At 42.0% G+C, this 288358-nt stretch overlaps 6 protein-coding genes, 2 long non-coding RNA genes and 5 pseudogenes across 8 annotated transcripts; 7 read left to right on the forward strand and 6 right to left on the reverse strand.

Moving 5' to 3' along the window:
- Positions 1 to 8376: 8376 nt before the first annotated feature.
- Positions 8377 to 9303, forward strand: LOC141575669 (olfactory receptor 4C3D-like). Its single transcript, XM_074355441.1, has one exon. The coding sequence runs from the start codon at positions 8377 to 8379 to the stop codon at positions 9301 to 9303; it is 927 nt and encodes a 308-aa protein (XP_074211542.1).
- Positions 9304 to 18074: 8771 nt separating this feature from the next.
- On the reverse strand, positions 18075 to 43660 carry LOC105081065 (olfactory receptor 4C11). The gene is given in 11 exon segments (XM_045506793.2): positions 18075 to 22772; positions 26565 to 26713; positions 27771 to 29766; positions 31103 to 31254; positions 32795 to 32897; positions 33509 to 33722; positions 41587 to 42077; positions 42080 to 42229; positions 42232 to 42458; positions 42460 to 42502; positions 42505 to 43660. Coding segments are annotated over 5 exon segments (1092 nt in total). The 5' UTR covers positions 43076 to 43660; the 3' UTR covers positions 18075 to 22772; positions 26565 to 26713; positions 27771 to 29766; positions 31103 to 31254; positions 32795 to 32897; positions 33509 to 33722; positions 41587 to 41976.
- LOC123612864 (olfactory receptor 4C6-like) lies at positions 19597 to 22975 on the forward strand (annotated as a pseudogene).
- LOC141575662 (olfactory receptor 4C15) lies at positions 35518 to 36450 on the forward strand. Its single transcript, XM_074355415.1, has one exon. The coding sequence runs from the start codon at positions 35518 to 35520 to the stop codon at positions 36448 to 36450; it is 933 nt and encodes a 310-aa protein (XP_074211516.1).
- Positions 43661 to 51063: 7403 nt separating the features above from the next.
- Positions 51064 to 51978, forward strand: LOC141575663 (olfactory receptor 4C11-like). The gene has a single exon (XM_074355416.1). It carries the CDS (start codon positions 51064 to 51066, stop codon positions 51976 to 51978), a length of 915 nt encoding a protein of 304 aa, XP_074211517.1.
- A 7071-nt stretch (positions 51979 to 59049) lies between these two features.
- Positions 59050 to 62566, reverse strand: LOC141575597 (olfactory receptor 4C6-like; annotated as a pseudogene).
- Positions 62567 to 76686: 14120 nt separating this feature from the next.
- On the reverse strand, positions 76687 to 79823 carry LOC141575666 (uncharacterized). Its single transcript, XR_012503355.1, has 2 exons — positions 79681 to 79823; positions 76687 to 76902 (listed from the first exon to the last, which is right to left on the reverse strand). It is a non-coding gene; the product is annotated as an uncharacterized LOC141575666 (long non-coding RNA).
- A 3876-nt stretch (positions 79824 to 83699) lies between these two features.
- LOC141575665 (uncharacterized) lies at positions 83700 to 85947 on the forward strand. The gene is made up of 3 exons (XR_012503354.1): positions 83700 to 83818; positions 84312 to 84385; positions 85842 to 85947. It is a non-coding gene; the product is annotated as an uncharacterized LOC141575665 (long non-coding RNA).
- A 3287-nt stretch (positions 85948 to 89234) lies between these two features.
- LOC141575598 (uncharacterized) lies at positions 89235 to 197326 on the reverse strand. Its single transcript, XM_074355172.1, has 6 exons — positions 197233 to 197326; positions 179284 to 179852; positions 175046 to 175156; positions 124178 to 124218; positions 98218 to 98365; positions 89235 to 92754 (listed from the first exon to the last, which is right to left on the reverse strand). The coding sequence occupies exons 1-6, from the start codon at positions 197324 to 197326 to the stop codon at positions 92701 to 92703; spliced, it is 1017 nt and encodes a 338-aa protein (XP_074211273.1). The 3' UTR covers positions 89235 to 92700.
- Positions 131898 to 140724, reverse strand: LOC141575592 (opioid growth factor receptor-like protein 1 pseudogene; annotated as a pseudogene).
- On the reverse strand, positions 157591 to 167266 carry LOC141575664 (insulin-like growth factor-binding protein 2 pseudogene; annotated as a pseudogene).
- LOC105073983 (adhesion G protein-coupled receptor B1) lies at positions 179641 to 225194 on the forward strand. Its single transcript, XM_074355417.1, is given in 11 exon segments — positions 179641 to 180050; positions 200582 to 200671; positions 202173 to 202320; positions 203520 to 203821; positions 203823 to 203865; positions 203867 to 204177; positions 204179 to 204309; positions 205623 to 205736; positions 209234 to 210043; positions 224111 to 224239; positions 224818 to 225194. Coding segments are annotated over 5 exon segments (699 nt in total). The 5' UTR covers positions 179641 to 180050; positions 200582 to 200671; positions 202173 to 202320; positions 203520 to 203705; the 3' UTR covers positions 205721 to 205736; positions 209234 to 210043; positions 224111 to 224239; positions 224818 to 225194.
- Positions 225195 to 239351: 14157 nt separating this feature from the next.
- LOC141575599 (zinc finger MIZ domain-containing protein 2 pseudogene) lies at positions 239352 to 242056 on the forward strand (annotated as a pseudogene).
- The last annotated feature ends 46302 nt before the right edge of the window (positions 242057 to 288358 follow it).

Raw genomic sequence — 288358 nt, forward strand, 5'->3', positions numbered from 1 at the left:
AATAATCGAATCACTTGTATGTATGCACAATTATATTTAAAATGTGTCAGTAGTTCACCTGTTTTGTCTATATAAACAAATTTTGGCCTCATGATGGAGAGCCTTGAGCTATCAACAGTCTTTAGCTTAATTTACTTTCATCTCTTTTAGCATTATGGAAACATGTGTCTACCTTTTTTTTCTCTATCCAGATTGTGAGATTAGCAAATAAGAGTGTGTTTGTTTCCAGAGACGTGTCTTAGGAAAAGGAGAAACTGGAGTAGCTGGAATGTAGACGATACCTTAAGACAGGTTTTATGTTTCCCTTCTTTCAAGCAATTTTCTCTGTATGTGGATGTATTTTATAAGTAACATATATTATATATAATATATATACAATTCTGGGTTCCTCTTGGACCAGCTTCCTTTAACTTTATTTTTCTACTAATCATCTTTGAGAAGGACTTTATGTGGTGTTTTCTTTCTGTTTTGTTCAATTAATGGTTCTAATTATTTAATGAAAATAATAAGTTGGTTTAAATATATATATATATTTTTTGGTGTTGGTGCTTTGAGTGATGCGTTAGGTTGTTCAGGAATGAAGTCCCCTCCTTCTGGAAGCATTCCAAGAATTAACTTTTGTATCTACAATGGTACAGTAAGTGAAAAGTGTGACTGCAGATAATTCAATTTCTTCTCACATTTCAAGGAAAGTGTAGTGAGTTAGAAAGACTGGCAGAAGCAACCCTTTTAAAGCCCTGCACTAGAGACAGTCTGTTGATGATACAAGTGCTTGGGGCACAAGTCTTCTGGAGAGCGCAGGGCACTATTGCTCCTTAAAAATGATGACCCAGGGGCACTCCCTAAATACATTGCTCTGACTCTCCTGTTTTCCAGGATTTTATTGAATAAGTCTTCTAGCTCCATAGGAAATTCAGACACAAGAAAGACATATCAACTGTAAAGTTGGCTCCTTGGATTCAAATCCAGGATTTGTCACCTGCTAACTGTATATTCTTAAGCAAATCAATTATTTTGCTTTATATCAACCATAAAATATGTCTCATCATAGTTGATCATGAGGATTAAATGAGAAAACATGTATGAAGTAGCCACAAAATGTCTGGTACATGGATATACTAAATAATCTATTAAACTGAATCTATTAAGCTTAATTAAACATCCTCAAATGTTCACAGTTTTCTACCATGTTTCTTCTCCTTTTGTATATTATGGAAAAAACAGCTTATATTATCAAAATGCTGTGTATTGCCTGAAAAACCCAAAATATTGACTTCCTGTCACCTTTCTACTAAAAGTATTGTCATTACAGGTTAATTCTCTAACTCTGAATTCATCTTCACCATTGAAACGAAAGAAGACAGAGTGAATGTGACTCAATACATTCTAATGGGACTTACAGTCTTCAGATGCAGAGAATTCTATTTTGGGGTCACTTATCACCTACATTGTCACTGTCACAGGGAATCTGCTCATTGTGGTTACTAGAATCTGCAGGCCAACTTTGGCCACTCCCATGTATTTCTTCCTGACTTTCTTGTCATTGATAGCTGCATGCTTTTTCTCCTCCATAATCCCTAAAATGTTACCTGATCTGTTCTCTGATTCAAAAGCTGTCTCCTTCAGTGGCTGCATGACACACCTCTGTACTGAACATTTCTTGGGAGCTTCAGAGATTGTCCTCCTTGTGGTCATGACCTATGACTGCTACATGGCCATCTGTAGACCTCTGCACCATGTGACCATCATGAATTACTGCACATGCTGCCTCCTGGTGGGAGTGTGTTGGGCAGTGGGTTTTCTCCACTCTATTGGACAGATCCTAGTCACTTTCTGGCTCCCATTCTGTGGCCCCAACATCATGCATGGATCACTTCATGTGTGACATTTTCCCCCGATACAACTTGCCTGCACTGACAATTTCCTTGTTGGTCTCTTGGTTGGTGCCATGGGTGGCATAATCCCTGGGCTCACTTTTGTAATGTTATTGGCATCCTCTGTGGTCTTCCTGTACTCCCTAAGGACTCACATCTCTGCTGGGAAGAAAAAAGCCCTGTCTACCTGTAGCTCCCATGTCACAATCAATGTCTTGTTCTTTGTGCCCTATATTTTTATGTATCTGAGACCAGTAGCTATTTTTCCCATGGATAAATCCATAGCAGTGTTCTATACTCTTGTTACTCCTGTGTTAAGCCATGCTATCTACACAGTAAGGAATACAGAGGTAAAAATGCCATTAGAATGCTATTAAACAGGAATGCAATTTCAGATAATAAATGACCCAATAAGAAGATTTATTTCTATCATGATCTTTACTTTTCCATATTTTATTACTATAAACCCCTTCCCAAACCTCTCACTTGTCACTGACACCAGCTCTACAAGTTAGGTACTATTAGGATTATTGCTGTTTTACAGATGAAGAAAAGTGAAGTTCAAAAAAGTTAGTAATCTGCCCAAAATCAGAGATGCAGCTAGTATACAGCTCCCCTCTTTTCTAAATCCAAATCTGATACTCTTCCAGCCATTTTACATGTTATAAGAAAAAAAAGCATTTCACCAGATCCTCCTTTGTTTTGTAGTAATTGAAAATTTTTCCTCTCTAGTAATAGAGTTGTACAATGCGCCTGTGGTAAGCAGTTGTTACTCAAAAGCTGTGTGGCCTGTTGGTATCTAGGATATGGAATTTATTACAGAAAGAAGACACTTGGCAATGCTCTCTTGGCACACCCCTGATGTACCTAATATTTAAAATTATATCGGATTTCTTGTTCTCTTGGGTAAAAGTTATCAGTGGTTATAAAAATTGTACTCTATTAAAACTGATATGAAATTTAAGCGTGTTCTCACATGGTCTCAATAGCATTATAAATTTAAAATTTAGTGTTCTCATTTTACAGGAAAAAAATGGAGAATCAGAAGGTTAAATAATTCGATCATAGAACATGAAAGTCAGCTTTGAGCTCAAATAGTGTTACCCACATCCTATTATCTTTACATTATTCAGAGTTCCTTAGTGTGGTATTTGATTATGTTTTGGTATATAAAAATACTTTTGATTGTATGCCATATGAAATGACACTGTGTTATATTAGCAATTATTAGCAACAATTAAATACAGATATCCTTTCAGTAAAGTATACTTGTAAAGCAATTTCATTATTAGAAACTTGACTTTACATTTAGTTCTTTGAATCTGGAATTGTCTTCAAAAACTGCTTTTGGATAATATTTATGATATAAAAATACAGGAATGTTTAATCCACTGTTGACCAAAGAGAGTATTTCTCAGATAAGCAACTTACCTATGTTTTTAGACTCTGTTGTGATTTAATTGTGGCTCTTTTCAAAAATGAAGTTTGCTACCAAAATACACATATGTAGATGTCATAGATGTGTTACAGTTTCCTCTTTTGACAGAAAGATCCAGCCTCCCACTTCATAGATACCATATGTTTTATTGAAGAAATCAACGGACTCTCTGATGTAACACTATTTACTGAGCATATTATGAATAAAAATGTGATGGAGACTCGGAGCGCTTGCTTCAGGATCAAGAGACACAAGTTTTATTTCACACTATGACATCATCTTCTTTCATCACCTTAAACAGCTCTTCGTATTTCTATAAGTGGTTTAGTTAGGTAAAATGGAAGATGTTTCCAAATTCTGTGATTCTGCCCAACGCAATATATTTATTGCCGTAAATATTGTCATATCTGCTTCTACTTCAATTAGAAGTAAAATTGGAAGTTGTGACACCACAGTCTACTTCCCCAAACTTTTCTTTTTCTGGTAAACAAAGTTGCAGTTGTCCTTTTGGCTACAGTTGTCTCTGGATTGGACTTAACAATATGAACTCTGCTCTTGAGTTCTTTGCTATTTTGAGAACATGTCCCTCTACCTAGTGAGATGCATGAAGCTGCTATCAGAATACTGTGCCAGGTATTTGATTTTTGTGAAATTAGTCCCTGAACCTATCAAACATCAAATCAGACCTCAACAAGTTTCTGATCAACTGTGATAAGATCCACATATAATTCCTTCTGCTTTCTTTCTGATTTACCTTTCAAGTTTGAGAATCTGTGACTCTCCAGGGTTTTAAATGACTCTGGCCTTGGGTTTGTATCTTGGATACAGATTTTCCCAGTATATTTCCAGGAACTCCTCTTTTGAAAAATTATTTTCCTGGACCATCCTCACTGCTTTACCCAGCTCTGCCCTCCTTCCATGCTGTGCTTCTCTAGGGCTTGGGGAGCTGGGTTGCTTGGGGAGCTTAGGACAAGGGTTGGGGTCCTAAAGTCTTCACTCTACCCAGTGCTGTAGCTATTTAAGTAGAGGCTGGAAGACCAATTAATGGGTCATTGTGAATGGATTTCAAGCTTTTATGAGGTTGAGAATGATATCTGCACATGCTAATTCTCTGATCTGATTCGGGTTTTCAGTCCAGAGTTAAAAGGAAGTTCAAATTGAAAGACATTTTCACACTGACACTTCAGCCAAATCCATATTCCTTAGAATTCTTTAGGTAGTTTCAAGCCCTCACTCAGTCTTTGGCATCTACCATCGCAAATGTAATTTTGGCACTCTAATATTAAAAATCATGTTTACTCATGCGGTTTCAGTTTTCTTAAACTCCTTTCCTTCATGATACCTGCTGCTGAAAGTGATCAGATTCTGTGTAGCCAGTTCAGAGTTATGTAAAATTTATTCTTCTTCCTATTTAAGAAAGCACATTTGAATGTGGTTCTATACAGGAATATTCCTGAGTTGAACTGGATTAAATTTATTTACAAAATCATTTCAAATATTCATATTTATTCATTTTAGTAGATAATTATAATAGGTCTTACAGTTGATGGCAGCATGAGTGTATTGTGGTACTTCTGTTGTAAAGCATTAATTTAAAGATAGGAAACTTGGTCCAGGATTTAGTGGCCTGGCTTCTTACTTCACCTTCACTAGGCAAATAGCGTTCTTATTCCCTGTCTTATATTTTCTTGTTATAAATCGTGACTATTATTGCCTACTTTTCCTTGTCCATAGAACTACCATGAGATTAAATTTCAATGACAAAATTGCATTTTACCATCTTCAAATATAATTGAATAATGGAATTATTTTCATCGTTATCATGTTAATCTAATTCCAGGATTGACTCAAGATACATACAATTTGAAAAAAACTACTGTAAGTTTTACCAGGTCTGAAGTGTCAAAATTATAATAAGGTTCACAGTTATCACTTTTACATCTCAAACCATATTTTAAATACGATTAGATCAATTAAAATAAATATTATCCTGAAAACAATTTTAAGTCAGATAGTTCCCCACCTAAATGATTAGTTTATACAATAGTCAATATTTGGACTCAGTATTATGCTCATTTATTATCAAATACTTAAATTCAGAAGTGGTCAAGTTGTTTATTTTTTTTCTCTTTTCATAGTGCATTGTCTTCATCCATATTTAAAGAGGAGTTCAAAATTAAAGATGAATGCTGTAAGAGTTCTTCTCTGGAGTTCAATTAAGTGAAATAATTGGGTTGTTGGCAAGATCTCCTCGTGGTGGTGAAATACCCCTGAGGTCCAATTAGCCACAGCTAAAAACTTCACAGAATTGGCCTAGAAACAGGAAATGTGGCAGCATTTTTAAGGATCAAGAGAAACATCTTCTCTGAAGGAACAACTTATAAATCAGCAAAGGCAGTTATTGTAGCTGAGCAAGTTGGCATTTTTAATCTTACAAATTTATTGTTCTCTTGGTGAGCTGCCTGGGGCCCTGGCCATGGAGATATGTCAGCAAGTCCATAGGTGAGAAAAATTTTTCCCCAGGAAATCATATAATCATAGACTCTTAGGATTAAACGGATCTTACAAATTATACGATCACCCCACATCCTCACCCGTCTATGATTTCAGTCCCTCTTTAGCATGAAAGCATCAAGAAAGACAGACTCAACTACAATAGTAACAACATAGAAATAAAAGTATTTGCCTTTTTTAGTGAGATATACTTGTTAGAATAATTACATAATTAGTTAGAATTAAATTAGTTAGAATAATTATATAATTCCATGGGAAAGTATAGCTCAGTGGTAGAGATCGTGCTTAGCGTGCATGAGGTCCTGGGTTCAATCCCTAGTATCTCTGTTAAAAAAATGATAAGTGGTTTTTTTTAATTGAATAAATCAAGTTTGTATCCAAAATTTTCCGTACTTAATAATACAATATAAGAATTTTCCTATGATACGGCACAGTCTTTTTAAGTACTTCTGTTAAAAAGTACACATTAATCAGTGACATGAGCTCTATTGTAATCATCCATTTCTCCACTGTTGAACATACCATGTAGTCTCTAAATTTTCCACAGCTCTCAATAATTGTGTTGAATATATTTGTAAATAATGACTTTAATTTTTAAAAATATTTTCCTTTAGTGTTTATTCCTAGATAGTGCACTGAGAAGCAAGAAAAGAAAAGGAAAAGAAAAGAAAAAAGTAAAGAAAGGAAAGAAAAGAAAAGAAAGGAAAGAAACGAAAGGAGGAAGGAAAGAAGGAAGGAAGAAAGGGTGAGTAATGTTTTCATAGCTATTTCTAAGTCAGTTTCATTAATCATGTCTAATTCTTACTTTACATACACTCTGTTTTTCTGATCTGCTGGGCGATCCCACCTCAAAATAAGGGAATATAATGAAGCTGCTACACTTTGTTTCCACATTTTTGTAAATTTTTAATTTTGGATAATTAAAAAATAAACCTTTAACCTATTTGAAAGGAAAAGGCATTTTTGGCAGAATATATTTTATTATGTTTATGTATTCTCCTTTCGTTGGGAAATTTATGTCCCCAAATTTCCTTATTCTATTAGCAATGCACTGTCCTGTAACCAGGAAGGACAGATGATGGATGCTGCAGGGAGAGGGGAGAAGAAGGCATGAGAATGCCTGGGGGGGAAACACAAAGGGGTGGGAAGGTCATTCACGTCATGGAGGGACGAGTTGCCACTGTTTGGTAATAAAATGTCAGGCATCAAGGGCATTTAACAGGGTCACTTTTCATGATGTGTGAACAGACGTAGATTGATACATGCAGCAAGTGTCCAATAAATATTTGTTGAATGAACTTGTAGTAGGTATTTATAGTAAGTAATAGATTTTACATGTGTCTCTGTTGTGTGTGTTTATATGTATATGTGTATATTATCTCTCTGTCTTATTTAACAGACCATTTCTTTTTATACTCCACATTAAAATTATTCTTTAAACTTTGAAAAATGGTATTTCCTTTGTATGACAGATCCTTGTGTATTAACACTTATGCAAGAGTTTACTTTTTTTAATCCAACTCTACAAAGAATGTAAATTGACTGAATATGACCATGTTAAATGGTATGTGGAACAGAATTTGGAAGGAAAAGAAATATTGGCTAACAAACACTATAATTATTTTGAAAGTAAAACGACATGGTAATGTACTCTTTCCTAGAGGCAATTCATATTTTCATATTGATGCTGTGAGTGTCGTAGAAACTATTAAACTGGAATAGAGCTTCTTTTCAAATGTTTATCTATGTTTCTCATAAAGCAGAGAGTGGTGACAGAGAACACTTTAATTCTTTGTAGGTTTATAGTCTGGGGAAGCAGTCACACTCTTACCCATGGAGAATAACCATTCACCAAGCATTTACTCATCATCTAATAGACTTCAGAAACTGCAGGCTTTATGCCAGGCACTGTAGCAGGTGCAGCAAGGAACTAGCATATGTATTATGGTAGGTACCAAGGAGGGTATGTCAATAACAACAACATTGCATTTTCCTAAACTGCCTGCTTATGGCGGATATTTATTGTCAGTGTCTCATCACACACTTAGAGCTGAGGGTTGCAACTGTGAATTCTCATGGAAAATGCACTACTTCTTACATGTATGTAACACCTCTCAGCTTACAAAACCCATGTGAGAATTACAGTTTGTAACCTCACAGGCACAGAGCGGGGCTCAGAACCGTGGGACACAGAGATGACTTAGCAGAGTCATATGGAGATGGAAGCAGAAGGAGAATCCAGATCTCACGTAGACAGCCCAATGTTTTCTCAGTAAATTTCCCATCAAATGCTGCCCTACAGATGTTTTACAGGTGACAGGTACTAGGTGTCTGAAAAGAAGGAAACATCATTCAGGAAGTAAGAGAGAACTGAAACAAACACTGAGCAGGCATGTCAAGGACATGCTCCACAGGTAGAGTGACAGCTCTGTTTTGTTGTTGTTGTTGTTGTTTTTAAGAAATTCAGACCACAATCTTTTTGTGATTAATAGGTATCACTCCTATTTCTTTTCTAGGTAATTCAGGGCCCAGGAAACTGTTACTTGCTGAATGGATCTCCTCACCCTTCCCAAGAATGTGACTGAATTTGTTTTCTTGGGACTCACGCAGAATCCACACCTGCAGAAAGTGCTCTTCATTGTCTTTTTGTTCAGTTTCCTATTCACCCTGCTGGCCAATCTGTTCATCGTCATTACCATCTCCCTCAGCCCCACACTTTCAGCTCCCATGTACTACTTTCTGACTTACTTGTCCATCTTAGATGCCTCCCTCACCTCTGTCACCACCCCCAAAATGCTCACTGACCTGCTGCGTCGGAGGAAAACCATCTCCTGGGGGGGCTGCCTGGCTCAGCTCTTTGTGGAACACTTCCTGGCTGCATCAGAGGGCATCATCCTTGTTGCAATGGCCTATGACCGCTACGTGGCCATCTGCAAGCCTCTGTACTACACGACCATCATGCGACAGGGGCTCTGCCAGCTCCTTGTGGTCGTGACCTGGATTGGGGGCATCGTGCATGCTACTCTGCAGATTCTTTTTGCAGATGACTTGACCTTCTGTGGTCCCAATGTCATTGACCACTTCATGTGTGATTTCTTCTCACTATTGAAACTTTCCTGCAGTGACACCTACAGACTTGGAGTGGTGGTGGCAGTGAACAGTGGGGGCATATGCTTACTCATTTTATTCATGCTGCTCATCTCCTACATAGTCATCCTGAGCTCCCTGAAATCCCATGGCGCTGAAGGACGACGCAAAGCCCTCTCTACATGTGGCTCCCACCTTACAGTAGTGGTGCTCTATTTTGTGCCTTGTATTTTCATCTACACGCGTCCTGTGGCCACGTATCCTGCAGACAAGTTGGTGAGTGTGTTCTACTCAGTCCTCACTCCCATGTTAAATCCTATCATTTACACAGTGAGAAACACAGAGGTGAAAAACGCCATGAGGAGTTTGTTGAGGAGGAGAGTAACTTAGGCTGTTCATGATGTCAAGAAACTGATGATTTATATACACAGGGAGGATTACACATGTTGTAAATTGTGAAAAAAAAAATTAAGAAATTTTGCAGATCACTGACAGGAAAACAAGGCCTAGAAACTAACATTTCTTGAGTACTTAATAATGTCTAGGCATTTTTTAGGCACTCTGATAATTTGTGATATACTTTACCAAGTCTTCAGTCTTCACAGTCATAGCTTCAGAATAGCTAATGGAGAGAACAACTCTAAACTCCTAGTTTGATGATTGTAAAGTATGTTTTTCTTCAGAATCTTCCTTTTGCTTTACCAAATCTTTTATATATTTTACTTGTATGAAATTGGCTTTTCCATAGGCCCTTCATCTCAGAACTCTTGTTTTCTCTAACCTTTGGCAAAGCCAGTAAGTGACAGGAATTCTTATACAGATACACAGGGAAGGGACAGTTGCTTGAAGGAATCACAGCTGACTTTTTCCCCTTCACTACGAATTTACCAAAAGCAAAAGGAGATACATGCACCAAAGAGGAAATAATAATTCAAAATCTGTGTCTAATTCTTTTCTTGGCACAAAATAAGCCAGAAATTTTGAAGTTACTCTTTTTATTATTGAAGTAGTTAGTTTACAATGTTGTGTCAATTTCTGGTGTAATGGTCATAATGTTTCAGTCATACATATACATAAATATATTTGTTACCATATTCTTTCTTAAAGATCCTTATGACTCACAGGTTTTCATGAATATTAAATTTTTTTCCATATAAAGACTTGTGGAACCATTCAAAACAAGAAGGGTAAACTCTTTTTTTGTCCAGTTTCAACTAAAAGGCATATAGTTAGGTTCCAAAGCTGTTGCTCTGTAGGTCTGATACATATTTTTACACTAAGTGAACATCTTATAATATATCAGGTATATTCTCCTCAGTTGATTCATCCACAAACTAAGCCTGTCATTCCATTATTAATATGAACATTTTGCATAGAAGCAAACAGAAGTCAAGAGAGGTTTACTAATTTACTTGCCTTACATCACACTTGCTTACCCCAGATAGTGTGTCAGGAGCTATTACACTGAAGTGCACCTTCCTTTCAAAAGTTTCAGCTACAAACATTCCAGTCCAGGTCTTAAAAAACTCAATCTTACTTTCTTTCAAATGAAACTCAGTTGTCCGTGGTATATTTAGGTCCATAGATAAGAAAGTTATATGAAACTTAACGCAAACTTTGTCCTTCAAGAAGTTGGTGTCAATTTTTTGTAGCCTTGTTTCATATATAGCAACACATTTCAGCACTGTGAGTTTTTCCTCTTTTTGAATGCTTGTTTTATGCCACTTCACTTTTACCGAAGACCAACAGTAGGTTGGTAACAGATTTTTCTTTTAAATAAAAAAACCCCTTCAGGTTTCCTTCAGTTAGGGAAAGCAAGTACTAACATTGGTCTTCATAAAAGTGAAATAGCTAAGATGAATTTTTGGAAATCAGGAGATCTCTGCAATGCAGTGGAGAACATCAGGTCATTCTACATTATTAAATAACTCTTTAGAAATCAAAACTTCTCTGATTATTTTTTCATAATTTGACATATAGTAATGCCACAGCATGGTACTGGGTGACTTTGTTTACTAAGGTGTACATGGCTGTCTCCAGTTCATAAGAAACAGAATGTTGTCCTACAAAGTCTAGGCCTGGAATATGATATATAAGCACCTCATTTATTAAAATGGTCATGTTTGCAATTGCTGGTGGAAACTAAACATTTCAACAGAATCTAGACTAAGTGATATGTGGCTCATTTTGTCTTATGAATATTAGATAGGAGATGAAAATAATCCAAGGTCAAGAATAGGTAAAAGTATTGAGTAACTGTGGTTTTTATTCTAACACCAAATGGAGGATTTGAAGAGGGAAACTAAGCCAATGATAGTGTCTTAGCGGCCATACCAAAGGTTCAGAGGAGGGGTGAGAAGATCAGTGAGGTGCAAGTTATAAATTGTCAGCAGCCAACCTGGAAGCTGCAGAACTGAAGGAGGAAATGTAAGGCAGTTTGACATTCTCAGTAGATAGAATTCTGCTGATTTGTGAGTAAGCTTAAGTCCTGTTGAGATGTCCCTTTGCACTCATCATTAAGAATCTCTCCTGAGGACAAACTGCCACCTAATTATTTCTGATTCTTTAAAAAAGATATTGGGTATGTGAGTATGTTTCTCCTGAAAATTAATGGTATAAATAATGTTTGGATCTGTTGTATAAGAATGCTTTAGTTTAACCTGGACTTTTAATTTAGTGAAAATATTAGGCATTATGTGAGGCAAATGAGCTATTGCTGAAGGCCAACTATGAGGCATCTATTTTGATAGGTTATTTACATACTTTAATTTTTTTTATGTAGCAACAACTATTATTAGGGAAGTTTTTGCTGCATTTTATATGAGAAGGAAAATAAAGACTCAGTGGAGTTAAGCAACAATATAACTGCTTTTAGACTTTCCTCTTTCTTCTCTTCCCACTTCACCATACTCCTTAATATCATGGTGTGGAAGTACCGAAACATAGATCTTATGACTGGCCACATTGTGAATATTATCATGGGGGGGTTCCTTCCTTATTTTTTTTTTTTCTTGTTAGGAAGGGCTTTCTTTTCTTTAGCTCTGTGTTGACGTCCATTTTCCACGTACTTGTAATTTCTTCATTCCTCTTGTGTCAGGGAAAAGCCGTCTATGATGGCACAAATTTGCGCAGATACATTACCCTTCATGAATGCCATGAAAAGTGGGAGGTGATAGGCTCAAGCAATTAAATTCAAATTGTTGAATTTCAAAGAAAGTGACATTTGGGTGAAAGAGATATTGGGAGAAAAAATTAGCAACTCGGTCATTGAGAGGTTTCATACCATCCTTGGGCCTGAGGGTAGCGCCATTAAGAGGTAAATAGATGCCATTTCCATACGGCTTTTCCCATTGTTATCTGTATTATAAACATTTATTATGGGGGAAAAAATGCCTCCATGGTTAATTCAGTTTAGGAAGTTTTGACTTGAAAATGTATTCAAAAATTACTGTCCAGTGCCTACAGTGGGAAAGAGAGCCATGGGAGCTGGGTTTGCAACACTGAATTATACAGACAGGTTGGTATTTTGTGTGGAACTTAAGTTCTAGTGAGGACTAGATGGATAATAAGCACGTAAACATGTAAGTGAAAAATGTAATTTTGTTAGTAATTGGTTTAATGAAAAGCATTTTATAAGAGGGCGATGCAGCAGAGAAGACTGGGATAAGATTTGCGCAGTTGTTTGAAGCACAGCAGGAATTTCAGTTTGGTCAAAATTTAAATAATTACATTATCCCCTTCCATTTTTTAAAATAAGTACGTTATTACACAACATGCACCGGGTGGGCTGGCCGAGGTGGCTTATTAGAAGCACACGTAGCTCACCCTCTCCCATGAATACTATGTCTACACAGAGAGCAATTTGCACAGAATAGCTACTGAAATTTGGCAGAACATCACTTACACTGGAAATACAAGGATAATCCTCACAAAATCTGGGAGGGAAAAAAAAGAAAGAAAGAAAAGGGGTACCGCTGAGGGACCTGTCCTCTGGGGAAGGCACGGCACAGGAGGAAAGCGCCCTTGCACTGGGAAGCCCTTTCTCTGGCGGGGAGGTCAGTGGGGACAGAAAGGGAGGTTCAGAGGCTCAGAGGAGAAAGCAGCCGCTGCTTGGCAGCAGGACTGAGGGAAACCAGAGCGAAGATCTCCTGTGATCCCAGGGATGCCAGCCAGTGGGGCTGGGTAGGTGCTGGGTGCTGGAGCTCAGGCTTCTGCGGATGACCTGGGGGAGGACTGGGGCTGACTGTGCAGAGGCAGCCTTAGGGGGGTGGAGTGTGATGTGGGCTGAAGGTGAGAGGGTGCGCAGAACGGCCTGGGCCCCTACAGTGAGCACCACTGCTGGTGTGCATGGGGGGGAGTGGCACAATGCAACTTGGCAGCTTGGTCTCCACTAGCCCGGGAAGCACTGCTTGGCACCATTGCTGGCACAGGTTCTTGCGAGCAGATGGGCATGGGTCAGACCCAGCAGTCCCTGAAGCTTTCTCTGGGGGGGCGCAATCGCTGGTCAGGGCTCCCGGGCAGAGGTAGGGCTGCAACCTGAATCCATTCTCGGTGTCCCCGAGACTTCGCAGGTGGGGCTGAGGTTTGTGTCAAGCCCCACGTGGCAGTGACGCATTTGGTCCCCATGTGCTTGTGTGGACCCGTGCTTCTGAGACAACTGAATGCAGTTGGGGTACACAGCGGGGCAGGCCTGGCGTTAACTGCAAGCCTGCATACCACAGGCGGACACAGGGCTGAGGTCTCGGCTGGCTCGTGGCTCATGGTCTGCCAGGTGCATGGCTGCGCCTGAAGCCTGAAGTCAGCAGATACGTGCTGATGGATCTGTGGGTGCAGAACCTGGGGGACACCACGGTGGACTACCAATATTTCTGCAGCTGAGGCAGGGACGAGGGGAGTGACAACAAAGTGTACTTTGTGAGCCCGCATAATAGTGACAGACAACACCGCAGGGGGTGCTTTCCACTGGACATCTCCTGCGGAGGAGTACTCACAGCTCCCCTTCCAGCAAAGGCGCGCCAGTCCTGCCCACCACACAGAGCAGCTCAGAAGTGAGTCTGGAAGCTTCTATTCCAACACAAGGGGAGCAGATCCAGCCCCTGTCAGGACTGTGACAACCACACAGCAAAGAGGAGGCCCCGCTCAACAACCAGGGCAGGCTCTGGTCAACACAGCGCCAACCACACCCCCAAGTCAAGGGGATAACAGCCAGCATACGTGGAGGAAAGACGTGGACACCATCCGGACTGAAAACGGCCCTCACGGCAGTATGGGGATTCCTCACAAAACTAAACATGGACTTACCATACGACCCAGCAATCCCACTCCTGGACATGAATCTGGAGGGAACTCTAATTCAAAGAGATAAATGCACCCCCAATGTTCACAGTAGCACTGTTTATAGAAGCCAAGACACAGAAACAACCTGAATGTCCATTGAGAGATGAATGGATAAATAAATTGTGTATACATATATGCAATGGAATACTATTCAGCCACACACACAAAAGAATAAAATAATGCCATTTGCAACAATATAGATGGACTTGGAGATCATCATTCTAAGTGAAGCCAGCCAGAAAGAAAAAGGAAAATACCATATGATACCACTTATATGTGGAATCTAAAAAAAAGATACATTGAATTTATTTATAAAACAGACACAGACCCACAGATATGGAAAGCAAACTTTGGTTACCAGGGAAGAGAGAGGGTAGGAAGGGATAAATTGGGAGTTTGAGATTTGCAGTTACTAATTACTATGTATAAAATAGATAAACAACATTTTATACTGTAGAGCACAGGGAAGTATATTCAATATCTCGTAGTAACCTATAATGAAAAGAATATGAAAAGGAATGTATGTATGTATGTGTGTAACTGAAACACTATGCTGTACACCAGAAATTGATGCAACACTGTAAACTGACTATATTTCATTTTTTAATGAAATAAAAAAATAAGAATTATTTTGCATTGAGCACTTATTTGCAAACCTCTTTCATATTTAATCTCAGAATAACCCTACAAGATGACTACATTATTCCCAATTCTTAGATATAAAAGCTGAGGCTTAGAAAAGTTTACCTCACCTGTCTAGGCTATTGCTTCCTTTTTTTTCTCTTGAGCAATTTTCTTTTTGTATGTATTATATAAATAACATATACATATATATTTATTGCCATGGTTTTCTGGTACCAACTTCCTTTAACTTTATTCTACTAATCATCTTTAAGAAAGACTTTATGTGGTGTTTTTCTTTCTGTTTTGGTCAGTTAATGATTTTTAATTATTTAAGGAAATTAATAAGTTAGGTACTACATATATAGTGTGTGTGTATATATATATTTGTGTATGTGTGTGTGTATATATATATGTGTATGTATGTATATATATATATAATTGTCAGTGCTATGGGTGATGCATTAGATTGTTCAGGAATTAAGCCCCCTCCCTCTGGAAGCATTCCAGGAAAGCATTGATTTTTCTGTCTACAATGGTACCATAGTTGTCATCCAGAGAAAGTGGCAGTGTAGATAATTCCATGTCTACTCATCTGTCAAGGAAAGTGCAGTGCGTCAGAAAGACTTACTGACAGAACAACCCTCCTAAAGCCCTGCCCTCAAAGACAGTCTTGATGATGCTCGTGCTCGGGGCACAGGGCTTCTGAGGAGCACAGGGCACTATTGCTCCTTAAAAATGACGACCCAGGGACACTGCCTAAATACATTGCTCTCACCCTTCTGTTATTCAGGATATTATTGAATAAATTATTTACCTTTATTAAAAATTCAGACACAAGAAACACATTCCAACTGTAAAGTTGTCTCCTTGGATTCAAATCCAGGATTTATTACTTGCTAACTGTATATTCTTAAGCAAATCAATTATTTCGCTTTATCTCAGCCATAAAATATGTCACATCATAGCTAATTATGTGGATTCAATGAGAAACGTGTATAAAGAATTATCAAAATGTCTGTGCATAGGGTTTACTAAATAACTTATTATTGTTGTTAGTTTGATTTGGATATGTGTATAGATTATATATATGTATATAGACATTACATTGCATTTATTTGGGGGGGGTGCATATTTTATTAAGATAATTCTTAAGTTAGTTCTTTGTTAATCAGAAAGCAGCTCTGTGGAGAGAACACGCAGTCTGGGTAGAGATAAAAATAGCCACTCTCCTCTCCTGAACCTGAGCTCCCTCCTCCCCCGACTAGGGAGCCAGCCCTAGCCTTTGCCTCAGCTTGGCGGGGGAAGGGGTAGAGGGGGCCGGGCACCCTCCTACCCTGCCGGGTCCACTCAGGTCTGACGAGCATTTCTGTGGCCACATCGAGGGTTCCTGGGGCATTTGTCCCTGGCAGCGCAAGGCCGTGGCCCCCAGTCCCCGCGCGTCCTGGCTCACCCCTGGGGACACAGATCTCTCACACCCTCACATGTGTGAGGTAAACCCTGCAGCACTGGTCACTGCAGACTCATCGCTGGAGGAACCGGAGGCCTGAGAGAGGGCAGTCGGACCCCATGGCATCTCTTTAAGCTGCAGCTGGCCGGGAGCCTCAGGCAGGTGGTGGTGGTCATCTCTGAGCTCTTGAAGCCTCCCCTTGGCATCTGGCTCAAGGGCTCTGATGTTCCAGAGTCCCGTCCTGAAGGCGGTCAGCTGACAGAAGATAGCAGGATGCCCTGGGGATAAGGCTCTGGACACAGAGCTCAAAGGCCTTGGTGCAGACGGGCTGGGCCCTCCATCCTCCACATGGAGGCACAGGCCCTGGGACAGCTCAAGCAGGTTTCTTCCAGACTGCACCCTCCCCACCCACCAACACCAGCCCTGGCATGGGTGTCGGGCCGTCTCGCAGCCTCCTGGCCCACCATTCACCAAAGGTCGCTGGGCTAGGGCTCTGGGGGTCAAGCTGCACACGTGTGTCAGGAAGCAGCCCTCTCCAGGGACGGCCTGGGGGCCGGGGTGGCCCCGAGGTGCTGCAGTGGCCGCCCTCCCCAACAGCCGAAGCTGGGTCACCTCCGTCCTGCCAGCGCTCAAGGTGTCCCCCCACTTCAAGGGCAGCCACGGACCGACGCCTTCTCTCTGGGTCCCTCGCGGCGGCCACCACCCACTCACGTGGGCCCCTGCTCCTGGGACAGCCAGTCCCCGCCAACTGGCCGCGTAGGCACTGCTACCACAGACGCGTTGGCTGAGGCGGCCCCACAGCACCGGGTAAGACCCAGGCGGGCGAGCGGGCCGATCAGGCGTCCAGGCCTTCCTCCGCGATGGCGGAGTCCATCCTCCGGCCGCCCCGGGCTCGCCCCGGGCTCGCCGCAGCCGCTGCAGGTCGGAGCGCGGCGGGGCGCAGGAGGCCGGGCCCGGGGCCCGGGGCCCGGGGCCCGGGGCGGGCGGCGGCGGCGGGGCGAGGACTGCGCTCCCCGGACCTGCTGGCAGAGCCGAGAGGCGGCGCGTCAGGCCCGGTGTCCCCCGAGCCCCCGGCTTCCGGGCCGGCGGTCGGGCGCCCGGCTCCGCACACTCGGGGCGGCCGCCGCGCCGCGATGCCGCGCCGGACTTGCGGCCCGCCCGCCGCCGCTCGCCGCCCGCCGCCCGCCGCCGCTCGCCGCCCTCCAGCCACGCCGAGCACGGCCTCGCCTCCGCGCTCCGCCGCCCGCACTGCATTGCAGTTAATATAATTTTATCTGGAGACCAATATTCATTGTTTGTGTGATCAATGAAAATCCATCAATGTATGATAGAATGAATGCAAATAAAAATGAGACTATTTTTCACCTCATCTTCTCTTCTTAATATATCAAAGTCTGATAATATGTACTGTTGGTAAGGCTGTGGGGAAAATTACCCTTCAGTATACTATTTATGGGAACAAAAGATGCTTCAGTATTTTGAGAGCAGTGTTACAGAATCTATTTAAACATATGCATAGTTTTTGACTTGGTGTTGACATAGATTTCTCCAAGTGTTCAACCCAGCTGGTAGTGATTTCTGTAAGTGATGCTCATTATAGCCCTGTGTATAAGGCAAAACATTAGAAATAAAATAAATTTTAAGCAAAAATGGACTTGTTAAAGGAATTATGTTATAACTATAATGTGGAATAAGATGTAGCAATTAAAATAAAGGAAAATAATAAACATTGACATATGGTGCCCATAAAAAATGTAGTTAGAATTTCAAATGTATTATTATATTTTAAGAACTTTTACATAGAGTAAAGCACGTACATGACTACATGTATACCGCCATACAAATACACCTCTAAGGAGCATTTACTAAGTTGTCAATAAGGCGTCGGAGGAGAATGAGCGCTTATGGTTGGGAGAGGTTTTTTGACTTTAAATTTTTGTCACTCTATTTACCTATATAAACTACTTTTCTTAGGCCATGTTTTACTTTCATAAATTATTTTTATTTGAACTCTTCTACTTTTGGTTACAACTGTGTTTTAGAAAACAATTTTGGAAGGTTTTTCTTTGAGAGGCAGTTCAAAAACCTACATGCTACCAAGTGTTTTGGAGTCATTAGGCTGATATCCTGCTGGCAAATGGAGCATTTAATAGATACAGATGTAAACACACGGTCCAAAGTCAGGTGATCTGTTTTAAAATAATTTGTGGTCAGTAGCATTCTCCTCATGCTGGGAAAAGAAGTAAGGAAGCTGATCTAAGCCCTTTGCATTTATAAAATCATTTAGTCTTTACAACAACCCTGTGGGGTACGTGATGTTAGTTTCCCATTTTACAGAGGATGAAACTGATGCCAAGAGAGTTTGTCTGACATATTATAGACACTTAGAACAAAAGAACTAACTCTAGTGTGAAAAATCAAGAATTTACATAGGTCTCTTTAAGATTATAGCTCTTACTAATTTCCAACTGATCTCCAGTCTGGCCAGTGCATCTACTCAAGACACCTGGGATTAATAGGAGTGAAAGTGACTAAGTTTTATGAGACACACAAAATATGCCAGGATATTATACTACTTAATAAATATGTAAACTAATATAAGTTCACATTTCCATTACATTTTGATGTTTGAAAGTTGAATATTAAAATTTAAACTATAATGCTAGGAACTTAAAATGTTTAATGCAACAACTCTGAAAAGAGCAGTTGAGGTTTAGAGAAAATATACAACTTCTAGTTAATAACATCTCTGGAAGGGCCATATGGAAACCCAGGTTTTCTGATGTCAAAAGTCCTTAAATTTTGACTATGTACACCATGTTTTCCGCTTTTATCTTCCTGCCTTGCTCATACTGTCACCCTTCTTGTTCAGTTTCTAAATTTATAATTGTCTAAATGCTCATGTCAAGGACTAGCTCATTTTTCTTTTTTCAAATCCGTAGATCGCACTGGTATTTCCCCTCTGGAACTTATTCTGTGCGGGCCTTGTTTCAGGAGTGCTAGTCTGTCTCCCTCTTTAGGGAGAGAGCACTGCCTTGAATCTTTTGCATTAATAGACATGCTATTAAAGGAGAAATATGTACAGTCTAGGTGACAATTAGACAATTTAAAAAGTGTTAATTCCCCCCTTCATTATATGAGCAGTCTTTTGAGCAATGATATTTCACAGGAACAGTGGAAAGAAATAGACAACATCACAAAGAGGATCTGAAGGCAGCGATTCAACACTGAAGTGGGAGTCGAGGGATGGTCCAGCTCTTGGTTTTGGCTAAACCATGTCTAGGAATGAAAATGGTGAAGATGGAAGATGGGAAATTGGATATGTGAGCCTGACTGTCAGAGGATTGGTGCCCAGGTCTGACAATGTCACTCACTCGATTCTGGAGACAGAGGCTGGCACTGGTTTGCCTGGGCCACATGGTTCTATGCAGGTTTCTTTAGATGAATTCAATTTCAAGAATTTACCTAAATTTAATTAAATGACTGCTATGTACACAGCACAGCATTCCAAATTTTTGGAAAGAGAATAAATTAGTTATTCATAAGCATCCATATGAGGAATTAAAACTAACATAAAATTTATATTTTAAAATATCCCAGTTTCCAAGAATGTGTCCCTTCTACTTCATTAGGGTATTCACATTTTTTTTAAATTTCTTTGGCTGAATATGGGAGAGGTTAAAGTTAATCCACATTGTAAATTTTCAAAGAGTGCCTGGAAAATGTATGCTTTGTTTAGTAACAGGGATGAATCTAAGATTGGGTCTTTGGGTGTTTAGAAGGGTCTTAGAGATCATGTAGTTTACATCTTTATTTAAAGCAATGGTTTCTACTATATTCCCACCAAGTGACAGACAGCTCCTGCTTAAGTACCCCAATAAAGAGAAGTCGGCTTATAAAGTAGTTCCTTTACCACATCATTCAACTCTACTAACAATTGTATTTAGCCAATTGAAGCTGCTGTTCTCTTCTTCAGTGATACAGTGTAACAGTGAAGGACTTTTATTTCAAAATGAAATTACTTGGATATGTAATTCCCACCCTTTTTAGATGAAATGCTTAATGTCTCCAAGTCTCAGTTTCCTCATCCCCAAGATGAGGTCTGAGATAGTACTCATCTTATGTGATATGAAAATAAATGTAATCATGCAAATAGCAGACCAAGTACCTTGTTGATATATAGTGAGTGCAAAGTAAGAGAATCCTTTGTATTGATATTTTTATTATTATTTAGAATCCTTTGCCCCTTCACAAGAAAAAGGTGAAAGGAATGATTTATACTGCAGGCTCATCTGCAGGGATAGTGTTGACCAAGTTGGTTCTGGGTCTTCTTGGAGCAGAGAAAGAGATTTAAGATGTTTTTCTTCCATCAGCCTATCCGGAAAACAGTTAGAAACTTGAAAGCTTAGTTAAAATGTATAACTTGTAGCTTCAAGATTGGATTATGTTTTATATAAAACAGGTTCTTTAATGTAGAATTATCATTGGATTAGACACTGAATTTCATTGTATAATTGTTTAATGAAATAAGCACAGGAAGCATGCGTTTATCTCATTGGATTGTTATGATATTGAAATTATTGAATGATCAGTATCTCTTCCATACTGAACACTCAACATCATCATAAGAGGAGCAGTATCGCTTGTCATTGGTATTGATTTTGATTCTGAAAAAGCTGGCCTTGAATTTGGCTTCAGTATTTACTAGCTATGGGAACTTTGTGTCATTTTTCTCTCTCCTTTTTGAATCAGTATCATCTCTAAAATGAAGAAAAGCTCTCATAGGATAATCTAGTGCCTGAACAGAGTAAGGATTGATTGAATATTAACAGTTGGTAATAATATTCCAAATTGAGAAGAAGAAAAGTAGATGGAATGAATATAGTTCTTCATAGGGGATGAGTCCTTCGAATATGACCTATTTGTCTTGCAAGCTCTTCAACTAGCACATTCTAGGTGTTCAAACAGTAAATGGAATAATTGAAATAGATGAGATGAAATCGTCCATGTTCTTGGTTATTAGGTGTGTTTAGTGATAAACTAAGGTCAGCTTCCTAGCTTAGGGGTTCCTAAAACGCAGTGGCTGGGAGAAGGGCTTGCGTGTAGGTGATTCATTCTGGAAAACTGAATGGAAGCAGTGAAGGGGGAACAGTGAAGCCAGGAAGGAAGGAGAGTGAATCTAAGATTGTGTTAAGTTGGTTACCATTTATCCACTGGCTTCTGTCTACTAATGATCTAGGGTTTCCTTAAGGTATATTAATTCTCCATATTGCCAGGTGTGTGTGTGCACAAGAATGATGAAGCAAAGTCTTCTGTCTCAAGCAGCAAGTGTCATGAAGGAAAGCAAGAGAGACACTTCAAAAGAATGTGCAGGGTTGGGGGGGACTGGTAGGATCAAGCTGTTGTCAGGATATAATTGTTAACAGCTGGTTGCTGTATTGATGTCCAGATAAAAAGAGAGGACAAAAAGATATGGGACAGCATGCAGAAATTGTTCAACACACTCAATATTTGCTAATTAAAAATAAAATTCTTTGTAGATTTTCCAGCTCAAACAGATAAGCTTACATCAGCCCACTATAAATGGAGAATCCCAGCAATGTTTTCTGACTGAAGTGACTGAGTCCATTCCTTTGGGCATTACAAAGAATCTAGAGCTAAGAAAATACTCTCTGCTGAGTTTCTAATCATGTACGCTTCCACCATTTTGGGAAACCCCTCATTGTGGTAACCATCCTCGCAAGTCAGAGTCTGAGATCACCTGCGTATTTTTACCTTATCTCCTTGTCCCTCATGGATGCCACCTACCCTCCTCTCAGTGCCCCCAGGATGATTGTGGACTCCCTCTCTGAGAGCACGACCACCTTTCTGGAAGGCTGTGTGGTCCAGCTCTTTGTTGACCACTTCTTTGGTGGAGTGGGGATTATTCTTTGCACTGTGGTGGCCTGTAACCCCTACGTGGCCATCTCTTAAGTCCCTGCACTACGTGACCATCGTAAGGCCTCGGGTGTGCTTCCTTTTGCTGGCAGGGGCCATGAGAGGGATTTACCCACACAGTTATGCAGCTTCTCTTCCTGTATCAAACACCCTTCTCTGGTCCCCGTATCATAGACCGCTTTATGTGTGATTTGTTCCCATTGTTGAAACTGGCCTGAATGGACACCGACATCCTGGGCCTCTTGGTCAGCCTCAACAGGGGGATGATGCGTGTGGCCATTCTTCTTATCTTCATCATGTTCTGTGTGGCCATCCTCTGCTCCCTGAAGTCCTGCGGTTCTCAGGGGCAGCATAGAGATTTCTCCACCTGTGGCTCCCACCTCATGGTGGTCATCTTGTTCTCTGTGCTGTGCGTTTTCTTGTACGTGAGACCTGTCGTCACTTCCTCCGTAGACAAGGCAATGGCTGTGACCTTTACCATTGTTGCACCCATGTTAAATCCCTTGGTCTACACCTTAAGGAACACGGAGATGAAAAACTCCATTAGAAAACTGGATGAAGCAAGGGACCTTGTGCAGTTACTAACTTATAAGAATTCTTTTCTATAAAAACAATGCATTCTTACCATCCCCATTCATTCCAATCCTTTGCGGACTCAGCAGCCAATGGCATTTTTTAATCATGCGAGTCAGGTTAAGATCATGTTACTGCCTACATCTCCAGGACATCTTGTGACCCATTCCTTTTCTTACAAGGTTCTGGCCGCTCTCTCGGTCATTCTCCCTCTCCTTTTTTTCTTGTCTTTTAAATAATTCAAGCATTTCTTAACTCAGCTTGTTTTTCTTACTCAGCTTGCTGCTGGAATGCTCATTTCTAGGGTTTTCACTTGCCTGTGTAAATCTCATTTTTTCCACTTTCAGTTGAACTCCCACCTTTTTAGACAAGTCTTTCCTTATGACTTTCTCTAGTCTTTCCCCTCAGTTATTCTCTTAACTCTTCATCTGGTTATATCTTGAATATCAACAAACTAGAATTAAAAGTTATTTATTGACTTTTATTTTCTCTGTTTTCCCCACAAGGTTGTAATTCCTGTAAGGTCAGGAATTACGTTTATTTGTTCATGCTTGGGTAGAATATTGCCAGTCACCTAGTAGGTGCTTAATAAATATTATTGAATAAATATAAATTTAAAAGTAGCTTAGCTTTTTTTTTGATATTTGCAAATTCAAAATTTTGGGGGGTAAAAAGTAGGACAGAACAAATAATACAAACAATATAGGAGCTAGAGTTATCTAGTTTGCATGCTTCTGAATGTCCTTTTTGGAAACTTTTGAAAGCAAGTACAATCTCAGATTAGTAATTTACTATTTAATATGGAAGACAATTCTACCAAATATCTCCTCTACCATTTTTCTTCCTTTAGAGAAGCAGAATAAGAATGACTCATGCTGGAGTCAATATATTTCAAAATATCTGTCTATATGTATATTCTTTATGAGAAAAAAGTTAATCCTATAGCCTTGATTTTTTTAAACTATGATAAGTAAATGTAAGCAGAGAAACAGGGGCAAGGGCCAAATGGCAGGAAATTATACATCTTGTAAATAATGGGATGCTTCACCAGACAAAGAAAAGCGGGAACCAATGCTCTAATAAGAAATCAAACATTTTGGGGTGGTAAGTGTCTTGGAGGTAGAAAAAGAAAGGTGTGAAAATGTGAGAGTCTCTGGCATCTGAATGGCATTTTGCACATTAAGTCCTCATTACAATAAAATGAGCCTTGCAGATAAGAAGTACCCATCAGGTGCCGATGCCATGACACTTCCAACTAAGACTAAAAAACAAGGACAAAACCCCCTTCTCTCCTCAGGAAGGTGGACCTGGGAAGAAAACTAGGGAATAACACCCCAAATTCCTCTCTCCCCAGTGACTATTCCACCCATTTATTTTACACCCTGTATAACCAGCTTGCCAAAGAGACTCAGCCCAGCTACTTACTTGTCTGCCCACTGTCGCCTTGAGAGCTTACTACTGCTTAATAAATCTTCACTTTTCTTTCTTGACCTTTGCATCTTGTCTGAATTCTTTCTGCTATGAGACAAGAACCTACTCTCTGGTAGCACTTGCTGTTACCACTTAGAGTTGGGTCTCTAAATACAAAGGATGTTTATTTTCTCTCAGATCTTGCTTTGCCTGTCACTGAAAGACACTGATGCTTTTTTAAACTGCGTCCCTTAACTAGGCAGATGGGAAGTCTAATGTCTTAGCATAAATTAGCATTCTGTTGTAGTTTTCTTATTTTAAACCATCTATGACATATGATGACAATAATGGCAACATCAGTTACAGTATTTCATACAAGCACAACATTTAAACCAGTATTTTTAGTTTAAAACACTAAATATGTATTACAATAGGGATTTCATGTTAATTATCACCAGCTATTTTTGAGAACTATGAGGTTCATTTACTTACTGAAGAGTATTCGTGGAGTTTGTGTGAGGTGTCAGATACTCTTCTAGGGTCGGGATACACAGGGATGAATAAGACAGTGTTTCCCTTTTAACTTGGGGCTTACATTCTAGACCAGGAGACCACATACAGAAATGAAAATAAAGTCAGAGAGAGACAAATGGTTTCCAGATAGCTGTAACGGAGTGGTGCAGGGTGACTGGATAGCTCTAGTTGGGTGGACAGGAGGCTTCTCTGAGAGGTTATTCCTAAACTAGGTCCTGAAAGATGAGATAGAACCATCCTTAAGCAGTTGTGGGAAGAGCGCTCCAGGCAGTAGAGAAAAGCTTGTGCAGAGACCGCAAGGTAGGAACCAACCGGAAGTGAAGAAGGTGAAGGAGATCAGTGCACAGTGGACAAGACGGAATGTGGCACATGTGAGATGTGAAAGGTGCACAAGGAATCAATTGTTTTTTAACCCTCAGGTTCAGAAAGTATCTGAGCATGAGAGCACCTCTGATAGAGTAATAATTAAACATCAAATCCTTTATGAGCTCAAAGATGACTCAGCAGTTTGGCATCAAGCATCTTCGCAGAGCTTCCATCTAACTCTCGGCATGTCAATGACAGAACATAATGTTTACTGCCTGCTTACAGCATCTTAAAATTAAATTCCCCCATTCACTTTGTAATTCTTCACCCTGCTTCATGTCAGAGAAGAAGTTGAAGCCCCTGACAGTGTGAAAACTTTGATCTCTGTAAGAACCTTATGATGATCATTTTTCCTATTTTAATTAAAGAATTAAAGAACTGGAAGGGTCATAATGAGATCCCTAACATTAAATAATTGTAACCTTTTTGGTAATTCTCCAGCATCACAAGTATGTGCAGAATTTACATTTTCCATTACATAGTTGAGCCATTCTGACTGTTCGTGCTGAAATTATTATCTGTCAATTAGAGTTCACAAATTTCTCCTCTTATCTGTTTTAAAGGTCTGCCTAATTTCTTCACATGAAGTAGCTTTACTCAATAAACATATTAGCAGCCAATGACTGTATTTTGTTTGTTTCTTTAACACTTTGGTTTTGAAATAAATACTGGTCTTACTGCTTTTTTAGGGGAAATTGCTGTGGCTAATATTAGACTGTAAATCATATAATCTCTGTATCAGAACTGAACAATTCAATACTATTTGTAATAAAAAGACATTGCAAATAGGAATAATGTTTGCACTTTAATTTGAAGGAGAGTATTGGCCTAAAAAACAACCACCAACATCCAACTTATTAGGTGATATTAAATAAACTGACTTACTATTTCACTCATAAAATTTTAAGCCATCAAAGAGAACTTCCTCAGACTCTTCCAGTTATATCTTCCAGTCTTCCAGCACCCATTCAGTTATATGCTACCTTCCTACCTACTCTTAAAAATGCGTTCATTGTATGTGCTCCTATCCAAAGGCAACCAACATCTTTATTATACACCGGACCTCATTTCCTTCTTGTTTACATGAAGACATTAGTCTAAAAATAGCTTCTATATCCCTTGTTTTATCTACATTTCTCTTTTTACTGTGTCATTTTACATCATCAAGGAAGCAATCTGTGATTCTGTTCATCTTTAACATTAAATCTTCCACTGACTCCTTTTCATTTATCAGCTACTACTTCATGTCATTCTCTCCTCTTTGTAGCAAGAGATTCTATAACACCTGTCTCCAATTTCTGTCCTTCCACTCTCTTTAAACACATTCAGTCACACTTCAATTATCAACACTTACAAAAAAAGCTCTTCTCAATGTCAGCAAGGCCCTCTGTGTCATGAAATGTAATTGTCATCGCTCACTTACCTTACAGACTCCATCAGCATCACTTCCCCCAGCCTTCCTTGGCACGTTGTCTTTACATGACCACGATTCCCAGATTGTTACCTCCAGCTGAGACTTCCTTCCTGAGGCTGAGGAAGTCCATGCTGTTTCTTCCTCCATGGTATTTCCTCCTGAATAGTCATAATAGATTTCTTAGCCGAATACACCAAATCTGTGCCCCGAGTCTTCCCCCATCTCCAAACCTACTCCACTCACAGATTCTCTGTCTCAGCTGATGGCACATTCATCTCTTTTTCAAGCCCATATTCAGTCTGTCAGGAAATCCTGTTGGCTTAATCTTCAATATACACTCCAATTTAAATCACTTCTAATCACTTTTAGATCTATTATTTTGTTCCAAGCCACTATTGTATTTCACAATACAATTATTGCAATTCTCTCACATCTATTCTCCCTTTTATTTTGGCATTCTTTCTCTAATACTCTATCCTCAACACAGCCTCAGAATTATCCTTCAGACACATAAGTCAGATCCTATCACACTTCTACACAGTATTCTGAAAACACTCTCCATGTCATTCAGGGTAAAAGCTAAATTCCTTACAATTACTAAAAATCAGACATATCTGGCTGCCCTTTTATCTCTCTACACTCCTCGCTTATGACCAGCCCCTCACTGACTCCTGATTAGCCTGACACCATTCTGTTCTTCTTACTGGCCAGGTATGTTCTTGCTGTAGGTCCTTTACACAGACTATCTACCATCATGGTACACTTTCTCCCAGTCATCCTCATGGCTAACTCTCTTTGTATTTGTAACTGTGAAGAACCAATATTTCAGACAGTACCACCCTTGGACCAGGACAAGCAGGGATACTGTTCTTTACTCCACTTCTGGAAGTGTCTTCTGCAAATTTTTCCAAGTTTTCTTCCAGTGTCTGGGACTCAGAATTGCCTTCTAGTGGGGCAGTCTATCCTAGATTAGACTGGGCAGGCCGCATCTCTGTTTTCCCCTTCTGGATGCTCTCTGATGCTCTATCTTGCCCCTGGGGCCCACCAGACACTCCCCAGTTACTGGATTCTGCACCTAGAAAGTTATCTCTGACCATGTGTCCAGAACCTTGGTTCCAGGAGAGCAGTCTAGCAGTAAATGGTTTCCAAAAACTGGTACATTATTTCTTTGATAATACTGTACTAAGTTAAGTTGATTACTAGACTGGTGCTTACAGGCTGACTTTTGGTGACACAGGACACATTCAAGGATCTGGTCTCGAAGCAGTCCCCTGCTGACCCATGGATTGGGCCAGGTGTCTGGGCCCTTCTCAGCCCTCACCTGTCCATGGTCTGACTGCAGTGCTACTATTTATAGTAGTCCGGGTGAGCATCTTATATCCTGTGCATCTTTCCTGCTGACACCCAGGTCACCCCAGCCCTTCCACAGGCTCTACGTCATGTGCCAGTCAGTTCTGCAGAGGTGGCTGTGCCTTACTCTTGTAGGGGCTTTTACAACTTTTGCTCCATGAGGAGAGCTTGTCCTTCTGATTAATGTCCTCTCTTGCCTCCATGCGGTGGCACGGTGCTCGCCTGCGTGGGGTCTAAACCATGTGTGAGGAGGGGTATAATTAGAGTGAGTGGGACCGCTTTTCTTCGCCTGCAGTCAGGCCTTTCATCTGCCCTGCTTGCTGGCGGTGGTGTGTGCGAGGCAGGGATGTCATCGGTGCTGAAATGTATCACCTTTTAGGGAGGCAGTCATTATGGCTTAAGGCGTTCAAGAGAAGACACGGTTGGAAGATGAGTAACTGTATACTTCTTCTATGAAATTACAGTCAATATAACATGACTGGGAAATGCATTATCATTCATATTGTCTGGTCCTTGATTTGTATTTGTGCCCACTAACAAGGGAATATTGTTGAGAGAGTAATTGGAAGGCAGTATTTATGGGCAAATCGATAAATGATGCAGCATTATTAGTTATGATGTAAAACACCATTAAGTATATGGTATTAAAGAACTTCAGAGGCATTAGTCTAAGTTTCTAAAGAGAACAAGAAGAGATGGAGTCTGGAATTGAACAGGAAGAGAGATGCTTGGGCCCCAGGGAGTATCTTTCTGTGCTCTGACTGGACAATAAACAAATACATAAGTAGCTCCTCTCTACCTGTGATTCTAAATCGCCATCAATAAATCACAATATCTCATACTGATCCATGACTTTTGTAATATGCTTTTTAGTCACATTGCTTATTATTATTAATGTTGACCCCAAACTGCTATCTATGCCTCTTAAGTAGCTTTTAGTTCTTTCTTCTCCTCTCCATTTCTATTGTCCTCAGTTTCAATTTTTTAACTGTTTATCTTAACTACTTCAGCAATTGTTTTTTCTCTTCCTTATCCCACATCTAGATTTTGAAGTAGCAAATGGGAGTGGACATTTCCAAAATATGCTTGTGATGATGATGGGAACCAGTTTGGATCCCACTGTCTACCTGTCCTGAAGGTGGTGATCAATTTTTGCTGATTTCTTTGGCCTATTTAGTGTTCATTATGTCTCTTTTCTATCCTCTATTTTATATCTCAATTGCTTTTATTTTTTATGTGCAAAATGTATTTAGCTGTTATTCTTTAATAAGCATGGACTGCTGCTCTCATCCTCAAACAGAACATGTCTTTGTGGACTGATGCTGTGCCTCATCCCAGAATTCATCTTTTTCACTTAATAAGTACACAGGAATTTCACCCCAGTTCTGCTAAGGCACTATATTCAGTCCCAGTTTACACAGTTTTCTGTTTCTGAATATGAAGGTAAGTGAAGGCATCTTCAAATAGAAGACCAGGAGAAGTGAAAAAAGAAAAAAGAAAAAAATCTCTGATTGATTGGGAGCATAAAAAGTTTACAAACACTTGAACAAGTCAAACCACAGACTGCATCTTGGAAAAATGTAATGATGGGAAATTTCCAAGCCCTGAGGGGAACTGAGAGGCAATTCTGCAGGCTTATGACCTCTTGGGGAATTTCTTTAAATTCCAATTAGAAGTCAAGGAGGAAACTTTTGCTTCTTTATTCATTTTTTCCTGGAGACCATGTTGAAGACAGTGCTGAGAAGCAGCAGGGAAAATTCTCCACCTCATCTGCCAGCGTTGCCCTTCCTCCCGCTCTTAGTCGCAGAAGTAAAACCTGGACCTCTACTGCATGGTTTGGCCAGCTAGCGGTTGGGCTTTCCTGTAGAGAGTAAGAGACTGTCATTACCAGAATTCTCAAGGAGCAGGGACATGGTGAGATTTATAATTCACATTTTTGCATATTCAGAAAGGATTTTAAATTGGGACGTAGTACTTGACAGTACGGGTATCGTGATGCAGGCTTCCAGGTTTAAGGCAAGCTAGGGTCTGTCATGTAACTGTGCGCATGTGGGCCAGCTATACAGATTTGTTTGCGCTCAGAAGGGTCATTTTTTAATGGAGATTATATGTTAACAAGGCCAAAGGATTTGGAAACAATACATATGGAGTTAATTGGACAACACTTGATGCAATTTAAGTGCTCAATAATTAGCAGCTATTTGAATGCAAACATTTTTTGGAGGGCTAGGAGTACCTTTTCAAGTCTAAAAATTAGACCTATCTTCAGTTTTTCATCTTCAAATTAAACCCAGATAACTATGAAATGCAGCAAATGAACCGTTGTGTCATAGGTAGTCAACAGCGCATTTTTGTTACTTTATATATTCTCATTTATCCTTCATCCTCTAACACGGTCCTTTGTCTTGGTGTTTTAGATTAAAAAGTGGAATTTTTGAGGCTATATAAATAATATCATCGTAGAAGCAATGTAACTCAAGTGCTGTTTACCATTTAGACTTATTGATGTGCAATATAGCACTTAATATTCCCACAAAAAACTGCTAAAAGTGGCCCAGGGAAGGACATGAAAGGTAAGAGAGAGTGTCTTACTCAAGTCCCAGAGTGTAGTCTTCTGATTTTAAATTTGCCCGTTTAATTTTCCCTACATGCACTTGATGTCACAAATAGCGTTTGACTTCTGCTTCAGAACCGTTCAGGCTATTTAAACGGGTGAAGTTTTGAACTGCTTTAGTGCTAGTTGTCATGGTTTTGTCTCTCCTGAAATGAGCTAAGTCACTAAGACAACAGATGGAAAGAAGGCTCAGGCATCCATCAGGAAGGACGCAGGTGGAAATCTAGACAGATAGTTTTTTTCCAAATTCCAGAAATAGTAAGAGTATAAAAGTTGAGACATTTAGATAAATCAGCAGAGCAATACTGAGGGGAGAGAAAGGGTCTGAAATCTAAAGAGAACATATTTCTCAGACTCTGAAGGAAAGGAATATGCTTAGCTAGACAGAATAAGAATAAATCTTTTATGAAGTAAATAATAATCCTGGATCAGAAATACAGAGGCTTTAAGGAATTTATCAGGGAGAGTAATCAGAATGGAGTTTTAAATCTATTCATTTAAAGTTAAAATATAATGAAAAAACACTGCTTATGATGACAACTGTACTACTAATTTCTCATACAATTTTGAATATTATACTTACCATGTAATACTGTACAATTACTATGTAACATACAACATAGTACTATGTAATAGTACAATTACTATGTATATCACATAATATATCAACTTCAAAGTTGAAAGAGGAATTTCTCTATCATTTTCAGAATGATCGATGCTGCAATAGGGTTGTTGCTGAAACAAATGGGAAGGAAACAGTGAGCAGTGGTAAGAGTCAGGAGGCAAAATTTCCAGGGTCACAGATCCAAGACATGGCCCAGAGCCCACAGTTTCTGGTTTGAGGGGACCTGAGGGATCTCCTGTGCAGCTCCAGCATTTAAAGAATATCACTATCAAGAAAGGAAAGACCATGGGGTCTTCAATGAGAGGTATAAACAGAACAAGCTGTTCCACGTAGGAGTATATGAAGTGAAAACTGGTATCAGAGTGAGTACAGAGGATGGGAGGGCTGGGCCCACGGCACGGCTAACTGTGGATGGTTTACAGAAGGTAAGCCCTTTTAGTATTAGACTCCGTGTTACGTTAGCATGTTGGTTCCACCTATGCAAATTAATTGCCCTGGGTGGATAATAAAATTACCCTCAAACCTCACCTTTTTCTGAACAAATATTTAGATCATGAAAATTACGGTGCTGTGGGTTTTAAACTTGATTTTTCATGTTAAATTTTTTATAATTATACCAAAATATCTTTTGAAAATTTAAAAATCCCTACCATTTTTACATGTTTCCTTCTTGATTTTAAAATTATATTAAAATGTCTGAGCAGGGTTATCACAATGTTTTTGTTGTTTTTCTCATTTAGCACATAAAAATGTCTCACCATCTTTGTCCTTTTATTACTAGTGTCTTACTCATAGCATATTTTGCTACTAGTTTGTAGTAGACTGATTTACATAAACATTTTATCATTCAACATTTTAGATATTTCTGAATTTTTACTATTATAAATGACATCATCCTTCACTAAAAAACTTACACCACCTCATTTCACTTTTAGAACAATTTTTAGGGTTAAGGCTACTAGTATAAGGAATATAAACATGTTTATGATTCTGAAAATAACTGCTAAAACATTTCCTAATAAGATTAAATAAATGAAGCAGTTTCATTACAATTTAGGTTTGATATAATTAAAAATATGATTTAGAAACATACTTTTTTCGTATGACAGATTCAATTCTCCAGCTCACTTTGTGTGTATAAACATCACTGTAAAATCATGCCTATATCAACATTTCACATCTTCCACTCAAATTGTACATTGCAAAGCACGTTCGTAAGAAGCGTCTTGTTTGACTCTCAGGGGCCAGCAGCCTGAACGAGCGTTACTTGCCTATTCTTATTTTATGAGCGAGGACTCAGAGGCTTTGTGGCTTCTTCAGTGACACATAATCACTACATTTTTGGTATCAGGAACTGAACAATTATGATATTATTTTAAATTAGCTTTTTATTTGGGAGTAATTTTAGATTAATAGAAAAGTTGTAAGATATTATAGAGGGTTCTGGTTTCGCCTCCTCAGTTATTTTCCCCTCATAATCATCACCCAGCATTACCAGGAGTATATTTATGAAAACTAAGACATGAACATTGATATATTACTCTTAATGAAACACCAGATTTTATTCATATTTTAATAATCTTTCCACTACTGTCCCTTTTCTGTTCTGGGATTCAATCCAGGACAACAAAATGCTTTTAGGATAATTACCTTTTAAATTATTCCAAATCAAAACCCTTGTGATCATAAACTCTGAGGACACCATACTCTCCATTGTCAAAGCTTTAACAATAATGTTAGAAATTTCTCTTATCTGAAAAAAAAGAGAGGCTTGATTTGTTTATATTTAATGAGCATTTTGATTCTAAAATAGTGTTTCTCTGAGAAACTCCCCAAGTAAGGAAGTAGAGAGCCTAAGAATCGTTTAACTGTTAGACTAATAGAATCTTGGTTTTCATTTCCACCCTTCATTCTATTTGATTTTATTTGTAAAGTGAAGCTGCCTGAAAAAGAGGTGGACACATGAGGGTCTGAAGGCCACAATCATTTATTTCAGAGATTATTAAAGATATTCAAAAATGTTGCCGATTTAAACAATACCATTTATGCATTCTGACCAATAAAATATTTTATATTTGTGAATAAGTCAAAAATGAGTAAAGATATTTTTCAGCCCTGGCATGGTAAAGCAGAAATTAGGAATAAAAGCATTCTCATTTCCGCTCAGTGTCAATTGCTTTGGGGGCTTGTTCTTACTGTTTATAATTTTCTCCAGTGCATCTAAATGCATAAATGGTTTTATGAGCACAGCCTTATCTGATTTTTGCAAGGACCCTCTCAGGAGGCACTATTATTATACCCAGTTCCAGAATAGAATCTGAGTCCTTGAGAATTTTAAGTAACTTTTCTCATCACATAATATACCTTAGTAGAAGAGCCTGGATTTGTACCGAGGTCTCTGTGCACCTGGAGCTGGTGCTCTTCATCATTTCATTCCATCGTCTCTCTTGTTTTGATCTGAGGATAAGCTGGTAACTATTGTAACATAGGGTTTGTTTTATAATATCATTTTCTTGATGGCAGTCTGTAGCTGGATATGGAGTTTGAATGCAAGCACTGTTTAGGAATGTCTGGTGCCCTGGAAACACAATGAAGATGGTTATTTCAAAGTAAACAAATGAACAGATATTGCTATACACACTTCTATATTTGTTAGTTTTATTAAAATTTTCAATTTTTTTAGCTGTCATTCATAAAAAACAACTTATTTTTTAATTTTTACAGAAAGCCTAATTATTCTTTTACTAGCCTATTTGTACACACACACATGTCGTTTGGTGAATGTCTCTTATGTGTACAAGTAAGGACACAATCATTCTTCAAAGATGTGTCTTGCTATGAAAAATGAAGTCAAAATTTGGAGTAATAACCTGGATAACTCATGGGAAAAGTCTCTGTAGGTAAGGTGTCAGGATTTTTAAGTGAGAGAAAAGTAACTTAAACTGATATGGACATTTTATCAAAAGCAACAGTTTCACATTTTTCAATTTGACCCTCATTATAATCCTGTGAGATGAACAGAAAGGTTATATACGAACCTCCCTACAATAGTCATAGAAATTTGAGAAACACATTTATCTTGACAAGCTTTACTTGATCAGACTGGGACATATAGTATAAATAATTAGCAAATAATTGAAGCCTCAAGGCTCCGACTATATTTACCATATAATTTATATTCCTTACCTATGTGGTTGTTGCCAGTTTGTGTCTGTAAGTAATTGGACCATTACCTTCTGATTCTACATCATTTACTCAGTGTCCTTCATCAAGAGGCATCATTCAAACGTGAACAAAGGAATCAGAAGGTTTTCACCTCTAAAGTGGACGGTAACCGTACAAAGTCCACCTCTGTTCTAAAGTTCTTGCTAGAAAAAAATGTTTGCTTCTTTCCCTGTAGATCCAGTGGAAAGGACTTGGACGTTGGAGCCAGGGGTCCGGGTTAAAATTTGAGACCCAGCGCCTGTTATTTCTTTGATTTTTATCTCTTTAAAAAGGCATGAATTTTCTACCAGTAAAATAAGGTACTAAGACCTAACATGGACTGTTTCTTACCCACCAGACCCTGAACAAATGCTTCCTTGCATTATTTAACTTAGTTATAATAACAATACTCATAAGTAGGTATTATTATTTTTTTATCAACTTCTGTTTTTGTTTTCAATGAGTGGGAAAAAAACCAACTCAAAGCACGCATCCTTGTGATGTGTTAGTCTATGGCAGAGTGACTTCCCATTGATCTTTCTCTTTTATAAAGAATTGATTAATTAATCTTAAAGGCTCAATTCACTTCAGACTTTTAAAAGTCATTGGGGGAATAGCCATGATTTCTAAGCACCTCCTAAACTGGGTGCTATTTCTTCTTCTATTTGCAGGTAAGGACGTTTCCTGGTCAGGGAGGGCGTGCAGGTCATCCCCGCTCCCATTCCAAGCACATGGCAGCTGTGATTAATAAGTTGCCTTCCTCCTTTCCAGAAAACTTGGGTGTGATTTCAGAATCCTTCTCCCAGTTCACTCCAGGAAACCACTACTACGTGATCAGAGTTAACAGTTGAGATAAAAAAAATACATTTCTCACCCCTACCGCACTGGGTTGCCATCCTTCCCCTATTCTGAAGCTCTGACAATCTTAAAGTATTTAATGATTCATCCCTATCCTTCCTGACATCCCACTGCTGCCTTAAAACTTTCTTTTGTTGTTGTTGTTGTCAGTGACAAGAGAAGCACAAGTACATTAGATAATCTTTCACATGGATGAACAAACTCATTGACTGTGATAATTCCAGAAACCGGTATAAGACAGATTTTTTCTTTCTCATAATTGTAGGTTCTACATGCTCACTGTAGTAGCTTTCACCCTTTTCTTGGAAATCATGCAAAACCAAAGCTTTGTAACTGAGTTTGTCCTCCTGGGGCTTTCACAGAATCCGAATATTCAGAAAATAATATTTGTTGTGTTTTTGTTTGGCTACATCACAACTATCGGGGGCAACTTGCTAATGGTGGTGACCATCAGTAGCAGCCCAGCACTCCTGGGCTCCCCCATGTACTTCTTCTTGGCTTTTCTGTCCGTCTTGGATGCATGCTTCTCCTCCGCCATTGCCCCAAAGATGATCGTGGACTCTCTCTCTGAGAGGAAAACCATCTCCTTTGAAGGCTGCATGACCCAGCTCTTTGCTGAGCACTTCTTTGCTGGAGCAGAGGTGATTGTCCTCACGGCCATGGCCTATGACCGCTATGTGGCCATCTGCAAACCGCTGCACTACTCTTCTATCATGAGCCAGAGGCTCTGTGGCATTCTGATGGGGGTAGCCTGGACAGGGGGCTTCCTGCATTCCACGATACAAATTCTCTTCACTTTCCAGCTGCCCTTCTGTGGCCCCAATGTCATCGATCACTTCATGTGTGACTTATACCCATTACTGGAGCTAGCCTGCACTGACACTCACATCTTTGGCCTTTTGGTGGTTGCCAACAGTGGGTTCATCTGCATCCTTATCTTCTCCTTGTTGCTCGTCTCCTATGGGGTCATCTTGCTCTCTCTGAGAACCCGTAGTACTGAAGGGCAGCAGAGAGCTCTCTCTACCTGCGGATCTCACATTGCTGTTGTGGTTTTGTTCTTTGTCCCATGCATATTTGTGTATGTACGACCTCCATCTGCTTTCTCCTTTGACAAAATAGTAGCCATATTTTACACCATCCTAACTCCCTTGCTCAATCCTTTGATTTACACATTCAGGAATAAGGAAGTGAAAAATGCCATGAGGAAAGTGTGGAACAGAATAATAGTGGCTAATGAAAAATGAAATGTTGATCTTTGAAAAAATTTAAAGTTAAGATTGAAAATACAAGTTTTCTTATTAGATAAATACTCTATGTGGGTGAGTCTTGTTTGGCAGGTGGTAAAGCAATGTAATGTAAAAAGCACTAACATAAGGGTCAGGAAATAATGTTTTCCCCCTTAGATTACTTATGAACTCTGATCTGGCAGCTCAGCATCCTCAAATGTAAATTGAAAAGAGTTGAATTCTATGCTTACTTGGAATTGAAATGTCAAAAAAGAATGAAATGAGAAATTGTCTCCCACACTTCTTGCCACTCAGTAGATGCTTTGGAAAACCTTTGTGCAGGGAACACAAAACTATCTTAGAGATTAGAAATGGGAACTTACTCAAACTATTTCACATGGAAAAACCTGTATATTTAGGATGCGGATTTCAGTGACTGATGAAAAAAAATCACGACTCAGGAATGGAAGGGATTAGAGCATTCACAGAACCTCAGCTGTAGGCGTTCTTGTATCACGTCCTCTATTTCAAGTGTTTAAAGATAGTAACTTGCCCCTTGGATTTCATAAGCCCCCTCCCCAACTACTCCTATTTTTTGAGAGACCTCATCACTTTCTAATATACCATGTACTTTGTTTACTTATTATTATTACTTTTGTCTGCCTTCTGTCACGTAATGTAAGCTATGAAGCAAGGAATTATTTTTTTCATTTGTTGATTGATGTAAAATTAGTAATTAGTGTCTAGAACAGCCTGATATAGGAGCTCAGTAATTATCTGTTTAATAAATGAGTAAGTGAGATATCTTCCCATATTCAAATGTAAGCCTATCTTTAACATTAACACACTAATATTTCAATTTGGCAAAGTGATATAGTTATTGCTTCTATTAGCATTTTGACATTGATGAAACTACAATTCATGCTATGATATAACACAGACCAGAGTATTTAAAATAACTCTGTATTCTAGTTAATTTCCCCAGATCTAAATCTGAATATAAGGTCTAAAAGTTCTAATAGAAAATAAAGGCACTTTTTGTCTATCTACTATCTACTATTTTTCTCATTTTTATTCTCAATTTTGTCTCCTACAAAATTAAATTTTGTTTTTAGTGATTTGACTTTAATTCTGAAAATATTTCTTATTTCAATGACATTGTCTACTACCTCAAATTTGGATGTTAGAGGGGGTTTAATCTGGCCAGAGGGTCTGTATTATTCATTGGAAATCTCACCTTAGTAAGCTACAACTTTCATTGAACAGAGTTTAAATTAGGGCCCTAATTTATCCCGAGACTACATGTGAGGCAAGGGTGGACAAACTGAAGATAGTAGAAACCTCAGTGGTGATTTATCCCTATTTTCACAGTTTCTGTGATGGAATAACCATTATCAACTGCATTCAGTAAAGTTCTGGTCTTGATATAACAGAACCAGGATGCCAGTTGGAATCTAATCATTCAGTCTGCAGTGAATTTTAATGCCCTCAGAGTCAATTCACTCAGATTGAAGGAACTTCCAGAGACCACTGACTCGCCTTCTTGCCTTTGTCCAGCTCAGTGCTCTCCTCTGAAACTGCCCTTTGAAACATTTTCTGCCCCCAGAACCGAACAGCTTAGCCATCCCCTCAAAGGCGGGTGTTCATTCAGGGCTCTGGGCCTGGGGAGTGTAATGCAGGAGCCCTTCCCAGGGCAGTTTTTATGTATCCAGCTGGGAAATTTTATAAAATCACTGTGTATGTCATATTAAAATTAACAACACTTAGATTCATAAGACTTGTTAGAATAATTGGATTCCAGGCTCAGTTCTGTTGCTAATTAACTGTGTGGCATGGGTGATTTATTTCACTTTCTCTATTTGCAATCTTTAAGGAGAACTGATAAAAATACATAAATATGTTTTCTGTACTATCTCTGAGCCAGGCATTCTTTCTTTTCATATGTTATACATTTTAGTATTTATAAAAAGTTTTTAAAAGTAAGTCTTCATATTCACATTTAATTGATGGGGAAGCTGAGGCTCAAATACGTTAAGTGACACACCAAAAACCCTTCCTCAGATTCTTCCAGTCCATTTGCAACAAAAAAGGCCAGGCATTGGAATGTTACTTTGTCTACAATGTTTCTCTGAGACACCTGGGCTTGCTAGTTGCCATTAGCCCTGCAGCAAATGTGCAGAGCATGGTGCAATCCATCCACAGCATCCTCCAGCCTTAGTTTCTGTCCCCAGCTCTCCCCTTCCACCTAAACATACCCTGGACCTCTCACTTCACCATCATTGAAGGCCATGTCACACCTTGCAGGCGGTCCTTAGACCAGAGTGCTGGGTTGTAACATGGTCTCCTGGGTAAGAAAGCACTTTTGTAATGTAATCTGTCTCAGCTTGAATAGCTTGTAACCATCCAAAAGCAAAGATCTAATTCTCTTTCCTGCAAGTGGAAGGACATATCTTTAAAAAAAAAAAAAAGAAAGAAAGAAAGAAAAAGAAAAAACAGGGGTCGGTCAGTGGGGCAGGGCATAACCCAGTGGTAGAGTGTGTGCTTGGTGTGCATGAGGTCCTGGGTTCAATCCTCTGAATTAAGGGAAAACAGTAAAATAAAATGAAATAAAATACTCTTTAAAAAAAGAAAAATACATAAGACAAGTATTCAAGAATTCCATTCATTTTCCTTCCTTCTTGTCTTACTCTCTACATTGCTTTAAAAACATAGATAAGATTAGAAATGTAAGAATGGAACATTAATAATATAAAATAAATATTGATTATTACTATATGTTTCTTACAAACAGAAAATAGGAAATTCAAGAGGGTGAGAAACTGGCTTAAATTCACAAAGCAGTGGTGAGGCCAGGACTCAAGTCTGCCACACATTTCATTTATCTGAGTCTTTAACTGGCTTCAAAGGCTTCCATGCCTCTAGAAGAGATGGGCTTAAGGAAATCCTACACAGAAGGGAGCATTTTCCTCATATCAAGTCACATGGGTTGGAGTTTAGCTAATTGCCCCAAAGTTTGCTTTTGCGCTTGGACTGTCTGAGCTAGGTAGCCCATGGAATATCCTTTGGGACTGGGCTGGGAGAAATAGTTTACTTGGAGCTCCTGAGGCTGAAGCCCTGCCTTAGGAAATGTAAACCTTTGTGGGAGTTACAATTAATGTCCAATGTAGTAAAAAGAAAACACTTAAACTTACGATTTTCCAAAAACAGGTATTGTGGGAAGAGAGATGGCTTGATAAACATTTCTTTCTCAGAACACAAATAGTTTTCTCCATAAAGTATGCAAGAACCAAATTAAGAAATTTGCTGCATTTTACATGACCCTCCTGTCTACTCCAGTACAGACACTGTTGTTCTCTGACCCAGGGCTTCTGGGGAGACACCTGAGAAGTATGGCCACGTGCAGAGTTTCTTTCCCCAAAACTCCCTACGTCCCATAACCTCTTGTGGTAGAAGGCATTGATAAATCTCAGTGAAGTGTAGTTTGTGTATTTTATTCAGACTTCATATAATTCACCATGTAAGTCAATTAAAGTTGAAGATACGAAAAATACACTTGATTGGAAGTCATGTATTTGGTCCTCAGAAAAGAAGTGAGTGATTCAGTCTGTCTGAAATTCTTCCAATTGTCTTCTTAAGATTTCTGCCTTAGAATCTTTGCTCAGGGTGCCTTCTAACAAACAGAGGAGCTCCTGGGCGGTATTTTCACCAGTGAAGGGTCACGGTGGTCTAGTGTTCCTAAGCCCCCCCGACCTCCGTGTAAAAGTACAGTTTCCCAAGCATCTCTGCTCACAAATGAGGCAATGACTGCACCATGGCATTGAGGCCAGCATGGCAGGAGTTTCTATCCTGGGAATCCTCCCATTTGAAGTTCTAGGTCAATGGTGATGTTTCTGGGACAAAGTCCATGATAGTACTGTACTTTCTACACACTTGGGTTTTCAGGACTCTTGACAACCTTTCTCTTATGACCACATTCCTGGCTTGGTTTTGGGGAAAGTGATGGTGTGGTGGGTCAGGGAGAAAGAAGCTGAACTTTGTGATGAAATCTTGGGTCAAATTTCTGGCCCTTCCATTTTTTGCTCACCTCCCCTCACTATGTCTTTCTGTATCCTGTCCCCTGACTCTTCTTTCCCTCGTGTCTGCTCACTCTCCTCTCTCTTGTTCTGACTTTATCTAGTCTTTGTTTCTTTCTTCCTCTTCAGTATGATTTATTTAGGCGTTTATTTTCTGCTTTGATATTAGCCCCAACATGCAGTTTAAAGAACTTGATTTTGAAGTCAGGACAGAAATTTAAGGTATCAATTATCATCCTTTTTTGAAGGCTCAGGATTTCTCTTTTCTAAGATGCAATCTATGTGATGATTTGTATTTAATATTTTACATGATATGTAGCATGAATGCTAGAGAGGGAGGCTATCTAGTCACATCCTTTTCTAGTTCTCACCTGTCTTAGGTAAAACTCCTGTAGCACAAATCAGACTTTGTACTTAGAAAAGGACAAACCAAATGGCCACACTTACCTTGCAAAAAAATTAAATGTGCAGGTCAAATGAAATAACACAAGGGAAAACTTGTTTAAATGATCAGATTACAGAGCAGGAATAATATATAATCCAGGATTGCCTTATTCAATTAATTACATGTATATGAAAATCCACATAGTAATATAGGAGCATAAGAGAGAGATGCAGATGTTTATTTATCCAGAGGAAAAAAATTGGAAGGCTTTTGGCACCAAATATATTTCCAAATGTATTTGAACTGGTTAAAATTTGAACAGGTGAAAGTAAAACTTAAGGATTTATAAAGGGAAATAGCTTCCTCTACTGTGATGTACCCCTTAATCAAAGAGGTAGGATGGTCCAGGAGGGTCTGGAAACAATGGATGAAAATGATAAACCTCCGAGGCAACGATCTGATCTAATGAATGTATCTTGTCAAGTGCTGCTTTCCTGTCTTTATGTCCCCAAATCTTTTCTCTCTCTCTCTCTCTCTCTCTTTTTTTTTCAAATCTTCTCTTTGCTTACTTAAAATGAAACAAAATAAAATTACACGACCTGGCTTTTATGGCTGTCCACCTGCCAACAAAACTATCTTTTGCTGCTTTTTGATTTATTTAAAGTGTGGTTTTTATGGAGAGGGTATCTATGTTACCTGAAGCAATTCATGCTCTTCCCCTTCAATTATTAAACTTGAATAAGAAATATGAAAAAGAAAAATCCAAAGCAAATTAATATAAAAATCAAAAAAGCAAACTATGGAGACAACAGGATCTGGTTCACAAGCTTCAAAAAAGCAGCACTATCGACGCAAACAGCAGACACGCAGGAAAGGGTTGTGCTTTCACAAATATGACTGCGTTTAACGGTCTGTCACGTTGGCTTTGTTCTGTGCTCAGTCTGCCTGCTCCCCCGAAGCTCCCACTGGAAGAGGATTCCATTGTCCACATCGGAGTGAGAACATTTTGTGTTTTCTATCAGTCCAATTTTATTTAAACTGTGACAGAACTAGCAATTGGCTTCTTCTGCTCTTTGCCACCTCAAGTCAGAGTTTGTTGCACCATAACTTTCTCATTGAAGTTTTGACTTCTGCTTTCCTCAGAGTATAAATCAGACGGTTGAGTTAGGGTGTCCCAGTAGTGTAAACACAGCCACCATCTTGTCCACTGGAAATACAGATAGAGGTCGAGTGTATGTGAATACACACGGTTCAAAGCACAAGATGATAACAATACTGTGGGAGGTGCAGGTGGAGAGGGCTTTCCTTCTTCCTTCTGCAGTCTGATTACTCAGAGAAGTAAGATGAAAACATAGGAGGTAAGCAGCACTGTGAAACTCACCATGCACATGGCCCCGCTGTTAAACACAATGAGTAGACTGATGACATAAGTGTTGGTGCAGGCAAGTTTCAACAAAGGCTGCATATCACAGAGATAGTGACTGATAACATTGGGCCCACAGAAGGGTAATTTCAGAGCCAAGAGGATCCGTGTTGAAGAATGGATACAAGACCCCACCCAGTGCACCACAGACACACTGGATCATGATGGTTGTGAATCTCAGGGGCTTAAAATGACCACATAGTGATCAAAGGACATAAGAGTGAGCACCAAGATCTCCATACACCCAAAGACGTGACTTGCAAAGATCTGGGTCATGCATTCATTGTAGGAGATGAATTTCTTTTCAGGTATAGAATCTACAATCAATCTAGGAGCAGTGGTTGTTGACAAACAAGAATCAGCAAAGGAGAAACAGAAAAGGAGGAAGTACGTGGGGTTCCCAAGTGTCTGGCTATGTCTCAGGGTCATCACAATAAGGAAGCTCGCCAACAGAGTTGTGAGGTATACAAGCAAGATCACGAATACTACTTTCTCCCTTAATGCATCTCGTGCTAACTCATATAGAATGAAGTCATTCACACTGCTGTTCATCCCCATGGTTACACTGAATATAAGGCAGACACGGCTGAGAAATGGCTCATCTGCAAAGAAAACTGGGGATGTGGTGACTTGCAACAACAGTGTATTTGGACTCTGAATTACAACTTTCATATTTCTAATTCCATCAACACTGTAACTCTGTTTCTCAAAGTTTTTCATAATTACACTAATGTGGGAAACATTTTTTTTTAATGTTGACATTTATGCTTTAACCATGTGCATTGATTCAAGGTCTTCCTATGTGGACCAAGACATTTTTCAGCAAGAAAAAAAAAATAAAATAAAGCCCACCAGTGATTGTTCCCTCTGCAAAGGTCTGAGAACTAATGACTTGGCTTTACAATCTTGATCAGGTCACTTTAATGTCTTGAAGCTCTTTCCTCATATGACAATTAGAGATTCTAATAGATACTTTAGTAAGCATATACCTGTGTATAGGATATATATGTGCATATAATGTATATGCATCTCAATTATTGAAAAATAATATCTCTGTATAATTTAGAAATGACACTTTTGGAGATTCTCTCCTAAGCAAATACATTTCTTGATTTGGACACCAGTTTGCACTCATGATTCCTGACCTCTTCAGTATCTTAGTTGGATTATGCCTTAAGGAAAAAATATTTTTTCCATCTTTAGGCTTATTGTGGCTATAATTTTACCTCCATTGCCAGTTAGGGCACATAAGCTATTTGGGTAAATCACTGAGGCAGCAATATTGAGGAAAAGCGCTCTGTGTTTGAAACAACCCGTTACTTATAACAGGTGTGTGGTAGGGTTAAGTTTCACCTCCTATCGATCCAGCCTGTTGTGCTACTTCTTGCATTTCTATAACTTGTGTCATGTCCTCTCTCATAGCCGATTCTCCTACCACTTGCTTCAGAAGTTTGTGTTCTTCCAGTTTTTCTCTCTGAAACATATTTTAAAAGCATATTTCAGAATTTCAACCTACAAATAGTTCTCATTGTTTCACTTTATTCTCTGCTTATATACAAACATATCTATATAATTTCAATCATCCTATAATATTATTATATTTTCTGATTTTCCTTTTTAATTTTAAAGTCTTTTCTATGTAGTTAAAGAGCGTCCATAATGAAATTACCTATTTAGCAAGTATAAATAACAAATCAAAATTTCATAAGTTACTTAGAGTAACTTTATGCTATTGACTCTTGATCCAGAAAATATATAACACAGATTCAGTAAGGCCAGAACTGATTTATCATCAAAATGGATATCAGAAATCAGGGACAAATTATTAAATAAAATTAAAAATAAAATAAATCAAATCACCAGATTTCCCCTGACACCAGCATGATTGCATCAAAGAAGAAAATGAAGCTCTGGGTTTGCCCTGATTAGTACCAGGAGCACTGCTCCTTGGCCTTTTACTCTAACGCCCCCAACCACCTTCTCCAAATCGGGCTCACAGTCTTAAAGGCACTAGCCTACTGTCATCTCCTTTGCCTGGTACGGAAATAAAGCTGTTCTGCCTACTTTATCCAAACTCTGTCTCCGAGTTTCAATTTGCGAAATGGGGGCTCAGAGGCTAAAGTTGAGCAACAATCCCACCAAACGGCTTCCTTCACCACATCTCCACTCGTGTCGTCTCATTCTATAGGGTTCAGCTCTAACAATTGTTTGTGACACTTACACCATTGTTCTTGTAACTTTCTACTCGACATCAGGCATCCTCCTGCCTGAGAACCTTTGGAAGGTTGTTTTCTGTGTCTTAACTGTTCTTCCTCCTTAAATAGGCATGGCCACCTCCTCACTTACTTTGGCTTATTATTGAAATGTGTCTTCTCAATAACGACTTTTCTGACTTCCCAGAATTGCAGCTCCCACCCACCAGCATTTTGTGACTCCTATTCCTCCATCTCTGCTTAACTTTTACCCTTAGCACTTACCATTCTTTAACATGGTGCACAGTTGAATTACTCATTCTGTTTTCTGGTATAGGCACTAGAACACAATTTATAAAGACACGGGGAATTGTGTCTTTAAAAAAAAATCCCATTAAATCTCCAGGGCCTAGGATAGCATCAGGCATATTTTAAGTGGTTGATAAACATTTGTTGAATTAATAAATAAATAATTATAGAAATATATGAACCATATTTAGAACTTCAGAAGGAACCACATAATGATACCAAATAATAAAGAACAGAAGGTAAAAAAATAGAATATAAATATGAAGAGAATACACAAAAAAGCCAAAATCTGGTCCTCTGAGTAGAAGAATAAAGTTAGCAACCCCCTACCATGTGGTGGCATTTATATGAGTGTGTACCTCTGTCAAAAGTCATCTACTGTACGTTTTAAAATGGTGCATTCTACTGTATGTAAATTATACCTTAAGAAGTGGATTTAAAAATAAAAATACGTTAAAATGTTTTTCTTTTCATTTTCTCTCTTCTCTTCTTTACTGACTACTGACTTCAAAATATAGAAATTATAGAAATTTTAGTTAGTAGGCTTCATTGTAATTATTTATAGTGTATTTTATCAGAATCATTAGGACTTATAATAATTATTATATCTAACACTAACATTTTCTGGGATAGGAAACTAGGAGAACTTAAGAAACTTGCTCTAAAGTTACAGAAACATAAATCATGAAGCTAGACTTCAATTAGATCACGTCAGTTTGCACCTTTACCTGAGCTCAGAGCTTTGTGTGTCATTAGAAAAGATCTGACTTAAAAGACAGAAAAGTTGGTAAACTTCAGTAGTCCATACCTCAATGTGACCTTGAAAGTGTGCTTTTTCTCCTTGGAGTAGGGGGCAAGTGTGGAGCCCTTGGTAACTGAAGTGGGAGGTACCCGTTAGGATGAACTAGGAGGGGAAAAGGGCTCTGTGGGCAGAGCCTGCCTGTTGACGGTCTTGTCTGGGGTTAATTAGCCCCAGGGCTTGCTGTGAGCTGGATGAACTGAGCTCGCTGCCTCGTGCAGCAAGTCCCTCAGGGTTGGGCGGGAAGGGTGGAGTCCTCATCCCTCTGAAGGCTGGGCATTTATGAACTTTTATAAAGTTCCTATACATACCTGATGGAGGAGGAAGTGTTTAATTCAAATGATGCTTTTCCAGGGAACGTTTTAGGGGTAATAGAGCTGGCTGTTTAGACATGTTCTTATCACAGAATAGTACAGATAGTTCCTATTCACCCTAGAAATTTCTGAGAGCAGAAGTAAGAAGTTTTCTGCCCATACTATGGGCCCTTTCGAAGCCTCTAACTCAGGCCTCATAGAAAGGGCTGGCTGTATCTGGAGTGGCTTCTCTCCCCGTAGATTCTGCAACAGGAAGCAGAGTGGATCTTTTCTGAAGTAAAATTTGCATGTGGCAAACATAGCACATGATTCTTCAAAGTAAATCAGAATTAAAAGAGCAAAAGCTATGAATTCCTCTTTTTTTTTTTTTTTACAAGAAAAAAGGTAAGTTTTCATGCCCACCTGAACAATTTCTTATTTCTTGCCCATTACTTGACACTGGGTTTTAGGGCCTTTATCCAGTTCTATCTCTTGAGAAAGCTGAAGTCGCAGGAACACGCTTCCCTCAGTGAGAAGACTCTGGTGTTTCCGGTTCCCCGGCTTTGACGAGCCTCTGCTCAGTGCAGTGCTGGCTCAGGCCTGACAGTTATTGAAAAAAGGGGTATATTGAAGGCAGCAGGGGTATAGTATCCTGTACCTGCAGATCTCTTATTGGCAAGACTCGGGGGCAGGAAAAGGGCAGGTGTGCATACTGACGACATGCGGTGGTCCTGGGGGCACTACGGCTCTACGACACTGTGGTGCTGCTTGTCCTCATATCATTATACTAGTCTTTGTCATCCAGGACCCACTGGAATTGCTGTTCGCAGCCCTAAACCATGTTTTCTTTCTGGAACTGGAGTAAGAGGTAATATGAGGCGTGAAGAAGAGAGAAACAACCCTGCAGTGAAATCCCAGGACAGACTGCTCTGTCCCTTCCGTGGGTCTGTGGTCCCCCTCGCGTTGTCTTTCCCCGTCTCATCCCCGGATTCTCCTTCCTTCTCTGGTTCTTTCTCCCACTCACACTTTCCCCTTTTGCTCTGACCCCTGCCATCATTCTCAACCTCTCTATCCCCTCCTGCTCACTGTTATTTTTCAAATACACATGTAAACTGCGGATCTTTTTTCTTTGAGCCCTCCTGATGCCTGCATCTGTCTGACAGCCAGGACTCGCGCCGCACACGCCAGGGTGTTCTCCTTCGCCTGCTTACGCCTCCTCGGCTCTGCGCCGGCTCCACCCCGACGGCTGGAGATGGGTACTTCGCATGGCAGTGTGGAGTGCAGGGTTAGAGAGAGGTCGCCGTGGGGCACACAGGCTTGAGTTCTAGTCCTGGTTCCTCTCTGACTACTCCCTGCCAGTCTCCACCTCCCAGTTTAGTCTGAGGTGCACAAAGTGGAGTAACATGAACTTGCCTTACAAGATGGTAAAATCTAATGAGCAAAAGACATTAAAGCAAAAATGAAAGGCGGCTCTAATTGGTGATTGTATAATTCAATACACACACAGCCTTTAACAGTGGATGGCCAGTAGCAAGGAAGTTATTTAGAAAAACCCAGGAAGGCTTCCCTGAGATGGCATTTGAACAGGACTCCTTGTACACAGGTAGAAATGAGTATAAGGACGGTCATGTTGCTGCTATGAGATACGGAACCTTCAGACAATCAGATGTTAGGGGTCTGTGTGGGAGGGACAGCAGGCGTCAGGTCTGGCTGGAGCACGCATAAGCAGGAGCACTGGGAGGAAAAGTGGAAAGGAGATGCTGGCACCAAGTTAGAGGACTTTGAAAGCCACAGTGAGTACTTCAGCCATTGTGTCTGAAAGCCAGAGCGACAACTGCACTATATTTATGACTCAGCATATTTTTTAAATGCCCACTTTTCATTTTCAAGACATGGAAAGGAGGTAGATTGAGGGAGAGGATGGAAAGACAGAGTATCTGAAACTGTGTCCTCTCTATTTAGAAACACAGTCTAGGCCTGTGAGGATCTAGGATTGGCCACTTGTAAGTTGTAAGAGTGACATTTATGAAGCATCAGTCTGGTTTTGCGGTACGTATGAGCTAATGAACCTCACGGTGAAAGCCACAGGGAGCTCTCACTCAGTGTTACTTTCCTTCCACTAAATTGTGCGAGACACTTTATTTAGAACTTAATGAGGATTAAATATTGTGTGAAAGGAAATATTATGTTCTGTGTTTGGGGAGTACAGAAATGCTCCTATTTCTAGGGTAGTGAAAATACTGTCTATGATACCATGATAACAGATACACGTCGTTGCACATTTATCCAGCCCCATGGAATGCACAGCCCCAAGGTAAACTGCAGCCTTTGGGTGATGGTGACGTGGCAGTGCAGGTGCGTCACTGTCACAGGTGCACCGCTTTGGTGGGAGACACTGATAATGAGGTGGGGCTACACGCGTGTGAGGGACGGACTATAACGGACATCTCTGTATCTTTCTCTTAATTTTGCCATGAACCTAAAACTGCTCTAAAAAGTAAAACCTTAGAAATGACAATCGCAACAACTCTCTTAAAGCCGAAGGGAGATACTTAAGTTTGCTATTCTGCATAGAGACAAATTGAGAATGAACACTTAAGATCCTTCTCTAAGAAAGGAAGTAAGGAGTCTGAAGCCACTAGTGAACCCTATTTGGGATGGCTTCAGGCACGGGCTTTACTTTTGAGGGGACACAGTGAATCACCTGGCACGCTTTCCGTGGAGTTTCTAAGTGCAAGGGATGGAAAGACTGATGCCTTCAGAGAAAGCCTGACATCTTGAAGGAGGCAGACATTTCATTATGGATGAGCTCAAAGTCCAATTAGATTAAATTCAGTAAAAAAAAAAAAAAAAAAGCAATTTTATTAAACAACTTTGAGTGATTTTTGTTCCTAAGTACTGAGTACACCTTAGTAAAAACTGTTTTCATGATTTTCATGCCTCTAAATTTTGTATTTTAATAATGAAAATATGTTCAAACATCATACCCTCATTCATGTCCTTCAGCTAATGAGAAAACCTACTTTCCCAAGCTTCTCTACTATAACTTCAGAATCTGACTAAACTAGAGGCTTCGTATTGATCTTCTCTTTGTTTGCCTGACAAAGCATTTGCTTTATCATCTCCATTAAAATTTTGCTTTCATTTCTCATTCCAAATGCCCTCACTCTTCTGATTTTCATATCTTTAGATCTCACACTTTTTCACAACCAATGGCCTATTTAACTTTTTATATGCCTGTCATTATGGGCTGCATATATTAAAGCTGGTTTGCACTTTTAATTCATTTTTAAATATTACTTGAAACAGTCATTCCTGGTTTCTGATCATCATGAGAAGAAAACGGGTGTGTGATCTGCAGTGCTGACGTGACTTCAGCCACTCAGCAACAGAACTAACGCTTAATACAGCTGTGCAGCTGTGTTTCAGGTAAACGAACAATTTGGATTAAGGTTTTTGAACAATAGAAGGTATTTTTTGGAAAGCCAACATTAATAAAGGACATAATGAAAGTAACCACTAAAATTGTAGTGTTGCACACCTGTGTCTTCCATATGCTTTGCACATACTGAATTATCCAACCTTCATATCAACCTTAAGAGGTGGTTATTTTATTACCTGTGTTTACAGGTGAATAAAATAGGTGAAGATAACAGGGATTTGTTAAATATCACACCATAATGGGCAACGGGTGGGGTGGGAATCCAGGCAGTGTGGCTGTGCTAACCCATCTCTCAGTTCTGCTTCTGAATATTTGCACCTCAGAGAAACCTCAGGTTTAAAACCTGACTCTCTCCAGTTAAAGTTATAGTATATCTCTTAACATGATTCTGAACTCTTCACTGACCAGTGTATCCTCTAGGAATTTGTACTTTTTGCTCTTAAGATAGTTTCCATTCTTCTGATACCAATCATAAACTTAATTACATAATTAATGATCTTATCTACATTATCTACATTTACGTTATCTCCATTATTTACGTTATCTTTTTTTAACATTTTTAATTGAGTGATAGTCATTTTACAATGTTGTGTCAAATTCTGGTGTACAGCACAATTTTTCAGTTATACATGAACATACATATATTCATTGTCACATTTTTTTTCACTGTGAGCCACCACAATATAGTTATCTTAAAATTCATATTGTCAAACTATTAAGAAGATGGGACTATTTTGCCCATTCCTCAAAATAACTCCAGATAATTTTGATTCAGTATTTGAAATGAATGAAAATGATCGAATTATGGAAGAGAAGTCACTAACTACTATATAAATTTAAAATATTTTGAAATAATTGCCTAAACTAAAAATGGGATAATTGACAACTTGGACTATATAAAAAGGGAAGAAAAGTCACAGAAAAAGAGAAGAAACAAAAATCATAATAGTGGGAATAGAAGAGGCAGAGATTTACATAAGTCTGTCTTACTATGAGCCAGATATTTTTCTATCTTATCTGCATAGTGACCATAATGATGTCTAAAGTGATTTCCCCAAGATTGTGCGGCTAGTAAATAGTAGAGCTGGGATTTGAACTCAGGCCATCTGTTTCCACCAACTGTATCCTTAAGCAAGAAATATACTTATTTTGCTAGATTAATGTCCATCTTGGCAAAATATCAATATTGCAAAATATGACCTGACAAAAGATGAAAGATTCTCAGAAGGATATTTTCAAAAATGTAGTAAAAATATAAAATTGGAAATATACATGTGTATATGTGTCTAGATATGTGTGTTTGAAATCTTTTCTTAATTCTTAGGAAAATTCAGAATGAGATAGGCCAAGAATTTACAGTCAAATTTTCATTATGAAGGCAAAATTTCAAAATAGTTAAGTAATTTGTTCCAAAAAAGTGCAAGTTCTGCAATCTCAGTTTGGTTGAGATCAAAAAATTTTTAAAGGATATTTATTTTTTTATCCCCAAAATGCAAACTGTGGTCCAAGGCAGCCAGTTTCCAAATCAACTGATAGATCTGGGAGAGGCTTGAGCATCGGCAGATTTATAAAGGTTCACAGGGGATTAAAGACAGTTGGAGGTAACAGAGCAGGGAACAGAAACAAGGAATTCAGAGCTCTTCCCAAGATGTCACTTTTTTTCTTCTCTCTTCAGATTAAATCTTTGCCAACTGCATCTACCTACAGCCACTAGCATGGTGATGAATAAAATTGTGACTGAACTCATTCTTTTCGGGTTGACACAGAATGCAGGGAAGCAGACAGCAATATTTGGGATCTTCTTGATTCTGTACCTTGTGACACTGTTGGGGAACTTTCTTATTTTAGTGACTATTAAAACAAGCTGGACCCTGAGGAGTCCCGTGTACTTCTTCCTGGTCTATCTGTCCTTTGCTGATGCCTGCTTCTCTGCAACCACAGCCCCCAGGCTGATTGTCGATGCCCTTTCTCAGAAGAAGACCATTTCCTACAATGAATGCACGACCCAGGTCTTTGCAGCCCATTTCTTCGGCTGCATGGAGATCTTTGTGCTCATCCTCATGGCCTTGGATCGCTACATAGGCATTTGTAAGCGCTTGCGATACACAGCCATCATGAGTCAGCAAGTCTGTGGTGTACTGGTGATTTTGGCCTGGATAGGATCTTGTATCCACTCTTCAGCACAGATTTTCCTGGCTTTGAGATTGCCCTTCTGTGGCCCCAGTGAGATTGACCACTGTTTCTGTGACTTGCAGCCCTTGTTGAAACTTGCTTGCATGGACGCTTACGTGATCAATTTGCTAGTGGTTTCTGATAGTGGGGCCATAAGCATGGTGAGTTTCATAATCCTTCTTATCGCTTATGTTGTCATCTTATGCTCATTGGGAAATCACAGTGCAGAAGGAAGGCAAAAAGCCCTTTCCATGTGCAGCTCCCACTTTATTGTAGCTGTCATATTTTTTGGCCCATGTATATTCATATACACACGCCCACCAACCACATTTCCAATAGACAAGATGGTGGCTGTATTTTATACAATTGGGACACCCTTGCTCAACCCCCTGATCTATACACTAAGAAATGCAGAAGTGAAAGTTGCCATGAAAAAATTATGGTGTAGCAAAGTATGACTTCAGTTGATAAATCATATACAGGGATTCTAACATATGATTCCTTAACAGCATAGTTTTGTTTTATGAACAGGAAAGATAACATATTTCTGATGGGAAACAAAGAATTAAGAAATACGTGTATATTGATATAGAAATATAGATATACAGTATCCTTATTCTTGAGAGGATTGTATTAGAATATATATATAATTAAAGTCCATAATCTTTTTGAACAGCCTTTTTGAACATGACTTTTACTTAAATTCTATCAACATCTGGCCATATTCACATGATAATTTAGTTTTCTATACAAAACTTTCTTCACAAAGAATCATGACAAATGACAAAATGATTGTGTGTGTATGTGTGTGCGCGTGTGTGTGTCTACACATTGATTCTTTTTCTAGATTTTATTTTAGATCTTACAAACGTGAATCTAGTTCTTAGCTCCCTTATAGAGGTCTACAAGGGACTGGAATTTTACAGAATCAAAGTTGCTGTCTTGATGACGTGAGGATTAGAGAAGATGCTCTGAGGAAATGCTGCTCTGGAACTCTGCACCTGGGCCTGTCTCACTGAGGCATCTACATTGGGGGACCCTCAGACTCCTATAAAAGCTGGAAATATCAGTGAGAACCTAGACTGTCCCTGGAAAACCTCTCAAGATTCTGTGCCTGGTTAAGTGGGGAGGAGCCATATTTGGCTGCAATAAGCAATATCAAGTAGTCAGTCAATTGTGCTCCGGATTCTTTCACACGGCTCTTCATGAAGGAGAGGGAAGTGGAAGTAAGGGAATTTGGCAGCAGGAGTATGCAGAAGGGAGAGTCAAGGGAGGAAGGGAGGACATAGAACAATGCACTATGAAGAGAGAAAAGGTGAAAAGAATGGTAATTGTATTCAAGTAGGAGAGAAGGAGCTTTATCTTTCTCACATTTTGAAAATCACTTTTGGGTATATGAACATTTGCAGGAAATGATGAAGTCTCAGGATATTCCTGTATCATTAAGCTTCCTTGTCTTTTATGTTTATATTGATGTCAGAAAAGACGTTTTTTTTTTTCGTTTCTCGATAACATCAGAAAACTCAGAGTTAAGATTCCTTGGGAGAACATGAAATTGAAGTCAGTCCTAGTGTTTCTCAAACTTGGTCTTTAAGTTTGATATGAGATTGTTTACAAATGTGTATTCTCATTTTTTGAAGATAATCTAATCCATATGTACAATACACACTTACCACCACCCACCACCACCACCACCACCTTATGATCTCATCATCAAGTACTGGCACGCTGTTTTAGTGCCCGAGTTTATAATTCCTACCAAATTGACACCAGGAAGTATTACTTTAAGTGATACACGCTCTTGAGAAAAAGAACACAATGAACTTCACGAATATGTGAAGTCCGGGAAGCATTCCCATCAAGTGAAGACAAAATGTCACCATGTTGTGCCAAAGACCCTTAAAAGTTCTGAAATAGAAAGTGGTAGCAGTGCGGGCGCTCCGAAATCATCAAGTTGATGGAGGAGGCTTCTGGGGACAAGGACATGGGGGTGGCCAAGCGGAGCCCCGCCCCGCCGAGGCCCGCAGGGGCAGCTGCTCGCAGGCTTGCCCCTGGTGCCAGGCTACACCGCCTCGCTGCGCACCACTCAGCCTTCTCCCAGGTGGTCATCAGCTTCCACTACAGGGGCAAGCTGGTGGGCCAGACCCCCACCGCCTGCCCTGAGCCGCCCGAGGGCCGCCGCCTGTCCCTGAGCCGCCCGGCCTGCCCGGAGGCAAGCTGCACTGGTGCGCTGCCCGCCTGCCGCCGCCACCCCCAGCGAGCGGCAGAGGCAGGTGGCGGGAGCGCGACCGGGTGGCCGAGGTCTTCCACACCAGCCAGATCTTCCGAGAGCTGCAGCAGCTCTGCAGCCACCAGGGCCGGCTCCCCGACAAATAAAATTACAAAATTATTTGTAATTTTAATTGATTATTTTAAATTAATTGTCCTGTTGTAATCTGCTTTTTTCAAAGAAATTTTTTGATAAAGTGGGCCAGATATAAATCACAAGTTCAAAAACTAATCACAGATTGTACAAGCATTTTGATTGTGACTTAGATTCAGTCAACCCCTTCCCGGGCTGGTTGTGCACACCTTGGGCGGAGCCCCAGCGTACTGGGGAGCACAGGCTGAGCTGTGCCATCCTCTCCCTGCTCACTGGCCCCCCGGCCCTAGCACACCCTGGGGCACACCAGCTCCTTCCCTTCAGCAGAGTGAGGCGGTGGGATTCCAATGGGGATGTCCCAGTTTCAGCCCTGGAAGAACTTACCCTATTTAGTAGCAAGTAAGACGCAACTACTACCCAGAACTGTGTACAGATGTTTGCCCTAAATCATGGAACTAATCAAAACCTGGGCAGAAGCCTGAAAACAGCGGCTTAGCTAACTGGTTCACGTCACCCCACTGGCCTTCCAACGTCCGGTATAACACACGTTATAACTTGCATGGTTGAAAAGCACTAGGACATTTTTTTCTAAAAAACGATTAAGTCTTACCTGCTAGAACAGGGGACTCTTGTTGGTCTGTGTGACACCCCAGGGCAGGCAAGGACTGGACACACACGGCGGTCAAGGGCCTGCAGGCTCCCTTCCCCTTGTAGTCTGTGGAATTGGCCAAGTCAGTGCCACGGTCGGTGTAGACTCCAAGCGTGTTTGGCAAGGGTCTGTCTGCTTCCCTCCCTCTCTGGGGAGGAGAGATTTTTTTTCCCTACTCTTTCTCCCAGCCTGGGCCAATGCCACCCCTGGCCCAGAATCTCTCAGTCAGCCCTCATTTTGAGAAGTGGGAGAAGCTGGGGTTTGGGGGACAGGGTTGCCCCAGCTCAGCCAACCTGGTGGCCCTGTAGCTGTAAGAGTCCCTGATTTAAAATCTGAAAAACCAAAGAATAAAGAATGTCCATTTATCCTTCCTACTGCCACTCCTACAGAGATGATGGATGTGTCGGCTCAGCATTGTCCGTTCTTTAGCTGTGTTGGAATTCACATGAGAATATAGGCTAATCCCAGTAAAAGTGACTTTTCCTGTTGAGTCAACAAAGCCAGCATTACATTTTTAAGAATAACGTACCTGTTTTCTGCAGTTTTGTCTGATAACGATGGGCTTTAGTGTCTAGCTCAAATCCATGTTAAGTGCACATCTTTAATATGCTAAGTGAATATTTATTTTTTACCCATTATAGATGTTTATTGATCTCTTTTATTCTTTATTAAAATAAAATGCTTTTTTAAAGCTGAAAAAAATGGTAGCAGGAAAAGACACAAAAGGACATTCATCAAAACTCTCAATACCATATATTTTGTTCACACTTCCTTCAGATCAACACTCCCAGTTTTCCTAACTTTATATCTAACACTTCTGTTTTTAAAGCCTTGAATCTTGTCCTATAATGATGACATTCAAGTGTGATTCGTTCTTAAGTAACCAAGACATAATCTAAATCAGACTTCAGTTCTTACCTATGATCTTAGCTGGGATCTTTCCCGTATTTTAGGTTCTGCTGGCCATATTAGTCTGACCTAATATGATCTTGTTTGGGACAGTGGCACTCTCTTCCTGGTGAGCTGTCACCCAGCTGGTTAATCTGGGCTTGTTCTCATAGCAGAGGTTTCTACAGCAAATGGAAGTGCCCAAGGCCTCTCGGGACACAGGCTCGGAACTGGCCTTCTGTTATGTCTACCATGAATAAGTAAGTCACAAGGATGCCCAGGGTCAGAATGGGAAGGGACTGCAAAGGTATAGGGGAACCTAATAAATGTATTTACAGCATGATCAGTTTACCCCAAACGCTCATTGTGGGCCAGGAGCTTTTCACGGTGTTTTGTATAATTTACTTTATCTGACCCTTACCAGTGCGTATAGCACACTGCTTCATGCTGAGCCCATCGCCTGGAATGTCTTAGACTTCATCTGGCTTGGAAATGTCTTGCTCGTATTTTCATACCCAATTTCAGTGTCACCTCTCCCAGGAAGCTTTCTGCTGACCCAAAAGGCTTGGCCAAAGGCTTTGTTTATCCTCCTTTAATGCTTATAAATTCCTTTGTCACTATATGTATCACATTATATTAAATTTAATTAATCTGTGCACTTCTTTCATTGATTTTACATTTTTTGTCCACAGGGAGTTTCTGTAAAGGAATTTACAAGCCTAGAGACAGACTGCATTTGGAACTAGGCTTGGCAATTTGTCTTGAACAAGTTACTTTATCTCTATCACTAGTATGTGTATTTGTGCCAGCACAATACACACAATTGATACTGTTTAAATAAACTAAGATATTTAAAAGCTTTGAGAGACTTTAAAATGTTAAAAAGCAGGGATCATCTTTATCAAAGAGCTAAGGTGATGTTCTGAAATTAAACTGCTCAGAAGAATTAGTTTGAAAGAGTTCAAGACTGGGAATAAGAAAGATACACATTTAGCAGTTCACTGACATGTTATGCCAGAGACAGTAATTCACAGGAAATGTTCCACTTGCTCCACTACGTTTCCCAACTTGCTTTCAGTTCAGTGCGACTATTTTGGAATGTACATGCCCGGCCTCTGTATCTGTTTGAGCTGTATCTTAGAATTTGAGGCCCAAGAAATGTTGAGTGTAGGATGAGTGCCTCTTTGGGGCTGATGCATGAGAGAAAATGCCCTTAAATCTCCAGTTTCTCTCCTGTTCTGCAGTGACAACTAAAGTTGCCATCTATTCAGTTACAAAATGATAGTTTTGTCAGCCTGCCCCGAGTGACTGTGTGAGCAGAGGCTCAAATTGCAAGGAGTAAGTAGAGTTAGTGAGGATTTTCTTTTTTAATTTCTATTCTTAGTTTGTGGAGTTTCACTCCACACAGACACAACGTCGTACTCTTAGCATCAAGCAAATGACTTAGATTGCCCTGGACCCTTTGCAGACTTCTCGATTTTTCCCTCTGCACAGCTCCTTCTGCTCCAGCACTCTGCTTCACAGACTGCAGTCTCTTCAGCCACCCTGAACTCTGATCTCTGTATCCTCATCACAGAGAAGTGTGATGCTCTGCTGGGCTTCTCCCTTTCTACACCGTGATGCACAACGTGCTCTAGCAGAAGGCTGCAGATGCCTTAGTGTTTCCTTTCCCTGGGGGATCCCAGGGTTATACTGACTGCTGTCCCATATAGTAAGTGATTGTTTCACATATTTTGTCCGGACATTAGTAGTAAAGTCCAAATACTCTGTTGTGTTCAGAATTTTTAAGTACTATTTTCTTAAAATATATACACAAATAAAATAAAACAAATCTATGTATCATTTGTTTCATCTTATTTAAAAAGATAATCATTGGTTACAGAAATGAAAACTGTTACACTTTCCTTTTAAAAAAGAAGAAAAATTATCACTTCTACTTCCTTCGTCTCCAGTGCCTCTACTCGCATTGTAACTGGATTTTTAAAAATATTTTTGGCTTATTCTGCATCCTTTCTTTCTTTGCTTTTAATGTATCCTACACATAAAATTCCATCAGAAATGTTTTTCTAGTGACTTTGTAAAATAAGTTCTAATTATTTTTTCAAATTGATAATCACTTATCTTAATCCAATGGATTTGGACTGATTAAAACTCCCATCCTCACCATATATAAATTACTAAGTATGGTATGTATTGTTGAATTTCTGGGCTCAGTACTCTGTTCTATTAACATAGCTGTCTATTTTGTGGATATACTCTATTTTTAAAATCTCTACAGGTTTATGATATATTTGCTCTAAATTCTTCCTATCCCCACCAAAAATCTTTTACTTTTTCATACATATATTCAACCATGTTAAGTTTAGAATCATTTTCTATTTCCATGAACATGATCTTCCTGAGATTTTGACTGGGATTTCACTCACTTTAATAATTGAGAAAATCAGCAATCTTAAAATATGGTATCTTCCCATCATGATTTCTATAACTCATTTTGTTCAGTTGTATGTCTTTTGTGAAGATGCATTGTGTTCTTCATAAACACTATACATTTATGTTCTTTATAGTCTAATTGTGAAGGAGACTTAGTTTATAACTGTTTATATGTGAAAGTAATATCATGCTGATTTTTAACTAAACTCTTCTAATAAACATTGAAATTTGTCAACTGACTGCCTTGGTTTTTCTAAGTTAATGAGAAACTCAGTCAATAATGAATTTGGTTGTTTCAATTTCCATTTTGATTATTCTATTTCTTTTTACTGGTATTTTGTTGGTTGACACAGAGTTATTGAAGTGACAGTCTGTGGACTGAACTCACCAGATTTGTAAATTAGTTTGATCCAAAAACTGTTGATTAGCATAAAGTGTTACAAACATAATTAGTTATCAACATATTCAAATCATTTAAATTCATATAAAGTATGGATGCCTATTTCTCTTGAAAATCTGAGTGTGCAACAAACTTGGGCACATACTCCCCCAAAGGCAAGACAGGAGCTGAGCTGTAGTAGGCCCTTGCCGGGTAGGGTTTACTCCCTCTGAAGAAATAAAAGTCTTAAGTTATCTTTGCACAGTTTGGCTTTACTCATTTGTTTTATTTTTCTGGCCTTTGTAGGTATATGAAGTTGAGAACTCTGCATGAGAAACTTTACTTTAAAAAACATACAACAACAGCAGTTACCAAAGTGGCCCTGTCTTATCCCTGAATTTAATGAATTTCTTTTATAATTAACTGTGATGTTTCCTTCAGTTTTTTGAAACATATCCTTTCATCAAGTTAAAGAATTTCATTTTACTTTCAGTTTGCTGTGTTTTTCAGACTATGTTTTATCAAATCCCATTTTGGCATCTCGAAAATGATTTTTTAAAATAGTATAATTTTAGTAACAGAAAGCCTTGGTAACAAAAATCAGTAAATCAAAGGTTGTATCAGAAAGCAGAGTTTATTAAAGAAAATTTCCAGACCTTACCTGCTAAAATGTATTCAATGAGAAATAGAGGTAACCTGTTATATGACAACAAATTTTAGTCATTTTTAAAAATGATGTGAGCAAATGGGCAGGTGACCCTTAATTACAGGATGGCATAGCCATAAAAGCACTTAACAATACAATAAAAATATAGCACTAAGCTTGCATTACTTTATTTCATTGATTAATCTTTACCAACTTATTACTTCACATATTAAACAAATATAAAGTCAAGGACTTCATTCCAAGGTTCTTCTTTATATTTTCATTACATAATTATAATAAAGTAAAGATCACCCTAAGAGTTTTCTAAAGACTCAAGTGATTATGCTAATATGGATTTAGTCTTTGTTTATATGTGGAAAAGAAATAAATTTAGGGTTAAAAAGAATCTTTACTTTGAAGCATTTTTAAATGGAATTGTGAAGTTTCTTCTATGAGTGAAAGTGAAAGGGCAATTAAAAGCCAACTATAAAAGCTTTTCACATCATGTTTCCCATACCCTCTATAGCATAAGAGTTAGAGTTACTCTGTGTTCCTAAAGCATTTTTGGCTTTGGGTCATTTTTAAGAGACAACAACCTCCATGCTCCTTGGGGGCTCAGGGAGGGCTAGAAATACCAGTATTACAGGATCCGGGCCCTGTGTACATTTCTGATCTTGTTCCTTGCCGCTCTCTGCCTGGATCATTATGTCCCAACCATTCTGCTATTTTATATTTCCTTGGAAATGCCATGGCATTTCTTGAATTAGAGTCTTCTCTCTCTAGAATTTTCATCCCACTGATTCTCAGGTGACTGTTTCCTTTTCATTTTTTTTTCAATTATTGGTGCTCATCAGTATTAAGCTTATTGATTAATATATTTCAAAACTTTTCCTAAGAAAACCTCAACAGCATTCAAAGTCAGCTGAAATGTTACCTGCTAACAATCTTTCTCTGACTATCCAATATGAAGTACCTTCCATGAAACAATCATAGCCCTCCATTTCCAAGACTCTGTTCTCATGGCCACATTCTGCTTTTTTTTATTATTTTATTTTATTTTTATTGATTGCCTTCTTTTTTCCCCATAACCATTTGAATTTGGCTATTTGAATTGGATTGTTTGGCTCTTGCATTCTATAACCGTTCAACAGACATTTATTGAAAACCTAACAAATGCCATGCATAAATAAAATTTCTTCTTTTGCAGATGTCCAATCTAGAGAGAGGTGGAAAGTAAAAAGAGCCAAATGATAATTATACACAAATAATTTTGGTCATTGTTACTAAGAAGATAAAGAAGATGTAGACATAGGGAATAATGGTAGAAGAAGAATCTTGACTTGACTCATGGGGGGAGGCTGTCTGAATGCCAATCTCTTTATCTAGGACTAGAAGCTGGAGACAAGCAACCACTTGAGTAGATGAGGGCTTGTTTTCAGAGAGAGAGAAGCAACAGCACTAGGGTGAGAAAAGGCTTTATCAGCTCTAAGGGCTGATGAAAAAAAACCCAGCATGTCTGGTGCCTGGTGAGGGACAGGGGAGGCACTCAAGATGTGGTTGGAGAGTTAGAGGTAGCAGAGAGATTCACCAGCAGATTCTGGGACAAGGCAAGGAGGTTCTAGATGCAACGGGGAGCCACGGAAGGATATGAAGCAGTAGAGCACCATAATCCTTCCACTGTGAATACCCGAAATCATAAAGCAGATTTATATTTTCAAGAGATCACTCTGGCTGTTGGTGAAGAATAGAGTTTTTCTTTTTACTCTTTTCTTAAAGAACAACTTCTCCTTATGGGAAACACATGATGTGCTCAGCATACAATCACTTGCCAAACAAAGGATTTCCTTGTTTCACCCAGTTTTCTCATGGCATTTTTCACCTCTGCATTCCTCAAGGTGCAGATCAAGGGATTTAACATGGGTGTGATGATGGAACTGGACACAACCATTGCCTTGTCTATGGGGTAGGTGGCCACAGGCCTCACATACAAGAAAATGCATGGCACGAAGAACATGAGGACCACAACGAGGTGGGAACCACAGGTGGAGAGAGCTTTACGCCAAACTTCAGAGCCGCAGGACTTCAGGGAGCAGGGAACGACCACATAGAGGTGATGAGGATAAGGAAGATGGCTACACACATCACCCCACTGTTGAGGCTGACCAAGAGGCCCAGGATGTGGGAGTCCATGCAGGCAAGTTTCAACAGTGGAAACAAATCACACATAAAGTGGTCAGTGATGTTGGGGCCACAAAAGAGTATCTGATACATGAAGCGACGCTGTACAAGGGCGTGGAAAAATCCCCCCCGCCAGGCCCCTCCCAGAAACAGTCAGCACTGCTAAGGCCTCATGACAGTCATGCAGCCCAGGGGCTCACAGGTGGCCACATAGCGGCCATAGGCCGTCACAGTGAGAAGGATGACCCCGCTCCACCAAATAAGTGCCCCACAAAGAGCTGAGCCACGCGGCCTTTGAGGGCGATGGCAGCACTCTCAGAGGGGGGAGTCCACAGTCATCTCGGGGGCAATGCCAGAAGAGAAGGTGGCATCCAGAAGGGACAAGGAGGTAAGGAAAAAATACACAGGTGACCTCAGACTCTGATCTGTGACCATGGTTACCACAGTGAGGAGGTTTCCCAAGACAGTGGACACATACGTGATTAGAAACACAGCAGAGTGTTTTCCTCAGCTCTGGATTCTTCATGATGCCCAAAAGGATGAATTCAGTCACATTGTTTTGATTTCCTCTGTATCAGATGATGATATAAGCTCCAGCTGAGAGTTATATACCTGGAAGAGCAGCATACAATTTATAATTAGTGATTATTTGGCTTCATGTATTTCCAGGAACTCAGGGAACTTATGTTTCTTTTTTTTTTTTTTTTTCCACTTATTCACCATCTAAGCATTTGGCCTTTAATAACAGGCTAAATAAACAGCTTAAAAGAGAGCTAGTTCATAAAGCTATGTTCTCCCCAGGTCTTTTCTTCTCTCTCTTTAAATGGTGCTTCCATGTGAAATACATTTTTCCTCCTTTTATTGCTATCATTTATAGCCAGCATTTTAAAGCACCTACCTTTCTCCAGGCACTGGAATAGCCCTATGACTGACTCCTTTACAGATGAGGGGACTGCTTCTCAGAGAGTTTGGGAAACTTAGCCAGAGTTGCACAGCTAGTCAGTAGTGAGGCTAGAAAGTGAACCATATTTTCTGACTCCAGAATCAGTGCCTTCAAGCGTCAGTATTGCTTCTCTAATAATTATGCTGCGAGTTTGTCATTTACCAATCTCTGTGCTAGGTATGTTACAATATATTATCCTGTCGTAACTTCAACAAACATGAAGTGGATGATTCTTCTGGGTTCTTTTTCAAGCAGTGTGACACTTTTTTGATAATTTTGTGCTTTACTCCTAAATATTAAATGATCAAGATACATCAAAAACTAGTGATAACATCACCCCTGACTAACAGAGTGTCCGTTGATGAAAATTACAAAGTATGGTGATTCAGCAAAGACCCAGGTCACAACATAATTGACTCAAGCCTGAGTCAGTCCAGGTCCTTCCTTTCAGTTCCTCTGTTCCTTACATGGAGCAAAGGATGCTGGAACACAGTAGTGACAATTCAATAATCAGGTTCATTGAATGTGTTGCCAGGCAGTGTCAAAGATGATATACGCATTACCGCATTTAAACCTCATGATACCAGATGAAACAGGCACCATTACTTTTCTCATTTTAAAAAAGAGAAATTGAGGTCTTGGGAAGTTAACTCTCTTGCATAAGATTATACAGCTAGTGTGCTACCAAGCTGGCATTTTGATCACAAAGCTCAAATGTTTAACTGCTATGTTCTACCACTGGAAAAGAGAAGAGATTATGTATTTCAGGAAAGTTACTACTGCAACCTACAAAAAAGTTACAATGAAAGCATGCTTCTTATTACTGGGACTTTTAAGCAGAGGCGGGCTGCCTCATTTTAGGACTTTTGCAAATAGCATAGCTTCAAATTGATATTCGGACGATAATACTCATTGAATGATGAGAGGTCAGCCTTGTTATTCAACAACCCCACCACCACCTCCACTCCTTACACAAAATGCAGAGTGTCCACAGGAGACTTTGGGCATGCCATTTTATTCACACTACTTATCCTCCTCTTCTCCCTCCCAGCCCAAGAACTGAGATTTTTCTTAGAAGAGCCCTTGCCAATCACAAGGAGCACTGGCTCAGGAGTCAGGAAAAAAGTGGGTCTTATCCCGAGTCACGTGACTAACCTAGTGTGTTACTCAGTTTGCTCACTTGCGTGTAAGGACGGTTCACTAACTGAGTAGCAGCAGAAAGAACTCTGTCCTCTTCATACACAAACATTCAACTCTTAACTGTATTCAGTGTTTATGTTTCTGGTAAAGATTTCCTTAGAGAGGTGGTTCATTTCATGCTAAAAAAGAAAAAATTGACAGCCACTGCTCTAAGTACTAAGACCCCATTTGTCCTATGGCTTGGAACGCAGAGTGACCCCTACCTGACGTTCAGAGTTTGTCTCCAGATTCCCCTCTTTTACTTAGTCAACTTTATTTCTGCTTTCCTCACTTCATTTCACTGTCACCCCACTGACTTCCTGTGAGACTCATCATTTCTTTTCACATCTGCCTTTCTGTTTGCAGGAAACATCATTGGATCCAGATAGAGCAAACACACCCCTAAGTCACAGCCAGGCCACTGGCAGGCTTAGTACATAATTTCAGCCTCCCCAAGCCTCAATTCCTGCAGCAGTGCAATTAGTGATAGAGAAATCATAAATACCATGTATGCATTGCTTATTATTTGAGTAGAATCTGCACAGGTTTTTTTCCCCCTCATTTAATCATCACAAACAGCCAAATGATGTAAGTATTATGTCTGTAAATTCCAGGCTTGCTTACTGCCTCTGTCCACTCCCTTTTAGCAACTGATCCATCACCTTGTAATAGAGGAAAACAAACTGACTCTATATTGGATCTGCTCCTTTAATTTTCACCGCTGTGCCCCGCTTTCCAGGCTTAGCCTTGCCAGCTCTGCACCTTTTGGGAAACAATGTTGCCTTTAGCATGAAACATACAAGAGAGCCTGTTCTTGGGGGCTCTGACCTTTCAGGATGTCAGCACTTCAGCACTTATGTTGAGATCGCAAGTTGCAAAACAGAGAATAGTGTTTGTTTTGTTGGAGGTTTACAGGGACACCATGACCTGGCCCACATGGACAGCTGCAAGAAGAAACAACCAGGCCTCCCCGGATGCCTGCACCCTCACCAGCTTGAATGTTTGTTCCACTTACTCATAAAACATTCTTTTCTGTGTATGATTGCTTCGTGTTGATTTCATGTTTCTCTTTATTTCCACAGGTACGTGTTTCAGGATTGCTACCTCCTTCACATTTCTCAGAGTTCTTAATAAGTGTGTAAGGATGCAATGGCATCAGTGCAGTCTGATACATCTTATTGATTGGGAGGAAACTGCAAGGAGCTGTAGGGCACTGGTTATGCTCTCGCCAGCTCTTCTCCAGGTTTGAAAACACACCTGCTGTCATAGTCTAGTTGCTATTTCTCAGTCAAGCAGGCACTACGATGCCATTTACTGGCTGTTCCTAGATAATGTATGCTTTAGCCAAACCCAGGAATTACACAGTAACTTGAACTTCAGTCCAGTGTTGAATCCCACCATCAGCTGCACTCCTGATAAGTCCTTTCACAGTGGTCAGTAAAGGAGTTAATTTTTAAAAGGCTGTTCAAGTAAAGACAGAAACAATTATGACGGCTGCATTTCTTTTATTTGCTAATCTGCTTCCCTCACTTTTCTCTCATTACCTGAGTAGACAACAAATATTTTGAAAGTTTTTCAGAGGTAATCAGTTTCCTTAAATAAGGGCAGGGTTGGTAAATTAAAAATAATCACAATAAGAATCATTGTAAAGTGAATAAATGAAAGGAGAAGAAACTATTAAAGAAGTTATAAATCTCACAGCTAGACCATGGCTAAGAGAAAGGAAGACTAGGGCTGTCCCCAGCAGAGGGAACATGGGCGAAGGCCCAGCGGTGGGGGTGAGAGACACTGCAGTGAAAAATAGAGTGTAAGGGCCTTGGGTCACAGGCATCAGCTCTAGTTTTGATTCTGGACCACTTTCCAGCTATGTGGTTATTTTACCTCTGTAATTTATTCTTTCAGGCATACATTTGTATTTAGAAATACTGGATTTGAATTTTATATATGCAATTAAAAAATACAATTACACAGTAAGTATGCATATACACTGTACATTTTAACAAAGTTACCATGGATACCATTCCATGTCAGTGTATGAAGATGTATTTTATTTCAATTTTTGCTATTTTAACAATGCTGCAGTTAAAATGGTTTCATGTTAGTGTGTTTATCTATATGCATATGTTTCTGTAAGGTAAATTTTTTACAATGGAATTGCAGAATCAAAGACTATGAACATTTTAACCTGAATAGCTATTGACGTATTCTCCTTTCAAAATGTTATTCCCTACCAATATTGTATCAGAGAGTTTGTTCTTTCTATAACTTTTTGTCTTTCTTCCTTATATCCACTTATTTTTTTGCTATTAATTATTACTTTTTTAAATTTCAGAGTTATTTACTTTTTAGTTGAAGTATAGCATCTTATTTTTAGTTGTGGTATTTTGTAGTATTTTTCTTTTATCTTTATAATTTTATAAGTATATTTTATATTCAAAAGTAACTCAGAAAATTTTAACAAACATTTAAATTAGTTTCACAGATAAAAGACAGCAGTCTCTTTGTGGGTTTTTTGTTGTTGTTGTTTTAGATTTCATCAGTATACCCTTTACAAAATAACAACTGTGATAACCAACAAATCAGAATGTGTCACATCCTTGAGGTCACAGGTTAAGTGAGTGGTATAACCTGGATTTGAATTCCAGGAACTCTGAACTTGAACTTTGTGGCTTATCTTTCTAATTTCTGTTTGAGATTTTATATATACATATACACATATATATAGATATAGATACACACACACACACACACACACACACACACACACACCACATACATAGATACATGCACAATTTCTCCCATGAGCACGTGAGCAGCTGCGTGGTCCTAGCATTTGCATCTGGATTGTCAATTTTATGTGCATACAGAACTCTGAGCACTCAACTCAATAACTAGATTTATCACTGAAATGCTTCAAAACAACTCCTTCATACAAATATCTTTCCAGTTCTTTTCATTTTTTTTTTTCAAAAAAACTAAGGACTTGTTAATAGAGTGCAACTAACTCAAATAGAATTTTGCAGAATGACAATGGCAGTAATTTTGTAATTTAAAAAATGAAGGTCTACAGAAACTTATTAGTGTTTGCCCAGGATGCTCCTAAGTTACCTCCCTGGTTAATATCACTAAACCAGCATTATCATCACCATAATCACCACTGCCACCATCATTGTCATTGTCATTGTCACTACCATCATTCCTATGGGTAGATCTACTTGCAACTAAATTTACTACTTATGTTTTGACATATAGAGAAATGGAAAATTTCTACCCATCCTTAAAAGCCATCAATCTAAAATTATTATTGACTAAATACAATACATTGTAGAAAAAATAGTACTTTAGTGCTTTTGTTTTGTTTTGTTTCTTAAGCAGAGATGAGAGGCCAATAGTAGGGAATAAATGAGAGAAAAGTCTTGAAGTGTTGGAAAAAGAAGAAAGAAAGAACAAATAGAAAGTGGGAGGCATGATGCAAACTCACAGGAAGAAAGCAGAGAAATAGAAAGGGAGCAGAGGAGGGAGGGAGAGAGGGAAAGGAGAAAGGGAAGGCTAGAAACAGACTGATAGATATATACATACATATAGATAGATAGATAGATAGATAGATAGATAGATAAATAGGGAAGTGAAATTGGAATAAAAATCATCAGATAATTAAATACTTAACCAAGTAATAAAATGACTCTTAAAGCTAAGTTTTAACAGTTGGTCAAAAATGACAAACTGTATGAACAAAGATTCTAAAGTCATCTCGTCTAACATAAGATCTTATCAAACTCAAGATTCATTTATGTAAAGTAACATTCGAGAGTCCAAGAGCCAGGAAAAATTGTTCCAGCCTGGTTTTGCTAATGATGGAGGCAAGCTGCCTCATATAATGGCATATCTAGTGTAAATGAGGTGAGGGTTATCCAATTATTACTTCTTGGTTAAATTTGTAGATCTAGAATTTTCATTGCTTCCAAAGACAGACTGAAAACAGAAATCTTAAATGTTTATAATCTTAATGAAGAAATAATCTTTGTGATTTATCAAAGGATTTCCATTCTCTCCAATTAAGGATAATTCTTAAAAAGGCATCCAGGTACAGTGCTTACCAAATTATCCGGGTCCCTTCTTGAATGCTAGTTGAGTGTATTCTTAGATTAAATAGAAGTTGTCTTCTTTCAGCTTCTAGAAGTCTCATTATAAATGTAATGTTCCCCTTTGGGTGATGAACCTGGGCTATAAGAGGTCAGAGTGACTGTTCGAGCAGCTGTGACAAGGCACAGAATGGCATCATTCTAATCGGCCCCCTTGTGGTTGATTCTCCACTGATGGAGGTGCTAATCCTTAGTCCAGTGAATTTCCACGCTCCTACTTTAATACTAGGGTGCTCTCAGGGAAAAGACCATCGCCAAGACCAGATCAGCATACTGCTCCACAAGCAGAAATCTAGATCACAGAATTAACCATTTAATAATTTGTTCCTGCACCATGATCTGTATTTTAATTACAGAATAACCACACATGGTCTCATCCAACAGAGCCATATGCTTCTTAACATGCATTGTTCTCTTTCAAGCTTCAGAAAAAAATTCTTTCGAAAACTTTAGTAAATATTGGATAGCGATTGGTATCCTTGAGCAATTCCATGACATAAGTAGAATTTCAAATCTATCAAGATTCTCTAGGCTGAGGTAGTCAAACTGACTTCTGTTATGTCCTCACATCCTATTACTTCCTGATTTGCTGTTGCCAGTTTTTTTATGTTTGTGTCTCATTCATGATTATTTTAGCACCTCCCCCACTGAGCTCTTGGTGCTTTTCCATTAGACTCCCATTTATGAGTTTGATATTATTTAAATATTTGCTTATGCCCTGGATTAAATGGTACTTTTTTAATATTTCTCCACTGATGACCCTTGGTTTGCCCTTGGCTATATTTCCATCTCCCAGGTAGGACATGACTATCAGATGATGCAAAGAAGTCAAGAATTCTGCATTTTTGTGGAGAAACACACTTGCCAAAAGTTACAGATGATGAAGTGCTACAATAATTTTGTCATAATTTTCTAGCTCCCTGGTCAAATTATTTTTAATATTGAAGATGTCTTTGAAGTTGGATTAACAAAATACCTACAAAAAGGTACACACCAAAAAAAAAAAAAAAAGCTCTATTTTAGTCTGCAGGGCATTGAACTAAATAAAGTTAAAAGATATGAACTGAAACACTGTAATTGCTACTTACCAGCTGTCAATCACTGGGCATAAGTATATTACTTATTTTCTCCAAGTCTTGCTCATGTGTATGTTGCCAGAAGCTGAAAGAAGATGACCTCTGTAGTTATCACCTTCCAAATCTCTCAGGAGTGCATACAATGGGGAGAATCGAATTTACATCCAGAGATCAAGATCTAGGAAGTGTGGGGAGCATGACTTTCAGCGTTCCAACAACTTTCAAAGTGAAGGTAGGTGGAATGGAGCTCAAGAGAACCTGTATAAACTGCTAATTACGAGTTTAAAATGCGGACTATAGCTGTTCACAGGGGGGAAAGTTAGCTTTTCACACAGGGATATATATAAAGGCCAATTGCTTCAAGGTTTCTCAGAAGTAGAAAGTGAAGTCATTGGTTGGGACAGAGGAAAGAGAATAAAGTATCAGGATTTTTAAAGAGAGAGGAAAAGGTAGAAATACTCCTCTAGCACCATGGTCCCGTATCACTAACAGTCCTAACAGCCCTTTACTTACTTTAGAACAGTGAGAGGATGAACGGATGGTGGAGATGCAGTGTGATGGTCTAGGAGCATCAAAGTCTCACTGGAGGTCTAGGTCACGACTGTAAGGGGGATTGGTTAGTGTGGTCCCAAAGTAACACTCACAGGATGAAGCATGAGTCTAGGTTGAAAATTCACACAGTCCACTAGCATTTTCTGAAGACAAGTGTGAAGTTTGCAAGAGCTGGACTTAGTCTACTATTTGACTTGGGCTCCTCCTTGTGGGAAGAGAGCCTAGGGGCGAAGTTAGACAGAAGGCTGTTGGAGCTGCAGAAATTATCATTAACTGGGTTGCCCTTAATCTGTGCAGGGGCAGGGTTGTGTGGCATGTTCCCCTACTTGTTTAGAAGATCCTCCTGGGAATCGATCTCTATTTGATAAAGGACTTAGTATTTGTCATTGCATCAGCTTAGCTTATTTGTCCACAGATGTGACAAATTCCCCACTTAAAAAAAATGTATTGTCAAATCTCTTTAGAAACAAACTTTTCCTTCTCCCTCCAGGTTAAAGTCTTTGTCTCTATTTTTCTCTGAAAGGTCTGAACAGTGTTGTGCCTCAGTTAAGAATTCCATAAATGGTGTATCTGGCATCTTCTCCAAACAGATTTCAAAACATCTTAAATCTGACAGAAAGCTGCTACGACTGCCCTGGAACAGCATCTGTTCCTGATTTTATCCCAAACATTTGTTGCTAACTCTTCCTATAATAGGAAGTTTCTTCTACTTTGTGGTACTGATCATTGCAAATGTGGTTCAAAATAGTTTTTGTGGGATAGATTGTTAAAGTCACTTTTCCCTCACAGTTTCATTTTCCACCTAACGTGTGTTACAATTCCAGAACCACAGAGCTAGTTTCTTTAGCTTCTGCTTTTTGATGACGTTTCGATCTTCACAGGGCAGGACAGTTACAGAGTGATAGATACCCGATGATGTGGGATTATTGCAGTACAGAAACCCCCATTCTTTAAAGATGACGGTATTTGTGGATGTATTTCTCACAGTCCATGAGGCCTTAAAAATTACAATACACTCAAGGTTTAGCCCGATTTGGGGCTGTTTTATAGGGACCAGCACACTTAACTTTCAGGGGTTTTAGGAGGGTGATTGTGGCTATATTAAATGGCTATTTAAATTTGGGGTTTCAATATTGGGCACATGGATAGGATAGCATTAAGATGGAAATTTGAGACAAAAATTACATTTTATGGTAAGGAAAAATGAGTTTAATGTTGATTTTTTCTGACACAGAAATCTTATTTGTGTTTACACACATTTACCCCTTTGGGGGGCTTTCATTCCTTTCAGCGGATCCAGATTTCCATTTGGTGTCATCCTCTGACTGGAGGACTTCCTGAACCTTTCTTGTACTGAAACCTGCTGTTGATGGATTCCTTGACTTCTGAGTATCTGAAAGTCTTTACTTCATCTTCGCTTTGAAAGGTATTTTTGATGAGTATTGAATTTTAGGTGGACAAATTTTGTTTGAATACTTTAAAGATATTGCTCCACTGTCTTCTGGTTTATTTTATTTCTGGTGAGGAGTCTACTGTAAGTTTACTGATGGCAGATCACTTGGGGTACGCATGTGTCTATGTGAGGGATGTGATGTGTGCTTGAGTGACATCATGTACAAATGGCTTGAGGAGAAAAGTAAAGGAAAAATGTATTTACTGTGTTTCTTTATAAAGAACTTGACTCAAGAAATGGTTGAATTAGTCCACAATCTGTGTGGAATAGCAGTCAAAGCTGACAGAAAACTAGCTTCTTTTGAATCAGAATGAAGAGACGTCCATACGAGTAACTTTGGAAAAGTTCTGTCTGATGTAGAATTTAAAATGGTTTTTGAAGAGCAGATTTTTAAAAAACATTTTGCTGCCAGTGAATTAGGCTCTAAAAGCTGTCATTAATTTCAGTCTTATATCAAGAGCCAAATGGATTAATAATGAAATATCAGAGGAGAAGTGCCATCTCTCACTTATATGTTTTTAATGCTAATAATGACTTAAGACTTGATAAGAAAGCTGAGAACGAATATGATTTGCATCCTGCAGCTTTCCTAATAAATGAAATGTTCTCATGAAGAACACAGCCTCCTTTAAGACAGGCTCAGAGCAGAGCACGTCAGGAAGTGACTTGAACTTGATTAAAATTTCTTCTCATAGATTCAGTCAGCCCCTTATCTTGATCTTCAAGTAGAAGGAAAATGAGAATTTTAAGCCTTAGTAAAACATTATGGAAATGTCAAAATCAGTAAAGATTAAAAAATCAAACTGAAGCTATAAATCAGTAAGTGACCATAAGAACCTTCCAGATTTGAGGCAAATAATCGTACTGAATGATCGGACCTAAATGTGCCCAGCAAAGAACTGTCTTTGGTTTCTCTGTCTTTTCAAATGTAACTTTCCCAGGAATATACACACTGCTTCTGATTCACAAAGTGAATTTTATCTTTCAGTTACTTCTGAATTTAAAATAAAAGCGGCTGAAGTGGGTTTTGATGCCATGTTATATTTCAAACATGAAAATTCACCTGTATGTTTCTATAGCAGATTTTATACTGAGTTAGCAATATTCATTCACACACAGTCTTTATCTACTACTCGAACTATTTTGTATGGATAAAAATTAAACTTTATACAACAAAACAAATATATTAAGATACTTTGCATAGGAAATATGATGTCAAGATTTTGATATGAGTATTTGATGTTCACTTCTCACCAATAACATTCATTTTATTTGAGCTATAATTACTCTCTGGGAATATTTTAAATATAAGAAGTCTTTTATAATGAGCACATAAAGACTTTATTTTGATTTTGATACTGAAATGCATTTACTTTGTGCAGTTAACAGAGCTGTCACCCAGGGTCTTTTCAAGTTGTTCTTTTTAATCTTCTTTATTATATAGTTTTCCTGTTTTTAACATGTTAGTGATTTTTTTTGGAAACATACCTTGTCCTGATAACTCCAAGGGTATCCTTTGAGATGGCACAAAGAATGTTAACATTGAATATTAGTAAATTAGAAGCTTTATAGATCATGATATTATGGATTTAGAGACTTAAATATAACATCTCTTAGTGATAATCCTAAAAAAAACTCTTACTGATAAACTCTGTACTTCCAAAAATTATTTCATCTAATTGAGATATTTGAGATTGCATGTTAGGTCCCCAAAATCCTTTCTAAAATTATTTTATCATTATTATGTTAATTTTGATAACTATTGGAAAGTTTTAAAAAATTAGTTGGGATACAAAGAAAAAATTGAAGTCTACACACATTTTCATTGCTCTGCAATAGCCTTGTATGTGTGTAATTGGACATTCTGTAAAAGTACAGTCTTTAATGGTTGCATTAGATCCTAGCCTAATTAGGTCCCACTCGATGTTTGACCATTCTCCATTGTAATCTGGTAATTCCAGCTTGAATGACTGAGCAGATGATGGAGAAATTTTCCAAAGTTGGGAAAAGTGGGATGAGGGATGAAGGATTTAGTTGTGGTTCAGAGAGCTTGTGACACCCGTGTGTCCTGTGGCTGGAAGCACTGGGTTTGATATGGGATTCTGGCCTCTTTGGCGATGGCCAATGTCGAGGTCTAGGTGGGGTCACCGAGGAGGGTTACAGAAGGCAGGCGGCTTCCCCTTCAGGTGTCCAGCAATTTTATATGTCATCTCACTGCATTTCATCAGGTTATACTTGAAGTGTTCATTTCTTCCACGCTGTTTTAGGGAAGAAAGGTAAAAGTTTGTGTATCTCCACTGTGTAGTGTCTGAAACGGTCTCCAGTCACACTTGGTGGCCGCAGTTTGCACGTGGAGGCTGGCGTGGACAACTGTTCGACTCAGCAGCTTTGCTGGGGTCACACCCGCCCGCTGTGCTAAGTGCGGCAGGCCCTGTGGGAAACCCCCTCTGGCGCTGCTTAGCTCCTCTTTGTCTCCCCGATGTTGGAGGTTAAAACTCCCCGGTGGCTCTCTGAAAATGAGCATCTTTTTTTCTGTTGACTTTGTATTGTCAGGGTTTGTTACTGTGAATAAAGGACACCATTAAGTGAACATTCAACTGTTAACTAACATTGAACATTCCCAGTGGAAAAAAGGGACAAATAGCTATGTTTACTTATTTTGATCCCTGCCTTCACTGTTTTTCTCTTGTGGTTTAAGGATATGTAAACAGACAAGAAAACAAACAAACCAGAATTGGAGGAGCCCGCATGTCTTCTGTCCTCCTGCTGTATTTCCCCCCATATTTCTCAGGATCTGGTTTAGACCTAATTGTTTCAGTTGAAGCAAGTGCCACATGAAAGTCTTAGCAGCTGGTCCCAGGAACGATCTGGACATGGTGCTGATGTGCCTGGCCCTGGGGGCCTCGTGGTGGAAGCTTGGTGGAGGTGCTGTGCCTGTTACAACCAAAGAACTCTTGTGGTCCTTGGAAAGTAGCAGAAGGAAATCCTGGAGCATAACGTGTGCCACTTCGTCTCCCATTAGAAAGCAGAAGACGAGGATACTGTTCTCACACCCGACAACACCAGGAGTTTCTCACCTTCAAAGTTCCGATCAATGACTCAGGATCCGCTGGCCTAGGCATCAATGTCAAAGGAAACCAGTCTAAAGAGAATCACACAGACCTGGGGATCTTCATCAAGTCCATTATTAACAGGAACGGCATCCAAAGTAAGCAGGTATCGACTTTATCGAGTACTCATGAACCAAGATGTTTAGTTACAACCCAGTGTTGGAAACACATAAGCTGTAAGGAAGAAACCTGGCCTCTACCCTCTTAGATGCAGTATCTGTGGCCTGTGAATTAAACTGACAAAAAGATTCACAGGAGGGAAAGTTCATAAATTTTATCTATGTTAATATTTCCAATTTTATGGGTACGGGGGCTCCACAAAGAAGCAGTGAAACCCTAGAGAAGTGCTTAGCCTCAGAAGCTTCTGGACCAATTTAGCAAATGATGATACAGGATGGAGTGGTGATTAGACAAAGAAAGGAGGTTTGGGCTTCCAGGGCACGCACTGTGGGACGGCAGGTATATGAGGGAAACAGGCAGTAGAGAAGGCTTCCCATGTAAGGTTTGTTTGCGTGGATGCATCTCAGTACCATCTCTGTCTCTGCTGGTGAGAGTTTTTCACCCCCCAGCTCCGGGAGAGTGGAGGGGACACCTCCACGAGGGGGACTTCAAGGGGGAGCAGAGGCTTCCTCCTGTGTTTGCCAGTTCTCAGTTACCTTCCACTCAAAATAACCCCAATGCCAACATGGTGTGTTTTGTGGCAGCGTGTTCTGACAGCCCCAACACTTACGTGTTTTCCACGATCAGACAGCCAGGGACATTACAGCACTCTCTCACTTGGGCGTGGCGTTCAGGGCTTCAGCTTACCATTTTTTAAATTATTTTTTAAAAATTGAAGTCCAGCTGATTTACCATGTTGTGTTACTTGTGCAGCGTGGTGAGTCAGTCAGACACATACATACATACTCTCCTTCGTATTCTGTTCCATTATTCATTTCCATTCCATTATTACAAGGTATTGAATATAGTTCCCCCTGCTATACAGTAGGACCTTGTTCATCTGTCTTATCTATAGTGTGTGTTTGTGTCTCACAAAACTCATAGCCCTTGGACATTCTAGGGCAATAGAGATTGTCTGTGCAGACTTAGCACAGGTCCAGGCACAGAGCTGCCCACAGGAAAGGTTCATCTCTTCCCTCCCCTTCCCTCCTGGGGAGTCACTCAGCCTGTTTTCCAGCCTGGGGAAAGTTTCCTGGCTGTCTGTGAAGGGGGCACTCCTCCCCAGCTGGCTAATAGCCTGGAGCTGTTGCACATCTTGGGTTGTAAATACCCTCTCTGGGTGTCTCTGGAAGGAAGAAAGTAATCACTTTGTGTCCTGTGAATCAGTCTGCTATTCTGGTAAACAGAGTATGATAATGACTTATTTACAAACGTGTGAATGACTGAAGTAGACACGGGCTGCTTACACAGTATCATGCTGCTGTTCAATTGGGGATAATCCATTCATATTAAAGCCCTCCCCTTCTTTTTCCTTTTTAACAATTTTTTTAACTAAAGAAAGCAACTTCTTTTATCACAGACTCTTTCACAGCACTGATTGTCCCGTCTTCTTCCCAGGATGGAGGCTGCGGGTGATTGGATCAGCTGATCACGGTGAACGGGGAGTCCCTGCTGGGCAAGACCAACCAGGATGCCATGGAGACCCTCCTCAGGTCCATGTCCACCAAAGGGAACAAGTGGGGCACGATCCAGCTCATCGTGGCCTGGAGGATCAGCAAGGACAGTGAGGTAAGAGGGACAGGGACAGACGGCATCCCCAAGTGGGAGCAGGACCGAGCTCTGTCCTGATGTGGGCTCAGAGTGCCCAGTCCGGGGCTGTGTTGTGCACAGGCTGTCGTGCTGTCAGTGTGCTGTGTCTGGCGCTCTCGGTTCTGGGATGCACGCGTCCCCAGGTGTGCACTCGCAGGTGTGTTGCCTCCTCCGCAGACACTGGGGTCGGTCTGAAAGCACTGCAGCCGGGTCCCCATCTTGAAGACAGGGCCACCCCTTCCTGCTCGAGCTGACAGTTCTCTTCTGGTGGGCAGTGTTCCAGGAGGGAGGGACATGGACAGAGTGGCCGCTCAGTCCCTGGCTTTTCTAGAATGGGTGCCTCCTACAGAGTCCCTCTCGTGGCAGGGAGGGGTGGAGTTGGGAAGTTGTCAGAAGTGTAATCCTCCCCATCCTGGCCCTCCCTGCCCCCCTTTCTCCTCCACTACAGGCCTGAGCCTGCCTGTAGTGGTGTCTCCTGCCCGATTCTCCAGTGGGGACCCAATGTGCACTGCCATCTTGGATGTGGGAGGAGGGGAGAGACATTGCGTCTCCCAAGGGGATGAGCATCTGTGTCCTAGAGAGTAAAACCATACTAAGTAGAGGCATACTTTTTTGTATAGTGGGTGTTTGAAAATTGTGTATATATTTGTTAATTTATATTAGAACCTGAACAAGTTTTTTCAGAAATCCGCCATAAAGTCTGTGCCATTTAGAGGAACCAGGTGGGACCTGCTTGTTGAAAGTGTAAAGTTTGTAGCTTGTGTTTTTATTAATGCTCAACTCCCCACATTTCTAAATCAGCTCGGAGGAAAGATCAGCAAACCCTACAAATTGAAAATTGTATCTAAACTGCTTAGGTGTTTTCCTTAATTTTAAAATCTGTGTTTAGTAGCAAAAGCAAGCTTTTCTGGTTGTGCTGATGGCTCACCCATCCTAAGATAACAATCAGATTTGCAACAGAAACATGTGCTTGAACTTAAGGGTAATCAGTGGAGAGGCCACCAGTTTTTGAAAGCTTATTGTCCATTGACTTATTTTTCTATTGTTTTTATTTTTGAAATGGAGAATGAATTCATGGTAATTAACAAATTAATTTCCACAACAAGGGAGCAGTGTAACCTTAACTAACACCCTCAGAGTAGAAGACAAGGGGAAATGAAACACTCACTTTCACATGATAAATAAAAATGCTGATCTCTGAATAGACTACTGGATTGATTTCCTTGAGCCATGATTTTCACTGGTTTCCAGATCATTCACTAATGTTAATGTAAGTCCCACAAAGAGCTCTGTGACCAGTTCTCCCCAGGACATTACGAGACACAGTGTTCCTTACTAGGGCTTTTCCCAAAACAGTAATTTTTTTTACCAAGTCCAAACTCATTCTGCTCGTTGCATGACAGGTCAGTAAATCAGGAGATGAGATATTGGGGCAAGGAATAGTGACTTTATTTGGAAAGCCGGTAGACTGAGAGGATGGCAGACTAATGTCTTGGAGAACCATCCTGCTCCAGACAGAATACAGGCTCCTTTTATTTAAATAAAGAAAAAAAAGGAAGGTGGTGGGGTTCATTGTTGCAAACTTCTTGCTGTAGGAATGGTTTGTTCTTGCAGCCGTCCATGTGGCTCAGGCCATGGTGTCCCTGTAAACCCCCAACAAAGCAAAGGTTATTTTCTGTTTTGCAACTTGCCATCTCCACCTAAGTGCAGAAGTGCTGACATCCTTAAAGGCCAGAGCCCCGAGAACAGGCTCTCTTGTATATTTCAGGCTAAAGGCAACATTGTTTCCCAAAAGGTGCAGAGCTGGCAAGACTGAGCCTAGAAAGCGGGGCACAGTGGTTAAAACTAAAGGAACAGATCCAATATAGTCAGATTTGTTCTCTTTTATTACAATTTCATGTTCCACAAGACCGGAGTCATTCAGCAGATGTTCACTGAGCATCTACTACATTCAGGAAATGTATTAGATCCTGGAGATCTGTGGTGAATAAAGCAGACAGGGCTCCCTCTTTCAGTGTTCTACTGGACAGCAGATCACATCCTTATCTCTAAAAGCCAACTAAAATTTCTAGCACCTTCTCAAAGTTTTCTTTCAAAGAAAACCACTGAATGTGAGGGGGGTGGATCTTAAAATGTGAGGCATGGACTGGAGGTCAGCATCCTGACTTCAGACAAGCATCCTTGTCCCCAAACCTGCACCAGCTTGGAGTTGTAATAGAAAAGAGCAAATCTGACTCCGTGTTATATATGTTCTTTCGCTTTAAACCTGTGCCCTGTTTTCTAGGCTGTCTTGCTAACTCTGCCCCTTTTGTAAAACAATGTTGCCTTTAGCCTAAAATAGACAGGAGAGCCTGTTCTCAGGGCTCTGACCTTTAAGGATATTAACACTTTCGCACTCCTATAAAGATAACAAGTTGCGGAATAGAAAATAACCTTTGTTTTGTTGGAGGTTTTACAGGGGCACCATGACCTGACCCACACGGACAGGTACAAGAACAAAGGATTCCTACACCAAGAAGTTTGGGGCAACCAAGCACACTCCCGCTCCTTGAGCCTGAAGCCTGAGTTGAGGAGGGTAGTTCTCCAAGATGTTAGTCGGCCACCTTCTCAGTCTGCCGACTCTCCTAATAAAGTCACTGTTCCCTGCCCCAATACCTCATCTCCCGAGTTATTGGCCTGTCGTGCAGTGAGCAGAACAAGCTTGGACTTGGTAACACAGTGATCTGGTTCCCTGTCACCCTGGGAAACAGCTGGCATTGGGGTCCCCCTGCGTGTCTCTGGGACCGGTTCACGCCTGCGTGTGGGTTTATGTAGATGAAAGCGGTTTAAGTAAGGGAACAGCTGCAGCAGGCAGCAACGGACTTCAATGTTCAATATTTTTATGCTGTCATTTTCATAAATTGCTGGTTATTACTGTCCTTAGGGTGGGGAAAGCTTATAAAGCAATTACAGCAAAAAAATCTTACCACGAGTGCTGCGCTTTCTTAGTAATACTAGCAAAAAGCTTTTTACTGACAGGGTTTAACTAAAGAATTAGATGAAGACAGATGTGCTCAGCTCAGCTTCCCATAAGTTTTAAGACATGATTTTGTGGCTTTTCAACTTAAATATATTCCCTTTGGGGAACCGTCTCCCTGAATTACCGGGGGGTGTGTGTGAAGTATGTTACTGTAAATACTGACATAAGCACAGGACATCTTGTCATGAGTGAACCTCGATCCCAAATAACGTGCCGCCTTCTCCCCTCCACCGGGTCTGTCCCTCAGCCGCACAGTCCAGCCTTTGACGGTATCACACAACTCTGTTTCACTAACTCATCTTCTTTATTTTCTTTAAAATTTTTTCTTCGGGGGAGGGAGGCAATTCAGTTTATTTTTATTTATTCATTTATCTAACGGCGGTACTGGGGATGGAACTCAGGACCCGTGCATGCTAAGCACGCGCTCCACCACTGAGCTACACCCTCTCCCCGTGCTGACTCAGCTTTAAATCAAGGGTCTGCATACTTAATTTCAAGCCAGAGAAGATGAAACTTTGTAAAGTGACGTCTTGTGCTCTGTCACACTTTGCCCCTCATCTGTGGGAAGTGCTGTGTTTCATCATACTATGTTTTTTAAAACCTGGCAGCTCTGTGCACCAGGCCCGCCCCCCCTACACTCCCCACCCCCATCCCGGTGGGCACATTTGGGATGTTTCCCTGGAAGGTGTTTCTTGGTGTCGTCCCCTCGACCTCAGGACCCTGTGAATGCCGCTGGTGCTCGCATCCTCTCTGGCCACGCTCTCTGTCTCCGCCTTCCCGCCGTCCTTCTTCTCCCCTGCAGTCACTCTTTCCTGCCTGTGCCTGTATTGGCTCATGTTCCTCAAGGCTGTGTCTTCTGCACACACTCCCGGGGAGATCTTCGTCCCTGGTCTTCAGGGACCACATGTGCTGTGCTGCACCCCAGGGTCCTGATTCTAGCCAGGGGCCCTGTTCTGCCTCCAGACCCCTCTGTCCAGCTGCCTGCAGAGATGACCACTGGTCTGGCTCTCAGGGACCTGTGCTTCCTCCTCCAAAACCTGTTCCTCCTGGAGTTTCATCCACCCATGGGCACTCCAACACTGTTTCTTCAGTTACAGAGATCAGACATTGGGGGTGGCTCTGACCTCTCAGGTGCCTTCACTGTCTCTGTAGCTGCCTCCTCCCTAACCTCTCTCCTCCATGCCCTGCCATCACTGGAATTCGGGCCCCGCCGTCTCCCTGGGCTCCCTGCCATGGCCCCTGAAGGACTTCTGTCTCCATCTGTCCTCCCCCTGCAGAAGGTGCATCTTCTCACGAGACACACTGACCACGTCACCCCTGCTGAAATCCGTCCCCTCCAGCATGGGTGCCAGTCCCCGCTGTGCAGCCACCAGCATGGGCCCAGCCCTGTGCCCACTCTGACCTGGCTGCTCAGCCTGCCCTGCAGTTTCTCAGGTTCTGATGCAGCCTTTCACCTCCGGGTTTGCCATGAGTCTGTTCTGCTCCTTGGCCTAGAAAAGACAGCTCCAGATTTTGGTTTTCTCTCCCCAAAGTATGTCCCTGGGTACCCACCCTCATGCAGCAGCCGTCACGTCATCATGGTTTCTCTTCGGTTTTCTGTAAATTCTGAGCTGGCTGGGACCCCCTCCGGCTGCCGCATTCCTGGCTCTCCATCACCGGTGTCCAGCCCAGGGCTGACAGCTACACGTGGACTGAAGGGTGAGGGAAATAGTCCCTAAGAGTTCAGAGTTGGGCATTTTTAGGGAAAAAAGCTGAACTTACTGTTAGACCCTGAAGTTCCAACAAGACAAAGTAACAAAATGAGTATTTTCTCAATGATTCTGGATTTCCTTTGCCTTCCGGTCCTCTACCTTGTGAGGGAAGAAACAAACGCAGAAAGGTCAAACGACTTGCTTCGTGGCTGCAAGGCCAAGGGAGCGTGGAGTCATCTAGGAGCCTGCTGTCATCCCTCTTGTGCAGAGAGAGGGTCTCAGTGACCACGCTGTTCAGGCCATGCCTGCTCTGGCTGTGCTGGGATGTGTGCACAGTGCCCTGTGAGCCCTGGCACCCGGCAGGCTGTTACCTTCCGGGTCCGCCCCATCCAGGCTCACTTCCCCCCTGGTCCTTCCGTCGGCCCCATGGGGATGCGAAGGACACCAGCTGTGGTTCTGCATGAAAACAGAACCTGGAACTGGACCCTGGAAGTCCAGCCACTCTTCCCCAAAGCTCAGCCCCGTCCTTCTATTCCTTGTTTTGTGTTTCCTTGTCCTGTGGACTTCCTACCACGTGTGATTGTGATCTAGGTCAGATTTCTTTTCCTTTCAGCGAAGTGCTGTGTCTTCACCTGTAAAGGCCTCCTTCCACGCGGCCTCGTGTGTGTAAGACTTCTAAATGGTTTTAAGGAACATCTGAGTCATTCACTCAAAAATGAATTTATTCATCCAATTGTTCACCCAGTGCCTGCTCTGTGCCAAGAACTGGGGATAAAATAGAGTAAGCTTATAAAGACTGAATTATTGAATAATAAGATCATGGCAGTTACTAACCAGGGCCCAGTGCCAGGCTTGCTGCAGAGGCTAGGGCCGTCCCTGTGCCCGCCTTTCCCCGTTCACAGTCGAGGCAGTGGATGCACTTCCTTTACATGAAACACATGGTTTGACCGACGAATGCGTACTCAAAACAACGTGAGATTTTCCTAAGCCCCACGGGTGCTGTATTCATTTTTTAAAAGAAACCAATATTTTACCATTTCCCAGGAAGACTAGGCCAAGCGTATAATCTAAAGCAGATTCACTGGACAATACCCAGTTTTTTGTTGTTAAATAGTGCTTATGATTTTCTGCTTATACAAGCAATATATGATTATTTGAATGTATATTTTTGAGAGCATGTGGTATTTACATTGTTTATAGGTTTGGGGTAATTTCCAATTTTTATATCTTTGTAAATGAAGTTCTGATAAATACTGATCAGCATGAATCTTTGTAATTCACTTAGCTTGTTGTTTCATGAGGCGGGTGACCGTGGAGAGAAGTGGCCGGGGCAGAGAGCAGGGGTATTGCTGGCCTGTGGTGCACACTCCACGTTGCTTTGGGAGGAGCCTTTGGCCGTGTGCTGCCCGCAGTGTGAGCCATCCTGCTCCAGCCTGGGCTGGTTCTTTCAAGCAGGTGGGAAGGCTTTCCTAGGGATAGAGCTGAGGGGCCCCAACACAGTTGCCCTGCTGGGGCCTGGGCTGCAGGGGTTTGAAGACCATTTTTGCAGTTGAAACAACAAAGTGAAAATTGCAGTTCCTTTATTTCAGTGCCTTCCTCGAATTAAGCTTATTTTGATAAGGTTTTTCTGTAAGGGCCTGGGAGCAGCCCAGGTTGCAGGAAGGCCTGGCCGCTCTTCCAGGACCACCCTCTTGGGAGCGACCACCGCCCCACTCCCAGGCTGTGCTGGCCTCTTTCTTAAACTCATCTGATTGATATAAAAACACCATCAAAAGATTTAAAACAAAACTGTGTACCCCAGTTTTTTTTTTTTAAAGAAATTAAAAGGCATTGTGTCATCTGTTAAATGTTTATGTAGGAGGCCACTGATGTCTTCATTTAAATCTGTCTTTTGAGATGCAGATCAGACGTGGTTAGGGAGGTGGGGAGGTGCGGACTCCTCCCGTCACAGTGTCCCAGTGCCAGGGCCCTAATGAACAGGCCTCTTATTGTTTGGTTCCAGAAAGCCTGCATGTGCTATTTTTTAAATGGAATTTTTATTTGACTTTATAAAATTCTAAAGTAGCTTCTTGTGATGTTTAGAGATTTCTCATAAGGGGGCTTTATAAAGACTTTATCATCTAGAAAATTGTGGAGTTATAAGGTTCAATTAAGTATGTTTACTAAGACTAGAGGATGTGATGTCTGTCTTGTGATAAAATCACTTCTGTCAGGTCTCGCAGGTCTCTCTAATGTATGCATGTGCTCATTAAAACCTCCCACGTGCCTGTTCCTACAGGTGCAGGGCTTTTGCTGTGCTGGACTTGTTTTCACCTCCCCAAAGTTCCTTGGAACTCAGGCACAGTATTCTTCCAGAAAATGTTCTTGTATCTTTTTTTTGTTGTTAACATCAGAGACCTTGAATATCTAATTTGCAATGTCATTATAATTTGCAATTTAAAAAAGCTAGTAAAACAAATCCTCATTCCACAATTTAAAGCTGACTGAGTCTGACTCGCTCCCGCAGGCTGATGTGCCTGGAGCGGTGATTGTGCTGCCCCTTCCGTGCCATAAGCCTCCCAGGATCTGTCACCCTGGGTGCGGTAAGTCCACAATTTGGAACTGCATTAAATACCTCGTTTATATTAAACAGGTGGTAGCTTCTAAGAGAAATGATCATTTGTTCTGATGAAAGAGCCATAGTGCAGCTGCATCTGTCTGGAACATGCAGCCCCTCTCCTGCTGCGCCCCCTCCCTCCCCTGCACCCCACACCTCTGGCTGCAGGCCAGCTCCAGAGCCTCAGTGGGGTGGACCTCGGAGCCCACGTTTGGAGGCTGTGTGTGCTTTGTTCCTCCTTGAAGCAGATTTGTTTCAGGGCCTTAACTAGCACAGCGTTCTCCTGACTTGGAGTCGTTTTACAGTGTAAGTGACTTACAAGGTGCAGCTGTTTTGAGGAAGGCCACACACTGTTTTCATTCCAGAGACAGAAAGCGACCTGTATCTTGGCTCACCTAATAGGCTGTTTATGTTTGCGGAACAGGCACCTTTGCCGGCTTCACTGGGATATTTGGTCTTGACCTCTGTTGTCGGTTTGCTGAGTGGCTTCTGTTCTCACGTCCTCACTATCTCATGTGTAGGGTCAGTGAGAGGGTAGCAGGGGCCTTTTAATTTCGGCAGCAGGAATTGAGGTTCAGCATATTGTTCAAGCAGCTAAGCTGACAAATGGTCTTGGGCCTCAGAGGGCAGGTGGTCACTCTGCCAGTACAGCCCCGGGGTGTGCCAGCTGTCAGGTGCATTACACACCCTGAGTATATAACACGTGGATTGTGTTCCTGGCTCGTTCTGATGGTGGTAAAGCCTGTGTTTCCCAGAGCAGCATCTCAGACAGGATTCCGAGTTAGGCTGTAACTTAAATTGACTTCAACAGATACTGACAATCAAGCTGATAAAATAAGCAAGAAGATACTGTTTGGGGAAAAAAAGCCTTTAATATACGTATTTTTCCTCCAGGGGTTGAAATCTGACAGAACTTCGTGGGAGGCAGTGTGAAGCGGTAAGGAAAGGTGGAGCTGTCATCACAAATTATTTCAGTGCAGGGTGGGAAGTTCTAGCTCAGTTGGTGTCCAGTTGGATGCAGGCCCTGGGCAAGTTGTTCTGATTCCCCCATGCCACTGATGTGCCTCCAGTTCTGACTGTCCCTTGCCCCCCTTCTCTCTAGCTGAAGCCACCCGGGAGCCCCTCTGGCCCTGAGCTGCCCACTGAGCGGGTGCTGGATGACTGGGGATGGAGGATTTCTCCCTCCTTCTTCAGTGGGACCGAGGGGCTGGATGAATCACCCACGAGAAATGCTGCCCTCAGCAGGATAACGGGTGAGTTGGCTGAGATCCTGGGTAGCACGTCTTAGTTTTATGCTTTTCCTGGGTCATGGAGACATTATTACCATAATACGTAAAGGAGGCCCGTGTTTCCAAGAGGAAAAGGAGCAGGTTCCTTATAATCACTGAGGAAGTGTTAATGTCAAGAGTAAATCAATACATTGATTTTGTCAAGTGAGTTTTAGATCTTGTACCATATGGAAAGAAGAAGAAAAAAAGGGGGGGTTCATATAGAAATGTTTTCCAGTGATCAAGATATTCTCAGTGTGTTTGAGATGATAGCGAAGTTGTGGTTTAACAACAAAAAAAATCAAAATTTAGTGGTTTATGACAAGGATTCAAAAGTTACGTATTCACCATAGCACCATTTGCAGGGAGAGGAAAAAAATCTGTGTACACGTATGTGCATGTATGAGAAATAGTCACACTTTGTGGTTTGTACTTAATAGGATGTGACCATTTTTAAATTGTATCTCTGCATTTTCAGAGCCTCTGTGTGTGACATCTGAGACCAGTTCCTTGCACCCTGTTTGGGTTCTGCCCCACTCTGCATGACCCCCGGTGAGTGACAAGGCTGTCAGGGCTCGCCCTGCAGCCGCTCAGCCTTCTGCCAGCAGATCCCGTGAGTAAAGATTTGCTTTGCCACCAGTGGTCGGGTTTACCGAGTTGCTCATCTTGGAATTAGCCTGTGAGTTTTTAAATTTAAAATGTAAGAAGCTGTTTTGATTGATGTAGTCCATGATGCAAAACACTTTCATTGCTGGCACATTTTGCAAGCCCCCTAAAGTACAACCCGATGTTTAACTCCATTTTGAGCATGTTTAATGGAGATGTAATACAATTCATGTCTGTATTACGAAGCCTCATTGGAGCAGCAGTGTGTTTCCTTCATCAGGGATGTTTATGGAAGCCTATTGTTGGCAAGATATTGTGTATGTACTCTGCTGTGGATAGAAAGAGGGGCAAGAAGTCTGCCTTCAAAGAACTTTCAACCAGAAAATAAGAAAAATACATGAATATGACTGGTAGAATTTTCTGTTGTTCTTCCTTTAATCCATCTAACTTTCTTACCTATAAAAATGCTAAATTCCCAGTTTCTTCTTTTGCCACACGTAGAACAAAGACATACCAGCTCTCTGGCTGAATTTTGTCAGCCTGCTTTGCTCTGCCTGCTTGGCATAGCTCCTCGTAGGGGAAGGATGCTGAAGGTGTGGTCCCGTCGGGTGACAGGTGTCGCTCATAGTTTGTCACATTAACCTTCACATGTGCTTGTCTCCGAAGTGTCACGTGAATGCATGGGGGGGCTCTTCTCCATCGTGCATTTGACGGTGGTGTTGCTGATGTCTGAAATCAGTGTCACCATGTCTTCTAACAGCAGAGATCATTGTCACCAATTAAAACCCCTCTCTGCTGTTGACTTTTGTGAAGATTCCCAGCCCCCTCTGCCTCCAGCTTCCCAGGCAGTTACCCCTCTAGAGAAAGACTGGCATTTCTGACACATCGCCCGCCCACCGGTCAGTGGCCACTCTGCCTGTTTGTCTGTCTCCTGCCCTAGGGTGTGAGCTATTGAGGGGCAGAGGTTAAGTGTTAGAGACCTGCTATGGGGCAGGTGCCCCTCAAAGGGATAGGCAAATGATGGCTGTAATTCTGCAGGGCTTCCCTCTAAATTTCCTGGTAAAATTCTTCAAAGGGCTTTACCATCTCAGAATCTCTGTGGCGCTGTCACATTAGAAGTCATTCTGGAGATCGTCTCTGGCTTTGGGAAACTTAAAACCAGAGAAACTGAATACCACATCTAGAGCAACATGGCTGGAGTGTCAGGAGAATGAACAGATCAGTGGTCTCCATTTGACATTCATTTGTGGGAAACAGATTTTTTTGATTTCTATTTTGTTTGGCCAAGTTGAGCAGATTCTGGAAGTTTAGACTTTTTCTAGAGTAGAAGGGATTTACATTCACACACATGCCCCTCAGATGAATGCCTAGAATTTCTTTTCCTTTTGTCCCCACTGCACAGGTAAATAGCAGCTGTCCCCCACAACGATATGCCGCAAGATGACTCTGTCATTATAGAGGACGACAGGTTGCCAGTGCTCCCTCCACCTCTCTCAGGCCGGTCCTCTTCCAGCTCCCAGGATGACGCAGGGTTCGTGACGACAGACCCAGGCCAGCAGCGGCCAGTGACGGTCAGCGCCAGGGAGCTGGGGTGCCGGGGCTGTCGCTGCTACTGTGGGTTTTACTACGTGTTACTGTCACAGTTACTGTCAGTGCTAGCGTGTGCTACTGCCACTGATCCTGTCGCTGTTACCATCGGCACTACTGTGACCGCTGCTGCTGGAACTGCTGTTAGCGTCACAGGTACTGTGCCGCTAGCGCTACTGCTCTGTTGCTGTCAGTGCTAGGATTACTGTTGCTACTACTGTGAGCAGTGCTATTACTGCTACTGTTCCCCCCGACTGGTGGCCACCCCCTTCCCCAAGGCGCACGCACACAAGGGCAGGGTCACCCACTATCACATGTTCATTCTGATTCTGCTCAGAAGTAAATAGCGCTGCCATCCCTGCTGGAAATGTGGGAAAGAAAATTCTCGCATGGCATTAGCCTCCTTATTTTCATTCCTTGGGTTCCCTGTGTTCCTTGTCTTCTCTGTTTGTTCATTTGTTTCCTTCCAAGTGGAAGGACGACATGGAGGAAAGTTCGAGATTGGGATGAGAGTCTATCGACGGCCAGCGACCAGCCTTCCCACCCTCTGGAGAGATGGACGGATGGCAGGCCAGAGAAGATGGCCAGGAGGAAGGAGAAAACACGCAAGGAGGAGACAGACAGGGACAAGGAGGAAGAGAAGATAAAGGCCGAGAAGGGGAAGCTGCGGGGCCCGGGAGAGATGTTCAGGTCGGTGCCATCCTCCTGCCCAGCGCCAGGCCTGGGGAGGGGCACAGGCCTGGGGCCTCTGATTCCCCGGCTTCACCTGGCCTTTACTTTCTTGAGGATGTCACCCGTGCTATTCCAGACCCTCTCAAAGAGCCTGAAAGATGCCAACCATGTAAATAACGGTAGAGAGGAAGGAGGGGCAGTCTGAGCCGCGCTGGGGCATCGCCAGCCATGGAGATGCAGGGCTGGGTCTCCTTCGTGCCTTTGTGTGTGTGAACAGTGGCTCCGTGCTTAGTGGTAGTGTATAACAGTGCACGCCTAACAAGCCTAAAGGAGCTTCAGTGAAGCTGTGCATTCATTTAATACTTATGACTTCAGTTGGTAATGTCATTCTGCACAGCCACTGCCTGTTTCCTGACAGCTGTTTTGTGCCCCTAAATTATACTCCTGAATTACTTAGCTGATCATTTTTTTGCTGCACAATAAAAGTGACAAGTTGCTTAGAAGCTGCTTTGAAACTTCACCCATAAACATGCATCTGAGGTGATTGATAATATTCAGGTATTTAATGATAAGTATCAAGATCGCTTGATTTTTCCTAAATTCACCCCTTAAACATATCAAGATGATGGTTTAAAATGGAAAACATATGGCTCAGGCACTTGCGTCTTCAAAAAATACTTCTCCATAAAGCATTATGAGTCCACTGCTTGTAGCTTTTTTAATATTTTTAATTGCAAAATGTGCACAAGGGTTTTTATCTTAGTAGAATTTCCTGACTTACGGTCCTGAATTTGCACTCCATAACTCAGGGAGCTGTAGACAAGTCGAGGATGCAGGCCCAGCCCACAGGCTGCACACCCAGCAGATGTGTCTTGTGGGGGTCGGGCTAAGTCAAGGGCAGCAGCAGGAGTTGGCAGATGCGGGTAGCCCCTGCCCGGCCCCCTGACAGCATCCCCCGCAATCTCAGTACAAGTCCCTCCTCCGTGCTGCAGCACTCTGGGAATTTCATCTTTTCGCATCAGTTTCGCTGTTTGCATACTGCTCCTTCTGAGTGCATTTTCAGCCACATCATCCTCCCTCATTAGAGTCCGCGTCCAGATGGACTTGCCCTCAAGGTCTCTTTATCTCAGCTTCTGTGTTAGGCTTTTTATTCCATGGGTGCAAACTGATGGCTCATAACCAGGCACCGCTGTAAGGCACAGAAATAAGGAAGCTGCCCGTCCATCAAGACTGAGGGAATCTGCACCACCATCTTTAAATCAGGGAGTGTGAAGTGGGAGGAAAGCTGCCCCCGAGACTTACCCTGGAGCACAGTCTCATCTCCCAGACCCTCCCCTCCCGAGCTACATCTTCCTGATGGCCGAGGGCTTGGCAGTTTCCATTCATCAGCGAGTCCGTGTCTGCTGGGTGCAGCCACTGCTCCTCTCGTGGAATAGCAAATAAGCAAATGTCTAGCTGGCTTATAAATTATTTTATATTATTAATTACACAGTATTTTTCTTGTAACTTGCAGCTCCTGAATAAGAGAAGCTTTAGGGTACAGTTTCCTTTGGGGCCAGAGGAGTGGAGAGTGTGGGAGCCGTAGGGAACTTCATATTGTTTCCAGTGGACCCTGAGTGCAGCCTAACCCAACCCCCTTTCGTGAAAAGTCGTGTAAAACACTGAAGTTTTCTCTGGATCAAATGCTGTAGATTACACCTATGACCTGGAGTGAAAGCCAGTCTTGACCCATTTGCAACTTCAAAGGCCTGCGTATTTTTGAAAATCAGGCTTCCGTGTTTAAGTGCAGGGGCTGAAGGTTATTTTTTAAAAGTCAAGCCCACTGTCTCCGAGTCTTTAAGAATGGCTACTAAGAAAACCCCAGACATCCACACTTTTCTGGGAATGATTTGCTGGAGTTAGTCCATGCTGGCTTATGACAGCCAAAAGTTCTCTTCTTAGAAATTTTGCCAACTGGTTGTTAAACCCAGCCATTATTAAAAATCAGAGCCATTCTATAAAAAGCAAAGGTAATTAATACTGAAAACTCATGACTTATTATTACATTTTACTGCGATCCGTGCCTTTGAGGTTATTCACGCCTGCTGTATCGGCACGGTGTTAATATTAAATGCTGGGGGGGCTTAAAATCAGCGTTGCTGGCAGTATTTTATCCCAGAAAGTGTATGTATTCCTCAGAACAGAGCTGCTTCTCAAGGGAGAGTGACACACCGCCACATGGAGAACGCAGATTTATCGTGAGCGGGTTGCAGTATCTCGTCTAGTTCCCTTGAACGTGGCTGTTCTGTCTGGCTTCCCTTTGGGAAATGGCTGCAGCTTCCCAAATGCTGCTCCTTGAAAATGGGTTGAGAATACTCTATTGGACTCAAATAAGCTTTTTGTTTGATTGACTTTTGGCTCTTCATCCTGCACAGCATTATGTGTCCTTAGTATCTGAGAAGACGCTCAAAGCATCGTTAGATTTTTCAAAACATTTTTCACTACCTTCTGTACCTACTGGATCTAATTATTTGAGACTAATAGACTTTCAGGTTGATTGTTTTATGTTTTCCTTTTTTTTTTTTTTTTAATAACAGGGAATAGAGTAAGATTTTAAATATAGTCTCTTCCTTTCTCTTTGTTCTTTTATGGAGAATAGGCTGTGATCTCCTTAGCAGTTTTGCTTTAAAATACCTAAATCAGAACGTGCATGGGTATGTAACTTCTCAGCATGCCTTGTAAGGAGACTGAAGTATAGTTGCCCAACATAAGCCTGAAGTTGTACAGAGCAGGGGTGTGTGGGGGTGAGTGTGTGCTTTGTCACCGTTTGTTTCTGTCTTTTGGTTCAGTTAGCAGAAGGGAAAGGCTGAGGCTACAGGTGGTGGCAATTGGGACTCTAGCTTTCTGGGTGGGAGCACTTTTTCTCTTCAGTTGCTTGAAGCAGTAATAAGTTTTCCATCAAAAACAGGCTCACAGGCTGTTCCCTACCTTGTTCCTCCCCGCAGCCCGCAAAACACACACACTCTGTCCCTGCCCCTGTAAGCTGTCTGACTTTGGGTTAAATTTGATGGGTGCCAAATAGATGCATCAGGCTTTTAAAACTGCGCAAGAAGGAACCATGGCACCTGAAGTAGGTGTTTTAGTGTCTGGTATAGACAGACAACGTGGCTTTTGACTTCACGCACTGAACGGTGGTTGCAGACGTGATTTAATTATTATTGGTGATTATTAATTATTGATAAACAACTCTAAGAAAGGCGGCTGTGAGTCCGGAACCATGCCCCTGCTTCTCCATTACAGGGCGCGCGGCGTGTGCAGCCGCCTCAGTGCAGGTTCTCACTCACAAAGTGAAGCCTGTAAGGAACTGAGTCACAAGCGTCAGGCGTTTCACGTTTGTCCTCGTTTCTCCTCACGTGTGGCTCCCTCCTCTCCACACCTAAGGCGCTGCCATCGCCCTAACTGCAGGGGCTTTGTGCCTGAGAAACCTCAGCTTCTCCACCAAACAGGTACCTCTGACTTGCTGATGTGAGGAGTGCGGGGCAGAGGGGAGCCGAAACGTTGAGCCCTCGTAGGTGTCTGATCATGGGATGTGTGGCTATTCAGATTTAATACCATGAAACATGTCTTAGCATTCTGCAACTCCATGAAACTGTCACTAAACAGGGAACCAAGTCTGTATTTTAGAAGGAGAGAGATCTGCTTTTTCAAGTCTTAAATGTGTCTGTTTTTAAAGGAAGGGAGCAGTGATTTTAAGTACCATGTTTTTGCATTAGTTTCCATCTCCAAATTGAAATAATCAACAAAATAGTAAAGTCCCATACTTAGGGCAGTATTCTCAGATAGGAAGCATTTAAAATTATGCATTTCTTTTTTTTTAAGGCCTGGAATAAATGTCATTTGATACTACTTTGTCTGAAAGATTAAATTGGCCGCTTTCGAATGTCCCGGAATGGTCTGCCCTCTGAACCAGGAGGTTCCTGGACGTGCCCCTGCTCTCGCCTCCCGTACGTCATGTGATGTGCACGTGGCAGGACTGGGTGGGTGGGGACGGGGGCCAGGGCCGTCACCCCCCGGCTGCTAAATCAAAGCCCTGTAGCCCAGTTCCCATCACAGCTGAATCCTGCAGTTACACTGAAGCGATTGACTCCCTGGGTCCCTGCGCGTGGTTTTGATTTGGTCCACAGGTCATTTAGTTGGAAACCTTGTTTGGTGGAAATCAGATACACTGCTGTCTCTCCCTTTTTAGAAGATACGTGTTGTAAGAACCCAGTGACCAGGATCAGACCACAGAGCTCCACGCTGCAGTCTGGCTGTCCCACCGGGCTCTTGCCACTGCCTGTGCTCACTGACCATGCCTGTGTCCCGTGTCTCCCATCTGGCCGGGCCAAACGGAGCCCAAGAAGAGATGGCCTCCAGAGGCACACCGTCTTGGGCAGCACACGCTGCACACTTGTTGGGTTTTTGTTGTTGTTGTTTTTAAACAATAAATGTACTTTTAATGAATTGTACGTGGCTGTTGACAAATTTTGTTTACGACGTCAACAGTTTGGATGTTTCATAATTTCTGTCATCATAGATTTGCAACCTCTTTGCTCTGGATGGCAAGCTGAAGGTTAAAGTCCAGCCGGGCAAAGCAGAGACCTGTTTCTCCCCCTCTTTGCTTCCCTTTCTGTTTTCCGGGCCCCTTTTCATAGTGGGAGCCACAGTTCCCGCTCCTGGCATGTTCTGAGCTCAGGAGCACTGTGTCAGGCGTGAGGCTGGGGCCTTGGGAGCATGGAACATCCTGGTTCGGTTTCATCGTGTGACACGTGGCTGGGGACATGGGCGGGTGGAGGAGAGGGTCCCTGGACACTGAGGCATGTGGGTCGGGAGAGGCACCCATCAGGTGATGGACCTGGGGGCTGGCTCAGTGGCCTTTGTGGCCAGTGAGCTACACGGTTGAGAGAAACATGGGGGCGGGGCTGGGGAAATAATACCTGTGCTGGTGTTCAGCAGAACATCAAGCTCTTCCCGTGGGAGGAAGCAGAGACTTGGGCAGATGGTAATCTGAGGTTTGCTGGGACCCAGGGAGTGCGAACACATGCTCTGTTATAAAAGGGTTTCTGGAAAGAGCTGCCTCTCCAGGTGTTGCAATCCCAGATGTGAAAGCTCCTGCCGGTGGACTTCAGACTGTCCTTCCTTTAGAGCGAAACCTTGGGCCACAAGCCTTTCCTCCTTCATGCCCCCCCCCAGGGATGTCAGAGAAAAACTACACAGTGAGCTCTACTTCCTCAGAATGCTACAACTGCACCCTGCTACAAGAGCAATGTGGTGATGGAAAGGAAAAGCACTTGGTAAGTGGTGCTGCGGTGCTGCAGAGGGGTCCAGGGAGAAGGACTCACCTCCGCTCTGCTCTGACCTGGTAGCGGTTGGTGGCCTCACCCTTGCCCCCCCCCCAGCCAGGTCAGCCCTCCTGAACTATCATTTCAGAGCCACTTTGCTCATGTTAGAAATACCAGGGCTTGTGGATTGGACTGGGGCCCAACTGCCCTGTGGATTAATGGGACGGATTCTCACTGGTAAAAATTAAACACCATCCATGGCAGCCCTGCTGGTGATTTAGTGATGCAGTTAAAATAAATGTGTCAAAAATGATGCCCATTTGATGGGACACAGGAGCAGTATTTTGTACTGGGAAAGAACATGCTGGAAAAAAGCAGTTTTGCATCATTTTTTCTTATTTGTCATCTGGACAGAGAACAGGTCCATTGGATACGTACACACAATGGGAGGTTTCCTTGGAATAAGCTGCAAATTTGTAAATCCTGTACTTCATATATGGTTCTTTTAATGTGAATGGAAATAGCATAAAATGAATGTGCGACTGATCTGTTGGCAGAGACAGTTCCAGGGCAGCTGAGAGCATCCTCCATGAAGGTTCCTCTTGTCCTTGTTAAGAGTCTGAAGCAGAGGGCCCCTGACACCTCCAGCGCGGAAGCTGACTGCAGCTGGAGTGGAGGGGCTCCAAGCGAGATGGCTGGGCCTCACCAAGACCTTTTCTGATGTTTTTTCACGCTGCTTTTGCAGAGACCCACGGCCTGAATACAGAAAGCAGATGTCAAGGATGACACCTACTTACTAGTCTCTGTAAAGCAAACCTTTTCATAAAATAAATTTTTGAAAGTTCTGAGATGCTAAGTCAGTTTCAAGTCCAGACTGTGTAGAAAATGGAATTCTTTTTCCTACAGTTGATGTGAAAATTGAAGGCTGGTGACTGTTCATTCCTTGCTAACCCAGGGTAAATAAATACCATCACACCACTGAAAAGTGCCCTAGAAGACCAGCTTGGCTAATGACATTGACCATAACATATAGGGGAAGTCATCTTTCTGAATGTTTTTATTTCTTACCATTAAAGGCTCTGTATTTTTTACAACAAACGTAATGGATTAAGTACATGTTATTCCCAAGTGTATTTTTATCAAGCCACAGATTATTATATAAAAGACTGATTCTTTGGGACAGTCTTTTAAAGAATTCATGGGAGAGGTGATCTCTTACGTAATTGAATGTTGGATGATTTTCTTCTGACTTATGTTTAATAATAGCCAGTTCAGAAACAAAAGACAAAAATTGGGTTAAATTTCATATCAGAATGAAATAACCAGGTATCCTCTTAACATTTCTACTTTTTTTTTTTTTAGGATGAATGAGCTTTAGGCCCATCCTTTAAGCCCAGGCCAGGTTCCCCAGAGCCATGTGATGCTCTCTTGCTCCTGCCGGGATGTCCCGCCAGCAGTTCTCTTTCTCCTGCCCCACCCCAGGACGCTGGCCCTTCCCCACTGGTCACCCCTGTCCTGCATCCTGCTGTTTGTCCTCCATCTGAGAGCAAAGCCTTTCTCAGCTCCCTCCCCTTCCACCCACCGTCCTGGTTTCCCTTGTACCCATCGGAGCCACCGCGGTGATGTGTGTGTCCTGGCTGCCTCCGTTTTCCTATTTTCTCTTAAACGTCCTTCAATGATGCCTCCGTCCTTCTTGGCTCCTCAAGACCTGTTATCCTCCAGCCCTCAATGGCCTCCCCATTGCTGTGCCCCTCCGTGGTCAGCGGGACCCTTGGCACATCAACTCTTGCTCCTCTCTGAGCCCGCCCTGCCGAGCTGTCCCTCCTCCCTTCCAGTTCCAGTGCCCCATCCTTTGCCAGTTCCGCTCAGGCCCAGTCCTCCTGAGGTGGGGGTGCCTAAGCTCAGGCCTCACTTCCTTCTCCTTTTCTCTTTTCTGTAACAGGGAATTTTTTGCATCTTAGGACACAGCCTCAGGGCTCCAAAGACAGTCTCTAGGCAGATGACCCCCAAGTTCACATCCCCTGCCTGGGCAGCCTTTTTGAACTCCACATGTTCACATAAGTGACGACCGGGGCCCGGACCCTGACGCACTCCCCACACGGGTCAGGGGTCTCCCTGGACCGTCCTCTCCAGCTTCCTTTCTCACATCGGGGCGGTCCTGGTTCTTCATTGGTTACATCCAAGAGCTCTGAGTAACCCTTGATTCTGATTTTTCCTTACACCCCAGGTTTAATCTCTGATGTGCAAGCTAAAAGCCCATTTGATCCGTTTTGACACAAGCTGCTAATGCTCGTACATTGAGCACCCCGTCCCCTCCTGGACAGGGGCACTAGCCCCCCAGCTCCGCTCCCTGCTCCCTCCTGTGCCCCTAACTCCACAGCTGGAAATCACCATCTGTCCCTCCTCTCAACCCCCAGAAGCCTTCCAAGTCCCCGAGTGAAAGCTGAAACTCTCAGAGTCTCCCAGTGGGTCTGCAGGGTCTGCCCCTCCCCAGCCTCCCCTCCTCACCCCTCCCCCTTTCCTCTGTTGATGTCACTGTCACTCTGACTCCCCGCCTCTTTGCTGAGCTGCCACTGGTCCAGCCTCTGACCCTGCTCTGCCCTCCACCTGAGCAATCTTTTCTCAGATGATCAAGGGGTCACTCTTGGACCTCTGACATCTTTACTCAACTGTCAGCTTCTCAGGGGCCTGCCCAGCACTGCAAACCGCCCCCTCCCACGGGACACGGCCTGCCCCACTTTCTGGCATTATTTTTCTCCTCTGCACTTAGCACGCCCTGACATGCTGTATCTCCCACTTACTTGGCTTAATAAGAAATTAACTGTGGCAGGGACCATCAGCCCTTTCTCCTGGCCATATCCCTCATGGGGTGCCTGGTACATCACTGGTGCCCAGTGAGTGTGAGGGGTGCTGGGGCGTGGTCCCCCTTCAGTGCAGCCTCCAGCTTTGCTGTGCGATGCCCCAAGAGCCGGCATGAACGTGCTCCAGGCCCCAGGGGTTAGGATGCTCAGGTGTGAGTCTGTGCCCTGAGAGTGCAGAGCAGGTCCTGGGGGCCTGTGGGAAATGCACAGGCCCCACCCAGCCCTAGGGACATGAGACTCAGCAGCAGATCAGGTCTGCAGAGCTCCAAGCCCGGTGCAGATGGGAGGCCGCTGTCCCTCCTCCCTGCCCCCAGGGTTTGCCCGTGACATCACGTGCACCCAGCCCACAGCAGGACAGTCTTGGGGATGTCCCTTTGGCTACCTGTCCTGCCCTCATCGCTGCCACCTGACCAGAGTCCCTCCAGACAACCACCCTGAACCCACATCTCTTCTGGTGGAGTCCAGACCAAGACAATGTGTTTTCTGGGTGAACAGACAGATGAGTGAATAGAATTGCCGGGGTCAGTGGAGACTGTGACGTGCGGAGTCTCTCGGTGCAGTGACCACCCAGGGCAGGGAGGCTGCTTGTTCCCGTCTTGGGGAGGTGATGTGACTTCCTGAGCCGGCCTGTGACTGAGGAGCCGGTCCCAGATGGCAGCCTTTCACACTCAGAGCTACACCGTGTTCTCTGCTGGGGAAGTGCTGCTTGCTCTTAAGAGCCCTAAATGATTGAAGTATTTTCTGTTACATCAGACTTGCAGAAAAGATGAGGTGATTTCAGATGGAATGCTTCAGGTCAGGCGGGGCCCAACTTTCTGGCTGGGGGTTGTGTGGTCCAGGGGTCATGGATTCAAGCAAGGAGTAAATGTTAAAATTGCCTTCTTAACGTGTTGGTAAGCCGCAGACTTCAGGCTCCAGGAAGTGGTGCAAGATCCCACCCCTAAAGGGGCCAGAAGCTTGGTTTTACTCCTCACAAGCTCTGCGAACAGCTTCCCGTAGACAGTGGCCTGGTGTCTGGCCACCCCCTTGTGTTGGCCACCATCTCAGTGTGTACTGTAGCCTGCCTCCCCTATAGGGGGCACCCTGGAGCTCCCATTCCCCTCCCAGCCCCTGGGCAGGGCAGAGGGGTCCTGACTGTGAAGTGAGGTGGGGCTTGACAGGGGTGGGAGGATGCGGCTCAGCCCTTGAGTCTCCTACAACATGTGTCATGTGTATAAGAACTTGACGTTTCTTCTGCATGGAAAATATCTCTTTCACTCACAATATTCTGGTTTATGTGACAATTCTAGTCCCTGAAGAAAGAACAGGACTTCGCAGTGAATGGAACAGACACAGACTGAACGCAGAACACTCCCTGTCTGTGCTGGGGTCTCTCTGTCCCTGCTCTTCCAGTTAATTCAGAGGCTGATCTGCGGTCACCTCCTGGCCCTCAGTTCTGAATCCTGGGGTGCTGGGCTGGCTGTTACAACTTCCTTTAGGAGACAAGCCCCCTCGGGTGGCACGCACCCACTGCTGTGTGCGGTCACTGAGCGCTTGTGCCCAGAGCGTTACTCTCCCCCCTAATCCTCCCATCACCCTGCAGGTGGGTGCTCCTTCTAACCCATTCGATGGATGAAGAAATAAAACCCACAGGTGAGAAGAGGAACCAGTCACTGAGGCCACGTGGTGGGTGAAGGCAGAGCCGCTGGGTTAGAACGCCGGCCTCCTCCAGGGTCGCGTTCCTACCCCTCTGCCGGGACCCCTAGGCCCCCTGAGCCTCTTCCCGTGTTCTGCTGCCCAAGCCTGTGTTGGGGCCGAGGCTGCTGTGATCATCCTATGAAGTGGCTGCGGCTCTGAAAATGCAGGCCCTGCCACTGGTGGGGGGATGCGGGACCGATCACCTTGGGACCTGGCTTTCGTTCCTCCTTGATTTCTGCACCTTCCTCTGTTTTGATCCCTTCTCTTCTCAAAATAATTCTTAAGGATCCAGGACTTTTATTATTCATTTAAAAATGACCAGCTGCCACATTCCCTTGTCCACAAGTGCACCTCACACCTGTCTGTGCGGCATCTGGAACACTGGTGATGCTGACAAACACCCCAGCTTCCCTCCTGCTCTGCTCTCTCAGGATGGCCCTACAGGCCTAGAGACACCCTGCCCACTTCCCGTCCTCACACCGTTTTCCTTTCCTGTCCCCACACCGTCTCGGACCTCAGATCTCACTGCACCACCGTTTCGTTTATTTCCCTCTCTGTTTTCTCCTTGGCTATTTCAGTTACTTGCTTTTTTACTGAGGTATAGTCAGTCCAGATGTGTCCTTTTCTGGTGGACAGAAATGGAATTGACCTTAATCTACTAACAAAGAATGTCAAACAGTTTGTGTTAAATGTTCATGTTTACTTGTATTGACCAAAGTTTTGCAGCTGAGCTGTATTCTGTGCTCAGGACTAAAAAGCTGTTAAATTGTTTCATTAGTGCTGTGCATACGCTCTGATGGGAAATTTTTTTGATGTCCTAACAAATATATTATGATCTATTTTCCTAGGGAGTTGTTTCTATTATCACCTTTTATTTTCAGGTTTATTTAATAGTAGTACCTCTTTTCCTTTTAATCCAATTTTTATATACTGCTAAATATATTTTAAGTATACTGTGTTTGCAAACCTTGGTAGCCATGATGAGAACTTTATCATCTGTAGTAGGAAAGCTATGTAAATAGGTAGATTGTAAACAAAATGTTATGTTGTAACTGTATGAATTTTTAACTGCTGTAGACTGGATTCTGGAAAAGAATGTATAATTTATCTGCTCAGAATAATTAATTTGTAAATTCTGGAAGTTTAATTTTTACGTGGATGGTATGACACTTGAAAATACTGTTGTGATTTTTCCCTAAAAATACCCAGATGTGGAACCAGTGGCAGCAGGGGCACCAGTGGCAGCAGGGGCACCAGAGGCGGCGGAGGGAGGAAGAGCAGGACCCAAGTGGCGGCGGCGGGAGGAGGAGGACCCGGAGCGGCGGCAGGAGGAGGAGGACAAGGACCCAGAGCGGCGGCAGCGGCGGGAGGAAGAGCAGGAACCGGGGCGGCGCGGCGAAAAGAAGGGAGGCGGCGGCCCAGCAGGAGGAGAAGGCCCGGGAGGCATTCGCACTCCGCGGGGCTGAGCCATCTTCTTACACACACATTGTCACTGCCCGGGCTTGATCGTGAGTGTGGTGTGATGGAGGGAGATGTCCTGTGAGCGCATTATTTCATATTTATGTTAGTTGTGTGTGTCCAGAGTGAAGATATAAAATCCATAATTTAGTACAGGTTGTGGATAAAAAATAGTGAAAATCCTGAGCTAAAGGATCACACTCAGAGAATGTCATCAATGTACCACTGTCTGCTTGAGGTGGAGACCCAGGGGAGAGTCCACTGGGGTCAGCTCTGGGTGCCAGGGGTGTTTCAGCATCCTGTCTATGTCCCAGTTTATGAAAAGTAGAGCACTGATGATGTCCAATAGAGAGATGGCGAAGTACCAGAACCTGCAAATAGAGAACTGAGGTTTCATATTGCCTTTCAACACTGATAACCTGATCCAAGTACAGTATTTTTTTCAAGTTTTGGCTACATATTCAGAAAGATATGAGCCTTATACTTTTTGCTTATCTAAAAATAAGGCAGGATTTCATAGGATTTGCAACTGGGTTAAGACAAACTTTAGGGATATTAAAAATGGTGTCTAGTTTACTTATGTTTTCATGGGAAAATGGTAAGTGTATACAGACTTTCACATTAAATTTTTTTTCTAGAACATGTACTTGGAATAATAAGCAATTACATTCTGATCTCAATACCATGTACTATTTATAGGTAGAGCTCTGGGAATTTAAAAAATCATAACAAAATCCCAACAGATACTCATTTTATATGACATTGGGGTTGTAACATGGGAATGATTGCATAGAAGAAAGAAACCTTCCAACAACCTTTCCTGAAGTGTGGGTGATGGAACAGAAAAAATAATAAATACAGAAAAAAAGTGAAAATACAGCTCTTAAAATATATTTAGGGAAGATGAAGTTTAATCATATAAAAGCTTCTGGAAGAGTGTGTGTGTGTGTGCGTGTGTAATATATAATGGTGTTAAGAAAGCACATTTGTGAGAGGTAGGATTACAGGTACTTCTATAAAATGTGGTTTAGTAGTGGTTAAGAGCATGGATTCGAAAATAAGACTGATCCGGGTCCAAGTCCTGTCCCCTGGAAACCTGGTTAAATTCTGTGGCTGAGCTAAGTTACACAGCTCCTGGGGCTACACTTTTCACTGTATTTGATATGAGTGGCTCTTGATAGAATAGTGTGCTGTGACAGTCATGATACACCTATCACATAAGAATGTTACGAGGATTACATAAGAAATGAGTATAAAAGTACCAGACTTACGCTCAGTAATTTCTCACAAATGATTATATTATTGTTTATTTTTGCCTATTTTTCTTGCAGAACTTCTAAAAAATCTCATACATTGTTTCTGTAAAGAAAAATAAAAATAAAATAGACCTACAAAAATACTGGGCATGGAAGTTTACTTTTATAATACATAAGGCAGGGTAGGGAGACATTTCTATTATGAAAAGCTAAAATTTTCCCCCCAAATTTTTCCTACACTGATTTTTTTTCCCATTATTTCATCAGAAAATGCCAAGTGAGGGTAAGGTTGATTTGGCCTATCAGCACTATCTGTGTGAGGTTTACGTTGAACGTAAAAAGCAGTACATTGCTTATTTGTAATCATATAGTATGGAGTGGATCTATGTAAATTGAACATTAAATTAAAAAATATTTATTCCAGTCATACCTCTTGTTATACTAAAAACCATAATTAATTATAGCTATAATTATTGCATCCCATTTGAAAAAATTAATTCCAGCCATAACTAACCCTTTGTATTTGAAAAGAAATGACATTTCGGAAGATGGTAAATTAAGAACAGCTACACATTCCTTGATGCCCCTCCCACTGAGAAGTGAAGGTTACTTCCCCTACCTTGAAACTGGGCTAAATTTAGTGACTATGTAGGAGAAATAACTTTCTGGGACTTCCAAGGCTATGGCATAAAGGACCCTGCAGTTTCTGCCCCAGCCTTTTAGAATACTCACTGTGGGGGAAGTTGGCTGCTGTGTAAGAAACCTGACTACTTGGGACCACTGCACCATGATGAAACCCGTGGTGACCATATGGACAGGCTGTATGTAGAAAAAGGGAAGGTGTGTAGGCAGCCCAGCTATGTCAGCCATCCTTAGGTGTCAGACACAGCAAATGAGCCACCTTAACAGACATACTAGCTCAGGAGATGTGACATGGAGAGGAACTGAAGAATCTAACCAACAGCCAGAGTGAAATCTAGACATATGGCTCCAGTAGAGGAATTCCAGCTATCTCCAGCCAGTCAAGCCATCCAAGGTGAGGCCCTGTACATCTTAAAGAAACGCACCACCCCCATTGTATTCTGCCCAATTCCTGACCCACAAATGATGACTACAACGGAAGGTATTGGTTTATGCCTCTAAGTTTTAGGGAGGTTTGATATGCAGAAATAGATAACCAGAATAGAACCCATATTTATAAATCAGAGACACTTCAGTTAGATTTACTACTAATCTATGTAACTGTCCTTCTTTCCCATGAATCACACACTCCTAAACCAGTCATTTACCAAAACTGAGCCAAGTGTATAGTCACAAAAACTTGCTACATGGGTGATCACAACATTAGCAGCAAACTAAAGAAAAGATCCAACATACTTTTTTTTTTCAGAGTATCAGTCCTTGCCACGTGTTCTTAACCAAGCAAACTCATGAGCTACCCTTCCATCTGGAGGCAGTTTTGCACCAAAACCTGCAGCTGGGAACATTCTATCACTGTCACAATCATGAACGGTCTCCCCCACTGCTGTCAGCGCCGCACCGCAGGCATGCAGTTGACAAGGATTCGTGTAGTGGAGAGAAGTGGGCTGGGAAGGTTGCCTGACGCAGAAAAAATATTTCAAACGTAAGTGATCAGGCCAAAGATGTAATTTTTGGACACTTTTCTTGATGTCTATTTCAGGTTGAAGTACTAAAAATTATGTTTTTTTGCCTACATTCATAGTATGTTAAATAGTTTCTCTTGGATACAGATTGACAGTGGTATTTACTATATTAGACCAGACATGTAGAAAGTTTCTCAAATATATGCTAAGCATATGCAGCTTTTTCTCAAAACATTTCTCCTCATTGTCAATGCCATAGGCTATTCTTGTTTCAGCCTCAGAAGAAGGATAAGAGGACTTTTGTTAATCTTGTTTTATTGTAATCTTTGTTTAAAACTTTGGGTGCCTTTGGCTTGACTATGCCTGTAGTCGAAGGCCCCAACTGATTTAATGGGCTTCAGTTATTCTGAAGCCTTCTTAAAGTTGTATCACAAATAGAAACTTACTAGCTGATAAACCATATCTTAATTTAATCACTTAAAAGAGAAGAGCATAATGACTTTGAAATTCTTGCTAATTAAATACCAAGATCTGAAAAAAATTACTCAGTTTCTAACTAGATATTAAGCTAGGAGCCCAAAGCCTCGACGTCAAATCTTGCCATTTCCAGGACAACAACTACAAAAGCCTGTAATAAACCCTACCACAGTGTTTGCTGGAAAGACAAAATAAGATTATGTATGAGGAAGTGATTAAAAATTATAGAGCACCATAGAAATATAAAGTTTAGCTACTACTGCTATTATTGTCTGGGTCATCCACAAGGCTCTGAATTTTCAGTATGCTCTGTTGTGGGATATTGCATTTGAATAAAGATGAATTTGAGAGAGAAACTAATACATGTGCTACCACTTAAACACACAGATTCACATTCACTTGCCTTAATTACCAGCACAAAGGCGGCCTTAAAGTCCACTTCGTTTCTTAAGTGAAGATGAAATTAAATGGGACTTGTCACAGCTCATTAAGTTCAATTCTACATTAAAATACTGCCTGAAGAAGGAAAGCCTCAAGGCATAGTTCTTTTTTGACAGGGAAAAAAATTATTTTGATTCTCCCCCAGAACTTTCCCACTTAGGGCCTCCCCTTTCATATTCTCTCATACTGTCTTGCTGTTACTATGTGAGGAAAATAAGCAGTTCGTGCTTCTAATCTTGAAATCTTGATCTTGCCTTTCCAACGAATCACTAAAAACCAGATACAGAGTTGAGATCATTTCTGGCAGAGGCAACAAAAAAGCATTTTTTTTTTTAAATCCCAGAAAGCCTGGTGCATCTGTTTTGTTTGGTGACTGTGGTATAAGGCATGGAAAGAGAGGGGTCACAAAATGATAAAATCAGAGCTAGACAGATGTGCGGGGTTGTAATCCAGTTAACTAAACTGACACACTCTTTGCTTAAAATTCCTATTTGTTTATAATGTTTCACTATGCCAAGAGATTTGGGGAAAAAGAGTGGAAAGTCAGGCTTAAAATGGTTTTCTAATTAATCTGTATTTAGTGACTACTCTATGTTCAGCTCTATAAAAATATTTTTGGATTTCCAGTCTCTTTGAAGAGACAGGTCATGCAAATGAGCAACTAAAAATGACCCCAGGGAACCTAGCAGCTATTGTGTGTCAGTGGCAGGGAGCTGCGAGGCTCATTGGGGCCGAGTGGATGAGGCCTGGGGCTTTCTTCACAGGAGGAAAATGACAGTCTGTAGGCAGCAAGTGTCTAACACGCTCCATTTCCTAATAGAGCTGTAGACGAGGGTTTCAGGATGACATGACATTCTGGTTGCTTAAGGGTCCTCACTGTGCATGAGAATTTGGAATCTGTTTTCCCCATTCATCTGCCAGTCAGAGGAATGTGAAAAAGTTTTATAGATATTTGGTCATGTTAGTGGTGGAGTGAAGAGTTTCATGAAGACTTGAGAAACACAGAGGATGAAAAAGCAGACAAAACCAAATTGAAATGCATGATTCTGCCCTCAGACACTTACAGTGTGAGCTGTTGTGGATGCAGAATTATGCATTTTCCAAATCTGCAGACGTCAATAAGCCCATTTCACAAATAATAATAATTATAAAAACAATGATGTTACCCTAAAAGAGTACTCAGATTTCAGAACAGTCTCTAATTTTAAATGAATCTGACATTGCCCTCATCAATAATACTCAGTTATTCAATGTTTCACATTAAGGATCACTGAATAAACATCTTTGATTGCCAATTGTATCAGACTTTTTTTTCTTTACAGTTAAGTCCTCCTTTGTGGATATTATTCTATTTAGAAAATGGAACTCTTCACTACCTCAAGTCATAAAATGTATTTTATGCTCCAGGAAAAGCATGGTGCTGCTTAACAAAAAGAAGAAAAAAAGAAAAAAAAAAAGTCTGAAAATTAGATTTTTATTTCACAGAGTATTTGCATAAAAATTGGACCTTGGCTTGAGAATGCATCTCTCTCACTCGCTCACTGTGCACCTCAATCCATAAACCTGTCTCCTGCAGTTTAAACACAGTGTGTTAAAAGTTGAGATAATGAATGAAAAGTTAACAAGCTAACAACATGGTTTTGCAATCAAGGTTATATTTTCAGGTAAATATCTACATCTACAATGACCAACGTAATGGGAGCCTACAGTATCCAATGCTAAGAATTAGACCTATAAAGAAGTCCCTTTGATGGGGAAGATGTAAACGAATTGTGAAAATAAATTTGTTTAATACTTAAATGTGTTCATTCTTAACTCTGTATAATTTTTACTTGGATTCATGAGAGAAGAAATACTATTTTCAGAATTTTTTATTGTTACTTTTTGTGAGATGAAACAAAGAGATTAAAATTTCAAATGCAATTCAAGAATTTCCTTCTATGAGTTTCATCACAATCTGTTAGTCCCACATATTCCACACCAGTCACCTGTTTCACACCCTTTGTCTATTCTCATTCTCCCACATCATGTTGTACAGCACAAGGAAAACAGTTTATAGAATTAATGTAGAGAGCAAAATTAATATAGGAAAGCCTCAACTAACTTTATTTTGGATGGCCCACAGCTAGCCAGAGGGCCAATTTAATTGCTGTTACTCAAGTTTTATGTCGGAGATACAATAATTCTTTCCCCTAAACCTGAAAATGAAACACTAATAAAATAAAAGTTTCTGTGGTTTCAGAAAAAGGTACTATGAAGAGTAGTACTGAATAGTACTGAGTTGTTTAACAGTTTCCAGATTTTATTTTAGTTGCAAGAGACTAGAAGTTCCAACTGATGTTATTCACAAGAGATTCAACAGCCATTATTGAAACTATAATAATTGTCAATTGTTATAATTAATTCTAATTTGAAATGAGTGTAGTCCATTATATTCAATTTGACTATTATTCAGAAATTCTGTGTAATTATGTGTCTTCTTTTAATATGATTTTCCATCATTGCAGTGCATTTATCTACTTGGAAAGTTGAGATTTCTTAATAGTAAGGGATGAAAACTTACAATCTCTAAAAATATCAATAAGAAATCTATCAAGAAAAACAAAGTAATTTACTGAAATGTCTGGAATAGATGCAGCTACATTTCCACATTGGGTTTCATGTTTTCCATTTCAAATTGCTACAATTTCTTACTGTCGTACCTATATGAGATTTTTAAGAAAGGTAAGAACATAACACTCTGTTCCTCATCTCTTACAGAGTCCAACAGGAATTCTAGGAAGTAAATATCCTAATCAATCCCCATAACTCACAGTTAAAGTTTAAATCTTCACAAATATCTAATAGTAAAATTCTGAAAAGTTCTACATGGCAAAGCATCGCTTTCCCTTAGGCTGAGTAAATTAAACTGTATTCTTGACTAGCAGCAATACCACTCATACAAAGACTCAAAGTTAACAGTACAACAAGGAATAAACTTCATTAGTTTTAGAAAGAAAGTAAATTATCCATGTGAATGTCACTCATGAGAAAAAGAGGGAGAAGGAGACAGGGGTGAGCAGAAGGGAAAAGGGGCCAATGGAGAGATGGGTAGAGTTAGTTCCCATGAAGCACTTAGCTGTCAGCAGATGTTAGCTATTATTATATGCAAATTACACTGTATAGTAAGTTAATAGGTGGGAGTAAGTTTTCTGAGGGAATATAAACAGTAACATCAGAGTGAAGGAAAATAAATACCATTAAGGTCATAAAAGAACCTAAGGAGACTCATGTAAACTATAGGAAACTGAAGTGATTAGGAGTGTCGTGATAGAGTCAGATATCCTCATGGTATTATTAATAAAAATCAGAATTTAAATTTTGTGCCCAATTGCTTATAACAAGTCCTTAAGAGCAAAGACACATAAATACCCATAAAGACACATAATACAGTAATTAGTTTGCTTCTTGACTTGGATTCCATTATCAAAAAGGGTAATATATTAATAACCTTATAAAATTCATATTATAAACAGGAATGAATAATAGGTAAAAGTGTAGTTGCAATTTATTTAAAAGATACATTTATTGTTTACATCTTCATGTAAAATGAATTATATGCAGATATTTTCATGTCTTTTTCAGATAATGTTTATATATAAATTAACATAAGTCCAGTTAATTACATTTCAAACTCTTTCTCCAGATCCCATTTGTAGATAAAAAATAGGTTCTTATAAAAAGTCTTGGGACACCAGGATTGAAACAAAGTGTACCTCATTGGTTGCGACTCAATTTATACACTGACTTCTGACACAAAAAGGTCACTAGCATTTCTTCCAGCACAGGCAGTGCTAAAAGTAGGACACGTGCAAGCCAAAAACAAAACAACAACAACAACAAAACTTGGAGGTTGCAAGTAAATAGAAAAGAACAAATCTCACTCCATATTAGATCTATTCCTTTGGCTTTAACCCAGTGCCCTGTTTTCTAGGCTCAGTCTTGCCAGCTCTGCACCTTTTGTAAAACAATGTTGCCTTTAGCCTGAAATAGACAAGGGAGCCTGTTCTCAAAGCTCTGACCTTTAGGGATATTTACACTTTTCCATTAGCATAAAGATAACAAGTTACAGAACACAAAATAACACTTGTTTTGTTAGAGGTTCTATGGGGGCACCACGGCAAGACCTACCTGGACAGCTGCAAGAACAAAGAATTCCTGCAGCAAGAAGTTTGCAACAACCAACAAGTGTGGGAACCCCTCTCCTTTTTAGTATAAAAGGAGCCCGAATCCTGACCTGGAGAAGATGCTTCTCCAGGACATTAGTCTCCCATCTGCTCGGTCTGCCGGCTTTCTGAATAAAGTCGCTATTCCTTGCCCCAACACCCTGTCTCCTGACTTATGATGGAGCAGGAAATCTTACGGGACTAGGACATGATATTTTTCCAAGTGAAGATACACAGGACTTAGTATTACTATTACTATTATCAGCCAACATTCATGCACCATGTTACTTAATTTACTAGTAAAAACAGGCATCTGTGCACGTGATAGCATTATCATCCTCATAACGATTAGGCAAGACGCAAGAAAAACAATGTCCATGGAGCTCTGAAAACCCATCTGAGTGATTTTAGCCTGTAGGGGACATTCATCATGTCATCATAAGGTTCCTGATGTTCTGTTCCTTCCAGGACAGTGTGCAGGCTCCTGAATGACCACCATTTGCTAGGTGAGGACGAGAGTGACCTTTCCCACCTGCTCTGGTGTAAAACACAAGTTCTGCTTCCTCCGATAGAAGCGGTGCCCCAGGCCCTAAATCTCCACCCCCTCGAGATTAAACGACTGCAGCCCGACTGTATTTCCCATCATGCTACAGGATGCTGGGAGTCTGAGCCATCAGTCAACTTAATGTACTTCCCTTTAAAGAGGACAGGAACAAACACATTGGAAGCAAGTTATAGCTACAACTGTTGAGCCAAAGAGATGCGTATATGGGTCAGTGTCTCACAACATGACTAAATGCAAAAGAATCCAAATGACCTCCACTGTTATTTGTATTCTAATTCTGGCAGCCTCTGTGCTTGTACCCAGGGAGGCCTGCAGTAGGGGCCAGAGAGCATGGGGAGCAAGAGACCCAGTGAGTCCTTAAGATTGTGTTTTTTTTTAAGACATCCTTATACAAATGAAAAGAGCCCTGTACTTGTCAACATGTCTGGAACTGTTATTTGATTTCTTCCACTCTACAAGCTGCTTCTGAACCAGATCCGATAGGTGTTTCACTCATTCATCCCATTTGCACATTTATCAAGCATCTTTGATACTATAGCAGGCCATGTATATATATATATACACACACACATCTCCATATATACTATACAGCCTATTTCCCATGAGGAACTTAAAGCCCATTGGGAGGAAAGAGAAGGAAAGACCAGTGACAGTGTGAAGAGATAAAGCAGTAGACTCCAGGACAGTGTGTGCAAGGGAAGCAGGCAGATGCACCTCCTAGCTCAGTCTTACGGCTCAGGGAACCTTCAAGGAGTCATCATATCCATGCTGAGAGCCGAAGAATGAGCACCGAGTAGCTGGATTGAGAGAAGAAGTGTTTAAGCAGAGAAAACAGCATATGCAGAGGCTCAGAGCCATGGCTCCCAAACTGTGCGCCCAGGTGCCCCAGTAAACCCATGGGGGCACCACCATTTAAAAAGTTCCAGAGAAGCCCAGCCGTTCTCAGTATCTGCTGGGCACCATCACCATGACCAGCCCAATGCCTCCTGTATTTTTTTGCAAAGCTGGGTTTTCAGAATTTTCTATGACAAAAAGCAGCAACAGCGTGATCATCCAGGTGTAACGGGCATCCTGTCTGATCCCAAGGCTTGAGAAACTGTGCAGCCCAGCAGGTAAACATCCCATAAGTAAACAGCTGTGGTTATTTAAGAGGGAAATAAAAACATGTTTCCCTTCAGTTTCTGTGTGTTCTTTCTTCAAACAGTAACAAAGCTGTTAGGACATAAACACTTAATACGTGAAATAGTGAGGTCTTTCATTTGGCCTGTGGGCAGAGTAAAAAGTTGCCAAGACACCGAGGGCCTCAAGAAATGAGAAAGTGTGAGAAGCTGTGGTTCAGAGACCAGAGGCACAATACTTACAGCAGACATAAAGTCCTTTCATACGACTAGGACACTGAGGGCAAGGTGAGGACCGGTTGAAAGAAGATAACAGAAAGGCAGATGGGTCAAATCCCAGAGGGCCGCATAAGCACATGAATTAACTCGGCCTTAATACTGAGGCCTTTGGGGGGACACCAAGGAATTTTAAAGTTCTCCATTGCACAAAATCCAATGCCACCTACATTTTATTGAACTTTCCCCCAGTTCTCAGAATGGCTGCATTTCCCACCCATCATGTGGATGCCACATGGTTGACTGAGTCCAGCTGAGGAATGGGGATGGAGGTCTGGTGAGAACCAGAACCATTCTGATGAAAACCATTATGCAGTTTTGGTAGGATGACTGGCAACTTCACCTAATTCACTGAACCCAAGTAAAAACAATGTTAAGTGTAGAATGATTTACAAATCAAATTTATCATCATCTAGCATTTATTTATGTGTGCCTCATGTTCTAAAAGTAGTCAAACTACAGTGAATTTAAGTCCTGCCTCTACCCCTCCCATGGCAGGCTGTTAACGTCTCCTGTCTTCACTTCGTATCACTGCCAAGCCTCACACTCGGTTATTCTTTTAATCCCTAAAACAACTGTTGGATACAAAGAGAAGGAGCTCTATGGTGAACTCTGACCTGCTTAACTTCAAGCAGCGTTTGATACGTTTGGGACGCTGAAACAACGCATGTTTCCCTAATTTCTTACACGCATTATCTCAATTAATCCTCCCAACACATTTCTGAAGTAGGTACTCTCTCTGTCTAGAGGACAGTACACTGAAGCTAAGACAAGTTAAAGCAATTGGGCCAAGGTCACTCAGCTGCCAAGTGACAGAGCCTGAGGTTTGGACAAAGATCTGTCTCCAACATCCATGATACTTTCACCAAGTTATGTCTCTCGTGAAGCCTGGAGTTTATAGGGGTTTTTTTTTAATACCTATTTAAATTCTTATTCCAAAAGACAGTTCTGTTTTTATGCATTGCAGACATCAGCAGCCTAAGTTGTAGGTGTTATTTTGGTAACAAAGGTTTTGTTTTGTTAATACAAAACATCAAAAAGTGGCTCATGTGGATCCCATGCTCAGTCTACCTGCTGGGAGACTCGGGTCATTGCTCTGAGGTTCCCCCAAAGAAGCCAGATCCTGGAGATGAGACCAGAGGAACATGAGCCATTAAGTTACAGGTGGGAGAATCCTCTGAGCGATGTCACTGGCCACATGCAGTTCTCTGCATGTGACAGTGTGTCCAGTGGGCTCAACCTACCCATCATACAGTTACACAGTCAAAGGAAGGCAAAAAAACCAGCTAGCTAAAAATGGTTTATAAAAGCAGTGAAAGAAGTGAGAATTAAAATGTATAGACAAGTAACTGAAAAGCCAAAACACATGATCAAAGACCAACAGAATTAGACAATAAAATTAAAAAGCAAAGTCTACAATACAGCAAGAAGAGTAGAAGGATATTTCATTAATTCCCATCAAGAATCTGAGATCCTTGAATAGGGGTTGGAAAACTTTTCCTATAAAGGTCCAGATAATAAATATTTTAGGCTTTCTGGGCCACATGGTTCCTGTTGCTATCACTCAGCTGTGCCATTTGTAGCTCAAAAGTAGCGGCAGACAGCATATAAATTGTTTTCTAAGAAAACTTTATTTACAGAAACATACAGCAAGCATGATTTGACCTGCTGGCCATAATTTACCAAGCCCTGTCCTTGAAGGTCAAGAACAAATCTCCAGACTCAGAGATACAGAAAACTAGTGGTTACCAGCGGGGAGAGGGAAGGGGGAAGGGGCAACATAGGGGTAGGGGACTGAGAGGTACAAACCATTAGGTATAAAATAAGCTACAAGAACATACTGTACAACCCGAGGAATATGGCCAATATTTTATAACAACTATAAATGGAGTATAACCTTTAAATATTGTCAATCACTCTATTGTACACCTGGAATGTATGTAACATTGTATAGAAACTACACCTCAGTAAAAATAATAAAAAAAACAAGTCTTACATTCTTCAAAGTGATAATACGGAGCTTGGATATTATACTAGAAGGGAAATTAAAATGTTTCCCAAAGTTTTATATAATTTTCATAAACGCCTACTCTGTGAGGCAACCATTATTTGCCCCCATTTTACAGAAGAAGGATCTGTGGCTCAGAGACCTTAGACAATCTGCAAAGCTTGGAAAGGGCGGGGCCGGGAGCAGAAGCCAGGCATGCGGGGCTTTTAGCAATCAGGTGCTTTTCACCACGCCAGGAGGAAACGGTCCTCAAGATGCAAGGGGATTCTGTCTGCAATCTGTCAGGGGGCAAGGAACAGAAACTCACTTACACTGGCCCGCCTGGAGAAAGGACCATTTACCATACACACGGAAACTGCACAGGAACAAAGCGCCCCGAGTCTTGTAGGAACTGGGAACCCACTGGAAGTCAAGGTAGCTGTCTTTCTACGTCCATCTCCATCCCCACCTCCCTGCCTCCTTCCCACCATCCCTTCCTCCCTCCCTCCCTTTCTCACTGACCCTCCTTCCCTCATTCTCTCATCTGTGTTTTCCTCAAGGGTCTGCCACAGTCTCCCTGCTCTACCAGCTGATGTCCTCTGCTGGCTCTCAGGTGCCCACCTTCACATCCCCAGCTAACACATGAACAGGTACACCTGCCAGCATGGCACCACTGCCCTGATGCCATCCTCTCTTTCTGCTCCAGACCCACTGCTTATGCCTCGTGTCTCTGCTCCAGGTCTTGGGATGGAGCACCCCCTGGTCACAGCCAAGCACAGGGATTAGCCAGGTGTCAGTCAAAGACACATTCTTAGTCCCATCAGCCAAGGGCAAGGATGGAGCCAGGCTGTGATTCCCAACACCTTGACAAACACCGGCCGGAGCCACGGGTGAGAGCCAATTCTCTGAGACACTGGTATTCACTGCAAACATATTGACCATCAGAAAGAAAGGATGGATGGTTGAGTCTACCATCCAAGAGAAAGAGCACACAGACTGCAGGAGCACAAAGCCAAGCTGGAATCAGAAAATTACTTAAAAGGAGTGGGATGTGTTTATTCAGTTCGGGAGGAATCTGGAGGACTTGGCAAGGGACCAAATGAGAGCAATCAAAATAATCATACGGATCAAAAACTCCAATATGCAAAACCATAAAAATACAACTGTGGGGAGGGCTGTTCTTATCTTATGTGAAGGGATACTATTCAACAGTTGCAGAAAGCTGCCTTTTAACCCCATAAAGGGCAGACTCCGGGGGAACAGGAACGAAAGCAAGGGCAAGGGCACCCGTTTGACCCAAAGAAGCTGATAGTAAATTCCAACATAGGCTGTGAATGGGTGCAGCAAAGTGTCCAAACTGACAATAAATAAGTAGTATAATAGTCACCTGTACAAATAGTCACCTGAACGAGAACACAAGACATGTGGGGTGGGGAGCGGGGGGAGCTGGCACAGCCGGGAATTCGTCACTTCATACAGGGTTTCAGTATGGAGATGCTAGACCAGGAAACCTCATTATTTTCTCTGGTTTCTCTGTCCAAATGGTCCTTAGGAAATGGGAAGATAAATCTCAGCACAAGTTCTGCTTTTAGCACGAGCTTCCTCTCTTCTTCTGCTTCTCCAAGCCGACCCACACCTCTCTGCGTTTCTTAATGGCGTGCTGAGACCTGAGGAGCGAGTGTGGTCTATGAGGTGGCGTCTCCCCTACAAACCCGAGCAGGGCACATGAGGAACAGAGCCCTTCATGGTTACTGGGAGGAAGAGGTGCACCGAAGATGGCCTGGCATCATGGTGGCCAAGACGTCAAGGTGGGAGTAGAGGGGACATCCCCATCTAGTCTCGTTTCTTGATGTCCTCCTAGTAGAGGAGCTGACCACTGGGGGAAATCTCAATGCTTTAGGCAGTGAGTCTTAACAGCAGAAATATTTTCAGAGCTTTATAAAGACATATCCACCAGCCCCCTACCCACAAAAGTCCAATTCAGCACATACGGGTTGGGATCTGGGAACCGCCCATCTGTAGAGTCCTCTGGATGACTCTGTCATTGACTCAGCCTTGAAAACCACTGGTTTAGGGACACAGGCACTTTGGGCCAGGAGAAGCATCAGAAGAGTAACGATCTCCGCAGGCTAGCATGCTAGATTTGGAGCTTCTGGTCCAGGGGGCTGTCTTAAACAGAGCAGCTGGGTTACACATCCAAGAGGTGGCTCAGGAGAGGGCTGAAGGCAGAGCCCCACTGCAGACATCAGAAGAGGAAGCTGATTTCTGCACCAGGTGGGAGGAAGGTCTGCACGGATGTGGAGTTTCTCTGAAACCCTATGAGTCCAAGATTCAAACAGGGGTAGAATGCCCTGAGAACTCTAAAATGTTTTTCCAGGCCAACGTTCAGAAAGTGTGACAGAAGGTTCCGGCAGTTCTACTAAACGTTTACCCTAACGCGCTCTCCCATCTCTTGTGCACCAGCATTCGCTCCCAGACGCTCCCAGAGCATTTTGAAGAATCACCTCCCTCCCCAAATGCCTTCTCGAAGTGATTTTACAGACATGAGCTGCTTAACACACGCGCAACGGGGCGTTCATCTCTGTCTGAACACCCCTTCTCCAGATCTCCCTGCAGCTCACGCCTGACTCAATAAAGTTTGGGCCCAAATGCCACCAGGTCTGAGACACCTGCCTTGACCACTCTATCTCAAACAGCCTCCTATGCCACCTCCCACGGGTTACCTGCTTCCCATTCGTCTTCATAGCACATCCCACCACTTCATGACATATTTTTTTAATTTAGTATCCATCTCTTCCATTAAGATAGAGCTTTCTGAGATCATGGAGTTGGCTTTGCTCCCTGGTCATCTCCGATGTCTAGAACAGTGCCTGGCACATGTAAGTCACCCACATCTTCACTGAATGAACAAGGAATGTAGATATCTCTCTCTGTGCCAGTGGCTCGCTGGCTACAGGCTGTTATGGGTTGAATTATGTTTCCCCTACATTTGTATGTTGATGCCCTAACCCCCCGTACCTCAGAAGGTGACCGTATTTGGAAACAGGGCAGCTGCAAATGTAACCGGTGAAGATGACATCATACTCCAGCAGAGTGAGCCCCTAATACACCAAGACTGGCGTCCTTAGAAAATGGGAAATTTGAAAAAGACATGCACACAAGAGAAGGCCATGGAAAGACTGGAGTTATGTTGCCACAAGCCAGAGAACTAGCAGGGGCTGGGAGAGAGGCAGGGACAGATCCTCCCTGGCCCCTTCAGAGGAAGCATGGCCCCGCCAACATCTCAACATCTTGACTTTGGACTTCTGGACTCCTGGAGTGTTAAGACAATGAATTTCTTTTGTTTAAGCCACCCGGTTTGTGGCACTCTATTAGGGACTCCAAACTGAGGAAGTTACTCTCCAGGCTGAAGCTATTCACAGTCCCCAGTTGGGCCACTGAAAACCACGTGCTCCAGGCCATGCATCCTGTTTCAAAAAATGGGATTTCTGTGGAGTCTCTGAACACTGAGAAAGGGCAGCGAGCACCGGGAGTGAGGAGACAGGGGAGTGAGATGGCCACGCCGGGGGAAAGGCTCAGGCGAACTCACAGGTACAGGCATGTTTATAACAAAACCAGTCAGTCGTGTCTTGCCTGGACCTTTCTAACTCCAGGACTGAGGGGGAGGCCAAAGGAGCTCTTTGATCAACAAACACGTAATGGGGGCAGGTACAGCTCCGTGGAAGAGCACATGCACAGCACACACAAGGTCCCGGGTTCAGTCCACAGCGCCTCCATTAAAAATACATAAGTAAATACATAAATAAACACAAACCTAATTCCCCCCCCAAAAAGGACTTCAGAAAAAAAAGTACCAATCGGATTTTACAGTAACTATCAGCCGAGAGTAGCTCTCCCCCCCATCCATCAAGCCTCTGGGAGCAACATGAAAAGCAGTCTGAACAGCTGTGCCCTCCTCCTGGGTCCCAATGAACAGACTCGTGCCTTTTGCAAAGGGCGAAGGCCACCCATCAGTGTGAAAGACATGGATTCTTCTAGCATCTCACGAAGAGAACCCAGACTTTCAGATGGCTCATAGAGACACCACCCAGAAGGCAACTCATTATTTCAACTCAGATGTCTTCTCAGAGTACTCTCTTGTCATCTGCTTTCAAAACAATCCTGAAAAGATGATGTCGTTGGAAAAGTTGCCTGCCTGTTACACAGAAGCAAAATCAAAGTGCTCTTCCTGCTCACTGTGACTGTCCTCACACTTGAAACCCAGAGCAGCAACGTTCTTAACGCCCTCTGCAGCCACCAGCCCAGTTACCAGCTGGAGACGGCTGCAAAGACAGCTTCAGATTTCTTGTTTTTTTTCCATTTTTTCCTTATTAATTAAAAAATATTAGTGTTTTAATTGCACTCAATTTAATGTAATATACCTGCAGTTCCAACACACTTCATTGTCTATATTGCTGGAAAAGCACTTAAAAATATCAAATTGCATAATTTGTACTTGTACATCTTTAAGGTAGACTTATATGTGAAACTGTCAAAGAGTGGTAGCAGCATTGCTCTGAATATTGAACTTTAAACAGGTCGTCAACCCCTAGACACATACAGAGAATAATGGAAGTGGGCCATTAGTTACTTGAGTAGGTAGCTATTGAAAGAGGGGTTGGAAAGTTAATTCATATCTGTAGTTTTCAGGAGCAAGGGGTCTAGGGCCAGACTGCCCAGGGTCACATCCCAGATCTGCTGTTTCTTAGCCTTGTGTCCTTAGGACCTTGACTTAAACTAAACTGTGCTTCATGGTTTCCCTGTTACACAGGAAGACTACTAGCACCAGCGTCAAAGGAGTGTGGTGAGCATGAAATCAGGCACCGCACAGAAAGCTTTCAGAGCGGGGCCTGGAGGCAACACTTAGGCACTGGCTACCATAAGCCTTTCCCACAATATTAGTAACGACCACCACATGTATGACAGTAAAAAATTAATATCCCTTCACACTACGTTAGAGTGTGTCTATCAGCTAGATTCCCACCACACAATCCCTTCGGCATTTCTATTTCTCAAATGTAATGGTGGGTGGGGCTCCATGTGTTCACTAGAACTGTTGGCTAATCTGGAATTATCACTTTGAGAATAATTTTAAAAAAATTTTTTGTCCAACTATTTTGTTTTATTTGGGGGGGGTGGATGGAGAGTAATTAGGTTTCTTTGTTTGTTTCTTTATTTAATGGAAGTACTGGAGAATGAACCCAGGACCTCATGCATACTGAGCACTCACTCTACCACCAAGCTATCCCCCGACACCTCGTGAATAATTTTTCAAAACTTTATCAAAGCACATTTGAGATCACGAGGACAGCCACCTTAGAGTGGAGCCCCACGTCACTGCCCACTTCTGTACCTGTGGTTACAGGCATGCCAGTCCCAGGCTGTTACCCACGACTCAACTCCCCTGGGCTAATGAGACGGGAATGAAGAAAGCCTGGATACACAGCTGATGCAGTTACACCACACAAAGGCCAAGAATGCACAGCGCTTTGGGGCTCTCTGGAAAGAGGACAGTCACCAGGGACAAGAAGACATCATGTGACACCCGGGCATTCCAGAGTCTGTGCCCAGTGGTCCACCCAGGATTCCTGCTGGGGGCATCACACAGCATCACCCAGCATAGCAAAATCATGCTGACAATTTGAACGTTAGCAGTTCTGTTAGAAATATTATCTAAACCTATGTATTGGACTATTAGTTTGAGCTATCTCTTCACAGAGGCTGCACGTGTAAGTAATATTATAGTGAAAATTACACACATCTGTGAAAATTGTGGGAAATTGTGTGGCTTGCGAAAGGGGTGGTGAGATGTTAAAGCGGAAGACACTTAGCCCCCAGAGATCACACAGAGCAAGTGGCCTGCGGTCTGGCTGCGCCCCCTCCCCTCCCCCTCCTCCACTGCATCCTTCCCCCAAAGCGCCCCGTGCTAGTCCCTGTGACCAGGCTCTACCATTTCCCCCAAGTGGGAAGTCCTTACACAACTCTCAACCCCCTAACACCCATGCACGGAAGACTTCTGACTCCTGCAGGCAGAAGTTAGCGCTGCCGTCTTCCATTTCAGCAACTTTCTCTTCATGTGAAACCCTCTCTGGTCACATCTGTGTTCTCAGGGAACAGAAGGCTGCTAGGAACCAGAGCCCATCCACCTTTGCATCGCTGGATCCACACTAACGCACAGCCTGGCACCGAGCAGGGGCTCAGGGAAACGTACCTATGAGTGCATCACCGGCAGTGGGTCAGTCCCTCCACTGTGTGCTCGCCTCCATGCTGCCTGAACCCAGGGGAGCACCAGAGACGCGTGGCTTGCTTTCGCTGGGACTCAGGAGGCCAATCCTTGGCCCAGGGTGACAATGGCAGCAGAAGTAGATCAGGCCATTCACCCCAGCTTTTCTGGCTCCAGCTCACCACGTAAGAGGAACAATAGAGATGGAATTATACTGGGTAACGTATTCTAACCTCCCATGGAACAAGTAGTATGCTAGGCACTTTGCATTCTTGACTATCCTTACGCCATGAGACACCTGCGGTTACTACCTGCACTTTTGGAGGAGAGGAAACTGAGGAACAGAATGGCATGGCACCCAAAAGCCCCACAGCTCTTCAATGGCGGGGATGGTACGTGAGCCATCCACCAGGCCTGCCTCTCCCCAGCAGGCTGACTGTGCACCACCGGGACAGCGAGGACCCTCTCTGCAGCCCTTGGTGAAAAGCCCAGGCACGGGTCCAGAAATTCTAGAACAGAACCGATGTTTCCCTGTGGGGGAAGCCCCAACAGAGTCTAGGAGAGGGCAGCCGTCTCCACATTCCTCACAGTGGCAGTGACGGTCATAACAGCACCAAGACTGCTCTGACCTGAAGGCTGCCCTCGGCACGGATGCCAGGGGGGTGGGGAAGTGCTGTGGGTAAACCATTCCAAGATACTCACATAACACTTGGATAGTGAGAAGCTCTTTAACAAGACATAAAGCAAGATTTAGAACCGAAGCGCTTGCCTTGAAGTCTGCAGCATCAGAAACCGTCACGGGCGGCTCCCACAGGGAATACAGAATGAGTCTACAGAAGGAGTATCGTGTGCCCCTCTGCGGAATCCCTTCTCTCCCGTGTCTGCTCCGTTTCTCTCCCCAAGCTCCCCACCACCGACACATTGACAACAGAATTACAGGAGGTGTAAGAGAAACATGACACAATGACGGAGGCCGAAGAGAGCAGGCAAACTGGCCCCGGGCTGTCCACGTGCTTTACAGCCTTACATCCCTGGCACCCGCAGGGCATAACTTACCCTCAAGAAGCAAGACCGATGCAGGAGAAAACCCCAGCGAGGACCCCTTGAGAACCTTTCCTTGGAGGACTAACCTCATGTTTCACCGCCTTCCGAAGTAGCCTATTCGTAAGGGGGTGGCTCATGTAGGGACAGTTATGGCCGCACAGAACCACACGAGGGTCTGTGGAATTTCAGGACCTAGATCACTGGGGGTCACTGTGGGTGTGATGACAGATTTCTCATCAGTGTGCCCGGGGATGACAAAAAACATAGCCAAGCCAGCTAAAGTGTAGCCAAGAAGCAGAGGACCCATCACACAACATCCCCACTCCTCCGTGTGACCACTGCACACACTACGACTTTCCATCCCGTTGGCCTTCCCACAGCCCCGTCCCCTTTTCCCCTCCCCTCCTGCTTTACCAGTCAAGGCTCTGCGCTTTTCCCTTAGCTTCCTTAAGGTGCGGTCTGACCTCTGCTGAGGTGCCCCTCGTGCCATCATTTCAAGTCTCCACTTCCAGGCACCTGGGATGGAACCACCGTACTTCCCCAAACCCCTAACAGCAGAGGTTCCCCTTGGAGTGAGCACGCAATGGAAAAACAGAACCAACCACAATCCCTCCTTAAGCTGTGTGCACAGGGAGGGAGGGAGGGAGAGGACATCTGGCTCAGGAGAGCATTGGGGGGTAGCTGGCACAGGTCCCGGAGACAAGAAGAAGGGTGAAGGCAGCATGATGGGGACCTGGAAACCCCTGGAAGTTGGGGGTGCTGCGCAAACATGAGACATCGATATGCAAAAGAAACCCAAAGCGCTTCTGCCTGAAATGCTGACGGCAGAGCCTCCCGGAAGCATCTATTAAGTCATGCAGAAATTCCTGAAAATCTGAATACAAGTAACAAACGCCATCTAACTTCATTCAAAACTGCATCCCTAATACCCAAATGATGGAATCCAAGTGTGCTCCCACTGGGACATCTGGGGGAACGGGGGTTTTCTATGTCTGGCATTACACAGAAACAGTGGCATCAGAATCCACCGTGTGGTTTGTCCAAATGCGTGTCTCTCAGCCACAACCCAGGTCTGATTGAACCAGAATCCCAGGTGAGGGTCTCAGGAATGTGTGCTTTTTTCCCCCCACAATCCCCCTAGGTGGCTTCTATTCCCACTAGAGACTGAGAACTCTGTTCGAGAAGCTTGTGGAATCAGAACCGGGTTCTAAGTCTGGCCTGGATGTGAGGACAGCTTTGGAAGATGGCCCTCATCAAAGCGACAACCCAGGGTCTGGTCCTCACAGCCCACAACCCTGTAGAGAACAAAGAAACAGACCCGACACCTATAAAGCAAATACCCAGCTCCTCAGGCTGTAAAATGTGGATGATCCCAGCACGACGCCACCTGGTTGTACGAGACCCCAACAGGAGGAGACAGGCATGGAGGGCAATTAGCGGAGAGTCTGCAACAGGACAGGTGCTCAAAAGATGCTGCATTCATCCATGACAGTATCCTGAGCCATCTGTCCTGACAGGACGCATACACATTTACCACGTGCACGAACAGACACAGCAAACCATGGCGAATGGCCTCTGTTCTGTGGGACCCTGAATCTTTCACCCATCAGCTCAGGGATACAGCAGGCAAGTTGGCCTACAGCTGCCCAGGCCCTGAGACTCAATGTTCCCTCTCATGAACTAGGACCAGTCAGGCGCGCCTGACCCCCTTTTCCTGGCATATCCAATCCATTACCAAGTCCCATAGGCGTCACAATATATCCCGAACCCAAATACTTCTTAGCACCTCCACCTGGGACCGCCATGGCCCAGACCAGTCCCAGCGCAGTCTTGGGAGAGGACAGCCTCGTTCCTTCCTGGTCCCCTGACTGCAAAATCCCCTCCAGCCAACACTCACCCTGCACAGCAGGCCCCGCTCTGAGCCCTCTGACGGAGAGCTGCCAGGATTTAGCAAATAAAAATACAGAATGCCCAGGTGTGTCCAAACCACATATTTATTTGTGGTTTATCTGCAAATGATTTAACTGACCACCCTGTATTTCACCTGGAAACCTTATATCCATGCCTTCCTTCCGCCCTTGGAATCAGAACCTATCTCCTTACTAGCATCTGCGAGCCTCACACCATTGGCATCGGCCTAACCCTGTGTTCGCACCTCCTCCTCCTGGCTGTCCCATGAGCACGTCAGTCTCGCGCGGTCTCAGAATGGCTACGCTTGTGTTTCCCTCCATCTGGGACATTCTTCCCTCAGATCTTTGCTTGGTTCCTACCCCTGTCTCCACTCAGGCCTCTGCTCCAAGACAGCCTCTTCCAAGAAGTCCTCCCTGATCTAACAGCCGTCTCTCCACTCTGCTCCTCAGCTTCCATCTCTTTACCAGGGTGATTTTTTATAATATTCATTGCCAGTGGACAGAATTTCTTATCCATTGCCCTTACTGGAAAATGAGTCTTATGAGCAGAAACACTATCTTAGTCATGAATGTCCCCCAGAGCCGAGAGCCACACAGCAGGTGCACAGCAAACAGGGGCAGAGGGAGTGCACATGGGAGGAGGCGTCACAGTCTGTTCCGTGTAAGAGCCACACAGAAGCCGCAGCAGCCCGAAACCCCAGGGAGGTGGCGTTCTGTCGCAGTGACAGCTTGTGCTGGGACAATGTGTCAGGATGGGAGGTGGGGGAGCCCGTGGGGCCGATGGCCTCTCCCCCAGACACGACAGAGGAGATGGCAGGGAGGAAGAAGACCTGTTTGCCAGGTAGGCCTGATGCCAACCTGGCTGCTGCTCACTTAAAAAGTAAAAATACTCCAATACTAATTCTTGTCCTATTTGTCCTCAAAAAGGGCCCTCAATCTGATTCCCTCTGGATGGATGATAAACAAGAAAATGTCATGCCTGCAGAGAACTTCCGTGAGCTCATTCTTTCCTAAGATGTACCGCAACCACGTGCAGGAGGCATGACTGTCCTCATTTTACTGGGGAGGAAGTCAAGGCTCAGAAATGTTAGGTCACTTACCCAAGATCACACAGCTAGTAAGGAACCAAGGTAGGATTTGAATGCAGTGAAACATAGCGAGTTAAGTGGATGGATTTGAGAGCCAGAATGCCGGGGACAAAACCTAGGCCTGCTGCCCTCTCTAACGTCATGTCCGTCTGTAAAGCAGCGACCAGGAGAGGAGCACTCGCCTCATGGAGATGCGCTGAAGATGAAATGAGGGAGTCTTAATGGTGGAGAACAGCGCTCGGCACATGGAAGCACTGCCTGAGTGGTCGTCACCTCTTCAGCTCAGGTTTCTGGAGTCCGCATCCCTGGCACATCGCATTGTTTTGAACCTGACCTCTGGCTGCTCCCCCTTCTTCCCCGGCCACATCCTCTCTGGACCTGGGTCTCCTCATCAGTAAGTTGACAGAAGTGGACTTGCTGGTCATTAAGCCTCCCAGGCTGATGAGCTGGCCCCCCAAGATTGTCTACGTCTTCCCTTCTGATTGTTACAGGCACACTTACTGGCCTCATCCACATCCTTAATTTTTCAACCCCTCCTCCATCCCCAGCCTGAACCACCCTCAGTGATTCTTCCTAACACTGGCCCTCGCTTTGCAAGGCTTTATGCCCTTCCTGAGCACACATCCAAATGTAAAAACACTACATTAAGCACCAGGTCCTTGTTTAGAGCTCTAAGCCAGTAAATTAAAAATTATAGTTCCTGCAGTAACCACCTCTCTTCCTACTGTGCCCATATTTAGAACTGTGTGTTACTGTACAGGTTGACAAATTTACTGCCTTAATATACATACGTGTGTGCGCACGAATGTGTGAGTGCAGAAGTTCCATCTCAGAAATTTCCTGACTTTGGGGAGATTAAATTCTCAGCCACAGTCATGCAGTCATGATCCCTCTCTGCCTGGGGCCCATTTCCTTGAACAGGAGAAAATACAGAATGCATCCTTGGGGCAGTGGTAGAGTGAGGGCTCAGCATGCACAAGGTCCTGGGTTCAATCCCCAGCACCTCCATTAAAATATACATATAGAGAAAGAGCACCCGGATGGATGCTCAAGGAGCCGCACTCCATCCTCCGTCCCTGTGTGTCCTGGGATGGGAGGCCCCAAGTGAGCATGACTCCCAGGGCTCATGTCCCCACTGTGTGTCAGGGGCTGACTTCAAACCCTGCTAGGGTCTGGGGATTTGATTTGGCAAGTACCAAGACAGATCCAAAAGAGAGAGATGAGACAGATGGGGCAGAAGAAAGGAGGAGGAAACAGAAACCAGGTGTGGAACAGAGGGCTGGGAGGAGAGATTTATTAGGAAGACAAAAAGGGAAGGGAGGATACACTGGGGGGGTCCAAAAAGTCAAAATGACCAAAGGAAGAGGAAGGAGGGCTGCACAAACCCCCCAAGAGAAGGGAATAAGCCGAAGTATGAAGAGAAGGGAAAGAAAAAAAGGAAAGAGAATTAGAGTGGAGAGAAAAATGATATGAATAATTTTTGAAATGCTTATGTGTATCTTTTACAATGCATGTCAACAAACTTTCACCCACAGATGGTCAATAAATGTCAGTCCCTCATTTCCCCTCACACTAGAGGCTTCCACAGGTGGTCCTGTCATGGTGTGAGGGTGAAGCCAGGCAGGCTGGGGGCAAACACGTACTTTGTCCTCTATGACCCATGTGACCTTCAGCAAGTTGGTTGATCTCTCTGGGCCTCAGTTTCCTCATCTAAACTGAGGATAATAGGCTTGCCCTGGGGTGGTCCTGAGGCTTGAGTGTGCACAAGGAGACCCAGGAAGTGTGCTATAAACGTACGAGCTTGATTGGTTTCAGTGATTGTTCTTGTTATTCGGTCATCCCAGCAACCCCAGACGTAGGTTTCTGCATCCCCAGGTTAACCCTTGAAGACACTGGTACTCAGATCAATACCCCCGACAATCAAAAGGAGGTGAAATTCAAACACACTCCACACTCCTTTGACTAAAGACCACAGGGGAGAGAAAGGAGGGAAGGAGAACATGGAAAAAAGAAAAAGGAGGGAGAAGCATCTTTGCCTCCTTACGGGGGACAGAAGACAGTGGGAAGGCAAAGACACCAGAGAATGGAGAAGAGGAAAAAGCAGCTGGGGTATAGCCAAGACAAGGAAGCAACCTAAATGGCCATTGACAGATGACTGGATAAAGAAGTTGTGGTATATTTATACAATGGAATACTATTCAGCCATAAAAAAGAATAAAATAATGCCACTTGCAGCAACATGGGTGGACTTGGAGACTGTATACTAAGCAAAGTCAGTCAGAAAGAGAAAGAAAAATACCGTATGATATCATTTATATGTGGAATCTAGAAAAATGACACAAATGAACTTATTTACAAAACAGAAACAGACTCACAGACATAGAACTCAAACTTACGGTTACCAGCAGGAAAGGGGAGGGTGGAGGGATAAATTGGGAGTTTGGAGTTTGCAGATACTAACTAAGATATTTAAAATAGATAAACAACAAGCTCCTAGTGGATAGCATAGGGAACTATATTCAACATCTTGTAATGGCCTATAATGAAAAAAATATGAAAAGGAATATATACATATAACTGAATCACTAAGCTATGCTATACCAGAAATTAACATTGTAAGCTGACTGTACTTCAATAAAAAAATTTTTTTAAAAATTTTTAAAGGAGGTGGGAGGATGGTGGATAGAGAGATCCTGAGACCTCGACAAAGGCAGTGAAGTTGAAGGTTAGGTTTTGGACCATCTCCCTCTGGCCTAGAAGGTCCCTCTAGCCAGTGAGGCCAGCACGGGGAGGGCGTCCTATCAGGCTGGTCCTCCCACACAACCATCCCTCTCCCAGACTCATTCAGCAAAGCCACTGCTGCTGCACAGAACAGGGGCTCCTGTGCACCCTGCCTTGGAATGAGGCAACAGACCCAGAAGCCCTCACCTCGGGAGGGCCCCAGTTCACTGCACAGCCCTGGCAGTTGCATGAAGCACCCTTTGGCTGGAGAGCAGAGTAAATTTGCTGTGGACATTATCAAAAGAAAATAAATAGGGAAACCCCACAAGGGTTCCATGCAATTGCTTTGCACAGTCTCGCCACGCGGTGTGAGCAGATGCGGAGCAGCTGCCACTGCAAGATGTTAATCCAACTGACATTCTGAGGGAGGAAAAGGAGGAGGAGAGGTTGCCGGTCAGGAAGAGTGGCTTCACCCTTGTCTAAAAGATGGGAGGAAGCAGGGGGAATTAAAAATAGATTCGTTGTCACCCTAACACGACAAGCCACGCACACGTCATCAATCAGAGAGAACCGGCGTGGCTGAGTACCAGACGCAGTGGTACCAGTGGACTCATTTCTCACCAGCAAACAGCGACTGTGCGGGGAGAAGCCCGCGTGCCCAAGGCTGGACAAAGGCTCTTCACAGGCCAGGAGGAGGCAAGTCAGCAAGCAAAAGGCATGTCCACACATCTCTGTGCACACTCAGATTCAAGAACTGGCCAAGCCCCATTAATCTCTCCTAAGTTTCCCGGCAGCTTCTGGCCCAACCCAGCTGATTCTAACAAGCATTTGCAAAGGCCATGACTCTTGTAGGCAATTAGCCCCCAACCCAGGCCAGTCCCTTCGATGGTTCTGACACAGATACAGTGGGAGACCCCTAAGAAATCATAGAGAGCCATGGCCTGGGATGGGGGGACCTGCTCTTCTCCAGGCAGCTCCAGGAACTCTGGGGGAAAGCAAGCCTATTCCTCCCCCTGCACCCAGATTCCTTCTGCCCTTCAGAGTGAGGCATGACATACGTTTCCGTAATAGACCTTCGGAGGCCAGCTTCACCCTTGTTATTTCAATAATTCATTCCTAAAAAGAAAATGCTCTGTGCCAGAAAGTGAACAGGGAACCCATTCCCCATGTTTTTTTAGTGGGAAAAGTTACAATTAAAATTATAAATTAAAATCATAATTAAAACTTACCAGTGCATTCTGTGTGAAGCCAACTCCCCGCACCCAGTTTCCTGAAATTAAAGAAAGACATCATAAACATAAAACACCCGCACGGAAGTGAGAAATTCTCTTGTGAGGATGTAAACTGCTTAAAATGTGGCTTCCTGACCAGAACACTTGTCACACGGCTGTCGGCATCCAGGCACTGTGCGTGAGGCCGCGTGGCCGTTCTCAGTGCTGGTGACACCCCAGTGCCACATTCTTGTCCCGTTGAGGCTGGGAAGCTCCTCAAAATGTCTATAGATGATTCTGATCTTCTATCAATTGTATGTGGTCTGTAACTTAATACTTATTGTAATACATTATTTTATTTAAAATATTACCTCACTTTTTGCAAAAAAAAATTTTCGCTATGTCAACATCACCCCTGGAATGTGCTGTTGAGATAGGTACTTTCTATAAAGTTTGGGTATTAAAAAAAAAAAAAAAAAAAGAGGCAGCAGCATTATCCACAATCCTCCAAAGGTGGAAAAGCCCAAATAGTCAACCAAAGGTGAGCAGATAAACAAAAATGCGGTGCATTCTTACAGTGGAGTATTAGCCTTCACAGGGAAGGGAATTCTGACACACACTACAACGTGGGTTAGCCTTAAAGATGTCTGTCACGTGAAGTAAGCTGCCCACAAAGGCACAGATATCATAAGTCCACATATGCGAGGTACTTAAAATAGGCAGATTTGTGGAAATAAAGTGGAACTGAGGTTACCAGGGGCTGGGGGAAGGGAAATGAGAAGTTATCGGCTAATGGATACAGAGCTCTATTTGAGGTGATGAGACAGTTCTGGAAATGAATAGTGGTCACGGTTACACAACACTGTGAATGCACTTAATGTCATGGAAGCGGACACTTCAAAACGGTCAGGGTGGTAAATTTCATGCTATGTGTATTTGAAGACAGTTAAACAAAAGGCACTCTGCTAGGACGGCCTCAACCAGGAGGCATGCTGTAGGTTGTGTGTGACCCGCGTCTGGGCCTAGTGAATTTCGGAATGGGGTTTCCTAGGTGACAAAGAAGCTTGTTCAATGGTGCATGGAATCATAGAAAAGAGCGCTCACTGGTGAGATAAAGTTTTCAAGAAATATGGACCTGCTCAGGTATTTTAAAGATTCTCTCCTCCTTTTCTTAAACAGACTGGAAATCTAGAGCAATCGGAACTGCTCTCCTTAGTGATCCCATCCCAGGGGTGAGCCCTGAGCAGTCTTGTTCCCAGCCTGTTTAGAAAGACCTTTCTGTTTGCCTGGTGCCAACTGCTAGGCTGAGACCCATGATCCCTGTAGTATCATCATGCTTGCCTCTTGGGGGTCTGTCTGCAAGGTGGTGGCCAGAGCATAAGAAAGGACAGAGGGCAAAGACACTAATATTTTTTTAAGGTTGCTTGAATCACTTGATGCCTGCTGACTAATGCATGTAGTGAGGGTGTAGTGGGAAAGCTAACCCTCTTTCACTTCAGATTTTTTGGCCACTATTGTTAATTTTTGCATGACCAAATTGACTTAGGTAAATTCATACACAAAAAGATACAGGATTAGGTAGTCCCCTTGGTCCCTTCCAACGATAAAAGTTTATACTTGATGTTCTCTCTGAAATCGCTAGTTGTGGTCTCTGCATGGCTGGCACTGACTCTGGGGTGGAGGCAGGGATGGGGACTCAAAGACATCAGAGTTGTCATTCAAGAGTAAGAAAAGTAGATTAAGTCCTTATTGGGCATCCTCTGTGGATGGATGCTATATCCAGACTTTCTCTCTAATCCCAGCTATTTGAGTCACCTAAGTTTTTGAGTCCTTTGTGCTCAATATCCAGTCTAGAAAAAAAATCACCTTGTCCCATAGAACAGTGCCAGGCAGCTGGAGTGACTTTCTTTACAACCAACAGTCACCTGGTGCCGGAGAGAAAGGAACCACACATTCTATAGCGTTGTAGGTTTTTTTTTTAAGATTTTTTTCCTAGCATTTTCTTATGAAAGTTTTCAAACATACCATAAAGGTAAAAGAATCTTATGGCGAATATGTACATCCCCACACCCACTTTCTACCATTACCATCTTACCATACTCGCCATGTCATACCTACCTATCCTTCTGTCTTTCAACCCATTTTTTTCTAATTCATTTCAAAATAGTAAGTCAGTCATTAGCACGTTATATACTCCAGCCACCTTGGTATGCAGTGCATTAACTAGGGTTCAACAGAGTTACATAAAATGAAACGCACAGACCAACCATGGGTGAGTTTTGACCAAAGTACACACCTATATAACCCAAACCAGTTTTGACGATTCAGGACAGTTGAGGTGATGACGCAATTTAGCCAGGCCCCTTCCACCCAATCTCTGCCCACACTCCCCATACACAACCACGTTTTAAATGTATTTCCATTAATAAGTTGGATCTTCCTGTCCCAGAACTTCATTCGTTAGGAATCAGAGTGTATCGTCCTTTGGGTATGCCTTCTTTCGCAGTGTAACGTGTGTGACCCACCCACGTCGGTGCATGTTTCAGCTGTCTGTTTCTATGCATGGCTCAGTGAGTGATACACTCATGGTATTTCTATACCACAATTTATTTATCTGTCCTCTTACTGATGAGCACCTGTGCTGGTTGCAGTTTTGCACCGACTCCCATTGGAACTGAAGAGTCAGAAGTTAGGGGTTTGTTTCTGTAAGAAGCTATCAGACTTCTTTTCAAAGACGATGAACCACTTTTTACTCCCACCAATAAAGTGTGAGAGTTGCAGCTGCACTGCATCCTTGCCAACATTTGATGTCAGTCCTTTTCATTTCAGCCATTCTGGTGGGTTTGTGGTGACATCTCATTGTGGTTTTACCTGCCTTTCTGTGGGGTCATCAAACTTTTTTTTTTTTTTAAAGAATCCCATTGATTTGCTTATGGTGCTTTTCAAGCTATCTCTTTGTATGTTTTGAGTAGTTGCTTTGAATATTGTATTACACCTGCATAACTTATCAGTGCCTACAGGGATGATATTTTACCAGTTTGAGTAAAGTGCAGAGATCTTTACTTCCCTTTACATCCCTTTATCCTTTCCCATTTACAATAGGATTGTTTTAACATTTCCTCTATGTACATGAAAGCCACATCAGCTGTCTTTCGAATGCCTTTACATCTTGGACACCTACTGTGGAGCTGAGTTCCCACCAAGCAGACACCCCTGCAGCTGCAGACCACCAGCAGATGCAAAAGCATTAGCACCGTGAAGGAGGGCAGCTCTTTTGCTACCTTGACTCTCTTCTGACAAGCATAAGAGATGTTTGGGTTTTGGGGGCGAGGGGCATCTGTAGTTAGATCCCTGAGTCCAGGCCTGAACTTCCTGAGCATGAAAAAATATGGAGCCCATCCTGCCCTGACAGATCCCAGCAGACAAGGTGTGGTCCTCTTGGGAAGGGCTGTCCCAGTGGCTTCTTCACCGCAGTTTCCCTGGAGGTCTGGTTCTGGGTGGTTCCGAGAACAGCTCCTCGCAGCTTAGTTGAGCACCTGTCCGTCTAGCTTCTCCTAGAATTCTGCAAGGCACCTAATAATGGCCATAAGTCCTTTTCTGTGTAAACTCATGTATTCTCTTGTCTGTGACTGAACTAACAGGGAGAGTCCCACGGCTAATCACTGGCAGACTGGGCTTCAAAGCCCTGATCTCTGTTCTTTCTTCCACAGCGCACTGCTGGAGTCTCTCTCTTGACCATGTTCTTCAAAGGAGAGTTGAAAGTCCCATGTTCTATTTTGAAATGTCTCTTTCGATGTCATTTTCTTTGCCTGCTTTCCCACACCTGCTGTCATCCTTACCTGGGTTGGTTTAACCACCGCTTAGGAACCAGACACTGTGGGGACTTCCTAGAATGGTGATGGCAGTGAGCACCTTTTACTGCTGTGCTTCGTGACTGGAGCTGAATTAATCAAGACATATGTTTCCTAAGATTAAACTCACTCCAGTAAGGAGAGAAGGATGTAATCTGAAGTGGCTTCTCACACTTAGTGGCCTGTGGGCAAACCCTGAACCTGGAGCCCCAAGATCTGTAAATCACGGCTACATCCCAGCTCGGGCCATCGACCAAGACTTTTTGGAGTTTCCACTGCTCCAGCCCCACTGGCTTCCTTGCTGTTATAAATATGTATTTGGTCTTTGTCCCCAGTTCCTGACACACAGCTCCTAAAACCCTTGGAATTTTGGAATGATGAATGTCTTGTGTATGTTAATGAGATAAGTGGTGGCAGGGGACCCCTTGGAAGCTTCAGAATGGGTATCAGTCACCAGAAAGACCAATGCATGATTAGAGGGCTGCAACTTTCAGCTCTGCCCTACCCCTGACCTCCAGGGAGGGGAGGGGGGTTGGAGACTGATGACCTAAGCACCAGTGGCCAATGATTAAATCAGTCATGCCTGTGCAGTGAGACCTCCATAAAACTCCTTAAGTGACAGGGTTAAGTCAGCTTCCAGGCTGGTGAACACACCAAGGTCCTGGGAGGAGCAGGTGTAGTGAGGGTGCATATGTAACCCCTGCCCCTCCATCCCTCACCCCACACGTCTCTTCCATCCGGCTGCTCCTGAGTTGTGTCCCTCACAGTAAACCAGGGGCAGAGAGTAAAGCACCTGCCCAAGTTCCAGAGAAGGGGGCTGGGCAGACTCTCTGAAGTTACCCCTAGTTGGTCCGGAGCACAGGTGACAACCTGGGACACGTGCCTAGAATCTGAAGTGACAACAGTCTTGTGGAACTGAGCCCTTAACTTGTGGGGTCTGAGCTAACTGGGGAGTTAGTGCCAGTACAGAGCTGAATTGTAAGATACTCAGTTGGAGTCCAGAGAGCAGGAAAACTGGTGTGGGAAGAAACCCGCATGCATTTGGTGTTGCAGGTAAAAGTTGTCTAGGCTTGCTCTTCCTCAAATAAGACAAGCATATTCCTGCCACAGGACCTTTGCACCTGCAATTCCTCTGCTTGGAACCTGTATCCTTTTGTTATCTGTATGGTGTGTACTCTCATTTCACTCTAGTGTTTACTCAAGAAGACTTCCCTAATAACTGGCACATCCTGACTTACTTTTCTTCTTATAGCATTTGTATGATTCAATCTTATATCCATCCGTCTTGGTATCCATGGGGGATTGGCTCTAGAACCTCTGTGAATATCCAAATCCATTGATGCTCAAGTCCTTTATATAAGATGGCACAGTGCTTACATATACCCTATACATATCCTCCTGTATACCTTAAATCACCTCTAGAGTACTTGCAGTAACCAGTACTATGTAAATAGTTACTGGCATGTGGCAAAATTCAAGTTTTGTTTTTTTTAACTTTCTGGAATTTGTTTCCCTAGAATATTTTTGATCCACAGTCATTTGAATCCATAGATGTGAAACCTGCAGATATGGGTGGCTGACCATACCTGTTTCTTCACTGATTATCTCCCCAGGGATACTGCCAGCACCTAGAATGATGACGCACCTTAGGAGCTCAATAAATTTGAGGAGTGAACAAATGCCACCTGCTGGCACGGTCCTCATCTGTAAAACCGAGGTCACGATGCTGGCTTCAGACAACCACCATGAACATTAACTGAGATGTGTTATACGTAAAGCCATGACAGTGAAACATGTGCCTAGTCCTTGGTGGGCATTTTAAAATTTTTTACTGATTCCAGGACAAACTGTTTTTCACCTTCTAACATCTCTAAAATCAAGTAGCCTTTAATAATTACGGAGACCACAGAGCAGTGATAACATGGCTACGCCGCCAGCACACTCAGAACAGGTGCACAACAGGCGTCAGCGGCTTCCATGAAAATCCTGGAGACAACTGCAGGGGGATGGGGGTCACTCTTTCAACCCCATGCACCAAATGGTCGTGGGAAGGGGCAGGCGGACAGTCAGATGTGTTGGCAGCATTCTCAAAAGAGGACCCAGGAGTAGGCTAGCAACACAGAGCTGCAACGTGGACATAAGTGCCTTCTTTGCAGAATTCTTACAAGAAATCTGGCGCTCTCAGTGGTGTGGAGGACAGGACAGTATAGAACACACAGATGGCAGTGACACTGAGAAGAAAGGGGAGTCCAGAGGCAGACCCGGCGTGAAGAAGTTCTAGAACTACCTGAACCAACGTGTCTGCCCACATTCCCCTTCATGTGTAGGCATAGCAGTAAAATACGATAAAACCCATCCGATTAGGTCTAAAAAGGCTCTTTCAATAAGCATAAAAGATTCAAAGGGATGAGAAAGCTCTGTGTCACAGCTTAATTAAAAGCGCTTTTAATTTCTTGGCTTTATAGAAAATAATGGAGCATCTTGTAAGTGGCAGCATCCAAGATTAGGTGATACAGGAAATTTGTCTGAGAAAAAAACTGGGACCAAAATGCTAAGGCACACTTGAATCCAAATATTTCTCCACTGGTTCATCCATTCACTTAATTTCCCTGTATTTAATTCCCAAGTCTATTTCAGACCTAATTTACATTGCAGATTCCCCTGGGGGAAAGAAAAAAATCTGGGTGTTTCTCAAGGACCACGATCTCTTGAAGGGTTGTCCTGGGACCAGGAGGATCAGTATCATTTGGAAACTTGTTAGAAATTCACATCCTTGGGCTCCCCAAATGCTAAGTCAGAAGTTGAGGGGAGAAGGAATTGTAACAAGCCCTCTGCCGATTCTGATGGACACGAGTTTAAGGAGCTCTGTTACAGGAAAAACACTTCCGCCACATGCCGTTGTCTGGATCGGTCAAGTTTTACTAAAACATCCTGGGAATTCATCTTGTGCCAGGCACCTGCTGGGGGCCAAATGCTGCCCTGCAATCTAAGGAAGAGGTACAGGTGCAAATGACTAAATAAAATACAAACTGGAATAAAATGCAGGCCGATGGAGGTGCCAGTACCATGCCCCATTCAGGGGACGGAAGCCTGATTCTGATCCAGGAGTCTTGGTGGGCCTCTCAGAGGAGGTAGCAATGGTGCTGGAACATGTTGAGTGAGAAGGTTTTGCACAAACTTTCTAAGATAGAGAGAGATACTCACACCCAGGAACTAGGTCAAGCAAAGGGTACGAGGAGGTTCAGAGCCTGTCAGTCTAAGAGGCCATCACTCAGGTGTACTCTAAAATCTGATTCATTCAACATCCCCTCCCCACTTAAGCCCTCACCAGAGTCCACCTGTGGCACGGCCAGCCACCTTGCCACCCCACATCCACCTCCCGGCTTCCATTCAGGGGAGCAAAGCAGCCAGAGGAAAGGCTCCACCTTACAGCCTCTGGGCGGCTAAGCGCAGCCGGGGGACTTCAGGAAGGCCACTTAGAGGCAGGCTGCCTGGTGAGATGTGAGCCCACTCTGGCCTTCTCCCTGCTTCTTGTTGGCTGCTGGCCTACAACAAAGATGTTGACACCCTAGCATCATATTGGATATCGAGAGCCTGGCTAAGACCTGAGGAAGGCAAGGCTGGAAGACAATATCCTGGGATCTCATGACATCATTAAACTACTGTTCCACCGCACAGTGCCAACACAAGTTCATGGACATGAGAGAGAAACTTCCATCTGGTTAAATCACTGTTACTGGGGACCTGCTGTCATACACTGTCCAGCCTGTCACTGATACACCACTCTCTTTCCGTCAGCCTCCTTTGCATCTTCAGAACTCCGGGTTCTTCCTCCTCTTGCTGAACACCTTTGCCCCCAACCCCCATTTTCCTCTCCATTGACTGCCCTTCTTCTTGAGAACACCATAGACCCACCCAACCCTTTCCCCTGACAGTAAAATGAGGGCACCATTTCCAAGTGTCTTCACCCACACCCCCAGAGTCTCTTTTTGCCTCCATTTCTTCATCTGTAAAACTCAGATAATGGGGCTTATATTTCACAGGGCCGTTTCATGAAGTCAAGGAGGTGAGAGAATTAAACTGCTTGGAACAACGGTTGCCATATAATACCCACTTAATAAACAGTAGACATTAATCCTGGGACACCAAGACCTAGCACGCGCACAGACACACAGTGGGTACTCCACAAATGTTTACTGATTCGAACTTGCAGTTTTTGGATTGACTGCTGTGCCTTAATTGTTCCCGGGCTCATAAGTCCACCACATCCTCTCTTCTCCACAGCCCAGCAAAAAGGCTAAATCTAGCCCCCAACAGGGACATAATTTAGATGAAAGAACGTTTTCTGCAGCCATCCCCGTCCTCAGAGCCTCGCCAAGAAATAGAAAAGCAAAGCAATATAAATATTAATAGGAAATTGTCTATTTGCTTTCACTTAGGCTAATCGACTACAGCCCAATGAAGAGGGAATTAAACAGCTGAAGGGACAGGAAAACATGGGACCGTGACAGGCTGAAGCCCAGAGGACTTCAGTTCCTAGGAGGAAATGCAACCCCAGGCCAACAAGGGTGCGTGGAAACCAGGACACAGGGCTTCTCCTTGGGGTGTCTTCAAGATGGGAGGCATGCTCCCTGACATCCACCCACCAGTGCCTACAAAGTGCAGTCTTGGGTCCCTGTGGCAGGGGTAAGAAAGCAATGATGATGCGGTCCCTGTCTGCAAGGACCACTGGGACAGGCAGACAGATAAACTGTATTATAATACAGTGGGTGACGACACTACTCACAGCACAGGGGCAAGATGCTAGGTAGGCACGGAGGAGAGGCCTATGGCCTTGGAGCAATGGGACAGGAGAAGGAGAATGTCCAAGAATGTCTTCTGACAGAGAAGACCCTGAGGCTGGGTTATGAAGGGTAAATAGGAGTCAGCCTGGCAAAGAAGGCATGAAAAGGCATCTCAGGGAGCAAGAACACAAGGTAGAGATACAGGGGACCCACTGGGACAGGCTGAACAACAGTCCTCAAAGATGCCCAAGTGTTAATTCCTGGAATTTGCAAATTGTTGTATTACATGACAAAAGGGACTTTGTAGGTATGATTACAGATCTTGAGATGGGGACATTATCCCGGATTATCTGGCTGGACCTGTTGGAATCACAAAATCCCTGTAAGAGAGATCCAGAGAGAGTCAGCATCAGGGAATGAGCCACTGTGGTAATGAAAGCAGAGACTGGAGCAAGGCTCTTCCCAAGTGGAGGAAGAAGCTACAAGTAGAGGAATGCAGGAAACCACTTGTAGCTTAAAAGAAAAACCAAAAAAGGAAGGACATGGATTTTTCTCCTCCCAGAGCTTCCAGAAGGAACCAGCCCTGCCAACACCTTGATGTTAGCCTAAAGAGACTGATGTCGGACTTCCGACCTCCAGAAGTGGAAAACAATAAATCTGTATTATTTTAAACCACGAAGTTTATGGTAATTTGTTATAGCAGCAACAGGAAACTAATGCACATACACTGAGGTACACCTTCAGGGATGTTAAAGAAAAATGTCAGAAAGATGAAATCAGCTGAGGAGGGAAGCCATGGGCTAAATCAGCAAAGGATCTGGGTACCAGGCTGAATTTCCACGTTGCCCTCCACGTTGGAGCTTGCTAAAGGATATCAAGCAGAGAGACGGTATCTCAAGACTGCCCGTGTTGAAGCACTGAATCGTCAATTTTTTCGATCTTCAATGTAAGGAATCACCACATGTCTAATTCTCCATTTTATTGACGCTCATCTCTTTTATCAGAGACTGTAATGACTTTATGAAAACAAGGAATAACCAACTGGTAGATGTAACTATTTCCAGCCTTCCTAATTCTATTCAGATGTTTCCCAAGATGCAGACCTGTCTTTGCAGGGCTGCCATCAGGGATGCGCACACACGAGTGGACAGCAGACTGTACCGGAAACTGGGAGTTTTCCCCCAAGTCCTAGCCAGGTGATTATCATATGTCCAAAAAGCCCAAGTGCTCAAACAATCTTCCCACCCCCCGACCCCAGCCTCTAGGAAAGGGGAAGGCAACCAACACACTGAGTGCTCACGGGGGGCCAAAGGCTTTGTGAACCCTGCCTTGTTGAGTTTTCTGAGGAAGGACACTAGGTGCCAGTGGGCCCATGAGACTCAGGTGACTGAGCTGCATTCTCTGAGCACAAGGCCCATCGGAGAAAGCAGGCAGAGGAGACCATCCACCTGCTCTGTGTCACACAAGTCTCTGCGCAGCGTCTGCACACAGGGTGGCTCTTACACACACAACCGCAGCCACCCCCACTCCCTGGCCTCCTGACCCTTGATGTGCATCACATCCTCCCCCACCCCGACACCTACCTGTTTGGGGCTCCTGTCAGCCATGCCCTTTGCCAAATGTCACTTGCTGCCAAAGGAATCACGTAGGTGGTCTCTAAGCATCCCCAGACCTGGACAAGCTAGCTTCGCTCTGGCGCCACCACCTGACCCCTGAGGCCATGGGGCAGGCGCTGCAGAGGTTCCAAGGCAGTGCCTTGGCTGTGGTCAAAGCAGGGGTACCCACAGGGAGCGGTGCCCAGCAAAATGAAGAACGGGTTCCGAAACTCACTCGCCCTCTCAGGACTGCAGGTAAAACAGCGGGTCGTCGTTTCACACCGCCCCTCAACTCCCTCCCCGACGGGGCATCCCGCAAATCCCAAGCCGTGTGCTCCCCACGTATCTGACATCCTGCACGGCCAGCCACAGGGGGCTCTGTGCTATCAAAACACCCCAAATGCTTAACAGCGCGCGGGGGGCGGGGGGGGCGCGCAGCGTCTTCATCCTGGGCTGTTCTAAACGGCGCTGCCATGAAGCTCTGACCTGCTCTGCGCTCCCCGGCTCCGCCTTCTCTTTCAGAATCTGTCTGGGGACAGTGCACTCCTACAAACAGAGAATGGCAGAGCTAAGGGGGAAGCACAAGTTCTAGCTCTCGTGATGGGCTGGCAGTTTGGTCTCCAGGGAGAGCGACGACGGTGTGACCAGCAATTCAGAGCGGACAGCCCCGATGCAGCGCCGCCCCTTCTGGCACCGCGCTGGGCACCTCCCTCCCACCCTCTCTTTGCAGTGTCACCCAACGCTCCGCAGGCCCCACTGGATTGATGGGGGACATGAAGTTCCAGAAAGTAAAATGACTGGCCCCAGGCAATATAGTTCTTTTGAGACAGAGCTGGGAGAATGATGTAAGTCCCTGCTTCCTTCAGTTCTGTTGCATCTGCTGAAGTACTCAAATCTCTGCGCTCTCCCACACGTCTGCAACGGCTTTCGCTTACGAACAGTAACCACGGGCCAGGTTCTAGGCTGGGTCCTTTATCACAGACACTCCCACGTCCATCCAGGTCAACGAGGCAGTTATAACAGTGATGCGGACCACTGATGAGGACCGCACCGACCTCCTGAATGCTAACGCATGTGAGGCACCGAGCGGAGAGAGCCCTTTACCTTCATCTGTTATTTTAGCTCCAAAAATCCATGAGCGAGGCCCTAATCGGCCCAGTTTACAGACGAAAGGAGTGAAGCTCAGAAAAGTGACTTCCCTCAAGATTTCCACAGATTAGAAAAGGGAAAATATACCTCTCAGTAAATGGATCTGAACACAGGGCGGTACCCCAAACCAGAGCATTTATGTCACAATGCTAGAGGGTCCCAACAGTGAGCCACCTTTGGGGGGCGGCAAGGAAGAAGCATTTGAGAGAAGACGGTGAGAAAAATCAGCGATTCCATTTTGCTTCGTCTCTCCGGCGATGTGCTGGCTGTGTGTAGTTTGATCAGTGCTGCGTTTATTTCAACATCGTCCCACTGGCTGCAAACAAATGCACGTCTTTCTCTTCTGGGAGCCGCTTCCCATTACAGCAAATGAGAATCACAAAGATGAGCTCACATCCCAGCACAGACCTCCGCCGGCTAAGAGGGGCCTTCTCATCAGAGCCCTGGAGAGAATGGAAGGCTCCTGCTCAGGGGCACCCTCTGCAGTGCAGGGGTTGGAGCAGAAAGGTAAGGACACCAGGAAAGCAGCAGAAGTAGCTCCGTACATGGGGAAGAGCATCAGGCTGAGAAGGAAGTCACAAGTTCAAGTCCCAGCTCTGCCAGCAACCCAGTGTGTGACCTGTGACAAGTCAGTCTTGGCCTCATGAACACGAATACAATTATTAAACAGCATGATGTGATTCTGCACTCCCCTCTAGAGGGAGTAGGGGAGACTCGGTAAAGAATGGCCAATTTTTTTAAAGAAAGGAAGTGATTCAGCAAATTGTCAGATACCTGGGTCCTAGATCATTTTGCACAACAAACTTAACCATCTTAGAAGTGTTTCTCAGAATGCACAGGTATAAACACATGGCTTGCCCCTTCTCTGCCCTAAGGCACCACCATCACAGGCACTTCAAGATCCTACACCCGCTCACATCCTTCTAGTACGGCAAGTAAAAGCAGACTGAAAAAGAAATTGTGACCTCCATCCTCAAGTAAGAATTTGAGCATCTCCAGGAGACCCAGAATTAGCACACGAGGCCAGTCCCAGCTGAATGATGTTATGACTAGTAAAGACATGGGAGGGAGAAGGGGGAAAACCAGCCACTCCCGGCTTCCTTTCCTCATTGTCCTGACATGACTGGGGTGTTCCTTTCTCCTTGTCACCCTCCTGCCAGTTGCTACAGGATCTCCCGGGACCACCCCTGCCCTCTGGCACAGGCAGCCTGATTGTTTTACTGTGTGTCCATCAGTCAAGTACAGGGAATGCCGAAGTGAGTAGGAAAAGCATTCAAGCTAATGTAACAAAATTCATAAAGTCAAGTTTGGCTTGCCAGAGATGCTCTTTTCAATGTAACTTAGGAAGTCTCCAGGTGTTAACAGCTGGAAATGGTTATCAGGTTCCTCAGCTTTTACGGCCACACTGTCAGTGTCATGCAGCGAGCAGAACAAGTTTGGACTCGGTGACACAAGCAGCATAAAAGTGATGGCTGTCAAGACTTTTTTTTTTTTTATTGATTTATAATCATTTTACAATGTGTCAAATTCCAGAGTAGAGCACAATTTTTTAGTCCCACATGAACATATATATATTCATTGAGACATTTTTTTCTCTGAGCTACTGTAAGATCTTGTGTATATTTCCCTGTGCTATACAGTAGAATCTTCTTTATCTATTCCACAATTTTGAAATCCCGTCTATTCCTTCCCACCCTCCGCCCCCTTGGCAACCACAAGTTTGTATTCTGTCTATGAGTCTATTTCTGTTTTGTATTTATGCTTTGTTTCTGTTGTTTTTGTTTTTTGGGTTTTTTTAGATTCCACATATGAGTGAGCTCATATGGTATTTTTCTTTCTCTTTCTGGCTTACTTCACTTACAATCATCCATGTTGCTGCAAATGGCGTTGTCGGTTTTTATGGCTGAGTAGTATTCCATTGTATAAATATACCACTTCTTCTTCATCCAGTCATCTGTTGATGGACATTTAGGCTGTCTCCATGTCTTGGCTATTGTAAATAGTGCTGCTGTGAACATTGGGGTGCACATATCATCCTGAAGTAGGGTTCCTTCTGGATATAAGCCCAGGAGCAGGATTCCTGGGTCATATGGTAAGTCTATTCCTAGTCTTTTGAGGAATCTCCATACTGTTTTCCATAGTGGCTGCACCAAACTGCATTCCCCCCAGCAGTGTAGGAGGGTTCCCCTTTCTCCACAGCCTCTCCAGCATTTGTCATTTGTGCATTTTTGAATGATGGCCATTCTCACTGGTGTGAGGTGACACCTCATTGTCTTTAGGTCTTATAGAAACCTATTCGCTCTTAGTAGTCCTAAGAATCCTCAGAAGGAAAATGTGAGCAACCAGTGAAAGTGATTTCTTGGCAATAGATCCTGAAAATGTCTTTTACTGATTGACTCACATCAAAATATTACTAGATTTTTACTGTTGACAATAAATATTGGGTATTTCTTTCATACATGCACACACACACACACACACACACACGACACCCACTTCACATGCTCACAAAGCAAAACCAAAAGACATTTTTAATATTTTTAATATTTTAAAACTTCTAATCATCACCTCAACATGCAAATTATAGCCTGACGGATCAAGCAGTTTTTAAAAGCACCTTATAAAGAGCAGATTAAGAGATGTCCATGTCTTACTGCCTTTCTTTATCAACTATTATCTACAACTACTAAGGAGTTTATTTCTACAGGAATCTATTTGTTATGACAAATTCAGCTTTCTACTTTCCCACCTTTTAAAATAAAAATATGCACAGACATTGGAATACTAAAGGGGCTGGCAAATATTTTTTCCTACTTTGTACATTTTCCTTTAACTTTATTGAAACAAGCGCCCTGTAGCTTCTGAGTCACTGAGTCCAGGTGGCAGGTTTCAGTGTGCTCATTTGTAGCAAAGAGTCTCCGCTTGGGCAAGTGTAGCTTTTGTTTGTTTTATTTCCTGAATGAAGAGCAAAAAGGGCAATTTCTCTGCTTTGCCACAAACTGCCTTTGTTCCTTTGGCCCCTCATTCTCTCCTCCTTTCTCTGGCCTGACAACACTAGCAATGAGCCAGTCCTGGCAAAAAACCCTGCTTACTCACAATTAGAAAGAGGTTTTACATGTGTGCTCTCTCTGACTGCTGTCGTTGTAAAGTCACTAGACACATCCAAACTTGCCTCTCAACCATTGCTTACGTAATGAAACTATTTCAGGGGATGACCTACCCTCCCTTAACAGAGTCAAGGAGTGAAACTTCTGTTTCTACCAAGAAACAAAGTAAGGTGACCTGAAAGAAAGAAAAGAAAAACAAGGCAGAATCACCTGCTAGTACTAATTGCAATCCCAAACAGACTTTTTTCTGTTAGAAGAAAAAGCATATTTCTTAGCATTTTGAAAATCAATAAAAATATTACTCTTTATTAAAATTTGTTAGGACTTTTTTTCTTCACATGGAAGGTGGTCTCTTGAAAGGATTTATTTGATATATCAAAGACTACAGGATCACTTCCAAATATACTGAAAATAATTCAAATGTCACTGCTGTGTACAGGATTTGAAAAACTCACATCCTCAAGGTGTTCTAGGACAGGTTCATTAATTGGGTCTCACCTTAGAACTTATTAAATGTTAAATTCAGTGTCGCCCAAAATAAAAATGAAATAACCCAAAGCTTATAGCAGAAATCACAAACAACTGGCACAACTGGAAATGTGACCTCTGTTCTTGGGGTAAACTGAACAACAGAAACCTCTTGTGGGTTTCCTGATAACTCACTGTGATAGTACATCATCGTGGGAACCTGCATCTCCGGGATTTCCACAGTCTTTGTCATGACTTTCACCTTCTTCATCTTTTTCAGAAGGACTTCCACTCTCCTTTTTCTCCACGGGATTATTCGGTGTTTTTCTGGCTGAGGCTCCGAACTGTCGGTACCACCGTCTCTCTCTGTGTTTCCTGGCCCGGCAGCCTCACTGCCCGGCGCTGCGCTCGGCCCATCTGTCTCTTCTCCTGGCTCTCCAGGTCTCCCCTTTTTTTCTTCAGCTGTTTTGCTACTTACATGCACCACGAGGAGGAGGAATTTTTGGAGTCCTTGGATATTTTATGCAGAGACGTTTGACTGCTATGACCAGAGGTGGTGGGGCCAGGCATTTTCTGAGCTTTGCTCACCTCTGACTGTCTTTCCTAGGTCGTCCCCAGATAAAATTCTCTGAAGGCATGTAATGTTTCTGGGCGAACCAGAGGAGCTTTCTCATCTCTCTTCTGTCTCGAATGGTATAAACAAAATACTCCAGGGCGCTCTTTTAATATGGGGGATGGTATTTTCCACCAGCGCCTCCTGGAGAATAAATTTTACAAGGGGAGATTTAAAACTTTCACATCCAAGCTCGCCCAAGCTTTTCGGAATACGAGTGATTCTTAAATAGTTGTGCTGGGACTCATTCAGATGCTAAAACCTTTCTTGCCAGTTAACAGCCCGAGCAACATTTCCAGTTTTATCGGTCCGTTTTATTCCAAAAAACTCTAACATCATTTTATAAGCCAGTAGGAATCTTCGAATTGCTTCTTCTACTTTTTTGAATTCCTCAATTTCATACATAGTTCTGCGTAAAAGTTCAAGCCTTGTTCTCTCAGGGGGAAGAGCCATGGGATTAAGTGTGGTTGTGCTCCAGAGTCTCATAATCCCCTTTCCACTTGTTGAGGCTTAAAGGGAAATTTATTCTTATAAAAACGAAGATTGCTTAAGTCATTCTGATACCGGGTATCTTTGAAGTTCTGTGGGTACTGGTGTCGGTATTTGTACAAATACCTCGCAGCATAAAAACTTCTCTTTGGTTTGGCAGTTGCTTCAGTGGAATCACCACCCCGCTCGGCGCCCGCAGCCTGGGCGTCCGGGTCCGGCGCGGGGCTGGCGCGGGGCCGCCCGCCGGCTCGCTCCGGAGGCTGCGCGGGCTGCTCCGGCTCGCGCCCCGGGGCCTCGTCGCCGCCTGGCCCCGGCTCTGCGGGCTGGGGCTCTGAGTCGGTCTGCCAGGAGGAGTCGCAGTCCTCCACGGTGGTGGGCTCGCGGAAGCTGACCCCTCCAAGCAGGGTGCACAGCGGTGAGGCGGGGCGGGCTGCGGCGGCGCTGGGGCCCGGGCCTGGCCGCGGCCGGGGCGCGAGGAGGCACCTTGGCGCGCCCGGGCCACACTCTAGGGATCATTGTTCTTAACATTTAAAATTATCAGAACAAAAGAGGCCTAAAAATCAACTGACTTACATGACCAGTTAACTTCCTTTGAAGAACAACATAAAAATTATCTACAAGGAAGGACACTATGTTACTTCCGATTTTAGATAAAAAGGAAACTGAGAGGAAGTTGGAAAATGGTTAAAACTAAAAATTCAGAATCAGCGCGCTAAACTATATAAAAAGAAATGTGTGTTTTTGTCATGGTATTGTAATGAGGCCATCCAATATTGTTAATATCTTGCTTTAAAAAAACTTAAAAAAAAAAACAAAAAGCTTGGATGGAACTTATATTTGCTTCTCCCAAGGAGAATTAAATCTTAGGATTAAAATTTTCAGTATATTTTTTTATCAAAATGGGATGGTTTTGATTTTTCACAATTTGAACATAAACTTTCACCTTTGCACCTTCCTGTACTGATTTAGTCCAGCATGTCCACAGAGTTGTAAATTTTAAAGCACTATAAACAAATCCTTTCACATTTCATAAAACAAATCTGAGTGAAGTGTATAAAAAATGTAGTATTTCTTATTATAACTTAAACTTTTTCAGGTCCGTTTGATTCTCTCTAGGGTGATTTCACTGAATGAAGAATTCATAACAAAAATCATCTTCCCTCAAAGGCCATTCAGCCCCTAGGACAATGCATAGGCTGCTAGGTCGCTGCCTCCTATAAGGTATGCTCCAGTTCAACCATTCCCATAGCAGGTTATTATTTTTTTTTTTTATTATATACCTTCATATTAAAAACCCTAAGTGAAACAGTTCAGTTTTTAGTTGCTTCTATTTAATAGAAAACATGTTTTTATTCATTTATTTGAATCTTTAATGAATAGCATAAAATTTGACTTAACTGTTCCTGAATTAATGTATTTTTTCCTTTTTCCTCTCTTTTTGGGATTTATCACCTTAAAAAGTAGATAAAACAATTATAATAGCAGGTTTTATACTGAAACATTTTAAAAATGTGTAGTCCAGCCTGGTGCCTTCACTTCTTATGTATTCATTCACTTACAAATACCTTTAATATGACTCCTAAATAGTCAATAAACCAAAACTTCTCTGCAAAAATTGGAAACAACCTAAATGTCCATTGACAGATGACTGGATAAAGCAGCAGTGTTATATTTATACAATGGAATACCACTCAGCCATAAAAAAATAGTAAAATAATGTCATTTGCAGCAGCATGGATGGATCTGGAGATTGTCATTCTAAGTGAAGATAGAAAGAGAAAGAAAAATGCCATATTATATCACTCATATGTGGAATCTAAGAAAAAGACAAATGAACTTATTTACAAAACAGAAACAGACTCACAGACATTGAAAACAAACTTACAGTTACCACGGGGGGAAGGGGGTAGGAAGGGATAAATTGGGAGTTCAAGATTTGCAGATACTAATCACTATATATAAAATAGATAAACAGTAAGTTTATGCTGTATAGAACAGGGAATTCTATTCAATATCTTATAGTTACTTACGATGAAAAAGAATATAAAAATGAATATATTGCATGTATTTATATGACTGAAACATTGTACTGTACACCAGTAATTGACACAATATTATAAACTGACTATACTTCAATTGAAAAAAAGAAAAAAGTTACTAGTGATAATCTTCTTTTTAAAAAGTCTCTTTTCAGTAATATTCTTCTCAATCACTTTATGCATTGATTACTCTACCATATACATCTTCTTAATGTGAGAAAGACTTTTAATTGCCAAGGTCCCATATAATAGTGATTGCTTTGTAGAAAAATTATAGTTTTTCTAATAAATAAAGTATGCCCAAGACACAACAGTTTTCATTAGATTAAATACACTAACAGAGCAAATCACCCAAATATGTGAATATTTAAGGCCTCTACTTATTGCTTTATGATGGCAGTAATTTCCATTAGACACGTAATAATGTGTAAAAGTTTGGAGTCCTTCCAGGGACTAGTGGGAGCCACACTAGTCCACAAACCTAGTAATATGCAGATAGACTGAGGACCCAATTGTGCACTCTGAAAAGGAATCTTGGCCCAGGACCACTCTACCAAAGAAGGTACTGGAGCCAGTCTCATCCACGCAGCAACCAGACCTAATCCACACTCACCTGAGCCCCTAGCATCAAGCACACCTACTGTAGACCCCACTGTAGTCCTAGCAACAGCCTCAAAACTAGCTCCAAACCAGCACAATTAAAAGTTTGGAGGTAGTCCTGTCATCCCAGGAGCTACCAAGAGAAGGTCTTTACCTGCCAAACCAGTCTGTAAAGCAGCAGGAGGCTTTGAAAAGATCAGGCACATTGCTGGAGAGCCAGAAGGCCAGGTGCTTGTGCAGGACTGTGTGCACGGCCAGGGAAGACCTTGAGGAAGCCCTTATCATTCATCTGTGGCTGACTCTGAGTCTTTGTTTAAACAGCAAGGGAAAGCCAGGGTAGAATTTTACACTTGGAGCATATAAGAAGTGTACCAATGTACACAAACCTCTGTCAGTCATGTGTTGACCACTAGCTAACCAAGCACAGACTGCAAAGACCCACACAGCAAAGAAAACAGACTTTCCAGAATTACTCCAGGAAAGCCATAAGTCAACAGCAACAACAAACCCCGGAAAAGCAGGGAATCTGGTCTCCCATGTTACCATATTTTTAAAAATTTCCAGCATTCAAGAACCACCAAAAATACACAGCATGCATGAAAACAGGAAAGCATGGCCTATTCACAGGGGGGGAAACTGTCCTTGGGAACTTGTAGACATGGGATTTATTTAATAAATTCTTTAAATCAGCTATTATAATTATGTTTAAAGAAATAAGAAAGCTAGGTATAAAGAAATAAGGCATGAAACAATGTCTTACCAAATAGAAAAATCAATAAGTAGATCAAAATTTTTAAAAAGAACCAAATAGAAATTACCAACTTAAAAAGCACAGTAACAAATGAAAAATTTGCTAGAGGGGTTTAATAGAACATTTGAGCTGGAAGAAGAAAAAATCAGTGATCTTGAAGATTGATCAATTAAGATTTTCTAGTTTAAGAGAGAAAAAGAAAAAGAAAGGGAAAAAAATGAACAAAGCCTAAGAGACCTGTGGCACATAATCCAGCATTACAACATATGAATACCGAGAGCACCAAAAGGAGATGGGACAAAGAGGCAGAAAGAATATTTGAAGAAATAATGGCTGACAATTTCCAAGCCTGCCTCAACAAAACTGAATCCCTTACATGTGTGCAGAAAATGATGTTTCTAATGTACTGGACCAAGAGCTAGCTGTCCACTGAAATTCTACAACTACTTACACATAATCGTAATGGTCTCCCAGATTTTCTTCAGAATGATCTCTTCTATTGAGAATATGAATAATAAGAACACATTTATATTTGAAGTCATGGCATAAATATCCAGGCAGGGTATTTAATAAGGAATAATTGTTACTAAGTTTCCTTGTCATCTCATCAGATGTGATACTGATCCCCTCATTAAGCAAGCGTTGTTGGATAAGAGAGATCCATAGACAAGAAAACATTATAAGAGCTAAGGAAACTCAAAGTAATTGATCTCTAGAGGGTTATGTGGTGACTTAGCAGTAAATGAGTTCTAAGTACAAGGAAGACTAGTATGCATGTCTTATTCCTCCTCAGCCTTGAGAATGTGGAGAGAAAACCAGCATCTATATGAGCACAACCTGTCATGTTACTTTCAGTATCTGTTCCGAGCTTTAATATTCTGCCCTGGAAAGACTCAGAAAAACTGATCCATTGTTCTTTAACTTTGTCTTTGCCTGGGAAGCTTTCTTGGGATGAGTTTGCCCACCTCCCGCCCCCAATAATATCTCATACTCCACTAAGTATACTCTTACATACAGCACCTATTGAGATACTTTAAAGATATTTTGTGCATTTGTCTCTCCCATTAGACAGTGAAATTATCATTCACCTCTGTGTCTCCGGAGCCTAATACAATGTATGGAGTATAGAAGTCATGTTATAAATGTTTTACTTATAAACTAATAAATAAATAAATAAATGCATGGATTACAACTGCTTTAGCCTAGTGAGAAGGTGATTGATAGAAGGAGATTCCTCCACTCTTAAAAGAGGTCAATTTTGGTGTTAGTGTCATCTGGCAGGAAAAAATTATCTTATCTTTATTGATTAAATACTGAGATATTCTCCTTGACTATCGATGTGCATCAAATTTAAAAATCACAGACAATGTACAGATAATACAGCTCAAGGATTAACAGTGCTAAAACATACCATATGCTTAATATGTACCTGGTAGTTAACTGGCAAAGGCAGGTTTAAGGCAGAAATAACTGCTGTGTTTGCTTTAATAACTTGGGTTTCTCTAGTGACTGACTTATACTTTCTCATTCCCTTCAGTCTTCATCTAAACGACAGTTAAGATGCTCAAACACACTAAGCAGAAAGAGCTTGTTACATAATACCATGCTGCCACACCTAAAATGCATACATTTCTCTTTTCATTAAAAAGGGATTGATTGAGGAGGAGGTTGGTAGGAAGGCAAAACATAAAGGTTAAAGCTCAAGAAAAACAAATTTGCATCCACATGGAATATTTTTAAAATAAAATGTTTCATAAGCAAGAATTTTTAAATCACTCCAAATAGATTCAAAAGACCATGTGACTTCAAGAGAAATACTATCATTTAACCTCAAAAAACAATCTGTTCAATAAGTTTAAGATTCTTACATATACTAACAGTTAACTTTTGGCAATTATCCTTTACAAAAATCTATACTTTAAAAGCATAAATTTACTTATTTCAGAGGAAAATAATAAAATTCCTCTTATCCCATATCTGTTGAATGGTGATAGCCCTCTAGAAAGTTCCCTATAGCTTGTTGTAAATTTTCCAATGAAATCATGAATAAAATTATGGGGGAATAATAGATACAGAGTATTAGCTTTCATATACTTGTTAATTACATTTAAAAACTTTTTAGAAATGTAGTTTAATCATGAAAAAATTTTTGATATTATTAAAAACATAGTAACATAATTTAAGAGGATGACACATAATTTCATTGTTCTTTAATCCAAAATTATGTATATCCAAAACCACATTCTGTTAATATTCAAATAATATTGTTATCCCACAAATGTTAATATTTCAAATAAGTGTATATATTTTAATAACTCATATCTCAAATGTATTTTATCATCTATGCTTTTCAAATTATTATTAATTAGGATAAAAGTTTGACACTCCAAAATTAATTATTATCCATATCGATAATCACAAATATAATATACAAAATCTTCTAATTTTCCTATACCAGGATATAATAGGACACTATTTTTAAAAGAGTACAGCACGTTCCCATGGATGATGGTCACCAAGCCTTATAATAATCATTTAAAAGTACATTGCTAATAACAAACATGGTTATTCTGAATTTCTTCACCTTAAAGCAATCATCACTGTCTTCTCAGAAAGCAGAACTTCTCAATTTAGGTGGGGAAGGGTAAGGATTGAGAGTACATGTTTAGTTGTCACTATGAAATCCTCGTCATTGTGATTACTGAGGCTGACTCACGCAACTGTAAAGCACACGGTATGCACTCAGCAGTTTAGAGGGACCTGTAGTCTATTACTCTGCACTAATTCAATGGCCAACACTAGGCTGAACACACATTGCTGAGAAATAAAAATAAAATGCTGGTATTTGGTGCAATGGTGAAATGTGATGCATCAGGGGAGGAAGATAAAGCTTGTAGGAACTGAAGTATTATAACCAACATAGGGAATGTCACTGCTGCTATTTGCATCATAGAATTTCAGTTTGGCCCATTTGCTTTGCAAGTGTGAGGTGTTCATTACAATAAAAATGGATATTTTCCCCAGACTCCAGGTGGGTTTATGCTTAACTGTGAGTCCCTAAAATCCACACACCTTCCATAGACCTGGTGACCAGTAACGAGCAATGAACTGTGGCTTGCAATCAAACTACTGATGTCCAAAGTTGGGATTTCAAAGAAAAAACTGGCTGCCATCAATTTTAGTAGAGTTTTTGCAATAATTTTTTTTAATTAAGATAAAACTCCTTTAGGTTTTCAGCCTCCCAGTTCTCCCTTAGCTTAAAGACCTTGCGCATATATGACAGTATCACCTTGACCTCTTTGAGATTTAACTTTCAGAAGCAGATCTACACACATGAAAATGGGAGAAGTAAAGAGGGGGGAACACTGTGATAAATATATTTGTATTTGTGAATCCAACCCCAGTACTCACTCACTCAAGTTACACAGGGAAAATTACAAAACAATACTTTAGCACTACTTATTTTTTTTTTTTTATAAATAAAACAATTCTCTTTGATCTTAAGAAGTAATAGCTTATAACCATGGTATCTTTCACAGAAATCTTAAGAACTGTGAGTTATGGAGATTCTATTTAGAATCTGTCCTGCACTGCTATATAGGTTTCAGATATCATAACAGTCACTGAGAAAACGTTCTATGAAAGCACTTCAAACACAACTTCGATGTTGATGAGTGTGGACACGCCTTGTGTAACCAGAGCTCACCAAACTAGTGGTGGGGACCTAATGTAGAAGCCTTGGGAAATGACTGGATCATTTAAGCCCTCGTGGCAGTTTTCTAACTGTGTAAATCCTACCCCTGTTGGTTAATTTAAAAAAATTTTAAATTCAATGTTTAGCTCTTATTTTTAACACTAAATTCCTGCCACCCAATACTAATTAAAAACGTGGTCTAGAGAAGTAATACTTACTGGTTTCAATTACACAACTGAGTAATTGCTCAATTACTCAATCACATCTCAAGAACATGTGATACATCCATCTGGATAAAGCCTGCCCAGTGGAGTGACAAATCTGGATCTAAGTGCAATGGTCAGGTTTACTAAACTGCAAACTAACGTGCCCATGCTGAAGTCATGGTGGAACTTTCTAAGAAGCCGTTCTTGGATAGTTAGTTCTGTTTTGTTCCTGTTGAGTTTGTTGCTCTGCAGAGTTGAGTGGTAACAGCGGCATACAATTCTCTCCGGTTTCCATGCTAGGAACCTGTGCTGCTCATCTGTATTTCCTATTCTGAAAAGACCCTGTTTATCATGAAATGGAGATTTTTCCCTTCTGAGGCTGGTTGTTAGTGAGCTTAAGCCAAGCCTGTGACCCATCTCCGGCAGGATATGTCTTCATGATGTGTTGTCCTCTGCAGACTTTTAGGATATCTTCCTCTTATTTCCCCTTTGCTTCAATTTCCTAGCACAGCTTAGTTCACTATGCCTTGTTATATGCTTTCCTATAGGCTCCCTTGGATCCTTTTCAGGATAGGACAAAACATAAATAAGGAAAAGAATGAAATACTTGCCCCCCTTCTGAATCTTGTTCAAGATGATTATTTTGAATAAAACAGTTTGCATATTATACAAATGCAATGCTATCCTTGTGTGGTAGGGGAGAAAGTGTATTGAGTCATAAATTACATTGTAGGCTCCAAGGCAACATTTTTGGGAGATAAAGAAAACACATCATTGTATGTATTCTGATCCAGAGAAATGAATCAAGAAGTGAGCATGTGTCTAAAAAATAGTAACAATAATAATGACATAAATGAACTACTTATTATTCATAACTAAGGTGGCTGATTTCTTGAATATGTGTAAGCACATTTGACTGTGCTTTATGATTGGATTACTGCACTATGTTGATTCTTATTTTGCAGTTGGCTTTATTCCTTTGATAACTAAGTTTAAAAAGCTAAAGCTCTACTCTGTTCTTAGAAACAATAATCAGTACATATGTGTAAACTAAAAACTGTGCAGTATACTGTACATAAGTACTTACACGCAACATAATGTGTATGTGCAGTCAAACTGTAAGAATTCTACCTAATAAAACTGAAAAAGGAAAAAAATTAGTAGAAAGCTTAAAAAAAAAAATGAAGATTTGTCAAAAGATCATAAACACAAGGCAGTAAGTGGCAATAGCAATAAAATAGCCAAAGCTAGATATACATTGCTTTGTCTCAAGAATACATCTCAAGAATTTGGGTGGACAAGTGAATAAATTCTCAGGTCAGTTTTGTTACAGATCCCTTGAAATGCACGGACATTTTTGTAGTTTCTTTTGTAACCTGCTCTTCTTCAAATAATATATATTAAATTATAGACAAGAACTTGAAAGTATTGAAGGTGGTTTTCACTGATTTATTTTTATAATTATCTTTTTTCTCTATCATTAACTATTACTGGATTCTACTAAGATTAAAAGAAAATTAATCCACTTTACCATTTTTAATCTGCTCACAATTGTCGGTACTATAATACTGAAACAATTCTCACTATACAGAGAAATATGATGGAAACTACCTTGATAATAAATCACAACCGACAATTTCCTTGTGAATCAATGATACTGCTTTAGTATTTCATGTTAGTTAAATTGTAACTAAAATAATTTATTCTATGTTATAAGTGTCAATCTCCTTGACTGCATTTACAAAATAAAGTTTATTCTAGGATGGTTGATCTGATTTGTGTCTGTTTACATCTCTATTTTTTTCCAAAAATGTTTAAATAATTGATATATGCTATTTAAAATCAGAAGAAACAAACAGATATTGAGAACAAATTTATTAATATTATAGATAGTAATTTGGGTCTAAAATGCCTTGTTTGAGTAAAGTGACTTTTTGAATAAAATCTGAATATTATAATCATTTCTATCCTCTATTAATAGTGGAAAATGGGTATTATGTATATTCACATTTATATCTGAAACCTGCAGAATAGCCCCTACTTGACAATCATGTCCATCCTCCCCTACTTTTGACATCTTTCCCTACATCTCTTCTCTTTCACTCTACTGTTTAGCTATTTTCTCCTCTGAGAAGTCTTTCCTGCTGTATGCCCTTCCGTTTAGCTTTCAAAACAACCCAACTGTATCATCATACTTCCTATATTGTATAATAGTTGTTGTTTATAAATCTCCCACCTTAGCTTTTATAATGTAGTTGAAGGCGAGGAAAATGGTCAATTCATTTCAGTATTCTCAGCAGCTACTCCGGTGCCTGGGAACCAATGGGCATTACTGAATGGTTAACATCCTAGTCATGCTGTGATTTTACCTTGCCAGTAATGTTAACAATTTTGCCTTGTATGGATTATATTTAGGCCAAAGGAATGGAACAAGTGCCAAATATATTAGCCATTGCTACTCTGTTTCCTTGAAACAATTCTAAGTGTAATGCCAACAGCTGCTATTTTCCCACAGACATGCACCCACATAATTACACCAAAGACACAGAGAAAAGAGACAGAGACTTTTGCTTTTTCTCGGCATTTCCAATGATTTTCCTAAAGGCCACCCTGCCTTGGGCACAATAGATGATGCTTATTTTCCTTGCAGTCATTACACTAATTTTGCACCTGTGTAGAAATGACAACTATATACTGAGTCCATCTCATCACGTTCTCTATCATCACACTGTCTTAATTAAGTAAGCCAATTTGAGGTCCTTATGTCTTCACCTAAAGATTGGAGGCAATGCCTATTTACTGTTTTGAAAATAAACCCAGATAAATCATTTGAATTCTTTCTGTGAAAGGTGTTTAATTCCTTATAAAAGACATGACTAAAATACATTTTTTTCTGATTATTAAGAACATGACTCTAGACACCTATCTATGTAGTTTTAAAGAAGCTTTAAGCAAAATAACCTGTGAAGATGTGATAGGCTTATGAATTGATATTTTGGAGTTACACACACATCTGTGGCTCGCACCAGTCTGGTGTAAGAATGCTTAATTCATTAGGCATACCAGTCGTGTGGAGTATACCAGTGTTGTATGTTTCCAGTGTGCATTAAAGGATGTATCAAATGATGATCTGTGAACAAAACTGTACATTAAAGATAATGTCTCTAATTGGGATGCTGAAAAGATATCAGCACAAAAATTGGCATGATTTATCCTATGGGAACAAGAGCCCCAGATATTGTCTCCTCCATCTGTATTTCAACCTAATGATTTCCACATTCCTCTGTCTTGTCTAATGCATTTCAGTCCTAGCAAGCAGGGTAAGATTTTGAAAATAGCAGAAACTGAGCAGTCACAGAAATGATAAATGCTTTTAATTGAAATGTAGTTATGGTGACCTTAATTCAATGGATAGGCTGCGGACAGTTTTACTTTTTAAACTTGTATTTGTAGAAGAGCAGCAGTGTTTCTCCAGATGTGACTGGGACCAAGCCATCATTCCATAATCCAAGTAAAATATACTAAGTACTTGTGACCTCCCATGATCGCCACAGTAAGTCCAGAAAACAACATACCAGCTGTCCCTGATTTTGCTTTTTTTCCCTGCTTTTCTTCTAGTCAAACTTCTTGACTTGGACACAACTTTTCAGCACCTAGGAATGTTTTCACTAATGAGATTACACCAGCCTTCACTGATTCTTGAAGAAAGTAGCTGTTACTTTTAAATTTCAACAAATCAAGTCTTTTTTTCCTTGTAACTTCCTCAAATCCTGACAGAGAACTTAGTTTCCTTTAAAAAGTCCAGAAATGTGACTTTCAAATATTCCTAGATTATGAGTTGGTCTGTATTTAAATCTACAGAACTATCGTGATTCTTAAATAAGTGCCCCAGTAAACACAGATTATAAGCACATTCTGACAAAAGTATTTTTTCTTCATTAAGTTTTAATTTATGTTTTTACTGGTAGAAATTATTATATGTATCATATATATATAAATGTATTTAATTAGAAGTGATCATTTATCTCCAGTTTTGTTGAAATTTTCAAAAGGTTCACAGTTTCTTTGCTCCCTCTGTAGATTACAACACTTCTGAGTCTCCAAGAAGCAGACAGACAGAATCACTCTTAAATATGAACTCAGCAGGTGAAGCAGGCTCCTTTGATCAGTCTTACTTATACCTGCTCCTTGATCCGTTTCTAATACAGACAGAATTTTTAAAGGATATAAATACCATATATATTAAGTCTTATTTTCCTTTTGGGTGTAAATATATATAAAGTTCTATATAATAATCCATAACATTATACCTACATAATCATACATTTCAATACATTTGTATTTCACCTATTATTACTTAATACTTTATTAACTTAATTTTCACTTATTTTTTAATCTACACAAAGACTGACAAACCACATTTTCTAAGATAAAGACAATCTTTTTAACGTGGTTAAGATATAGCAAATGATATATACTACAATAAAGGAAATATTCTAGGTGATGATTTATCATATTTAAGCCAAAACTGTATGCCTAAACAGCTATTCCAATTTAAAAACTACATGGTATACACACATTTTAAGTGTATTTATAATGTTAAATTATTTAAATTGCATGTGTATCTATTAGACATAATATAAATTTTAACTATACATAAAGTCTAACTTCTTAAATATAATTACCAACTAAAGTTAATTTCTTTTCTATTGCCTCTAATAAGCTTAATGCACCAAAATATTGTCAAGCAAAAGCTCATTCAAATTAAAATTTGCCTAATCAAACAAAAAATGTATCATATCTAAAGCCAAAAGTTCTTAATACAAAATAACTTTCATCTAGCAATAGTTTCACAAATGCAATTCAATCCATTATAAGGTAGGATGGAGTTTCTTTAGCTATACAGAACCTTTGGGTATTTTTCTAGGATTATATGAATTAGAAAGTTAATTGTAATAGTGTCTAAAGTTACAATCTCCAATTTCTGGATTTTTAAACATTTATGTTTATTCATACCACATACTTTCCTCTGTAATTTCAAAGTGACTGAATTCTAATTTTTAGCTTGAACACTGATCTCTAGAAATGAAGGTTTGTGTGATTCAGTATCCTGTTTCTAAAATTTAAATCGCCAATGAGTTTTATTATTTTCAGACTAATAAGAATTAATAAGAATAATCAGTATTACTATAATAAAGCAAAACAAAAGAAGAAACAGGCAGCATTAACATAAAATAATAACAAATTTAATATTGGCCAAAGGATCAAAATTAAAAAGAAATGGGATATTAAATCTCTATTCTTTTTTTTTTTTTTTTTTTCAGGGACATGCCAGGTGTTTAATGGGTGCCTGGCGCTGCCTGCCAGGGCTGTCCATCCCCACAACGCTGGGGTTCTGGGCCCCAGCACCCCTCACCCAGACATTTCGCAGACAATCCAGCCACACACCCAGCTAGAGGAACCGGAAGAAACCGGCTGCACCTTCCCCAGGTGAGGGGAGGGCAAAGTTCCATTTTAAAAGAGAAAAGGCCTTGCATAAAAAAAGGTCTCAAGAGAAAATCACCACAAAAGGGGAAAAGAGCCTCCGTAAAACCCACACGTTCTACACTGAAAACAAAGTAATAGGTTAAAATACTGCATTTAAAAAAAACCTTGAGAAAGGGTGCAGACTTCAAGTTGCTTCCATGTTGTGGTCTTCGGGGTCTCCCTCTTGGCCTGCAGCGCTTTGGGGGGCCCGTGCGGCGGAGCGGTGGGTACCGACCCCCACCATTGGGTTGAAGTGCATCAGACTGCCATGTAGCAGACTCTCCCCGAATCCAGCGGCAGCTCTCGGCCAGGAGCCGTTCTCCCCCAGCTCTGGCCAGTGAGGCCCTCAGGGTGGCCGGGGCCGTCCCTCAGCCCATCGGGGGGCACACAGGAGGCCTCGCCGAGGCTTTGTGCCTCCCCTCCCATGTCCCTGCTCCCTGCCTGTTGGCTCGCCTGGGATTTAGCCTCCCTCCCCCGCTCCGAGCACCAGCTGGACCCCGGGAACTGGGGCCTCGCCGTGGCCCAGCGGGGGCAGCGGCGGCTCCCCCCGCGGGCCTGGTCGGAGCCCGGGGGAGGCGGGGGCTGCTCCTCCCCCGCCCGGAGGCGGCGTGGCTGCGGCTGCGGCTGCGGCTGCGCCTGTCCTCTGGTGCACCGCTCCGGCAGGACCTTGGTGGGCTTCTTGTCCGCCCGCTCCCTGGGCGCGCCGTGGCTCAGCAGCCAGCCCGTGAGGTCCTAGTGTGTCGGGTCGGGGCCCAGCATGAGCTTGGCGCGGCCAGGCTGGCTCCGGCGCCAGAGCAGGCCGACGTCGGCCATGGTCTGGATCTCCATCACGGCCCCCAGCACCGCATGCCCTTGACCAGCAGGCTGACCAGCAGAGCCGCAGCTCGGAGGGAGCCGCCGTCAGCAGGCGCCGCTGCAGCCCCTGCGTGAAGCGCACGTCCTCGGGCGCCGGGCGCTTGGGCTCGCCGGGCAGGGTTGACTCTCGGTAGATCCAGTCCAGGAGGCGCGGCCCCCGCACCAGCTGGATGCCCTCCTCCATGGCGGTCCAGGGCCTGAAGGGCAGCCTGGAGGCCTCGAAGTGCAGGAAGGACTCCCAGTGCTGGCCCCAGGCCAGCAGCGTCCGGCAGCCGCCCCGCAGGGCCTGGCAGCGGTGGTTGAAGACGGCATCGCCGGTCAGGTCGCCCAGCACCACCAGCCCCCCCGGAATTCAGGGACAGCGCCAGGACAGCCCCCTGGTCATACACCCGCAGGAGAGATAAAAACATCTTAACTTGTCTTGCTTTCTCACAATGATTAAGACTGGAATATAGGGAAGGGGAGGGTATAGCTCAAGTGGCAGAGGGCGTGCTTAGCATGCATGAGGTCCTGGGTGCAACTCCCAGCACCTCCTCTAAAAATAAATAAGTAAATAAACCTAATTACCTCCCCCCTCCCCTGCCAAAAAAACAAAAAAGACTGGAACACAGGGACTCAAACACTTCCCTAACCAAGGTCCGTATTTTGATAGGAAAGCACAAAGGAAAAAAAATCTGACAGGAGTAATTCTCATTCTCATTCTCATTCTCATTCTCATTCTCATTCTCATTCTCATTCTCATTCTCATTCTCATTCTCATTCTCATTCTCATTCTCTCTCTCTCTCTCTCTCTCTCTCTCTCTCTCTCTCTCTCTCTCTCTCTCTCTCTCTCTCTCTCTCTCTCTCTCTCTCTCTCTCTCTCTCTCTCTCTCACTCACCAGCACATACATACAATTGCAATTAGTGCATGCCATTTGTATTATAAATATACATATAATTAACTTGAAAACTTAAAATTAACAATCTGGATTATTTGGCTTCTTTAGAAACATTATATAATAAATATTAACTATAAGAGAAATTGTAATACAAAAAAACTAGTTCTTTTTAAGGACCTTATTTGCTAGTCAGAATATAGTTACTGAACCTTAATGCCAAACAGTTACGTTAAATCTGTTTAAATACACACACAGGAAAAATAAAGAGAAATCCGTAAGAATGGCTTATTCACAGATATTCTTTGTGTCAAATTCAGTGCAATGCCAAAGATGTAAATTTTATGTGGTGTTATGCGTAATATTAAAATGTTGCTAATTTTTAGTAACAGTAAATCTTAACGTGAACTATAATATCTGGTTTAAACTATAATGCAGAAATAATTTCAAATACTATGAAATACATACAAAAGGAAGTTGTGCAGTCCACTTCTAATGAAATGGATAACTGAAGCAATTACTCAGATAATACAAATATATAATTACCTGTATATTTTAAATAAAAACTATTTTGAAATCTTTCTTTTTCATCTTCAACTTGCATCTATAGATGCAAATTAGAAATTATGAGACCAAAACTATGCACTCAAGCAGGTTGAAACTACGAATATCGTAACTGAACATCAGAGTTTAAATTCGAAAATAGAGTAGAAGTGCTTGATAGAGGAGAGCAGCAAATCAAACTTCAGGATATAAAACACCATTTAGGGAGCTCAGCTCAGTCGCCTGGTTAAAACATTTTTAAATAAATAAATAATACTAAGCTCTCAAATATACTTGAGTCTTTACCAAAGCTAAATCTTCACTGGTTGTGGCAACATTCTGTCTTCATTTTCCTTCATATCAGTGATTGTAAAATTTTCCTTTAATGTGATTTGACTGTAAAGCTGTAAATGCCTAAAATATTATTTTTGTCTTATTTAACTCTCTCAGGTTATGTCTGCTCCAGTGACCATCAAATGCTAAAAGAACTTGTGTTTCAAAGGACAGATTCTGGACTTCTGAATGTCATGATCCATTTTTCCTGTATTAAGATGATGGGAGATAAGAGCGGTGATTAGAAAGGCAGTTGTTGGAGGAATAAAGAGTAGTTTGTTTTGAAAGCTATGAGACTGCTCAATAGTTGTATAAAATGGGCAAGTCTTTTCTACATTGTGAGCCTTAATTTTCATATTCTAAAAAGGGCAAAGAACAATAATATTCCTCATTGGTTTTTTCTATCTATTTGTTTTTAGAATTGAGAGGGAATGTGTACAACTGCTTGGAGTATCAAATTAAATTTGACACTCATAATGAATAATCATGAAGTTGGATTATCAAGCTACTCTATAACAGTAACTTATGTAGTAAAAAACACACCACAGTACCCTTTCTTTCCCATTCATATTGTCTCTCTCTTCTCTATCTCTTTCCGACTAGCCAGTTTCAATGGAATATTAAAATTATTATGAAGTAAATGTATCTGGCAAATTCATGTCTGTTGTGAACTTCTCACTTGCTAAATTTTAATAAACTATTTTCCCAGGACTTGTTTATTGCTAAGCTTAGTTTTATGTGCATTTGAAACACTCACAGGTGACTGACAAACATTACAGAGCTACAGAGGACATGTTGTTAACACTCTATCTCAAAGCGTCTTGGTGTTTGGAATCACAGAGGAAATAGTGGGTGACCATCACGTACCAAAAATCATCCTACTGTACAAAGGACAGGCATCATCACTCACAGAAGGTAATGCATCACTCACAGCCAGAAGTTTCACTTAACTGGAAGAGACCTTTATGGTCCAGCTCCACAGAAGTTTCTCCCAAAACTCTAATGAAGCAATCACATATACTTGTATTGTTTCAAATAAATTTTTTTAAGTAGAAGAGTCTCCAGTTTATACCTTTAATTTATATTCAAATATCTAATTCCCTAGTCTCATGTTTCCAGTAGCCTAATATGCATCTCCACTGTGATACATAATTTTAAAGAGAGGGATTGAGGATGGGAAAGAGAAAAGGAAGTACAGTGAACGGCAAAATCTTAAGCAACACATTCTTGGAGAGAGAAAGAGAAGCGGGGTAAAGTCTAGGCGGGACTTGGAAATACCTGAATCTGTTAAGAGGAGAGAGCTGAGCCATGTGTAGTAAGAAAACACAGCAGAATTAGGCTGATGTCATCTGAAATGTTTTCATTCCTCTGGCATGAGGTCACAAGAGGTTTTAGTATTATCTGATTAAGACCATCAGATAATACTGAAATTAATCAGATAATACTAAAGTAGGTTTACATTTGGTGTTTCTTCATCACAACTAAGGAAAAGCTAACAGAATTTTAAATTCACTACTTGGTTCCAAAACCAAGTCCATCATATCCACCTCTATCTCCACCAACTGACAAGTTAGCAACTCCTTATTTCCATCAATGATACATGTTCTTTGTCACTACATTAAGAATCTGAGAACTGTGTTTCTTTTTTGGGGGGGACTTATACTAAAAACCATTTATTATTTATCTTAAATTCAAACTTCTAAAATTGATGTACAGTCAGTTTACAATGTTGGGTCAATTTCTGGTGTACAACACAATGCTTCAGTCATACATGAACATACATATTTTCATGTTCTTTTTCACTATAAACTACAAGATATTGACTATATTTCCCTGTGCTACACAGTATAAAGCTGTTTATCTATTCTATATATACCAGTCAGTATCTGCAAATCTCCAACTCCCAGTTTACCCCTTCCCACCCACCCCTTGCAAGCACAAGTCTGTATTCTATGTCTGTGAGTCTGTTTGAGAACTGTGTTTTACTTCAGTCCTCAACAAAAACTATTCAGCTGCTACAAACTCATAGATTCCACTTAGTTCCTGGCCCTAGTATCTCTAGCCTCGCTTGATGTGGAGAACTGAAAAGCCCACAAACCATGTAGATGATCTTGGGCTAGAAATGTAACCTCAGTACATTTATCAACAAAATCAGGATAGTAAATCATGGATTCTTTGGAGATTCTTGCAAGGATCAAATGAGAAAATGTGTGAAAAAAGCACATACTACAGTGCTCTAAACGTATTCAAAATGTAATTTAGTTGTCTCTCATGGAAGTGTTGTTCTAAACAAAACACTGCATTTACTGGGTTCACAATATCCCTTCTTTTAAAATTCCTCCCCTCCTTTCAGGATGAATCATGTGTTATACTGTGTCCTGAACACACCTAGGATACTTCCACCCGGCTCTAAACTTACCCTTCTCTGAAGCAGTATTATACTATCTCTGCCTAGTATTTTTCTCCTAGGATTGTACCATTCACTCTAAAGGACCATGTTCTTCTTCAATCCATGGGCTAATGGATTTTTTAATACCCCTGCAGTAACTAATATGGTGACCTGTACTTAATAGATGCTCAGAAATATTTGTTTGGCTTAACTGTATTGACCTGTTCCAAACTTCAGAAAAAAATAAGTTTCACAACCCGAGGGTTTTGTTTGTTTGTTTGTTTTAATTTTCCTATTCCAGAGTGAGTTTCTAAAATGATTCTCAACCTAAATCTGCATCAGCATGACCTGGAGAGTATTTTCAAACAACAAACAAATATTTAGACTGCACCCCAAGCTTCTTGAAACAGAATGTGGAGAGGTAATATTTTGAGAAAAGATCTCCAGGGGATTCTCATGTAAGCTTTCAGTTGAGACCACTGCTGTAAATGGTCCACAGTGTGTCTGGCAATAAGAAAATTTCAATACATTTTGATCTTGAGCACAGAACATGATCAAGATTTTCTATTTCATAGAAAGGATATGTCATTTATGGTCGTCACAGAGATATGGAAAGTGTTCTTGAATATAAGCACAAAGAAAAACCTTTTAAATAAGGCTTGAAAATCTTTGCAGATATAGGTGGTAAAAGTACCTGAAGTCATGAATATATAAATCAATGTAGTATTTTATCCAGTAGATTGATGGTCAAAAAGATTACCGTGAATGAGGAAAAGAGGTGAGGCTTTCTTGTCTTTTCTTCCTTGGAAACCTCAACATATTTCTCACACATATTATAATATAAATAAGCTGTATTTTACATTTTTCTTTTTGTTACAAAATTACAAACTGTAAGATAGGTCACAGTATACCATGAAATAACAAAAATAACAAAAACAATGCTGAGTTGCTTCAGAGTTGAATAACTGAATCTATTCTGTATACAACTGTCAGTCTCTCAAAATGCTGTTGAAAACTCTGCTTTCTTTCATCATTCTTTGGCCAAAAGAATCCTTAGAGAAACCATTCTTCAATGTTTTGAATATAACAGAAGCAGGAATTTGTTCACTTTAAGGACAAACACTAAGGATACTTAGAGATCCTAAGATTCATAGGAACTTAAATCAAAATGATCAGCAATAAAATAGGTATTACCTCATGTTTTATGAGGAATAAAGTGCTGGTAAGTTTCCTCTTTCTTGTTGTTCAACTTTAAAACAAGACCTAGAATCCTACATATGGAAATCACAGATTGACTTTAAATATGCTTTAGATGCTTTTGTCTCTTGAACTAGTAAGATGAAAGGACAAAACATATTCATTAAATTAGTGAGAAAAAATTTAATATGTAGTTTCTATAAAGTAGAATTGGAATTTTGGAGCAAATGGGTAATCTGGGAGCCAATCTAACTTTTGCCAGCTCATTCACACTTAACTCTAAGCATCTATTCTTGGAATATAAGCATTTCACTTATCTGATCTTCCCAAGATTCTCTGGAGCAACCACAATTCCTGGATTTAATTTAGAAAATACTAGATTCTAACTCAGTAAAAAGACACCACATTTTCCATCGACAGCTAATCAAATTACTATTAGTAATTTTTGTAGCTACTGCCAAAGATTTTCTAGATATAATCCTTTGTTATGTATCCTCCATTGTGCATCTGTCTCAGAGGTAAATTCTCTGCTTGTTGACTTAATCACCTCTCAACCCCACAGATAAAGAGGGATGAATTGGATTAGGAATTGAGCTGTCTAGGAATATTGTAGAAGTAGAGTTGGCATGTCAAATTTACTTTTTATAATGTTGCTATTTCTAGACATTTGGTTGCTATCTTAAGAGTTCATGGTAAAATTTTGAGAATACAGAAATGCACAAAAAATTAAAAGGGTAATTAATCACACTATCCATAGATAACCTTGCTGATGGTTAGTGTATATTTTCTGTTTACATATTTTAAGAACATTTTCCAGATACAGTATATAAAGCTGCAGTGTCCAATAAGGGAGACATTAATAAAATGCAGGCATTGATCACTTGAAAATGTGGCTACCAGAAGCTGGAGTAGCCCACCAGCAGACTGGCACCAGCCTTGGGCCCTCTAGGCCTTGCAGGCACTGGCTTCAAACCCACCCTGCCTACTAGTGGGGTCAGGCACAAGCTCCAGCCCCTCTCCATAGGGCCCTGCAGCTGGATGCCCTGGGACTGGGCCTTGCCAGTTAGTGGGCCCAAACTGGCCATGGGCCTTCCAAGGTCCCTCATCCAGTGGACCAGAACCCAGCCCCCACCACCAGCAGCTAGAACAAGCCCTGGGAACTCACAGGCCACAGAGCCTCCAGTATTAGAACCCAACCCCATCCAGCAGCAGGCTACTTACTAGTCATGACACAAGGCAAGGCCTGACAGCCAACCAGGAGAGCAGCCAGCCATGCCTACCAGACTTCCCACAATAGCTGGCACTGATACAACAGGGGGGTCCACACTGCTCGTATAGGGGGCACCCCCAGAGCATAGATCTCTGGTGACCAGAGGGGTGTATACCCCTGGGCTGCATAGGCTATCTCCAACATAAGCCACCTCTCCAAGACTGAGAAACATAACCAACCTACCTAAATATAGAAATTAACATAGAGAATTAGGCAAAAGGAAGAGACAGAAGAATATATTCCAAATGAAAGAATAAGATAAAGAGTCAGAAGAAGAAATAAATGAACTGGAAAAAAGAAACATATCCCGAAAGCATTCAAGGTAATGATCATAGAGATCCTCAAAAATTTGGGAGAAGAAAGTATGAACACAGTGAGAAGATCAATAAAGAATTGGAAAATATAATGAAGAACCAAACAGAGCTGAAGAATACAATAACTGAAATAAAAAAATCACTAGAAGGATTCGGTGGTAGATTAGATGATAAAGAGGGACACATCAGCAAACTGGAAGAAAGAACAGCGAAAATCGCCCAAGCTGAACAGAAAAAAAGAAAAAAAAAGATTTTCATAAAATGAGAACAATTTAAGGTGTTATCGGAATACCACTAAGTGTACTAACAGTCACATTCTATATAGGGGTTCCAGAGGAACAAGACAGAAATAAAGGCAGAGAACTTAACTGAAGAAATGATAGCCAAAAACTTCCCTAACTTAGAAAAGTAAATAGATATCCAGGACCTAGAAGCACAGAGAGTCCCAAACAAGATGAACCCAAAGAGGTCCGCACCAAGAAACACTAATTAAAGTGGCAAAAAATGATGATAAGGAGACTCTTAAAAGCAGCAAGAGGAAAGTGATGAGTTGCATACAGGGGAGCTCCATAAAGACTATCAACAGACTTTTTAGAAGAAACTTGGCAGGAAGGGAGTGGAAGGATATATTTAAAGTGATAAAAGGAAGAAATGTACAACCAAGTATACTCTACTTGACAAGGATATCGTTCAAATTTGAAAGAGAGATAAAGAGTTTCATAGGCAAGCAAAGCCAAAAAAGAGTTCAGCACAACTAAACTGATTTTATAAGGAATATTAAAGGAACCTACTTAAGTTCAAAAGAAAAGACCACAACAAGAAATACGAAAACTAGGAAAGGAAAAATCACATTGGTAAAGGCATACATATGGTAAAGGTAGTAGATCAAGCATTTATAAAGTCAGTAGGAAGGCTAAAGGACAGAAGTAGAGAAATCACCTATACTGAAAACAAGCAGTGAAGAGATACGCAAACAAAAAGATGTGAAGCATGGTTTCAAAAATACTAAACGTGGCAGAGGGAGGAATAAAATGAAGTTAAGAGATTATCAATTTGAGATAATCATAAATATATAATCAGAAACAAAAAACTTATAATAAATGCATACATGCAAAAGAAATCCAAATACAACATTAAAGATAGTCATGAAATCACAACAGAAGAGACCAAAAGAAAAAGGAAGAAGCAAAAAAGAACAAAAACATCCAGAAAACAATGAACAAAGTGGAAATAAGTACATCCCAACCAATAATTACTTTAAATATAAGCAAACTAAATGCTCCAATCAAAGGATACAGAGTATGTTAACTCTAAGCCCACTTTGGGGAGAGTTTTTAATCATAAATCAAGGCTGAAGTATGTGAAAAGTTTTTTTGCATCTATTGAGATGATTATATTGTATTTATTCTTCAGTTTGTTCATGTGATGTATCACATGGATTGTCTTGCATATATTGAAAAATCCTTGTAATAAGTCCCACATGATCGTGGTGTATGATCCTTTTAATGTATTGATGGATTTGTCTTGCTAATATTTGCTGAGGGTTTTTTTTCATCTATGTTCATCAGTGACATTAGCCTGTAATTTCTTTTGTTGTGGTATCTTTGACTGGTTTTGGTATCAGGGTGAAATGCTTCACAGATGAGTTTGGAAGCGTTCTTTCCTCTGAAAGTTTTCCAAATAGTTTGAGTAGGGTGGGTGTTGACGTTTCTCTAAATGTTTGGTAGAATTCAGCTGTGAAGCCACTGGGTCCTGGACTTTTGTTTGTTGGCAGTTTTTTAATTGCTAATCCAATTTCAAACTAATCATTGGTTTGTTCATATTTTCTATTTCCTCCTGGTTCTGTTTAGGGAGAAAGTACATTTCTAAGAATTTGTTCATTTCTTCTTAGTTGTTCACTTTATTGGCATACAATTGGTTCATAGTAGGTGCCATATATGGCAAGCCCACAGCTAACATCATACTCAGTGGTGAAAAGCTGAAAGCATTTCTCTAAGATCAGGAACAAGGTCCACTCTCTCCACTTTTATTCAACATAGTATTGGCAGTCTTAGCTGCAGCAATCAGACAAGAAAAAGAAATAAAATGAATTCAAATCGGAAAGGAAAAAGTAAAACTGTCACTGTTTGCAGATGACATGATATTATACATGGAAAATCCTAAATACATCACCAGAAAACTACTAAAGCTCACTACTAAAGCTCACTACTAAAGCTCATCAATAAATTTGGTAAAGTTGCAGGATACCAAATTAATATCCAGAAATCTGTGCATTTCTATATACTAACAAGAAACTATAAGAAAGAACAATTAAGGAAATGATCTCATTTACCATGGCATCAAAAAGAATAAAATACCTAGGAATAAACCTACCTAAGGTGGTAAAAGACCTGTACCTGGAAAGCTGTAAGACACTGATGAAAGTAACTGAAGATGATACAAACAGACGGAAAGATACACTGCATTCATGGATTGGAAGAACTAATATAGTTTAAATGACAATACTGCCCATGGCAATCTACAGATTCAGTGCAATCCCTATCAAAATACCAATGATATTTTTCACAGAACAAGACAAATAATTTTAAAATATGTATGGAAACACAAAAGACCCTGAATATCCAAAAGGTCTTGAGAAGAACAGAGCAGGAGAAATCATGCTCCTTGACTTCAGACTGTACTAAAAAGCTACAGTAATTGAAGCAGTATGGTATTGTACAAAAGCCGACACATAGATCAACAGAAGAGAAAAGAGATCCAAGAAATAAACCCATACACTTATGGTCAATTATTGTACGACAAAGAGGGCAAGAATATAACACAGAGAAGACAACCTCTTCAATAAGTGCTGTTGGGAAAACTGGACAGTTTCATGTAAAATAAGGAAACTGGAACATCTCCTCACACCATACAAAATAAATTCAAAAAGCAATAAAGAATTAAATGTAAGACTGGAGACCATAAAACTCCCAAAAGAAAACATGGGCAGAACACTCTTTGATATAAATTGTAGCAATATTTTTCTTTTTGGTTTTGTCCCCTAAAGCAAAGGAAATAAAAGCAAAAATAAACAAATGGAACCTAGTTAGACCTAAAAAGTTCTGCACAGCAAAGAAAACCATCAACAGAATGAAAAGACAACCTACTTAATGAGAAAAAATATTTGCTAATGATATGATCGATAAAGGGTTAATATCCAACATGTATAAACAGCTCATACAACTCAACATCCAAAAAAAAAAAAAAAATACACACACAAACAACCCAATTAAAAGATGAGCAGAAGACCTGAATAGACATTTTTCCAAAGAAGATATACAGACGGCCATCAGGCACATGAAAAGATACTCAACATCATTATTCATGACAGAAATGCAAATTAAAACCACAGTGAGACATCACCTCACATCAGAATGGCTGTCATTAAAAAGAACACAAATAACAAATGTTAGTGAGGATGGGGAGGAAAAGGAACCTTCATGTACTGTTGGTGGGGATGTACACTGGTGCCACCACTGTGGAAAAAACACTATGGGGGTTTCTCAAAAAACTAAAAATAGTTACCATATGATCTAGCAATTCCACTTCTGGGTGTATATCTGGAAAAAACAAAATCATCAATCCAAAAAGATACATGTACCCCAATATTCTTAGCAGCTTTATTTACAATTGTCAAGATATGGAAGCAACCTGTGTCCATCAACAGGTGAATGGACAAAAATGATGTGGTATATGTGTACATGGAATACCACTCAGTGGTATAAAAGAATAAAAATTTTGCCATTTGTAGCAACATGGACTCAGAATATATTATGCTATATGTCAGGCAGATATAAGTCAGGAAGATAAAAACAAATAGTGCATTATATCATTTAAATACAATCTTAGAAAATAAAACAAAGTAGGGAATTCAACAAAAAGAAAATAGACTCACAGATACAGAAAACTAGTGATTACCAGTGGGACGAGGGAAGGGGGAAGGGCAATATGGAGGTAGGGGATTAAGAGTTACAAACTATCATGTATAAAATAAGAAGTAAGCTAAAAGGATATATTGTATACCACGGGGAACGTAGTCAGTATTTTATAATAACTGTAAGTAAAGTATAACCTTAAAAGTTGTGCCTAACTATGTTGTACACCTGTAATTTACAGAATACTGTACATCAACTATATCTCAAAAAAAAACCCAAAAAGATTTCATACCTGATACCCCCACCAAAGAAAATGACTCAGAGTAGATTAATGGATTAGTAACAATACCCACACATATGCTGCCTAAAAAGAGCCTCACTTTAGTTCTAAGGACACACCCATACTGAAAGCTGAAGGGACAGAAAATGGTATTCAATGGGAATGGAAACGAAAATAAAGCTAGGGTAGCAATACTTGCATCAGACAAAGGAGACTTTTAGAATAAAACTAAGATTATAACAAGAGACAAAGAAGGACAATCTCTATAACTAGGGATTGATTTGGCAAGAAGATATAATAATTGTAAATAAGTATGTACCCAATCTAGAAATATCTAATAGATAAAGCAAACATTAACAAGAATAATGGGAGAAATTGGCAGTAACATAATAATAGTTATTATTAGGTACTTCATTAGCAGGGTACTTTTTACCACATTTACATCAATGGACAGATTATCCAGGCAGAATATCAATGAGGAAACCCTGGCCTTAGGACACATTAGAGCAGATGGATTAATAGCTGTATGTAGGACATTCTATCTAAAAGCAGTAGAATACACATTCTTTTCAAGTGCTCATGGGATGTACTTCAGGACTGATATGCTAGGCCACAAAACAAGTCTCAATAAATTTAAGACAACAGAAATTGTATACAGCATCTTTTCCAACTACAACTGTATGAGAAAGAAGGAAGAGAGGAAAAGAACAGAGGGAGGAAGAAAGGAAGGAAAGGAAGAAAGAAAAAAGAGAAAGGAAAGGAAGACGGGAAAAACACAACATGCGGCATCTAAAAAACAAGCTAGAAACATTTTGGACAAATACAGCAGTGGTCTCAGCTGGAGGCATGTGCGAACAAATCTCACAATGTTGAAGACAGCCAGAAACAAAATTACTACGCAATTTCATCTATAAAAAATTCAAAAACACTCAACACTAGTTTTTTTTCCCCTTCCTTCCTTTAATCTTAAGCAAAAGAGACACAGGGGTTCAAAAGTAAAAATTTATTTTTCCCCCTCTCCCAAACCTTTGCCCCAGCTCCGCCACTGTAACCACCCCCTTCCTCCCCAGCAGGGATGGGAGGAGGGAGGATGCAGGCATCCCCAGCTGGGGAGGGGGAAGGCGGGGGGGGGGGGGTTGTGCTGAGCTCGGTGCTGGTCTCTTTCCAAATATAAATACACATCTCAGAACTCCTGGAAAATCCTTCCCCACCCACCATGCTCTGGAGAGGAGGGATGGGGGTGGGGAGTGCCAGGCACCTGCTGGCTGTGATTTACTGCATCCGCTGGGTGTGGACCCTAGGAGACCCTGCTGCTCATTGTGGAAGAGATGACACTCGGGTCCCCGCGGATGGTGGGGCTCCCTGGATCAGCTTCCCGGTGCTGGGGTTCACACACCAGCACTCCCCACGCTGCCCGTTCAGAGACATCTTGCGCTGTCTGGGGTTGTGCAGGCCGTGCTTGTCACACTTGGGGATGTGCAAGGAGCAGAGGTGCTCCAGGGGGCCCCACTCATCAGGAAGACGCGTGGAGGAGATCCGCTCCAGGACCTGGTCCAAATCCTGCTGGCAGGGGGTCCTGGCAGGTGGTGGCTGCAGCTTCGTGGGCTCCTCCAGGCCGAGGTGACGTTTGCCACCCTTGCCCATCTGCTGGTGCTGCTCGGTGACCTCCCGGAACATGGCTGGCTCCTTCATGCCTGACTTCAGGGGCTTCCGGCCGGCACCGCCTCCGCCTCCCAAATTCATGTTCCCGTCCACGTGGTTCTCAGTCAGGCTTCCCTCAGGGTGGTCATCGCCTTTGGCTGCGACCTGCTCGGGGCTGGCACGGTACTCGGCATCGCGGGGCTTTCTGCAAGTGCCCTCGCCCAGGACCAGCGCCTGCAGGGGCCGCCCGGAGCCCGGATGGGAACAGCAGCGCAGCCCCCGGGCGCAGCGTGGGGTGTACACGCCGCACCGCGCGTCTCCAGCCGGGCGCCCACGGCGCCGCAGCCGCAGCCCGGGGCCCGGACCAGCTCGCGGGGCGCGCGGGCGCAGCCGGCGGCCCGGCCCCGGCGGCGGGAGGCGCGGCGGCGGGGGCTCGCAGGCGGCCAGGCTCTCAGGCCTGCAGGGCGGGAGGCGGGACAGCACCTCCGCGCGCCACCCATGGCCGCCACCGCCCGCGCCCGGTGACAGCAGCGACAGCAGCAACGGGCAGCAAGGGGCCGCACCGTGTTGGTGGCAGCCAGCGGACCAGCGGACGGCAGCGAGTTTCGGGTTCTTTCCAACACTAAACTAGTTTTATAGTAACAGATGTCAGAAAAGTGGTTACTTTGCAGGAGGGGAATAGTAAACAAGAAAGGGAAGAGAGTGGCTTCTCCAGTGCTGGTAACGCTGCTTCTTGATGGAGATGCTGTTTACACAGTGCATTAAACTGCACCCGCTGTATTTACTGCCTATTTATGCCTGTACACTGACTTACAAAGCTTACTGTAAAAACAGACCCTTTAGTTCCATCTCTTACTATGCTTAGAAAGTCCTTCCAAATTCAGGGATCATTTCATAGTTACCTATTTTCTTAATGTTTTTATCTTTCCCCTTATGTGGAAATTAATTTGGTCCCTACTATAAATTTTGATTAATTCTTAAGTTAGTTTGAATCTTACACATAAATTATTTCAAGTCACATGAAAGTATCTTTTGATTATTTCTCATCTTATTCTTCCTATTCTTATTCAAAAGTAGAAATTACGGTTTTTACTTGTACAGTCTACCTCTTTCATGGGTGCCAATCTGAGTTAGTATATAATGTTGAATTCTGAGAGGATTCATTACTAAATCATGTCTACAGACCAAATTAAAAATAACATACTTAGATAACTTGTGTTATTTTCTATGCCAAGAAGTTAATCCTACTCAGCAATGGTGACATTAGAGGTACAAGATGATTTATTTTGGAAAGTGGACTTACAACCCCCATCTTTTTTGACACACATTTATACAATCCCACTCCTGTTCCTTTGCCCTGATTCCTGAGCTTGCCAGAATTTTTTGTCCTATTCTCAAGTTTTTCCCTGTAAGTTCCTTTCCCTCTGTCTCTATGCATACACAAATCTATGACTATAAATCCTCTTTCTTCTATTTCTATGATTCAAACTGATTTCTTTCCCTAAGCTACATTATATGAAATATTTTCTACTGCTGTTATCTTTTTTCTATTCTTTCAGTATGTTTACTTTCTAAAAACATATACCTATTATACTGCCATATAAATTATGATACTGTTGCAAAACAAATACCACTTTCAGCCCAGTAACAAATACATAAACTTTTTTTCATAAGTACCATATTTATTCCATCTTTAACCTAGTGGACACTGCAAGTAAGTACAGAATTAACCTTAGAAAATTCAGTCTACTGACAATAATGGCACATTTTCATCGTTTATTTCTTATGGATACAGGAGTTGGCAATTAACTGGATGACAGCAAGGGAGGGGTCAGTATGATATGATCTCTCAAGTGTGGAAGCCTGGGATTGTGATAATGCCTGGAGATGATACTCAAGGGAGTGAAATCAGTGGAGTCAAAGTAAATACTAGAACACAAAAGCATTTGTCTAATTAGCCACTGTGCAGAGTCTCTTGTGTCCCTTCCTACCACCGCAGTTTCTGAAAAACTTCCCCTAAACAATCTAGGCCACCCCACAATCCAGCAGTTAAAAGGCTGACCCTGGTGAAGACAAAAACTTCCAGGATCCTATTTTCATTGCACAGCTCTCATTTATTTTATCTTTTGCGTTTGTTTTAAATTGAAGTACAGTCTATTTACGATGCTGTTTTAGTGTCTGGTGTACAGCGTGGTGACTCAGTTATACACACACACGTATATATATTCTTTTTCATAGTAGGCTCCTACAAGATACTGAATATAGTTCCCTAGACTAGACAGTAGGACCTTGTCGATTATTTAATTTATACACAGTAGTTAGTATCTGCAAATTTCAAACTCCCCTTTCCCTCTGGTAACACTAAGTTTGTTTTTTATGTCTGTGATTCTGTTTCCATTTTGTAAGTAAGTTCATTTCTGTCTTTTTTTTTTTTTTTTTAAGATTCCACATAGAAGTGATATCATACAGTATTTGTCTTTTTCTGGTTTACTTCACTTAGTATGATCATCTCTAGATCCATCCTTGTTGCTGCAAATGGCATTATTTCATACATTTTTATGGCTAAGTAGTAGTTCTCATTTATTTTGATAGGTGAGAAACATTTTGAATACCACCCTTGGTAATCTTACAGTGGAATAAAATAAGGGAGAAATTGCTACTTAATTCTAAATGGAACATAATCAAATATTAAAGCTCCTATTTGTAAAATAAAATGTTGACTCTAAAGGTCCCTACATCTCTGATTCTAATATTACCTTATACTAAAATTAGAAATTAACTTATATCCCAAATTTGATTGATAACATCCTAAAGGAGGTAAATAAATTAAATAGTAAGGTGATCAACAATAAAAATTTACACATTAAATGTATTATTTGAATTTGATGATTCTTACATTAAGTTAGTGAAAGTCATCAGAATTTGAACATGGAATAAAGCAGAAATATTGATTAAGCTGTATGACAAGAAGATTATAGATACATGAATATAAAATCTCAGATATCTATAAATGGTAAAAAAACAAAAAGAGAGAGAAAGCAAATGATGGCTGAATTAATGACTAAGTGGCTGAAGTTTCCCTAGAGATAGAAAAGCTCTAACATTATCCAAAATAATTTAACAAGTTCAAGTAAAGGGTAGAAGTGAGATACGTAACACACACTGATGGAGGGCTGAGTGTCCATTAGAAAGACAACAGGGTTATCTCATTATCATAGAAGACTATTTGAAATAACACAGCAGGAAGCTACTACATTAAAGGCACTATAATCTTCACTGTGATGAACAGTAAGACAAAATACAGTACTTAAGCTCAAGGAGTTTTACAATTTAATGTGAAAGATAAACCAGAAACAAATAATTTCAGTATAACACACACTATGTTAGATATGCTAATAAATATTCCTAACCGGCAAACACAACACACAGGACAGAAGGAGTAAATAAGTGTAGATGTGTAAGAGAATCTTTTGGACAGCATTTAAATTGGGCTTGAATAGAAAACCAACAGGTGAAAATAAACACAGAAGCAGCTTTCTGGGAGTGAAAGCTTTCTAAGCAAATACATTGTAACAGAAGAGTGCAGGGCAAACTCTGAAACTGAATATGAAACTGGCTAGAGTAGCACTTCTCAAAACCTATCCTGCAAATACCTTCTAGTAAAGAGCCAGTGTGAAATGTTTATATCATTTTCTTTAAAATCTTATTAAAAATAAGAAAAGATTTTTTTCTTGAAATACAGATCTGAGAGAATCCAAAATCATTCACAGTGAGTGGAAGAATATTTTAAAAATTAAGAAAAACTAAAATATTGTTTTATAAAAATTGGAGTTTTTTGTTAAGTCACATCATCTGGCAAAGTGTTTAGCACATAAAAAAATGTTCAATGACAGTTTCTTCCAAAATTAATTAATAGAATTTCTATTGTATCATAAATAAATTAAAACATACAGAAGTAATATTTGGATTACCACTTCAGGTTTTGAATATAAACTAATTAAATCATTCTTTCATGAGGGAAAAAATAATAGATCGAAGGGAAGAGAGGCACAAAACCCCACAAGCTACATGTGAGAAAAATCATTACTTAAATTTTAGTAGATGAAAGAATAAATAGTATATAGGTAAGTAAAGTGTACATTATGAAATTCCGTTTATTAGCATTTTTAAAAAGTTTCAAAGAAGTGGTAGGTAATGGAATATGGAAAGATAATGATTCCCTATTAATACATGTTTAGGACATTGAAGATGAATTGCAAGCAAACAGAGGGCTATTGTTATGGAAAGATTAATTAGAGTAAGTGAGGAAATTAAATCAGAAAAAATATAAAAGGTTTACATGTGCTCCTCCTAAATGAGTTATAATGCCTTAGACAAATTTAAGTTCCTAGTGAAGGACTGGACCAAGAATCACTGTTCTTTCATCTCACGGTGATGCATCATCACAGAAACATCAAATGTATTTATCCAAAATTATTGTCAAAAATGACATACTAGAAAATATTAGCATTCATAGAATGTCACAGATTATTTACTTATGATAAGTATCACTATTTAAAACGACTACATTTGAAAAAAAATACAGAGTGGCAATAATGAAACTTTTACTCTGTTCAGAGGACTTCACAAGCCAGGGTTTTATGACTGGTAGTTTACTAGCTCAGCTGCTTCATCAAATCATTTTCTGGGAGTCACTGATCTACTTGCTGGCCCCTTTACAATCAGTCCCACATTAGAACCACATGGTTTGAATGCAGAGCTGTTCCATTAATGCTCCTTGAATTTTAAATTAAGCTACTAAGTCAGCTGCAGTAGCATGAAGAATTGAAGCTTTTCAAGGACACTACCACTGGTTGCTCTGTAGGGCACACAAGCCAGTTTCTTAGCTTTTCAATTGATAAAATGAGGTTTAAATGTTCTTCCTTCACAACACTTGAAGAAATGGTAGGACTTATAGGAATGATCTTAATACAGTGGTAAAATTTGTTAAAAATTAAATACATAAGTACATTTAAACCAATTATTCATACGAAGGTGAATCAATGTCTCTGCACCCACAGATCATTAATGTGTTTAAGTAAGAAAAAGGAAATGGAACTACATTTCTTTTATTTTAAAGTAGCTTAGGGTACCTTTTTTTTTTTTAAGTAATTGCCTTTATTTTTGTTTGTTTTGTTTTTGGAGGGAGGGTAATTAGGTGTATGTATGTATTTACTTTAGAAGAGGTACTGGGGATTGAACCCAGGACCTCATGCATGCTAATAAACACACATTCTACCACTTGAGCTATAATACCTATATTAATGTCAGCTGGTTACTTGCTCAACAGCATTACCGCACTTTTGTATCTCATAGATGCACAAGATGTTTGTTACAAAATTATTTTCAAGTTAATGAACTGAGACATACCATGAGATTTCTAATCTAAGATCACACCAATTCTTGAAGTTTTTAATCTATGAATATTATTGTCACCTCAATTATCTGAAGTACCCTAGCAAATAAAACAAAATATAAGCATGTAACACTGTCAAGCATTTTTTCACTTGAGATCAATCCAAGAAGATAAAGAAATTGTAAACATATATGCATCCAACACAGGAGCATCTCAGTTTACAAGGGAAATGTTAACAGACGTAAAGGAGGAAATTAACAGTAACACAATAATAGTGGGGACTTTAATACCCACTGACATCAATGGAGAGATCATCCAGACAGAAAATCAGTAAGAAAACACTGGCCTTAAATGACACATTAGACCAGATGAACTTAATTGGTATTTATAGGGCACTCCATCTGAAAGCAATAGAACACACATTCTTTTCAACTGTTGCACATGGAATATTCTCCAGGATAAATTACATGGTAGGCCACAAAGCAAGCCTTGGTAAATTTAAGAAATTTGAAATCATATCAAGCATCTTGTATGACCACGACACTGAGATCAGAAATCAACTATGAGAAAAAAACTGAAAAAAACAAACACCTGGAGGCTAAACAATATGCTACTAAGCAACCAATGGATCACAAAATAGTTCAAAGAATAAATCAAAAAATACCTAAAGATAAATCAAAATGAAAACATGACAATCCAAAACATGTAGGATGCAGCAAAGGCAGTTCTAACAGTAAAATTTACAGCAATACAAGCTTATGTCAGGAAATAAGAGAAAGTCTCAAACAAACAACCGGAGAAAGTAGAATGAACAAAACCAAAAGTTAGGAGGAAAGAAATCTTAAAGATAAGAGTAGAAATCATACACCAATAAAATGGACAACCTAGAAGAGATGGACAACTTCTTAACAAGGCACAATCTCCCGAGACTGGACCAGGAAGGAATAGAAAATTAGAAGAGACCAACACCAGTACTGACATTTAAAATGTCATTAAAAAACTCCCAACAAACAAAAGTCCAGGACCAAGTGGCTTCACGGGCAAATTCTACCAACCATTTAGAGAAGAGTAAACACCTATCCTTCTGAAACTATTTCAAAACACAGCAGAGGTAGGAACACCTCCAAAGTCATTCTATGGGACCACCATCACCCAGAACCAGACAAAGATATAACCCAAACCAGAAAACATGACAAAAAAGTAAAATTAAAGGCCACTATCACTGATGCATATAGATGAAAAAATCCTCAACAAATATACTAGCTCTAATGGTACCTTAAAAGGATCACATACCATGATCAAGTGGGATTTACCCCAGGGATGCAAGGATTTCTCAATATCTGGAAATCAATCAATGTGAAACATTACATTAACAAATTGAAGAATAAAAACCATATGATCATCTCAATAGATACAGAAAAAGCTTTTCATAAAATTCAATATCCATTTATGATAAAAAAAAATCCCAGAAAATGGGCACAGAGGGAATGTACCTCAACATAATAAAGGCCATATATGACAAACCTACAGCTAACATCATACTCAATGGCAAATGTAAAAAGCATTACCTCTAAGATCAGGAATAAGACAAGGATGCCCACTCTCACCTCTTTCATTCAACATAGTTTTGGAAGTACTAGCCAAAGCAATCAGAAAAGAAAAGAAATAAAAGGAATCCAAGTGGGAAAAGAAGTAAAGCAGTCATTGTTTGCAAATGACATAATACTATACATAGAAAATCCTGAAGACACTACCAGAAAGCTAACAGAGTAAATCACTGAATTCAGTAAAGTTGCAGGATACAAAATTAATGCACAGAAATCTGTTGCATTTCTATACACTAACAATGAAATATCAAAAAAGAAATGAAGGAAACAATCCCATTTACTATTGCATAAAAAGGATAAAACACCTAGGAATAAACCTGCCTAAGGAGGCAAAATATCTGTACTCTGAAAACTGTGATAAGACACTGATACAGAAACTGAAGCCAACACAAACAGATGGAAAGATTTACCACATTCATGAATTGGAAGAATCAATATTGTTAAAATGGCCACACCACCTACGGCAATATACAGATTCAATGCAACTCCTATCAAATTACCAATGGCATTTTTCACAGAACTGGACAAATAATTTTAATATTTTAATGGAAACACAAAAGACCTACAATAGCCAAAGCACTCTTGACAAAGAACAGAGCTGGAGGAATCAAGCTTCCTGACTTCAGACTATACTGCAGTGTGGCAGTAGTCAAAAAAATATGGTATTGACACAAAACAGACACATAGATCAATGGGACAGGGTAGGAAGGCCACAGACCAACCCACACACCCTTCTACACTGTTGGTGAGATTATAAATTGATGCAGCCACCATGGAGAACATTTTAAATAATGGCTCTCTTTAACAACTGGTTCGTAAAATTCCTGAAAGTTTACCAGTCAGATCTTGTGAACTAGCTGGCTCTCGCCCACCTCCATTCCAACACCTTTGTTCTCTAGCCACGTTTTACACAGGGGTGCCCCTGTTGTACAGTTCTGGTCCAAGAGACACAGATGTAAGTGTCTCCTGGGAGAGCTTTTGCTTCCTGGTGATGGGATCTGCCTTTTCTTTCCTTTCCCACCCTGCTGGGAAAGGAATACAAGTGCTGTAGCTGCAATGGCCTTAGTACCCTGAGGGGAACGCAAGCACTTTGCAAACACGGTGCCTGGCTGTGTGGCACCGCTCAGCTGGCACCAGTAACCCCCAACTCTGAGCTTCTCACTATGAAGAAAAAACATGTTCAATTACCATGATTGGCTCTTTGTCCTTTGAAAGAATAAGCATTCCTAAGTGATACAGAACTAACACACTCCAGGGCTTTTGGCCAGTCTTGACTTACTGCTCATCCTGAGTCTGATTAGTGCATATTAATTCACAGAGGCAAAGATTGGGTTTATTTTTTTTAAAAAGCCTAATCCAAATTTTGAATAACTGGACTGACATAGGTTTGTTTTGGCCTATCTGACCATTTGATCTGGATTCACATTGTCTTCTGATATATGTTGAAGTTGTATGCAAAGAAGCCTCTCCCCCTTCCCTCTCAGTTGATTTGTGGAATACAGGAACCACAGGCTATGTAAGAAACAGAACATCGATTGGTACTTTCCAGGGGTTGGAGGTGGAGGGTGGCACAATGGATGAAGGTAGGCAATAGGTGCAAAGTTCCAGTTATAAGATAAGTAAGTTCTGGAGAGGTAATCTACAGCAAGGTGAATATAACTAACAATCCTGTATTGTATATTTGAAGGCTGCTAAGAGAATAGATTTTAAAAGTTCTCACCACACCCATACACACAAATTGTAACTATGTGAGGTGACAGATTTTTAACTAATCTTATTATGGTAATCATTTTGAAATACATACATATATAAAATCACTATATTGCATACCTTAATATATGTAATGTTATATGTCAATTAGATGTCAAAAAAAGCTGGAAAAATACTCAAAATATGCTCGGGTAGACACTTGTATAATTTCTATTGTTAGGACATAATACAGAATTGGGATTTACTCCTGGGGAAGAAATAAGCTACTGAGTAATTTTTAGTAGCGAGTGGTCATTCTGACAGCAGTAGGGAGAGTAAACTCTAGTTTGGTCAGAGAGAGCAGGCAGGGGCAGCTGGTGATAATCACGGGGGCTTTAGACACAGGAGTGGTGAGACTGAAGGTTTGCCTTGAAGGAAGCGCCTCAAGTTATCAGCTAGGAAGGAAAGAGAATAACCAAGAATGGCTCCTCATGATTTTGGGTTTGTTTTTTTGTTTTTTATATTATCCTGAGAAACCATGAGCCTTTTCAGTAAGATATTAATATAATGAATGCTAATATTTATGAAGCATTATATATATGTATGTATGTATTTTTTGACTCATTTCAATCTCACTTAACCCTGTAGGTTAGCATTTTTATTACTCCTAGTTCCTAGATAAAAAAACTTAGAAACAGAGCGGTTAAATAGCTAGTCACTAAATCAAAGAACATTCTTATACTTTATATCATTTTGGTTTAAATCCTCACATCAACTCTACAATGTCTTTAATGCAGATATTATTACTCTTATTTCAGAATGAATCTAACTTGTCCTCAAATTGATTAGGACAACTAACCTGAAAATCAGTTGCAAAGATGAGATCGTAATTAAGAGTTTTTTCAGTTCATATTGTTGTCTTTTCCAAGGGCTTTCGATACAACATTAGAATCGGGAGTTCTTTTTGAGTCTTATACGTCCAGGTGGCAGCATCATGACTCAATGTAGCTTAAATGTGCACTAGAGTATCTTAACACATAATTCCTGATAGCTTAAGGGGATACCTGACAATACTGGTTGAGTTTATGGTTGGTTTTCATGCATATGGAAGAGACAGGGCTAGCCAAACTCGATCCCCAATCACGTCTACGACATCCACAGGTTCTCAGTAGGAAGGAGTGCCTGACTGTGGAGTCTAGGCGCAAGTAGCTTGTTTAATTCCAAATTCTCAGCCTTGGCAAGTAGCCTGGGCTATGGACAAGCATTGACCTTATTTTTCCTTTTTTTAAACTTGAGAAAATAGATCACACAATACCTTCCTAGCAATGCATCCCATCCTAATTGAGGGAGAAGATCATGGCTCTTTTGAAGTTTTTCTTCTAGGCAGGTTTCCTTTCCTGTTAGAAATTTAGTATTAAAGAAGATGTGTCCAAAATTCTCCTTTAGGAATGAGGAAGTCCTATGTTACAGTCCCACGGCCGTGCAGTCCAATTCTTGAGAATGGGAGCTTTCACTGCAGACCTGGATTTTAGTCCCAGCTTTGTCACTTGGCCAACTGGTTAACCTTTCAGAGGCTCAATTCCCTCGTGTTTAAAATGGGAAAACTAAAATTCAGCTATATTTTATAGCTGAATCTGCAATTAATGTCTTCTTTGTTTTGTAGCAATGAGCAAAACAAAGGGAAAGGGGAGAAGGGAGCCCAGACAGCAACTGAATGGAAACCTGCGCACCTACTAGGCGAGCAGGAGGTGCTATCAGGAACCTATACAGGGTCAGTAAGTTCTAGTTAATGCTAATAAGCACATCTTGTTGGATTGATTTCTTGTTTATTAGCCAAAGATAATTATTGCATTTTAAACTAAAAGTGTATTACAACTGTCATTAGCCTTGTCAAACTGCTAAATTTGAAAAATGCTAATACAATTTTCACTTCAAAAATCACATTATTTCCTTGATCCTTCCGCACATCCTTTCTCTTTATTGCTGCTTGCTGAACGGCATATTACCTTTTAAATTCTGTATCTTTGTTTCATAGCACTCTCATTTGTATTCCTAAAATCAGATGTTCCTTTCATAGAACACACTATCCTAATTAAAATATTAAAAGATGCTTTTTGAATGAAGAGAATTTACACTGCCATAAAAAATGCTCAGAGTGATGCAGGATTTTTCCTTTTTATATTTCAATGATTCTTTGTCTCTAAATTATTTCTACTTATGGAATTAACCCTCTTAGCCTTCAGGGTGCATTAAAACTGTGGAAGAGGAACAGGCAGCAAAAAGAATTCAAGCAAAAAGAAAGTGCTGAAGTCATAGTAAAATTCTGAAAAAAATATTTAACGTATTTATTTTCTAATTAACTCCCACCAAGGTGTCTTATTGTCTTGATTGACTGTTTCATTTGGCCTCCTTCAATTTGCAGGGCAGGGCTAAGCACATTTGGGGTTCACAGCTCATTGTTTTTCTGTTTGTGGAAATCCAGTCCCTTGTTTCATTTGACTTTCTTTCCTTTCTTGATCTCCATTCTCATCCCACTCACTTTTACTAAGGTGTCTGAAATCCTTACAATTTTCTCTTAAACATCTTTTGTAATAATACATACTTTAAGTTAGCTAAATGATGCCTTATTCTGTTTCCTATTCTCGACTCAACACAATGACTTTGAGGTCTGGATATTATTGCTGAATGTATCTGTATACTCTAGATATATTTGTGAAACATTTGTAGACTTTTTTTTTTTATTCTGTATTTTACAATTACCTCTATTGTGTCATTTTATAAAAAGAAATTTGGTGGGTTTTTTTAAGTCCAAGTTATCCTTTGTCTTCCTTATTTGGTTAGTACTTCCTTATATGGTTAGACCTCTGGGTATTCTCACCCTAAGTTGACTGTGTGGCCTCAGCCAATCAAATATTTTCTATTTTCCTCTTCCTTGCTCTTTATTCTTTATCCTATAAAAGTTTCTTGCCTTCTGCCCATTTTGCAGTTCTCTGCAATAAGACAGTCCACTTCATGAAATGTGAAATAAAATTTGTTTATATCATCTAAATTGTCTTCGTTAATGATTTTAACAGCTCAATGAAGTAAAAAAATAAATTTAGTTTAACGTGAATCTACTGTATATTATAGACATTACATAGAACATTTAAATGATTTCACCAAGTATTATCTTGTTAAATTTGAAAGAAATTTCAAGTCTGAATAGAATAAATAAAACTTTTTCTGAGGTCTAAAATCTGATAATGCCAATTAAAATAAAGTAAGATGAGCGAGCAAATCAAAAGTACCTTTGGGAAAAATATCTTTCTTGATAGATTCTTCAATTTATTTGGACAAGGGTCAGGCAAAATATTAACCTGTAGTATGTGGGTTTTAATTTTGAGGTTTCAGATTCATTCAAAACCACAGTAATTTACAAGTAAGAGGAGGAAAATACATAATTCCTTGGATAATTAAAAATTTATGAAACAAAGTCAAGAAAAATACATAATTAGGCCTTTTAAACCAACTGAATAAGTTTAATTCATTATACTTCCTCAGATATTGAGCAAGTTGTTATAAATCTGATATTAAATCAAAGAAAAACTAATAATATATTCCTTTATAATCTTAATCTCCTTCTTATATTCCCCTTTTTGGTTAATGTTACCACATCTATTTGTGAGCCAGACCAGAAATAAGGAAGCACTTCCATTTCCCATATCATAAGTATCTTCTAAAATGCACACTTTGAAATAGGTCCTCACTAAATTACACTTGTTAAATTAATGAATAAATAAATAGAAGGCCATCTAACTCTACTATTCGAACTAGAGAAAGACTCTAGAGAAGTAGTCTGTCATTTTTTTTAAATTGCCCTAAGAATTTGAGAATACATAGACCCACAAGAAAATTCTTTCTTCCTCAGTTGAGTAATTAAATCAGGTAATGTATGTAAACCAACGGCTTACCTTGTCTGTGCTGCATTCGAGCTCCGTTTTCCCGCTGAATTTGGCGCCGAAAGCTCCGGGTGGCAGCCGCGGCGGGGGAAGCAGCGGCGGCGGCGGCCGCGGCCGCGGGGGGAGGAAGCAGCGGCGGCCGCGGCGGGGGAAGCAGCGGCAGCGGGGGGAGCGGCGGGGGGAGCGGCGGGGGGAGCGGCGGGGGAAGCGGCGGCGGCGGCGGCCGCGGCGGGGGAAGCAGCGGCGGCGGCGGCCGCGGGGGGGGGAAGCAGCGGCGGCGGCGGCCGCGGGGGGGGGGAAGCAGCGGTGGGGGAAGCACTGGGGGGGGGAAGCAGCGGGGGAAGCAGCGGCAGCGGGGGGGAGCGGCGGAGAAAGCGGCGGCGGCGGCGGCCGCGGCGGGGGAAATGGCGGCGGCGGCCTCAGCGCATGCGCGCAGACTCCCTCCCCCCACCATCGCGCCTGCGCAGTCGCGCCGCCACAGCTTCTGGCAAGTTCCCTCTCACCTGCCGAGGGAGCGACTCCGGGCGGAATTGAGGAGAACCCGCCGCCGCAGTGCGGAGGGCCGGAGCGGACAGGGACCGCTTACCTTTTAAAAATGTCTCAGCAGAGACCTGTGACCCCAGTATGGCTTTAATGAAATGTGAAGGACTGGGGAGAAAATGTACTTTCTTTCCGTGAGGAAACAGCACGCAGGAGGAGCGCGGAGGGGAAGGCGCCGACGTTTCAAAGGAGAAGAAACTCAGACGGCCCGTCGGGGAGGACGCGCTGAGCCTGCGGAGGTAAGAAGCTGCTTTTCTGCTCTGGGTTCCTTTCTACTTTACTAGAACTACCGTCACTTAGTTATATACGTTCTCAGATAACACTTTGGAAAGCAAAATCTTAAATCTTAACAAAGTTCATTTTGCTACAAACTCTAATTTTTTGCTGTTTAACTAGAAGGTACTTCTGACATATTTGATCCAAAGCTCTCATTAAATACCAGCAGGAAAAGCTTTAATACCAATCATGCAGAAACCACGTGGTTTGACATTCTTTTTAATGATCTCGTAAACATATTAAAAGCAGTATCATGGCCAAGAAATGTAAATAAGATGAACCAATTTATACTTATGTAAACATATCATAAGAATTACATTAAAAATTACACACCATTAAAATTATTTTTGTTACTAAAGTTATGCCCCTTGCACATTGAACTAAAAGAATTATATGTATTTTTTCCTACCAAATGTTTATCACTGTTCACAGATACAAATTAGTTAAATTCCTGTGGTTTAAAACACTTAAACTTTAGGATATTTTCTTATTTTAAAGTTTAATATAAAGTGGTAAAAATGTACATATATACAAAGAAAAATGAAATTAGCTATAATTTTGAAATTATAATGCATTTTCTTGGCTCTCATCTGAAAAATACCATGGAATGAAATATTTATATCAAAATAGCAACACTTTCCTCCATCATTTATTTCGTCAGTTATATTTGTGGCCCAGTAATCCAACCTTGAGACATTTTTCTAATTTATGTATGTAATTTAAGGAGTTTAAAATTTGCCTAGTGCCTATTTCAGTACTTGTCACTTTATGAATTCTGAGGTGATATATTTACATGGAAAGAAAGTTGGTGAGTCATTATATTATAAAAGCCATAATTATAAACCATTAACTTAAAAGTAGTAAGTATAACTTACTCTTTTGAAAAACTTTAAGAATCCCTAATGTAATTCAGATGAAAAGATTTTCTATAGGTGTAACTCTTCTGTTCCCTTCTATACTTACCTTCTATGCTTGATTTTAGATTTCTTCTCTCTGTAACACCATACTATCATTTTAATAGAACAACAGATGAAACCTATTATTTTTAATGATTTAGATTGGCTTAGTTTAGAAACTATTCCTCAGAATTCAGTTACATGCTTTGAGAATTTATTTTAACTCCTTGTTTTCAGAGCCGTATTAAAATACAAGATTACTTCCCCCCAGCAAAGGTGTAAATTTTTGGTAAATAGAGATCAGGACTCAATTCTGGTTCTTTCCTAAGAAAGGCATATGTTGGATTTTCATTTGAGATTGAGAATAATTTTAAGTAGAGAATAACTTCAAACACTGAACTGTGACGTGGAACTAGCCACACAGATGCCAACGTGTATATACAGAACACTCCAGAACCTATATTCTGTTTCTAAGTATTTTGACTCTCTGTATTCTACTGGTATGGAAATGCTGCACAATTTTCTAAGATCGGGGAGTAGTTTAGGCGCTGATAACATTACTTTCTCAGAGTCATTACTTGATATAATCATCTGTTTTCTGTATGAAATGAGTAAATAAATATAAAATAAAAATCAAGCCTAACTAAAAAAATGTATTACAGTATTTTTCATAGAAGTGCAGGTGGCCATGGAATCAGCACTAGAATTCATGTTGCTATTTATTTTTTCAAAATACTGACCTGTGCAGTCAAACTCCTAATTCAATGGAGAAACAGAAACTTCAGGCAGCTTAGTTTCCCCAGGATATTGCTCCTAGCTGCCATTTGGCTTCACTGTATTCTACATGCTAGAAGCAAGGCTTTTATGATAATTGTTCCATTTTCCTGTATGTTGGTTTCTTGATCACTTACAAAATCTGCATCAAAGACTGGTAAAAATTTGGTGGTGACGGTTTGTCAAGAGGTATTGTGGATTGCTTGACTGAACACAATCATTCATCATCTTAAAATTTGTGAGTCATGGGGATTGATATTAAGGTATATGACATTTAACATTTTTGGTCCACAGCAGAGCCTAAGAGAGAGCCCTTACTTGAAAACATGTATTACTAATTTTAAAGTGGCTTGTGTAAGAAAGCAGAGATAGAATTGAGCAAATCAGTAGGTATTACTAAGGGGGAAAAAAGCAAACAAACACGACCACCAGGATGTCGTACCCTGCAGTTCTGGATTATTATCAAATGCTAAAGTTTTCTATTAGTCGGGTTCCCAGTAGGGAATAGATTGCATTGGCAAGTTGGGGATTTGAAGAGAGTTTAATAAAAGTAACTACAAAGGGGGTAGCAAGTTATAGCAAAATTTAAGGGGATGACATAGTAATGTGGGACACAGTTACTACCCTTAAACTAGAAAAGTAAGGGAAAGATGAAGTTACAGGAATCAGGAGAGAGAGCACCTTGACAAGCTCTGTGATCATCTTCAACTGAAGCACGTAGTCGGGTGGTGAAAGAGCTGTGGGGATGGGCTCCACAACTTCCTTCCTCTCTCTAAGCTTCTGCTGGTGATCTTCTTGGCTGGGTCCAACTGGTAGCCAGACAACAAGGAGTCTGTTAAACAAGCAGGGCTTGGAAGGTTAGGAAAGCAGAGAGGCATGGGGAAACATTGAACAAAGTCTGTACACAGTCATTTTTGATGGACTGGTTAAAATTCTTTTTATATTTTTAAAGCAACTCTCATAGTCTGCAATGCAAATATAACATGTCTTGATTTACAAGACAACTTAGAATATATTATTATGTTAATTCCTTAAACTTCCTGTGGAATAGAAAGAAGGTAATGCTGATCTCATGTTACAAATGATTAAATGGACTAGCAAAAAACATATAGGTAGGAAGTGTTAGACTTGGATTCAAAGTGACCTTCTACTTTTAAGCCTAGTGTATTATTTTTATTAGGTTCCAATTATTAAAAATATTTGAGAGTATTTATTTTCTTCCCATAAAGCAGTAAATGATTTTTTTTTTTAACAGCCTTAAGCATGTGCCCTCAGTCAGTCAGCTGAGGGGTACATGAAGTCAAGTAACCATTTTGGTTTAACTATTTGAACATAGTTGGCTATTAATCAGTTAAGCTTATGGCTTATAGACTCAGTTTTAATAGTGTTAAACTAAAAGACAAAAGCAGTCTGGAATCCAAAAGAATCTCCTTCATCTTCTTGTATAATACTAGAGAATTTATTTCTGAAATATAGCCTAACTTAGTCATTAAGTTACAGTTAAGATTACATTTTGAGGGAATTATTTAATTATATATTTGTTTATTCAGTTCTCCATAATACCTAAGTGATCTGTGTGAAGTAAGGTGGAATCCTTGACTGGGCTGCATTAAAAGTTTGATGGCAGAGAGCTGGTGTACCATTTTGGGCTGTCCTTGGTTAAGGCTACAATTTATAGGCATCATCACAAGTGTTCTGCAGTCCCACAGTATAATGACTCAGTGTGACCTGGTGGACAGATTCCTTGGTTACAAGTAAGAGCTGGATCCAGTCTGAACTGTGATACTAGCAAGTTGTGAGAGAGTGTTAGCTTCTCAATCTGTAAAGCACAGTTTTTGAAAAATATGGAGTGGAGTTTTGTGGTCTAAAGAACATTTTTTGCCTCAACTGTTCTTTCATTTTAGAATTGTTTACTTAAGTACAAAATACTGAATTAGTGTAAACATGGCAAGTGCTTCCTGTATGTTGTTTAAAAAGAAGTAAAGCAAACATTAGTTCCAATCCCCGCAATGTGAATTTGGGTCCGATAGTAATTAGTTCCTTTGTTTTGTGTTAATTCAGATGTACACTTTCATTGGTAGCAGTAGTATAAAGGACTGCTAATTTGGTTTCTTTTCTCTTTGTTTCACCAACTTTAACGTATTTCCTTGCAAGAGTAACTATACAGTGGCAAAGTAATGGCCTAATATTTCAACTTGGGTGTGTAAATAAGTATATGCAACTTTTGATATATCTTGATAATTTAGAATAAATGTATTATATTAGGTTTCAATTAATCAAAAAGCAAAGTAATGTTGAAAGGTTAATTCAAGTACTAACTTATATACTGTGTTAGTTTTAGTAAGGCATAGAAGCAGCACTAATAATTTAAAAAGTATATTGCTCATGAAACTAAGCACTTTTAAACTGAACTGGATTTCGAGTAGAGCACTGCCCAAGAAGGCATCCTCTTAACACTTCTTCTTAGTTTCTAATACATCTTAGTGTTAAAACATTTTCCAAAAATATTTACTGATTTTGTTAATAGGTAAAGTTTAGTTGCATGTAAATATCAAAAGTGTTTAATTTAGTTTGCAGGATTATTTGTAATTATTTCTAACGGGGTCACTCTTCAGAGAGCTATTATCCATGTAGCTATGATAGAGATTGGGAAGCATTTCAAATCAAAAAGGAAAGTGAATGGAGTTCTATTTCTCCTTCAGCCAGTGGAACATCCTCTCTGAAGGGGAATGGAGCTGTCCTAGCTGTCTGTGCTCAGCATTTCTTATTTGGTTGGTTTTCTTTATGGAGAAATCTCATCCTAAATCTTGAATTTATTTTCAAAGTCGTGTGTGGGAGACTCTTACCCAGAGATCCCGAATGCACGACTCAGGACTCTGACGGCTCTTCTTCATCTCCCTTCAGCTGCTCTTTTCAGGATCCCTCAACCGCACGCTTCTTCAAGCACATGCTTTTCTTTCATGGCTTGCCTTCTGCTCAGAGCATATTTCTCCCCTCTAGTCACATGTAAAACAATTTAATGTTACTTTCTTTTGAAAGTTTTCCTGCAATATCCTGACCCCACCTGTCCCTTCCATTTTCTAGCCTACCCTCCATCCCAAGAGATAACTATTAGATAATTGTCATATTTGTGTTGGAGTCATCCTTAAAGTTAAGCTCCATGAGGGTATGGATTTTGTTAACTTTGCCATCATTCAGAATAGTGCTTGATACTGATTGAATTTTTTAAGTAAGTGTTTGTCTCTTTTCCTTGAGGCTGTGCTGTATTCTCTGTGGAGCTATTTTCTTTTATATCCTATAGAGTTGTTAGGCTTGGAGGTTTTAGACAAATACTAGGTAGTTTAACCCCAGAAATAAATTTTCCTGGGGGTGTTTAAGATTATGAAATATGTGAACTAGTTGTAAACCTGTATCATGCTCCTATTAAAAAAAGAGAGCAAGAAAAGAAAAAAAAAAAAACCTCACAATTATTATGGGTCCAGAAACACCACAAATTACATTGCAGTTCTGAGGAAACAGATGTCTTATTTCTAATTATTGTTTTGAAATTCAGCAAAGTGAAAATGCATGCTTAATACACCCATATAATACTTTGAGTTTACGGATGAAATACTTGCTACAGCATTTATTCATTTTTTTTCATAGATTTCACACCCTTGCCAAAAAATCTAGGGACAAGTGCTAAGTCATTTGATTTATTTAACTCTGAATTTCTTTGCTTTAGGATTATAAATCAGACTCTTATTGTCACTTTAAGGCAGAAAGGGTTCTTTTGTGTTCATAATATAGATCAGGATGTGATTTAAGTCAAATCTTGTCAAGGTAACTCCTTTTTAAACCATGAGAAGAGACTTGGCTGTAGCCCAAAACTAATGGGTGTCATAATAAAAATAAATATGTTAGTAAGAGACCTTGCTCCCCCTTGCAGTCTCCACAAGCACAAATTCTGGTCACTGTTCACAGCTAATGCATTTTTTTGTCAAGTCATAAGCACTTTTAAAAAACCTCTACTTAATATTGTGGAAGACAGACATTCTGATTTTCCAAGGAAGCAGCAAAAATAGAGATCTTAGCCTGGAGGAATAAGATGCCTGACTATCAAAGGAATCCCATTTTCAAAGAGACCATCAGAGAGTAGAGTAGAGTAGTGTGAATATAAAAATTGAACAAACTTTCAAACTGAACATAAAGGGTGTCACGTTGCCAGTGCTTTTCCTCTTCCCCACATTTTATAAAGGGATCCTTCAACTGATCAATTGGGAAAATAGGACAAGAAGTAATTCACATTGTTCACATCTACTGTTTACTGACTTGGGAGAAATGAGAGTTAATTTCACCTGTGTTTGCATGTACTGCAGACACTTGTCACACATTGCTCATAGCTCTTGTAAGGCTACTTGTCTGTAATGTAGAATAGATACTGATGTGAAACTATACCAGAAGTTTCAGGAAAGCTGGTCACTTAAACTTTCCACTTCTGTGCCTGCCAGTGTGAGAAAGCCTAAGATATAAATGTAAAATAAAGACCAGTGTGAGCATAAGTCAAATTGGGGGAAAGTCACTTTAAAAGTACAGATTATGTTAAGTCATCTTCCTAGGAAAGCAAGTCAGTTTTATTTACTACATTTATAAATTTAATGAAAAGAAAAGGCTAATTCAATGTACAACTTTTACTTAAGGAAACTCACTTTGTTCTTCCATTTTTATATAGGATGTGAGATTTCCAAAGCTCTTATTTCCCTATAAACTTCCCAGGTTTTCAAAGAATTTCAGCTTTTCAAGGACATTCATGCAGCTTTTTAATCTTTAGTTTTGGATTATGCAGCTCCATTATGTTCACATTGTTACTCCTGTCTTCATGTGTTCCTCCTTCATGGAGGTGTCATAGATGGCGGTGAATAGTATTCTTTGATGTCATTGTGGCTTTCTGCATGAAGTATCATCAGTGGATTCATAGACGTGATCTTTTTCCTTTGCTCTTATGTGCTCTGGAAAAAATGTTATGATACAGATGTCTTTCTTTTTGCTTTCTCCTTGATTTATGTGATAATAAGGTTCTTTTTTTATATGACCAAATTCCAAATGGCACTTAAGCTGCCTAAGACCTTGTAATAAAATCCATCACTTACCTTGTCTCATTTTGTTCTTCACAAATTGGTTTGTAAGGTGATCAAAGTGTTTTTAATCTGTTTTCTGGGTGAGAATCCTGAGGTTCAGAAAATTTAAGTAAATGGTAAAATCAGGATATTAATATAGGTCTTGTAACTCTAGTGGGCTTTTCCACCTCACAAAGTTAGCTCAAATTACTTTAAAGAGAAAGTCGGCAACTTTTCTTAGGATCATGAACTTACTAACTAAAGTATCTCTAAGTATTAATGAGAGTAATAAGGATGAGTCCTCAAGAGAGAAAGTTATAAATTCCTACAAAAATGTGCACATGTGCATTGTTATTTTTTCTTGTTATAAGAGCCATTGTTCCCAATAAAACATTATGGTAGAACCTGAAACTTTATCTTAACTTTTCACTTTACCTTTTCTTGAGCACAACTAGAAAATTGAAGGAAATGTTTCTTATATTGAAGAATATTTAGAGAAATATTTAGAGAAATATTTAGAGAAATTTAGAGAAATTTAGAGAAAGAGCCTTTTATTTGTAATCTGATAAGAGACTCTAAGAGACACAAAGTTTCATTCATTGACCGTCTGTTACTGGGACACATAATGTCACTGTCCTAGTCCTAGGCTGTTATAGTCAATGTCTTATTTAGGTCATTTCTGTTGGAGTTAGTTGCTTATATTACTTAGTAATTTAAAATTATTTAATTTTTATATTCTATAATTCTTTAGACTGTTTTAAATTGACCATTTCTGTTCTTCAAATCAGCACCTATTATTAAAAATTATTGTGTTTTTTTGGAAAAGAATGTTGCTCTTTTTGTTCCTAGGTATTTGATAGTTTTGTGAACCACTTCATTTAGATCAATTAGTAAAGTGAAAGAATATAATTCATTTCAATCCTGTGTCTTGATTTAACCTGTCTTAACATGTATTTGTTGTCTTTTAATATCCTCTGTAAATAATCTCATCCACTCTCAAGGATTCCTCTACCAGAAACAGGCTGAGAACTGTTGAATTTCCATCTCCAACCTAGAAACTGATCTGCAGATTATGTAGCCAGTTCCCCACTAGATCTCCCTACTTAGATGTCTGAAAGACAGCTTAGACTAATAGACTCATTACCCCTCTCTACACTCTCGAACGAGCCCCTCCTTCAGTGTTTTCTGTCACTCAGTGATAAAGCAATGTATCCAGTTTCTGAAGGCAATAGTTTCAGAATCATCCTTCACTTTTCTCTCTTTCTCACTCCTCTTTCGGCTCTATCACCAAATATTATTGATCTAACCCCTTCTTCAATCTGTCACACTTTTACCACCACTGCTGTTGCTGTAGACCAGAGAACCACTGCCCTTTATTCCTGAGACTAGAGATAGAGCATTGGCTATCCTTCCTTATTCCTGTTGCCATTTACAATATGTTCCAAATGCTTCATACAGATAACAAGTATTGTTAAGGTATTGTCTCTGCCTACCTCTTGAAGTTCATCTCCCATCCCCCTCTGCGTCTACATCTGTGAATGCTTCATCAGTTGGTTCTACACATGCTTGCTTTTTTCACATCCAGACGTTATAACAGGAAATTGCTTCTTCTAGAAGAGAAGCTCCTCTTCTTCACCACTACATCTTCCTTTATGTATTAACTAAGTTGATATCATCCTTTATGTATTAACTAAGATGTCACTTCCTTTGCTAATCTCATCAGAGCTCATTAGGTGCCTCGGTAAATGATCTCTCTGTATCTCCTTTTATGACACTCATAAAAATTGTAATTATACGTTTATTGCCTATCTTTCCCTTTAGAATTTAAGTTTCATTAGGGCATAGACCATTTTATTCCCTCTGTTGAATTCCTTATATCTGTCATAGGACAATGACTGACAAAGACTGAATGCAATGAGCATATGAGTATTTATTGAGGAAATGAATATCATTTTGATTCTTGAGTATTTGCCCACAGTGCTGTCCATTTCTGAAACCATCATGCCATCTACTTTGTAGACAAATATATTTTTTACCCATTTATATTCAGGTCCTAGTGAAATACAGAATCTAGCCAAGGCCAAAAACTTTCCTTTACCTTGGGTCAGTTAGGAGCCTTCTTTTGATCCTGCCATTCAGTTAGTGATAAATTTGACTTTCAAGAATTGGGACTTTTCTAAAAAGTGAATTTTATTTCCTCAGTAGTAAGCTTAGACTTTAAAAATTGTTTGCCAAATATTAAAATTCATGAAATTAAATTGGACAGAAAATATATATCTAAAACCTAAAGATTTCAGAAATCAAATCAGAATTTTTAAACCTCATAAGTTGAGGTCACATCTACATAGCCTACACTGATTCCACTTAGTGTTTTTATTTCTTTAATAAATGACAGTAGATATATAAGAGTTTTAAATCCAGAACAAGTCAGAAATTACTACATTTGAAAGATTTAATTACATTCCTTGGGAGATTTTCATCTTGTGTGAATTAAATAAAGATGTACAGTTTCATATTATGAAACTATGGTATGTTACTTTCTGTGATTCTATCAAGTATACCCTGAATTCTAATCTTCATTCTGTCATAAAGTTACATTTTATGAATCTACTAGTTATAAATCATCTTGAGTTCTTTCGTTGCCACATAATGTTCAGAAAGGAGTGTGCCATTGACCATTTCCTTTCAAAAATAAGTGTGCCATTGCATCATAAACTGCAGAGCACACACAGTGAGCTGTAACTCACAACCACTCTGACTGACAAAGCTGGTGGCCTTGGGAGAGGGAAATTCTTCACCAAATTCATGTTTATTCCATGAGTAAACATGGAATTTTTAAAAGAGCAACAGTGACTAGGGAACTCTCAGTTTCAAAATACTAATGGGTTTTCTTAGATGCTGAATATTTTTAAATTATTAAATTTTCAAAATAGAAATGAATCAATATGACAGAGCTTACTAACTCCCCAGTATCTGTTCTCACACCACTCTCCTTCCACATTTGTTTTGTAGGGTCCGTGGAAGTCCAGGTGAAGGGTACCCTTCTCAGCTTTCTTGTCTGTTTCCACATGACTGAGTTCTCACTAATGCAAAATAAGCAGTAGTCATAAAGTCCGTCTCATGCCAGTTTCTTAAAGCAACACCACTTCCTCTCTGTTTCTTCATTTCTTTCTTGGGGTTGATAGAGTGAGTTAGCTTCAAACTTGTAGATGGGACAATAGGATGGCAAAGTAAAATGTCAGAAGAAACCTGGGTCCTTAGAACATCTATGGAGAAGATGACCCACCTAAATTGGGACTGAAACATGCAGAGAAATACAATTTGAAGGGAAACCTATATTTTGTATCTTTTTCATAATCATTTTTGATTTACTAAATAATAAAATATAAATGCATAAGGATATGTACATATGCATACCTGTGTATATATACAATACATTTTTAAAATATGCTGGCTCATAGCTTAGATAATGGGTTTTGTGTTAAATTAAGTGTAGAAGAAATCCTTGTATTTATAAAAAAAAGTGGTACAATTAAACAAGGGATTATCAAAGAGGGTAGACTTGATTCTTTTTCAGACTAGTTATTTCCTTTTTTAATGGAAAGTGCTTGAATATAGACCACTCTGCTGTAGGAAACATAAATAGATTAAAAATGACTAACTCTAGAAGTTTGTTGACTGTTCTCTTTTTGCGTAGTGTTATGCAGCCCTCAGATAGAAAAATGATGCCTTTCTCTAAATGCCTAGGCTTGATGAAGTTACGGTTAATTGCCTTCTAGATTCTGAATAGAATTTCATTTAAAAGCATGAAGATGATATACATGTCTAAGAATGGCTTAACAACATTAACTTGAGTTTTAGCTCTAACTTTAGATCTCCAAATAAGCATGAGTAGGAAATATTAACCATCATAATGACTTGTTTAAGTTTCCTTTTCTTTATATTTTTGAAAAAACTTTTTGTAGTTGGTGTATGTAAACTTTTGCATAGAACTAACATCAGTGACGTTCATAGTAATAGTTACTCAGTTAAACTGTCTTTATCCCAAAATGTCATATAGTATGTTGGGCTTCCTCCCTTTTAATCCTGCTATTGATTATTAATATGTAACTTAAGAGTCTGTGGGTGAGCCACTCATTAGTTATTCCCAGAGCATCACAATGTCATATACAAAAACAAATGTTACGTTTAGTGGCTTGCTAACTCAGCACTCTTTCTGAGATGCCTTATCTTTACAACTTTAAAAGGCAGAATTTAAATTCTGATTTTATATAGGCCAGTGTGAGTGCAGTGATCTAAATTTGGCTTTCCAAATTAGTATCATTAACCAGGAAGCCTGAATGCCCACAAGATGGGCTGATGATGGCTTAATTGTGTTCAAATGTTTCCCAAATTAGTTGCTGTGTTTGAAAACTTGGCCAGGTGAAATTGAAACAAGCTTTTCAGGGAACAGTGAGAAAAACAGAAGGCAGATCAAGTTTGGGCCTGCCAATCTTTGACAGACTTGCTTTAACTTTCTCTCCCTGAAGTTCTTTGTCTTATATTCTCTCTGCCCTGAAATTGTGATGCAAAGGTTATGAGAAGCATGTGAAAATAGCCAGTGAGTTATTAATGTCTGCTATGACTTGAGCATCACAGAACAGCACAGGGTGGCTCCAGTGATCGCCTTTCTTTCCATATGTTACATCCAGTCTCTTGAGCTGTCCAGAAGTGTCGTATTCCTTCAATGAAATCAGATCAGTGCATTAATATGCTCCTCTACTTTGAAGCTCATAGTTACTTGTCGAAGTAATATTTTGCTTAAACCAACTTTCCCTGAAATATAAGAAAGCAAATTACTCGATTCTTGAAATTCTGTTGCAGGCTCTTTGCCAACACCCAATTTTCACACGTATTGATGTGATGGACACTTTTAACAAATAGGAGTTTTCATTTGTTTATATTCATCTGGATAGAATTGAAAAGACAATATTGAAACAGGTTTTTTTTTTATGAAGTGGATCTAATAGTTAACAACCTCTTTACAATACTAAATTTTGAGTCTTAAAAAAAAAACTCTTTATATTCCATTTTGGGACGTGATTGCCTTTTTCTTCTACCCTTTGTTGCTTTGTTTTGTTTTCATAAGAATGTCAATTTTGTTGGCTCATATTTGACATATTATCTTTTTTTAAAGATTGATTGATTGATTGATTGATTTATATTTTGGGGGGGTAATTAAGTTTTTTTATTTACTGCTTTTTTTAGAGGAGTTACTGGGGAATGAACCCATGACCTCGTGCATGCAAAGCATGCGCTCTACCAGTTTGAGCTATACCCTCCCCACTGTTGGCTCATATTTGAGCACATACCCAAAGGCTGCCCTTGTAGAGCTATAGCTTATTGTTTTCTGTTCCTTCAGAAATTGAGAGCAAGGCATTATCAAAACCAATAGTAATACATTGATATCCCTCCTTGGTAGTACATCAACTCTTTTGGCTCATTAGCATCATATATTTTCAATGGTGAAAGTTGCCAGAGGAGACCAGAGTTCTATGGAAAGTTTCAGTATCTAGGAATTGGTGGAGAAGGAATTCCATGGTACCAGGAAGAAGGCAAACCAATTAATTCACGAATTTTTAGCAAGGGTTCCTTTCTTCCACTGATAAATTAAAAAATAAATGACACTATAATATTTCTTTAAAAATGATTTGGTCATCTTCTGATACCATTTGTAAATGTCCTTGATAGCAGAAGGTGAAGGAGAAACTAAATAGAAATTGCCCAGGTTGGGTGAGTATATTGAAAATAGTCACATTTGTTTTGATCGAAAATGACTGCTATCCTATCAAGATATCCAAAGTGATGTTCTGTGGTTATCATATCACCCTTCCTTCAAAAGTAAAATTGATTTCCTCATAGTCTAGATGTTGGCTTCTAGGGCCATTTCAGGGAAGCCACGATGAGCTGTTGGATGTCTGCCAACATGCACTTAACAATTTTGGGATGAGCATAAAGCGCTTTGAGGATCCAAAAGGAAATAGAAATGAATTAGTCAGTATGCCTGCTATAAAAGGAAATGCTTCAATAAAGAGAAAGCCGTTTTATTTTACATAACAGATTTATCTATTCCATAGAGTTTGATATATATTTCTTAAATATCTGTTTATTGAATCTTATTTGTCCTATAATCATGATAAAAGTTTCTATGCATTCTCCACTTATGTAACTTAATAAAATGCCAATCTGATAGAACAGTGTTCAAATAAAACATGTTATATATAAAATGTTGAAAAAATTGCTTTCAGTTGGTACTAGTCTTGGATTTTCTTTAAAGCAAAACTGACCTCACAGAGCAGAACATCCTGAATTGAAGCCTTTCAGCTGCTAGTAAAACATCTTCCTACTCTTCTACTATTCCAAACTGTTCAGATTTGCACCATAGTGAAAGTGATACTTTTAGATATGAATGAATCAAATCTGACTAAATGCAGGAGATGATAATATCATACCATTTTTCCAAATGAAAATGCCCAAGCAAATGTGAAACTGTTCTTCACATTTATAAAAATTAACTATTAAAGAACCTCAGGTTCTTTTGTTGTTGTTGTTGTTGTTGACATAACAGGCATTTTCACATACATACACATACAGGTCATATTTTCAGTAGCATGAGAAAGCCTATGTGCTTTTTGGATGGTGTCTCTGGATTCTAGACCAGAATGTCAGAGCTAGAATAGATCTTAGGTATCATGAAGTTAACCTTCTCATTTTACAGGGAGAAAAGTGAGTCTGACAGAGATATGCCTGCATCTGAGGTGACTCCTATTTGTACAGGATACAACCCACAAACAAAGAATACATTGTAGGAATTTCATATTCAGATATGCCATTTTAAAAATGTCTATACTCCTCTCTTGCTTTTCTGGAAACACTTACATGATACAAAGTATTTAATAGATTTTAAATTTTATTTCTAAATCTCATCTCTTCTCCCCCTTTTAGACAATGGTCACATTGAAATGGTTATGAATGCTAAATCATATTGAATACTTAACAAACTGTTGAAAATTATGGAACTATAATTCCACAAAAGGTTGTTATAAAAAAAAAAAAAGCAAGTGGCTCATGTGGACAACAGAACCCTTGTATATAATACTGTAGTCTCATAATTCAAAATATGCTTGTTATTTGATGTAACATAAGAGTTCAAGAATAAAAATCTTTGTATTATTTATTCTGCAGTTTTAGGTTCATAAAATTTCTTTAAAGAGATTTTCCTTTTACCAAGCCAGCATGACTACATGTTAGACGCTTGGAATGTTCAAGCTCACCTTTTCAGCACTTGTATCAGCAGTTTCCCTAGCAGTGAGAGTCCATAGTTTTCTTTACAAAAATTTGTTGCTTACTACCTTGAGAACACTATTAAATAGGTGAATGTAAGTAATACAAACTCTTCAATGAATTTAGAGTTGTATTTAAGAGCACTCACAGCAAAGATACTGCTAAGAATACTAAAAAGATCACGTGTACATATATATGTGCTGTAGGCACATAGATGTACATTTTATTTGGTGACCAGAGCTGGAATCTGAGAAAGACTGTTCTTTCTCCATGACTTCTAAGGACTGAGTTTAAAGTTCTCATTCATAAATAGGAAATATTTTATCAAGTGTGTGTTAAGCTTATTTTCCTGTTATTTATGAGTTTGGTTGGTTATTTATTTGTTTTACTGAAGAAAGCTTTGGTCTAGTGGAAAGAAAATACTGGTAAGATTTCTAGTATTCTCTTCATTCATTCTCTTTATGTCCAAAATCTGAAAATCTAGGGTTGTCACCAGTTAGGCCAGAGTGCAGTTACTCCAGCTTGCTCACTGCTCCATGGAACAGTGGAATAGAAGGAAAGCCATGGGCATGTGGCTCAGCGGTCCCTCCATCAGTCAGGAGCCTTGTAACCTGAGGGCCTGGCAGTGAGCATTCCAGCATCCATGCTGACTGATAGAAACAGAGCATAGAAGCTGCGCCATGCCCACGTCATGACTATATATAGCACATTCTAGAAAATTGCATTTATGTTCAGTAGTGTATCACATGTGCATGTACAGCTGTCTTCATTATTTTTGGAGAAATTATATTTGAGAATACTATATTGGGATTTAAAAAGAAAAGGATCTATTTGGTTTCTTTTTTTCTTGTATTTGTGTTCTATATAAATTACAAATCATGTAGTGTTACTATTAATTTAATCAAGTTAGTAATTTATGTACATATATTTAACGTTTGTGTCACCATGATCAAAGCAAAAAGCACTTTAATCTGTCTTCTGCAGATAGGAAATGAAGTCATTAAGATAGTACATTTTTGATACATTGCTATACATAGTAGGAGAGCCCAGTTGGAAATATAACAAGTGTTTAATGTTCTTTTGATTTTTAGTATAAAGAAATACAGTCTAAAATAAGAACTAGGCACCAAATGCCATATTCATTATTTTCCTCTGAAAAATTGCATATTCTAGACAATCATTCATAACCTTGTTCCTTAAGTAAGAAACGATGATAGTCTACGAGACATATGTTCTAAATGCTTCAGTTTCTTTTATCTCATTGTTTTAAAGAAGGTATCAGTGTAACACAGGCAACAAAGTTTCTTTATTTATATATATTCAAATATAGTTTTAATATTAAAAGTTTAGTATGGAAACAGAAAGATTGGCAGTTAATGAAAGGCACAGTATTTACTACTCAAAAAAAAAATCTGATATATGGACAAGATTCCAGTAATTAGAAAGAAAAGCGCTAATGACAGGAAAACCAGAATAAAAAGATACAGCATGTTTCTCATGCCGGTGGAGGAGTGGGATTTCTTTCATAGCAAATTTGGAGAAATGTGTCAACTCCAGAGATGTTTTTGATTGTCACAACTAAGAGAGGGGCACTAGTTGCTTCTAGTAGGGAGAGACCTGAGAAACTGTTAACATCCTATAAGGCACAGAGCAGCCCCTGGATAATAAACAAAGAATTATTTGGCCCAAAATATCATAGTGCCAAGGTTGAGAAACCTGTTCTAGGCTAAAGCATCTCTCTCCCACCAGTGGAAAATTATGGCCAAAGAAAATTATTATATTCAGAAAAATAAGTCTTTAGTATTTGCATTCTGTTTTTATTAATTAATTTAGCTACACACCAAGTTAGATCCTGAACTATGGGGCATTCACATATGGGATCCTCAAAGTTGGCCAACTTACTCCAAAAAAGGTATCAACTTGATTGTACATTTGGCCCATATCTGCACCTGTTTATCAGAGTATTGCTATTTTCCCAGTGTGGGTCGACTTGCTTCTTTATTTCTGTACCGGGGGAAGCGTTTTTGAGCAGGCAACTGTAGAGCTGTAACAGCCTCAGGGTGGCCCCTGGGAGGATGGCCCTGTGTCTTCACCAGTACGTTTCCTCCCAGGTCAGCTTTGCCTCTGTGCTTTTTATTATTGTTCTGTCTCCTGTACGGTGGGTATGTGTACATTTGTTTAGGATCCCCCAGAAGAGGAATATTGGATGGCAATTTCTCTCATTTATTTCCTAAATTCTTCTTAATGGTGGTCCTGGTAAGCCCAGCAAATTTTCTAACAGCTGTAAGCAAGTAGCTGTCAGTTTGAGTAGAGAAACTCCCATGAAGACAGCAGTTAGATTTCCCGGCGCGATCAAAGTAGTTTTTCCTAAGAATTGTCTTTGCTATAACACCCAAGAGCTGTGGTGGTTTACTGTAGGCAGACAGTGTTGCTGTTGTAGGGCCTGCTTGCTTTCGGGGTTAAGTAAAGATTTCAGTTAGTATTGTGAGAAGGTTAGATAAGGGAAGAATTCCCAAGATGGCTGTAGTCCCTGATGTTTAGACATGCCCTGGCCCAGGTAATACTATGTTGTAGACATTGCCTTCCTTGTATTTACTGATTAGTGGCCAGGGAGGAGGGCCACGGTAGGATGCCTGTGGCCGCTTGGTTAGTGCACTATCTTTCCACCTCAGTAAATGAGGCTTATACTGGCGGGGGAGAGAGATTATTATAATTAATAGAAAAAGAGGTTAATATTTGTAACATTGTTGGTGGGGTTTATATTTATCACCATCCCAGGGATCAGAAGGAGCTACAGTTTTTATCTCTATAACCTTGTGTTGTTTGTTGGTACAGACTCTGGCTTACAGAGTTTTTAATTTGATTGCACCATTTGTGAGTATCTGCTCACATATAATATTGGTTGCATACTATCTCAGGGCATTCCTTAACAGCGACTTGGTATGTAGTGGCCATTGTTCTGTTCCTTTGATGGCACTAGTTAATAATAGTGGGTATATCTGATATGAAGGAAAAGTTGACCTTTTGGGTTTAGAAGGCATTTAAGAAACACATACTGTGTCTCAGTCTGGCTTTGTGGGAATAGGTGTTGCTAGTACTAGTAAACATAGAGGGGAGTGTGTTAGCCTCGGTGTTGATGTAGGTGGTCATGCTAGTGGGATTGACCAACCCAGTTAGCCAACAGCATGGCTCCCATTGTCCCCAGGGACAACAGCACATAGTATGTTGTTTCTAGGCGTACCTAGTCAGCAGTAAGATGTAAGTTACCAGGGCATTACAGCAATGAATGTATGGAAGACACTGGTGAGAGTGAGAGCTTCACAGGGAAGGAGGGGGCACAGTGACAGAGTGGGAGTTAACAGCGGAGATCATCCGTGGCCAGTGGTGGAAGGTCTCGTTGTCCTCTGGGTGTTGCCAGAATGCTGTTACACAGTCCAGGGGTGATGAGTTCCACTTCCTAGGTGTTGGGAGTGGGTCCCAGTTTGTCCCATACTGCTTTTAGTTGAGCAGAGTATGTGGGCAGCAGGTGAGAATGCCTCTCTCCAGATGATTAGGGGTGGTTTTTTCAGCTTATGCTGGATGATGGGAGGATGCAGCTAAGGGTGGTCTCAGATGGTTCAGGATCAAGGGATAAGTGGCTAGGCTTTGGATTTTCTGTGAGAAAAAAGGGAAAGGTGAAAGTACCAGATGATTGTTTCTTTGCTGTGAGCAGCAATCAGCAATGTCAAGTTTCCCATGTCTGTGAAAATTGGTCAGTGGATGTATCTGGTGTGTATATAAATACCACCCTTTATACTCTCATTTATTGTCCATTTAAATATGGTGTAGCTGGCTATCAGTGTGTGTGTGTGTGTGTGAGAGAGAGAGAGAGAGAATTTAATGGAATCAGAATTATGAGTAGTATTTTTTACCATTTTGGGGAGGCTGTCTCTCAGTAGCCCTTGTTTTAAAAGCTCCTTATATCTTTCTTTCATACTTACTACTGTAACATGATAGGATAGGTTTTTTTTTAAAGCTTTGTATTTTATAATGTCCCTTATTGTATTTATTCAGTGGTGAAATGGAAGCCTTGATCTGACTGTATGCCTTGTGGCATGCCCAAAGTCTGTAAAGCTGTGTTGGTAACCCCTCAGTAATATTAGCAGAGGTTTGCACCTTACACATATAAACTCATAGAAGAGCTTTGTAGGTATCCACCATTGTTGAAATACATTTAATGGCTCCTTCCTGGGAGATGCCCAGTGAAATCAGTTTGCCAGGACTGATGTGGTCCTTTTCCTTTGTCAGTTTCTCCTCCCATGAAGTAATTTTATTCTGTATTTCTGGCATGTGGGTTCTAATGATGTATAAATCTCTCTCTGCTATGTTGGCTCTTCCAGTGACAACCCATCTTCATAACCTAATGATGTCCTAAAGCCTTGACCTCTCATGTACCCACCAATAGAAAGGGTATGATGATCCATCTCAAAGTTTGAAAAAAGTCTCCCTCCTTCAAGAGGCTTACCTGCTTTGGTGGTTTGGTTACTTTGTCAGCTTTGGCTTTGTGTCATGCCTCCTGTGTGTCTTGTGTGGTGTGAGCCATGATATAGGCAGAGTGAAAGCCAATACAGCAATTCTTTCTCACATCAATTGACCCAAATGTCTGCCCCTTGTATTTTCCAGCCCTGATTTTGCCAAAATATCAACCGAGTAGTTAGCTCGTTAGGCACTAACCAGATGTCCGTAAAGATACGGGTCTTAGAGTACCCCTGACAAACGTTTTCTTATTTCTAGGAAGACTGTACAGTCCACGGGCACTTCAACCCAGTCCCTGAAATGGAAATTGGAGGGTTTGAAAAGGGGTGATGGGCTACGGGTTGTCCACGGTCTGGCTCCCTTGTACCCCATATTCTCTCCCTTGTTGAAGAAAGACCATTGCTTTATTTATTTTGAGAGTGCCGAGTATCCTCCCTCCAGTCCCCACTGAACAAGAGTCGGAGGCATTTGTCAAGTTAACCTCAATGGCAGGGCATGTGGCTACTTCCTCAAGAAGTTGTGAAACTCCAGGAGAGCCCGGTTTAGCTAAAACCTGTGATATCATTTCCATTTTAATAAAGAGGCTTCTGTTGCTGATCCAGTTGTACAGGTACCTTTTCCCATTATCTAGTACATAATGGGAATCTCAGTCCATCGCATAATTGGCTCTGTCCAGTAAGGGCTTCGTCTTTGAGAGTGCCCAGTACACCACCACGTGTTGCTTCTCTAGTGGTAAAAATACCTTTGGGCTGAGTTTGGGAGCCACCGTCATGAAAAGCCCATAAGTAGGCATTTTCCTGTCTTTCTGACTCTTGCAAGCAAATTTTGGGGTATTCATAACCTCTGATTGTAAATCCTGTTCTCAAGGTACAAGCTGGAGGGTGAAGAAACAGCCTCCTTCAGTTTATCTAGGGTATGTTGTCGTTCAGGTTCCACTGAGAAGTGGAAGACTTGTGGGTGACTTGCTCGATGAGGGCTGTCAAGTTTTAGAGGTGAAGGGTGGGTTGGTAGTGGAATCCAAATATTCCTGCCAAATGTTGTGAGAGGCTCATCAGTTAGGATTTTGTCTTTTACTTGATTGGGGATAGTTTGCCTTTCTGAATTCCAGATGTATCCCCTGCATTTAACAGACTGGGAAGGACGTATACCTTATGCAGGTGTCCATTCCCTCTCAGTGAGGTGTTTATTCACAGCTGTGATGGTCTGGGAGACAGAGTATTGGTCAGGTCCAGTGAGAAGGGTGTCATCAGTAGAATGCCAACACCAATGTTTTGGTGGGTGTGTGGGACAGGTGTCTTAAGTCTCATCAGCAAATCCCATGTGCAATTTCACAGTTATTTAAGTAGTCAGAAAAGGGTGTGCTATTGACCCTCAAAGGTGAAGACAAGTTGTGGTTGACTCTCCTGTGAATTTTTTACTGAATAGAACATGTTAGTTTCTTAAGACACTTCTGATTTCAAAGTCCACCAGGCATCAGAAGTAAAATTTCAGAATTTAGTCAGAAAAATCACAACTCTATTCTTGTTTTCATTTCTTTGAAGTTACTACTTTGATATCAAGGGTGAAATTCACTGAGGGGAGTTCGGGGAGGTGTGTTTTCCTTTTCATCCTGTAGGTGTCATCGCCTAAATCCTAAATGTTTAGTGCTTTCATTTTCTAAGAATTCTGAGATGGGTTTTATATCAAAATCTGATATTTTGAATGGTACTTTTAAAATTTTGCTGATTTGCCATATGCCATTAAGTAAAATTGAGGCCCTGTATTGAGGTCTCCTGAAAGGCAGTGTAGAAGCTCATGAAAATTTTGAAGTAGGTGCTCATGCTTCACATCTGTGGAAATTGTATTTAAATTTAGCATTAAAGATCATTTTATCTTTGTCTTTCATTCCAGGAACTTGTGTCCCTGAAGCCTGGTAAAGCTGCAGAGCTGGTTTCCACTCACTTTTCTGAACAGATTGAAACAGTCAGTAAAAAACTTCAGGTAAGTTTTGCAGAATATATTGGGAAGAAACATCTAATGGAGAGACAGTTATTGAACCTGCACTTAAGAACTTTTGATTGTGATTATTTCTTCAGTTGATAGTTCCTTTTAATAGCAGTTTCTACACATTGTGTGTGTGTGTGTGTATTTGGGAGCAGTTGTGGATCTCTGAGTCTGGACATGAGGGTGTTCATCTTTGTGCATAAGAAACACTAACATCACAGAGACATTTATGGAGCTGTAACCTGCACTCACCCTGGACATCGTCACCACAGAGGGCCGCCCCCCCCTTTCTGTAGTAGCTGTAATGGTGTTCTCTTTGGGTTTCATGTTATTTGTTCAGACTTCTGTCATCCTCAGAAAGGGTTAATGATGAGTAGAATTTTTCTTGGGAAATCTTCCCTAGAATACAGCTGTATTAATGTTGAGTAGTGAGATGCCCAGTTGGAAGTACTGTGTCATGGAGCTAGCGTTCCCCTCGTCACCACCACGGCACTGCTGGGCAGGTGCTTTGCTCACTACCATTATGGCCACGAGTGACAGAGATGGGGAACAGGACAGTGACAGGGACACGTAGCACAACCCAGGGTCCCCATGTAGCAATAATAGTTGTAGGAGACACGTACACAGGATGGAAACCAGAGCGTGAGTGGGAGGCAGCTGGCATAAGAGACAGAGATACGGAGTTCATTCATTCACACATTTCATTTTGCACGACTGTGGCCCCCCATGCACCACAGTACGGTAGGCTCTGGGGGCACAGGTAAGTGTACAGTGTTTTCTTTAATTTTTTCATATGAAGCAGAGAAGCACTTGTATAAACATAGTATAGTGTTAAAAGCTCTCCACCAGACATATGGGAAAAAGTGTTGCAGGAACAAGAGGAGAGAGGGATAGACTGTGAGAGAGCCAGACAGGAGTTCCCAGATACGCGTGAACTGGGCTTAAATAGTTGGTGTCAGTTTTCTAAGCAGAGAATTAAGAGGGAGTTGTAGATAAAGGGTCCTGGGTGTGTAGAGAGTTAAAGGGACAAAGCAGCACGCATATTCAGAGGGTGACGTGGTGGGGGCGATAGCAGAAGTTTAAGCTATAAATGGTGTGTCGAGGGGAAGAATTAGAAGTATAGAGACTGGAAAATAGGGTTTCGGGGCTTACAGTGAACAACTTAATATGTAAAGCTAAGAAATAATATACTGAGTCTTCTGTGTACTGGAGAATGACTAAAGGCTTTTAGGCAAGGGAACTATACCGTTAGATTCATTTTATAGAAGATTAACCGTGTAGTGTGAGTATGACTTAGAGGCACCACCACTGAATATTGTTACTGAACATTGTTTTTCCATTTAAAGTGAGAAATACCATGATTTAGAAGGTCTCTGATGTAATTCGCACTGTTACCTGGCCAATAAGTGGTCTTGGTTTCAAAGTAACACTTTTTACCTGTAGCCTTAATTATAGATGTGATTACATAATGCTGCTCTCTTGCCTTTTTTGTTTTCAGAGAAGATCTCCATGTAAATCAACAATTGCTGCAAATGTCTCCCCGTGTCACAGAGCCGTTCTCTGAGCTGCTGTGTCCATTCAGCACCAGCCAAGTTGTAGAGATGCTGCCAGGCCTGGGGTGCTGCCGCCTGGAAGAAAGCATTCCGGTAAGACCAATGGTGTAGAGGAGGCAAGAGTCGGCTTTCTTTAATCATCCACTGTTGTATAAATGAGCAAAGGGAGACTCGTATTAAATTACCTGCCTGCGTTCGTACCTGGTAAGTGCTAGCAGCTGAGATTAAACCCAGATACTCCGTGGTGCATGGGCTCCATTGCTGTGATAAATTTCATCTCCATTTATTCCAGTAAAATCAGAAGCAGCACATGCCCATCGTTGTTATTAATCAAGGTTCACAGCTATTCAAGTCAACTTGATAAATGTAGAAAAAGGAATAGCATAAAAATATTAAAGGAGAAAACAAGCTGTTACTTGTAGGTGCTGATGTTAGTCCTGTTGTGCCAGGACTTACAGGCTGAATGGCAGCTCAGGAGCCTTAGCACAGGCATTGCCTGGATACTCTTTCCTCTTTTTCTCCTGTTTCCAAATGAAAGTGAATGTGTGTGTAAATGAATCTGGGAACAGGTAGAAGGGAGGGAAGCTTCCTGGCAGGAGCTCAGGTGGGCAGCTGAAGGGAGCACTTGAGGGGCCCTGTGACTGGCAGCAGGGTGGGTGGGGACAGAGAGGAGGCAGTTGGATGTCAAAAGTCACAGAGACTGAGGTCTGACCCCACCCTCATCCCCCAAAGAACCAGTCACTCCTGCTGTGAGGAAGTAGAGATGGGAGGGGTCTCTGCACCTGCATGGGCTTAGTTGAGAGGGTGGGGCTGCAGGGAGGCTGGGGGATGGCTGGAATGACCTTTCTCCTCTGCTTCCCTGTCCTGCATCCCCTCTGGCTGGGTTTGCAGATCCTTCCCTGAAAGATGGGGTTGGGGAGGGGTGAGGTCAGAGAGGCCCAGAGTGGGAATGATCTCTATGGCCACCATGGGGCGTGCAGGCGGGCCCAGAGCCCGGGGGCCCATGGCGGTCTGTCGAGCTGGGCACAACCGAGAACCCTGTGGCCTACGATCCTGGACGGGGCTGCCCACTGCTCCCACCCACGCATAGATTGGGAAGAATGTGCCCAGACCCCTGGCTCCCTGCTCCCTTGGACACACTGGCAGGTGGCAGACAGACAGGTACAGAGAGCAGTTGCCTGAGAGCAAGGCCGAGGCCTGTTTCAGGGCCCAAAGCCCGGGGTTGTCACTGCCCCCAGCAGCCCGAGTCCGAGACTCCCCACCACAGTCCGCTTTTCTGCTTTCTCTTCCAGCTGCTGCTGGCAGCCCCAGGCCGGGGTCAGGGCCCCGGATGTTAGAAGCCACTGCTGCCCCTTCAGTCTCCTGAAGCCATCTCCTCCTCCTGCCTCCGCTCAGAGCCCCTGCGCCCTGACCCCAGCCCGGCCTGGCCCGCGCATGCCTATTCAGCCCGTGGAACCCTGGCGGCCCCACCAGCTAGGATGAGGGGCCAGGCCGCTGCCCTGGGCGCCCTATGGGTTTTCCATCCGCTACTGCTGCTGCTGCTTGGGCACCAGCCAAGTGTGGCCTCAGGACGGATGTGCGTCCTGGGGTGTTCCGTGCCCCATGCTGGTGCAGGGCAAGTTCTTCAGGTACTTCTTGGGTGGCCACTGAGTTCTCTGCCAGTGCTTCACGCTGCTCCTGGACCCTGTGCAACCCGAACCTGCCCCGCTACAAGCTCTGCATGAAAGTGGCCACGGTGCCCGCCTGCAGCAGCCCCGCCTGTGTTGGAATCTACCAGTTGGAATCCTTCCTGGAGTCCACACCCAGCTACCTGGGCCTGGAGGGCTGTGATGAGGTGCTGAGGCTCTGCGATTCCTCGGGGCCGCTGGCCTTCCTGCAGGCCGGCAAGCAGTTCCTGCAGATGAAGGGACAGCTGCTGCCACAGAACGATGATCCTGGGCTCCAGGGCGGGGCCCTCCCACCCCAGCAACAGCTTCTCCGTGGAACAGCTGGTCATGGGCAACCACAACCCCCGTGACGTGGCTGGTGGTCCTGAGAACTGCCTCACCAGCCTGACCCAGGATGGGGCAGGGATGCGCTCAGGTGAGTGACCATTGGGGAGAGGCCCAGAGAGCAGCATTCTGGGCAGAGGGAATGAGGAGAGGGTCTCCTCTGCAGGGCTGCCCCAGCCACCCATCCCTGAGGGCTCCCTTGGGAAGCCAGTTGCACTGAGAAATGTTCTCTGCAGGCTCACTGAGAGGATAGGGACCTGGAGTGCCTGCCTGTGGCCCCCAGGGCCAGGCGTGGTGCCGGCACACTAGGAGGTGCTTGCTGAGTGTGCAGGGCAGGATGGGTCTGGTTTCTCCCACGATGAGGGAGTGTTTCATTTCTGGCTGGAGGAAGGCCCCTCCTCTTCTGCAGGTAGGATGGTTCTAATGGGCCAGCAGGCTGCCGCGGCCTGTGGCAGGGTCTGCAGGGGCCTCCTGGACATGGGAGGAAAATGAGAGTGGGCTGTCGGGAAGTGTGGTCAGGAGGTGCAGTTTGGGGGTTGCGCTTGTTGTGGCCGCACAAATCCTTACCCCGCGGCTTGTTAGTTACCCAGCTCCTGGGAGGTGTTCTGGTGCCAGGGTCGAGGTGCAGTAAGAGGCACAAGGAAAATCCTTTGTGTCCTGAGCTGCTTTTCGGGTCAGGGGAGGGAGGAGGCAATAACACCCAAACACAAGAAGCAAGTGTTAGGTGTGGGGTGAGGGGGTTGCCTGGTGTTGGGCTGTGTGTCACCCGGAGTTGGGGGCTCATTTGGTCAGGGGGCCATGTTCAAGATTCCAGGAGATATGCAGGCAAGCCTTGTGAGCTTCGGTGACAAAGGCGGGGGATGCATCTGTGCTGGGTGGGAACCCGGTGGGAGGGGTTGGGGCATGGTTCACCTTCTTACCAGTTTGGTTTCCTTGGTGAGCAGGCCACCCGCACAGGAGGGCACGACTAGTGTGCTGGGACACTGGGCCGGGCTCCATGGCAGCAGGGCAGGCAAGGGGCCTTGCAGACCCTTGGAGGGGAGCCCTCCTTGCAGGAAGCCCAGGGAGTCACGGGAGGCTGGGGCTGCAGCCAGGGCAGGGAGGGTGGCAGGGGCCAGGCTGGGCTGGGCTTTCATGCCAGTGGGTCATCGCAGGGCCAGGTGACGAGGTCCAGGGCTCTTGGCCTCTCCTGAGCTAGTGGGGCTCATGGATTCCACAAAATAGCCTCTGGAGAGGCACCAAGCAAGCTACGTGGGGTTACAAAGGAAGCCGGTTATCCTGGACCTGATTTTGACATAGCCCCAAAGCCGAGGCTCAGGAGAGGAGGGAATAAGTGGCCAGAGCCCTGGGAAGGGGGGGCAGGTGTGGTGTCCAGGAAACCAACAAAATAAAACCATTTTTCAGGGCCCCCAGTGCTGGAGTGGGAGACCAGGAGGGCAGATCTTCGGGCTGGGCAAGGTGAAGGTCAGCTCCCCCCACCTCCCCGGGCAGCGTGCTGGTAGTACTTGTCCTTGGCAGGTGAGGAGGAGGTGAATGGAGCAGCGTATAGAGGGTTCTTCTGAGGAGCAGAGATGCAGGGCATTGGCAGGTCTGGGAGGTGGGAGGGTGCAGGAGCTGTCCATGCTGGCAGCCTAGGCCCCTGCCCAGCTCTGCCCCGAGATCCAGCCAGAAGACAGAGCGGGCCAGTTCCGTGGTGCTCAGACTCATAGCGGGACTGCCTTCTGGCCAGCAGAGCCTACCCCCAAAGCCCAGGGTGTGGAGCGGTTCAAGTTCTAGAGGACGGTCCCCGCTGTGGAGTCCCAGGGCTCCAAGGAACCCTTTTGAGAGCTTCATGGGTGGGCTCTTCTGGGCTGTCTTCTGGCCCCAAGAGCAGCTGAAGTCTCACTCCAGAGCCTCAGGGTGTGGCTGCCTGATGGGGCTTTGCCCTGACCTGCCCCTAAACTCCCTCCACGCTGGTACCTCCCCTCCTCAGGGTCCAGGCCAGAATCGCCCTCCCCAGGCCCCACAGCCCAGCTGGGGCTGAGGTTCTCTCTCCTGTATCCCGAGCATCTTTCCCCTGCTTCCTCCCTGAAGGCCTGCCCCCCTGTGCAGCCAGGGTGGGCTCTCCGAGGGGCAGTTCTGATTGGGGTGCTGTCCTGCTTCTAATGCTCACTGCCCCCTCTTGCCCTCTGTGTAGGACATGGGGTGGGCCTGGCTCCCCCAACATGCGCTGAAGAGAGGCATGAGCTGGTGCAGACGAGGCCGGCCCACAGGGATGCTGGGAGGGCCTTAACTCAGTCCGGCTCCCGTGGGCCCTGGGACAGGGGCAGGATTTAGATCGGTTCTGCCTGTCCTGGGGCAGTGCCAGGCCGTGCAGAGGGCAGGGACTTTGTCCGACAGACCTGGGCTTGGATCCAGTCTTGGGCGCCCAGGACCTGGGAGTTCCCCCCAGGGTTGCTCTTCTGTGGCCCCAAGTGCCTGTCTGCAAAGTGGAGCTGCAGCAGGTGCCCCCAGGACTGCTGCTGCAGGGACCCAGCGCCCAGCACAGGATGGAGCCCAGTGGTGGTCCCCTCCCACTGTGAGCCCTGCTCTTCCCTCCAGGCCCACGAGTGCACAGTGTGGTGGAGGCAGCCCTGCCATCATCTGCCTCCACCACCTTGTCACCCCCAGCACACAATCTGAGCGTCCACTCTGGGCCATACTTGCTTTCCAGATATGAGGGCTGTGGTGTGGGCTGCCAGGGGCTGGAATGAGGAGGGGAGGGTATGGGCCCAGCCTGGACCATCTCAGTCTGTACACTGAGGGGGAAGGTGCTTTGTTTTGAAATAGCCTTGACCCCTAGTCAGTGGGGACAGGACAGAGTGAAGCGGCTGTCACATAGGGTGGTGTTGGGGGAGGCACTGGACTGTGGTCAGACTTTCTGCTGGGGTTCTCCAGGACATCAGAGAGGGTCCGTTCCGGGGCTGGGGCCCTGGGTTGGGGGCTGGTGGCTGGTGGCTGCATTAGGTCCCAAGTTGGGTGCAGGGGAGGGCGTGCTGCAGCTGGGGCTGAGGCTCAGGAGAGATTTCAGGTCCCACTGCCACCCTGCCATCAGGCCGGGTGGGCACCTTCCCAGGTGTGGGATTGGCCGTGGGACCTTGGCCCCGGTCTGTGTCCCCAGATGTTGATTAGGAGGCCAGGGCAGGTGGCTCTGCCCACCACCAAGACTGTCCCCAGAGTGGTCCAGAGGCAGGGCAGGAGAACGGGCTTCCCAGTGATAGGGGCCAAGTGCAGGTGTGCCCAGTACTGCTTAGAGGGGCAGCATGAGGAGTTGGCAAGTTGCCTCCTCAGAGGACATGAACATTTGCCACTGAGGAGCCCCCACAGGGCCGCCCCTGGTGAGCCAGCATCCCCAACCAGCCTTTCTCCCCCTGAGGTCCCCTCCTGCTCCATCTCTGGACCAGCAGGTCCAGCTCTTAACGCTTATGCTGAGTGCATGAAGCCTCACTCCCACCTTACATATGGGGACACCGAGGCTGAGAGGTGAGGGACGGGCCTGAGCCCACACAGCCGTGAGAGGGGCAGCTCAAGTCCAGCCGTCCTGGCCCGGCTGGCCCAGAGCCGGAGGCCGCCCACTTCCAGCTCTTGCCGTGCCTACAGACCTGTCAGGACGGACGCTAGGAGGGGACTGCAGAGCAGTGACCAAGCTTACGTCGCTGGCCAGCTGGGCCCAGGCAGCAAGAAGCAAGGAGTCCCTGTGGGCAGGCGGCCAGTGCGTGCATGGTCTGCAGAGCAGAGGTGCCAACACCACGAGGCTGGGCCAGCTCTGGGGCACAGACTGCAGTCTCCCTCCTCTGCCCACTGGCCTTGCTGCTGTGTGGGGTGGTGGCCAGCCAGGGGCTTTGGGAAGGGTAGGAAAACTGAGGCTCGTAGGCAGAAGGAACTTCCCAGGGTTCACGTGGGGGCGAATCGAGGAAGGGCGGTGCTGGCTTCCTGAGGCCAGGACAGCTCTACTGCGTCCCCGCTCACTTGGGCCGAGAGCTGCCCCCTCCCCTGGGTGTGAGTGGGTGTCACACAGCCGGCACCCTCTCCTCGAGCAGGGCAGGTGACCCCAGGGGCACGAGATGGGGGTCAGTCTGTGGGGTTCAGGTGTGGGTACTCAAGCCTCCTTACTGTGACTTTGTCAGCCTCGGTTTCCTCACCATGAAATGGGGGAGTGCAGCCTTGCTGACCTTGCCAAGGGAGTATGCAGGGGTCAGTCCAGGCAGAAGCCTGGACCCAGTGGCTGCTGGAGAATCTGGGTGGGGGATAAAGGAGGAAGGGAGCTTTCTGGCAGGATTGCAGATGGGAGGCTGATGTGGGCACCTGTGTGGCCCTGTGACAGGGGGCAGGGTTGGGGGGCACTGAGAGGAGGCAGTTGGATGTCAAAGTCACAGCCAGAGACCTGGGTATGACCCTACCTTCATCCCCCAATGAATAGGTCATTTTTTTATGTGAGGAGGCAGAGATGGGAGGGGAGTTTGCACCCACATGAGCTGAGGTTCAGAGAGTGGAGCTGCAGGAAGGCTGTGGGATGGCTGGAATGACCTTTCTCCTCTGCTCCTCTGTCCTGCATCCTCTCTGGCTGGGTTTACAGATCCTTCCCTGAAAGATGGGGTTGGGGAGGGGTGAGGTCAGAGAGGCCACAGAGGCCCAGAATGGGAATGACCCCCATGGTTACCATGGGGCTTGCAGGCAGGCCCAGAGCAGAGGGGCCATGCCAGTCTGTCCAGATGGGCACAGCCGAGGCCTATGTGGCCCGCGGCCCTGGCCGGGGCTGCCCACTTCTCCCACCCAGGCCTATGTGGGAGAGGTTGTGCCTGGGCCCCTGGCTTCCTGCCCCTCCAGCCCTTGCAGGTGAACATACTGGCAGGTGACAGGTGCATAGAGCAGGTGTTCGAGAGCAGGCCCGTGTCCTGTGTGAGGGCCCCAAGCTCGGGGTTGTCACTGCCCCCAGCATGCTCGAGTCCCAGCCTCCCCACGGGGCTGATAGTGCTCTCTTCTGCTTTCTCTTCCAGCCGCTGCTGGCAGCCCCAGGCTGGCGTCCAGGCCCCGGATGTTAGGAGCCACTGCTGCCCCTTGGTCGCCTGAAGCCCTCTTTCTTCCTGCCTCCGCTCAGAGCTCTGCAACCTGGCCCGAGCCCAGCCTGGCCCTACTCGCTGCCAGACCCTGGCATGTCAAGGCCTGGCCCACGCCTGCCTGCTCAGCCCGTGGAACCCTGGCGGCCCCACCAGCTAGGATGAGGGGCCAGGCCACTGCCCCGGGCGCCCTGTGGGTTTTCCATCCGCTGCTGCTGCTGCTTGGGCGCTAGCCAAGTGTGGCCTCAGAGACAGATGTGCGTCCTGGGGTGTTCCGTGCCCCATGCTGGTGCAGGGCAAGTTCTTCAGGTACTTCTTGGGTGGCCACTGAGTTCTCTGCCAGTGCTTCACCCTGCTCCTGGACCCTGTGCAACCCGAACCTGCCCCGCTACAAGCTCTGCATGAAAGTGGCCACGGTGCCCGCCTGCAGCAGCCCCGCCTGTGTTGGAATCTACCAGTTGGAATCCTTCCTGGAGTCCACACCCAGCTACCTGGGCCTGGAGGGCTGTGATGAGGTGCTGAGGCTCTGCGATTCCTCGGGGCCGCTGGCCTTCCTGCAGGCCAGCAAGCAGTTCCTGCAGATCAAGAGACATCAGCTGCCACTGGATGATGACACCAGGCCCTCCCACCCCAGCGACAACTTCTCCGTGGAACAGCTGGTCATGGGCAACCACAACCCCCGTGACGTGACTGGTGGCCCTGAGAACTGCCTCACCAGCCTGACCCAGGATGGGGCGGGGATGCGCTCAGGTAAGTGACTGTTGGGGAGAGGGCACGGGGGAGAGGGTCTTCTCTTCAGGCCTGCCCTGGCCACCCGTCCCTGAGGGCTCCCTCGGAGAAGCCAATTGCACTATGAGAATAGGGACCTGGGGTGCCTGCCTGTGGTCCCCAGGGCCGGCCGTGGTGCTGCACACTGGGAGGTGCTTGCTGAGTGTGCAGGGCAGCATGGGTCTGGTTTCTCCCAGGATGAGGGAGTTTTGCATTTCCGGCTGGGGAAGGTCCTTTCACTTCTGCAGGTAGGACGATTCTGCCAGACCAGCAGGCTGCCGCGGCCTGTGGCCAGGGTCTGCAGGGGCCTCCTGGGACATGGGGGCAAAATGAGGAGAGTCGGCCTTTGGGATGTGTGGTCAGGAGATGCAGTTTGGGGGTTGCATGTGTTGTGGCCGCACAAATTCTCATCCTACAGCTAGTTCCCCAGCTCCTGGGAGGTGTTCTGCTCCAGGGACGAGGTGCAGTGAAGAGGCACAAGGAAGGTCCTTTGTGTCCTGGAGCTGCTTTCCAGGTTGGGGGAGGGAGGAGGTGCTAACACCCAAACACAAGAAGTAGGTGTCAGGTGTGGGGTGAGGGGGTCCCTGGTGTCGGGGCTGCGTGTCATCTGGAGTCGGGCTGACTTGCTCAGGTGTTTAAGATTCTGGAAGATGTGCGGGGAAGCCTTGTGGCCGTCAGAGGGAAAGGCGGGTGTCCCAGTGTGCTGGGCGGGTCCCAGCAAGGAGGGGCTGGGGCACAGTCCACTTTTCTTAGCCGTTTGGTTTCCTTGGTGAGCGGGGTACCTGTCCAGGAGGGCATGATCTGTGGACTGGGACCCCCGGTGGGCCTCCATGGCAGCAGGGCAGGTAGGGAGCCCTGCAGACACTTGGAGGGGAGCCCCCCTTTGCAGGAAGCCCAGGATGTTGCGGGAGGCTGGCGCCTTAGCCAGGGCAGGGAGGGCAGCAGGGGCCAGTCTGGGCTGGGCTTTCCTGCCAGCAGGTCATCATGGGACCAGGTGATGTGATCCAGGGCCCTTGGCCTCTCCTGAGCCAGTGGCACTCATGGATCCCACAGAATAGCATCTGTAGAGGCACAGAATAAGCTAAGGGAAGTTACAAAGGAGGCTGGTTATCCTGGACCTGTTTCTATTCATGGCCCCCGTCCGAGTACCCAGATGAGAAATGGGTTGAAGCAGCGAGGTGCCAGAGAGAATCAGAAAAGGAGGAAAGAGGTGGCCAGAACCCTGGGAGGAAGTTGTAGGTGTGGCATCCAGGAAACATCAGAAAATCTCGATTGTGCATCTGTGTATCACGGCCCCCAACACTGGGGTGGGAGGCCTGAGGGCAGATCTTCGGGCTGGGCAAGGTGGAGGTCAGCTTTCCTTCTTTCTTCAGGGTGGAGTGTGCACAAGGGGTGTGTGTGCATGTGTTCAGTGCATGGGGCACGTGTGTGCACATGGTCACGCCTGCCCCCTTCTAGCATGTCAGTATGTGCGTGTGTGCATTGCGTTCTTCTGTGCTTGTGTGTGAGGGTGGGACGTACTCACATCCACTGTGAGTGCGTGTGTAGGCCGATTTCAGCAGTTGTGACAAAGCACATGTCGAGGCTGTGTGGCAGGGCTGTGGGCCTTGGGGGAAGATGGCTTGCAGGGACGGAGGGCTGGGGCTGCCATGATGTGAAGCTGGAAGCTGAGCTACAAGACAGGACACGGTCCCCCAGGCCCAGGGGTAGCTCAGACCCCCATGTGCGTGCCTGGGACTCCAAAGGCCTTGATGCTCTGGGAGTGAAAATCATCGTGAGGGTGGCGACAGCAGCCACGTCTGAGTGTCTCCTTTTTGCAGGAAGCACCAGCTGTCAACCAGTTTACTTCTCCCAGCAGCCCAAGGTTGGCTCCTCAGCGAGGCAGCCACCTGCGCAGGGCCTTTGCACAGGCTATTCCTTGGGCTGGAACACCCTTCCCCACATGCCCAGAGGGCTCCCTCCCTCAGCTTGCTCGTGCCCTGGCCATCCTGACCCCCGACCATGCTGCTTCAAGTGGCAGCAGCCCCAGCCTCACTCTCACCACACCCTGTCTCTTTTTCTCTTCCCACATGGCATCGCCTGTTAACACTGGATAATTCCTGTGTCTTTATTCTCTGTCCTGTCACGGTGTACCCGCCAACAGGCAGAGGAGTTTGCCCTGCTGGCTGATGAAACCTGGCACACAGGAGGCCCTGGATTAATATTTATGTAGCGGAACAAGGCACAAAGAGGTTAAGGCAGCAGCCAGGATCACACAGCTTGTAAAGGGGAGACAGAGGGCAGAGCCTGCTCTTGTCACCTGGTGGTCCTGCCTGGGGTGTCTCCTGCACTGCACTCTACTGGGAGGGGGTGTGTGTGTATGGTTGTGTGTCAGGGTGGGGTGGCATGCAGACCAGAGAGGTCCAGCAGTCATTCAGAAGACACACAGCTGAGCTAGGCAGGTGCCCGGCCCCAGTTCTTCCCGCTGAGCATGTGCCAGGGATCTTCGCCCCTCACCCTGGTTAGGAGAGGCTTTGTTACGTGTCCCTCCATCCGTAGCCCAGCTGGGAGCCAGCGGGAGGCCAAGGCCAACCCATGGCCCATTTTCAGCCCTGCCCCCTCCTGGCCTGTCCAAACGCCACATGGCCCCGTCACGCATCTGGTTGGGAAGTGTTTCATGGGCCAGAACAACTGTACCCTCTCCTCCACCTCCGCCACTGGCTGATGGCCCCTCTGCAACTACCCTCCCGCTCCCCCAGCCTCTCAGCTTCATCTCCCTCTCCCTCTCCTGGTAGTCTCTCTGTGTTTTCCTACCCCTGGCCAGATGGGCCAGGTCAGGACCCATGGGTGCTGGGGGTAGGGGGTTCTGGGAACTGTGTGGGGGAATTCAGAGAGCTGTCCTGTCCCCTGTGGTCCTCATTTGCACATCCATGCAGGGATCTGAGGAGGAGTCCCTGTACCCCAGGACAAGCCCTAACTTCAGAGGCTCTGGAGCACACCCTGGATGCCTGGGCAACAGGCCTGGTGGGCGAGGGCAGGGCAGGAATGGACAGGGGCTGACCCACTGCCTCTGCCGCCCCACCTGCTGGGCTGGGGAGAGTTCTGCCCTGGGAGCAGGAAGGCCTAGCAGGATGCGGGCCTCTCCCAGCACCCTCATCCCGGCTACCTGGGGCGCCAGGGTGGGAAGGAGGCTGGGAGCCCCCTCACCATGTGCCCTCTCTCCTTGGTAGCCAAGGCTGCCTGGCCACCATTATTTGGCTCCATTCATCCAGTGAGGTGGAAATGAGGCTTCCAGACAGTGAGGGCATTGAGCCAGGGAAGAATGGCTGCTTCCATCTGGGCCTAGAGAGGCAGCCCACACCCCAGCCTTGCCCATTCCTCTGCTGCTCCCTCAAACCCCATCCAGCCCAGGAGCCCTGTGGCCACCCAGCAAAGGGGGTCCTGAGAGCCTCTGCCCAGCACCGTGGGGCCCAGGAGTTCTTGCGGACAGTCCTCCATTGTGAATGCAGTAGTCTGAATACCATTTGTCAGGTGTGACCTGTGAGTGGGACACACGTTAAAGATACAACAACGATAGCAGAAATAGCAGCCACCACTTACTGAGTGTCCCTCCATGGTGGGAGCACGGCCAAGGTCTGGGGGCAGTGTGTGTCTGGGATCAGGCCTCAGTACGTGATGCAGAGCAGCCACCAGTAGCTGAGTGTCCCTCCATGGTGGGAGCGTGCCCAAGGTCTGGGGGTGGTGTGTGACCAGGATCAGGGCTCGTCTGTGATGGGGGCCCAGCACCCTGTTTCCACAATCAGAGATCAGTCTGTGATGAGATCAAGGCTCAGTGTGTGACTAGGGGTCATGTCTAGGCCTGGGGGGCAGTCTGTCCTCTGAGCCGGTGGCCCCCTGCCTGGCCTCTCCTGATCTGACACCTCTCCGCCCCCTCCTCCCACCACATCCTAACCACCTGGCTCACCAAGGTAACCAGCGTTGAAATAATGGGTGTTTTAGCAGCTGAGGCCTTACCTGAGTCTGTCCTGAAAGACTGAGCTCTGCAGCAGTTGCCATGGAACCAAGTGGCATCCTCCCTCCCACCCACTGCCAGTTTGATCCCAGCTCCTCTCCTTGTCAGCCTGGGGGATAACTTGGCCTCTCTGGCTGCATCTGCCAAATGGGCATGGTCATGGGGCTGTTGAGGTCACCCGAGCGAAGTGGCAGTGATGAAGGCCCCTTGTCTGGGCAGCCTCGGCTTTCATACCTTCAGAGCCGCTCACCTGCCCTGTCCTGAGGGCATGGAGGCAGTCCTGGGGCTCCCCGCCTTCCCCCGAGCCCTGGTCTGCTCCCCTACTCCTGCACCCCAGCCCCCAGGGTTCTTCCATGACATTCCCAGTTCAAAGTGAAGTCCTATTTGTGCAGTATCCTTGAGACCCTGGCTTCACCTGTCTTCTGAGACTTGGGCCTCCACGCCGTCTCCAGGGCAGACCCTCCTGGCTGTCTGGACCACCCCTCTTTGAGCCTCAGTTGTCTCTGCTGTACCTGTGGTGAGCATTTGGTTCCTGGGTGGACTGAGACTCAAGGCTTCTGTGTACTGAGGTGACCAGCACAGAGCCACCCTTGAGGGGAGCAATCTTCTTTGAAGAATGTGGGGCCCAGTCCCACTTGGCCCCCTCCTCAATGGGGGAAGCAGGGCATCACTTCCCGTGGGCAGGCTCGCGTCTTCCCATCTGAACAATGAGAGCAGAGAGGCCTCCCTTGTGGGATCACAAGGCATCATGCCCAGACCCAGGACGGGGCTCAGAACTAGCCCCTCGGCCCCCCAGAGTCAGGGTCCATGCAGAGCTCAGCCCTGTCCCTGCCCTGTGGCCTTCCCAGGCAAGTCCTCCCTGGGCCTCTGCTGCACAGCTCGGAGCTCAGGGGGTCAAGCACAGTGCACGCCCACCGCAGTAAGGTTGGAGCCACCCTTCCTACCCGTCCCTTGTCTGGCAGAGTGACTCTGCCTCTGGGTTCAGGGGAAAGTGGGACCGTGGGAAGGCGGGCTCTGTGAGAGGAGAGGAGAAGTTTCTACAAGGGTGTGGGGGGTGTAGAGTTCTCGGTTTCTACATAACTCCACAGGGAGAAGGAGCCCCGCCTTCCAAATTGAGGGAGTTAGGGGTGTCCCTTCCTAGCCTCCAGTTCATTCATCAGGCCATCACAGGCACGGGGACCGCTGGGAGGGGATTCTGCACCTCTCCAGCCACCCTCCCCAGAACAGAGCACCTGGACACTGCACCTGCTGGCCATCAAAGTGGGTTCCCTGGGATCAACTCTGATCCCAGCAATGTGCCCACACCTGTCATCTCCCACCATTTCAGGCATCAGTCCATCCTCAGATGATGGGTGTGAGGCCGGGGTGGGATGTACTTGACGGGCCCACGGCGGTGGGTGGCAGGGCCACCATGTGAACCGGGCCCTTCTGTTCCAGAGCCCACCCTCTGGGATCTGCGCAGTCCTCATTTTCACCCCAGGAGGTGGGTCTGCTCCCTGGGGCCACAGAGAAGCTGGGCTCCAAGAGGCATAGGGGACCCTGTTGCCCGGCCAGGTGTGACCTCCCCTCAGACAGCGTAGCTCCCCTGCTCCAGCCCCTGGGGAGTAGGTGGCATGGGGCTGTGGCCCAGGTCTAGCGTGGGTCCCAGAGCTGGGCCTTGGCAGTGCCATCTCCTTGGTTCCTGGTACATGGGTGCCGTGTCAGCACATGCAGGGTGCCTGGCCCGGCCTGAACCTGGCCCACAGTAGGTGCTTGGTGAGGCTGCGTGCCCTTGTTCAGTTCTCCCTGACCCTGCTTTGCTGGGAGGGCAGGGGCCTCAGGGCGACCCTGAGAATAAATAGGATGGTGGCACCAGGGTCCCTTGCAGAGGGAGTGATCTGGGAACCTTAAGTGTGGCCTTTGGACAAAAAGCCTGGGTGAAGCAGCCTCTTCCCGAGACCGTCAGCATGGCCTGGAGTGCAGGCCCCAGATGTGAGGCCTCTCCATCCCTAACTCCTCAGTGGCTCCCCAGTGTTTAGAGGCTGTCCCTCATCGTGTCCCCCATGGCACTGGGGCTACTGAGGGGCTCAGGTCTTCGGGGGCATGAAGTCATGACTGCTGAGGGGAGAGGACCAGGATGGAGAAAACCCAGGAGAGGGCTGAAGGAGGGTGGCTGGAGGGGCCTGGAGGCCCTCAGCAGCCAGTCTCTGCTGGGTGTCGGGGAGGCTCAGCCTGGTGCTCAGCCAGCAGCTGTGAGAGCTTGATCACTCGTGCTGTCCCTGGGGGGCGTGGGAGAACAAGCACACAGGTCATGCCTGGGGCAGGAGCGGGATGAGGAGACAAATGAACAGTGTGAGTGCTCTCCATGTGCACGTCTGGGTGCGTGTCTCCTCTGCCTGACCCCATGTGTGGTGAGTGTGCTCACTGTCTCGGCCTTAGGTCAGCCTTTTGAGAGAGCTGCTTCTCCCCCCAGGTGATGGGTAGGGGGACACTGAGGCTGGCAGAGGACTTGCCCAGGGTCACACAGCAGGGCCATGTAGGGGCCAACACTCAACCCACATCCGACGCCACTGCACCCCTGGCCCTGTCAGCCTGGTGGTTCCCTTGGGGAGGAGAGAACTATCCTCTGCTGAGAAACAAGTCTGCCGCCAGCTCCTGGGCCCTCCATGCCCTGCTCCTCAGAGCAGCAGAAGCCATGGTACCCTTTGGAACAGCTGAGAGCCAGGAGCTGCCCACTTACCCAGCCGGAACAGGGCAGCACCAGGCCTCGAGCCCCAGGACAGGGTCGTGGGAAGAGCCAGGCCTGCCCTTACCCGCCGTGTGGCCTTGGGCCTTGCTCAGCCTCCCTGTGCCCTGGCTCCCTCCCTTACAAAGTGGGAACCCCTGCTGTTGTCACACCGCAGCCTGGGGGACAGGGGCATTTGCTGAGGCCCTACGTGTGACCCCTGCCCCAGGGTCTCCCTGTGACCCCAATTTGCATTAAGCTGGACTGGCCACCAGGGCATCTAGAACTGGGCTTCAGCCCCTGCTCCCCATCCCGGCTCACAGACGGGACAGGAGCTGCCCAAGGCCACACAGCGGGGCTTGGGGGCCTGAGCCAGCCTCCTCCCTGCACTGGGTCTCAGTTCCTCCTCCTCCAACTCTGTCTCTGCGGGAACAGGGTAGGCAGAGTAACCAGCACAGGGTGGGCCCTGCAGGGACAGTTGGGTGGGGCTTGTGGGGCAGGCATGTGGCCTGACAGCTTCCCCTCCCTCCCAGGGCACCACCAACCAGACTTGTAGTCTGTGGGCTGAGACTGACCTGTAAGTTCATCTGCGCTTTGTGTCCTTGGGGCTTGGGCCTGGGGGGAGGCCGACCCAGCAGGGGAGGGGCACAGCCTTCAGGTTCAGGGGCCACTGACTCCCCAACTCCGTCTTTTCTACACAGTCTCCCTGCCCAGGTCAGGCTCTGAGGCAACAGGGTCCCACCCAGCTGGCTTCCCACCCCTCCCAGGGAAGTCCAAGGTTGGGGGCCCAGAGGGGTGTGGCGGACCCCCCACAGTGACCAGGTTACAGGCAGATAGTGTAGCTTTGCAAGAGCACCGGCAAGGACTGGCACAGCAGGGTGAGGCCCCGAGTGATCAGATGGGAAGCAGATGAGGGAGCTCCTGGGGCCCTGGGCTAGGTCCTTGTCAGGCGGTAGCACCAGCCCAGGCCAGGTGCTGCAGCAGCAGGAACCAGGGGCACAGGGCACCAGGCTGGACTGACCAGGCTGCAATTTAGAGTCACACAGCCCTGCGTGGGTGCCTAGAGCCAGGTGTCCTCCCAGATACAGGGAAGCAAAAGAGAGGTGGGGGGCTATGTAGTAACAGGGAAGAGTTTGTACAAAAGCCCCATAACGGGGGCGGCATCCAGAGGCTAGCAGGGTCAGAAGTTGTGGTGACAGGGTGGGAGAGAACTTAGTGACTGGGGTCCCGATGGGCCAGATGGGCCTGGTGGTGGCTGGGCCTCCCCCCTAGAGGTTTGGTGTCCATTGGGGTGGGTGTGGTAGGAGCGGCATGTCATTGTCACCACCCGCCTCTCTCATCCCTGGTTCCACCAGTCCCAGGCCAGCCTGTGGGCCGGGGGGTACGTGTGGCAAGTCCCTACTGCTGGGCGCGGTGCAGTGACGGAGGTGTGTCAGGGATGTCAGGGAAGCTCCCGCAGTGGCTGACCCTAGAGAAGGATGTGTTTTTCTGGCAGAGAACAGGAGGAAGCTCTCTAGGCAGAAACACACTTTGAGCAAAGGTGTGGAAGTTAGAGGGTGCAGGAGGAATGTGAGGCCAGGATGAGTAGGCGACCAGAGAGGTGGGTGGATGGGTGCTGGGGGGAAGCTGCAAGGGGCGTGGGGCCAGTCTGTAGTGCTGTGTGTCAGCAACTGTGGAAGTTGTCAGGGAGGAATGGGACTATCATCCATCCATCCTCCATCCACCTGTCCACCTGCTCAGGTACCCACCCACCCACCTTCTATCCATCCACTCACTTGGCTATCCACCCACCTACCTGTCCCCCCATTCACTCACTCATCCACCCATCCTGCCCCCTAGTCCATCCACTTATCCACCCATCCACCCACCCATCCGGCCTTCAGTGATTACTGTCTATTGACAAGGCAGTTCTCTAATAGGATTGCCTTGTCGATGGTCAGTAATCACTCAAGACCTCAGCCTCCTCTGATCCCCGCTGGGGAGGGACAGGGAAGTGGGAACGTATGGATCCCTGTGAAACTGTCAGGTCATGGCGCAGGCCAGGAAGTGGAGCCAGTGTACCGAGTGGCCGGTGGTGTGAGGTGCCTTCAGGGCAGGTACACGGAAGCCTCTCTGGGGTGGTGCTTGAGCAGAGGCCTGACAGCACTGTGCACGTGGCTGTCTGGGGACAAGCATTTTGGCAGAAGGAAGAGACAGTGAAGGTGGTATTGAGGGTGGCCTCAGCAATTCAGGGGATATGAAGCCCCCTCCTCATGGGAACCAGGACACACCCGGGGCAGTTAATGAGGCCAAGTAGGTGAGGGGGCTGGGTGAGAGGGGAGAGCTCATGGGGCCACGCACACAGTCCGGGAAGGTGTCTTGGAGGAGACAGAGCTGGGCTGGTGGGTGTGAGGAGGTTTGGGATCTACTGGCGCCCGTGCAGGTGCCCAGCACCCAGCACGCAGCCTGACCAGGCCGGCCAGGAACGCACTTGCTGAGTGAGTGACCTGTCGGCTTGAGGTCCAGCTGTGCCAGTGGTTGGTGCATGATGGGGTGTGGGTGTCTAGGCCCCACGGCTGGCATGAGTAGGTGGCAGGCCGGACAGAGGTGGGTCAGAGCTGCACCAGGTGAAGGTCTGAGTGAGGGGCAAAGGGCTCAGGCAGGGGTGCAGGCCTCTGAGCTAGGCGGAGTCGGCAGGTGGCCTGGGGTTGGCGGGATTCTGGCACTCCCAGTGCAGACCACTTGCTTGCAGGGCTGGGGAGCTGTCAGGGGCCCCCCAGGGCAGGTGTTTGTGAGGCCCAGTTGTCCCAGAGAAATGCCAGTGATTTCAGGACATGAGAGAGCGCCCTCCACCGTCTGCTGTCCCTGCTCCCGGCCCAAGCCCTGACTGTCCTGGTCCCCCCTCACTGGGGTCACCTTTAGAAAGGTTTTCTCTCAGCAGCAGCAGATGCACACACACACACACTCTCACACACACTCAAATACACCCTGCGACTCACTCTGCTGCCTGTGCACACCCTCCCATACCTACACGCGCACATGCAGGTGGGCACCAATTGGCTTACGCCTGTGCCCCGTTCCTGGCCTGTCCCAGCCAAGTGCCCCGCAGCCCTGATCCTGGCTGCAGGGCTGGCCGTCTCCCCAGAGCTCAGCCCTGTCTCCAGCCCACCAGGCCCGGCACTTGAGATGCAACTAGCTGGTGGTGGCCCTGAACCCTGCCCAGCCCACACTCTCTGTCAACCTTCCTCACCCTAGCTGTCCCGGGGAGAGGGGAGAGGGCACCCCACAGGTTTTGGAGAGTCCCAGATTGGGGAGCCTTGTTGCCTCTGGGTACCAGGGACTGGGGCCTTCCCTGACTTTAGACAGGTGACCTTGGATGAGCCCCTCTTCTTGGGGACCTCAGGAACAGACCCAGTTGTGAGGTGTGGCATCACTCAGGCCAGGAGCTGGGCAGGCATGGAAGCTGCATCTTTCTCAGGGCTCAAGGTCTTGACCTAGGAGCAGGAGAACATGCAGAGGAGAGGGCGGTGACCTATGTCACACCCAGAATGTCAGAAGCCTCCCGTCCTCATGAGAGCTCCCTGCACCCACGGGATTCCCCAGCTGATGGGACAGATACTCTCACTGTCCTCACCTGGGACTCTTTCCAGAGAGTGTGTTTGTGTGTACACAGGTGCATGTGTGCAAGGATGTATGTGCATGCTTGGGGGCATAGGACGCCGTGGGAGCTTGGAGGAGGGCACGTCTGCTCTTGGAAGGCCCCAGCAGGCTCAGATAGAACTTTCTAGGGCAGCCCCGTGTCCTGAAGGATAGGTGGGTGTTTGCAAGGCAGAGGTTGGGGCAGCCCAGGACAGGGCGCGGCCTGAGCAAAAACCTGAGCACACAAGTATCTTCAAGGCCTGCAGGTGTTTGGGGTTACAGGACCCTCAGCAAACAGAGGTGTAATGAGAGTGAGGGTCTGAATGGGGCAGTCTGGCACAGAACCAGTACAGACGAGGCCCCTCCCTCCACCCCTCCAGCAGTTGACCTTCTGGGGTCCTTTCTCTCTCTTCCTGGGCAGTTCAGGTGACTTCCCGCCGCATTCCCCTTGGGGTCCCTGTGCCCAGGCATGCAGGCAGGGGAAGACCTCCCTGGGGGCTGGGCCTGGCAGGCATGGTGGGTGTGGTGGGCTTCCTGGGGGGGGGGGGGCGGCCATGCTGGCACCCCAGCCCCGCCAGGTACCCTCTCCCTGCCCAGTGGGGATGCCTCGCTGGTCTGCCCCCACCTCTCTGCTGTGAGTGGAATAGGGGCAGGGGCCTTAGGGCAGGCCTGGGATGCCCCACAGTCAGCCGGGGGTTGGGGGCCTGGTTGGCTGGCATGGGCTGGGATTGGGGGTAGATGGCGGCTGTGGGGCTGGGGGGAAGGCTGGTCTAGCACCCCACCCGGCTCTGTGCTCATGAAGGGAGGCCTGCCTGGGCTCCCCAGCCCCTCCTTGCTGCCTTGAGCTCCTTAAATCAGACAGGCTGTCCTGGGCCTGTGATGGGGGTCTCCTGCCAAAGCTGCCTCTGCCTCCAGATCACGAGCCGCCTCATCTGCTATGGACCAGGGGGATCTGTGGGGGCCCATGGGACACCCCAAGCAGGGAGGGCAGGCTGCAGTGGGCAGAGTGAGCAGGGACCCCTGGGCAGCCTCTCCTGCTGGCTCTCCCAGCCCTGCGCACGCGCCAGCCCCCCAGGCCGCCCTCAGTGCCGCGGGTGCCTGGCCACCCCTCCCTCCCCAGTGCAGCCTTCCCCAGACACACAGGTGGGCACTGTTCAGAGGGCCGGGAAGGACAACAGAGTGCCTTTTGTGACTGGTGTCTGGGGATGCCACTGGCATCCTGGAGTGGGTGGGGAGGGGATGGAGACAGGCCCTGGGTCCCGTCTGTGTGCTGGGCCAGGCTGGGGGATGTTCTAACAGACTGAGGTGAGGCTGGAAGATCCTGGAGCCTGAGAGGCCAGTGTCCAGCCCATGCCCTTGTTATCCAGTGGAGAAACTGAGGCATTGGGGCTGCTGATTGTGAGCAGGGAGCACGGGTGGTTCACACGTTTGCGGATGTATCTGGGATGGTGGTGGGAGGTGGGTGTGGCATCCCTCCACAGATGGGGACCTTGCCAGCTACAGCATGGGGCCCATATGGCTCCTACCCCATGGGAGTCCCATGAGACCGGTTCTGGTGTGTGGTCAGTACTCAGTAAACCACTCATCATCTCCCTCCCTTGTCGCTGTGGCTCCTTGTCCTTACCGGGCGTGGCCATCTCTCTGAGGTCCCCCACTCCTCACCCCAAGGGTACCCTGCAAACTCTAGGAGGCCATGTGGCAGGTTCCGGGCAGAGGCTGACCAAAGAGATGGGGGCTGGACATCTGGAGAGCCTCCTGCCAGCAGGGCATTTTGGTCCTGAGGATGTGATGGGAGAGGCAAGGACCTGGGCAGGGGAACTTGGGTGCTCATTGGTCACTGTCCTTTGGAACACAAGAGGGGCAGTGGGTGATGGGCACTTCAGTGACCCAGGTTGGCATATTGGAAACCAAGGGCCAGATAGGGGGCCTGAAGCTTGGGAGAGACAGTCACCCAGTGAACACCTCTGGAGAGGAGTGCCCAGTGACCACGCTGCGCCCTGGCCCTGGGTCAGCAGGCTGGCAGAGTTTTGACCCCAGCAGAGGCCTGGGTGCTTGGTGTGGCTGAGGGAAGAGGGCGAACCAGCTTGGGGGAGCCCAGCACGGAGAGAGCCACAGTGCAGGTGCTGCGGGAGCTGCCGGAGGTCCCCTACTCCAGGTGTGGAGCCAGCCATCCACTGGCCTGGCCCTCCTTCTCTGAGGCCCTGCCTTGGGCTCCTTGGGGCTCCGTCCTCACCCCTGGGCTCTCCCTAAATGGTCCTCTGCAGGCAAGCCCTCCTCTCCCGGTCCTGGTCCCTGTCCCACTGCCCCGTACGTCCCAGTGAGCACACGCTGAGCCCAGCTCTCCTCTTGCCATGAGCCTTGTACAGGTGTGCCACACGTGCATGTGTGCAGACACAGCACATGTGCACACAGACACGTGCGTCTACACATACGTGCTTACACACGCACGTGCACACGTCTGCTCCCCACAGCTCAGCAAGTGTCCCTGAACCCATCACCCACTTGCCCAAAGCCTGGTGACCTCCATGACCCTGTCTCTCATAAGATAATTATGTAGTTATCTCGTAAGATAATTCACAGGTTGAAACATGCATGGCTCAGGGATTTCCCTGTTTTCCTTGAAGAAATTTCGCTGTTTTTTATTCCTTTGACATTTGAATAAAATTCTCAAACCTAAGAACGGCTTATCAGCAGAACCTGGAAAATGGTGTGAAACGTGTATTCTGGCTGCTTGGAGTGATTTCATGGAAAATTTTAAAACAAGACTTTTTTCAACATTGATTTTTATTTAGTGTGTTTCTATATTATTTTTCAGCACAAATGAAAGTACTATCATGCTTTCTCTTTTCTTTGAGGTAATTGACAACACTTTCAGCTTGCATTTTGTATTTTAAAGCTTACTTTATACAAACATTTCAGATGCTTTTTAAATTGAAGTATAGTAAGTTTACAATGCTGTGTCAATTTCTAGTGTACAGCATAATAGTTCAGTCATAACATATACATACATATATTCCTTTTAATATTCTTTTTTATTATAAGTTATTACAAGATATTGCATATAGTTCCCTGTGCTATATGGTATGAACTTGTTGTCTATCTACTTGATATATATTAGTATCTGCAAATCTTGAACTCCCAACTTATCGCTTCCCACCCCCTTCCCTCCTAGTAATCATAAGTTTGTTTTCTATGTCTGTGAGTCTTTCTGTTTTGTAAATAAGTTCATTTGTCTTCTTTTTAGGTTCTACATATGAGTGATGTGATATGGCATTTTTCTTTCTCTTTCTGGCTTACTTAGAATGACAGTCTCCAGGTTCATCCATGTTGCTGCAAATGGCATTATTTTGTTCTTTTTTATGGCTGAGTAGTATTCCATTGTATAAATACACTGCAACTTTATCCAGTCATCTGTTGATGGACATTTCGGTTGTTTCCATGTCTTGGCTATTGTATACAGTGCTGCTGTGAACATTGGGGTGCATGTATCTTTTCAAATTAAAGTTCCTAGAGACTTTTAAAAGTTAAACCTTTTAAAGGTGTTCATTATTGCAAGTAGTATTGATGAGAAAAATAATATTCACAAAATACAGTTAATCTAAGATTTTTTTGAGGGCTTGGAAAAAGCATAACTTTGTAACAGGCTTGACAATTTTATTATTTCTAGCCACTTTTCAGGTCTTACAGTATAGTAGTATCCATTCTTTCTAAACTATTCCATTTCATTTGAAAACAGGTTTGATTTGGAATCCTGAGGAAAGGGTGTCATTTTGAGCGGCTTTTCCTCATCACACAGCACGCGTCCCCTCCGTGGGTTTCTCCTACACACCCCGGGGTGGCTTCTCTCTGTTGGGGCCCATGCCAGGTAATTCGGATTATTCAAACAGCACCTTTAAATGGACTTCTCTTTAAGAAAATGTAAACTTCTTCAAATGTAAAGGAAGACCAAATTCAAGGGTCCAAATTCTATTCTGATGCTCTTTTTAAAATGTAAAACACTGTATTTCTTTGCTTTGAATGAGAAGAAAAAAAGATACTGAAAAAGTAAGCATGTAACTAAAGGTAAGACAGTCAGTCATTTAAGATAGTAAACCGCACGTCTATAGCCAACAGAATGTCAGCTCCGCTTGTGTTTGTGAGTAGATTTTCATTTTTTAACTTAATTCTGATTTCCACATTGTTTTTACTATGCTTGTATTACTTTCATGATGAAAAACACGCATAAAGCTTTCAAATAAACATTAACCTAATGAGTGAACCATTAAACTTCCTTAAGTTTTTGCTATAATCTTTTGTTCATAATTAAGATGCAGTAAAACACACCCAGGTTATACAAACAAATATGAAAAACCCTTCTCTAAAGGATTTTTTTGGAGGGAGGGTATTTTATTATTCAATTTAGCTAAGATTTTTAAAGATGAAAACTTTATTTTGCATAAACAGGAATGCTAGCTTCTTGAAATCACTGAGGAAAGGAAGAGCTATGCTTGGAAGAAGATGGTATCTGAAGCACAGAGCTGGACTCCGGAAATGCTCCCGTTTCCGTGGAAACAGTCTCCCAAGAACACAGGCTGGACACGGTGGGGGAGGGGGCTGTAGGTCATCCTGTCTGCCTTCTAACCTCCTATCACTGTGGGCAATACCAGAAGGAGCCCAGGCGTTCCCTCCATCTTCCCCAGTGGTCTGGCAGGAGGGTTACAGCACCCATCACCCATGAGGAGATGAGCTTGCGGACTGCTGTCTCTGATGACCAGAATAGAGCCTGGCATCAGTGAAAGCTTTATAAACGTGTGTTGAACGAATAAAGGACATTGAAGGAGCATGCAGTGTTTCATTCAGTGTTTTCGATTTTTGTCTTGTTCATTTGTTTTGGTCTTTGTTTTGGTCTTTGTCTATTTGTGTACATCACAGAGGAAACTCTCTTAGGGGCAAGAACATGACCGTCTCCGTATCTAGTTCGGTATTCGTACATAACTAATTTGAAGGAGTGTCCAAAGTTCTTAAATTACAGGATAACACTGTGGAAATAGGCAATACAGTATATTGGTTAAAAGTCTAGACCCAGGGACCCAGCTGGTTTCAGATCAGCTCCACGGTCACGACCTGCATAACTCTTGGGCAGGCAACGTAACTTCTCTTTTAAAATAGAAATAGTAACAGCAGCTACCGTCCACGGTGGTGCAAGAATTAAAGAAGCTGAAACACAAAAATGTTTTGAACAAACCAAGCACATAGTAAGTCTGATACGACTTGTTTTTTTATTATTTTTTTAATTGAGTTACAGTCAGTTTACAATGTGTCAATTTCTGGTGTAGAGCACAATTTTTCAGTTACACATGAACACACATATATTCACTGTCACATTCTTTTTTTCCACTGTGAGCTACCACAAGATCTTGTATACATTTCCCTGTGCTATAATCTTGTTTATTCTATATATACCTGTCAGTATCTACAAATCTCGAACTCCCAGTCTGTCCCTTCCCTTCCCACTCCCCCATCTTTTGTTTTATTATTAATTTTAACATTTAGCCTAGGTTTGAAGTCTTTTAACTAACTCTAGCCTCTAGGATTTTTGAGTTTGTTTACTCAGAAAAACACTACTTCCTATTTCTAAGGAGGGAGAAAAACTTATAAAAGTTATAAAAAGACTCAAATACTTGATGTCCTCTTGGACATCAAATAGCTCTTACAAAACAACATTTTGATAAGTTAAGTGTAAAGGAATCAAAAACATACAGATGAAATTTCCTTTATAACACATGGGCTTAAAACAGAAAGTGCTTAGCAAAACACACTTTGGGTTTGCCAAAACCGAAACACTGAAAAAAACTTCAAGACACTCTGTAGACCCACAAGAGAATGAGATCCCCCCTACCCACAGTTAAAATCCCCGCTCCTCTGGACCCAAGCTTCAGACTGGTCCACAGCTTGTCATCTTTTGCTCCATCTTAAAAGGTAAACTTCCCTGATTTATAAGGAAGTACACTGCACTTCAGAGGCAGTACATAAGCAATTTATAAATTAGAAGGCACAAGTAGGTTATCATTTACATTTGAGTTTAATGTTTTATTGAAGATCTAGAATTATGGCATATGAATGCAGTAATACGTGCTGCATATACTAAAACTAAGGTGTAGACAAACATCAAAAATTCTTCTATTTGCAGCATAAGCAGGAGTAAGAGGTAACTTGGGCATTGGAAAGTATTATTCAGGATCAAATAATACTCTAAAAAATATTTTCTGCATGAAAATAAGTTTTTCTAAAATGATGTTCACTTTGAGAGTTTTTTTTTTAAGGTGGGGGGGGTAATTTGATTTTTTTTTAATGGTGGTACTAGGGATTGAACCCAGGATCTCATGCATGCTAAGCAAATGCTCTACCACTGAGCCATACCCTCCCCCCTCACTTTAAGGGTCTTGATACCGCTCTGTCTGTATGTTACCAGGATTGGAAAACATGTGATTGCTTCATCTGGGTGTTCTTTTCCTCACGTATTAAGCCTATGAGGTGTTCGTAGCTCTAATTTGAGAAAAATAAAAAGTTTTCATTTTTAGATTTCTTCTGAAATAAATCATTCTCTACACTGAATCTCTTTACATGCTTTCATAGAGGAGCAAAGAAAAGCAGCCTGAAAAACTAATATCCTAGAAAACAGATAATAAAAAATGAATGTTAATGACTTGCTCACATCTAAAGAAGCAATTTTTTAGTAACACAGGCAGATATGATGATCTATTATTTTTTCCTGCTATTTTTGGAGTTTATCCTCTAGTAACCTAGATCCAGTATCATAACACTGAATGCATCAGTTAGTAAGTCTCCTTGAAATCTTGATACTAGGATAAAACAGAAAAGAAGCTGGTGTTTCTGAATATATCTTAAGTTGAGATTGGAGGTTGGTGAAAGTAACTTAAAACATATTTCTCTATTTTGAAATAGATTAATTTTTTTTTTCTTAATGACTTAACTAAAAAGATACTAGCCTTCAAAGTATGTTTCCCCATTTAAAAGCAATGTGGGTGGCCGCTTCCTTTCAGGACTGTCAGATTCTCTTTGAATAGAAAGTTTGCCGCAGAAAGAACTATCTTCAACACAGAATGTTAACCTGATATGCACATACATTGTCTCGTTTTTAGAACTAATAAAAGTTTGATGAATGGAGACACTAGTTTGCATTTCACTAGTTTTGTAGAAACTATCATGGAAGGAATCACAGAGGACCTATTATAATCTCCTCCAGTTCTCTGCCCACTGTCCCGTTTGCCTTAGAATCTTTTTGGTGAATTCATAATCAGACTATCTACAGGCAGTTTACCTTGGCTCACTACAGACTGGAAAGGCCTTGAGCAGTCATGGAAAGGGTTTCAGTTACAAAATACAAATAACCACTCTGAAAGTAAAATTGTATGATGATCATTGCACTGTATTTTCATTTTGACCTCTTAATGGTCAAAAAAGATAACCTATCTCAATTTTTTGTTATCTATAACTTTTGCCATAGTAAAATATGTCAAAATGTCCAAAATTTCATCTTTAGACAGGAAGACCAGTCAAAATTAGTGAAAAGACTATACTGTGGATTATTTTCAAGAATATGCATTTGAATTACTTTAAAAATTTTTTAAATGACTCAGAATAATCTAATACAGTTACCTATACTTCAGTAATTGGTTTGTCTGTGTTTATGATTATTCATATATAAATAAGAATTTCTGGAATAACATGTATAATGCAAAGTGAATAATTAATAATGTAAAGTATTCTTTAGTAGTGTAAACATTTCTCAGAAATCTGGATTATGACATTAAAATCACTGAAGAAGTAAAAAATAATTCAGCCTGGCCAAGGCTATCAAACCATCAAAAACATCAAATAAATGAAAATCAAATTAGTGAAGCATCAGTATGACTAATACAAATTATACAGAGGAAATGGCCACAGCCTCTCGCCACTTGACCTATTTCACATCTTGTGAACTGGATTGACCTTGAAAATAACCATCAGAACAACTGTGGTCTCTGACTACTCATTGTCACTCAAACATGCAAGTATAATGATTCTCTGATCACACTGAGATACTTTAAAAGCCTAACAGCACTCATCAAAATGGAATCTGCAGGTTCAAGCATGTCTGTGGACAAAGACTCTTAATTAACCTCCTTTCTCTCATGGGAGTTAATGAAAAGGTAGGTTCACTCACTCATCAAACAGGTGCTGAGGATCCAGTAGACACTGGCCACTGAGGAATGAAGAGACATAAGATGGCATAGTTTAGCTATAGGTTATCATTTATTTTAAATTAAAACTTAAATCCTGACCAATTATGGAGCTGAAGGAGACCTCAGAGATCATCTCATTCAAACCTCTCATTTTAATCTCCAGAGCAGTCAAAAAATGTGCCAAATTAAGTGCCATTTGGTGTGTTTAAAAGTTAGAAAAAAATGATGTATAATTTATGCTCTTTTGACGTGTAGGTCAGTTCTAGTGCATTCATTCACGTAGCGACCATTTATCATTTTATTGCCTCATGACTGTCTGTGCCATTCTTTGACTCAGAATAGGTTTGTTTGCTGTTTCCTTGAAGTAGAATCTCTGGCTGAACATCCACTTTGGAATAGTGCTAATTAAATCAAGGCTGTGTGTTGATTCTTCCCTGGAAAAGCTAATCTGGTTATGTGTCACAGCCTTAAATCTGAGTAGATATCTCATAAATACAGGGGAGGTAATCTAGGCAAGACATCACATCTAAATCAAACAAAATCCATTAATTTTGCTAGAAAAGCTACTCAGCCTGAATATCCTACTGAAAACCAGTCTGTAGGTAGAACACGGACCTTGCTGAGAGGCAAAATTATTCCACAATCATTCAAGGATCATTCAATTTCTTTTTCTCTCTGTCTCTTATTATCTCCGTATCAGCCTGCCATGCAGCAGTAGCTGAAGTCCATTCTCTGCTCATGTTCAGCTGAGCGTAACTAGTTTGAAAAAGACGTTCGCTATGGTGACTAGAAGATCCTATCAACTGGCCTCCCCCTTTTGCAGAAACCCAGTTTCATTCAGATACTCATTACTCAGGCAGGGCAATCCCATAAGCAGCTGAGAGAGAGATCTGCATTTAGGCCAATCGTGGTTTCCCCATTCTCCTCACCAGTGATTAGTGTGGCCATGGCTCTGTGGCAGGAAGTCCACAGGCATCTCTCTGGGAAGGTTTTCTGTAGCTAGATGGCTAGCTGATGCCCAAAGTTTAATTTTCGCCTTTCATAGCAGGTTTCTAGGAAACAGCTGCCCATCCAGATACATATTTCCAATCTTATTTCATACATAGACTTATGTGATTGGTTCTAGCCGATGGAATGTGATCAGAAGGCAAGACACTCACATCCACAGCCTGTCTCCTCCGTTCTCATCCCCGTTCTGCTGCAACCTTGGATGTCACGTACGAAGATGACAGCATCAGTGTTGAGATTTGCTGGAAATACCTGCACTGGACTCTGCATGAGTGAGAAATACTTGTCTGAAGATACTTCTCTAAGTCCTACCTCCTATTCAGGGGCCAGAGACAAGGTGCGGTACAGAAGAAAGAGTAAGGCGTCCGGTCCCACATCTCTGTGCAAGCGCTGGAGGTGCTTCACTCTGGGCTTGGGTTTCATCATCAGTAGAATGACAGGGTAAGGACCAATGGCCTTTAAGCTCCCTACAGGCATCACGTCCCATGATCTAGGATGCAGTGTATCCATTATCCCTCGCCACGACACGGGCAAGAGAAGCCAGTCCTGGTGATCTCCACATAAACCCACAACCAAGAGTTCTGGAGAGGACGGTTTCTGGGCACAGTGAGGATATATCTGGGGGACTAGTTCTGCATATGTTACCTGGAAAGTGTGACATTGGGAGCCTGAGCCCTTTTGGCATGGGACTCCTATACCCAAGCTTAAGCGGGCACAAGGAGCATCCTCCTTGTGTGAATCCCAAAGAACCATCGCAGGGTGAATAGCTCTAGCAAACGTGGCCTTGCAAATGGCTTCCTAGCGACATTGATGTCCCCGTCCACATCAGTGCTCCATTGGAGAAAACACAAAACCAGTACTAAGGACAAACTAAGCCAACAGCAGGGCTGCCATGAGGTGGGAGATCGGAGGCCCTGGCTTTGAAGGCTGAGCCTACTCTCTCTAGAGGAAGCCACCAGGGCAGAAGAGCACCACATGGGCCAGTGTAACCAGTCAAGGGTTCCTAGGGACTGTCTGAGTTGGAAAAGCCCAGGGAAAAAATTGAGTTTCCTTCTAGTCTGGGTACATGGGGGTTCAACAGTCATTATAATTTAACCTAAAAATAAATGTGATCTTATTTTGTAAGCTAAGCTTGTGAAGTAGAGTATGTCAAGTATATTATTTCATTTTTTGAAATTTATAATAGTGGACCTTTTCTCTAGCACAGGAAGTTATTTGAGTACAAAATATCTTTTCAAATCAGGTGTAGTTACATAGGTTGAATAAAATTAGGCCCATTATACACCTATTATAAAATGATTTGGTTAGTGATAAAGAACAAATTAAACAGGACACTGACAAATGAAAACATAACCATTTGTAGTAATATTGAACACTTTTAGAATTTTAATGAGTGTCTTAAAACACAAAAAGTACCTAGGTGCTGTCAGATAAAATGAAATAAAATATGTCTAATTTACCTAGGGTTACGGTTCTGTCTGCTCTATACTTGTAGTCATACAGTATTTTTTGTCTGTCATACATGTAGACCATATAAATATCGGTCGGCTTCCAAGATGTTTAAATTTTAAATGACGTCCCTTAGTTTTTACTAACTGTATCCTGGAACATGAGGGTTAACAGTGACCTAGGGAAAAGTAGTTTCATGGAATCGGGGCAGAAGCCTGGCTGCAGTGTGTGGAGAGGTGAAGATGCGATTATCCTGAGCTGATTGGCTGTGAGAGCTCAGGAAAGCATCTCCAGCCACAGCCCTGGTACCCCTGCCCTTTCTAAAGTCTGAATAAAATGACATGTTTGAACAGAATATCTGTATATGAACGTAGACACACACACACACACACACACACACTCTACACGTACATACACGCGTGTTTTCTTTGATTATACATTGCACTAGCTCCTGTGGCTCACCATAGCAGAGAGTCACACTAACTTTCCATGTGTTTTCCTCAAAGATAGCTCTAGGGACTTAAGTCAACAAAGACATGGGAATACTTCAAAATATCATTAGATGAGCAGGGCTGATTGCATTAGGTTTATTTAAAATTTGTTTCATTACCTGAAATCTACTCCCAGGTGCCTTAAACATCTCCTCTGAAATTTGCTTAGACTATTAATTTAGAAAACATTTTTAGATGCTTTACTAAGCTTTCACCCAACCTTTATTAACACCTCCCGAGACACTTTCAATCCCCTCATGCTCCCACTGTTTACTCCATGCACTGCTACACCAGCTGGTTCCACACAGGTTTTGACCAGCTTCATGAGATGCTGTAATCAAATGGCATCCTGCATTGTCAACAGGATCCACCTCTTCCTACCTGACGTTTCTCTGAGCCTGGCTTGTGATGCCCAAGGGAACCCACTCTGCCTGTGCCCGTGCACAACACAGAAGGGTGGGGACCTACACTGTGGGCCAGCCCTGCTCAATGGAGGATAGGACAGGTGTATAAACACTTTGTTCTTATACTGTCCAGGTGTTTCTGAGTTCTGAGACACATTCCATGAAGCTCTGTGAGAGGTCCCAGCCTCAAGCAGTTGTCTGCAAGGTAACACACGCACAGGTCGGTTTCCTCTCTTCCTCTGCACGGCCCCTGCCCCGCACCCTTGCTCTCTGGGATCACTTTCAGACCGACTACCTGCGTGCTTAAGGTTCTGCCTTCAGAACTCTATTTTTATTAATTGGGATGTATTTCTTTTTATTTTTTATATTTTTAATTTTATCTCAAATGAAGATATGGTAATAACAGACTAGTGAAATATGTGAGGATACTGGGAAGTTGGTGCCAGGGTTGGCAACAAAGTTTGTGGACCTCCCCTAACCTCCGGATAAAAACAGAGAAAGCAATTATGTAATAAGTCAAAAGTCTCATGAACAACATTTCCCAACAAAACTAAGCAAGATGTCTCCACAAACCCCAAGATCATGCAGGTGGAGACAAGCCACTAATAGGCATAAAATCCTGTTATCATCGTCTTTGTGAGAGAAGCCAGAGGGATGCAGCAAAGCACCTGACAACCCTGAGAAAATAAGCAGCCGGCATCTCCTGGAAAGAACATCAGGGCAAGTTGAGACGAGCAGCTGCAATCAGGCGCAACCTTGCCCATCCCAGCGGTACTGAGTGCAGTCCCCCCCTGCACTCGTGGACTCTCCAGTGTGACCAGGCAGATCATTCTCAGGACAGGGCTTCACAGTGAGCGGACACTTCTGGGAGTGGAACAAAAACCAAGCAGAATGGGACAATGGAGACAAAGGAAAGGAAAAATTCAGATAAAGTGCGGGAGAGGAAAGGAGCCAAGAAAGCTCAAAAATCAAGCCACCATATTTTTTAATACCATGTGAAGACAACAGAACGGGGAGTTCTGTAAAGTTAGAAAATGCACCTGGGCCAAGCCTCCTTCTGAAGTTCTGGAAAACTAAATTCACACAAAAACAAGCAATGGAGAACTATGAAGGTCAAATCCCACAGTAAATTACTGTAAGAAAAAAAGAGAAGAAACAGAATCACAGCCCCGTAAATAGTTACAGCAGCCCAGAGACATGCTCGGAGACACAGATCAAAACTGTAATACAGTGTTTCAAAATGAATGAAAAGGCATTAAGAAAATGATGGCACTAGACACGAAAGACTGACTGAAGTCAGAATTAGGGAAATTCAGAGAAATTCAGAAATGAGGTGACCGATTTAAAGGAAAGATGAAAATAAAAGAAAATGATCACTTTAGAAATGAAGACTCACAAAACAGAAGGATCACAAAAGTAAATAGATACAGCAAAAAAAAAAAAATAAGTCTCAAAAGAACTGGATGAAAAGGATGGAAGATTTGAAAATCAAAAGTAAAAAAAAAGTCAGTGAAGGGGGGGATACAGCTCAGTGGTAAAGTGGGTGCTTAGCAGGCACGAGGTCCTGGGTTCAATCTCCATCACCTCCATTAAAAATAATTATAAACAAAGAAATGATCAAACCTAATTACCCGCCCCCAAATATACATTTTTTTAAAAAGTAAATGAAGAGGGAAGAAGGAATGGAGAGTTATTGCCGAAGGGGCAGAGAGTCTCAGTCTGGGGAGATGAAACAGTGGCCCGTGATGTGGTGATGGCTGCACAACAATATGGATGTGCTTATGCCACTGGGTTGTCCACTTAAAAATGGCTGAATGGTACATTTTACATTCTGAAAGAGATTAAAAAGCAAAATGGAAAAAGTGACAAATATTATTGATAGTCAAAAAGTTCCTGAAAAAGAAAAAAAAGACAAGAAAATGAATAAACATAAACACTATGATTCAAGAAAACATTCCTGAAATTAAAAAAAAAATTGAAACAACATATTAGAAGAACACATGCACCTGAGAATGCTGACTCAGAACGGCCATTATCCACACATAATTTAGCAAAACCAACGAACTTTTGAAAACACACACACAAAATATCTTTTTCACATCTATGTTAAAATAGCACATGGTTTACAAGGGGAAAAAAGGGGTGATCGTAGACTTTTTGACTGCAGCACATAATAACAGAAAAAAAATAAATGAAGTAACACATTGAAGACACTCAAGGGAAAGAATGTAAAATGTATAAGGGCCTTTCACAAACGGGTGCCAACATGTAGGAACTCAGGGAATATTATTCCATAGGTCTTTCCTTTGGAATTGATTAGAGAATGATCTTCAGGCAGCTAAAATGACTAGAAAGACATGGTCATAAAGACTGGCGTTGAGCCCTAAATATGTTGTTACTTACGGAACTAAGATTTAATGAGAAAAGGTGTTCGAGACGGTAAAGAGTATGTGATCTGAAGATATAGATATAATACAGTCTTGAAAAAGGGGGGAAATAGTGAGGGTAGATGGAAACAAACCTAACTGCTTTCAGTAATCATGATGGTAAATCTCAGCAGAAGCTCTGTCACTCTGAGACTGTCCATGTAACATGGGGTAAAGGAAATGAGTGGTGTGGGGACATTCCAAGTCTATCAGCCCCTAAGGCCTTGAGAACCAAGATTTTCAGGATGGACAGGAGAAATCCAGATGTAACAAAGACAAAGTAAAGGACAAAGCCTGTAGTCCTCTATTTAAATTGGAAATATTAGAATGAATTCTCTGAGAAAACCTCCGAACAATGACAAGCCCAGTTCCAATGAGTGATTCTAAAGCCTCAGTTGTGGTCCTGATGTGTCATTTCCTAGTAAAAGACACTGGGGCTTCTTGTAGAAATGGCTGATTTCAGGTCAGGAGCAAGCAATATCCAGATAACCTGAAACATCCTGACACACCAAAGAGCAAGGAAAGATCATTCTGATATCAGGAGACTTTGGAGCCAAATTGAAAGAAGCCCCCATTAGCCAAAGATGGACAAGGAGCAGTGAGAAGGTTAAAAGTAACAATCAACAGAAACCCATCAAATGTATTTATATTCTGCAATGATATTTAAGATGAACTAATTGGTCACCTCCTTGGAATAATAGAGAACCACTTCCTTATCTGGAAAATTGGGTAAATAAACAAAGAATCAAATCCTTATACTGCCACGCCTATCTGAACTCTACCATTGGGTAACCAATTAGGAGGTGACAGTGAGCATCTCCTTATAAAATTATGCCAACTAATTATAAAATACAGTTAGCATTTTATTAACTGTAAATATTTATTATGTTTCAAAGGGAACTATTGATTCTAAATTATTAAACCCTTGAGAAGGGAGATTTAAATAAAGTTTACAGTTAAGTGCAATTAAATCTACATTGTGGCTAGTTTGTTTTCAGATTCTGCACCCTTTTATTTATTTATTTTTTGAGTTTGACAAATTTATTGGTTATTTTAGTAAAGACATCCATCTCAGTCATTTCTCTTGGACTTGTTTTGAATTTTCTACTCGCCCCCGAAACCCTTTTATCCCCGTCCAGAATAGCAACTCACCCCACACACACTGAAGAAAGGAATAAAGACTAAGTTTTTCATTTCTGGAGAGAGAACAGGGAAGAGGTCAAAGGCTTCAGCTGCCAGAAAACTCACTTTAAAGCTCACGTGAATAGGCACCTTAACCACCACAGTAATCTGTGGGAGAAGGCCACTCAAAATGCCACTGTCGGGAATTGGGCAAGGACTCTGTTAAAGAAGCCACTACCCGAAATTTAGCACTCCAGCGTCGCTCCATAAAAAGGCCCTGAGCCACTGTGTGAAGGGAACGGTCTAGACAGCCACCCTCCAGGAATGTGCCCTTGTGTGTGTAGCCGACTGACTCCACACCCTACTCCTGACCCACAAAGGGGAGCCACTGTGCCGGGGGCCCGCCAGGACGCGGGTGGTGGAGCTGCCCCCTCTCGGAGGGAACAGTGTGCTTCTGGGAACCGCATAAGCACACCAGCTAGGCAACGAATGCAGAATGAAGAGAGACGAGCAGATAAAATGGACGTGCTTTTTCCAATGTGTACAGGGTGGGCATTCACCAAATTCCAAAATTCTCCCAGACTGTCAAACTTGCAGGCAATTCTGTGTAAGTGATCAGTGTTCCCCTGTGAGAGTCACATGAGGAAGACTTGTGTGTGCCAGTAACAGGTGGGACTCTGTGAGGAGACCTACACGCCTGTATTTTTGACACTACTTGTGAGATTTGATTGCGCTGTGTAACTACAACTACATTCCATTTAGATGCAGATGGGAGGGTGGAAAGTTGGGACAGGGATCAATGTAGTGCTTCTAAGTGGATTTGCAATACATAGAAAAAAGAGCCTCCTGCCAAAACCAATTTTTTTCTTAATTTTTACAAAAGAACCTCAACTTCTTGAAGAATTCCATTTCTTAATAAAAAAAAAAGTTGGTGAATGCACCCAGATCCTAAGCTGTTCAAATTCATTTCCCGTGGTTATATGTTTACTTAATACTCAAGGGGATATATTATTTGCCTCTGACTAATAGACTAATATAAATACTTTTACATTCAAAGTATTTAATCTAAGGGATAGTTTTCTCATACTTTTCAAATTGATGCCTGGATTTTAAAGAAGAAAATCATGAAAAAGTGTTTATAATAAAAATTTCCCCACCATTCACGTTTTTCCCATTTTGACAGAAATAACACTGCTCACGAGATTCACTGATATAAAGTTCTTTTTCCCCATCAGAACAAACATGGGGTTGAATAAAAGACCTTGATTTTATTCCTGTGAGATGCATGTCTGGTGTCTAACTTGAGAAGCTGGAAGAGAAGAAACTGCTTTAAGTTACTGTGTTTGGGGTAATTTGTTCCAGCAACAATGAACAGTAACACTTGCAGAAACCTGGGCCCTTGTCACAGAGCTAAACAGAGACTCCAGGGCCAAGAGTCAGAGAAACTAGGGAAGTCCCAGGGGGAAGGAAGGCAGTGTGGCCCCAGCTGCTGCTTCATGTAGGAGGAGTCAGTAGGTCAGCAGTCTAGTGTGTGTGAGTGTGTGTGTGTGTGTGTGTGTGTGAGTGTGTGTGTGTGCACGCTACAAAAGAGCTGCTCCGGCCCTGCGCTTCCAAATCTCCCAAGACTCTCCCTTATGGCCCAGGTCATTAGAAAGAGGATTCTGGGGAATTTAGCTCAACCTAGCCAAAACAACACATCACAAAGCCATTTCCTAGGTTTCTCATGCCATCGACCTCTCTGATTTTCCTTCCTTCCTTCCCTTTGAGAAAATTAATATCAAATTGATTGATTTTGAAATTTTTATCTTAAAATGTTTAAATGCATGCAAGGTGTTTTATTTACTTACTTATTCATTCATTTATAACTTTTTTAAAAAGTGGAGGTGCTGGTAATTGAACCCAGGACCTGCACGTGCTAAGCACTGTGCTACCACTGAGCTCTACCTTCCCCATGAGGGTTCTATTTAGAAATAGACACTACTCCCCCAAGCCTAGAGCACTATGCATTCACAGTATCACATGTTTTACATACAAATTTACTTACTTAAGGGCTTACAAATTACAAAAGGCGAGATTTGCCTAAACTAACAACAGGTTCCTAACTGAGATCTAGGCTGTTTCAAAATGAGTATTTTACAAACATGCATGGTTTCCTGAAAATTGTCATGAACATAAAAAAAATTTATTCAAAGATGCAATGCATAGAACATGGAAAGATGAATAAAGTTACAAAAGGCAGAATGAATATTCAGTTTCTAGCTCCCCCTCTGTTTCTGAGCCGGGCAGGCTTGTTGAAAACAAACAAACCAGCCTATTTCTCTGAAATTTAATTGCCTCATCTGCAAAACAAGAATGATCTCAGCTACCTTCAATTCCAGGAAACTTATAACTTGGAATTATTTATGATTTTCTGAAGTTGAACGGTATGTGATGTAAAGAATTGTTACTAGGAAGTGGTCATTCTGAACAGGTTTCTTACTGCTTGACCTAACCAGCCTGCACCCATCACGGAAACAGCCAGAAAGTGACTAGATCAATAGCAGCCTTTGAGACCTGTTTTTTGAAAAACGTAACTGAATAGAACAGTAAAATCCCTGGACATGCAAAAGTTGTAGCCCCTCTCTTTGGGGGCGACCACAAGCTTTTGAAACATGTGGAGAGGAAACTGACATGGCCTTACCCTGATAAAGAACACAGCAGCGTTGAAAGAAGCACAACTACGCAGCAGATCGAGAGAGTGAACTCTCTGAACCTATCGTTCCACAATGAGCTGTAGAGGTCTCAGTCAGCTATGTGCTTTTCTGATCCACAACTCTAAAAAAGCAAATTTTGACCGTCAAATGTATTAAGAATTTAACTTATTTGCCATATGTCTTATCTGAAAGACAGGGGGAGATAAAAAAACCTGCTGGGAAACGTTTTAAAAAAAAGTTTGATCACATTAAGAGTGAGACACAAAAGGACAGAAGGATAATGATTGTTTCCCCCTAAATTCCCGGGCTGAACAGAAGTCCTCCAGAAGTCCCCCTTACCAGACGGCTAACCCAGTGAGGAAGACAGCTCACTTGATTTCAAATGTGAGAGTGATTTTTTTTAAATTTAAATGACAAGAGAGAAACTATCTCAACTTCATTATATCTAAGAGGAGAGCTCAAGTGTTCAGCATGTGGGTCTGGTTTGAGGGTTTGAGTAAAATTGTGCCTTTTTTTTTTTTAATAGAAATTGTATGTAATCTGGGCAGTGGCTTGAACCATTTGCTAATAGTAATTGTTGTTTGAGAGTGGAGTAGGAGATTGTTAAAGAAGTCTTCCCTGGCAGATGGACTCCACAGGAACTGCCACGCAGTTTGCAGCTGGCAGGAGAGGACCACGGTGTGGACAGTGGTGTGGGTGCCAGAGCCCCCATCTTCCCCTTGGCAGTGGAATGGAGACACGGGAAACATCTCTGGGAGTTTGCCAGGGGCCTGAACGCACGTCTGACATCCTTTCCCTCCCCAGCCCCTCCTCAGCCCTGGATCTGACAACAAAACCTGAAGCAGGCATATTTCTAAGAACATATGTTTTCAAAAAAATGATGATTTAATGAAGTGGCTATTCTGAACTATGATTAGTAGAAGTTCATTTAAGATTCAACATAGGCAGTTGTGCCCTGGGAGCCTGCTGGCGGGGTGGCAGGTGAGGGCGGGCTGAGCGCCTGGAGCGATGCTAACCCCCCCCCCGCCCCCTGCCCCGGGGGGCGAGGCGAGGGCCTGGCCAGGCCTTGCGGAGCCAGCGAAACTGAGTCTCATGTAAGCACCGGTGAGGGATGCTTCCTTCAGCCCGCAGACCTGGCCTTCAGGCTGCTCCCAAGGCGATGAGCCCCAGGAACCCCATGAAACCTGCCCTGCCCCTGTGCCACACGGTTATGGGTCCCTTTCCTTATAAGGCGGTGCCTTGGCTACAAATTGCCACTCAGCCATCAAGATCTCTGTCTGTGGTCACAACCGTGAAGGGAGTCGCAGTGCGGCGCAGAACCAGGTTTTGGGGACCCCCTGGGCCCTGCACGGAAGCCTCCCACATCATGGAGCTGCCCAGCGTGACAGGAGGCAGCTCCGCCCTGAACTCCCCGCAGTGCCTCAGGCAGCAGGTCTTTGGGGAGGGTGGCGCCAACAAGGGCTACGGGCAGCAAGGGCTGTAGGGCTAGGGGGCCCACCCTCGGCCCCCCACCCCCAATGCTTCACCATCCGGTATGCAGGCAGCCTGGGGGCAGGGCGGAGGGCCTGGGCCTGCCCTCACATGTCACATGGCCCTCCACCGACGTCATGCAAGCCCAGGCTGCTGCTGCTGCCACCACCACCACTGCCAAGGTCACGGCTACTGTGGCTGCTCTCCAGGAGGAGCAGAGCCAGGAGCTGGGCCGTACAGAGGAATCAGGGCTGGACAGTCTTTTAACAGTTGGTTCCTGCAGCACGGAGGTCCCTCGAGACCCAGCTTCCCCAGTAGCAGGAACCCTGCCAGCGTGGGAGGCCTGATGCGCCCCTCTGGCATGAACCCCACCCAGGCAGCGGGCATGGTGCCCCTGAATGCAGGGCAGCGCCTGCCCCAGCCTGGGTACCCTGGGCCTCGCCAGGTCCAGGCACTACCCCGACAAGGGGTCAAGAGAGCCTACTCCAGTGAGGGGTAGCCTGGGCAGCAATGCCCACAAGGAGGCCAGTATGGGCCCAGCGCCACCCAGTATGCGCCTGGCCCTGGCCAGCTCTGTCTCCTCCTACCCTGGGCACAGGCTGTCCCTGCAGCAGGGCGGGGGCCAGTCCCTGCCCACCTCCACCCTGCAGGGCTGCACTACAAGCCTGCATGTTCCGACCCCAGCAACGCCAGCTCCCCACTGCCAAGGAGCCCCACGCAGCCCATGACTCCCGGCAGCAGCGTCCCCTACACGTCCACCAGCCAGGAGGTCAAATCCCCCTTCCTGCCTGACCTCAAGCCCAGCAACTCGCACCTGTCACCCTCTGGCAGCCCCTGTGACGAGCTGCAGCTGACCTTCCCCGAGCGGGACGGTGTGGTCCTTGAGCCCTTCCACGCGCAGCACAACCTGGCCGTGAGCAACCACGCCTTCCAGCTCCGAGACTCTGTCCACAAGACCCTGATGCTGAGGCCTGACCTGGAGCTGCAATCAAGTGCTGCCACCACGAGGACCAGCAGATGAACACCAACTGGCCGGCCTCTGCGCAGGTCAGCATCAACACCACCCCACCCACCATCGAGCGTGGTGACAGCAAGACCCCACAAGCCCGTATACCTGAAGCATGTGTGCCAGCTGGGCCGCAACACCGTCCAGATCGCCGTCACGGCCTGCTGCTGCTCCCACCTCTTCGTGCCGCAGCTGGTGTGCCGGCCCCCCCGTCCGCTCCGTGCTGCGGGGCCTCCTCCTGCCCTTGAGCGCTGCATCACTGAGATAAAGCGGAACTTCAGCAGCGGCACCATCCCTGGCACCCCTGGACCCAGTGGAGAGGACAAGGTGGAATGACAGCCATCAAGGTGTCACTCAAGTGCCCCATCACCTTCCGCAGAATCCAGCTCCCTGTCCAAGGTCACGACTGTCACCACATACACTGCTTCAACCTAGAGTCAAATCTACAGCTCAGCTGTGAGCAAGGGACCGGGAGGTGCCCCGTGTGCAGTAAGACAGCATTGCTGGAGGTGGACCCATACATGCCGAGCATCCTCATTTACATTCAGAACTCCGACTAGGAGATCATCATCGGCCCCATGTGCAGCGGGAAGCCGGCGCCTGTGAAGCCGGTGCCTGTGAAGCCTGACGTGCACGTCAAGGAGGAGCCAGATGGGCCAGTGCTGCAGCGCTGCTGCACCGTGAGCCCCGCCCTGTGCTCATGCCCAGCGTGATGGAGATGATCGCCACCAGCCCTGGGCTTGGTGCCACCCTTTTCATCTTCTTGCAGCCCCCCTCAGCTCCTGCCCCTGGCGATTACCCCAGCCAGAGTTCCAGCTTCCTGGGACCAGGGACCTTCCCCAACTCCTTCCTGCCCACCACCTCCATCCTTACTGAGTTCACCCCAGGGCCCCCTCCTGTCCCTTATCAATCCGACATTCCTAGAAGCCCCAGACACCAGAGAGGTCTGCTGCCTGCCTCCCAAGTCAGATGGCACCAGCAGGTCACCTCGACCTGGACCATAACCTCAGGCCACCAGGGCTGCATGCTCCCAACCTTGGAGGCCCCCCAGGGCCCCAGCTGTACCACCCAAACCTCCCCCTGGGTCCTGGCAGCCCCTGGGCCCAGTGAACTTGGGTCTCATTGGCAAGTTGGCCTTCAGTGCTACCACAGGCATGAATGGGCAACCCCCGTCTGGGGCAGGGGAGGCCCCAGAACCAGCCCTGGATCTGCTCCCAGAACTGACCAACCCCAATGAGCTGCCATCTTACCTGGGCCCACCTGACCTCCCAACAAACAGCAACGATGACCTGCTTTCTTTTCGAGAACAACTGATCTTGTTGACCACCACCTGCGGGGATGTGCCCACAGATGTCACACACCTGCCCCCCCCAGCCCAGCCCACCTGACACCAGCGGCCCTCCCGACGTGCACACCTGGAGCCTGGGCCCCTGATGCCTGGCCCCCCTGGGGCTGGAGGCAGCCCTGCACAGGGTGGGAGGGGACCCCAGGCAGTGGTACTCACTGGCCCAGTTAGCCAGCAGAGCTGTTTGTGCTGAGTTGCCCGACCCTGCCCCCATCTACACATGGCCCATGCCTGTCCAGCCCCACCTGGTCCATGACACACCTGCCACCCCTGACCTCTCAGCCTCACCCCAGGTTCCCCCACCCCTGCCTGCTCCCACCGGCCTGCATCTTGTCCAGTGTTGGCCTTTCTATTTCAATGGCCCCTTGGTCCTGGCCGGTGAGAGGCAGGCTTACTCTGTCCTGGGGCCTGATCTCACCCAGCCCATTGGGTGCACTGGGGGTTGGGGTCTATCTGCCCACCTGAGCCTTCAGGCTGAGGCTGGAGGTGGGGGCTGTAAAGCACAACAGTGTACACAGTGTAGAAACACGGATAGATATAGGGTGGCTGGTCCCTCTGTGCAGCCAGGGTCTCTGTTGGCTGGGCCTCCTGCCGGCACCCAAGTGCAGACAGGGAGGGGGTGTCAGTGGGGGAAGCAAGCCCCCGCCTGCTGGGGGTGGGGCTCAGACTCAGCTCCACGTACAGCCTCTCCAGGGGGCTGCTCCCCCAAGTTCCCCTTTTCTGGGAAAGTGAAGAATTGGTCCTGCTGTGTTTTTTTAAATCATCTCCCCTGTGTCCACCCTGGGGCCGTGCCAGGTGGGGGAGGGGGAGCTGCTGCTCTCATGAGCGCAAGGCCTAGTCGTGTCCCCTGTCTGCCTGTCTCTGTCAAAGGACTCCCTCGTGGTGGGGGAAAAAATATAACACTGGCAAGTTGGAAAACCACCAAGTAAGGCCAGGCGTCTAGACTGCCTTGATGCTTTCACGTAAAACTCCAGCATCAAGTTGAAAGGTCTGCTGTTGTTATTTCATTTAAATTATTTAACTTCAAGGCTGGGTAATCAAAAAATAGTTTCAGAGCTAGGAATATACTGGTTAACAAGTTATGACCCTAGGGCAGTGAAATAATTAAATACAAACGGCTTAAATCTTGCAGATGCATTAATCTAGATTTGATACTGGTTCAGAAATGTATTTACAAAATTAAAAAATATAATCCGTCTTGGTATTTGTTTTCTTTCCATGTTCATGAAATGAAGAGCTTTTCCTGATCAGTTTTTCATACGATAGACAAGAAAATCTCGTGGCACTAGTCAGAAATGTTTATACCTTGGGAACTTCATGGCAAACTGGCCTCTTTCAATAGACAGACAGCAACCCCTCACTTACCTTAAAATTAAGCTGCTCTTCAGTGACGGTATTCATCAACCCCAGGACGCTGGTAAGATTGTCAGGTTCTAACCAAGTAATTTTCCAGCAAACATTCTCCCATATGTTCTGGAATTTTCCTGCGCATCTTAGCATCTCTACGTAACAGCTCCATCACAGCCAGGGTCACAGCCGCGGGGCAACTCCCAAGTCCTGCGTAAAAGCCAAAGGTCTGTCATTATCTGAGTCAAGCCACAGAGAACTCACACACAAAATGCTAGTTCACTCTATACATAGGCAAGACAAGTGGACTTCGTCAGTGAACACTGGATCATAAAAATGAACTTTTGATTTTGCGCTCGTTGTGACAATATCTGAGAAGCTCATTGTAAGCTAGAATATAAATTATCTTATGTTTTAAATTGTTGTGGGACGTGTAAAATTTTTGCTAAACTGCTCTTATATTCTTTTCTGATTTAGCTTTGGTTCACTAATACCTAGAAGTTTCTCCCCCCTCCCCAATTGACAATGCAGGGACTCTGGATGAATCTGCTGATTCAGTGTTATTGGACACTGCATGGCTTCCTCCAAATAGTAGAGAAGGGTGCCCGAGCACAGCTGATTCGGGAAACACGTGGTAACATCAAGCAGGTGTTCTAAACGGACTTTAGAGAATCAAGAGTGACACCTGTCCCCGCTACTCATACAGTTATCAGCTTTTGTAAGTGTAAAAACCTGCATATGGCTCTTTCCCATGTGTTAAAGGTAATACTCCAGCTTTTCAGCCCAGTGTTTACTGTCACCATTTTACAGACAAGGACACGTAGTCCCAGGGCCCTGAGCAGAGCTGGGACTCGACACTCCTACCCTTCATGACACTCGTCTAAAAAAGTGGAAAGAAAGAGCAAATGCGGATCCTACTCCGGGAAGAGCGTAGAGTGGGCCACTCCGTGGGGGGGGGGGAAGAAAGTAAAATAAAGAAACAAGAATCAGTGTGGTTTATCGTTTATCAGATTTTGGTTAAAAAAAAAAGTCTTAATATCTTTGTAATATTACAGATTATAACCTTACGCGAATGCTGCCTTTGGCTTATAAAATAAAATCTTGTCCTGCTGCCTGGCAGGGCCCTTTAGTTCTCAACATTTAAGAGAAAAACCCTTTTTTTTCAAGTTAGTGTTGTTTTTAGAATATATTTTAAACACATTATATTATGCAAATTTTATCTAGAAATACATTGCTGTCTTTAGGCAATTAAAAAAAAAAAAAAGCCTTCTTGATTTCTTTTGGATTTTGTTTTGCTTTAAAATCCTTAGTGGAGGCTGGAGCCGAGAGGCAAAAGTAACAGTGTACCATCCGCAGGGAAGAAGCCAATTTCCTGGCTTCTCATCCTGATCTGAGATAAAATGTTTCCCCTAGTGAGTTCTTCTAGACTTATGTTTCAGTTTCTCCAGCTACAAAACAGGACAGTTATCAAATATTTACCAGGATGCTCCCCTCCCTCTTCCTTTCACTGGTGCACACTGGAACTGGGGTTCCACACGCAGTCTGTGGCTCTTTGCCATCCCTCACCTCCAGGTTCTGCCTAGACTGTGACATACTTGAAGGCAAGGCCTGTGTCCCAGCCCCCAGGACCAAGTCTGGCACGTGATCGAAATGAACTGAGTTGATTAACTGGAACTTGCTGTTACCATATAACAGGTAATCCTATCTAATAGACCAGTGCTTCTCAAACTGGGCTGTGAATTGAAATCACTTGGGAAACTAATACATTTTTTAAGAAAAATTAAAATCAAAAATTAAAAAAACCCAAAAGGCAAAAATATAAAAAGAAAAGGGTGGATTCAGCCTTATGTTTAATAAAGTAACAGGACATTTTAAAAAATGCTGGAGCATGGGTCCCACTTCCTGAGAGTCTGATTTAATTTGTCCGGAGTGTGACCTGAACATCACATGGTTCTAAGGAGAAGCCCAGAGTTAGACTCGCTCTAATGCTTCCCGAATTGATGAATACTCCGAGTGAGGCCATGTTTATTTGGTAACTAAGATGTCTTAGATTATACTGGACAGTTACTTTCCTTCCCTCTATTACCTCATTCCCAGCTCTTTTGGAATAAGCAAAGTGACTGTTAAAATTAGATATTGGCTGCTAAATCAGTATTTAAATCCATGCGACATGAAATGCTCCCCCAGCTTCCAGTGGAATGCATTTAAATTGTATTTGGAGTTGGTTTTGAGCAACTTTCTTCTGGGAAAAAAAACAAACTCATTTTACAAGCCCAGGCCCAGGGGACACAAGGACTCTCATTGCCTATGATATATAGAGATCTTCCACGCTAGTAATCTGAAAAATGTCATCTCTAGAAGACACACACACATTATGCTAGTATAATTTTATAGAGTAAGACCACACAGAGATGCTTCGGGAAGTCATTTTTACAAATAAGTTGGCACAATTCTTGCATTATAACCAAATCCAAACTCATTCTACTCCCTGCAAGACAGGCCAATAAACTGGGAGACGAGGTGTTGGGGCAAGGAATAGCGACTTTATTCAGAAAGTTGGCAGACTGAGAGGATGGCAGACTAATGTCTTGAAGAACCATTCTCCTCCAGTCAGGATACAAGCTCCTTTTACACAAAAAACAAAAACAAACAGGGGAGGGGGTGTGGTTGGTTGTTGCAAACTTCTTGCTGCAGGAATTCTTTGTTCCTGCAGCCGTCCTTGTGGGTCAGGTCATGGTGCCCCTGTAAACCTCCAACAAAACAAAGGTTATTCTGTTTTGCAACTTGCCATCTCCACCTAAGTGCAGAAGTGCTGACACTGGTAAAGGTCAGAGCCTCTAGAAGAGGCTCTCCTGTCTATTTCAGGCTAAAGGCAACATTGTTTCCTAAAAGGTGCAGAGCTGGCAAGGCTAAGGAAAACAGAGCACAGTGGTCAAAACTAAAGGAGCAGATCCAATGTGGAGGCAGATTTGTTCTCCTCTGTTACAATATGAATGTTGGGGGGCACACAATTCAACCTGTAACAGCCTCTAACCAGACCTTATACTTTAGCCCAAAACTCAGCATTCCCATTACCTAAATAAAACATATTCGTATTTCCCCATCACCTCATCGGGAACTGACTATGTGTGAGATTAGAGATAGGGATTACATATGTCTGGTCAACTCATTAATGGAAAAGAAAACGGGGGCTTTCTAAAAAGAAAATTGAACTGACCCACCTAAGCACTGAGGGCTGGTCAGTCAGCAGCGCTGTTAGAATTGGATAAAGCCTTGTAGACAGGTCAGGGGGTTTCTACCAATGATGTTTCCCCTCAGCTGTTTCTCTGGCTGGAGTGAGATTCCCAGTCATTTTTACCAACTGAAAAATTACTTGCTCTAAAAAGATTCCTTACTTGGAATTTCTCAAATGAAGACCTTCTTGATTCCCCTCACTAAAGCTAACTTTCTCTCTTCAGAAACAGTAAGTCTTCGTCATACAGTATTTCCCATGTTATAGCTATTGGTGCATTTGTTTCAGCTCCCCTATCTGATGTTACAAATTTCTTAAGCAGTGAAGGGGAGTGAAAAAAGGAGTCATGTGTTTTCCACGGTAGCACCTAATATCTTGGTTTGCACATATACAATCACATGCTCAAGAACTATGTATTGCATTAGACTAATTTTTAAACATTAACCCTCCTATTATAAAATTGACTCCAGTTTTTTTTTTTTAAATATGATACTAGGGGGAGATAAAAGCAGTTGAAAAATACTTCATATGCTCTTAAAGTCAGGAGATTTCAGAGATTCTTTTCATCATAATACTTAATATTTTGTTTTAGTTAGCAGTTTACATTTTTGTCAGTCCTCACCAGGAGGATGTGAGAACATTTAAGACAACTGAATCTTAATTAATATTTGAATCCCTAACATTCAGGCTTGAGTGTAGTAGATGCTCTGAAAGTACTGAATGGGAAAATGAGTGAGTGAAGAGGTCCTCCTACTCACAGGAGTCCAGGGTTCAGGTCTGCAACATTAAATTGGAAATCCTTTGTGGTTGAAAACATTGAATAGATATAGGATGCCATCTAGTGGAACGTGTTTAGCAATGCTATTGGAAAACGGAACTCGCCTAGGACATTACATCAAATTTTTACTGGGCTGCATATGCCCTTATAAATCTCTAACAGTTGAAGAAATAATATAATTACCATTGGCTAACAATTACCACAGCAATACACAAAGATTTGCCATCATACCATAAAATATTTTTAAAACATTTCTTTGATGAGAAACATTAGTGAAAAATTCTCTGGACTTAGTGAAAACAGAACACATCCTCCAGTGTGCTTGAAGACATAAATGTATATTCATCTTTCCAAATATTGTCCCTCTTGCTAATATCATTCCTCTGCTCTGCCTTTTATGTCAGTTACTCTAGTTAATGCTCTACCAGTGGATACAGACACTCAGCTACAGGCAGTTTCATCTAGGCAAGCATAGTCTCTCTCATTATCTTTACATTTTCTACATTTTAAAAATGTTTTAGAACACCGATACATTTTTATTTGAAAAGACTTGAAACAAGAATCTGTGTCTGTTTGTATACTCTTTGGACCGTCTGTGTATCTGAAATTGAAAATAGGGCAGTAGGGTCTTAAAAGCACATTTGCCAATAACTGAATGCTTTGAATAATCTTGAAAGTCATGTCCTATCTTTGGTCATTTACTTTATATTTATACAAACATTTTAAAACATCATATTATTAAGATTTATTTATTTATAATGTTATTAAATTGAAATAGTATACTTAATTTACACAAAAGTTTAATAGATGGCTCTGGATTCCAGAAAGCTTTCAATCTATTAAGGGAGCTTGTGTTTTTATTCAAAAATCTATGTTAGGAATAATTCCTGTTTCAGCCATGGTAATTTCAGGTATTGAACTTACACCAAACACACACACACACACACACACACACACACACACACACACTTCCCCCATACAAATCAGACAAGACAAAAACCTATCAAGCAACTATTTTTAGGTATTAGACTCTAGGTATCACAGAGTTGTGATCCTTGAAAAAAGGAAAAACACGTGAGATGAGTTTCACATGCACCCTGACTTTCTGCCTAAGACACTTTCCAAACTGGAATAGAAATAGAAACTACTCAAAATGAGACACAGAAAGTAAAAAGATTGAAAAAAGTGAGCAGAGCATCAGTGAGTTTAGGAAAAACTCCAAACACTTTAATACATGTGTATTTGGAGCACCCAGGGAGAGGGAAGAAAAAAAATGTAAGAAATATGGCCAAGAAATTGTCATATTTGGTGAAAATTTTAAATTCACAGATCCAAAAAGCTTAATGAAGCCCAAACAGGGAAAACATGAGCAAAACTACAGAAAGGCATATCATAATAAAATTGTTCAAAGCTGATAATAAAAAAATTTAGACAACACATTAGAAAAAAATGCATACTTCACTAAAGAACAATGATAAAGGTTGTAGCAGACTTCTCATTGAAAGCAATGCAAACAAAAAGATAATGATGCAAAGTCTGTAAAGTACTGAAAAGAAAAGAATTTAGAATTCTTTATTCATCATAAATTATACTATAGACTGTTTTTATGTATCCTCCTCAAATTCATATTTTGAAATCCTACCCGCCCAGTGCAGTGGAATTAAGAGAGGGAACTTTGGGAGGTGATTAGGTCGTCAGAGTGCAGCCCTTATGAATGGAATTAATGCTTTTACAAAAGAAACCCCAGAGAGTTCTCTCAGTCTTCCCACTGTGAGGACACAGCAAAAGGATGGCTGTCTGTGAACCAGGAAGTGAGCTTTTACTAGACACAGAATCTGTTGGAGGCTTGATCTTGGACTTTCCAGCTTGCAGAAGTGTGAAAAACACATTTCTATTGTTTATAAGTTGCCCCAGTCTACAATGTTCTGTTACAGCAGCCTGAATGGACCAAGAGTAATGTGACATGGGGAGGATGACCCCAAAGGTAATTTATAGATCATAAAGGCTTTCTCTTTGGTTTCAAAAAAGGAAACCCCCACCTCACTTTCAACAGGCCAGGTGACTTCTTCCCAAAGCTCTGGGAACCCAACCCCTGCCCAGTAAAGCTGTGGGGCAGGACCACCATCCCACTGGTATTTCTGCCCCAGTGGACCTGGAGGGCAGAAGGCTGAGCCAAAGCGGAGTATTCTTGAGGCTTATTATTCATAGAGTTTGGTTTGTAGTTTTGAGTTACTGAGGACCCATTACTCTTTCTGCTTTCCTATTTCTCCCTTTTGTAATGGAAATGTTGATCCTATGTCTGTCTGATCACTATATTTTGGAAGGACATAACTTGATTTGTTTCACAAATTCATAGCTGAAGAGCCATTTGCCTCAGAAGGAGTTATACCTTGAGTCTCACCCATATATGACCTAAGTGATATTTAGATGAGATTTTGAATTTTAGACTTTAGAGTTGATGCTGAAACAAGTTAAGACATTTTGAGCTGTTGAGATGGAATGAACATATATTCCATATGAGAAGAACATATATTTTGAGGGACCAGAGTGGAATTCTATAGACTGAATGTTTGTGTCCCCCTAAAACTCACATATTGAAGCCTAATGCCTTATATGATGGTTTGGGAAGGTGATTAGATCATGAGGGTGGAGCCGTCGATGGATTTAGTACCCTTATAAAAGAGACACCAGAGTTGTCCCTTTCTACTATGTGGCCATGCACCTAGATGGTTTTTTTGTAAACCTGGAATTAGGTGCTCACCAGACAACAAATCTGCCATTACTATGATCTTAGATTTTTCCAGCCTCTGAAGCTAAGAAATAAATTTCTCCTGTTTATAAGTCAACCAGTCTATGTTATTCTGTGATAGCAATTTAAACAAACTAAGACAAATTACAATAAATAGAGACATTAAAAAAAAACCAAAGCTGAGGGGAGAAGGGATCGCTCAGTGGTAGAGCGTGTGCTTAGCATGAAAAGGGTCCTTAGTTCAATCCTCAGTACCTCCATAAATAAATAAATAAACTTATTTACAACCCCCCAATAAATTAATTAAATAAAATAAAAGATTTGAAACATTTAAAAAATACCAAAGCTGAAAGAAACGATCATTGGTGGACCCACACTACAAGATATACTTAAGGCAGAAGGAAAATGGTACAGCGTGTGAATTTGATTATACACAAAGGAATGATGATCACCAGAAATAATAACTATGTAGGTAAATATATAAAACTTTAAATTGTTACTTAAATTTATTTAAAAGACAAGTGAATGTTTAAAAATAGTAAAAATAAATTGTGGGACCTACAACATATAAGGGATTAGAATGTTTGGCAGGGAGTGGAATTGGAGTTGCAATATTGTTGCAAGTTGCTTTTATTATAGAGGAAGGGGTGAAATGCCACTTGAAGGTAGATTGTGACAAGCTAAAGATATATACTATAAACCTAAAGCATCCACTAGAATAACAAAATGAAGAGTTATGGTTCATAAACTGACAAGATGCTAAAAGGGACTCATAAAAATTGCACAATTATTCCAAAAAAGTGCAGAAAAGAAGGGTGAGAGAGCAAAGAAAAATTGAAACAAATAGAAAACAAAATGAAATAAATGATCATATTGAATATGAATGATATAATCATCCAATTAAAAGGCAGAGATTGTTAGATTGGACAAAAGTCCATGACACAAATCCATGCTGCCTGTAAGAAACAGTTTAAAGATGAAACTAAGTTAGAAGTAACAGGATGGAAAATGATGCACCATGATAACACTATGAAAAGAAGCCTCAAATGGCTATACTAACATCAGTCAAAGTAAATTCAGAGCTAAAAATATTGCCAGAGATATATATGGTCATTTCATAATACAAAGAGGTCGATTCACCAAGAAAACAAAATAAAAATAAATATGTTTGTACCTAAAACAGATATTAAAAATACATGAAGCAAAAACCAGTATAGCTGCAGAGAAATTTTAAAATACCCAAGTTGGAGGCTTGCATACTCCTCTCTAAATAATTGACAGAACAAGTGGATGGAAAAACAGTGAGGACATAAAAGCCACTAACAATACTGCCAACCAATTTGTCCTAATTAGCATTTATAGATCAAACTACCCAACAACAATAGAATACACTGTTACCACATTAGACCATATTCTGGGCTATAAAACAGATCTCAGTAAGTTTAAATAATTTGTTATAAAAGCATCTTCTCAGACTACAATGGAGTTTAGTTAAAAAAAATCAATTAAAAAATCCCAAACTGAAAGGATATTTCCCTCAAAAAATGGTTCTGGGAAAACTGAAAAAATACACGCAGAACAATAAAATTGAAATCCATCTTACAATGCGATAATGTTTTTGGATATGATGCCTATAGCACAAACAGCAAAAGCAAAAATCAACAAGTAGAACTATATAAAACTTAAAAGCATCCGTAAAAAAAAAAAAAAGAAACAAAATAATGAAAAGACAACTTACAGAATAAAATAAAAGTTTTGTAAGCTATATAACAAATAAGGTATTAATATCCAAAATATATACAGAACTCACACAATTTAATAAAAAATACAATCTAATTATTGTATTGGCAGAAGAATTAAATATACATTTTTCTGAAGAGGACATCAAAATGGCTAACAGGCACATAAAAAGATGCTCAACAATCATCAGGAAAACGCAAATCAAAACCAAAATGTAGTGCACTTTCACACCTGTTACAATGTCTGTCATCAGGAAGACTAGAGACAACAGGTGCTGGCGAGGATGCAGTGACAAAAGAACTCTTGTACATTGTTGGTAGAAATGTAAATTGACCTAACCATTATGGGAAAGAAAATACAGTTTCCTCAAAAAATTGAAAATAGATCTACCATGTGACCAGTAATTCCACTTTTGGGCATATATCCAAAGAAAATGAAAACAGAATTTCAGAGATATATGCACTCCTATGTTTACTGCAGCATTATTCACAATAGCCAAGACATATAAACAATCCAAATACCCATCAAAGGATGGATTAAAAGGAGATGTGGTACATACACAGTGAAATATTATCCAGCTATGAGGAAAAAGGGCATCCTGCCATTTGTGAAACATGAATAAACCTTGAGCACATTATGCCAAGTGAGATAAGTCAGAGACGGGCAAGTACTGTGTGATATCATTTACTCAGAGACGGGCAAGTACTGTGTGATATCATTTACAAGTAGAATCTAAAAAAGTCAAACCCATAAAATACAGAGAGTAGGATTACAGCTACGAGGGGATAGGGTTGGGGTAGGGAAATAAGACTGATGGTGTTTAAGTGTACAAACTTCTAACAAGTAGTAAATAAGCCACAGAGATCTAATGCACAGTATAATGAACATAGGCAACTGTATTCTATTCCAATCAACAAACTTGTTAAGAAACTAAAACTTAATTATCCCAACCATTAAAGAGAAAGGATAATTATGTAATATGACACAGGTGCTAAGTATTGCTATAATAGCGATCATATCACAATATACAAATGTATAAGATTAACATAATGTGCATGTTAAATTTACACACTATGTCAAATACATTCAATAAAAAATACAAATATGTAAATAGAATGAAATACCTCCCTCCCCAGATTCCCAAACAATGCTGGTGCAATCACTTTGGGAATCCTTTTGACACTATCTGATAAAGTTGGGCATACATATATATAGGTTCAGACCCTAAAATTTGACTCTGAAGTATGTATCTAACAGATTTGTATAATACACATATTTACTAAAGCATATGGACAAAGATGTCCATAAAAATCATTCTAAAGAGCCCCAAACAGAAGACAGTAAGTAAGCAATACAGTAGATAAACATAGCATATGACTCTGCAGTAGAAGGGATAAACAATGTAGTGTATTCATACAAAGGAATACTATTCAGTAATGAGAATGAGCTGTCTACAGTTACATGCAACAACATGGAAGAATCTCACAAGCGTGATTTAGACAAATAACACAATATAGAAATGAGTTCATACCGTATGATTCCAATAATGTGAATTTCCAAAGCAGGCAAAACTAATGTGTCACGGTAGAGTCAGTCTAGCGGTTAGCTTAGGCAGCCAGCGGGCAGGCTGTGAAAGAACACAAAGGATTTGGGTTATTTTGCTGTTTGATCAGGGTGGTGGTTACATAGGTGTGTTTACTGTATGAATACTCATTAAGCTGTAGGCTTATAACGTTTCTTTAGGGATGTAATACTTCAGTAAAATTTTCTCTAAAAATGTAGATCAGATTCAGCACCCCCTGCTTAATCTCCACTCCAGTGATTTTCCACTATAATTAAAATAACACTTGAAATTATGAAATCATAATATTATGCATAATTTTATACCAAAATATTAAAAAACTAGAATATTTGTTTTCTGGAAGATATATTATTAGCTCCAGATAAACTGGGGAATCTGAAGAGGCCAATCATTACAGAGGAAATTGAAAATGTAAAGAACGATATACTCTAAAAAAGGTATGTCTCTGAGAATATGATGGAAAAAATTATACCAATTGTTTAAGGAACAAATGATATACACAATAAACAAACTGTTGCAAATCATAAAGAAAATAAAAATTTTAAGCTTCTGTAAGTTTGTAGTAGTCTTGACATCAAAACAAAGTAACATATTTAAGGGCACAAACATTTTTAGCACACAATTATAAACACTAGCATCATTTAAACACACAGATTAAAAACTAGGCCAATCTCATCTGTACACATAGAAACACAAATTTGTAACAAAATATTATAAATCTATTCTAGACAAATAATAAAAAATAACACCATAGTGAAATATATATTATTCTAGATATGGAAATAACAGTTTGATATTATAAATTAAATTTATGTCATTAGTGGATTAAAAAAGAAAAAGAAATGTGATCCTTTCGGTGTATACTGAAAACTATCACTTGATAAAATTAAGTAACCCTTTTTCACAGTGCTCTCTTTGCTTGATAAACTTGTCTACCAGAAACTCATGGCATACTAACTTGATAAACAGTGACATAAAAATAATTAAGCTTGCTTTCTTTTTGTACATTTTTTATTGAGTTATAGTCATTTTACAATGTTGTATCAAATTCCAGTGTAGAGCACAATTTTTCAGTTACATGAACATACATATATTCATTGTCACTTTTTTTTTTTTGCTGTGAGCTAATAATGAAGCTTTCTTGAAGGAAGAAGTTAAGAATGCCCATATTCAGAGAATAAGCTTACCCATCTGTTATAACTACAACTGAGTTCAACCAAGAGTGGAGAAACTTTATCAATATACAAAAATCTCTAATTTCCTGTACATCAGCTATAATTGACTAGAAAATTATATTAATAAATCTAATAAAATATAAATTATTGTAGCCCTTTATTAAAGGTTTATGGCCAGAGAGAGCAATTTTTTTTAAACATGATAAGAACACAGCATTTGGATGATCAAGCAGGAGACAGAATGTGGAACATCCTAAATTTAAGAGTGACACAGAATAAAATGCGTTCCTATGATAAGGAGCGCCAGCTTGGCTTGTGCCTTTGTCTGGCCCCTCAGGTTCCATTACAGCTCCTAATGGTTGGTGGTCTGATGCTGCTTGACAGATACCAGAGTCCCTTCCTCCCAGACTCCCAGATCTCCCGTAGAGATCCATGAAGTGCTGCCCCTTGGGGGCTATGTTCTCTGATTACTTACCTGCTCCTTTCTCCAAACTGTTTTATCCATAATTCTCAGGAGTCAGAGCCCTGATATTGCTTTTCCAAGAAACAGAATAGTTAATTTAGAAACTCCTTCATAGTAAGTGTTAGTGACTTATGTAACTCTTCATTATGTTTCCACAGGGTAATTGCTTGTTTTGGTAAAGCAGAAACTTTACTTCAAAGGATTGAGTCTTTAATGAGGGTGATATTAAAAAAAAAAAAAAAACAAACAGCAGAAAGAAGTAACTAAAGCTAACACTACTAGAAGCTGAAGGAATGAATTCTGGTTTCATCTTACCCCACTTTAAAAAAATTAAATTTGGATAAATAAGAGTAAAATTAGTATATTTATTGAAGGTGTGTATCAGTGAATGAACCCAGCAAAAACAAAAAACAGAATGTAACAAAAAACAAACATGTTTAAAAATTGTGCTTTTCCATCCAATGTGGGGCGTGGGAGTGGGGAGTTGTCTGCTAGTGGTGACGGCTCAAAGGAAAATAAAAGCTCCTAGTTAAGAAGAGTTCTATGACAGTACTTTCAGTTAAAAAGCAGGAGACACCACCTCTCCTTAGCATAGACCTTTGAACACACTGAGTATGGATATGTACATTAAATTCTATGCCAACTATTTTATTCCCTGCCCATTAGCTTGTTGAAAATACAGGACCACAAGTTCCAAATCAACAGACATGGAGGACCCCAGGAGTTAGCACTTTCCTTAAACAGGTGACCTGAAATCACACTTTGAAAAATAATAGGAATATGGTAACTTCTTTGAACAACAGATGGCAGTAAAGTCAAAAGAAAGATGAAATTATTTTCCTGTTCTCAGCAATTGTCAGAAAGCATTTTGACCCTTGACCTCTGATACACTTTTGAATATAAAGAGCTTCCTTGAAAGTTTGCTGGCTCTAGACATAATTCTTATTACATAGTTAAAATAATATCTTATTATTCTTTTAGCTGATGATTCTGATGTTTGTTTAGTAAGTCAAAATGTTAAGAACTCTTTTTGAAAATATGTATTATTGTATGGCCTCCTCTTCCACAAGGACTTTATTTACTCTCCCTACTGACCTCTCAAAACCGATAATTTGATCTAGGCTGGTGTATTAAAATAGTAATGATTTGGGTAAATATATGCTTTGTTATTCTATCTATCCAACATGTAGCTCTTAAACTCAAAATGTATTCAAAGACAGACTGAGGGAACAATATTTTTGGGGGATTTAACTAATTACAGAGATTAATCAGGGCAGAGTCACTTAATAAATGTTGTAAATGGGAGTAATAACATGATGTCAATCTATCTTTTGAGAATTAAAGATGGTTTCCTGCATGAGGTGACATGAGGACTGAGGCCAAAATGTTAAAAAAAAAAAAAAAAAAAAGAATGCCTAAAAAACTCTGGTGAGAGATAGGAGGAACCCCATATAGAAAAACTTCTAAGACAAGAGATAATGTGGTGACTTCAGGGAACCCCAGGTAATTTACTGTGGATGGAGCAAAGAATTAAGGTGAAATATAAATTTAGTCAAAATGTTAAGAAGAGGCCAAACAATGAAAGGTCTCCAATGCCAAGCTTAAGAATTTGGAAGTATTACAAAGGAAGTTATTGTAAGATGTTAAGGAAACAATTAAAAACTCAGTCACATTCCAGTATATCCATAAAATCATATAAGATAGTCAGAAAATAATTCTTAAATAGAGTTCTTAGAGGGAGAAGAAAACCAAGAAAAACATTAAGTGACTTGCTCCAAGATCATGCAGTTTTGTCAGGTACAGACCTACAAAGAGAACCAGAACCTTTATATTATGCCCAGTGCTCTCTCCAAGATGTGGAACAGCCTTGCATCATAACTGTACCTAGATCTGAAGCCATAAACACCTCCACAATCAACTGAGCACCTTCTTTCTGTCAAAGACTATTTTACATAAAGTAAAATCATGTAAACATTACATGAACGTCTCACATCCTTACCAAAACCCAAGACAACAATTAAACCATCAAACAGATAAGGATTTGTTGAGGCTCTGGAAGTCTGGAAAGTAGAAAAAAATCAGAGAATAGAAGGCTTGGAAATATTATTGTCTTTAAGCTTAGATGTATTACCTGTTAAGCTGAGTCAAGAGAAATAAAATAGTCTCTGCTCTGTCTTGGCGTTTGGGTGTTTGTGATTGAGGAAGCATTATGTTTAGAAGGAATATACAAAAATGACAGAAAACTGTGTTTCCGTGGATTTAAAGTTTCCCCCACACTTTGAATTGACCTTGTATTCAGACTGAAATCATCTCATTTCATACTCCTAACAGCTTATGTGAAATTCATATTAATATTCATTTACAGAGGAGGACACTGAGATCCAAGGAGGGTAAGTGACTTGTACAAACACAGCTATTAAATGCCAGGCAGACAGACAAAACAAATTGCAGGACAAATAGAATAAAATGTCATTAAGCTTATTTATATGGATAGTGTATAAAAATAACAAAGGAAGATTCCTTATCTTTGTAATATTTTATTTTCTGGTTATAAAAGTAATTATATTCATTACTGAAAGGAGAAAAGGTAATGGATTTTTATAGTCCCAAAAACTAAATACCAAAAAATATAACATAAAAGGAAAATGTTCTAAAGAGAGTGGTGATGGCAACTTAAACAAAATTTAATTCCCTCAATGCTTCTCATAAAAATGTCCCAATCAATAGAGAGTAATAGTAGCGAGTTAACAACATATCTTACAGATTTATAATAAAATCTTCCTTACACAACTAGAAAATTTACCTTTTAAAAAAATCCATAGAAAATTTAAAAGCATTAAAAATTTCTTAGAGTCATGTTGTCCAAGTTGCAATAAAACTTCAAACTAAAATTTAAATGAAACAAGAGAAATCCCAGCATTGGGGTGGAGAATAATGAAAATGTGAGCAGTCTTTATGAGGTAGATCAAACCTGTTCTGGGAGGGAAATTCATTGCTTCAAGTGTTATTTAAAATTTATTATTATAAAAATAGAAAAGGTAAGACACACTCCTTTTGAATTAGTGACATTCTAAATATCTCATGCCTGGGAAAGATAAGAGAATGACCTTAGGAAACTACTGAATTATAATAAATACACTGGAATAACAGCCAACAAACATGGAAAAAAGGCCTAGCAAATATCCATGCTAAAACCAGACCTCATGACAAAATTATTAGAGGTGCACAGTCTACACAGGAACGCATTCTCTATTTTTTAATGTTATTTTATATATTTTATGTTTAAATTTTTTTTCTTTTTAAAATTTTAAAATAATTTTATTTGTTTTTATTTTATTAAAAAAATTTTCCATCTTTTTAATTTTTAAAAAATTTAAAAAAATTATTTTTTGTTTTGCTCTGTTTTGTTTTGTTGTTTGTGTTTTTTGTTTTATTTCCACATCATCTTTTAAAAAATTCCCTTCAAGACCACTGTAGATAACTGACACTCCATAATCCATAGTGCCAAAGAGATATAAGTAAAATAAAGATGCAGAGGAACCACTCACAATTAAAAGCACAAGAGACATCCCCTGAAAGAATGATTAATGAAATAGATCTCCATAGTCTAATAGATCATGACTTCAAAAAGGGTGTGATCAAAGCACTGAAGGAACTAAAAGAGATTATGAAAAGAGACAGAGACCACTTTAAAAAGGAAATTGAAACTATATAAATGAGCCAGTTAAAACCAGAAAACTGAATGGCTGAGATAAGAACAGAGCTAAAGGCTGTAAAAAGCAGACTAGACAATGCAAATGAATGAATAAATGACTTAGAAGACAGGACAACAGAAGTCACCCAGACAGAACAGACAGAAAAGCGAATAAAAACCAGTGAAAGTAATATAAGGGGCCTATTGGATAATACAAAGTGTGTCAACCTACAAAGAAAAGGGAACCCTCCTACACTGCTTCTGGGAATGTAGTTTGGTGCAGCCATTATAGAAAACAGTATTGAGATTCCTAAAAAAACTATAAATAGACCTACCTTATGATCCAGCAATCCCATTTCTGGGCATATATCCAGAGGGAAATTTAACTCCAAAGTTCACAGCAGCACTATACACAATAGCCAAGACATGGAAGTAACCGAAATATCCATCAACAGATGACTGGGTCAAGAAGTTGTGGTATATTTATACAATGGAATACTACTCAGCCATAAAAAGAATAAAATAATGCCATTTGCAGTAACATGGATGGACCTGGAGATCATCATTTGAAGTAAAGTAAGCCTGAAAGAGAGAGAAAAAAAAAAATACCATATGATAACAGTCGTATATGGAATCTAAAAAAAAAAAAAAAAAAGGCCACTGTGAATTCACCTGCAAAACAGAAACTCTCAGATATAGTAAGCATTCTTATGGTTACTGGGGAAATGGGGTGAGAAGGCATAAATTTGGGAGTTTGTGATTTGCAAATGTTAGTCACTATATATAAAAATAGATTTAAAAAAGTTTATTCTGTATAGCCCAGGGAACTATGTTCAATATATCATAATAACCTTTAATGGAAAAAATATATGAAGACAAATATATGTATGTATACACATGACTGGGACATTGTGCTGTACACCAGAAATTGACACATTATAATTGACTATACATCAATTTAAAAAAAGATTTAAAAATTAAAACTAACTAAATACATCAATCAGATCTGAGTGATGTATTAACAGAATTCTTTGATAATGAGTGACAAAATCTCAGCTCAAAGAAGATTAAAACTAGGGTTTTTTTTTTTCTAAATTCAGTGAATTTTGGAGCAGCTAGTAGACATGACAAGAAACTAAGTAATCAGGGCTATTGGGGACCACAAAGACAGAAATCCTGTACTTTATGTTTCCAGCTTGCTCTCTTGTACTCAGTCCCTCTTTTTGTCTTTGATTTCTTCTTGGTTTCATTTCTTCGTGTGACTGCAAAATGGCCAGAGAAAGCTCTAGATTCTAGATGTGTAGTTTTGTGACCTGAGGACTCATGTACTTTTCTCACAAAGTATAGTTACAAGAAGTCTATGGAAGAATTTTTAAAAGTCTCAGTTTAGTCATTTACCTATTCAAAAATAATGTATTTTTATCTTCTTTAGACAAGTGTAAGTCTTCATAAAAATGATGGTGAAACCATTCTGGAAAGCACAAGCTAAAGACAATACCAACTTCCTTGAACATGAACCTACATGGTAGAAAATGCAAGATTTTGGATTGAAAGCCAAGTTACAATTCCCAGCTTGAACTGAAAAGTTGTTGTGTTATGACAAAGAGAAAGTACCAAAAACTTCTAATGAAAATAGGAGGAAGGCGATTAAAATATACATACATACATACTGAAAAAAAGGAAACTATGTTTATTAAGTAATGTAATATGGTCCTTTGTAGTGGCTTTTTATTAAATGTATTTAAGAAGATTAGAAAATATACTCAATATTTGAAAGAAGTAAATACTCCCAGAGGCAGGAGAAGAGATCAAAAAAATTACTTTAAAAAAACTTAGAAAAGTTCAAGAAAATGGATAATTATCAATGTTGATGCCATACTCATGCAGAATTGCTCTAGGCTTCATTTATGGATCTGGGGCTTCAGATAATAACCCAGTTTCACTCTCTCCTTTCATCTACCTCTCCTCTTTCCTCAAACTCATTAAAAAATGCCTCCACTTCAATTCACCTAAGAATCCTCCAGAGGTACCTCCTATGTGTTTGTGTTTAACCACAGGTCTAGGTAGCTGTTTAGTTAGTTACTGCATGACATTGGCTATTTCTTTCCTTTTTCAGTCTTCTGCTTTTGTTAGGTACTGAGGGGTCCACTGCACTTCACATGGTGATCTAGCAGGGACTGGAGTCTTTTGCTGGACATCTTCCAAATGCTTCTGTGTCATCTAGGAATTACCTTATCTTGCCAGTGCCCACAGTAGCTAGGAATCTGGGAGAGATGAAAAGCTGATGTTTTCTGTTTCAAAAGGAACACTCAATCAAAGGTTCAAAAGTAGTATGCTCATATTTTCATGTGTTACAGACTTTATGAAACAAAAGGATTTTTTTCATTTTTACTTAACAGCTTCCTTATTAAACACAGTACTCAGAAATAAATCCAGATGGAATCTGGACACTGAAATAAATCTGAATGACAGATAATTTTTTTTTTTTGAAGTGATTCTCCTCTTTGTCAACCAAAAGAAGACAATTTATGTCAATGGAGGTAAATTCCCTATTATGCGCTCCCATTTCCCTTGGAATGATTGTTCTTTCAGATGCAAGCTAAGTGCAAATTTTATGCGTAGCAGAAACCTGGACTTGAGTCCATGTGTTCTAATCCTTGGTGTATTTCTCTATGCACTGATAACAATCATAGACAGTCTATTTTTAAAAGGAAAAACAAATCAAAGACAGACAAACAAAACTACATACAACTAGAGAAAACTGGATTTCCATGAATTGGACTAGCTTCTTTCCTGCGCTTCTCAATTTCAGTAATGGTTCATGTTACTATCTTACTCTCATTGAAATTTTCTTGGTCCAATATTCTTCCAAGTCTTCACATGATGGTATCGCTTGCAGTCTAAGACAAAGCAATATAGCACTAATTTAATTCATGTTGTCCCATGTTGCTCTGTAACTAGTTCATGTATGTCAGTCATGTCTCTGAACAGACCATGAATCTTGAACAGGCAGGAATCACATCTTATACTATTGTGACCCCCAAATGTTAAATGTAGGGTTGCACATGAAACAAGAGCTCAATAAAGGCTTATTTCCATTCATATCTCACTTACATACTGAACCATTCGTTCTCCTTTTGAAAACTGGATAATCGTTAATGTAAAAATCAATTTGTATTATAAATTTCTCAAGTCATATTCCTATTTTAATAGCATGTAATTGCCTAAATATGGTAGAAAAATCTCTGTCTGTTAATGAATTCTGTTTCAAATGCTCTTATTACAAAACTTTCAAATCTTATTACCCAAACCAGGATTTAAAAATAGAAGGATAATGGAGTGAAATGGGAAACTGTTGATACGATTAGATTTCAATAACTTTCCTTTTTTATTGAGGGAAAGATATACGGCCTCAGTAAATAATAACTGAAGCATAGGAAGCATACTTTACAAAGTAGAAGGAATACATGTCTCTAAATGTTCTAGTAGAATAAATAATTTTCTCAGCCGGCTGTATCATAGCTAGAGTTATGGACAGAAGTATGAAAATGTGGTATATCTTGAGGGCATGTTGATACTAGCATTTTATGACATGCACTTTCTGCAGTGATGTAGAATGAAAACATACACTGCATAAAGGTACCCTGTGCAAATTCCAGTTCTCATGTATGGTGGTCCAAGACTTAATTCAACTGTGCTTATTGGAAATTTAAACTCAAGCTTACTGACTGCTATTTACTCTAGATAACTTTAACTGACTTTTCTGGGAAAATAATCTAATTACCACTTCTCCCTTCATGTAGTCATGGCTTTGAGGGGGACCTTTTCCCCTACTTTAGTGATGTTTATGCCTGTATAATGAAGTGCCACTTTCTGCAAGCTTTACCTACATGACCTCATCCAGCTGGGAGATCCTACTGGCAGGCCAGCAAAATACCAATCACATCATCCGTTTCTTGGACAGCACCTTGTGGAGGTAAGTAACTGGGCAATGGTCGCCTGGCAAATGGTCAGTGGAAATGAACATTGAGGGAGATGACTCACCACCTGGTGATGTCTTGAGCCCATTAGAGCACTTTGTGTATAATGCTGCCCTCATCTGTATTGTCTTTCATGCACATTTCCTGCTCTGCAGCCACTGTAATTACAGACTTATATTCAGCTACTTTGAGAATGCTGATGGTTGTAAAAGAGTTTACTCACTACAGTGGATGGGGAAGGTGGGGCAAATTGCAAATCTCCTATTGTGTAAGACTGGAAGTCTGGGATTTTGGCTGACTCTCTATCACTAAGAATAATTTTATACGGACCCTGTGTCCCCCTAAACTTTTATTTGGATAATATTGTCATAGAAATGTTAAGCAGAAATGAGCAGGCAGGAGATGTTGCAGATACAAGTGGAAAGCAAGAAGAAAACCATTTCTGGATTAAGAATAACAGACTGCATTAATTGGTCAAGACTAATTTTAGATTAAGCCTAAAATTAGATAGATGTTACTTTACATGATTTAATGTGAAACATATTTTTAAGGAGGCTCTTCCCTCAACACTACTATGACTCTACCTGAAATTAGACCATAAACAATACATTCTTGTGAATCAAGGGATTGTTGTTTAAGGATTTTTTTGGAACTGATTTTTGTTTGATGCATCTTTTTCTTCTAAGAGGAAACACATTAATTCCCAATATAGGAAGGCAAATAAATGGCCTAAAGGACAAGGCACTCCCTCTTCCATAGCATCAGAAGAGCTCTTATTAGCCAATCAGCGTCCTTCTTCCCACTGGGCCTGCACAAAGATCTAGATGCAGAATCTTTCTCAACACAGTAAAACAGACAGCATGAGCCACGGGCAGAGTGGGGGCAACGTGATAAGACTTAGAACTCATTCTTGATTAGAGGAAACATTAGGCTTTCAAAAGTTAGAGTTTCTAAACATGAGTAATGACACTCACCCAACCTTTTGTTATTCTATAGCTGATTTTAAAAAAATAGAAAGAAAAATATGGATGTTAACTGTTACTACATTAACACCTTGGAAGAAAGATTTTTTTGTTGTTGTTTGCTTTTTTGTTTGTTTTTAAGATAAAATTCAAGTGATATAAAATGATTTGGCCACCTTGGAAAAGAGTTGGCAATTTCTTACAAAGTTTAACATAAATTTACCATGCACTCCAGCAATTCCATTCCTATATATTTACCCAAATGAAAACATATGTCCAAACAAAAACTTTCATGTTAATGTTCATAGAACATAATAACTAAAAGATCCAAACAAAAACTTTCATGTTAATGTTCATAGAACATAATAACTAAAAGATGGGAATGATTAGAAAAAGTGTCATACATCCTCCGTACCACAGGACGCTATTTAGCAACAATACATGCTACCACAAGGGTGAACCTTAAAAACATTATGGTAAATGAAACAAATCAGGCACAAAAGCCATACCCTGTACCATTTCATTTACCTGAAATGTACAGAAAAGGTAAATCTATAGAAACAAAGTAAATTAGTGGTTGCCCAGGCTGGGAATGGGAATGGGGATTAACTTTATATGGGCATAAAGGATCTTATCAGCATGATGCAAATGTTCTAAAATCAATTATAGTGATGGCTTCACATCTTGGTAAATTTACTAAAATTCAAATGGATGACTTTATGATATGAAAATTATATCTTAATAGAATAGTTCAAAACATTTCAACAGACAAAGATAGGGAAGCAATACCATTAAATGAGAAGGGAGAAGTTAAAGGGTGAAAAGAGTTAGAAAATTGTAGTGACAGCCATCATGAACAGGGGACTAAAATTACTGTATTCCTGATGGAAATAGTAAGTCAATAGTGCTGGCCTTATTTTAGAAAATGGAGTGTACATGTGACAGTGCTAAGATCTAAAGTAGGGAAGTGATGCAACAGGAATATCCTCTGTTGATCTCTCAGAGCTGCCAGTCATGCAGCCATTAAACACACACACACAAACACACACAAACACACTCCCAGCAGACTTAAATCAGGTTCTTTTTTCTCATTGATTCTAAAACATGGAATGAAATTTCTTAAAAATTCTTTGCTCCATAATGCTCTCCCTTTTCTTTTCTATCAATCTATTACATCAATATCATAGATTTCTTACCCAGAGGAAATTTTTATTGGAAGAAATTAAAAATTGGGACACAGATTGGGGAAAAACTTGCTCAGAGTCTGAACTCTTGCAGGTTAAGTCAAGATCTTACCCTGTTAACCATTATCTATATTTTCTCACTAACTTAAAATCCATATTCGTGATTTTGGATTTAAATCTAGACGCAATGAATTTTGGGAGTCTTCAATGGAAAAATAAGTCTTCAGTAGCATGAGACATTGTAGCTATGTGAAGAATGGGTTGGAGAAGGTAGATGCCATCTTGATGACTTGAATGAGGATTTCTGGTCACTTGTCTTATTGTTGTGAAATAGAGAAAAGCGTAGGTATTCAAGTTGCACTGAGATGTTTAAATAAATGTGATTAAAATTCATCAGATATGATGGAAACTTGTGTAACTGATTAGAATGCTTGTACTACTAGCTGGGATAGAAAAAACATACATAAGACCAAGTTGTTAGTGAAAAAGATTATGAGCTCAAATTTTAAAAGGTTGATGGTGAGACAACCATCCAAGGAGAAATTGTTGAAAGGCAGTTTGCTAAATACACCTAGAAATACAAGAAGAGTTACTGCACTAGAGATTTAAATTTGAGAATTAACATTACAGAAAAGGATAATTAAAGGCATGTGATATCACAGAATATATGAGAGAGTCAGGAAAGAGAATATTGTGAGAAGAGATGAGATGTTCTGATTAAAGTTTGTGTCAGTCTAAGGAAAAACATTGAGAGAAAATGTCCAAAGAAGTAGGAGAAAAATTGGAGGGCATAGTAACATCTTCATGGTCAAAGGATGAGAGCATGTCAAAGAAGGAGTGGTTTACACTGTTGAACACTACTGATAGTTAATGTAAGAGAAAGGTTGAAAAAACGGGCAATGCCTCCAGTACCAAGAAGATTTTGGAGATATTAAAACAATTTTTCTCAGAGTATGGGTAGAATACAGATTGGAGAAGTATAAGGACTGCATGATGAATGTGCAAATTGAGAAACATGAGTGAAAACCCCTGAGAGAAGATTGACTACAAAGAGAAATTCACAAATAATGACATGGCTAGAGGAAAAAGTGGGGTCCACTTAAGACTTTTTTCTAATGAAACTGATGTTTGTATTTTTTTTTCATTTTTCAGTTTTAATTAGGTAGAATTATTACAATTTGACTGCACATATACAAAATATTGCATGTAAATATATATACACAATATACTGCATGTATTTTAAAATTTTACCTATATGTGCTGTTGTTTCTAAGAATATTTAGAGCTGTAGCTTTTTAAATTTACATAGTTTTCAAAGGAATAAAGCCAACCACAAAATAAGAATTAATTCAAAAAGACACATGCACTCTGCTATTAGGAGCAACATTATTTATAATTGCCAATATACGGAAGCATCCTAAGTGCATGCCAATAGATGAATGGATAAAGAAAATGCAGCATATATACGTAAGGGAACACAACTCACCCATAAGAAAGAAGGATATTTTGCCATTGTGGCCCTTCATTCACTTTTTTTCACTTCAAGAACCAGAATTTTACAACTGGCATAAACATTTCCATTGCATTAAAAACAACACAATACCTAGAAATAAACTTAACCAAAGAGGTTACCTATGCTGTGAAAACTCTAAAATACTGATGAAGGAAACTGAAGATAATACAAAGAAATGGAAAGATATCTTGTGCTTTTGGATTGGAAGAATCAACATTATCAGAATGGCTGTACAACCCCAAGCAATCTACAGATCTAATGCAAACCTTGTCAAAACCCCCGTGACATTCTTCACAGAACTAGAGCAAACAATTCCAAAATTTTATGGAACCATAAAAGACCCTGAACTGCAAAAGCAATCTTTTCTAGGTATTGTTTTCCCTCTGTCTTCTTTTTGTTCTCTTTTCTTATGGCTTGAAAACTTAAGAGAAGCTCTGTTTGGGTATTCTTTATATTTTCCAACTCTTTGCTAAAAACTTTGCTCTGTGTGTCTATATTCCTCTTGAGTTCTCCCAACATCTTTGGCCATCATTACTTTAAACTCTTTCTCAGATAAATTACCTATCTCTTTGTTGCTTATTTCTTCTTCTGGGGTTTTATCTTGTACCTTGACATGGGAGATACTCCTCTGCTGCCTCATATTGTCTGTCTTTCTATTTGTATTGTTAGATAGGTTAGTTACATTCCTCAACCTTGGAGAAATGGCCCTCTGTGAGAGACGTCCTGTGCATCCCAGCAGTGCACTCCTCTCTTGTCACCCAGGGGCCAGGGGCCAGCCAGTCCCAGTGAAGTCTAGCCTGTGTTTGTGGATTCCTTCCACAGACTTTGGGGTTGTTGTTTTCTTATTTCTGGTATCTGCCCCTTGGTGGATGAGGCTGGACTAGAGGCTCATGCAGGTTTCATGCAGGAGGAGCTGGTACCTGCCCACTGCTGGGTGAAGCTAGGTCCTGGACATTTGGTGGGTAGGGCCATATCTAGAGGCATTTGTGGCTCAGGAAGTCTGCTGATGGGTGGGGCTGTGTTCCCACCATGTATGTTGTTTGGACTGAGGCTTCCCTACAGGCGGTTGGGTGGGGTTAGGTCTTGGTGCTAAAGATCCAAACAAAATGTCAGCCTCCAGGAAAGCTCAGGTAGATGAACACTCCTGGAATGTCTACCACCAGCCAGTACGTCCCCTGTGTGAGCCACAGCCATCTACTGTGTTCCCAGGAGATCTTCCGAAACCAGTAGGCAGGCCTGGCCCTGGTTCCTATGAAATTACTCCCTCTGCCCTTGGACCTGGTGCATGCAAGACTCTGTGTACACTTCCCAAGGGAATGAAGTCTGTTCCCCCCAGTCCTGTGGGGCTCCTGGAGTTAAGCCCCACTGGCCTTGAAAACTAGGTGTCCTGGGGTCTCCTCCTCCCAGTGCTGGAATCCCAGGCTGGGGAGCCTGACACGGTGCTTAGAACTCTCACTCCTGTGTGAGGGGCTCTGTGATTTACTTATTCTTCAGATTGTGGGTCACCTACCTGGGGGGTATAGGGCCCAACTATATTGCAAGCACACCCCTCCTACTGTCCTGCTGTGGTTCCCTCTTTATGTTTCCAGTTGAAGATCTTTTTTCACTAGGTTCTAGTCTTTTCTCCAATGTTGTTGAGCAGTCAGTTGTGGTTTCATTGTAGTCTCAGGGGGAAGTGAGCTCAAGGTCCTACCACTCCGCCATCTTGCCTGGAAATTGATATTTGTATATTCTTAATAACTATTGGGCAGATCTACTAAGGAAGAGGGAGAAAGATAAAGGAGATAATTAACAGTGCGTGGTAAGATGTGATAAGTTCTATAGTGTAGGTGAAAATTACTTAATTTTGATATGAGGATGGTCACCTTTATTGACACAAGTGAGTAGGAAAAAGTGGGCTTGGAAATACGGTTTTCAGAAAATTGCTGGAGCTCTTATTTAATGGTATCTGCTTTCTCTGTGAAGGAGAGTGGTAAGGTTTGAAATAGGCACTGGATAAAAAAGGAGAGTGAACTGACAACGAATTGGCAAATATTTGTGGAGCATTGTTGACAACAAACTTGAGGTTGGTAATCATGATTTATTGGCAGTACACATCTGTCTCATCGTGTGGTTGTTTTCTCTGGCATCACTAAACTGCAGTGGTACACATCAGAGAAAGTGAAGAGCTAGAATCCTCTGGAGTTAGGGTTTTGCTGCTTGATTCTAATGTAAGATCACCTGGGTCCAAAATTTGAGTTCTCTGAAACAATGATTATTTTTCTATAATAATCAGCCTCAGGTTAAGATTAACTTCTCTTGTTGTTTAGTATGGGACTTAATTCACTTTGAAGATGCACTCTTTACTTCCTGATTTCCCACTGCTGTGCCCAACCACACTGCTCCAGGCAAAGCCCTTCCTGATCCAGGTATTTTATCCACACTGATGTCTTCTGTGGCCCTGCTTTCTGCAAGTGATAGGTTGTACACATCCGTTTAAACTAAGGCCTCACAATATGACTGGCTTTTCATATAACTTGTGTTGGAATGGGACTCCTTAATGCCTTTGTTGAAAGGGGTCAATGATGGAAAAACCAGATGCCAGAGTGGGGACTTCACTATGTCATGGAGACTAACACCCAGACCACTTCAGGGAGCCACATGTCAGTGCTGCATATAGCATCCATCTGTCAAGCTGCCTGTGTGTCATCCTACAGTTGTTTCATAAAGTGACATAGAAGACAGGTTCTCAAATATTTAGATGAATAACTTTTTTTGCAAAATTGCTGATTTACTGTGTGAGGAGAAGAAAGTGATTCAGTAATAGCTAGCTTGATCACTTTTTACTTCACACTTCTGGCCCTGAAATGTTTTCAATCCACCATTTTGCATACATTGAGAAGAGAAAATAGTGTGGCAAAACAATTGATCAAAGTGGCGATAGATGTCAGATTTCGCCGTATCCAGCCTTTCTCCTAATGCAGGTATCTCTTGCACTTCTAGCAGGAAGCCTTATAAAAGCTACTTCAGTACTTCTCTTATTTTTAAGACTGTAAGAAGAAACTTAAGACTTCGTAATAAACAAACAGATTACTGGAGATCCTTTCAGTGGAATGATGGGGCCCCTTGACTATAATTTTATAGAAATGAGAATCGTTGTCTTTCACAGCCACGTGGAGATAAATAATGTACAAAAACTGAGAGACAAGCAAATCAGTTTTGTCCAGTGCAGTTCAGTTGTTTCCCCTACCCACTGTGGAGGGAGCCACTTTTGCATCCATTTGCAAATTTATCACAATATTCCTCATCTACAAATGTCTCTGTTCTTTGGAGTCTCCTTTGAGTTGGTCATAATACTATCTTTTTTTCTGGTTCTCTCCTTTAATTAATAAGTTAAATAAAAATTTTGAAGTGTCATTTTATATATGTATGAAAGTCATAACTTTACTGTTTTGAAAATTGTCCTTTAATAAGAGTCAGAACATTCCATTTTGTAGCATCTCAACAACTACTAAAATCAAAAGGAAATGGAATTTTCCCTTCCAAAGTCTTGGGTTTATTACTTTTAAAAACATGTATCACCAATCGCCAAGCAACCCAACCTTTAGTTTTTACTTTTTTTTTATAACTCTGTTGTCCTTACTTTCATATTCAATTCTAATTACTAAAGTCTAGTGCCTATGTCTCTAACATTATAACTCCTTCAAAGTGATATTTGCATACATCTGAGAAGAGCAGATACTATAAAATTGTTTGAATGTGTGAAAGCAGAGTGATATCCATCTTTCATAGCACAGCTTTCAGGATCTCTGTGGACTGTAATAGTCCGTGGGTTGGTTATAAACAATGTATGGATAATTTTATTTAAAAGGTAATTCAGTTCATCAAGATAAAAGCTAGCCACAGAAGGAACAGTCTATGGGAAACCCAACTTTGAAAATAGTATTAAACTAAGTAAGAGTCAGGACTCAACCATCAGTTTGTACACTACTTAAGTCCTTTGTCACTCTGCTCAAGATTCAAAGATCTTGAGGGAATAAACTTAGCCAACTTGGATTAAGTAGCCGTACTTTGGCTAGGGGAATAATATCCCTTGGTTTTCATACAGCACCATTAATTTATATACAATGGGTAATTCTCTGAAGGAAATCAGTATGTGGCTGGAAAAGGTCAAGAGATACTGGGTAACCAAAAAGAAAAAACAAAGTTCATTAGCATGATCGTGCTGTATCTAGCCTTCAGTCTTCTTCACCACACTTTCAATAATTTTAAACTGCATCCAAATTATTTCTGATACATGATGTTGTCAGATCTGTATATTTTTGCCCAAAATATCCATGTCTTTGGTGTTGACATTTTCCAGTGATTTTATGTCTAAATTCTATTCATTCTTTAACATTTACCTGAAGTTCCATCTCTTCAGTGACAATTTCCTTTTTCTCAGGTGTTCTTCTAAGCATCATACTGTAAATATTTGCATACATGTACCATCTCCTTTTTTGAGTATAGTCTCCTGGTGCACAGGGGTTGGGTCTTATTCAACTCTGTGTCCCCTACACAGTTTAAAATGGAACTGGTTATATAGCAAATATACAACAAACGATTGTCAAATACATGAGTATAGATATAAGCAAATACATGTAATTCTACTAACTAGCAAAAGAATTAATGAAACATGTCATCTTTTTTTGGTCTTATATTTAAAGTGGTGTTGTGTTTTTATTTAATCCATTCTGTCTTCCCTTTTAGTGCAAGACATTATGTCCAGGACTTAAGCAGTTGGAGACAATGAGTGAGATGTTTTGCTGTGCCATTCAGAAGTAACTGCAAATAATAGAAGTCAACATTTTCCTTCCATTGGAGTTCTCAGTAGCTGCAAAGGGTGACTCACTGAATGGCATGTGACATTGATTACATTATCTGGTGATTAAAAACCTTTGCCAATATGTATGCTGCAACTCCAACCCAGATGAAAAATCATCCCCTTTCCTGCTGAACTCATGCAGTTCTTGGAATAATGGAAGACAGAGACTCCTGCCACCCTCAATCTCTCCAGCAAAATTTTTCACTATAGGTTATAGTAATTTAGTTCTAATTAAACCAGATCTGATGTACTATATCGTAATACCTCAAGTGATGTCATAAGGCATGAGCCTTGAAGATCACTTGGTTGGAGGAGTGATGAGAAGACAGAGAGCACACAGGGAGACACTGATGACCCAGAGTGAGAGGCAGGTAGGCAAAAACTGAATGGAACGTCCTCTGTCTCTCTTGCCATCTGCTCCCAAGTCACCTGGGTGCAAGCACTGATGAAGAACAAATTAAACTGAAGCTAGAACAGGAAGCTTGAAGCCCTCAGTCACCAGCCCAGAAATTTAAATCAAACTTTATGTGTATGGGTTCTTTGCATAACTATTCTGCTTTATTTCTCAGATTTTTAAAATTTCCACTATTTTGCTGAGTTCCTGGGAAACCCAAGGGGGGTGGAACAGTTAGCTGTGAGTTCCCTGTCTTACACACGAAGAGCGAGAGTCCAGACCTCAGTATCGGAAGGCTGCAGGAGTCACAGCTGCCCACAGCTGAGCCCTGCCACCAAGTCCTCTCCAAAGCTGTATTGACTGCATTTTACTTCCTGCAATACCAACCAGTAGAAATCCTCTTCATGTGCCCTTTGTAAATTCTTAGGCGGGGAAAAAGCTGTTGGCTTTCCTTACCTCCCTAAAGTTAATCTGTCAGAGTAGACAAACAAAACGTCCAGTCCTCCATCTGTTTTGTGATGTATGTGGAAACTAGGAACTGTCTTGCACCTTTCTGATTGTGGATTCTACAGGAGCTGTGTTACCACTCTAGGTTACAAGTGAGAGCGAAGTGAACGTAATTTATGTGCATTCGATACAGATGAAGGCTCAACTCTTCTTCCCTCCTGTGGGGAAGCCGGTTTTCCCTCCATTTGCACATTCATTTTAATATTTTTGATTTATAATTATGTCTATTCTTTGACTTCTTCTTTGAATTAGTTGGAATATCTGTCTGGTTTCCTCATATGAGTTAAAAAAATCTTTAACTCGTGTTTATTTGTATCCACATAAGAATCATTATTTTGTGCTTTTAAAAATTATTTTAATAATAAAGTTTATTGGTTTACATATTATTTATGGTTTGTTTCACACTACAACAACAGAGTTGAATAGTTGCAATAAAAACCATATGGTCCACAAAGGAAAAATTTTTATACTCTGACCCTTTACATAAAAAGTTTACAAATCACCATCTAAAACACAGATATATGGCCAAGACTCATGCATTTGAAGGAGTCATTTTTTAGGATTTTTCCTACATTTTCAGGCATGAGGAGGTTGGCATAAATGAGAACCAATATAATGTTTCCTCACTTCTACCTAAAATGCTAAAAGAGCTATTTTGAAATATGAGATAGGATTTTGGACTGGATGTTAGGAGCCTTGCTATGATCAGCTGTGAAACATTTAGCAAAGTTTCATATTTCTGGGCTGAGCTCTTTCATATGTAAAATGGTTGTGTAATTTTGGGTCTCATTTTAATATTCTTTGCATGTTTTTCTTTTAGAGATCACTGAGACTGAAAAGTATTTTTCCTTTTTGAAGCTGTTTTTGAAGGCAAATCAGAATAAATCAGATCAGATCATTCTGTCCTGAAAGAGATAAATCTGTGTTTAGAACCTACTATAAAATGATCACGTTGAGTTACAAAACCACACACTTCCACCTGCTTCCACCTCAGAATGATTGTGACGTCAAGTAGAAAGATGTCAGTGATACTGCTGGAAGTGTAGCAGCGAAGGCCCTGGACTGGGCTTCAGAGATCCTGACAAGAAAGTAAAATCTGAGTTTTATTCGGCAAAGCATGGTCAAAAAGGTGTCATGATCCATCATTGTAGCTGATCCATGTATAGTAAACAGTGTAAATGTTATGTATATACCCATCATGTAAATAATTGAGCAAAAAATTAAAATTGCAACTGTGGGGAGCTCCATGTAGAAGAAATATAAGTTTCTACAAAAAGTAGGAGGGATAAATTTCCCTTAGTGAAAGTTCAGTGAAGGCTTTTCGGAGGGATTCTTGAGCTTCTGGGTTGTGAACATTCAGTAGAAGATCATCATGTAATTAAGGGAGAGAAGAACACTTCTAGGCAGAACAAAGAACACGCATAAAGCAGCACTAAAGACTTAAAGAACAACCGAGGGACTGAGATGGAATAAATGAAGGGTGGGTGATACAAAGATGAGTCAAAAATTTAGATTGATCCTGACCATAACGAAGTAGAGCTTTACAGAACATTGAGAGGGATTTCTACCTTATCCTGTCACCAAAACAGAAGTTGTTTGTTTGTTTGCTTGCTTGTTTTCAGTATAGAGACGTGATTGAAGAAGACCATAGTGAGGTTGAATAAATGAGTTGGTTGTCTGTTGCAGTTGAGCATGCAAGAGAACGAGCAAACACTCCACAGTGCTCGGTATATGGCAGGCACTGTTCCATCTTCACTCCTATTCCTCCATTTAACAGATGAGCAAACTAAACACAGAGAGAAGCTAAGGAATTTCCCAGGTCACATTTTCAATAAGCACCAGAGGAGAGGTTCACACGCTGAAGCTATGCTCCAAAGTTCACACTCTTAATGACTTTGCTTCCTCTGGAAAATTTGGCAGAACTATGAAAGTTGATATTGGACAGATTTCCCCTTGTCTTTCTTTTTCCTTTTTTTACATTTTTTAAAACTTTTTTTTAATTGATTTATAGCCATTTTACAATGTTGTGTCAAATTTCAGTGAACACAATTTTTCAGTTATACATGAACATATACATATACTTACTGTCACATTTTTTTTGCTGTGAGCTAAGATTTCCCCTTTTCAGCAATACACACACACATGCACAATATATGTATACATAAATGCCTATTCATATATATTCATACACACTGATGTGTCACACTTAACTGTTCCATCAGTTTGAAATTACAGGTAGAAACTTACGGGGCAGACAAATATGGAAATCAGAGTGTAGTTTAAAATGTATATTGAAGAGAGTAGAACAACACCAAAAACGCGTTATGCACCAGAGCTCCGCTTACTGCCTGTTCATCCCAAAGGCGCGGGTCCACAAAGCACTAGCAGAGCAAATCCATCCTCTGCCTGGGGCTGTAGACAAATCTCAGTCCCACCTGTGGAGCTGCAGGGCCCCTGGGCGTGGGTCAGCTTCCAGCCCTGTCTCTGCACAGCAGCAATGCTATGACTGAGCCTCACCTCTCTTCTCTTGGGCTCACACCAGTGAGGGAGCCAAGCAGAGACGGGCTATGGCGCGGCGGCTGTGCACCCCTCCCCCCATGCCCACCAGCAGTGCTGCTTTTTTATGGGGCTCCCAGGCTATTCTATTCTGCATACATCTCCAGTCAGAGCTCACACCGCCCTCCAGTTTCCTGAGGCTGCCTCTGTGCAGCGGGACCCAGTCCTCTCCCCTGGCTTGTCCCCAGTCTCCAGCAGCCAGTCCCAGCTCATCCCTGCTGGCTCGTGTCTAGGGCTGGGGACTGCAGGGACTCTCTATACCAGTTTTTCCTGGTTCTGCCTGCCAAGCAGCTGCCACTTTCTCCTCCAAGCCTTGGAAGCTATCCTGCTCCCATCGACCTCCCGGCTGGAGAGATGGCATCCCAGCATAGGTGGCCTTTCTTCCTTTGCTGCTCCCTCCCCCACAGCACTGGTTCTGTACTGATCTCCTTTTTCTTTTCTTTTTTTAATAGACTATTTTTAAGAGCAGTTTCAGGTTCACAGCAGAATTGAGCAGAAAAGTTTGCACATAGCCCTCCCCACCCACACATACACACTCCCCTACCCTCACATCCCTCATCAGTGCGGCATATTTGGTGCAATCAGTGAACCAACATCGACACATGATTATCAGCCAAAGTCCATAGTTCACATTAGGGCTCACTCTTGCTGTTGTACATACTGTGGGTTTTGACAAACGCATAATGACATGTAGCCACCATTGTAGTATCATACGGAATAATTTCATTGCCCTAAAAATCCCCTGTGCTCCATCTATTCATCCCTCCCTCCCTCCCTCTCCCCAAACCCCTGGAAACCACCATCTTTTTATTGTTTCTGTAGCTGTGCCTTTTCCAGAAGGTCATTTGTTTGGAATCGTACAGTTTGTTGCATTTTCAGTCTGGCTTCTTTTATTTAGTAATAATGTCTTTTAAGTTTCTTCCATGTCTTTCATGGCTTGATAGCTCATTTCTTTTTTTATTTACTGCACATATATTTTTTAGTTTATATATTTGTACTGTTCATTGTTTCTAAGAATGCTTAGTGCTTTAGCTTTTTAAACTTACATAGTTATCAAAGGAACACAGCCAACCACAAAATAAAAATTAATTCAAAAAGATACATAAACCCTGCTATTAATAGCAACATTATTTGTAATTGCCAACATATGGAAGCATCCTAAGTGCACATCAATAGTCGAATAGATAATGGAGACACAGTATATATATATATATGAATACAACTCACCCATAAGAAAGAAGGATATTTTGCCGTTTATGGCCCGTTATTCACTTTCTTTTCACTTTAAAAACCAGAATTTTATAATCAGGATAAACAGTTCCACTATATCAAAAACAGCAAAACACCCAGATATAAACCTAACCAAGGAGGGTACCTATACTTCAAAAACCAAAGTGACACAAAGAAATGGAAAGATTTCTTGTGCTCCAGGATTGGAAGAATCAACACTATCAAAATGGCCACACTACCCCAAGCAATCCACAGATCCAATGCAACCCCTGTCGAAATACCCACAACATTCCTCACAGAGCTAGAACAAACAATTCCAAAATTCACAAGGAACCACAAAAAACCCTAAACAGGCAAAGCAATCTTTTGTAAGTCTCTCTCTCTCTCTTTTTTTTTTTCTTTCTTCTTTTTGTTCTCTTTTCTTGTGGTTTGATGACTAGAGAAGATCCTTTAACATTTCTTGTAAAGCTGGTTTGGTGTGCTGAAATCTTTCAGCTTTTGTTCATCTGTGAAGCTTTTGATTTCTGCATCAAGTATGAATGAGAGCTTCACTGGATAGAGCATTCTTGGTTGTAAGTTTTCCCTTTTCATCACTTTAAATGTATCTTGCCTCTCCCTTCTGGCCTGTAGAGTTTCTGCTGAAAAATCAGCTGATAACCTTCTGGGAATTCTCTTGTATGTTATTTGTTGCTTTTCTCTTGCTAATTTTAATATTTTCTCCTTATTCTCAAATTTGTCAATTTGATGACTATGTGCCTTGGTGTGTCCCTCTTTGGGTTGACCCTGTGTGGAACTCTCTGTGCTTCCTGAACATGGGTGACTGTTTCCCTTCCCAAGTTGGAGAAGTTTTCAGTGATTATCTTTTCAAAAATTTTCTCAGGTCCTTTCTGTCTCTCTTCTCTTTCTGGGACCCTGTAATGCAAATATTAATGTGCTTCATGTTTTCCCAGAGTTCTCTTAAACTATCCTCATTTCTTTTCATTCTTTTTTTTCTGTTCTGAAGTAGTGATTTCCACTTATCTGTGTTTTAGCTCACTGATCCGTTCTTCTGCCTCAGTTAGCCTATTCTTGGTTCCTTCTAATGTGTTATTCATTTCAGTGATTTATTCTTCAACTCTGGGTATTCTTTATATTTTCCAACTCTTTGCTTAAAAACTTTGCTCTGTGTGTCTACCCTCCTCTTGAGTTCTCTGAACATCTTCACCATCATTACTTTAAACTCTCAGATAAATTGCCTGTCTCCTCAACACTTATTTCTTCTTCTGGGATTTTATCTTGTGCCTTGGCCTGGGAGATACTCCTGTGCTGCCTCATGTCGTCTGTCTTCATATGTGTTTGTGGATTCCTTCCACAGGCTTTGGGATTGTTGTTTTCTTATTTCTGGTATCTCTCCCCTGGTGGATGAGGCTGGACTAGAGGCTCATGCAGGTTTCCTGGCAGGAGGAGCGGGTGCCTGCCCACTGCTGGGTGAAACTTGGTCTTGGACCTCTGGTGGGTAGAGCTGTGCCTAGAGGCCTTTGTGGCTTAGGAAGTCTGCTGACGGTTGGGGCTGTATTCCTACCCTGTATGATGTTTGGCCTGAGGCTTCCTTCAGGCTGTTGGGTCGGGCTGGCTCTTGGTGCTGATGATCCAATCAAGATGTCAGCCTCCAGGAAAGCTCATGTAGATGAACACTCCTAGAATGCCCACTACCAGCTTTAATGCCCCCTGAGTGAGATACAGCCATCCCCTATGTCGCCAGGAGACCCTCTAAATCCAGCAGGCAGTTCTGGCTCAGGTTCCTATGAAATCACTGCCTCTGTCCTTGGACCTGACACACAAGAGTTTCTGTGTACACTTCCCAAGCAAATGAAGTCTCTGTTTCCCCCAGTCCTGTTGGGGTCCCAGAGCCAGGCCCTGCTGGCCTTCAAAACCTGATGTCCTGGGGTCTCCTCCTCCTCCCGGTGCCAGAACCTGGGCTGGGGAGCCTGATGTGGGGCTTAGAGCTCCCACTCCTGTGGGAGGACCTCTGCAACTTAACTAATCTTCAGCTTGTGTGTCGCTCACCTGGGGGGTGTGGGGCCCAATTGTATCATGAGCACACCTCTCCATCCATCCTGCTGTGGATCCCTCTTTATATTTCCAGTTGCAGAAGATCTTTTTTGCTAGGTTCCAGTCTTTTTTTTCAATGGTTGTTTAGCATTCAGTTATGGTTTCTTTGTAGTCACGAGGAAAGGCAAGCTCATGGTCCTACCACTCCGCCATCTCGACCGGAAATCTTGATTTCCTTTTTCCTTTTCTCTTATCTAATTTTGTGAGGAGTCCTCCTGTATTTTGAAGTGAGAGGCTCTCTGTCAGTGTTCGGTAGGTGTTCTTTGTGATTTCATGGGTCTGTGTGTGTAATTCTTGGCGTATTTGTGGAAGAGGGTGAGCTGTGAGTCTCCCTGCTCTGCTGCTGTGGCATCTCTTCCTCTTTTCTCTTTCTTCCTGAAGAGGAGAAAGAAGGCCTCTATTCCTTCATTTCTGTGAATTCACTTCTTTTTTCAATCATATTTTGGTATTTTACTAAAGCTATAATATTTTTAAAAAGTCTTTTTTTTTCCCCCAACAAGACGTATATTTCTTACTGCTGAATTTATGCTTTAGAACCATGATATTCCAAATATGACCTTCTAAGAACAGAATCATAGGTTTACAAGTGCACTGATGCTAAGCAGATAGTGCTGTTTGTTAAGGATTTTGGTTTATTTAAATAATCTCTGGCTTTCACTCCCTCCTTACTGGTTTTAGCATTGGCTGGGGATTGCTGCTGGGAAGCCTCATATCTTCCTGGAGCTTCACCCTTTTGCCATGCATTATAAATAATTGAATTAATTATTCATGACTGGATTTATGTTTTTCATCAAGGCAAACATGCTGACCTCTTCACTAATCATCAGGCCATATTTAAGAAAGCCTTGGCTGCTGATCCAGCCAAATAACAAACCTTCGGATTTGAGTTTATTTCAGGGATAAGTCAAGATTCATAAGGTCAATTCTGAATTGAGGTGAGCTGAGCTGACCTTGATCCTTGAATCTCCAGCCCTAGGAAATATATAGAGACTTCCCATAATGTAATACAAGTTCAAGCGTTTACTCAAAAAGGAAAAACATAAACCATGGTTAACTTTACTGAAAAGTGTTAGTTTGTGCAATTCTTTTAGATTACTTTCAACAGGATATTAAACTGCCAAAATCCTAAAATAATGTATTTAGTGAAAAGTTACTGACACATTACCCTTGAATTTGGAACATGGGAAGAGATTTTTACTTCCTTTATGCAGCCTCACAAGTTACATCACAAGTCAATTCTTAGAAATTATTTTCAAATCACATATCTTATAAAGAACTCTTACTACTCAGTAAGAAAAACTCAAACAACCCAACTAAAAATGGATAAGGGATCTGAATACACATTTCTACAAAAAAGATAGATAAATGACCAATAAGCATATAAAAAGATGCTCAATATCTTTAGCCATGAGGTAAATGTGAATCAAAACAACAATGAAATACTACTTCTCACCCACCTAGGATGGCTATGAAAAAAAAAAAGGCAGATTAAAACAAGTGTTGATGAGGATGTGGAAAAATTTGAACACTCATACACTGCTGATTGGAATATAAAATGATGATGTCATTTTGGAAAAACTTTTTTTTAAAAGATTAAACACAGTTACCATGTGACCCAGTAATTTCACTCTTAGATAGATACACAAGAGAATTTAAAGCATGGGTATACATAAAAACTTGTACATGAATATTTACAGGATAATTATTTATTATAGCCAAAAAGTAGAAAGAACTCAAATGTCCATCAACTTATTAAAGGATGGATAAATAGAATGTGATATAATCACACAATAGATAATATGCAGCAATGAAAAGGAATAAAATACTGATAAATGTTACATCAATAATCTTTGGAAACCATATGCTAAGTTAAAGAAACTAAAGACTACGTATTGTGTAACCCTATTTATATAAAATATCCAACAAAGGAAAATCCTAGAGACAGAAATAGGTTAGTGGTTGTCTAGGACTAGGTGTTTTTGGGGAAAATGGGCAATGACTGTCAGTGTGTATGAGAAATCTTTATTGTATGATAACATTTTAAAATTGATTGTGGTGGTGTTTTGCACAACTCTAAATACACTAAAACCATTTAGTATACACTTTGAATGGGTGGATCACCTAATACGTGAATTTGATCTCAATTTTATCTCTCTCTCTATTTCTATGGCACAAGGGATTTTTACAAGCATTTTTACATGCAACATGTTAGACTCTTCTAATACTTACTTCATTGGTGAGGCTTTTCCTGGACTCCCTATCTGAAATAGTACCCCATATACCCTGTGCCTTACCTTGCTTTATTTTATTTTTCTTCCAACACTTATAGTTTATCGTATCTGAGAGATTAATCATTGTAAAGATATCCTGACATATGAGAACTTAGATATGTCTTAGATTTGTCAAATACAGTGTGTGTACACATACATGCATACACATATACATGTATAATGCATATACATTTATATATAAATTGAATATTTATTGCTAGTATAGTTGTTAAAATCATTTATTTTTGTCTGTCTCTTCCAAAGTCTCCAGGAATGTTGCTAAATTCATCACTGTAAACTCTCTGCCAAGAATAGTGTCTAGCATCTAGTAAGTTCTCAATGAATCTTTGTAAAATGAGTGATTTAATGGCCTAGGTAAGGAAAGCTTACCACCCTCACTATACTACACTTACTACCCTCTCGGAGCAACTGAGAATGGATTACAAGTGGAGGGCAGTGACTTAGCAGTATTTAGGCTAGAATCCTCTGATAAATTATCTCCCAGTATCCATAGCTGCTGGATAAAGAAGTCAGGACACAAACATAGATCTCTTCTAAAAAGTCATATGAACTTTCCTTTACACAATAGTCAGTGTGGTGAGTAAACCTTCAGCAAAACTGAGCTGTTAACTTTGAAGTTCAAGGTCTCCCAGGTAAGTGACACTTTGGACTCCAGGAATCTTATTCTTATTCACTCAGGATGCTTTGGATATGTTGAAGGGGATAATGTGTGTGTGTGTGTGTGTGTGTGTGTGTGTGTGTGTGTGTGTGTGTGTGTGATGGAGAGTAAGTCAGGATTTGTGATACATAACTTGTCTTTACAGGCACCACTACAGAGAAACTCATTACCACTGTGATGTTAGAAACGCAGTTGCTTCTATTCTCATCTCACTCTTTTCTTCCTCAGCTATGTCCCATGTTAAAAACAAGCATTGACAAGGGCAAGATTTTAAATTAAAACATTTAGTGCCAACATGGAAAAGACACTTAATGAGGAGATTTTGGTGACATTTCTGATTTTCCTGAAATTACACCACACAAGCAAAAACTAGCGCAGAATATCAGTGTTTAGATTGTTTTGATATGTAAACTTAACTCCTAGTTTTTTCCTCTCTTTGCTGCTTTTTCCATTCTTAGAAAAATGGAATCCAAATAATTCCTTCTATATCCTTTGAAGTAGTTTCAAAGAGCACTTGGTCCTTTCTGTCCTTGAGCTATTTGGTTTCTAATGATTAGGGCCCCGGATTCAGTGAGTTTAATAAAATCTACTGAAATAGTGTACAGGGAAAGCAGTTTTTCAGGAAAAGGTGAAAGGAAGCAAAGAGTTTAGGGAGGAGAAAAATGAAAAGTCAGTCCAGGTGGAATGCATTGAAAAAGAAATTGTGTAGGAGAATTGGGAAGAGGAAAAGGAAATATTCTGTCTGAGGAAGAGAGGCTGGGAAGAGTCCAATGGTTGATTCTGGGAAAGGGGTATTTGCCTCTACCCTCCACTCTGTGAACATCCCATTCCTTTGTCCTAAACTACATAGTCATTTCTCCAGTGATGCTCGGGGGAACTTTCCCTTTGTTAAGATCCTTGAGATTTATCTGCTGACTGCCCATCAGGGGTGTGCATGTGCACGCGTGTGTGTGTGTGAGCATTTCATGCGATAAAACTTTCCTTAAACCTTGCTAGTTATCCAATACGGACAAACATATATTTCATTATAGATACTTACCTAGGATGCTTACAAACTCAAGAAAAGGAAATACGGCCCTGGATATCTAGACGAGTGAGGTAAGGGTGAGAGGGGGAAAACTATCTGCACTTATATTTCGTATTGTTAAACTGAAAAAAAAAATGGTATCCTCAGAAATTTGCAGTTAATGACATACTTCTTACAGAACCCATGCTTCTTTAGTACAAGGATGATCTTGAAATAGAGAGAAAAATGGAACCAATACCTGACCAGCATTTGACATTTCAACAAAGTTATCTGAATTTTATAAAAAGTAGGTGTTTTAATTTCCTAGGGCTGGTATAACAAAACACCACAGACTCAGTGGCTTAAACAGTGGAAATTCATGTTTTCATAGTTCTAGAGGCTGGAAGTTCAATATCAAAGGGTAGGTAGGTTTGATTCTTCTGAGACCTCTATCCTTGGCTTGTAGATTGATCTCTTCCTATGTCCTCACATGAATTTCTCTTTCTTTTTATGTCCTTACATGAGAATTCCTGGTGTCTCTTTGTGTGTCTGAGTTTCCTCTTTTATAAGGATACCATCAGGTTGTGTTAGGGCCCACTCAAACAACCTCATTACATAACAACCTCCTTCATAGTCATTTCTCCATTGTCACTTTCTGAGGTACTAATGATTAGGACTTCAGCGTACGGATTTTGGAGGAACACAATTCAACCTGTGACAGTAGGACTCATAGTTACCGGTTCATGATATGCTCCAAATACAAAGTTATGAGGTTTGTTTAAAATTCTTCACAAACATTTTTTGAAATATCTCAGGTATTTTGTAATTCTGTCTTACAAATCCACTGTACTATGAATGTAACTAATCAGCTTTAATGAATTTATATTTATATTACTTAGTTTGACTTAACCTATCTTTTATGTAAGTAAAAGCCAATGTTTTATTTATAAAGATTTGCATTATCTAAGGTTAAAACTCTAGAATCTATTGAATAACGCTAGAAATTTCAGACTCACTAATCTGGGCTCTGTTAAGCCTGTCAGTCTTTTTAATTGTTTTTATCATTTCAGCATGTCAAGAGTTGTGTTATTCAAGTTTCAATGAGCCTGTAGCAGAAAACAACTCAGTGAAGAGACATCAGTGTATTTATGGTTCTTCTTGCTTTAAAAAATAGATTTATTTAAAGAAAAACATGTCCTTTAACTTTAACTTTCTTTTAATAATAATAATATCTTCCATGATTAAAAACAAATATTTATGTGTTGGTTTTTGAAGTAGTATTTGTTTAACAAATATGGTTTAGGATGGCAGAAGTATTATTAAAATCTACTATCTGTTAATGCTCTCTGCATTTATTAGTGCCCAAAATAAGACACAGGACTTACCCTTGAGTAGGTTAAAGTAATTACAGAACAAACAAAAAATTACATAAAGTTAAATACAGTCAATGTTATATGTCCAGATTTAGCAAATAATGAAAAAAATAATTCAGGAAAGAGAAAATGTGGACTTAATTAAGAAAAACTCCATGAACAAAGTAGAGATTAAACTCTCATTAGCTACATTTAACTGAAGAATACTTTTGGGACACAGAGTCAGAAAACATGAATTCAAAACTCTGCTCTTTCATTTATTAACTATAAAACTTTCAGCAAATTTCCCCAAATCTCAGATGCTCATTTACTCTTCAAAAATGAGGGCAATGATAATGTCTGCCCAATATACTCGGTCTCTTCTTGAATTGTGCCCCAAGATTTAAATACCCAGAGTGCTGTATGTTTTGAGAATATAAGCACATATTTTGGAGAAATTCTAAGCACATTTAAATATATTTTCCACTATCCTTTAAAAGGAAGAAAATAAAACTGCTTTGATTTTTTTTGGTATCCCCCCAATACATTAAAACACCTTATGGTATAGCAGTATGTTGACAATTGTTAAAACTAAGTGTTGGGTACAGTAGGGTTCATTATACTATTTTATCTATTTTTGCATGCTTAAATATACTCATAATAAAAAACATCTTTAGAAAAGAACCCTGATATCCCCACTTAAGTACTTAATATTATAAAAGTCCATTTTTACTATAAAATTTTATTCAAGTAATAAAATTATGGTATCCTCTATGTGTTTTTTCCTATAACCCTGTCTTTGTAAAAGAGATTTATAACTCAATACATTAACACATAATTTCTTCTCTATCTTCAGATCTCAGGAGTATATACTAAAATTATAGTCTTTATTATATATAGATGACTTATCTAGTTCAACATTGATCCTTACTTTTTAAAGTGTCTGTGTTCCATTTAAAGTAGATTGAAAACCAGAACACTTAATTTCTCAAGACAATTACTGTGAGAAGAGTCTATTTTTAAAAAGACTTTCTTCCTTTTGAGTGGGAAGAAATTATGTTCTATTATTAAGTTCTAATTCTTTAAAGCAGCAAATTAGGGGAATAAAAATGTAGTGCTTTGTATGTATGCTTATGTGTGTGTGTGTGTGTGTGTGTGTGCATGTGTATGTTTGAAGTTGAGAGGAATCTTGGGATAAGTTCTACTCTTCACCATTTATTTATTTGTTTATTCATTTAACAGCTCTATGTTGACAAGCACTGTCCTAGGCACTGGAAATTCAATGGTGAATAAAACACAAAATTCTCTGCCCAAGTATAATATTTTGGGAGGGAAGGAGGAAGATAAAATAGAGAAAGAAATTAAAAAATAAATAAGTAAAATAAATGGCATGTCAGATGGTAACAGCACTAAGGAAAAAGAATAAAACAGAAGGGAAAAAGTGTGATTGAGGTAGAAAGACTATTTTAAGTATGATAGTGTAAAAAGTGTCACTACTGAGGTGACATTTGAACAGAGACCTGAAAGATGTGAGGCTGTGAATCATGCAGACACTAGCCAGATGTCTGTTCTAGGCAGTGACACAAACACAAACACGTTTCTAAAAGGGAAGTGGCCTGATCAAGAAACAGGATCTGATCATAACTGGAGCAGAGTGAGGTGGAGGAGAATTGTAGGGCTCAGGATTTGATTTTTTTTCTCCAAATCAGATGGATGCCTTTGGCCACTTTTGAGCAAATGGATGCTTACTCAGTTCTAGAGAACAAGTATATTTTAAGGCTGGGATGCAAAAGGAAGTAGTAGACAGATTATCAACACTTACCTAAAAAGATTTCACTGAAGCATTTGAGATGACTAACTTGGCTGAACAATCGGAGTGATTTGTATGATTTGTACATACGTGTGGCTGAAAGTATCTTGCAATATACTGTGTGGCAGGTATCACTTTTATTAAACGTTCTCTAACATATTTTGCCTTCAGTTAATTCAGAAAAGATTTCCTTAAGGATTTTCTATGTGTAGTATCACGTAATCTGCGAAGAGTGACAGTTCCAACTTGGACTCCTTGTATTTCTTTTTCTTCTCTAATTGCTGTGGCTAGAACTTCCAAAACTATGTCAAATAGAAGTGGTGAGAGTGAGCATCCTTGTTTTAGTCCTGACCTTAGAGGAAATGATTTTAGTCTTTCACTGTTGTGTATGACGTTAGCTGTGGGTTTGTCAAATATATTATGTTGAGGTATGTTCCCTCTATGCCCACTTTCTAAAGAGTTTTTATCATGAATAGATAAACATAAATCTCTTGCATTTATATACATTAACAACAAGTAAAATACCTGGTAATAAACCTAACTAAGAAGGCAAAAGACCTATACACTGAAGACTATAAGGTGCTGATGAAGGAAACTGAAGACAACACAAAAGGATAGGAAGATATTACCGTGTTCTTGGATTTGAAGAATCAATGTTGTTAAAGTGACCATAATACCCCAGGTCACACAGAGATTCAATGTGATCCCTATCAAATTGCCAATAACATTTTTTCACAGAGCTGGAACAAAAAATGTTAAAACTTATATGGAAACACAAGAAATCATGAATAGCCAAAACAATCTTGGAAAAGAAGAACAAAGCTGGAGAAATCATGTTCCCTGACTTTACACTATACTACAAAGCTCCTACAAAGTAATCAAAACAGTATTATGGTGCTGGCATGAAAACAGACACATAGATGGAATAGGATAGAAAGTGTAGAAATAAACCCATGCACTATATGGTCAATTAATCTACAACAAAGGAGGCAAGAACATAAAATGGTGAAAAGACAGTCTCTTCAATAAGGGTTCCTGGGAAAACTGGACAGCTACCTGTAAAAGAATGAAATTCAAACATTCCCTTGCACCATGCACAAAAATAAAGAAAATGGAGTAAAGACCTAAATGTCAGAGCTAAAAATCATAAAACACATAGAAGAACACACAGGCAGAATACTCTTTGATTTGAATCCTAGCAATATTTGGGGAGTGGGGATCTACTCCCTAAGGCAAAAGAAATAAAAGCAAAAATAAACAAATGGGACCTAATTAAACTTAAAGGCTTTTGCACAGCAAAGGAAACCATTGACAAAGCAAAAAGACAACTGAATGGGTGAAAATGTTTGCAAACAATGTGACTAACAGACAAGGGATTAATTTCCAAAATATATAAAACAGCTCCTACAGCTTAATATTAAAAAAACCTAACAACCCAATCAAAAAATGGGCAGAGGATCTAAATACACATTTCTTCAAAGAAGACATACAGATGGCCAACAGACACATGCAAAGGTGATCAACATCACTAATTACTAGAGAAATGCAAATCAAAACTACAAAGAGGTATATCACACCATTCAATTAAATTACCATCATTAAAAATTCTACAAATAAATGCTGGAGAGGGTGTGGAGAAAAAGGAACTCTCCTACACTACTGGTGGGAATGTAAATTGGTGTAGCCATTATGGAGGTTCCTTAGAAAGCTAAAAATAGACTTATCATATGATCCAGCAATCCCACTCATGGGTATGTATTTGGAAAAGATGAACACTCTATTTCAAAAAGATACATGCACCTCAATGTTTATAGAATCACTAGTTACAATAGCCAAGGCATGGAAACAACCTAGGTGTCCATCAACAGATGAATGAGTGGAAATGATGTGGTATATATATGTGGAATATTACTCAGCTATAAAAAATAATGAAATAATGCCATTTGCAGCAACATGGACAGACCTAGAGATTATTATACTAAGTGAAATATATATATCTGAATCACTTTTCTGTACAACTGAAACTAACACAGCATTGTAAGTCAACTATACTTCAATAAAAAAGGAAGAGAAACAGCCAAGATTTCATTTTCTAGCTAACTCATTCTTATTCTTCAGGTGTCAGCATAACTCTTACTTAGATCTTTTCTACCTAAAACAGGAACATAGAGTTCCCAGTTACACTCTCTCAATACACCTTATATATTTTCATTTATATAGCCTACTATAATTTGTAGTTATTTATTAAAGGGGACTAGTATTTTGATATGATCTTTTGGTTATCTGAGTACTAGATCTTTGCCAGAACCTAACTGGGGCATCCGTTTGTCAGAGATTTAATATGTAACACATGAGATGTAAAGGAAGTATCAAGGTAATATTCAACTTCTTATATAAAAATATCAAAGCAGACAAGAGTCTATTAAGAGGAAATTGTCCAGTTGTTCTGCCCTTAATATGCTAGGTTCATCATGTAAAGGGCTAGATCTGGGAGTTAAGCTTACAACAGAGAGAAGGCCTCCCCGCAGAGGAAGCTCTGGCCCCTGGGCCAACTGTGTGCGTTTGGAAGGTATCTCAGAGAAAAGGTACAGGAAAAGCTTGCTTCTTCTCAGCTTTAGGGGTTGGGGATAGGCCAGTAAAGGGTCACTGATGAGTGGCTGGATGGCTGCCTGTTTGTGCCTGTGGGAGTAGCCTGTCACGTGTAGGCCTGGAGAGATACCACATCCAGGCAAATCTGACAGCCTGTCATAGCCAAGTAGAAGGAGGGCGTGAGGTTTATCACCACAGAAGTTTTTATTCCCTCTGTGGCATGAACGTAGGATTGAAAGACAGCTGGTTTCTCATAGGGCCTGGCATGCTACGATAAAGTATCTACAGCAGAGGCCAGAGGACCAAATGAAGGAAGGAAGCAAAAGCTGGTGGGTTATAGTGAGAATTGAGGAAAGGTGGAAGGAGACTGATCTGGAGACTGACCTGGGCACAAGGATGGACCATGGGTTCACCAGTCATGGATTTCAACATCAACACCCAGAAGGCTACAGAGTATCCGGGCAGACAGGAGACCAGGGCACGTCCAAGCCAGCACTTGCCCTGGGATTCCTTTTACCCCACCCTAATGGACATGAGGCTGCCTGATCACACATACTTTCCTTCATTCCTGTAGATTCCACCTTGGAGAGGGCATCAGGAGGAAACGGTGATGATGAAT

This window comes from Camelus bactrianus, chromosome 30, assembly GCF_048773025.1.
Source record: "Camelus bactrianus isolate YW-2024 breed Bactrian camel chromosome 30, ASM4877302v1, whole genome shotgun sequence".
Taxonomy (NCBI): domain Eukaryota; kingdom Metazoa; phylum Chordata; class Mammalia; order Artiodactyla; family Camelidae; genus Camelus; species Camelus bactrianus.

Excerpts from the sequence above, each read along its gene's own strand:
- LOC141575669 (XM_074355441.1), top strand. The coding sequence starts at position 8,377 with ATGGATCTCCTCACCCTTCCCAAGAATGTGACTGAATTTGTTTTCTTG.
- LOC141575662 (XM_074355415.1), top strand. The coding sequence starts at position 35,518 with ATGCAAAACCAAAGCTTTGTAACTGAGTTTGTCCTCCTGGGGCTTTCA.
- LOC141575663 (XM_074355416.1), top strand. The coding sequence starts at position 51,064 with ATGGTGATGAATAAAATTGTGACTGAACTCATTCTTTTCGGGTTGACA.
- LOC141575598 (XM_074355172.1), bottom strand. The coding sequence starts at position 197,326 with ATGACCACCTACATCAACACCGAGGCTAACACACTCCCCTCTATGTTT. Across the intron at positions 179,853-197,232 it reads CAAAGCCAGACTGAGACACA|CGGTCCCTGTCCGCTCCGGC; the intron begins GTATGTGTTTCT and ends TTAAAAGGTAAG. Across the intron at positions 92,755-98,217 it reads TCCACCTCAAGCAGACAGTG|GCCGTGGGTCTCTGCAAAAG; the intron begins GTACATTGATGA and ends TTCTGTATTCAG.